A 242,686-nucleotide genomic window follows, 5' to 3' on the forward strand; every position below is an offset into this window, starting at 1 on the left:
AAATGGAGAAATGGCTTCCAGTCAAACATAAACTCCAGGACACTGCAAGGAAAATGTCATCAAATAATGAAGCTGAGAGTGTGGCTATAAAACCCTTTGCTCACACCTCAAAAAGATCTACACCAGTGATTTAGAGAATCATTCAGACAAATGATACAGCTTCAAAGAAGTTTATTAGTGTTGTGCCTCAGCAGTTTCAGTATAGGGACTCTCCAGAGTAGAAAAGGGCTTATCTCGAAGAGATTTTGTAGGTATGATTTTTGTCCAATGAAGTGGTACCCCAATAAGATTCATAGGAGATTCACAACATTTTAAATGAAATTATATTGCCAGAAATATTGCCAGCATGGACTAAATGGAACAGAGACAGTACAAAATTACAAGAGGCCTTTAGAGCACCTTACTTCTACTGGCAGAAAGCAGACTCTCTAGTGACATAGCTGCAAACATGGGCTACTTTTCATAGAAAAGGATGACTCAGAGAGTGGAATAAAGAGCTTTTAAAAAGACATGGAGAGTCATTCCTGGGCATAAGTAGAATTGAGCTCTAACTGAGGAACTTCTAACATGTGTCCAACTGAATTTCAGGATTGCTGTGAACTAGTGAACTCCTCTGTGTCTTTGCTCCTTTTAAACAGGAATGTCTGTACCAGTTATATGTCCCACCATTGTCTGTTGGGAGTGTGGCGAAAACAAGTATTCAGATGGAGATGAACTATATTTGAGGAGCTGCATTTAAGACTACACCTAAGAGCCTCATCCACATCTGGACCTTATTTAGATATGATTCTGGATTTTAAGCTGATGGTTTGAGACTTTGGGGATCTTTGGGAGAAGTGGATAAATTTTACATTTGAGAGATATGAATGATTAGGGGTAAAAGGGTAAAATATGGTAGCCAACCTCAAAGATCGCCCCAAAGATGCCCTGGCCAGTGTGGCTCAGTTGGTTGGTTGTCTTCCTGTGCACTGAAAGGTTGCTGGTTCGACTCTGGTGGTCAGGACACATGCTAGGGTTGGGGGCTCTATCCCTGGTGGGGGTCGTGCAGGAGGTGCCAAATATTTCAGTGTTTCTCTCTCTCCCTTCCTCTCTCTCTAAAAATCCATGAAAAAAATCTTTTAAAAAATGGCCGGAAGATCCCCACCTCTTGGTACTCATGCCCTTATGTAGTCCCCTTCCACAGTGACTAGAACTGATCTCTGTAACTAGTAGGCCATGTTGGAAGTGATGATGTGTGACTCCTGAGTTTAGGTCATAAAAGACATCGTATCTTCCATCTTGCCGTCTCTTGGATCGATTGCTTTGGGAGAATTCAACTGCCATGTCATGAGGACACTATAGCAGCCCAATAGAAGGTGGTCTTCCTGCCAGCAGTCATGTGAGCCACCTTAGAAGCAAATCCTACAAGTCATGCCTTCAAGTGCCTATAGCTCCAGCCAACATCTTCACTGAAATCTTTTGAGAGACCCTGAGTTAGACCACCCAGGTAAGCTACTCCCATATTCCTGGCTCATAGAAAGTATCAGATAATGTTTATTGTCGTAAGCTGCTGTGTTTTGTGGTAATTTTCCATGCAATAACAGATTAATATAACAAAGTTCCAATTCCTGGGGAATCAGACTGTTCTGATTTCTATGCAGAGGGTTACAGAAGGTCTGTCTCATTGAGTCTGTCATGCCTCATTACCGGAACTTTATAAAGTCCCCTTTGAACAGTTTCATCAAATTCTGCCTCTAAGATCCTCTTATTACAGAGGGCTCAAAAAAGGATTTTGAAGTGTCAGATACTGAACTGCACAATATGATATTTCAACTTTCTGTCAGGTAAAATTAAGAACAAACAATAGCAACAGAAATAACAACAAAAAGACACCCCTCCTTTCCCACCAAAGATCTTGGACACAACACAATATATTATTTTAAGACATTAAAAAATTGTTTTCAATGAAAAATTATTTTCTAAACGTGAAAACATTATTTTTGTAAAAGCTATTTCCTTTTAAGCCTGGAGAGGTGAAAATTAGTATACCTACAGAATAGTGTTTTTTGCTTGGTTTGAAAGCAAGAAATACCACTCTCTAAGTATACTAATGTCGGTGTTTGAGTTGACATTTGTTGAGGTTTTATTTTTCAAAATGGTGCATCAATCCCTGTTTTGAATGCAGACACAGAAATAATTTCCAGAGAAATGAACTGGAAAAAAAAAAAAAAGAAATGTGTATTGAATTGGAAAAAAACAAACCTTCTGACTTTTCTCCTAACATTCTCTAAAATTCTTCTGAGGTTAAAAGAACAAATATTTCTTTAAAAAAAAACAACACACAGATCTCTGACAAAAGCTGCACAGAGAGTAAGCATACATTATATTTGGAGACATTAAAATTATTTTAAATGATTTTTACACCACCCCATCCCCTGGCATTTTTGTGATGTTCATCTGGAAATTCAAGCTCAAAATTATCCAAGGGAGTCCATGGAAAACAGACACCATTCCATCGCCCTTGATTCTTCTCTACCACACTTCAGCCTCTCCTGAGACTAGATCAAAATGTCCTATTTCTCTCCCAAATACAAAACAAAAGCTCTTCGATGACTGGAGAGGCATAGATATCTGGGAGAGATGGGGGAGGGGAGGGTTTGACTATTCTACCAGCAATCAGCCAAAATTCCTCAATGTGTTAAAAAAAAAATGTTTAAAACCTCTTTCAAAGGGTCATTATGTCCATTAAATATAATTTGTGCCAATAATAACACAGCAGTTAAAATATAGTGAATACCTGTACAAGGTAGGCACCTTTACATTTCATCCACAACCCAGCCCCATGAAGTAGGTATCACCATTATTTCCTCTTTACATACATACTTCTTTAAAAGTGGAAAACAGAAAGATCAATTACATTCTCTGTGGTCTCAAAGCCAACAAGTGGTAGTATCAGGATTTGGGGGCCCTTGGACAGTGGATCTTTAAAAATCGGCTTGTAAAGAGCCACCAAAAGATCTAGCCCAAATTCTTGGCACTTTAGTGTTGGTTAATAAATAACAGTCCCCTTTCCTCTCTTTGGAACCCAGTTTGAGCACTGGAACTCTCATTTGAGAAATACCGTTTCTCCACTGACCTCTCCGACATCTCAGCCAAACTCAAAGCGGGCTCTCAGAAAGGGTCACAGAGGTTGCCACCCTATAGGTTCTGAGCCCTAGGAGGCAGGAATGCAAACGGACTTTGCAAACAGACCAAGTATAGTATTGCTTTGATGGAAACCGTCTGTCTGCTCAGCCTGACCCTGAGATTCCCCAAGCCCCGGAGAACCACACAACCCTTCCCAGGGCCCTGCGCAAATCGCAGGCGGTCAGGTGCGCTCGGGTGAACGACACCCTGTCCTGACCCCTTCCAGAGCACGCAGCAGCGGGGACAGGGGAGGTGGGCGACACAGGGAAGGAGAGAGACGGAAACCAAGCGTGCACCTAGTGGCCATGACAACTCGGGCTGACATCTCCAGGGAGGGCCCGGGGGAGGCGGGGCCCAATTCCCGCCGCCGAGCCGGGGTGGGGGAGGCCTCTTCATCCTCCCCTCCTTCCGGGAATGCAGAGCCCCCGCGGGAGCCGCGGAAAAGGGCCATTGCCACTTTAAGTGACTCAGGAAGTGAAAGGAGTCCGCCTGACAGGGAAAGGGAAAGTGGAACCGGGGCGGTGCGGGGAGCCGCGGCGCCGCGATCCCGCCGGGTAGCGAGAGGCCAAGCGGGCCGCGCGGCGCGGGGGCCGACGGGGGCGCGGGGCCGCCGCGCCGGAAGTGCCCGGGCGGCCCGGGGAAGCGCGGCGGGCGCCGAGCGGCGGAGCGGGCGGGCAGGCCCTCCGCTCCTGTGCGCGGGGGCCCCAGGCCCGCTCCGAGACCCCGCGCGGCCCCGCGGGCGGCGGCGGGCGGGGGGAGGAGGACGCGCGGAGGCCGCGGGGCCGGGCGGCGCGCTCCGAGACCTCGAGGCCCGGGCCTCGTCACCGCACCCACATGGCCTCCGGAGTGGGCGCGGCCTTCGAGGAGCTGCCGCACGACGGCACGTGTGACCAGTGCGAGCCCGACGAGGCGCCCGGGGCCGAGGAAGTGTGCCGAGAGTGCGGCTTCTGCTACTGCCGCCGCCACGCCGACGGGCACCGGCAGAAGTTCCCCGGGCACCACCTGGCCCAGTACGTCCACGGCGCCGCGGCCTGGAGCCCCCGAGGCCAGGGGGCAGGCCAGGGCGAGGACGGCCTGGGGGACGACGGAGACGGAGCGAGCGAGGCGGGGCCCGAGAGCCAGTCCGAGGAGGACAGCGAGTCCGGCGAGGAGAGCGGGACGGAGGACGAGAGCGAGGACGAGAGCGACGCGGAGAGCGAGGACGACAGCGAGGAAGACATGGAGGATGAGCAAGAGAGCGAGGGGGAGGACAACCGTGACGACGGAGAGTCCGAGGCGGAGGGAGAAACTGAGGCCGAGAGTGAATTTGACCCAGAAATAGAAATGGAAGCAGAGAGGGTGGCCAAGAGGAAGTGTCCGGACCACGGGCTTGATTTGAGCACCTATTGCCAGGAAGATAAGCAGCTCATCTGTGTCCTCTGTCCGGTCATTGGGGCTCACCAGGGCCACCAGCTCTCCACCCTGGACGAAGCCTTCGAAGAACTGAGAGTAAGTGCTGGGCACTGGGCATAGGCCTCGAGGTCGGAGCGCCGGGTGTCAGCTCGGTGGCGTAGGTGTAGCCACGTGCATTCTCATCGTGTCCCCAGAAAGCGAGTCTGTTGGGTTTGCTGGGAGCAGTGCTTATGCACCCCTTTAGTTGAACTCCTTAGAGAATCAGGTGGAAGCTCTGGACTCCCAGCCAAGAAAAACCCATGTGCACACACAGTCTAGTGTGCAATTTCTGGAAAACTGCAAGCCTCTGGTGGCTGGAGCCCAGGCGAGGCATTTCCTAGTTCTGACCCCACTTGCGGTGTGTCCCTCAGCATCGCCATTGTTGAGACCGGGGCCTAGACTTGGGGCTCTTGAATTTTGCTCAACGAATCCATGCAGGTAGTGTAAAGACTCCCCGAGGTTGGGGTTTTGGTAACTTCATGTGTGTCCTGAGTTCCTTTTAGGTTCTTCATGTTTGATACTTGTTTGGAAGGGAGGATGAAAAGGTGGGGGCAAACTTGGGATAGGAGTGGGGGTCCCCAGTCCTACATCTTTTGTAAGAGGGCCTTGCTGGTCCCCTACAACAGTGTTTGGAAAGTAGTAGACATTAATAAGTATTTGTTGAGTGAATGGATTTGCAAATGACTTGCCTTTTACTTATACTGTGGATGTATGCAATCGGTGAGAGAAACTGCTGGCATTAACTAGGGAGGAACATTTTAGTGGAGTGTATGTATGTTTGTTTATTTATAGGAGAGGGGAGAAACATCAATTTGTTTTTTCACTTATTCATGCATTCATTGGTTGATTCTTGTATGTGCCTTGACTGGGGATGGAACCCACAACCTTGTGTATCCTGACGATGCTCTAACCAACTGAGCTACCCAGGGCTGGAGTGGTCAGTTAATTAAGTGATCAGTTCATTAGTGAATGAACTAGAAGTGTCTTCTAGGACAACTTTTGATTACATAAGTCACCTTGCAGTTGCTGGCACTGAGATAACAAATACTTTGATAATGAAAATCCTAGTATTAAGATTTTACTTTTTTTATTGTAAAAGACGCACTCAAAAAGTGTGTAAAAATGCATGCACAGTCTAACGAGTAATTATAAAACAAATACTAATGTAACCTCTAGTTATTAAGAAATAGATTATTAGCGATGTTAAAGCCCCATGCGCTTTTCCAGTTACAACCATTTCCCTTCTGCTTAAGTAACCATTATCCTGATGTTTTATAATTTCCTTGCTTATCTTTATACTTTTACCATATATGTACGCATTCCTAAACTTACTTGAACTTGCCACAATTGGTATAATATTGTTATCATGCATTCTTTGGGGTTTTGCTTCATTTTCTCAACATTGTGTTTGTGAGATTCATCTGGTGGTTGGCTGTGGTTTGTTCCTTTTCTTTGCTGTATAGAATTTCATTTTATGAACATGCCACAAGTTACCTATTCTGTCAATAGTGAACATTTGATTTCCAGATTCTGGAGCTTCTGGCCATTATAAAAAATATTAGTATAAACAGTCTTGTTCATGTCTTCCAGTGAGTATCTACATACATTTAAATGAAATATAAACCTAAGAGTGTGATTGTTGGGTCATAGGTTATGAATATCTTTAATATTACTAGATGCTGTCTAGTTTCCAGAGTGGTTGTACCAATTTGCATTGTCATGAAGAGTATTTGAGAATTCTTTTTCTGTATCTTCAGCAACACTTGCTGTTACAGAATTTTTAATTTTGGTCAATCTTGTAGGTATGTAGTATCTTATGGTTTAAATTTGCATTCTTCTGGTTATTGATGACTTTGAATATCTTGTATTTCTTCTTTTGACATGCCCATTCAGTTCTTTGGCTCACTTTTGTATTGGGTTCTCTGTCCTTTGCTCATTAATTTATTGGAGTTTTATATATTCACTTCTGACTTCCTTGTTGTTTATATGAGTTACAAGTATCTTCTTAGATACTGTTTTCTTTTTAAAAATTTGTGCCTCGAATGAAGTTCTTCATTTTAATGTATAATTTTTATTAATAATTTTCTTTATTGTTAGTGCTTTGGGGGTCTTGTTCAACTTAGTATTGATTTTTTTTAAAAAAATTTTATTAATTTATTTTTGATACAGATGTTTCTTCATTTTTTCCCCATTGACAACCTCCTCCCCATCTCCCCCACTCCATACCCGGCTTTGTTGTCCTTGTCCATCGGTTATGCGTATATGCATATAAGTTCTGTGGTTTATCTCTTCCCTTCCCCCACCACCTCCTCTTCTGAGGGTTCAGTCTGTACCCTACTTCCATGTCTCTGGGTCTACCCAGTTCCTCAGACTGTTATGTTCATTATATTCCACAAATAAGTGAGAGCATGTGATATTTGTCTTTCTCTGCTTGGCTTGTTTCGCTGAGGATAGTACTTTCCAGGTCCCTCCATGTCGTCTCAAAGGATAGGAGATCTTTCTTTCTTACAGCTGCATAGTACTCCATTGTGTATATGTACCACAGCTTTTTATCCATTTGTCTACTGATGGACACTTGGGCTGTTTCCAGATCTTAGCTATTGTAAATAGTGCTGCTATAAAAATGGGGGTACATATATTCTTTCTGATTGGTGTTTCAGGCTTCTTAGGGTATATTCCTAGAAGTGGGATCACTGGGTCAAATGGCAGTTCAATTTTTAACTTTTTGAGGTAACACCATATTGTTTTCCATAGTGGCTGCACCAGTCTGCATTCCCACCAGCAGTGTACTAGAGTCCCCTTTTCTCCACACCCTCACCAACCCTTGTTGTTTGATGATTTGTTGATGATGGCCATTCTGACAGGTGTGAGGTGATACCTCATTGTTGTTTTAATTTGCATCTCTCTGATGATTAGTGATGTTGAGTATTTCTTTATATGTCTCTTGGCCATTTGTATGTTCTGTTTGGAGAGGTGTCTGTTTAGCTTCTCTGCCCATTTTTTAATTGGGTTCTTTGTCTTCCTTTTGTTGAGTTGTATGAGCACTCTATATATTTTGGAAATTAACCCCTTATCTGATATATCGTTGGCAATTATGCTCTCCCATACACTGGGTTGCCTTTCCATTTTGATGACTGTATCCTTTGCTGTGCAGAAGCTTTTGAGTTTGATGTAGATTCGTGTGTTCACTTTTTCTATGTTTCTGTTGCCTTAGGTGATGTATCATTGAAAATTCTGCTGCGTATGATGTCTGAAATTTTGTTGCTTACATTTTCTTCCAGGATTTTTATGGATTCATGGGTCACATTTAAGTCTTTTATCCATTTTGAGTTTATTCTTGGGTATGGTGTAAGTTGGTGGTCTGGTTTCATTGTTTTGCATGTAGCTGTCCAACCTTCCCAACACCATTTATTAAAGAGGCTGTCTTTACTCCATTGTATGCTCTTGCCTCCTTTGTCAAATATTATTTGAGCATAATGTCTTGGGTCCATTTCTGGGTTCTCTCTTCTGTTCCACTGGTCTATATGCCTGTTCTAGTGCAAGTACCAGGCTGTTTTGATTACAGTAGCTTTGTAGTATAACCTGATATACGGTATTGTGATCCCACCTACTTTGTCCGTCTTTTTCAAGATTGCTGTATCTATTCAGGGTCTTTTTTGGTTCCATATGAACTTTTGACGTATTTATTCTAGTTCTATGAAATATGTCATTGGTATTTTGATGGAGATGGCATTGAATCTATAGATTGCTTTGGGTAATATGGACATTTTAATGATGTTAATTCTTCCAATCCATGAACAAGGTATGTGCTTCCACTTTTTTATATCTTCCTCTATTTCTTTTTTCAGTGTCCTGTAGTTTCCTGCAAATAGGTCCTTTACTTTTTGGTTAAGTTTATTCCTAGGTATCTTAATTTTTTTGCCGTGATGGTAAATGGGATTTTTTTTTTTTCCTTTTAGTTTCTCTTTCTGTTACTTTATCATTGGTGTATAAGAATGCTGTCAATTTCTTGACATTAGTTTTGTAGTCTGCTACCTTGTCAGATTCATTTATTAATTCTAATAAATTTTTGATGGAATCTTCAGGGTTTTCTATGTATAATATCATGTCATCTGCATATAATGACAGTTTCACTTCCTCCTTTCCAATTTGGATCCCTTTTATTTTTTCTTCCTGTCTGATTGCTGTGGCTAAGACTTCCAGTACTATGTTAAATAAGAGTGGCGAAAGCGGGCATCCCTGTCTTGTTCCTGTTCTTAAGGGAAATGCTTATAGTTTTTGCCCATTGAGTATGATGTTGGCTGTAGGTCTTTCATATATGGACTTTATTGTGTTGAGATATGATCCCTCTATTCCCACATTGCTGAGTGTTTTTATCAGAAACGGGTGCTGGATTTTGTCAAATGCTTTTTCAACATCTATTGATATGATCATGTGGTTTTTATTGTTCATTTTGTTTATGTGGTGTATGACATTTATTGATTTGCGGATATTGTACCAGCCTTGCACCCCTGGAATGAATCCCACTTGGTCATGGTGAATAATTTTTTTGATGTATTGCTGGATCTGATTTGCTAGTATTTTGTTCAGGATTTTGTTGTCTATGTTCTTCAGGGATATTGGCCTGTAGTTTTCTTTCTTTGTAATTTCATATTCTGGTTTTGGAATTAGAATTATGCTGGCCTCATAAAATGAGTTTGCAAGTCCTCCTTCTTCTTGAATTTTTTGAAATAATTTAAGGAGAATGGGTGTTAGTTCTTCTTTCAATGTTCAGTAAAACTCCCCCATGAAGCCATCCGGGCCTGGGCTTTTGTTTGCTTGGAGAGTCTTGATTACCTCTTCAATTTCTTTTGTTGTTATTGGTCTGTTCAAGTTTTCTATCTCCTCCTGGTCAGTTTTGAGAGACTATGTGTTTCTAGAAATTTGTCCATTTCACTAGTATTGATTTTGTGTAGTGGAGGTAGGGGCTCAATTTCATTTGTTCCTCCATACAGATAGCCAGTTACTCTAGCAGGATTTATTTTTTATTTTTTTAATTCTCATCAGAGGATATTTTTCCATTGATTTTCAGAGAGAGTGGAAGGGAAGAAGGGAGAGAGAGAGAGAGAAACATTGATGTGAGAGAGACATGTAGATTGGTTGCCTCCCGCACGACACCGACCGGGGCAGGGAAATCAAATCTGCAACCCAGGTATGTCCCCTTTACGGGGAATTGAACCTGCTATACTTCAGCCAGTCCAAGGGCTGACACTCTGACTGCTGAGCCAGACCAGTCAGGGCTCTAGAAGCATTTATTGAAAAGCCTATCCTTTCTATAGTGATCTGCTATGCCACCTGTCATTTATCAAGTGCCATATGTGTGTGAATGCATTTCTTGACTTTTTTATTCTGTACTTTTTTTGTTGTTTTTTAATTCTCACTTTTCCATTGATGTTTAGAGAGAGTGAAAAGAGGGAGGGTGGGGTAGAGAATGTGGGAGGGAGAAAGGAGAGAGACAGAGAGTCAGAGAAAGAAACATGAATGTGAGTGAGACACATTGATTGATTGCCTCCTGCATGCACCTGGCAAGGGCTGGAGATCAACCTACACCCCAGGTATGTGCCCTTGACCAGGAATCAAACCCGAGGTTCTTTGGTTTAAGGAGAACGCTTTAACCATTGAGCCACATGGGCCAGAGCTTATTTTGTACTATTAATCTATTAGTATGTCCCCGTGTAAATAATATTTTTTCTCAATTAACATAGCTTTGTAACACGTCCTAATATGTGGTAGAGCAAGTTCTTCCACTTTGTTCTTCTAGGAGAGTGTCTCAGCCAGTATTGGCCATTTACATTTCCTAGACTCATACTATAAAATTATATAAAATAAGCCTGCAGGACGTTTTCTGTATTGTATTGAATTTATAAACCAATATATGAATAATTAATACAATTACAATATGAAGTTTTCTGATCCATTTATTTAGGTCTTTTTATTACCTTTCAATACAGTTTTATAATTTTTTTCTGAAAGATCTTACAAATCATTGTGAAATTTATTCCTGGATATTTACAATTTTATAATATTGTAAAAATGTTTTTATTTTTAGTTTTCTAATTGTATATAGGAATAAAATTAACTTTTATATTTTGATTTTTGCTTTAAGGTATCTTCTTAAATTCCCTCACATGTTCTTATAATTAATCTATAGGTTTATTCTACATACATGATCATATTAGTTGCAAAGAGGGACAGTTTTTGTTTTCTAGTCTTATACGTGTTATTTGTTTTTGCTTGCCTTATTGCCTTGGATAAGACCTCAACTATAATGTTTAATACAACTGATGGTGGGTATTCTGGCCTTCTTCCTAATTGAGGGATTATTTACAACATTCCACAAATAATGTGATAGTAGTTTGTTTGTTATAGATATATTTCATCAGATTAAGAAAGTTCCCTACTAGTCCTAGTTTATTAAAGTATTTTCTTTAATATCGAATGGATACTAAATTTTATCAAATGCTTTTTCTGTATCTAATAGGGTATTGGTGTGATTTAACTCTTACCATGTTAATGTGATTAATTACCTTAATTTACTTTTTAAAATCAGTAATATGTTTGCATGTCTCAAAAGCCTCTCTTTCAGCTATGCCCCTTTCACCTGGTTTCCCACTTTCATTAAAAGTTTTTTGCTTATCCTTCAAGTGCTTCTTTTCGCAAATGCAGGCATATGTACATATGTGGTCTTATTTCCATCCCTTTGTGTCATTATTATTATGTTGTACAGTTAAAGCAACCTTGTGTTTCTAGGGTAAACCCACCTTGGTCATGATGAAGTATCCTTATATCTTTGAATTTGGTTTATTAATAATTTATGTAGGTGTTTTATTTATATTTTATGGGAGAAATTAGCTCATAAATTTCCTTTCTTTTACTGTTCTCATGAGATTTTACTGTCAAGGTTATGTTGGCTTCATAATATGAGTTAAATTGTTTGCTTCTCACATATTTTCTTTATCTTTCTCCTTTAATGCTCTGGAAGTATTTGTATAAGATTGGAAAATTTCTTCCTAGAATGATTGGTAAAACTGACCGTGGAAGCCTTCTGGACTTAAAAAGAGAGATGGTTGGGGAATCGGGAGAGAGGTAGGGAAGAACAGGAGAAAGACTTTTGTTTGGCATACATTCGTCAGTCGCCACTTCTTGCTTCCTTTCCGGCTTCACTCTGTGGCGGTTTTTTCAAACACTATGCTATACCGCGGTTAAAAAAACCGCGATAGAGTGAAGCTTTAGAGTGAAGCTTTGAAAGTGGAAGCCCGAAGAGGCGAGGGAGGACTGTATAAATTAAGAATCCTACTCTGGGAAATTCATTTGTCGCGGTAGAGTCTGGAACTGATTAACCTCGATAAACGAGGGCCGACTGTAGTATTTTTGGCTATGATTCAATTTAATGGTTATAGTTCTGTCCAAGTTGTCTATTTTCCTTAAATCAATTTTTTTGTTTTGTTTTACATTATAAAATTTTTTCCTAATTGATTTTATTTTTAAAATAAAAATAAAATCTTTATTGTTGAAATTATTATAGCTGTCCCCTGCTTGCCCCCCCCAATTCCATTGGTTATGCATATATGTTATTTTATCTTCCCCCTTCCCTCTGAGGTTCCTCAATCTGTTCCCTGCTTCCATGTTCTTAAATCAATTTTAATGTTATTTTCCCAGAAGTTTGTTTATTTTGTCTAAATTTACAAATGTATTAGTATAAATTTGTGAATCATATCCTCTTACTATCTTTTGTTCATACTGTAGCTATCCTCTTTATTTCTTTAAGAACAGTAAGCATAGCCCTGGCCGATTTGGCTCAGCGGTTGGAGTGTTGGCCTGTGGACCAGAGAGTCCTGGGTTCAGTTCCCGCTAGGGGCACATACCAAAAAAAACAAAACAAAACAGTAAGCATATTCATTTATAATCTGGGATAATTGCAGTACATGAAGACTTGGAGGATCTCTCTCTGCTATTGTTTTTGATGTGTTTTTTATGTTTCTTTGTTCCCATTTATTCATTATGTTTGACTGCATGGCTTTTCATTGCCTTTAAAAAATTATTTGTGGGGATTTCCCAAGTCTTGGCATGAAACTGTATTCTTTGAAGGAGAGTTTGAGTTTGCTTCTGCTAAGGCCTGAAAGTATAACTTGTTTAGAAAACCTCCTTAAACTAAATTGTTTGAGACCAAATTTGCAAGAGTCATCTTCCCAAGTTTACAACCTTTTGAAGAATTTTCTTTCATCCCAACCCAAGCCATCCCCCTCAACCCATTTAATTCAGCTCCAAGGCAACACTCCCCATTGTTCCCTTTGGAGGGTGAGGTAGTGACAAGTTCATTTTTTAAATCCCTTTACTCTGGGATTTTTACTGTTTGGCAAGAGTGGGAAGATTCCAAGTCTTTTTGGAAAGGGTCTCCTATAAATGTCCCAAATGCCATAGGCTTTGCTTTCTGTTACCTTCTCCTCCCCTGCCAACCTCACTTTCAACCCTCAGTCAAATAAATGCACAGCTCAGTTTCTTTCAATCAGTTAATGTCCCGAGTTCAAAATCTGCTTACTGTACTCTGCTTATCTAAGCAGTGAAACAGTATTGCTTACTAAACTATAGACTTTATTAGAACTTTAGCAATTTTTTCTCTGACGACTTCTGTACCAGGTTCTTATGGCCACATTACATTTTCTTATTTATGATGACCTTCATAGTTTGGAGGAGTGCTAGTCAGGTGTTTTGTAGCATGTCTTGGTTTTGATTTGTCTGAGGTTTTCATCATGGTGAAACTGAAATTATGGGTTTTTTGAGTGATACAAATTCTCCTCGTGCTTTGCCTATTTATTTATTTATTTAAAATCCTCACCTAAGGATATTTTTCCATTGATTTTTTTTTCCAGATAGAATGGGAGGGAGAAAAAGAGGAAGGAACATCGACGTGAGAGACACATCGATTGGTTGCCTTCCGCATGACCCCAAATGGGGCCAGGGATTAAGCTGCAACAGTGGTATGTGCCCTTGACCAGAATTGAACCTGCAACTCTTTGATCTGTGGGCCTACACTCTAACTACCGAGAAAACCAGCCAGGGTTACTTTGCCTTTTTAAATTAACAGTTTGTCTTGGAAATAACGCCATAGATCTATTTGTTTGTTTGTTTATTTACTTTAAAATTTATTTTATAGCTACAAATACTCCATTGTGTTATTCATTAAATTCTTAATTTATGATACTGTGTTTTCAATTCTAGAATGCCTATTTGGTTACTATTTTTTTTTTTTTTTTTGGTTTGTGCCCCTAGTGGGAACTGAACCCAGGACTCTCTGGTCCGCAGGCCGATGCTCTAACCGCTGAGCAAAACCAGCCAGGGCTGGTTACTTCTTAAAGGTCTATTTTTCTGAATCTTTTGGGGTCTGATTCTTAATTATATGTCACATTTTCGTGTGTTTTTTTTTCATATCTCATAATCTTTCATTCTACTAGACATTGTGTTTAAAAGAACTGTAGACACTAGAGTAATATTTTTCCCCCTCAGAAAGGGCATGCCATTTGCTGTGTTAGGTAGCTAGGATGAGAAGCTGATCTTTTTGATCCAGTAATGATTTGAATTTGGCTAGAGCTTGGTTGCAGCTTTAATTAGTTTCAGTTCACCTCTGGTTTCAGTTGTTTCGAGGACAATGCACATTTGCTTATTGGCAAAAGAGTAAGTCTCTTGGGATATTAAAAGCAACTTGGCATGATGATGGGAAGACCTTTGTTATACTGCATTCATTCATTCATTCATTCATTCATTCATTTAGCAAGTACTTATTGTGCATCAGCCAAGGGCCAGTGCTTTCTAAGCATTGGGGATATAGCAGTGAGCAAAATGGGAAAAGGTCCTTACTTTTACTGGAGTTTATATTATATTAGAAGGAAATAGAGAAGAACAAATAAGCAAATAAAGATATAATAAATGTTATAAAGAAAAAATAAAACATAATGTGGGATTAGAGAGAGATAGCGGTACTCTAGCTCTGCCACTTGCCTTTTGATCTTGGGCAAGTTAAGTTTGACCTTATTTCTATATCTCTAAAATGAGTATAATGTTGCCCAGCCAGTGTGGCTCAGAGGTTGAGCATGGACCCAGGCACCAAGAGGTCGGCAGTTCGATTCCCAGTCAGGGCACATGCCCAGGTTGTGGGCCAAATCCCCAGGGGGGCACATGCAGGAGTCAGCCAATCAGTGTTCTCTCTCATTGATGTTTCTATCTCTCTCCTTCTCCCTTCTTCTCTCAATAAAGAAGAAAAATCAATAAAGAAAAAAATTATATATATGTGTGTGTGTGTGTATACATATATATATATATATATATATATATAAATGAGTATGATGTTTAGAAATAGGATTTTGTAGAAATGGCTTAGTTTGTGATAAGATACTTAACAATGCTTAAGACATTGTAAGTATTCAATAAATGTTAGCTATTGTTTTTATTATTTTTTATATGAGGAGTCTAGTTAGACATACTAGTATAGAAATAAGTTTGTACAATGTATGGTTTGGTATCTCAGTGCTCCAGGCTGTGAGTGGCTGGTATTGGTGGTAGAAGACCAAATTGTTTCCAAGGGCTGCTGATGCTTAAAGCAAATTTCAGAGTAAGCCAGAATGGGCAGAAAACCAGGATGAATGTACAAGAGGGGATTTGGGCAGAGGCAGACTGAAGGCTAGGCCGAAAGAACTAAGATGAGCATCTTGAAGGAACAAGGTTGATACCTAGTCACTGAAGTGAATTTTAAAGTCCTTTTTTTCTTCTGTGCTTTATTTCTAGTTTGGACCCATAGGATTTTGTCTCCAAAGGATTTTGTAGGTTTAAATTTGAATTGAGCCTGTGCTCCAACCTTATCATAGAAATATAGTTACACAGCTCAATTTATGACTTCTCATCTGGGTCATAACATCTCATCTTAAATATGCAGGTTTTTCTTACTGTGACCATAATTTGTGGCTCAGAAAATGGGTCATTGGGTCTGACAAAAGAGTTTTGTCAGGTTTATGGGTTTATTCATATGAAAATCCTTAGGGGTAGGGGCTACTAGGTTGGGGGGTTAAGTAAAAAAGAAAACTCATGGACACAGACAACAGGTGGTAGTTGCTGGGGGCAAGTGGTATGGGGGGAGGTGGAAGAGTATATGGGAGGATAAATGGTGATGGAAGGAGACTTGACTTGGGGTGGTGAACACACAATACAGTGTGTAGATGGTGTGTTGTGGAATTGTGCACCTGAAACCTGTATAATTTTGTTAACCAGTGTTACCCCAATACATTCAATAAAAAAGGGAAAAAATCCTTATGTTATCAAGGGAATTTGCATTCAGAGTTACATTTAATGAATCATTTTTGTTGAACAGTAAAAGTGCAATTAGATATACTCAGAACTATAGACTAGTAGTTTTAAAACTATTTTGAACATAATCGACAGTAGGGGAAATATATTTTACATTGTAACTTCATTTCCGCGCGCGTGCACACACACACAGATATACCTTTATTATTATTATTATTTTTTTTTTTTTATCCTCACCCGAGTACATTTTTCATGTTTTGTTCAGATAGAGTGGGACGGAGAGAGAGGAAGAGAGAGAGAAAGAGAAACATCGACGTGAAAGGGACACATCGAGTGGCTGCCACCCACACGACCAACCAGGGCCGGGAACAAACTGCAACTGAGGTACGTGCCCTTAGTGGGAACCAAACCTGGGTCTCTCTGGACCGCAGGCCGACGCTCTAACCACTGAGAAAAACCGGCCAGGGCCAGATATACCTTTAAATAACTCAAATGGATCACTGTTTATCTTACTGCATATGATGTGTTCTGTTTCTATTTTATGCTGTTCAAAAAAATTTCTGGCCCTGGCCAGTTTGGCTCAGCAGTTAGACATCGACCCGTGCACCAAAGAGTCCTAGGTTCTGTTCCTGCTAGGGGCATGTACCTTGGTTGCAGTTCCTGCTAGGGGCATGTACCTTGGTTTGTCCCCAGCCCCAGTGGGGTCCTGTGGGTGGCAGCCTCTCGATGTCTCTCACATCAATGTTTCTCTCTCTCTCTTCCTTCCTCTCTCCTTCCTGCTCTATCTGAGGATAAATGTAAAAATGTCTTCAGGTGAGGATAAAAAAAAAAAAAATTCTGGATTTTCCAAGGGAATGGCTTGGTGTCACCCAAAATGGTTTTATGGGAAGTTTACATGAGGCCTGCAGTTCTGGGATTCCCCATTTTAGCCTCTCCTTCAAAATGTGTTTTCTTAACCTTAATAAGTCTTAGAAGTATTCAGTGAAAAGGACATACTGGCGCTAACTTTCATGCAGTTTACCTTCTAGCTGGGGAAAAAGATAATTATTTTGGATGGTAGTATGTACTATGAAAACAATGTCATAGGGGAGGGAGAGGGAGGGTGAGTCAGTGGGGGGAAAAGGAGAAACATCTGTAACAAAAATTAATTAATAAAAAAATAAAATAAAATAAAAAACAATGTCATAGTAATGAAAGAGTGCTGTGGCAGTAGAGGGTTACTTTGTGATAAGGTAGTCATGGGAGGCATCTCTGAGTATATAACATTTGGGCAGAGACTTGAATTATGAGATCTTGCAAAGACCTAGAAACCCTCCTATTATGTTATTATTCAGTGTTGCTTGTGCAGAGTCCAGTGATTCTTAGCAGAGATGATTGGTTTGATTCATACAACTGTAAAGGGATTAGCTGGCTCTCAAAGTGAGAGAAATAACATAGTTCTAGCCATTGTAATGTGCTGTTAGCACAGGTGAAAATACTACTCAATGGAGGGAATATGAGCTTATGGGGATCCCTTTTACAACAGCTTGATTTTTCAGGGGCTCAACATTCATGGTGATAGACCTTCATTAAAGAGAGTCTAGAGGGCTTCTGCAGGGTTACATGGAAGGGAAAAGCCATCTAATTGTGTCCTGTTCAGGGCATGGACTCTTCCATAATCTTTATTATGAAAATTTCATTTGATGATCTAAGATTTTTTTTTTATAGTTTGTGCCCCTAGTGGAAACCAAACCCAGGACTCTCTGGTCCGCAGGTACTGAGCCAAACTGGCCAGGGCTCTAAGAATTTTTTTTAAAAGTCTGGGAAGGTTAAGGCAGAAAGAATGGTGAATGCAAAGGCTTTAAGGTAGAGGTGAACTTGGGGTGTTGAGGGACAGCAAAAAGTCATGGAATGGAGTGGAGTGAAAGAGGAGTAAGTGAGATCAACTAAGTAAACTCTGCTTCTCACCTTGGTGCCACATTTTTTAATTACTACCAGTGGAGGGAGATTCCTTAGAAAAGACCTGTAATTGGCCCCACCCCAGCCAATTAAATCAAATCAAAATCTCCGGGGATGGTCAGGTATATTTTGTAAAATGTCCTATTGGGATTTGTCTCATATTTATCACATGATTAAACTGGAATTACTGGTTTTGGGGAGGAAAATCACAGAGTTATGGGTACATATTATCAAGATGACATTATTATTGATATATGGGAGACAGGGCATCTGGGACATAGAGAACAAAGTTCTCTGGCACTTTTTGTCTCTGACCCTCTTTTCTGTGGTGTCTCATTAGCAGGGATCATGTGATGTCTCGTGCACTAGCTGGAAAATGTTTCCTTGCCTTTTCTTTCCTTACTGATCAGCTTTTGAGTGCAGCCTGATTCTTTAAAAATGGTTAGTCATATTAATAGCTAACACTATGTGCCAGGCACTGTTCTAAGCACTCTGTGCATATATTAACTCATTTGATCTTCATAATAACCCTACAAGTACATTTTATTATTACCTCTTTTATGAAAGAAGGAAACTCAGACATAAAGGGATCAAATAGTTAAGCCTAGGGTCCTACAATTAGAAGGTAGCAGAGCTTAGCCAGGGATACTAACAGCTGACTCGAGAAAAGGTCTAGCCCTAGCCAGTTTGGCTCAGTGGTTAGAATGTCAGCCTGTGGTCAAAAGGGTTGCAGATTCGATTCCTGTTCAAGGCCACATACCTGGGTTGCAAGTTGGATCCCTTGCCCTGGTTGGGGTCGTGTAGGAATCAACCAATTGATGTGTCTCTCACATCAGTGTTTCTCTCTCTCTCCCCTCCCCCACCTTCCACTCTAAGAATTTATGAAAAAATATCCTTGGGTGAGGATTAAGCAAAAAAAAAACCAAGGAAAATGTCTAAGCTTTTCATGTTCTCTCTCCCAAGAATCCAGCACCCTCTTTTGCTCTTCCCTGACCTTTCAATCAAAATAGAATGGGTCAATAGGCATTTCATACTATAAGACCATTGCTTTTCAGGGTAAGGTTGCTGATGCAATAGGCTTATCCTTTCTGGGGATAAAGGACTGTATATCTGTGGCACCAGCTTTTCTTAACCACAGCCCTGCCTGTTCATTGGTATACTCTTCTTTTCCCTTGCATCTGACCCATGACTGAGAAGTCAGAGATTGATCTGCGTCAGTACACAGTGTGCCTTCTACTCGAAGTTAATTTAATCTGGAATGACCAGCTCAGTTTTATCCTCCCATTCCTGTTGGCTGTTTTAATATCCAGAGCCAAGAACTAAACTTGTTATGTGGCAAGGAAGATGCTCATGGACCTCTCAGAAGAGGGGACAGAGTATAGACAAAGAATAGGTAGAACAAAAACTTTAGTCTTGATAATGTGAGGTAGAGATGAGAATGGGGTAAAAAAAAAAAAAACCTCAGAATTCTGGCTCTGGGAGACTTAAATTCTATGTATGTGTATTTTTGTTTGGGGTGGGGGTGTGTGTATCACGATGATAGGGATCAAGTCAGCATAGTATCGGGAAAAAAATCAATATTGATGCCCTTTTTGGCTGTCAAAAATGAATCAAGAATAAAAAATAAAACCAACCAACTGAACAAAATTCTCCAAATATAGAAAAGGCTCAATCCATAATCATGGCAAATAACCATATGGACAATGACTCTGATATACATTATAATGTGTTACATTATTCTTGTTGAACATTTAATTCTAAAGTTCACTTTTTATGTATTTAGCTAGTTTTTTGTCAGGTAGCAAAGTAATCTGCTTTTAACTTAAATAGGATATTAGAGAAAATATTCATTGTAATATGTTGAAACTATAGCACATAGTTAACTTTAGTGTCAAAGACTGGTATTTTTTAAGTTAATTTTATGTTTGAATAATTTTTGAGTACTTAAGGTGAGCTGTGTTGAGAAGAATAACATGTGGTTCCTGATATCAGAAAGCTTATACATAGTCTAATAGGAAATATAGGAGAGGTACAAACAGTATGTTATGAGGGCTCAGAGAAAAAAGAAATTAATTTCTGCTAGAGGCAAGGAATCGGGAAAGATTTCTTAGAAGTGATGGTGTTAGAGGGGAGCCTTCAAAGATGGATATGATTTTACTAGGTAGATACAGACTGTTAGGTAACCTTCCTCTGTGTTCCCCTAACAACAGCTTGTATACATCTATTGTAACACTAAATACAGTATACTATCAATGTTATTTCTTTCCATGTCTGTTTCCTGTGTGGGTTATAAACTCTGCTAGGGTTAGGGCTACATGTTATTCATTTTTGTGTTCCCAGCACCTAGCACAGGGCCTGTTGGATAGTTGATACACATGAAATATTTGGTACATTCATACTATGAAATATCTCATCTTGTTCTAGGGCATCAACAAAGAACTGAAAGAGACAGTATTGTATAGTGATTTAGTATATCAATGTTTACATTAAGTTCAACCGCATCTAAAATAATGAAATAATTTCAAAAAATCCAAAATAACGGCAACTCAAACAAGATAAATGTTTGTTTCTCTCTTATGTGAAAGAAGTCTGGATGTAGACAGTCTAAGGCTGATATCGAGGAACCATGATGTTATTGAGAATCTAAGTCTTTCCACCTTCACTCTGCCATCCTTAGAGTACAGTCCTTGTCATGGGCTGGAGGTCCAACCAGCATATTTGAGTTGAGGATAGCAGGGATAGGGAAGCGAATAAAGGGACACCTTTCTATTTTAAGAGAACCCTCTGGAAGTTGCACACGTTGCTGCTTGTGTTTCATTGGTCAGAATTCAGTACCATGGCCTTTTCTAGTTGCAAGGGGAGCTGGGAAACTGTCTTTTCTCCAGGCCACAGTGTATCTGGGATCTCTTAACTAAGAAAAAATGAGAGAATGAATATGAACGACCAAGCGGCCATGCCTCAGTTGGCTGCTTTGCAATCTGTGGTTTTGAGTTCTGGCTCTGCTACTTATTAGCTGTCATGTTGGATAATTCACTCAGCCCCTCTGAGTCTTGGTTTCCTCATCTGCAACATGGGAATAATAATTGTTTCTGCTCATTGGGTCATAGTGAAGAACAAACAAGCTCATACATGTGAAGAGCACAATGCTTGGGATATAATAAGCCCCCAGCAATTGGTGGCTCTTATTGTTATTACCATTATAGAGCCATCTGAGGTCCTATTCTGAGTTCAATGCCAGACCAGTTAGTCTGGCAGCAGTAGACGTTCTGGATACTGAGTTTCTTTGGGTGAAAACTGTTCAGCCCCCTCTCCTTCTGTTCCTCCTGCCTTCTCTACTCTGGTGGGCAGATGGGCTGGTATAAAACTTATCTTCAGAGAAGAGGCTCCTGTCTATTCAGTGTCCTGCTGGTGCTTTATGCACTAGCTAACCAAAACACAGCTGATGGGCCTAATTTTAGTTTCACAAGTCTTGCTGGTTATCTTCTTTAAATTCTGTTTTACATTCTGAACTGTTAGAACTTTTTATAGAAGCAGAGGAGAGGCAGGGCAGTATTTCCTTTCCTTTCTGGTTAGAAAATAACCTCAATTTTCTTTCAATAGGCAATCGCCAGGAGAAATGTTATAGGCATCCCTACTGTTCTATGCTCTGTACTTTGGGTCTGTGTGAACCCTGGCAGGGTATAACCTGTATTGAGTAGTAGACTCTATATGTGTTAAGAATGAAAGTTAACCTTCAACTGAGGTTATAAAACTAAGAGTCAGGAAACTCTTGTCTGCTGCTGAATTTTCAGATTCTTTCCAGAGATGAGAATGGTAATAATAACAATTATTGAGTGATTTTAGGTTAGATGCTTTTTATTTTTTTTCCAGTTGATCTCAGCAAAGCTCCCACAGTCAGTGGTGTTATGATTCTCATTTTACAGATGAGGAAACTGATACTCAAAGAGATTGAGATTTGCAGATGGTCACTTAGCAAACAAGTAGAAAGACTAGGATATGAATCTAAGTCTGATCGCAAAGCACATATTCTTTCCTCCATCCCATTTTGCTTCTATTCTTACTTAGTTATCCCCACTCATATATTACCTCTTTAAATTGTGCACATAGTCTCTTGATATTTACTATCTGTATGAAGGTATTTAATAGATACATACTTTCTAAATATTCTAAAACTGTTCTTTCCCTTCTATCTGAAATTTTCTTCTTGGTTATTTTACAAAGTATTTTGATTAGTTATAGATTGTTTTGTTCATTTTTTTCCATTTAGCTCTTCTCTAGCTCAGTACTTGATACTTAGTAGTCAATCACTTAATATATTGTTTTTAATTAATAACAAAAACAATTATAACTAAAATGTATTGAGAACTTATTATGTGCCAGGTTCTGTACTGTAAACTTCCTACATATTATCTCATTAAATTTTTACCACAATTCTTTGAAGTCAAGTATTTATTAAGATTTTTTTTCTTTTTATCCTTACCCAAGGACATTTTTTCCATTTTTTGTTCAGATAGAGTGGGAGGGAGAGTGAGGAAGAGAGAGAGAGAGAGAGAGAGAGAGAGAGGTGAAGGGAACACATTGAGTGGCTGCCACCCACACGACCCAACCAGGGCCGGAGACAAACTGCAACCGAGGTACATGTCCTTAGCGGGAACCGAACCCGGGTCTCTCTGGACCACAGGTCGAAGCTCTAACCGCTGAGTCAAACCGGCCAGGGCTGTTAAGCTATTTTTATATATTTTAAGTTAGTGGCATAATTGTTTTTACTTTGATCTATTTATTCAATTAGGTGAAGTATTTTGGGCAATAGGAAATTTAACAATGAACAATTCTAAGTTCCTGGTCTCATGGAGTTTATATTATATGAGCAAAATAGACATAAGCAAGTTAAACAGTAAATAATATTTCCAATAAGGATAAGTACTATGAATAACAAACTAGGTTAAGGAGAAAGAGAGTGACTGGGATGAGGAAATGAGAGGGAGGCTGTTTAAGGGTCTGAGAGAAGGACCTTTTTGAGGAAGCGACCTGGGTATAGTTAAAGCCAGTGATGGGAAGATCTGAAGGCATAGTGGTCCCGATGGAGGAAATATTGGGTGTAGGGGCTCGGAGATGGAAAAGCTTACTGAAGGATAAAAAGGATAGCTGGAATATAATGAGTAAGGGTGGGAGTTGGAGGAGTGGTAGATGAGGTCAGATTGACCAAGTAGGCCATGATAAAGATTTTGGATTTTATTTTGGGTAGCCATAGACTGACTGTTTAAGCAAGGGAATGAGTTATCGAACATACATTGTGTTTGTGTGCCCACGCTTTATTAATCCTCATCTGAGGATATTTTTCTATTGATTTTTAGATAGAGTGGAAGGGAAGGAGGGAGAGAGAGAAACATTGATGTAAAAGGGACAAATTGATTGGTTGTTTCCCACAAGACACCTTGGGGTCAGGATCAAACCTGCAACCCAGGTACATGCCTTTGACTAGGAATTGAACCTGTGAATCTTTGGTCTGCAGTCTGACACTCTAACCACTGAACCAAACCAGTAAGGGCTGATAATACGTTCTTAAATTTTCACTCTCGTTCCTTTGTGGAGAAGGGTCTATAGGGTAGTGAGAGTGGGAGCAGTATTGCTGCTTGGACTGAGCAGTAGTGGAGATGGTGAAGAGTAGTTGGATATGGCATATGTTTAAAAAGACTTGGTGATGAGTTTTCTCAGGCCCAAAATGATGTTGGACCTGAGCAATTATATAAAGATGTTTGCCTAACGTATGAGTGGATTTGAAGTTGGAAAATCAAATAATGTGGAAAAGATGGTAAAGAATTTTTGTACATGGTATGGTGGTATTAAATTTAGTTCTGTTTCCTTTTGACAAGTCTTGGCTTTCTGATTTGATTCCTTAGAGGACTTCTTATATATTGTCTCATAATCCTTTTCCACTGTTTCTCCCAAATAAAACCTGTTTGTAAAAATGATGGAAAGTTGGGTTGATTTTTGTTTTAATGGTATCAATACAAAGCCAGTGAGATGGAAAACAAACAAAACAGGCAGTCAGTATTCTTTCTGAACTGAGCATCCTCTGAATCTTTGTAATACAGAATTCAATTCTTAGGAGACATTTGAGGATAGTTAAGTGACTTACATATACATTTCTACTGACACATTACTTTTCTTTTGGTGCCTAGATGGTTATTGGCACCAGACTGGCTCCCATAAAAGTACAGAGACTGGTTGTCAAGAAATAATGTGTTTATGAGGTATTCTGAACCTCTATGAAGAAAGACATGTTAGTTTTCTTCGTGTTCAAACAAGGATCCTTAGAGGTAAAAACAACAAAACAAAAAACTTCAGAGAGAGTTGCTTCCAGGGATAGCAACTTCAGATGTCTGCAGGGATGAAAAAGGTAATGTAAATGAGAGAAGCAAGCCAGGGTAACTATGGCAAACTGGAGTGAGAGCTTGCCTTACCTGAAGCAGGTAGTTGCTGTTCAGCTTCAGCTAATTGCTGCTATGTAGGAATGGGAGCCCAGTATAGTCAGTCATATCTTCAGATTTTGAAAAGAAGCTAGAAATTTTTATTATTAAATCATATCTCCTGATATATAAATTAGCAACTAATTTAAAAATTCCACTATGCTGTGTGGGACAGCACTCTAAAGGCCTGAACAGTTCTGTAGGCTGCAGGCTGCGTATATATATGTAGGTTCTGATTTGTCCCATTTTTCTCATTTAGAGATTGAGAAACAGAAATCCAGTGATATAAAATGACTCATTCAAGCTTGCACAGCAGTTAGTAGAGGAACTAGGAATAAAACCTGGGTCTCATTGCTCTTTGTGCAATACTCTGTCCACTATAGGAAGGACTCTGAGGAAAATGAAATTCCTTTCCCTGGAAAAGTGCATGTACATTTCACATTTTGCATATAATTTTGGAGATTTGCAACTGCCTAAAATCCATATATGAACACCAGGTGAAGAATTCTCTCTTATCTGCTGGTTCATGTTTTCAGTGCAAAGGGAATAGTGTTCTAGTATTCATACTTAGGCAAAATCATGGAGAGAAGCACTCGAAGAGGAAGCCCTAGATCTGTCCTCCCTTTCTCCCTCTCTTCCCATTGTATACTAAGTCTTAATTAGGCAATACATTTAGATAAGTCTAAGACTCTTCCTACTACTACCCCTGATACCAGTCCCTCAAATCATTGCTTTTCTAGTCTTTTACGTACATATACATTACCCATAGAATATAACAATTTTGTGGTTTTATAAAAAAGTGAATGATATTTATAGTATGTATCATTCTGCATGTTTATTTCAACATTATGCCTTGTCTTGTATCCAGATACATACAGGTCTACTTTATTCTTTTTATTTGGTATGTCATATTTCATAGTTTGTTAAGTCTGTAATTTATTTAGCCACTCACTGTTGATAGATGCTTATTAGGATGTTTTCAGTTTTTCAGTATTACATACAATGCTGCAATAAATATTTTTGTCCATGCCTCCTGGGCACATGAATGAGAGGCATGGACTTGCTAGGCATGTGGTTTCAAAGTAGTTTCTTCATTTTATCAGCAACATATGAAAGTCCCCAGTTTCCCCAGAACCCTGTATCACTTGATATGATCAAATTAGAACCTTTTTTTTAATATAATGGATGAGACATGATATATTGATTATGTAATTTAAGCTTTTAAAAACATCTTTTCATATGTTTATTAGCCATTTCACATTTCTATTATGTTCATACTTTTTGTTGGGATTTCTTTTGGACTTATTTGTCTTTTTCTTATTTATAGGAAACTCTTAATGTCGTTTCTTGTACATTCTTGATACCAACCGCTTCTGTTGTATGTTTCAATCTTTCTCATTTGGATCTTTCTGATCATGCTTTTTCTATTTACTATCTCTATAATTTTGGGGACATGTTTAACTTCCACAGAACCATCTTCATCCATTATAAAGTGAGAATACACCACTTCTTAGTTATTTTGTTACTGTGAAATGCAAATGAAAGAGTGTATGAGCTCTGTGATTTGGGGGGGGGGTATCTTTTTTTATTTTCACCAGCCATTTTCTCAAATATAAAGGGAGAATACACTACTTTTTAGGTTAATTATAAAATACCAATGGAAAAGCATATGAAAGTGCTTTGGAAAGTCAAGAGTATCTTTATTTATTTATTTTTATAGTAATACAGATGTCCCCCAATTTCTCCCGACCTTTACCCCCCTCCTCCCAGCCCCTGCCTATCCCAGGCCTTCACTACACTATTGTCTGTGTCCATTAGTTGTGTGTGTGTGTGTGTGTGTTTGTAAAGTTATTTGGTTAATCTCTTCCCATCTCCTCCCCACCCTCCTCCAACTCCCCCAGACATGTCAGTCTGTTCCTTGCCTCCTGCCTCTGGACCTGTTTTGTTTGTCCATTTAATATGTTCATTAGATTCCACTTATAAGTGAGATCATGTGATATGTGTCTTTCTCTGACTGGCTTATTTCACTCAGCAAGAATTTCTAAGAGTTCACTAAGAAATCCTTTTTTACTGCTGCATAGTATTCCATTGTGTAAAGGTATCATAGCTTTTTTATCTACTCATCTACTGATGGGTACTTGGGCTGTTTCCAGATCTTAGCTATTGTAAATAATGCTGCTATGAACATAGGGGTGCATATATTCTTTCTTATTGGTGTTTTAGGCTTCTTAGAATATATTCCTAGAAGTGGGGTCACTGGGTCAAACAGTATTTCCATTTTTAATTTTTTGAGTAAATTCCATACTGTTTTCCATAGTGGCTGCACTAGTCTGCATTCCCACCAACAGTGCACAAGGATTCCCTTTCTCCACATCCTCGCCAGCACTTCTTGTTTATTGATTTATTGATGGCAGGTATGAGGTGAAACCTCGTAGTCGTTTTAATTTGCATCTCTCTGATGACAGTGCATTGAGCATTTTTTTATATGTCTCTTGGCCATCTGTGTGTCCTCTTTGGAGAAGCGCCTATTCAGGTCCTGTGCTCATTTTTTAATTGGGTTGTCTACCTTTTGTTGAGCTATATGAGTTTTTTATGTATTTTAATATATAAAGAGGAAATTAACTTCCTATCAGATGTGTCATTGGCAAAGAATATATTTAAATGTAAGGCATTTTTGTTTTTTCTTGGCTTTATTATGACTCATCCCTAGGAGCTGGCTTTTGTGAAGCATTCCACATCTCTACAGATTGATCAAACTGAGGGGTAGGGTGGGTGTCACAGCATAGCACTTGTCTCTTTTTATTCTACCCTCTCTTAGAGGAGGAAAGAGGTGCATAAACAAGATATGCTCACATTGAATTCCATGTTCTTGGAATGCATTGTGTGGGATGGAGGTGGAGAAGAGCAGTATCAGGAGAATTTCATTTCTTTGCCTCTCACAGTGCTTGTCCCAAGGACTGACATAGTAGAATCTGCCCATTTATGGAACCAAATGTCTACAAGGTTAGAATTAGCTTGCCTTTGTTACTATTCTGGTCTACTTCTCAGTTTGAATAGTTTTAGAAGCAGCTGTTCTATTCCACTGTAGTAGGGAAGTACGAGGGTACATCTCCTGTTCCCATTCACTTTTGACTGATGACTATCCTCTGCAAACAGATAAGTAATTAACACATGATATCACCCTATGTGTGGGAACACTCATATTCAGACACTGCCTTAGACCTAGACAACTCTGTGCCCCTGCCCTATGCCCCATGCTTTAGAGGGCCCTCCTTTGGTCATACCTGTCTTTTTCTAGACCACTCTCCAAGTACCCAGGACCCAAGAATTACCTGACAGAATGTTTTGAAGCTACTTCCAGGACCTACAGAACCTCTTTCTGAGTTCATCCTCCCAAAGCTGGATCAAACCATTAGACCCCACCCTTGATATGTGCTTTCCTAGGTCAGGGCAGCCAAGGGCCACACCTTGAGAGGGCTGTTCCCAGAACTTAAGTGTATAAAGCTACTTGAGGTACAGGAAGGAACTGGGGTGTGGAAAGAGTAAGAAGGTGGATTGGGGGGCCAGAATCCTCCATTTGTACTCTGACCCAGCCCTGCAGCTGTCAGGGACAGGGCTGCCCAGAGGAGCCTCTTCCTTCCGACCAATTGCTTATTTTATGGGTTAAAAAAAAGCTATAGGGTAAGATTTTTTTTACCACCCAGTTAGAGACTGAGTATAGCTGGCTCAGTAGAGACCCCAATTGATCTTGGAGAATAATCCTCAAAGAGAGTGGGATGGGGAGGTGGAATGGTGAATTTCCTGAAGGCAGAGGCTCTGTGCCTCTCCTCTGTCAGTCCCCTGGGTAGGCAGTGCTGCTGATGCTTTGTTAAAAGGAGAAAAGATTCTGCTGACACGCTGTATTTTTATGAAAGAAGGCTGAGGGTTCCCTTATCTCACCACACAAGGCACATCTGCCTGCAAACAGGCTGTCTCCTTCTTAAGGATTCCTTCATCGTTCTGTTTCCTTTCTGAATGTTTTAAGGCACAGTTTCGTGCATTCCTGTCTGTTCTCTAGAGCCAGGGGAAAGTCATAATATATCAGGGCTCTTGCTAAAAAGCTTAAAATGGGCGCTGGCAGCTGGGATGTGGGGGAAGAGAGCTTTCCAGGGACAAGTGACCTGCTTGTTTAGCCAATGAGGAGCAGGTTAGAGGAATGATATCACCAGACAGGCTTTATTGTCTGATCATCTCATAAAAGCAGGATTGTGTCTGGCAACTTAACCCTTTTTTAGGTACTTTGGGTCTCACCCACTCCCTGGTATGTGACCTCCAGATTCCTTTCCCAGTTGTCTACTTTGAGACCACAGAAGTTAAAGACTTAAATTGGTGAAGAAATTTGGAGAGTTGTAAATCATCATTTAAAAACGCAAATTATTAAAATTTAGAACCACAGCTAAGATGGGAATGTCAACTAAGCTGTGTTTGGAGAGCACATCTAAAGCAGATAGCAGTGTAAGTCATGTTACATCGGACTGTTTCTATATAGGCTTGGGAGAGAAAGGAGGTTAAAGGGGAAAAAAGATTTAGCCTTTAGTCTGTTTTAATCTTTGTGATAGAATCTTATTAAGTACATATATCCTGTTTTGGAGGAATTGGAGTTGGTTCTACAGATTTGGAAAACATCACTGATTCGAAGGACAATTTCAAGTAACTGGTATCTGTAGTGCTTGTTTATATTGTATGTTTTTATTGTTGCCCCCATTCCATAAAAATGGTAAATTTTACTTCTTCATGCTTTCTTTTTGTCACTGGTAAAATGAGGGTAGTGATTTTACCCTGTCCCCTAGAGGAGTTGAGATTAGAAAATAAAACTAATTCATATGGTTTTAGACTGTGCTACACTCATGTATTATTATTAGGACATTTATGTCTTAAGATTTTTCAGAAGATATTTTTAAATACCTTCTTGATGCTGGGCACAGATACAGAGATAAGATGTGGTTCTAACGCAAAAGGAATTTAAAACACTGTGAGACAGACACTAATTTAAAAAGTATCATACATCTATTGCATTTACCATGTGCCAGACCCTGTTCTAAGGACCTTGACATATATTAGCTTATTTAATCTTACTACAACCCTATGAAATATTGTGTTTAGCTTCATATTACACACAAAGAAATCAAAGCACAGAGAGGCTAGTGACTTGCCTAAGGTCACACACTAGTGATAGAATTGGGACTTAAATCCAGACAGTGTTATTCTAGAGTCTATTCTCTAAATCTGTGCTGACCAATACAGTAGTCACTAGCCATAGATGGCTTTGGAGCACTCGAAATATGGCTAGTCCAAATTGAATTGGTCTGTAAGTGTGAAATACATAATAGATTTCAAAGACCTAGTATGAAAAAAATATATTGAATACCTCATGTTGAAATTGCATGTTGCAATGATAATATTTTGGATATAAAGAGTAAAGTTAAATATATTAAACTTCCACTTTATTTTTGTGGAGAGTAGAAAACTTAGAATTATATGTATGGCTTGCATTTGTGCTTACAGTTTTATTGGAATGTGCTGCTCTGTCATTAAATACAATAATAGCAGTAATAGTAGTAGGTGACATTTATTGAGCACTTACTGTGTGCCACATACTGTGCTAATACCTTTACAAACACTATTTCAATTCAGCTTCCAAATAGCTCTGTTTATTATCCCCATTTTATGGAAGGAGTAGAAGGTTTTGAAAATGTCAGTAATTTGCCAGAGGTTAGTCAACTAGTTAATGACAGACCCCAAATTTAAAACCATTTATGTCTGACGCAAAAACCTGTACTCAATCAGCACACTGTATTACCATTTCAATTATATCTCAGGGCATTTTTCTTGGGTTTATTTTTCAAAGAATATTTAATATTATATATTTCTATATTTGGTGTTCAAAATAAAAATCACTAGGTCATAAAATAGACATCCTAGAAGGAAATTTCTTTTGCAGAGCCTTGGCCCTCAGTGTACACTGGCACAATTGAGCACCGAGATGAAGCAGTGAGTTAGTCTGTACAAATTGCATTAATTTTCATTACAGTGGTTCTCTCAGGTCACTGGGCAATTTATGTCCCAACCTCTTGATCCACGAGAAGAGGAAGAGGGGCAGTGCAGCTCTTCTTAGTTGTTTCATTTTCTTGGCTGAGAAGAAGAAAAAATTGCTTTTCATTTCATTGTCCCATGAAATGCTGTTTGTATTCGAGAGAGCAACAAAATGCTATCTAATGACTCCTGACTTTTCTTTTTTCTAGAGCAAAGACTCAGGCGGATTAAAGGCGGCTATGATAGAGTTGGTGGAGAGGTTAAAGTTCAAGAGCTCAGACCCTAAAGTAAGTATTGTTTGGAATTTATTGAATAGTGGTACCCTAAGTACAGGTATCCCCTACTTTTTGAAGTTCACTTTGCTTTTATGAAAGACCTTCAGCCTTTGTTTTGCAATGAGCTGTTACAGAGGCAGCACAACCCCGAGGAGCAAGTGGCCCTACCAAGCTCCTTCCTGAAGAATTGCACTCAACATCTCAGTATCAGCTGCTACAGCTTTGGACTGTGTCTGTGAGCATCTGCGTTTTATCTCCATTTATTTTGTGCATCCGTTAGCAAGATGTGTCCTAAGATATCAGAAAAGCCTAAGAGAGTTCCTAAGGGTGTTCTGCGTAGCGTAAAACTGGTAATTAAGCATATTTGGTATGATTTGGTAGGTGATATTTTTGGGTCTGGAAACACTAAAAAATGTTTCCATATAAGTTAATGGTAAATACTTCTTTGCTTTATGCCGTTTCAGCTTACTAAAGTTTCATAGGAACAGGGAAACCTGTATTTCATTCTCCTTGAGCTAAGTTCAAGAGATGTTAACAATCATCCATCAGAATACTGCATCAAGGTCTAATTAAGCCTGCCCATCAAAAGCAGTGTTCTAATATGCCTAGAGATAAGTTATCTATTTTTCCCTTTCTGTATTTTATGGCTTACAACACATAATCATTAATTGTTTTCCCTGAACTACAGACAGGTGCATTTTTAATCTTCTTTACCAGGCCTTTGAGACTATTGTCCTCTTTGTCCATTAAATTCAGCCAAAGGCATCTGAGATACTGATCAGCTTAATGCTGGGGACTGGAACAGGCTCCAGACCCATCCAGTTGGTGTTCAGCATTAGCATTTTTGTCTCTCCCCAACTTACAGGAGCCAGCTGCCACTGAATGCTTTTGTCCTCATGACCTGGAGTCTGGTCTGGGAAATTGTTTAAGCTTCCCTGCTTTCTTTGCAAGATGCTGAGGCTGTAGAATTGATATTCTGGGAGATGCCGTACCAAGGTGGGGGTGGACTGGGAGCTGAACTTGCTGGAGGGATTATGACTAATACAGCCTCCCTTCTCCTGCCCAGATACTTACTGTGGCACCACCTGGTAGTGGTGCCAGCTGGCTCAGCATGAGAGTCAAAGCTGCTCACAGTTAAATTGGGAAAGGAGCATGATCGTTTGAATTTTTGTATCTTCTTTTTTACTTTCATTTAAAGTTCTTTATAAGTCTGGCCGGTGTGGCTCAGTGGTTGAGCATCGACTGGTGCACCAAGAGGTCACCGGTTCGATTCCCGGTCAGGACACATGCCCAGGTTGTGGGCCCAGTCCCCAGTGGGGGGCATGCAGGAGGCTGCCAGTCGATGTACTCTCTCATCGATGTTTCTGTCTCTCTTTCCTTCTCACTTCCTTTCCCTAAACTCAATAAAGGAAAAATAATTTTTAAATCTATTATTAAAAAAATAAAAATAAAAAAAGTTCTTTATAAGTGGACTAGTATTTCTTGAACACATACTGGGGGCTAGGCACTATGCTAGGAATCTTACATACTTTTAAAAACAATCATGGTAAAATATACATAATGAAATTTACCTTTTTAATAATTTTTAAAACTATTAAAGTTCAGTGTACAGTTCAGTGGCATTGAGTACATTCACATTGTTGTGGAACCATCACTACCATCCATCTCTGGAACTTTATTATCTGAAACTGAAACTCTGTGCCCCTTCCTTAAACACTAACTCCTTATTCCACCTCTCCTCTCACATACTCATGATTACTTTAGCAACTCTATAAAGTAGCTATTATTCCCATATCATTGAAAAGGACACCGAAACTCAGAGACATAGGGCCACTTGCCCCAAATCTAGTAAAATTTAGAGCCAGGATTCAAACTCTAGTGCCTGTGCTCTATATTTTATGTCATGCTACAGACCAAGCCCTGGGTTTCATCTCCTTTCTACCTTATAATCACATTGTGCTTCTGTTTTTTAATCTGAAATACTCTATGAGGCAGTCACAGAAAATGACAGGCTCTTCAAAAGTCAGCTGCAGTCACCAATCACAGATTAATTTTCATACAGCTTTGAAAGTATTTGGGCATTGGTAATTTTCTTGCCTTATGGTGTAGTTAGGGTTCTAGAAGTAGAGAGTATCTTGATAGAAAAAAATTGGGATAACCTTTATCAATTTTCTTAGCTCGATGTTAAAAGATTTCTGGTATAAGAAGTTTCTCTTTAGTGAAGATGAATCAATGAATTATTAAAGATCACTGAAAGCTTTTTTTTAAACCAAATTTCTCTGGTTTCTGTGATCACAGTTATACTGTATGTTTAGTTTCTGCCACACCCACATGCTTTTAGGCAGTGAAGATCAAGAGAATATGTACAAATTATACTGAGTGGCTTCTGTTCATGGTGATAAACACAGGTAAAGTGCTTTGGGATCCTTTGTGAATGCATGTAGTACTTCTGATGGGAAACTTGCCAGAGGTGAAAGAATTGAGTGGTCCCGTGAGAGTAACCCATGGAAGTCTCAGCATTTTCCCATGATGCACCATAAGCTGAAGGATATTTGTTAGGACCTCACTTGATCTTGAATATGTATATATTCACCTCTCTTTTTTCTTTATCTTGTCCTGGATTATTTTCCACCAACCAGTTTTATTTTTATGCCTCTTTGTAGTCTGTCATATGCATACGCTGTATCTACCTGGAGCCAGCTTAAAGAAGGACCACTATAATTATAGAATGACTACCAGATCACAGAGTGAGGGATGGGGAAAAATGGGACACTTAAATACATAATTTCTGTAACAATGACAATTTTCCCAGCGATAAATTGGTGTCTTCCGAGAAAACCCTTTTTTACTTTCATTTAAAGGGTTTTAAGTTTTTAGTCTGTTCTGTTTCCTCATAAGCCCACCATCCCTTTTTATAAGTTGGCCTGTTTAAGAAAGAATCTCTCAGGCTTTATGACCTGTCATTTCCTGGTACAGCAGCTTTACACAGAAGCACTGATTGAGTTATGGAGCACTGGGCACTATCTCTACCTCACTTCCTCTGAAATTCCCTAAGCATCACAAAACTTGATTAGTCCAGACACTGAAGTCTCCTGGGGACTGAGTTAATTTTTACCTGCAAATTTTGCCAGAGAGGAGTGGAGGATACCTAGATTAGCCATTTTTTAAATTTAAAAATAGTATATACTTATAGATTAAAAAACCAGATATTCATAAAGAAAAAGGAAAATGAATTTTCCCCAAGTTAACCACTTCAACAGTTTATTGTGTAACCTTCTAGACATTTCCATGTGGAAATACACTTCTAAGATTTTTTAAATTATACCTATAGTTTTATTACACAGACTATCTTAGACATTCTTCTTTGTCAATAATACAGACTTAATGAGATGCCTCATTTTGTCCAAAATATTTTTTAAACACCTCTTCCCTTTCAGAATAGTAGTTCTTCAACTTTAGTGTGCATGAAATCACCTAAAAAACTTACTAAAATACAGGGTGTTAGGCCCACCCCCAGAGTTTCTGGTTCAGTAGTCCTGGGGTGACTAGAGACTGTGCTGGACCTTGGCTATGTTCCTTCTCTCTTAATTTGATTTTTTTCATTCTTTTTAGCAAACAGCCTGAAGATCCTCATAAATAAATTCAAGTGATTTCAACTTTGAAAAAAAATGAAATACATAGAAATCCAGGCTTAGAAGACAAATAAATTGAGCCAAGATAGCAAAGGAGTAGGGGCAGGGAAGGGAAGTGGACTGAAGAGTCAGCTCAAGCTGCCTGGGAGGACAGGATTCCTTTAAAGAGTCATACCAACAGAGAAATAGCAAAGCCAGAAAGAGGGGAAGGAGTCCTGGTCAGGATTTAAGAGGGTGATCAAGGCCTATGCCATGGTCCAGGAGTGGGCTGACTTCTAAAACGGGGAACGGCAGGAGACATCAAATCCCAGACACTAAGGGGGAACCTGAGGACAGGAATCAGAGCCAGTGATGGTTGGTGAATAAGGCATAGGACCAGAGGAAGCTGTGTGCGTGCATGTTACTGTGGCAGCCCTGTTTCAAAGGGAACATGCCCCCAAAAATCTAGAACTTTGTATATAGTGGAAAGAGATTGTTTTTAGTAACAATCAGTCTCTAGTTTGTTTAACTGGAAGTGGTCTTTTCAATATAAGACATCCTAATGTGTTTGACATGATCCAGTTTGCAAATACCTTTTTCAGCCAAGCTTTTCAGAAACATTTATTGCACAAAACAGAATTTTGTCTGTAAATTGCTTATATTTGTGATAGACTTTAGGGAAATTAAAAGATACCATTAATCAGGGAGTGTGTGTCTGTACCTGGATTTTTAACAAATTTAAACTGTTCTGAGTTTTTACAGCTTTTCTTTGTAGTGATTAACTAGGCAGTTATCTTTCATAGTTTACCCAGAGGAAACTGAAGCTTAGAAAACACATTGAGCCCTGGCTGGTTTGGCTCAGTGGTTAGAGCATCGGCCTGCGGTCCGGAGAGACCCGGGTTCGGTTCCCGCTAAGGGCACGTACCTCGGTTGCAGTTTGTCCCCGGCCCTGGTTGGGTCGTTCGGGAGGCAGCCACTCGATGTGTCCCTTTCACGTGATGTTTCTCTCTCTATATTTTCCTCTCTTTCCCTCCCACTCTATCTGAACAAAAAATGGAAAAATGTCCTCTGGTGAGGATTAAAAAAAAACACAACAAAACACATTGATTCCCTTTACTTCCTTCTTCCTGCCCAGTCTCTCAGAGAGCACTGAACCAAAAGCATAACAATGCTAGGCTCATTCACACTAATCTCTTATTGTACAATTAATAGCAGCCACTTTCTCTGTTATATACTGGTTGCTTTTCTTTCCATCTAAGATGTGCTGTTCATTGTTTCCTATAGCTGGCATGCTTGAAACAAACAGTTAAAAACACACTTGTGTATTGCAAATTAATACTAATCTTATAAGAAGTTATTCTAAAAAAGGTGTCTTCAAATTTGAACCAAGTGGTTCACATTATTTTATCTAACTGGAGTGATATTAAACATGGAATGTGGTCTTATTAAGACTGCCTAAAATATATCCGTTTTTTGTTTTTTTTATTTTCTCCAGTTTCTAAAAGTTTTCATACTACAGTGAAGTGTGAAACCAAAGAATTGTCTAGCAACACAGAATTAGTTAAATAGATCTGAGACTTGTTTTCTTACTGTATTATTTTTATGTAACATATACATAGTATTTTATAATTGCATGGGAACTTTATAATCCTTTTTAATAGTTGATATTGTTGAAGTGGAACACAGCTCAGTTCTTCAGTCTCTTGGCTAATAAGAGTTTTGTTAAAATGATAGGTTTTGTATGTACAAATAGTAATGGATATATGCAAAACCTAACTTGAATTTTTTGTTGTTGTTGTTAATCGTCACCCAAGGATATTTTTCCATTATTTTTAGATAGCGTGGAAGGGAGAGAGGGAGAGAGATAGAGAGGAAACATCTGTGTGAGAGAGACACATTGATTGGTTTTCTCCCACACAACCGCCATTGGGGCCAGAAATCAAACCTGCAAACCCAGGTAGGTGCCCTTGACCGGGAATTGAACCCAAGACCCTTCGTTCCTTGGGCTACTGCTCCAACTGCTAAGCCAAACCGACCAGGGCCTAACTTGAATTCTTATTAGTGTCCTAATAGTTATTCACCTGGGTCAAGCCAGGCCTGGTGCTAGTCTTTGCCCTGCCCCAAGACAGAAACATTTACTGAGGAAGTGTGTTTTCAACATCTGAAGCAGAGAACTGAAGTGCCTCAGTTACCAAGTTGATTCATTCAGAACTGTTTCTTTGATTGGAAGGTTATTATAATTATTGACCTATTTCTGCCTTTTCATAAAAGAGAAGTAAATAGTAATTTTGGAAGGCATGATCTGTGTTTATTTTATCTCTGTGTCTTCAAGCCCTTTTAGCATGGTATCTTGCACAAAGTAATATATATGCATTATCTTATTGCAATAACTATGTGAAAAGAAATATTATTTTCCCTGTTTTATGGACGAGCAATCAAGACTTACAGGCATTAACTAGCTTGTTAATAAGTGCTGAGACCAGGACTTCAGATTTCTCTTACTCCATGTTCTTTACCCCTACACTATTGTTGAGCACATGGATGAGTAGATATATATGTGTAGCCTGTCATCCTGAGCAATATGACTCTTCATTGATTATTTTTCCCTCATACACTTCTTTTATCTTTCTTTACTGGATTCTACATACATAGTTCCCCATAATCCTAGAGTCCCAGGACTGGAAAATAGCTTTTTCCAACAGAAAAAGTGGAGCAATTGCAAAGAAGCCATGACAGCTCCAGAGCATTTAACCCTGGCTAAATGAAAAACTCAGGCAAATGCTTAAGTAGCTTCCCCTTATTGATAGAGAATACCATGTGGGGAAAAAAGCTGTGCTTTCTCAGGTTCTGTCTAGGCTCTGAGGCATGGAATCCATGCAGAAGCAAATGGGGCCCCTTTTTATCTTCTGTAGACACATGGGCAGCAGAAAGAGGAGAAACAAGCTCTTTGCATTTCTTCATCATCTCCCTGACTTTATCAAAACAATTCCCCATCCCCCAGTTTTGAAAGTAGTACATGTTCTCTGTAGAAAAATGTGGAAAATACAGACAAGTATAAAGAAGAAAAAATAACATCAGCCATTCTTCAGTTATCTGCAATGGTCTGTAAACTTTGAATACTTTTTGAGCCTCACCCACAGTATCTAGTTTGATAGTTCTGAGATATGCCTTTTTAAAAATTTATATTTTTATTGATTTTTTTTAGAGGAAGAGAGAGAGAAAAACATCAGTGTGAGAGAGAAACATTGATCAGTTGCCTCCCATACATACCCCAACTGAGGATCAAACCTGCAACCTGGGTATGTGCCCTTATGGGGAATTGAACCAGTGACCTTTCAGTGCACAGGACAACGCCCAGCCAAGTGAGCCACACTGGCCAGGGCCGAGATCTGCTTTTTAAAAATGCAGTCCGGATTATTCTGATGCACATGGTGAATACATCACACTTTGAGACATACCTATGAAAATATTTGTTAATATTATGGTGCTTTGTCTTTCAGATAGAGAAATGTGTCTTTCAGATAGAGAAATGTGCTTTGCTTTTCAGATAGAAATTGTTTTATACACACACACACACACACACACACACACACATTTCTGTTATGTGAATACATACATGTATAGTTTGTATCCTACTTTTATCACCTAATATCATTCCTTGTAAGTGCATACATTTTTATTATTTGAATCTACTGCCATTTTTGAGACCCACTTTAGAAGAATAAAATCCTGAAGGCTAATAATTTGCCATTATTGCCAAATGGAAATTTCAACTAATAAGGCATTTTTGTTTTCTTTCTAATCAGTATAATCTGTGAGGGTTTTTGTTTTGTTTTTGCTTTAGTTTCTTTTTTTAAGGCTGGCATGAGAGTGTCACAGTCTAAAATATAGTCATAATTGAATTAATGAAAGTAAAATACAGCCTTGCAGTCAACCCCACGCTATCTGTTTCACAGCATCTATCTCCCCACTGGTCAGGGTGACTCACATGATGTGACTGAATAAATGTAGGGTTCAGTGGGAAGTCTAAGGCCATCTACTCCAATCCCCCCACTTTATAGATGAGGAACTGAGGTGTCAAGAGAGTGAGGGTTCTTGTCCGAGGTCACCCAGGCAGTTATAGCAGAGTTGGAGTAGGTTGACAGTTTTTAGGACTATATAGCTCTGTTGTTTTCCTAAACAGAAGTTTTGTTCATTTGGCAAGGATGTGGAAAAATTGGAACCTTCATAGATTTCTGGTGGGAATGTAAAATGGTGCAGTCACTTTGGACAGCACTTTGGCAGTTCCTCAAAAGGTTAAACAGAGATGCCATATGACTTGGCAATTTTATTCTTGGAGATATATACATATACACATATATGTGTGTGTGTGTGTGCGTGTATTTATATGTCCACACAAAAGCTGTACACTTATTTATACTGTACAGAATGTGAAAACAACACAACTGATGAAATAATAAATAAAATGTGGTATACCCATACAATGGAACACGATTTGGTAAAAAAAAAAAAAAAAACAACAGAAATGAATTATTGATACATGCTACAGCAAGGATAACCCTCAAAAACATGCCAAGTGGAAAAAAAAAAATAACACTCACAAAAGACCAAATATTGTGTAATTCCATTTATATGGGATGTCCAGAATAAGAAAATTTATAGAGAGAAAATAGACTCATTGTTGCCTGGGGCTCAGGAAGATGAATGAACGGGGGTAAGGGATGACTGCTAATGGATAAGGAGTTTCTTTTTGGGTTGATGAATCTGTTCTAAAATTGATTGTGGCCCTGGCCGGTTTGGCTCAGCGGTTAGAGCGTCCACCTGTGGTCCTGAGAGACCCGGGTTCGGTTCCCGCTAAGGGCATGTACCTCGGTTGCAGTTTGTCCCCGGCCCTGGTTGGTCGTGCGGGTGGCAGCCACTCGATGTGTCCCTTTCACATCGATGTTTCCCTCTCTCTCTCTTCCTTTCTCTCCCTCCCACTCTGTCTGTACAAAAAATGGAAAAATGTCCTCGGATGAGGATAAAAAAAAATTAATATAAAATAAAATAAAAAATAAAATTGATTGTGGATGCCACGGTCAGTTTGGCTCAGCGATTAGAGCATCAGCCTGTAGACCAAAGGATCTCGGAATCCATTCTCGGTCAAGGGCATGTACCTAGGTTGCAGGTTCTATCCTCAGCCCTGGTTGGGTCATGCAGGAGGCAACCAATCAATGTATCTCTCTTGCATTGATGTTTCTCTCTCTCCCTCTCTCCCTCTCTCCTTCCTTCCCTCCCCCCCCCCCCACTCTAAAAAAAATCCATGAAAAAATATCCTCAGGTGAGGATTAACAAAAAAAAATTAAAATCGATTGTGGTAAGGATTGCACAGCTCTGTGAATATACTTTAAAAATGCTGAATTGTATACTTTAAATGAGTGGTTGTATGATATGTGAATTACATGTCAATAAAACTATTGAGAGAGATATTTACTATCTGAATCATTTTTTCCAGCCCTTCACTTGAACTGTCAGCTGTGAATAGTCTTCTTTCTCCTTTCCTCTTCTAGACAGCGATAAGGGTCAGAAACCTGGGGTTAGTTAGCCTCTGTCAGGGGTAGGCAGTATTTGACAGTTATTAAAAGCTCAGTCTCTCAAATAAGACTACACTGGGACAGGTTCCCTCCAGCATTAATAGCTTTGAGATCTTGGGCAGATCCTCAGATAATAGTGCATACTTCATATGGTTATTAGGAAGATTCAATGAGATCATCCATTTAAAATGCTAGTACAATATCCTGTAAATGGTGCTGCTTTTTCCTAGTTCTGAGAACCACCGCTGCTTCCAAAAGAAGGGCAAAAATTCATGGGGGCAGCTCCCACCTTCCCCAACCCCATTGTTCAGGAGACCTTCTAATCCTTGCAGAGAAAGATACTTTGATCAACTAATACTTCCCAAAATTAGTGACACTTACAGATTGCATCTCCCTCCTTCCCTCCCTCCCTCCCTTCCTTCCTCTTTGAGTGATAATGACATGAAAATTGAGTTAAATCTTTATAGTTGGGACCCCTTGGTGTTGCTCCCTAGCTAACTGGCTGACTCTGGACCTTGCACGGCTGCCTTGCCTGAAGTTAGTTCTGTGTAGCTCTGTTAATGGTTCAAGTCAAGGCAATCTATCTTGAGAGTGTGCAGCTGTGTGTCTATATATTCCCAATAGAAATAAATTAATGCAAAGAAGCAATTATGTTTATTATTTGGTGCAAATTCTCTAGTTAGCAAAACTGCCCAGTACCAAATTAAAAGAAATCGAGTCACAATAGAAATTGTGTCTCATTTAAGAGACACATTAGGAGATATATCCCCATTTTAAAGTAAATACCTCTGAGATCCTTGTTCCCTTTTTACTTCTTTTCCTGCAGTTTTATCTTTTGGCTATTCTCTTTTTATTGGAGCCTCAGAGAGCTCCTAATTGAAGCACTATGGAAATCGACTCTAGGCATTTTAAAACTAGGGTGGACATGGTTTTTGAGCTGCCTGGTGGGCTGGACATTGTTAGAAAGCAAAGGGATTGAGGTCTAAATGGCTTTAAAAATTAATACATTTTTATGTCCTTCTCCCCCTGCTCTAGCTCCTCTCTGCACTGATAGGAGACTTGATCATTTACTCTCTGCCAAAGCTTGAAGGGCTGATTACATGGCCACCGTGAAGAGGGGAGTGGAGCCGTCAGGATTCCCTGATAGCAGCCGTGCTTCACATTTCCAGTGCAGGATTGTATTTGACATTTAATTTAGGAGCCTGGGTGCCTAGATGTAATACTTTATTTTGATACCAATGATAAAAACCACCCAGACTTTTGTTTAAGGGCCTACTTCTCACCTGTCCCCTTCCTTCCCCCTTTCCTATTAGTTCAACCTTTAATTCACCTATGAAATAAAACTGAGGTTTGTCCAAGGAAAAGGGTGTTTTCTTTGATATCTTAAGGCTAAAGCTATACAGTGTAACTTTCAGTCTACCTCAGCTCTATAGTCTTCCCTCTATATCCAAAGGGGATTGGTTCTAGGATCACCATGGATACCAAAATTTGAGGATGCTCAAGTCCCTTATATAAAATGGTGTAGTATTTGCATATAGCCTACTTAAATCCTCTGATATACTAAAAATCAATTCTAGATTGTTTATAATACCTAGTACAATGTAAATACTATGTAAATAGTTGTTATACTATACAGTCGTGCCTCATTTTATTGCACTTCTGCTGTATTGCACTTCACAGATGTTGTGTTTTTTACAAATTGAAGGCAAGACCCTCCACCAGCAAAAAGATTATGACTTACTTTATTGCAATACTTCCATAGAGGTGGAACAAACTTTACCCTCAAGGTTCTTCTGGCTGGTCTAATAATCAAATGGGCATGAGACAGATTAACAAGAGAAAATAATCAAATTTAATACATATACATGTATATGGGAACCCCGCATACATGAGAGAGTCAGAGACCCCACGTGCACGAGGAGTTCACAGATAGAAAAAGGGGATTGAGGTGTATAAGACATCGTGAGCTAGGGATGGGGCAAGACACCTTGGGGGCTTCAAAGAGTCTTTGCAGGATGATTAGAAGAGCAGATGTTTAGTAAATAGGAGATTGCCCTGCCATAGAGGTGGGTTGAAAAGGTTATCACTGATAATCTCTCTTTATGGGCAAAGCCTCCAATTCGAGCTCTTCTAGGTAGTTAAAAGGAGGAGCAGAAGTTTTTCTTGAAGTTAAAATTGCCTTTAGTTCAAAATCTGCATCTTGTGGTGACATTTTCTGGGCCCCCCACACTTGCTTTATTGCAGTGGTCTGGAACTCAACCCACAATATCTCTAAGGTATGCTTGTATTCTTTAGGGAATAATGACCAAAAAAAAATTTGTACATATCCAGTACAGACACAGCCATCATAGACCTAACTACATAGTACATACCAGCAGCAACATAACATTTTTTCCTAATATTTTTGATCCCTGGTTGGTTGAATCTGCAGATGCAGAACCCTAGATACAGAGGGCTGACTGTAAATATAAAGTTTGAGAACCACACCTCTTACCTGATTAATTCTGCATTTAGCCAAATGGCAAAATTTATCAGGTCTCTGTGTCTATGTAGAGAACTTCCATTAACCCCAGTGATCCAATAGATGACCAACCATCCCCTTGTTGAACAGCTTTTGTTTACTTCTGTAGTAGGTGAAATAGATTCGATGGTACTCCTTTAATTTCTAATTCAACCTGGTTAGTTAGACATTATAGTCCCCAACAAAGATTTCAGAGGTTGAATGACTTGTCCAAGGCCATAGGGCTAATGAAACCAATAAATTGCCTTTCTGTGATTGTTATATAGAATTATTAGTAGTTATAGGAAGTTATTAACTTCTTATCTGTAGATGTTTTGGGACTAGAATACCAATATAGAGTTTGTTCAGACTTTCAAGGGTAAAAATTATTTTGAGTATGACATGATTTTCTTTACTTTTATGGTGAAGGAGCATAGACATTGGAGTCAGATGTGAGTCTTTTTTTTTTTTTTTTTGGTATGTGCCCCTAGTGGGAACCAAACCCAGGACTCTCTGGTCCACAGGCTGACACTCCAACCACTGAGCCAAATCGGCCAGGGCTTTTTTTTTTAATCCTCACCCAAGGACATTTTTCCATTTTTTGTTCAGATACAGTGGGAGGGAAAGAGGGAGAGAGAAACATCGACGTGAAAGGGACACATCGAGTGGTTGCCACCCATATGATCCAACCAGGGCCGGGGACAAACTGCAACTGAGGTATGTGCCCTTAGCAGGAACCAAACCCAGGTCTCTCTGGATCACAGGCCAATGCTCTAACCGCTGAGCCAAACCGGCCAGGGCAATGATGTGAGTCTTTATAATGGCACTAATATTCTGTATCGCTTGATTTGTCTGAGCCTTCAGTTTCATCTATAAAATAGGACTAATTATATTAGATTTTTATTAATGGGCACGCTGAAAACAGAGGAGATGAGAAAATATGGATGGTCATTGGTATCATGGCATTTGGTTGCCTGAACAGTATTTTAGCAACTGTGGTTAGTTAACAAGCCCTATAGGTAAGCAGATTATTAGATTGCTTAAGGGGGTGTAATAGGGTTTCAGTCTTCCAAAGAGAGAAAATACAGTAAGTCCTCCCTTAATGCATTGACAGGTTCTGGAACTTTTAGTGAAATGACATATAACGAGACCAGTTTTACCATAGGCTATTTGATATAAACAAGAGTTAAGTTTCTATGGAATCTCAACAATGTTATGATGAAATGACATTATTCAAGGACCTGCTGTCTGATAGAAGCAAATCGTGAGGTTGAGGAGCTGACTGTATCTGCAGACTATGTGTAGGTCCTCGGGAGCAGAATGCAACCCAGATTTCCTGTGAAGTAGACCATATCTGATTTTGTCAAACTAGAAAAGGTAACCATTTCTTCCTGACAGATTGTGGCCATTTACTGAAATTGAGGTAAGGAGTTTGTGATTGACATCCTTACTCTTCAATGCCTAGGATGTGTGAAAACATCTTTCCTGTGCTCCTTTGGGGAATTAGAATCTGCACTCCCAAGTGTGTAGCTGTCTTTCTTCAAGAAGACTCACTGGGGCTCTGTATCTGTAAGAGCTCGGTGGGTAATATATGAGAAGCACCCAAGAAATGTTCCTGGTTATGGTTATCTGCATCAGTCCTGCTGATGTTCCTGTGTGCCCAGAGAGTACTAAGTTCTTGCCACTATTATTTTGTGTAAATGTCACAAAAATATCTATGAGAACAATATTATTACCTCTATTTTACAAATGAAGAAACTCTTACATTCCTGATCTTCAGAAACATGGCAGAGACAATTAGTACTCAAACCTCTTCTCTACCACAGCAAGCTACGAGCTTTATCAATTTCTCTGTAGCAAAAAAGATTCAGAGAACAGGAGACCTACATCTCAGTGCCCTTTTCTGAGTGTTTCTGGTGGTGGGCAGTCATTTGGGTTTTGTGGTTTTGATAGCTTACAAATAGCTATGGCTTTATAGGGAAGGTGTTTGGGTAGAGAATGGATTGGAAGTGGAGGCAGTGAGTCTTATTTTAAAACTACTTTAAATCTTCAGTAGATAAAATAGCCTTTCTCTGTATATACAAGTTGAAGGATGCTTAAAATAGCATAATTTCTGTTTATTTGCCCCCAGAAACTTTCAGTGTCAGTTTTCACCTCCCACTTCCTACACAATAATTCCTGAAGCAGAAGCTGTCTTTCTAGTTTATGCCCAGGTTAAGGTGAAAAGAAAGCAAGAAAACAAGGTGGATTAAAAGCTCTCACTTATTCCTGTTGGTTACAGGTTCTGGGTTTCTCTGGAGACTCATTATTCTACTTTCACATTTCTCTAGGAAAAGTTACCCAGAATTTTTTTTCTGTTCACTCAGGAAAAGTGATATTCAGAAGCTTGTGATTGCTTTCTTTATTGCCACCCTGGGGTCAGGGAAAGAGTACAACATCTTAAGAGCAAGCAGTAGTATTGATTCAGAATGAGCCCAGCATCCAGTTGAAGTGTTCTCTGGTGCATCCAGTTCAGTGCCATGACACTGGGTTACACATCAAGTTGTCATGACAATCAAGTCATAGAAGCTGATAGCATGAACAAGCAGCCTTGGGAGGAGAGGATGCTTGGCAGTGATTCCTTAGCCAGTGGTTAGAATTCCATCTCTCACACTAAGGACTGTGTGTCATTCTGCTGGGACTACATCTCTCTCAGATGACTGGGGGCACACAGTTGCTTTCCACTTCATAGCTGATTAATAGATTCAATTCAAGTGTTTATTAGGATCTTTCAAGTACAAAGCCTCTAGAAAACCTGGTTCTGAGCCTCTGATTTGTGTGTGCCCACACATGTGTTTGCATGTATATTTATGTCTGTGTGTGTGGAGGGGGGCACAATGAAAGGGAAGAGATTCAGAAGAAGCATATTATAGAGTCGTATGCGTGAAGCTGTTAAAGAACAATAGAGTACTTAGGCTCATGTACCAAAGTGTATTGTCTTGGGAAGAAGCACTCTGGCAGAAATAGAGGAAGGCTGGAGTGTTCTGACTGAAATATGGGGTTCCTATCTGAGAGAATGTTATTCTGGGAATTAAAGCCAATCCAAAGACTAGATAAGATAAAGTAAGGTGTAAACACCAAGTAGTAGGGAGTGAGGGGCACATGTAGTTCCCAAGTCTGAAGGGCAAAAGGTTAGGTTTGAGGTCAGGATTAAAAAGCCAAGAATTCAAGACCAAGTGGAGATGAAAAAGGAGAGAAAACTGGCCTAGAACAAGTTGGAGGTAGGATTGGAACAGTTAGAGGTAGGATATAGATCCTAAACAGTTTCTTTAAATCACACAAAGGCTCTTTGTGACTTAGAAGTTGTTGTTGTTTTTTTTTGTTTTTTTGGTGCATATTAGTGGCACAAGCAAGGTTAAAGGGCCTAGGTGGGGTAGGCGTCTTCCCTATGTCTATTTGCCATTTGTATATCTTCTTTGGTGCCATGTCTGTTCAGGTCTTTTGCCCATTTTTAAATTTGCTTGTTTTCTAATTGCTAAGTTTTAAGAGTTCTTTGTATATTTTGGATTCAGGTCCTTTATCTGATGTGTCTTTTGCAAATATTTTCTCCTACTCTGTGGCTTGTTTTCTTATTATCTTAACAGTTCCTTTCACAGTGAAAATTTTTAATTTTAATGAAGTCCAACTTATTATCTCTTTCATGGATAGTGCCTTTGGAATTGTACCTAAAAAGTCATCGTCATACCCAAGGTCATCTAAATTGTCTTCTATTATCTACTAGGAGTTCTATAGTTTTTCATTTTACATTTAGGTCTGTGATCCATTTTGAGTTAATTTTTGTGAAAGATGTAAGTTCTGTGGCTAGTTTCATTTTTTTCTTTCTTTTTTTTTGCTTATGAATGTCCAGTCGTTTCAGCACCATGTGTTAAAAAGACTTCTTTTCTCCGTTGTATTGCCTGTGCTCCTTTGTTCAAGATCAGTTGACTGTATTTATGTGGATCTATTACTGGGCTCTCTGTTCTATTCTACTGATATATATGTTATTTCACCAGTACCACACTGCCTTAATTACTGTAGCTTTATGGTAAGTCTTGCAGTCGAGTAGTATCTGTTCTTCAGTTTTGTTCTTCTCTTTCAATATCATGTTGACCATTTTGGGTCTTTTGCCTCTCTGTATAAACTTTAGAATTATTTTGTCAATATCTACAAAATAACTTACTGATAGAGGTTGCATGAATCTATAGATTGAGTTCGGAAGAACTAACATCTTAACAATATTTAGTCTTCCTATCCATGAATGTGGAATATCTTTATATTAATTTAGTTCTTCTTTGATTTCTTTAATTAGAATTTTGTAGTTTTTCTCATATAGATTTTGTACATATTTTGTTGGATTTCTACCTAAGTATTTCATTTTTTGTATGGTATCATTAGCATAGTATCAAATTCCAATTGTTCATTGCTGAGATATAGGAAAGTTATTATATTTTGTATACAGTATTCCCCTCTTATCTGCAGTTTCACTTTCCACATATTTTAGTTACCTGTGGTCAACCAGGGTCCAAAAATATTAAATGGATAATTCCAGAAATAAACAATTCATGTTTTAAATTGTCTGCTTTTCTGAGTTGATTAATGAAGTCTTGCACTATCCTGCTAGGGACATGAATCATCCCTTTGTTCAATGTACCCATGCTGTATACGCTACTTGCCCGATAGCTGTCTTGGTTATCAGATCAGTTATCAAAGATAGAGAGGGAAATCACATTCACATAGCTTGTATTACAGTACATTCTGTTTATATTATTTTATTATTAGTTATTGTTAACTTTTTATTGTGCCTAATATATAAGTGAAATTTTACCATAGGTATATATGTATAGGAAAAAACAGTATATGTAGGGTTCAGGACTGTCTGCAGTTTCAAGCATCCACTACAGGTCTTGGAATGTATACCCTGTGGATAAGGGGGACACTCTATTAAATTTGTATCTGGCATCCTTGCTGTAATTGTTAATTCTAGGAGTTGGATTTTTTTTTTTTTTGGTCGATTCTTTCAGATTTTCCACAAAGATAATCATGTCATTTGTGAATAAAGACAGTTTCATTTCTACCTTTCCAATCTATAAACCTTTTATTTTCTTTTTTGTCTTATTTAATTAGGTAGGACTTTCAGTACAGTGTTGAAAAGGAGTAGTGAGAGGATACATCCTTGCCTTATTTCTGCTCTTAGCAGGAGAACTCTCGTTTCTCACCATTAAGTTTGATGTTATCTATGGATTTTTTTTGTAGATGGTTTTTATGAAGGTAAGAAAGTTCTCTATGCCTAGTTTGCTGAGAGTTTTTATTGTTAATGGATGTTAGATTGTTGTTGTCAACTGCTTTTTTGCATATGATCATGTGATTTTTCCTCATTAGCCTGTTAATATGATAGATTATATGAATTTATTTTCAAATGTTGAACCAGCTTTACATACCTGTAATAAATCCCAGTTGGCTTAGTATATAAATTATTTTTATACATTGTTGGATTTGATTTTCTAATATTTTATTGAGGAATTAACTTTTTCTTTGAGCCACATTTTTTTTCTTAATTCTCACCTGAGGATATGTTTTTAAAGATTTTATTTTTTAAGAAATGGAAGGCGGGGGGGAAGAAACATAGATGTGAGAGAGAAATATCACTTGGCTGCTTCCCAATTGCACCCCAACTGGGGATCGAACCCAAATCCTAGCTATGTGCCCTGGCCAGGAATTGAACCTGCAGCCTTTTGGTGTATGAGATGATGCTTCAGCCAACAGAGCCACCTGGCCAGGGCTGAGCCACATTTTTTAAAATAATTATTGTTGAAGAAATAATAAGTGTTATACATTATTATGGAAGACTTAGACAAAAAGATTAAAAAAAAAGAAAAATACACTCAGAGATAACCACTCTTCAACATTTTGCTGTATTATTTTTAGTCTTGTATAATAGAAATAACAACAACAGCAACTTCTTTGAGTCGCTTCTTGAAGTAACTACGTGATAACTGAGGTAGAAATCCCATGGTGCTCTGTTAACAAAATAGAGGTGATGAAAGGAGGAAAGAGGATATAAATGAGTGCTTCTCTCTAGGGCTTCTGATGAAGATAAGAAAAATGGTTTAAGGAAGAGATTAAATATACACTTTAATAACCTTTCCTCTGCCCTTCTCAACACCCCATTGTAAAATCCCGGCTTGTCAGGATAATGTTTAGCAGCACTGACAATGTTGGTTCTGGAATGTAGTTCATGGCTGTGTTTCTGGCTGCTGGGTAATTTTCCAATCCTTAGGAATGGGCAGTTGTTTTATGTACAAGTAGTGGCTTTTTCGCTCATACACAAAATACAGGTGATTTAGCCATCTACCAAGAAAGAACTGTCTTCCTGCTTGTTGATGAAACCCTCCCTTGCCCGCCCCCACTGGGACCACACGGGTTTGGAAGGCCCTCCCCTGAAGTAAATACTGGGCAACCCTGCAGGAAATATGGGCTAGAGAACAAGTGTTTTTGAAATTTTCAATCAATATGGACTCTGATGCTTCTCTTTTGTGTAGCTTCCTGCTCTGGTTCATCTTTCTCAGTCATCAACACTTTTCTGGAACAAATCTTTCTTAAGCTCATGATGCTTTCTAGCTGGTATGCTGTTGTTTTGTAATCTGCCTATAATAGAAAAGTAAATAAAACCTTGGTTCCCTAAAGGCCAGCTAGCTAGGAGTTAATGGCTTCCAGCCATGTCAAGCACATTGAATGGAGTTGTTTTTGGTACAAGCTTCTTCATTCAAGGTTTTGTGTGTTTAATTATGTATGTGTAAAGTGCCAGTCTGCATGCCTCTGAGTCCAGCCTAGCCTGGAAATATTAACTACAATAGCATATAGAAGATACCAAGAGATGAGACTTAACTCTTCACACATACATCCTTTATTCCAAGATTCACGTGGTAGAGAATTACATCCTAGTGGAGATGACAACAGAAGCAGACTTGTTAACTGAAGAAACATCTCAATTAAGAAGAAATAAATTAGAAGAATCTGAAGCAGGCAGAAAGGGATCATTGTGGCAGAAAGTACACTGGACTGGCCAGAGGGAGGTTGGTTTCTAAACCTGACTTATTGCTGCACTTCTCTGGGGCCTTTTTCCACCTATCCAATGTGGGAGTTGGATGCAGCTCTTAGGAAAACATTCGTATGTTTAATATTAGTTCTGACCATTCGCAAATAAGCCATCATTTTTTTTCAAATTATAATATGTAATATGATTAAGTAATGACATAGCTTTTCATCCTAATGGCAGCCATAACAAATATATATCAATATGCTTGTAACCTCGGCCCTTAAGGTTTCACCAACTTAAGGGCCAGTCAGTTGACAAAAGGGAGAAACCTCCTTTTAGGTTTCATTTGTGTAGAGAGGACCCAGGTCCCTCCTGTGAGATTTTCTTGGAGACCACTACCAGTGCCTTAGGAGGCTACTTCAAGGAAGAAGGGGATATTTTTCTTTTAACCAGAGTAGCTCTACTTTTGGCTGTGTTACATTTTGGAGTTTTGTGTTAATATTTTGGGGTGAGGGAAGGGGAAGTTCTCTGGCTTTTAAAAGATTTGGCAGTTTTCTTTTTAATCCTCACCCGAGGATATTTTTCAGTTTATCTTCAGACAGAGTGAGAGGAGAGAAAGGGAGAGAGAGAGAAACATCAACGTGAGAGGGACACATCATTTGGTTGCCTCATGCACAAGCCCAACCAGGGCCAGGGACAAACTGCATGCAACCAAGGTACGCGCCCTTGGCTGGAATCTAACTCATGACTCATTGGTCCGTGGGCCGACGCTCTACCGCTAGGCCAAATTGGCCAGGGAAGGTTTGGCAATTTCTAATAGTGATATATAAAGGGAACCTTTTACATTACTAATTTCATCATTCTGTGATACATCCAGCCTTCTCTATTCTCTACATATGTAGAATTTTCTCTTTTTTATATAAGCAGCACATGCAGTATAGTCAAGAGTATGAGTCTTTCACCCTCACCTTTGGGGACAGAGACAAGAAATCCTAAGAAATCTACTCAGAAATGATGTCAGTGGCTCCTAGGTTTAGGTGCTAATGGGAAGGGCCTGCTGCTCTTGGAGAACTATGAACTTTTTAGCAGAATGGGGTTTTGATGGCAAGGAGGTGAAATGGACACAGTTTGTAGCTGTGTCTTTTTCCTTATCTATAAAAGAAAGGGGTTCACTTAGATGACAGCTACTTTCTCTTTCATCTATAAAATTCTCAGAAGGGGGTTTTTTAAAGCTGCTTCACTCCTGCCATTGGAGAACCAGCATACTCAACCTGCCCATATGCCCAGCCCCTCAGGGAGTCTCTTCTTTGGGCTCTGAATTAGAATGGATGCCTTGACTGAGAAGTTTATTCTTACTGTTTTGAAGTAGGGTGGAGAATACCTATTTGTGAATTAGTAAAGAACTGGAGTAAGGAGAAGCATAAGTTTTATAGAGTGGATTATTCTCCTTAAATTCTCATTTGTAGCTTGATCTGTATAAAATAAAATATGTCATGTTGAAAAACCTATGTAAAGCAATGGGAAACAGAAATTTTGGTTGTTTTAAAACCACAGTTTATTCACCTACTGCAGTTTGGCCCACACCTTTCTTGACTATGATGTCAACTTCCTAACTTTGAATCACATATGTTATGTGAGATCTAGTAAAATAGGTTGCAAGTCAGTTTTTATTATAATCTTTATTTTTAGTGACTTGGAACTGTTAAGAGAGTTTCTTAGTCATGCAGAAAAATTCATCCTTAGCGCAAACTTCCTTGGTTTAGTCTTTAAGAGAAGATTCTAGATCTTATAAAAACCTTTTTTTTTTTTTTTTTGGTACGTGCTTCTAACAGGAACCGAACCCAGGACTCTCTGGTCCACAGGCCAACGCTCCAACCGCTAAGCCAAACCGGCCAGGGCTAAACCTAATTTATTTTAAGGCTAGAAATCCATTGATAAATGATCACCATAAAGCATAATGGTCTTGAAATACACATACTAAAAATAGAAAGGAATTACAAAAATAAACACAAATCACAGTTCTCAATCTGATATACAATTTGTAGGGACATTAATATCATTTACCACTCCCCTTCCGTTTTCTTTAGCACCAGGGAGAGTACCTGCAGAGAGTATATTAATTCCTGAGGACTGTGTCACTTAGTTACTTGGTGTGTGAGCAAATACATGTCATACAGGCCTTATTTTGCTTTTACATCCTTTTGGCACTGTTACATAAGGTGCTTAAAGTATTGAGCCTCTTTCAGTTTTTAAGAGACCAATTAAAGCTGGTTTGATATTCTCTCTTATTAGTCGTTCTCTTCCTCAGTCTCCTTGCTTATGTTCTCCTGGTTTGACTTTCCTTCTGACAGACTATTATGGTGAACAGACCAACAGACTGGAAACAAAAAGATTGGAGTCCTCTGCACCTTCTACAAGTTTGCATCTGTCTTTTTCCTTATCTATAAAAGAAAGGGGTTCACTTAGATGACAACTACTTTCTTTTTCATCTCTAAAATTCTCTATTGGCCATTCTCTTTTTGTCTACATTCCTACCTCTTCCCTGTTTCCTCCCTCAGCTACTCAGGATATGTAGTTGTTTAAAAATACTCATAAAATGAACATGGTTATAAGGAAACATCAATAAATGCACTTGCTGGCAAGATAGTGGAGTTTAGAAGTTCTTATTTTGGTAGTTTCTCATTTTGTTTGCCTTTCTTATGCCCTAGTCAAATACAGCCTACAGTTATAATTTATTTGGTCTGCACAGTCGTTGCAAAATAAAACAAATATATTTTCTCCCATCAGAAAGTAAAAATGTAAAGGCTTGGTATTATCCTGTATTGGTGAAGCTATAAGGGAAATACTTTTCACAGATTGTTATGGGAATGTAATTGGTGCATTGTTTTTGGAGAGCAGTTTGGCAGTATCAGAGTTTTTTTTAAGAGTACATATAAATTGACTCAGTGATTTCAAAGGTCACTAAAGAAACATGTAAATATTAAGAGGCACATTCAAATATCTTCACTGATATATGCTGTTTGTAATAGCAAAAAATTGAAAATATCCTGCATTTCCATTAAGAAGGGCATGTGTGTGTGCGTATGTATAAATATGTATTTCATCATATATGTTTAATGGAAAATCCATTCATTTAGATATATAAATACATAGATATATATATCTATATATATAGATATCTAATATCTATATATATATATTAGATATGTATATTCTTTCTTTTTTTTTTTATCCTCACCCGAGGACATTTTTCTATATTTTTGTTCAGATAGAGTGGGAGGGAGAGAGAGAGAGAAACATCGATATGAAAGAGACACATCGAGTGGTTGCCACCCACACAATCCAACCGGAGCCGGGGACAAACTGCAACAGAGGTACATACCCTTAGTGGTAACCGAACCTGGGTCTCTCTAGACTGCAGGCTGACGCTCTAATCGCTGAGCCAAACTGGCCTCCATATATATTCTTATCAGATACTAAAAATAGTACAAAAAATGAAGTTGATCTGTAGGTACTAACGTATTTTAATAGAAAAAGAAGACAGAACCATGTCTTCACTATGATCCATTTATATAAAAACAACATAATTGCTTATATATATAAATGATTACTATGTATTTTTGTATACAAAGTGTGTGTGTGTGTATACACACATAGAAAAATGTTGGCAACATAGAAAAATGGTTGGAAGGATACATACCAAATTGTAATAGTAATTTCCCTCTAAGGAGGGAAATGGTATAGGAATGGAGACAGAAGGAGAACTTCATTTTTTAGTATATATACTCACCTGTTACATTTTTAAAAAGTAATTATGCATTACCGATATAAAAATGAACAAAAGGAAAATTAAAAAGGAGGATAAAGAATTACTTCCTAAAGAATGAAAGAGGCAAAAAGATTAGCAGAAAATTCATTAAAGATTAGTAGGAGAACATCATTTAGAGGATATTCCCAAAACTTCAGGATTGGATAGGAACCGTGATTTGTATTTTAGCGTAGCTGCTTAGCACTTACTGTAATAGCTCTAACCTTCCATTTCTTTGTGTGTCCAACTTACTCTTTTTACTTGTCTGTGTGCTACAGGTAACTCGGGACCAGATGAAGGTGTTTATACAGCAGGAATTTAAGAAAGTTCAGAAAGTGATTGCTGATGAGGAGCAGAAGGCCCTTCATCTAGTCGACATCCAGGAAGCAATGGCCACAGCTCATGTGACTGAGATACTGGCAGACATTCAGTCCCACATGGACAGGTTGATGACTCAGATGGCCCAAGCCAAGGAACAACTTGATACCTCTAATGAAGCAGCTGAGCCAAAGGCAGAGGTAAAGGAGAATGCCAAGAATTATTGGTTGCAGGACAAATAGGAGGAAACTGACAGCCATGTTTGTTAGCTCTGGAAATGCCCTCTTGTAGTTCTTAAGTGTGAATGAATTGAAAACTTAGGGTGTAAATGTTTAGACTGGTATGTATACAGTATGGAAGTACTGGCCTCTGGAACCTGCAGCCAGCACCTGGGCCTGGCAAAATATTTGTCCACCGTGACTTAGAGGAGCATAGTCACTGGGGGCAAGTACTAATCACGGTTAATAAGGAAAGCTAGAAATTAGAGCCAAAGAAGAGGACTGTTGACAGATCCCAAGTTGTGAAATTAGCCTATAAATAGAGTAATCATAGGGATGGAAACTGGGCTGAAGGAGAATTAAGTCAGGAAGTAGAGCATAAAGCAGGCCGGAATGAACGAATTTGGTCTGATTCTGTGAATAGTGCAAGGATTCCTCAGTCTGGTTTTCATATGGAGCCAACTACATAAACCAGGGCACAACTGCTGGATTAAGAGAGGCATGTGGGCTAGGACATTGTGAGGATCAAAAAAAGGTAGTGTGAAAGAAAGATACATGTTGAATCACTGCGAATACAGCATTAGGTTCATTGTTATTATTTAACTGGAATAAAGGACCTCAGACATTTTACCAAACAACATGTGCAGGCATTTAGAATCTGTTTCTAAAATAATTTAAGGCAGCCATTTAAAAAATATATAACATTTATAACATTTTTTAGCCACTGAGGAGGTTATTGTTCATTAAATTTCAGAGCATTATGTTTACAATTTTAATCGAGCTTATGCCAGATGGGTTTAGGGTGGGCCCTTATTGAAGAAAATCTAGGAGGAATCCTATGGACTTTTCAGGACTCACTCAATAAGTTCAGCTTAAATTAGCAGTCTGCCTGGGCCCAGGAGAACCTAGCCATAGAATAAGCCAGCCAACAGATGAGCCAAGATATAATCTAGGAGGCAGGTTTTGTCCAAGCCATTCTGACAAGAAATATAAAGAGACCATTGGACAGTTATTCACTTCACTCATTCGAGGTTCTTGATTAATTTTCATGAATGTGTGAAAAGAATAGAATAGCTCTATCCTCCTCAGAATTAAGGCAGTGTGTGCCTAAATAAGTTTCTAGATAGGAAAGAGAGTACTTTATAGTCATCATTTTATTTAATTTTTTTATCAGCACTCATTATGTCCATTTTAGAGATCAGATATTGAGATACAGAGAACTGCAGAGAAACTGACACAAGTGTTACTTAGTTAGAACCAGAATTCAGATTTAAGTCTATCCCATTCCAATGCCTGTGCTTTGTCCCTACTCTATTGAGAAGAATCAGTGTCCTAGACAACTTTGCATTTCTAAGAAATTTTACATCGTGGAGGTGGTCACTTTGTGTCTTTTTTAAAAATATATATATGTTTTTATTGATTTTTATAGAGAGAGAGAAACAAACATTGATTGGCTATCTCCTGCATGCCCCTTACTGGGGATTGAGCCTGCAACCCAGGCATGTGCCCTGACCAGGAATCGAACCTGCGATCTCTTGGTGCATGGGACAACGCTCAACCAGCTGAGCCACACTGGCCAGGGCCACTTTGTGTCTTAATAAATAAAATGTTCAGCCAGAGTTAAATCAAGGGATCAGTGCCATAACTCTCCTCAAATTGGACTCTCGCATTTATTCTGTGTTGATTAGATTGTTTTTTCAAAAATAAAGATTTAATTTTGAGAGAGCCCCTTCTCTTTTATTTTCATTTCAATAAGTGAATTTAGCCTCTCCCCAACATTAATTGCACTACACTTGTTAACTCTGATGGACTTACTCTTAGGGATGATAAGCTAACAAGACCTGTGGACCAGGCTGTGGACAGAGTGAGCTATTAAAGACAAGAAGTAACATTCAGCTGACTAGAGCTTTTATAGAGAACAGTTATCTAACAGCCTCTCCTTCCAGCTAATCTGGTAATTTACTGATCAGAGCAAATATGTAGTACCTTTCTTTCACTCAACAGAGGAATTTTTTTCTTTGACATGATATGAGCTTTTAAAAATTACCTCCATTTTTAATTTGACCAAAAGATTTCACACCCCCCCCCAACATTTTACTATGAAAATTTTCAAACATACAGCAAAGTAGAAAGGTTTTTACAGTTATACCCATATACCTTCAACCAGATTCTACCATTAATATTTTGCTATACTTGATTTATTTTATATATATGACCATCTTTCGAACCTTCCACTCATCAGTGCATCTTATGTCTGATGCATTTAAAAGCAAATTGCAGTTTCTGATTCTGAACATGTGATTTCTTCTTTTTATTCATTGATTATTTTGTAGCGTGTTGTTTAGCTTCCAAATACTAGGGATGTTCCTACATATCTTACTGTTTTTGATATCTGATTTAGTTCCATTGTGATCAGAGAACATACTGTGAGTGATTTTAGTTTTTTAACATTTATCAAGACTTGTTTTATGGCCCAATACACAGTCTATCTTGGTGAATGTGTATGTGTACCTAAAGAGACTGTATATTCTGTACTTTGGGGTGTACTGTTCTATTAAATATTAATTAGGTGTCCAGATAATTTATTATTTTTACTGATTTGTGTGTCTTTTCTCTCAACTGTCAAGAGAGGGGTATTAAATTTCCAAGTATGATTATTAAATTATCTATCCCCTTTTAATTCTATCAACTTTTCTTCAGAGATTTTAGTCTTATCATTAGCAAATACATATGTATGCTTGTTACGTCTTCCTGATAAACTGATCCTTTAATCATCATGAAAAGTTACTCTTTTTCTCTGGTAATATTCTTTGTCTTGATGTCTATTTTATGTAATGTTGGTGTAGCCAATCCAGTCTTATGCTCACTGATTCCATGGTATATCTCTTTCCATCTAGTTGCTTTCAGTCTGTCCGTGTTGTTAGTCTGTCTCTCTTAGGCAGCATGTAGCTGGGTCTTATTCTTTTATCCATTCTGATAATCTCTGCCTTTTAATTGACGTATACAGTTCATTAACATTTAAATGTTATTAATATGGTTAAATTTAGGTCTACCATTTTATGATTTGTTTTCTTTTTGTTCCTCTTGTCTTTTCCTACTTTCTTTTGAATTTTAAAAACATTCGAGTTCTATTTTAATGTATCTATTAGCCTTTTACTTCTATTATTTTGTATTATTTTTAGTGCTTTCAATGAGGATTATGATAAAAATCATTACATTTTGAGTCTACTTAAAATTAAGTTGTCTCACTTCAAATCAAATGTAGATACCTTGAAACTATATAGGCCAATTTATCCTCTTTCCATGTTCTTTGTTATAGTATTGTATATTACAGAATCTACATATGTTATAAACACTGCACGACAGTTATCATTTTGCTTAGTCATATACTTTTAAAGAGATTAAGAAGGAAAAGAAGTTGTAATTTAATATCAGTATAAATACATAATTTTTCATGTATATATATCATTTTTAAACAAAATTTGCATAACTGTAAATTTACTGAAAGTCATTTGCACATACACTTAAAACAGGTAATTTTATGATACTGTAAATTATATTTCAAACTTAAAAATGTCACCCTGGCTGGTTTGGCTCAGCAGTTAGAGCATCAGCCCACAGACCAGAGAGACCCGGGTTCAGTTCCCACTAAGGGCACGTACTCAGTTGCAGTTTGTCCCTGGCCCCAGCTGGGGTCATGTGGGTGGCAACCAGTCAATGTGTCTCTCTCACATTGATGTTTCTCTCTCTCTCTCTTCCTCCCTCTCTCCCTCCCACACTATCTGAAGATAAATGCAAAAATGTCCTCAGATGAGGATTAAAAAAAAAAAGTCTAGATATTCTACCTGCCCAAATGCTGTTTGCTATTAACTAATGAAGACTATTCTAAAAGTAGCCTATTAACACAGTGTATTTGTTTTATGAAATCTTTAGTACAGATGAATTTGATTGGACTAAGTAGAATTCACAGAGCTTCTGGTTGAAGAAATGCAAAGATTACAAGATTTCCTGATGACATTTCTTTTTGTAAATGTATTTTTAAGCCTAGCCAGTGTGACTCAGTGAATTGAGCATCGACCCATGGTCTGAGAGGTCCAGTTCGATTCCTGGTCAGGGCACATGCCCAGGTTGTGGGTTTGATCCCCAGTAGGGGGCATGTAGGAGGCACCCAATCAATGTAGCTCTTGCACATCGATGTTTTTCTCTCTCTCCCTTCCTTTCTGTCTAACAAAATCAATAAAAACATATTTAAAAAATAAAAAATAAATAAGTAAAATGTGTTTTTAATAAATCTTTCTAGGCCATCTTATAGAATATAAGATAGGAGAGAAATTTCAATACCAGTCCCACAGTTTTAAAAAGATGTGGTCTTTCTCCTCTTCCAATAACTAAAGTAATTGCTTTATTAATCATTATAGAATATTTAAAACTTATAAACATAGCAGAATTGATACTACATTGATAGTTATCATTAGGTATTATATTTGTTCCATATTTGTGTATGTGTGTGTTTTACCAGCTTTATTGGGATATTATTGACATATAACATAAATAAGTTTAAGGTGTACAATATCATGATTTGATACATGTAAATATGGAAAAATATTAACCCAATAAGGCTAGTTAACAATTCCATCTCTTCACACCATTTTTTTTCTTAACATCATATTTAAAATTTTCATTGTATTACTAGAAATTCTTCATAAATATAATGTTTGAATCTTGCATCAGTGATACAAATTTTACTTTTACCTCATCTTATTTCCAACTTTTCACTGTAATTTATAACATCGTAAGGAATATGTTTTTTTTAATAAGTCATAAGCAGTTACTGAGTCAAAGGTATATTTTTAGGCTCTTGTGAATATTTTTATAAAATGATTTTCATAGATGATTATAGCTGTGTACATTCCATCACCAGTTTTGAAAATCTCTTATTTTTCGGCCTGAATTTAGTTATATTTTTATAAAATTCTTTGCCAAAGTCAAATATTTAAAAATGGTGTGTTGCCCTAGCTGGGTGGCTCAGTTGGTTGGAGTGTCATCTCATATACCAAAATGTTGAGGGTTCAATTCTCAGGGCACATACCTAGGTTGTGGGTTTGATCACCGGTCAGGGCACCAACGGGAGGCAACTGATCGATGTTTTTCTCTCACATCGATCTCTCTCACTCTAGCCCCCTTCCTTTCTCTATAAAATCAATAAAGGCATATCCTTGGGTGAGATTTTTTTTAAATGGTATCTTTATTTTTATTTGCATGTCATGAGGATTTCATATATATATTTATTTTTATCCTCACCCAAGGACATTTTTTGATATTTTGTTCAGATAGAGTGGGAGGGAGAGAGAGAGAAACATCAACGTGAAAGGGACACATCGAGTGCTTGCTACCCACACGACCCAACCAGGGCCGGAGACAAACTGCAACCGAAGTACGTGCCCTTAGGGGAAACCGAACCCAGGTCTCTCCGGACTGCAGGCGGACACTCTAACCGCTGAGCAAAACCGGCCAGGGCAGCATTTCATATTTTGTCTAGTTTTTTTTTTTATTCTCATCCGAGGACATTTTTGCATTTATCTTCAGATAGGGCAGGAGGGAGAGAGGGAGGAAGAGAGAAAGAGAGAAACATCAATGTGAGAGAGACACATCGACTGGGTGCCATCCACACGACCCCAACTGGGGCCAGGGAGAAACTACAACTGAGGTAAGTTAGCGGGAACCAAACCTGGGACTCTCTGGACTGTGGGCTGACGCTCTAACCACTGAAAATCCGGCCAGGGCTATTTTGTCTAGTTTTGACAGAAGGGTACTGAGCTGCAGTGAAATAGTCTTAGAAAAAGTTGGTTCCGATGGGTAAATCATTAAAAATGATACACATACTCCCTAAACATTTATTTTAAACTTAAAATATATATATGTATATTTCTTTGATTTTGATTCTTTTTCTTTGAGAATACAGGTTTGCCATTTGGAGCAGAATGTCATGTTTCAGGCATAAACCACATCCACACTGCACTGTTTATAAGGTCCAATTTCAGTCTCTTTATAGTAAGAAGGATAACATTCGAAGCAAGCTGAATGTAGAATTCCAGACTTTTATACTTCTTTTTTCTAATATTTTGCATGTGTCTCATCTGCATCAAAATTGACAGAAGATTTTAAGTAACCCATGTTTATTGAATGCTTTGAAAGCATTTGGCCTAATTTTCATGGAATCAACAACTTATGAAAGCAGCAATTCTCTCGTGATCATTTTTTTGTTGTTGTTTTTAATGAAATGTGTCATCATAATTACAAGTTAACTGATATAAACAGCCTTAGGAACAAACTTGTTTGATTTTTGGTGAACATACATTTTTATTGGGGGAAGTGGCAAAGAGAGGTTGTACTGGAGTGTAGCCTACTAGCCAGAAGTATTCAGGGTATTTTATGGACAGATTGGAAAACACTGCTCAGTCTAACAAGTCATTGAAATAGAAGTTGGTGTTTAACAGACTTTCAGTTCTAATAATCTCTGAAACCAGAACTTGTAGTGGGGGTAGAAATTAATCCTAAATCCTACTTATATTTTGCCCTCCCTAACGTCCTTCCTCGACTGATCATCTCCTCTGTGCCATGTACTGTGCCAGGTGGAGTGAATAAAGAGATGAACAGCACACAGTTTCCATTCTCAAGGAGTTGAAATCCAAAGAGGGAGACACTGTAAAACACTGTCTCTGTCGGTTTTCTGCTCTAAATACTAGTCCAGGAGTGTGAGTTATATAGGTGTGAAGGACAAAGAGGATTATCCCATTCAATTTGTTAAGGAGGAAAGATTTCCAAGTGAGGCTTGATCTTAAAGGATGGATAGGAATTAGCTGGACTTGCAGGCTAGGGATGTGTGTTTTCAGATAGGGAGAATAGCATGTACATTCCTTTTACTAACAAGATTAGCAATCCTCTAAATGTCTGCTGACCTATTCACAATTGCCTTATAATTATATGTCTGCCTGCCTGCCAGCCTTCCTTTCTTCCACAGTGAAACTCACCCTGGTCCTCTCCATGCTTTGTGATTACTGTTTCTGAAAAGAACCACAAATCTATAAGCAGCAGAGATTAATGAATGTACAGCAAAATCTTGTGTCCCAGCTTCTCTGCCCTTCTCCACTCTCCCTAGAAATGTTATTAGCAATTCAGGGAAAGTAGTACAGTAGTGACCATCATTTGCTGAATACTTATAATGTATTAGACACTTGTGTAGTGTTTTACAAACATTTGTTCATGTATTTTAATACAAAAAACCCCTCTGTAAGGTAAGAATTAGGATTTCCATGTATAAATGAGGAAACTGAAACTTGGAAAAGCTCAGTAAGTTGCCAAAAGCTTCATAGTTGGAATTCATGAACCAGAATTTGAAGCTATGATTTTCTAACTCAGAAACCCTCTCTCTTAACAATTGCACCAAAATGTGCAATTATGAGGAGGACTTGCTCTAAACCATGGGAGAAAGTTTGGATACTTTTTTTCATAAGGTTCCCCAAGAAAATAATATATTAATATCCAAAGATAATTGAAAAATTACCTTGAGGTTTAATTGTTGTTATGTAACTCATTAATAAATTCAAATTATGTAATTTTTTTCCTACTAGATTATAGTTCCCATAAGACATGCCAGTTGATCAAAATGCAAAGAAAGCGACCACAAACCCCATACCCTCCTTCCACCACTCACCCCACTTTCTCTCATTAGATTATGGATGATTAGTGCCCTTAACAAAATTGGAAAGTTTGACAATGTTCTAAAAATGCCCTTCTTATCCAACCTCCAGTGTATAATCTGATTCAAATGACCTTTCTGTCTGCAACTGAACTTTATAACCTCAGTTGCACTCCCAATCCCCAAACCCCACACCATTGCCAACCCCACAGTCCCTGCCCAAGACATACACATATAACAACCCCATTCCCTAGTTCCACAGAACTCAAAATTCCTTAAACATACCCCCCCCACCCCCACCCCCAAGCTGCTGTGCCTTTACTCCTGCTAGTCCAGTGCCCTTCCAACTTCTGTCATCAGCCTAGGATAATCCTGCTTATTCTTCAAGTGCCAGTACAGGTGGTGTCTTCTCTGTGAAGCCTTCCTTCCTTTTCCAGGAGGGGCAGTGTTTCTCACTTCACTTCCACCCCTCACAGCATTCTGTTCATGTCTTTGATGGAGTCCTTAACACATGTAGTCACAGTTCATTTTCTTTCTGGTTCTGTGTCTCCTCAGTGGGAGTTACTAGAAGGTTAGATCATTATGGGTTATTTATCTTTTACCCTTAGCACCTGCATGTAGTTGCTTCTTAATGAATTATACTGATTTGTTACTGATATTGATAAAATAATTTTTATTAAGTACTTCCTATATCTTAGGCATTATGCTTGATGTTTATACATATTGTTTTATTTAATCCTCATTCTCACTCTGTGATACAGGGGCAGTTATCCTCATGTTACAAATTATAAAATTAATGTTAAGAGAGGCAAAATAATTTGACCAGGGTAACACAGCAAGCAAGTGATGGAGTCAAGGTTTGAACTCAGAGTGTCTAACTCCAGAGCTCATTCTTTTATACCAAAAGGAACAATCAGTCAAATAAAAAAGTTATCTGTGAAGTTAACAACTAGGAGGTACATTTTCTATTTAGACCAACCCTGAATGGCTAAAGGGGAGAATTTAAAAGACACCCTGTCCCCAAAATGATGAGTAAGGTCCCTTGGAAAAGACGAGAGTCATGTGAAAAATCTAGTATGGCTCATTGAAATGTTCTGTGATCACTAATAAAGCTATTATAAGATAATGCAATACTTGGAAAAATAACACTCACACATTGTTTTTGCAGAGTGATCAAGAAAAACAGAAAAGCCACTGTTTGACTGAGAATGATCTGGATCATCCAGTGCCAGAACTACCCTTTTACAGAGAAGACCAAGGTCCAGATTAATTAATTAGCTTGCCCAAGGGCACATTGCTAATAAGTAACAGAACTTGGACTAGAATCCCAGTTTCCTGTGTCCCAGTTCAGAACCCTTTCTACCACAGTGTGCTATATATTAGAGTTGCTGTGTTTCTCTTTGGAGAAAAAAAAAAAAAAAAAAGCTAGACAAAGGCAGAAATGAATCTTTGAGGGAAACAGCTTGATACTTTGGGAGCTGGTCAGCTTTGGCCTAAGACCTGCTGCTATTTTGGGTTCTCGGTTTGCTCAGAACTAAATACTGCCAACCATACAAATAAAATGGCAAAGCTATTATTTAGGCCTCCTAGGTCTGTGCATTCATGTCTCTGCTTGCAAGGACAAATGATCAGTACATCTTTGTTGGGCAGCTTGAACATAAGATTATATTAGCCCTTATCTTAGCCCTTAGACATCTACTGGTTTTTCTTTGTTACAATAAATGCACAAGCCTTGCTTTCAAGTTGGGAAAAGAGAAGGAAAAGAAGACTAAATTGGTCTCTACCAATGTTGATTTCTAATGCTGTTTCTTTCTCTTTCTTTCAGGGTGACGAGGAAGGACCCAGGTAAGATCACATTATTGCTGCTTGTCTATTCTCAGCATTGAAGTAGAGTGACATTGTGGCCTTTTAATTCCCCATGAAATATGGACAGTCAAGAAGCAGCACAGAAAAGGGATTTCCATCCTAAGCCAGAGCTTTGATCTTATTTTGTAAGATTCCCATCTTCCTCCCCATCTATGCCATTTCCTGCCTGTAACCTTCAGATAAAGGTAGACTTTAAAGTATGTAATGAGAATAACATTGCTTTATTCTTTAGCACATTCAGAATATCTGTTAAGAAGAATAGTAATTAGGCTCTCAGGTGGACTCACTAGATAAACTTCTGCATTATTCTTTCTTGATTGGAATCGGGGAGCTTTTTTTTTAATGGGCCCTGGATCCAATATTATTTATTTCTGACCTGTGATATCTTTGTGTTCAACTCAAGACACCTATACAATGAATCCTAGATCATAAGTATTAAAAAAATGTGTTTAGGAAAAATGCTCCTTTGTGCTTCTGTATCACCAAATGAAATTTATTTTATTTCTTTTTCTTTATTGATTTTTAGAGAGAGAGATAGAAACATTGATGAAAGAGAACATCAATTGGCCGCCTCCTGCATGCTCCTCACTGGGGATTTGGCCCACAGCCTGGGCATGTACCCTGACTGGGAATCGAACTGGTGACCTTTGGAGAATGGGTCAATGTTCAACCTCTGAGCAACACTAGTCAGACTTATCACATGAAATTTAAAAGTGCATTTCAGCCCTGGCCAGTTTGGCTCAGCAGTTAGAGCGCCAGCCTTTGGACCAGAGAGTTGTGGGTTCAGTTCCCACTGTGGGCATGTACTTCGGTTGCGGTTCATCCCCTGCCCCGGTTGGGTTCATGTGGGTGGCAACCAGTTAATGTGTCCCTCTCACATCGATGTTTCTCTCTCTTCTCCCTCTCTCCCTCCTGCTCTATCTGAAGATAAATGCAAAAATGTGCTCGGGTGAGGATAAAAAAAAAAAGAAAGAAGGTGCATTTCATTTTGGCCTTAGCCTTGCAGTGCACCTGGATTTTGATTTACTTACCTTTCCTGTCATTCTGCCCAGGTAGTGAGCACAGGCTCCAGCAAATGCTGCAGCTGTGCCATCAACACAACTGAGAGGCATTTGTACAAAGTAAAGTACAATGTCCACGTGGGTCCCTTCTGTCACATAGTATCAAGGACTGCTAAGGCTGAGAGGTATTGGAAAGGTCATCCAAGCCACTGCTATTTAGAACTTTAGTTACAACAGAAACACCCTTTTTTCCAAATGGGCTTTAAGTAGAACCCCAGTGTAAAAAACAATTTTCCTCTGGTTAAAGTCGGAGGCCACATCTGCTGGTAAACCTCCTTTTCATTACAATAGACCACGAGGGACTTCTGCAGAAACATAGGTTTCCTCAGAACTCAGTTTGAAAATCACTAATCTAGTTTAGGTTTCTCATTGAAAGAAGCTAAATGAATTGTCCAAGGTTGTTTTGCTGTGAAGCCAAGATTCAGCCCTTCTTTGGTTTTATTTGAAAACCTACAAATACAGTCCTTTTTTCTTTCTCTTGTCCCACATCCTGAGCCTCTTTCTTAATGCCAAATGTTATCCTCACATCTGTATCTCCTGGTGTTTACCTCCCTTGGGAACTGTGGTTCTCAGCCTGGATCTAGCTCTTTGTCTACCGTGGTAAAGCCACGGGTGCCCTGCTTTAAGCTTACAGAGCCTCAGGGGATCCCTTCAAATTTTATCCAGCCATTCTCAGGAACAGGCCTTCCCTCCCTCCCTCCCTTCTTGCCTTCCTTTGTTTTTTTCCCTTTCTCTCTTCCTCCCTTTCTTTTCTTATGATCCTACTATATGTGAGGCACTGTGCTATATACTGGGTATATAATGGTAGCTAAAACAGACATGGTCCCTGACCTTGTGGGAGAGATGAGCATATAACCAGGCACTGATGCAGTGCGGCAAGTGCTATGACAAGGGAAGTTTATGGCTACTTTAAGAAGGGCTCTAAGTCAGTCATGGAAGATAAGGGGATGCTTGCCAGAAAAGTTATATATAAACAGAGGCCTAAAAAATGAGGAAGCAGACACGAGGAGCAGGGGTAAGGGTTGTTCTAGGGAACAACTTTTTTAAAAGCTCTAAATAAGAGAACAGTAGAGGGAAGAAAGCAGAATCTAGATCATTTAGTGCCTTATAGGCCTCTTTAAGGTATTTGAGCCCTGTCCTGCAGATAGTGGGAAGACATTCAGGAATTTTTTTTTCTTTATTGATTTTAGAGAGAGAGGAAGGGAGAGGGAGATAGAATGATCAATGAGAGAGAACATCAATTGGCCACCTTCTGCTTGGCCCACAATCTGGGCATGTGCCCTGACCGGTGATCGAACTGGTGACCTTTTGGTGCATGGGTCATCACTGAACCACTGAGCCACACTGGCCAGGCAACATTCAGGAATTTTAAACACTAGAGTTTAGAAGACTAGCTAGATTACGCTAGCGATGATAAAAGCCTAAATAAACAACTTCTGTAGCTATTGACTAAGTTTTCACCATTTTGCATAGACCTTTTGTTTAGACACACTGTTTATTTATTTATTTATTTATTTATTTATTTTTTAATCCTCACCCAAGGACATTTTTCCATTTTTTGTTCAGATAGAGTGGGAAGGAGGGAGAGGGAGAGAGAGAGAGAGAAACATCGATGTGAAAGGGACACATCGAGTGGCTGCCACCCGCATGACCAACCAGGGCAGGGACAAACTGCAACTGAGGTACGTGCCCTTAGTGGGAACCAAACCCGGGTCTCTCTGGACCGCAGGCTGACGTTCTATCCACTGAGCCAAACCAGCCAGGGCTAAACACACTGTTTAAATTATTTCATAGGCACTCCACCTCGTCTCACAAAACTTAGCTCTAGCTCCTTAAAATCCAGGCCAAGCAGAGCCTTAGACCTTTTTCCCACAGAAAGAGAGTTCAAATAAGACTGATATAAAGAAGACACCTTAGAGATGTAATGTGCAGGCTCCACAGGGTAGAAATGGCATTTCTGTCTTGGGAGAGCCTGATTAGGATAAAACTCTCATCTGTCTTTATGGTCACATGCCAGAGTCTCGTTGATTAGAAGACTACAGGGACCTTATGAAGAGATTAACTCCTTATGAAGATATTATTCAGTGAGAGAGATGGACTTTAGAATTTAATTGCTAATACCCTTGTGTCATTTTGAGAAGATAATGGTAAAGCATAGAGTTTCTTTACTAGCAACCGTGATGTCGAGCTATTTCCCTCGAGCCAGGCTGCCATGATGTCAGTAGGGATTCTGTTAAACTAGAACTTGAAAAAAAAACCTATTTTGGTAAAATGAATACTTGAAAAGTGTGTTCCATTTTGGCATAAAGAGGAGTCAGATTTTCTTTTTAACCTTTAAATTCATGCTTGTTGTTTCCATTCAGTTTGCTTGTGTTGAATTTCCATTTGGCTCAGTTTATTCCAATTAACACTTCAGGGCAGATTGCCTTTGATCAGAAAGTTCTTTTATTTATGATAGACACTTTACCATCTCAATAAGCCAAACAGAGTTTTGTTCCTGAGGCTTATATATTGCTGACAGCATTAAGTGAGTGTTTGATGTAGTATAAGGGAGATAGGAAGGCACACAGTGTAGGTGTGTGTGCACAGGAGATGGAAGAGAAGTTAATCTGGAGAGCCTGAGTTCAGGTCTCCTTTGCTAGCATTCCAGTCACTTCCCCACAGTCTGCACAGAAGTTCAGGGAGATTTGGATTTCAGCTACTATCCACGGTGGCAGGAACAAAGAAGAATTCTGCCCTATTGAAATGTATTGGTCTATAATAGATCTATGCCCTTTTTTTTCTTTTTACCAGCTGGAGTCTCCCTGCCTTCTTTCCTCGTTTCAGTTTTGACTTCTCAAGCTGTTTGACATGAGGTGGCCAAGTATTTGTACTTTGGGTCATATCTTTTTCTTGCCCTGTATTTTATTGTGTAGTGGACCTGGTAATTAACAACGGTAATAATCATAACTACTATTTATTGAAGGTTTATCTTGTATAGTGCTTTACATGTATTTTCATTTAATCCTTACATAAAGCTTTTATGTGGTCATTCTCTTACTTGTGAAACGAGGAAATTAATGCTCAGAAACATTAGCTTGCCCTGGATCACACAGATAGTAAAGTGGCAGAGCTAGGACTTTAGTCTGACTTCAGGGCTTGTGCCCTCGACCACCATTCAGACTATTCCCAAGAAGCTAGCACATGTCTCTCTATGAAACTGCATGAAAGCCAAGAGGATTCACACACAATCCTCAGAGGGTCAATTTGGTCTTGTTCCTCTATCTTGGTAGTTCTTACTTGCTTTGACATTGCATTGCTATGGCCTCTGTTTTCTGTAAGCTGCTTCTCCTTTCCTTAGCCTCTGTCATTATAAAGGGATATTTCTTTATTTGATCTTCACACAGTCTCCTCGGAGGGTCAGCAGCAAACGAGGTGCTTGTCGATTTCCTGAGGAGCGGCCAAGCAAGCCTTCCTTTGGCCCCACAGAATAGCTTGTCTGTTGCCCTTCCATGTTATAGTAGTTTACTCTTCAAATCCAGGATACAGTCATATTAATGGCAAGGGTTCTTGGAGAGCATGGAGGAGCAAAAGTCCTTATATGTAGAACATGGATATTAATCACTGACAAGTCGTCTTTTAAGAGGGCATCTTTGAAACCCATAGAGATTCTTTTTTTTTTCTCCAAGCAAAAAAAAGTAATTTACACTTTGGGTAGCAATTTTCTGTCTTCTCTATGCTATAATTGGAGATCTTGTGTTCTCTCCCTCAGAGATTGGCTCCATCTCTACTCCTGCAGGGAGCCTGCTGAGAAGTAATATATATTCCAAGAGAGGGGGTGGCAATAGGATCGGCTGCATAGAAAGCTGTCATGTAGTGGGAGGAAGTCAGAGGAAAGGACCCTTCAACTCCTGTGCTCAGAGGAGAAAGGAACAAGATCAATATTAAAGTTTGATTTGCTGGTGAGATTTTCTGTGATTTTTTTTTTTTTTTTTTTTTTAACTATGAGGAAAATGGCTTTTTAATAGTGACAGCTATCCTTGGGACTTCTGTAGAATTTTTCATCTTCAGAGCTGGCTCTTAATTCAGGCAGAAACCTCCTGCTGAGTTCAGTGAGGCTCTGACCCATACTGATTCTGTGATCAAACAGGCAGCAAGTTCTAGAGGAGGGGGGCTCACAAAGGTTCTGCAGACCTACCTTCTAGTCTTGGTGTGCCTGCAACTGACTGTGACCTTGGGCAAATCATTCAGACTCTTTACTTCTTTGTAGTCTGTTTTTATTTCCCTATGAACACTAGTCTTTCCCCCTCCCTGCTTCCCACCTAGTTTTGGGGGATATAGTCGTGTGGAGGAATATAGTCTTACACCAAATATAGAGTAGAAAAAAATCTTATAGATTCTGTAACTTGGTAGATTTTTTAAGTCTTCTTAATTAAAAAAAAAAAAAGGTTTGAGGCTATATAATAGGTACTCTTTTTCTCCTCTAAATTAATAACCATATATTCTTAGATATGGCATTCCTCTTCCAAAAGACTTAGTTTGTAGAGCTAAGAGGGGACTGAGTTAATGATACACTTAGGTTTCTTTTGTCCTCTGATTGCAAATTCGTGGTTTGGTTTTTACATTATCTTCATTTCAGAAGACCTAGCTGGAAGCCAAAGAAAATGGCTTTGATACTTGAGACATGGAATGGAACTGTCAGCACTGCTTAATATACAGAAGTGGAGTTCCACATCTTAGTTGCCCTTCAGCATAGTCTCTTAACTGTCACTTTTCCCTGGTAGGGAGCCTGAGCTGACTTTGTTTTCCACTGCTGATGTGGATTGTTTATCTCTTATTCACCCAAATGAAGGATGAAACCATGCTATGCATTGTGTTGCCTAGCTGTAATAAAAGCAAGCCTCCTCGCTAAAGTAATTGATTTTCAGATATTTGCCTGTGAGAATCACAACTTTATTTTATTTTGTGTTAGTATATAACTAGAGAATCCATTCACAGCTGGAAAAGTCAGCCAAGGTGCCTCTAGCTTATTCCATTTGCCTCACGCTGGAAATGCTGGCTAGGAGCAGCCTGTATTATAACATACATCTGCCTGCCTTTTCTAATTTCATAATGCTAAGAAAAAGGGCCTAGTAGGAAGGGGCCTGGATATCACTTTGCATGCTGTAGTTTTACTCTAACCAACTTTTGTTTGCCATCCAATACAGTAGTTGTCAAGTTTGGCAGGCTAACCTTGTTTATGTCTTTGGCCTCAGAGCTTATCAGGATAATACTCACTTCTAGGAGCTCTGTTCTTTCATGTGTTTAAGCAGGAAAGATTGCAAAGGAATTCTTTCATTCATTTGCTTACAAACATTTTCAACTGCCAACTGCATTGTCAGTCTCCATGCTAGGTCTCCAGGATATGAAGATAGTAAAGACGTTGTTCTTAGAGAGGAAAAAATGGCGGCGGAGTGAATGGAAGCTACACAGACCATCTTCCAGGACCAAACTGGAATTACAACGAAAATAAAGACAAATCGTCAGGAAGGGGCAACCGAAAGGCAGCTTGGAGGACCACATAACCAGGGACACTGACTCAATCCTGGTAGGCTTGCAAGGACGCAAGAGGGGGCCGGGAGCCCACGGTCCGCAGCAGCCTGGGCTGGGACCAGCGGACTTGGCTGGGACCAGGGAACTCGGCTGGAAGCTGCGCCCTCGGCTGGGTTCTGTGACCTCGGCTGGGTCCTGCAGCCGCCTCAGCTGGGTGCTACACCCTCGGCTGGGTCCTGCAACCTCGGCTGGGTGCTACACCATCGGGCTGGTGCCACAACCTCGGCCGCCCTTAGCTGGAAGGAGCGCCCTCGGGTTAAAGTCCCAGGCGGCTCCAAGACGCAGAGCCCGGACAGAGGCTAAATTGGCAGCAGCCACTCACCTTGGGCTTCGGCAGAGGGAAGGCAGAGGACTGGAACTGTGTGGGGACACTCGGGATTGGAGGGTGCTCAGAGCTTTTGCTGAGTGCAGCTACGCAGGACTGTGGTCATCTTATTCCTTCCCATGGCCCAGGGGAGAGGCGGAGGCCCATCCCTCGGAGATTCAACCCCACCCGGTGGCCATTGAAATGCTAATTGAGGCCCATTAACAACCAGCATCTGCCCCACCCTCAGGAAATCCTCTTACACTGAGCACCTGAGGGAGTTTTCAGTCAACTCAGAAACCAAGGTTCTTCAGGTGACTGCTACTAATAGCCTCCAGGCAAAAACGCTAGAGAATAACTACTATTCCCTGGGCTAGCAACTCTAACCAGGCAAGTTAAGACTTGACAGTGGTGTTTAAAGCTGGTCGTCCCTGGCTCATCCAAACCCAGGAGAGGGAGCCACAAACAGCAGAACACCAACACCCACTGGGAAAATTTGGCAAACTCCAAAGCCCACTGTGATAGCCAAAATGGTGAAACACAGAAACAAAAGCCAAATGAAAGAACAAGAGACCTCTACTGAAGATGAGATAAATGAGGTGCAGTTAAGCAAGTTAACAGAACTAGAATTCAGAGCCATGATCTTGAGGAAGCTCAACAGCATGTATAAGAACATGAGCACCATGAGTAAAGACATAGAAATGTTGAAAATCAAACAGTTGGAAATTAAAAACCACCAGGAAAAAGTGAAGAATGACATATCAGAAATAAAAAATACATTGGAAGGTCTAAAAAGCAGAGTAGAGGAAGCTGAGGACCGGATCAGTGAATTAGAAGACAGGGTAGAAAAAATCAACCAATCAGAAAACCAAAAGGAAAAAACAATTAAAAAACAGGAAGACAGCTTAACAGAACTGTGGGACAACTGGACATGTAATAATATTCGCATCATAGGAGTCGCCAAAGAAGAAGAAAATGAGCAAGGGTTAGAGAATATATTCAAAGAAATAGTGACAGAAAACTTCCCTAATTTGGTGAAGGAAGAAGGCATTCAAGTTCAAGAAGCACAGAGAGCCCAAGTAAGAAGAACTCAAACAGGCCCACACCAAGACACATCAAACTGCCAAAAAGTAAAGACAAAGAGAGAATCCTAAAGGCAGCAAGAGATAAGCAACAGGTTACCTACAAAGGAACCTCCATAAGGCTCTCAGCTGACTTCTCACAAGAAACACTACAGGCCAGAAGGGAATGGCATGAAGTAATCAAGGTCATGAAAAACAAGGATCTTAATCCAAGACTACTCTACCCAGCAAGGCTATCATTCAAAATAGAAGGTCAAATAAAAAGCTTCCCAGACAAAAAAAAAGGCTAAGGGAATACATTAACACCAAACCAGCACTGCAAGAAATGTTAGAAGGACTGCTGTAATTAGCAGGAGAAATGGGAAGAAAAATATAACTAAACTAAACAAAAATGGCAATAAATAAGTACATATCAATAATCACCTTAAATGTAAATGGATTGAATGCTCCCATAAAAAGATACAGAGTAGCTGATTGGATAAGAAAGCATGACTCATCTATATGTTGTTTACAAGGGACCCATCTCACACCACAAGACTCACATAGGTTGAAAGTGAAGGGATGGAAAAAAATCTTCCAAGCAAACAGAAAGGAAAAAAAGCTGGGGTAGCAATACTCATATCTGATAAAAATAGATTGCAAAATGAAGGCTATAACTAGAGACAAAGAAGGCCACTGCATAATATTGAAAGGATCTATCCAACAGGAAGATATAACCTTGATAAATATATATGCACCCAATATAGGAGCACCAAAATATATTTAAAATCTTCTGGAGGACTTCAAAGGAAAAATCGATAGCAATACAATCATAGCAGGGGACTTCAACACCCCATTGACATCACTGGATAGATCCTCTAGACAAAAAATTAGGAAGGAAACAGAGACGCTAAATGAAGCACTAGACCAAATGGATTTAATAGATATCTACACAGTATTACACCCCAAAACTACAGAATTCACATTCTTCTCAAGTGCACCTGGGACATTGTCAAAGACAGACCACATGTTCGGGCACAAACTAAGTCTCTACAAGTTCAAGAAGACTGAAATCATATCAAGCATCTTCTCAGATCACAATGGCATAAAACTAGAAATCAATTGCAACAAAAACATGCAAAGACATTTGAACACATGGAAGCTAAATAGCATGTTATTAAACAATGAATGGGTTACTGAGGAGATCAAGGAAGAAATTAAAAACTTCCTGGAAACCAATGAAAATGAAGACACACAACACAAAATCTATGGGATGCAGCAAAAGCAGCTCTGAGAGGGAAGTTCGTAGCACTACAGGCCTACATCAAAAAACAAGAAAAATCTCTAATAGACTATTTAACCTCACAACTTAAAGAACTAGAGAGCAAACAAAAAGCAAGTAGAAGGAAGAAAATAGTAAAGATCAGAGCAGAAATAAATGACATAGAGACCAAAAAAATAACTCAAAGGACCAATGAAACAAAGAGCTGGTTTTTCAAAAAGATAAACAAGATTGATGGACCCTTAGCTAGACTCACCAAGAAACAAAGAGAGAGAACCCAAATACACGAAATCAGAAATGAAAGAGGAGAAGTAACAACTGACACCACAGAAGTACAAAAGATCGTTAACAACTACTATGAACAATTATATGGCAACAAATTTGACAATCTAGGTGAAATGGACACATTTCTAGAAACACATAGTTTCCCAAAACTGGACCAGGAAGAGATAGAAAACTTGAACAGACCAATAACAACAGAAGAAATTAAAGATGTAATCAAGACTCTCCCAGCAAACAAAAGCCCAGGCCCGGATGGCTTCACAGGGGAGTTTTACCGAACATTCAAAGAAGAACTAACACCCATTCTCCTCAACTATTTCAAAAAATTCAAGAAGAAGGAAGACCTCCAAGTTCGTTTTATGAAGCCAGCATAATTCTAATTCCAAAACCAGAAAAAGACACTACAAAGAAAGAAAACTACAGGCCAATATCCCTGATGAACATAGACGCCAAAATCCTGAACAAAATACTAGCAAATTGGATCCAGCAATACACCAAAAAAAATTATCCACCATGACCAAGTGGGATTCATCCCAGGGATGCAAGGCTGGTACAATATTCACAAATCAATAAATGTAATACACCACATAAATAAAATGAACAATAAAAACCACATGATCATATCAACAGATGCCGAAAAAGCAATGGACAAAATCCAGCATCCATTTCTGATAAAAACACTCAGCAATGTGGGAATAGAGGGATCATATCTCAACATAATAAAGGCCATATATGAAAGACCTACAGCCAACATCATACTCAATGGGCAAAAACTAAAAGCATTTTCCTTAAGAACAGAAAGAAGGCAAGGATGACCACTTTCGCCACTCTTATTTAACATAGTACTGGAAGTCAGCCACAGCAATCAGACAGGAAGAAAATATAAAAGTGATCCAAATTGGAAAGGAGGAAGTGAAACTGTCATTACTTGCAGATGACATGATACTATGCGTAGAAAACCCCAAAGACTCCATCAAAAATTTACTAGACTTAATAAATGAATTTGGAAAAGTAGCAGGATACAAAATTAACATCAAGAAATCGATGGCATTCTTATACACCAATGATGAACTCACAGAAAGAGAAACAATCCCATTTAACATTGCGGCAAAAAAATTAAGATACCTAGGAATAAACTTAACCAAAGAAGTAAAGGACCTATTTGCAGGAAACTACAGGACATTGAAAAAAGAAATAGAGGAAGATATAAAAAAGTGGAAGCACATACCTTGTTCATGGATTGGAAGAATTAACATCATTAAAATGTCCATGTTACCCAAAGCAATCTATAGGTTCAATGCAATCCCCATCAAAATACCAACGGCATACTTCACAGAATTAGTAAAAGTACTTCAAAAGTTCATATGGAACCAAAAAAGACCTCGAATAGCCATAGCAATGTTGAAAAAGAAGAACAAAGTTGAAGGGATCACATTACCAGATTTCAGGTTATATTACAAAGCCACTGTAATCAAAACAGCCTGGTACTGGCACAAGAACAGGCATATAGACCAATGGAACAGAAGAGAGAACCCAGAAATGGACCCAAGGCAATATGCTCAATTAATATTTGACCGGGGTGGCAAGAGCATACAGTGAAGTAAGGACAGCCTCTTTAATAAATGGTACTGGGAAAATTGGACAGCTACATGTAGAAAAATGAAACTAGACCATCAACTTACACCATACACAAGAATAAACTCAAAATGGATAAAGGACTTAAATGTGACTCATGAATCCATAAAAATCCTAGAAGAAACTGTAGGCAACAAAATTTCAAACATCATACGCAGCAGAATTTTCACTGATACATCACCTAAGGCAATAGAAACAAAGGAGAAAATGAACACATGGGACTACATCAAACTCAAAAGCTTCTGCACAGCAAAAGATACAATCATCAAAACGGAAAGGCTACCCACTGTGTGGGAGAGCATAATTGCCAATGATATATCAGATAAGGGGTCAATTTTCAATATATATAGAGTGCTCATACAATTCAACAAAAGGAAGACAAAGAACCCAATTAAAAAATGGGCAGAGGAACTAAATAGACACCTCTCCAAACAGGACATACAAATGGCTAAGAGACATATGAAGAAATGCTCAACATCACTAATCATCAGAGAGATACAAATTAAAACAACAATGAGGTATCACCTCACACCTGTCAGAGTGGCCGCCATCAACAAATCATCAAACAACAAGTGTTGGCGAGGGTGTGGCGAAAAGGGGACTCTTGTACACTGCTGGTGGGAATGCAGACTGGTGCAGCCACTATGGAAAACAATATGGTGTTACCTCAGAACATTAAAAATTGAACTTCCATTTGACCCAGTGATCTCACTTTTAGGAATATACCCTAAGAAGCCTGAAACACCAATCAGAAAGAATATATGTACCCCCATGTTTGTAGTAGCACTATTTACAATAGGTAAGATCTGGAAACAGCCCAAGTGTCCATCAGTAGATGAATGGATAAAAAAGCAGTGGTACATATACACAATGGAGTACTATGCAGCTGTAAGAAAGAAAGATCTCTTATCCTTTGAGACGACATAGAGGGACCTGGAAAGTATCATCCTAAGTGAAACAAGCCAAACTGAGAAAGACAAGTATCATATGATCTCACTTATTTGTGGAATATAATGAACATAACAGTCTGAGGAATGGGGTAGTCCCAGAGACATGGAAGTGGGGTACAGACTGACAATCCCCAGAAGAGAGGGTCGTGGGGGGAGGGAAGAGATAAACCACAGAACTTATATGCATGTATGCATGAACAGTGGACATGGGCAACAAAGCTGGGGACAGCGTAGGGAGGGAGGGGGAAGGGAGAATCAGTGGGGGGGGAGGAGAAACATCTGTAACAAAAATTAATTAATAAGAGAAAAAAAAAAAGAAAAGCAAAGAAACGAAAACTCAGACACAGACAGCAGTACAGTGGTTCCCAGCGGGAAGGAGGTCAGGGGGTAGTAAAGGGTAAAAGGGGTCAAGTGCATGGCGATGTAAGGAGATTTTCCTTTAGGCGATGGGCACAGAATGCAATATACAGAAGCTGTATCGCAGAATTGTACACTTGAGACCTATATAATTTTATTAACCAATGTCACCCAAATAAATTTCATTTAAAGAAAAAAAGACGTTGTTCTTGCATTTAAAGAATGCAGATGGGACTTCCGGTCAAGATGGTGGCGTAGGTAAACGCGGTATCGCGTCCTCCCACAACCACATCAAAGTTACAACTAAACTACAGAACAACCATCATTCAAAACCGCCTGAAATCAAGCTGAATGGAAGTCGTACAACTACGGAACTAAGGAAAAAAAAAAAAAGCGGCTACATCCAGACCGGTAGGAGGGGCGGCGGCGCGAGGGGGGGCGGCGGTGCAGCGGCGGCGGAGCGCGCAGCAGCGAGACGGGCTGGTCCCACACCCAAGCGTGGTGGATAAAAATCAGGAGGATCCCGCGGCTGGGAAGGTCCTTCCTGAGGACTGAGGGGTCCCCGTCCCACACCAGGTGTCCCATTCAGGGTTCCAGTGCCAGGAAGAGAATCCCCATCACTTCTGGCTGGAAAAACCAGCGGGAACTGAGGCTCAGGGAGGCTGAGGGGCTGGAGCCCCAGGCAGCTCCCTAAAGGGCCCGCGCACGGACTTATCGGACTCTCTCCCTCTAAGCTCGGAGGGGAGGCAGCTCAAGGGGCACCAGAGAAATACAGGGAAGAACTGAGCTGTTTGGCACTGGAGCGAGAGCTGGAGAGGGGGCTTCCTCGGGGTCAAACGTGCTGTCAGAGGCCTTTGTTCCTTTGGTGAGCCCTTCCCGGGGGCGGCAGACAAAAGCCATATCTGGGGCTCCAGCAACCTGGCTCACACTCGTAGCCCCGCCCTGCTGACTCCCTGAGGCCCCGCCCCGCCCCACACAACTTTCAAGCTGTTGCCACTTGCTTAACCATAGGATTGGCCGGTCTTGGATCCTGCTTCAGGTTTTTCCTAAATTCTTTCAAACGAGCAGCACTGGGTCTCAGCGAGCCCCATACCTCTCATTAAGTAATACACAGAAACAAACACAGGGAGGCAGCCAAAATGAGGATACAAAGAAACAGGTCCCAAATGAAAGAACAGAACAAAACCCCAATAAAAGAACTAAGCGAAAGGGAGATAAGCAACCTAACAGATACTGAGTTCAAAATACTGCTTATAAGGATGCTCAATGAACTTAGTGAGAACCTCAGTGAACTTAGGGAGGGCATCAAGAGCATAAAAAAGTACCAGTTAAAAATCATGGATACACAGTTAGAATTAAAGGAGGCATTAACTGAAATAAAGAATAATTTACACAGCTTCAGTAATAGAGTATGTAGATCCAAGGAGCAAACCATCGATTTGGAATATAAGGAAGCAAAAAATCCCCAATCAGAACAGCAAAAAGAAAAAAGAATCCAAAAAAATGAGGATAGAGTAAGGAACCTCTGGGATAACTTCAAGCGTGCCAACATTCACATCTTGGGGGTACCCGAAGGAGAAGAGAGAGAACAAGAAATCGAAAACCTGTTTGAAACAATAATGGCAGAAAACTTTCCTAACTTGGTGAAGGAAACAGACATACAAGTCCAGGAAGCACAGAGAGTCCCAAACAAGATGAACCCCAAGAGGCCCACACCAAGACACATCATCATCAAAATGCAAAAGGTTCAAGACAAAGAGAGAATATTAAAAGCAGCAAGAGAAAGGCAGCTAGTTACCTACAAGGGAGTACCCATTAGGCTGTCAGCTGATTTCTCAAAAGAAACTTTGCAGGCCAGAAGGGAGTGGCAAGAAATATTCAGAGTGATGAAAACCAAGAACCTACAACCAAAATTACTCTATCCTGCAAAGCTGTCATTTAGAATCGATGGACATACAAAAACTTTCCCAGACAAGAAAAAGTTAAAGGAGTTCATCACCACCAAACCGTTATTATATGAAATGATGAAGGGTCTTTTTGAAGAAAAAGATAAAATGTATGAACAAACAAAATGGCAATGAATACATATCTATCAACAATGGAATCTACAAACAAAATGAACAGGAAGAACAGAAACATTCTCATAGATACAGAGAACATTTTATTGGTTGCCAGTTGGGAAGGGGGTTGGGGGAATGGGTGAAAAAGGTGAAGGGATTAAGAAGCACAAACTCATTGCTAGACTGACAAACCTCAAAGGGAAAGGGGTTGGGGGGGTGGGAAGAAATAAACCAAAGAACTTATATGCATAATCAATGGACACAGACAATAGTGTGGGAAAAGGTGGGAGGGGGGCGGGAGTGGGGAGGAGGGGGCCAATGGGGGAAAAATGTAGAACATCTGTAATACATTTTACATCCAACAATAAAGATTTGAAAAAAAATATAAAGAATGCAAAGTCTAGTTTGAAAGAGAGAACTAATTAAACAGCTTTAATTTCACAATGAAGTGCAATATAATAATTATTATATGGTATAATTTTAAATGATTATAAAGAAGCATTTATTGAATGCCAACTATGTGCCAGAAGTATTTCAAACATTTACATATATCATCTCATTTATTTCTCACAACAGTCTTAGTAAGTGATTAATACATTATCTTCATATCTCATTTGAGATGAGAAAACAGTTGCAGAGAGCCTATACATACACGAGGTCATACCCCAAAAAATGTTAGAGCCAGGCTCAGATTCGTGACTCGAGAATGCGGGCTCTTAACCACTGCACTATAACGATTCTCTAAAATAGATATGTTGCATGTAGAATAGGATATAATTAACCCAGAAAGAGAATCAGAAAAGATAGCATTTGTGCTGCACTTTGATGGATGGGTAGGGGTAAGCCTTTCCAGGTGGGAAGGGTAGGAAGGCCATTCAAACAGAGAAACCAGCATGTTGATAGGCTCAGAGGAGTGAAAATGTGTATGCTGTATGTGGAATGGTGAGTACTGCCCGAGTGGACTCTGGCAGGAGATGAGGTGAAACGGTGGGTGAGTCCACCCTCTAAAGGGTCTTGTATGCCCTGTTGAAGTACCAAAACGTTTGTGCCATTTCCCATTAGACTTCACTTCTTGACTACAGCATTGTCCTGTCTATAGAAGAAATGGACAGATTTCTGAATCTTATGAGTTTCTTCCTATACTCACATCTCATGATTTTTCATGGGCAAATTGTTTGCTTTCCTTTATGCCTCAGTTTCCCCATCAAAATTAGCACATCCTATTATACTTAAATGATAAAGATGCTATGAAGCATTGAAAGTATTCTCCTTTTGGTTTCCTCTTTTAGATGGAAAAACAAGCAACTGAGATAAAGTAGTTGTAAAAAGGAACTGTTCATTTGATTTGTATCTAAGTTATACCCATATTTTGACAGCTCCTGCCTTCCTCTAACTTAAAATCTAGTTTAGAAAGTCGTTATCTGGTTCCTTCTAGATTAATGGAGAGAAGGAATACTAAAGCACCAATGTTTTCCAAGTAGATTTAAGGCTATAGATGTTTTAAAAGCTAATCAAAGAATTAAATTGATGTCACATTTGTCCCCAAGTTAGATCCAATGCTGAAGAGTCTGGCTGGAGCCTAGTTCTCTTGTTCCTTGTTTGTCTTCAGAGCCATTTTAAACTGGTACTAAGTATAATAGATTTTAGGAAGTCACCAAACTAGTCTGTATATATTTTAAGAATAAGTAAATTCTATGTCATTGCTTATATCACTCTCACCTGTGGCAGCCACAGCAAAATTGTTGTTGGGAAGGCTTTTTTATTTAAGGAGGAACCTGCTGAACTCAAGCATCTTCTTACTTCCTCCCAGTGAGAGGCATGCAAAAGGTCAATATTTTCCCAGTAGCTTCCAAGGACTGAATTTGTCTCTTTACCCAGAAACCCACATTAGGCATCTGTAACAGATGTTGGGAGCAGAAGCTGGTGAGTTTTTTTGTTTTGTTTTTTCTTTTATTTTTAAGTTGGTATGAAGTTTAGAGCCAGTGACTGCAGGGAGGTAGCCAAAGACTGAGATAAGACTGTGGTACCCTTAATGGGAAGGTGTTTGCCAAATACCAACATTCATGAACTTGTGCTTGTTTGGATGCAGCACCTACCTAAGAGTGGTTATAGGTTCATAAAATAAATACTCTCTTATCCACAAGCAAGGGTTTCAGGGAAGAAAAACAGTTCCTTACATAAACGCCCCTACTCACTACCAATTGTTCCCTGTAGGTTGCAGTGTGATTGTAAAACAGAAAAGCATTTTGTCTCCTTGGTGAGTACATGTCTCCTTTCCCTCTGGTTCCATCAATTCTATTTAAAGGAAAGTGAGATTGAGCGTGAGAAAAACAGTGCAGAGAAGGAGGAGCTTGCAGAATTTGCAGTGAAGGTAGAGAGAGAAGCGTTTCTCAGCTGCCCCTGGCTGCTAGATGCATGTTGGTCTAGATGCTTTGGGGGTAGTATTCTGTTTTATCCCTCGAACAGAGACCAGTTAAAACTGACTAAGCTGCCACCTTCGCCCTGACTTTCAGAATTGTCTAGTGTTAATAGCTAAGCAGCAATAACAGTGATGCCTGCTTATATATTGGATATTAAATAGGAGCTAGACCTACATATATTATTTCAAAGCTTTAAAATGACCCTGTGAGGTATAGTTATTTGAATCCTCTTTTTATAGATGAACAAGTTAAGCCCTGGCCAGTTTGGCTCAGCGGTTAGAGCGCCCGCCTGCGGTCCGGAGAGACCCGGGTTCGGTTCCCGCTAAGGGCATGTACCTCGGTTGCAGTTTGTCCCCGGCCCTGGTTGGTCGTGTGGGTGGCAGCCACTCGATGTGTCCCTTTCACATCGATGTTTCCCTCTCTCTCTCTCCCTCCCACTCTGTCTGTACAAAAAATGGAAATATGTCCTCAGATGAGGATTAAAAAAAAAAAAGAAGGAGAAGTTAATATTGTAAGAGTTTAAGTGATTGAGCCATGATCACACAGTTATAAAGTGACTTAACCAGGATTAGAACTCAGATCTATCAGTCTTAAAAGTATGTTCTTTCAACTGCTATGCTATGCCATGCCATGCCATGCTATACTGCCTTTCTTATGAGATGGAAGATTCATATCTTCTAACCACCTGGCTGGAACAAGTAAGGTTAATGGATAGAATTATGACAAGCCAACAGAGATTTGGCATTTTTATCAGAAAAAAATTTTTATTTTCTTTGTTGAATGCCAGCAAGCAGTTTATCTGAGAAGGAAGAGGAGGTGGAGTTTGCCAGGAAAATGCCTAAAGTGGAATGAACAGGAACTTCTCTCCCCAAACAGGTAAACATTAGTTTACTACTTGGCTTTTGTGTAGCCAGCAACTACCATCACCTCTTCTGAAAGAGATACTGTTCACCCATTGGCAAGTGCAGGCCAACTGTTGTCATGGCAACGGCAGGAAGGCAAGCAGTTTAATTTCAGAACTGATAATTAACTGGGGAGGGATTGTAGGGTGTGGGTGGGGAGAGAAATGGAGGGATGATTGTTTCAGGAAGAACAGCAATGACCAGCAAGCTGCATAGATGAAAACGCCATGCACCTATGCTCCAATCCAGCATGCCCCTAGAATCTAACGCTCATCTCCTCTGGTTAGGAATTTTTGACAAACTCAAAACGAAGGGTTGAGTCCCCAGCCAGCCTCATTAAGGAACCAAATGAGGAAAGGAATGTTACATAGGCTGTGAAAAGAAATGCAGAGGTTCAGATGAATGACTACCCTAAATGACATCACCCAGCCAGAAGCAATCCAGAAATGCTATCGAAACTGCAGGAAAAATTCATGCTTGGGGATAAAACAGGACCCACAAAGCATACCTGTTGTGAATTTCTACTTCTGCAGATAGAGTCAGGGAGAGTGGCTTAGAAAGAAAATAAAAAGATGACTTGTAGGGGTGGTGAATTTGTTTAGGTACTTGGTCATCATGGCTTTTTATCTATCAACCCCTCAGAGATTATAATAATGAAAGTTGAGCATTCCACATGGATTATCTATCTCATTTAATCCTTACAACAGCCCAGGAGGAAGGTGCTATTCTTATTCTCATATCAGATTTTATCTGATTTGTTCATTACCTTGCCCAGGGTTACAGAGCAAGTAAGTCCTGTTATCCTATTGATTTGTATTAATAAAATAGAAACCTATACTACTCACTAAGGAAGTCATGGTTCCAATCTAGAACAAAACCAGACTTAAGTAGATATAAACAGCTTACAGTAAAAAGGAAAATAACATTTTTTCTTGTAGAATAAGGTCAGCCACAAAATAAAAACTATTGAATACTGGAGAATATCCTATCATGCTTTTTCTATCCATCAGACTCACCGCTCATAGATTAACACTGTGTCCCAAGCCCTGATCATGTGAATCTGGCATAGGGAAGGTTAAAGCTTGGACAGAGAGGTGACTTGGTGACAATTACACAACACAAAGAGACTGTCCAAAACTCCTCTGATGATATATTTTAACCAAGCTTCCATGGTTCATGTATTTTTTCATGGGAAAAAAAGCCATATGCCATAGTGTATAGGAAAACGTGTGTGTGTGCGTGTGCGCGTGCGTGCAACAGAGAGAGCACGCAAGAGAGAGAGAGAGGTGGTTGAGAGAGCGGGAAGAAGATTTTACTTTCAAACAGTGAATCTCGATAGGAGGAGAAACAGCATTTATTCAGTGGTACTTTGCTCTAAGCATTGTCTTTGATTCTGGGAATACGATTTTCAACAAAACAGTCAAAGTCCAGGCCCTCAAAGAGCTTACATTCTAGAGTCTCAAGTAAGGATTGAGGAGTAGAAGTGGTATGTAATTCTAAAACACATTTTAAAGAAACCAACTAGTTCCTGTCTTAAAACCTATCATAGGAAATAAAACTTGCCCAGTCCTTCTGGCTGGTAGGAAAATAAGCAGAAGATAGAATAAAACAGAACTATAGGTTGATAATCACTACTTAAACTGTGAGCTTCCCCTCAATTTTCCAGAGGTTGACAAACTAATATGTTGATGTTGCCTGTGCAAGTGAAATAATTAACATCAAACTTTGGGATCTCAACTGACAAAATAATTATGCTGGAAAATGTAATTTTTCCTGCGTAATAGAGGTGAGATTATTTCAAGGAGATCTTATTAATGTTCTGTTCATCAACAAGAGCAGTGTAACCTTTCTCTGCAGGGTCATGATGCAAAGTCTGTTGGAACAATTCTCTATTGCTCTAAGAAAATAAATTAAGTACCGTCTAGAAGTCTAGATATAGAAATTGAAATCATTGAAGACAGAAAAACAGTGTGGCCACTCATTCTGAATTCAATGTAACCTGTCATTTCTGAAATGCAAGTTTCATTCCTTTATTCATTTATTTAACAAATTTTATCAAGTGTCTACTATGTGCCAAGCAGTGCTAGATGTTGGAGCTGTATAGTAGAAATCAAAACCAAACACAGTCCTTTTTTATTTTTTTAAAATATGTTTTTATTGATCTTTTTTAGAGAGAGAGGAAGGGAAAGAGAGAGAGAGAGAAACATGGATGTGAGAGAGAAACATCAATTGGCTGCCTCCTCCATGCCCCCTACTGGGCATCATGCCAGCAACCTGGGCTTGTGCCCTGACCCACAATCGAACTAGGACCTCTCAGTCCATGGGATGATGCTCAATCCACTGAGCCACACCGGCCAAGCCACAGTACTTGTTTCCATGGTGTTTACTATATAGCATTGTTCTCTCCTCCACATTTCAGGGGCATACATCTGTTCTGTTTGGCTCACCTCTGCAAGCTTAAAGATTCAGCAGCATACTAAAAGGATACATGTCATGTTCAGTTGTGAATAGAAATCCCCCAATGCAGGGCTTCCCAGGTATATTAGGCTGAACACTAATTATTTGAGCTGTTGATTACTCTTCTAGGGTTCCATGATCCAGTAATTTTAGCAAATGCTTATTTTCCCACTTCTCACAGTTCCACAAGTATGATGGTATAATAAAGGCTTTGAGTAGCACTGTGATGTCAGGCCTTCAATAGAACCTCTCTGTCCCTCAGTTTTCTCATCAGCCTTCTAGAGATAATAGCACTCACTCTGCCTGTATCAAGGATTAAATGAGATAACACATGTGAATGATAGTATGTAAGAAATGCAAATAAGAAATGTAAATGATGTCCTATACATTCAGAAGTATAAAGCACTAAACAAATGAAATAGGATTGGACGATGTAAAGTCACAAGTCTTTTTATAATGGTATTTACAACCTGAGGTTCATATATAAGTCACTTAAATATTTATGAGAAATAAAGGAAACAAGAAAATTGACCTTGATTCGGTATCTTTACTTTTTACAGGTTGCACACAGACATCTCATTTCTTTATTCTAACAAACCTGAGAGGTGGTTTTTTGTTTTTTGGGTTTTTTTTATCCTCACCCGAGGACATTTTTCCATTTTTTGTTCAGGTAGAGTGGGAGGGAGAGAGAGGAACAGAGAGAGAGAGAGAAACATCGATGTGAAAGGAACACATCGAGTGGCTGCCAGCCGCACAACCGACCAGGTCCGGGGACAAACTGCAACCGAGGTACGTGCCCTTAACAGGAACCGAACCCGGGTCTCTCTGGACCGCAGGCCGACGCTCTAACCGCTGAGCCAAACCGGCCAGGGCCTGAGAGGTGGTTTTGCTCTCCCTGTATTACATTGATGAGGAAATTGAAGGAGAGTACAGTCGTCCCTCATTTATCACGGTTAATCAGTACCAGACTCTAGCAGTTGCACCTGGCGTTGAAGGATTCCTGGGGTGCTCAAATACATAGGCCTACAGTCCATACGTACAGTAATTTTAATTTTAATTGTACTACAGCGGTGTATAATTGACTCAGACAACCAAGCGTGCACTGAATCATTTTCACTGTCTCGATCAACTTTTTAATGAATATATTTGAACAAACCGCGATTGAATGAAGCCGTGAAAGTCGAAGCACGAAGTGGCGAGGGACGCCTGTAGGTGACTTATTCAAGGTTGCCCAGCTAGAACTAGAAGTGGCAAGAGTCAGGACTTAAAGCACATCCTTATTCTACATCCAGTGCCTTTGCTCTCATAGCTGCTTTTGTTCAAAACATAACTCTTGTCTTCTCCTCCCCCTCCAACATGCTTCTTCCCCATGACTTCTCCTTCTCAGTAAATGGCATCATTGCATCCAGGCCAGTAACCTAGGAGTCATACTCAGTGTTGCCACTCTCACTCATCCTGACCCCCTCCACCGCGGCGTGCAACCTCCTCCACCCCTGCCTGCGTGTCATTGTTCACCCAGACACTAGAGGGATCTTTCAGGATACAAAGGAGATCATTTATTTCTTCCATTTAGAATGCTTTAGTGTATGATATATCATGTCTGGAATTTGCTTCAGAATAACCTGGACAGAAGAGGGCCTATAAAGTCATACGAGATGCTGCTCCCACCTGCCTCTCCATCGTCACGCCTGCCACTCATCCCATTATTCACTTCAGCCACGTTGCATTCTTACTCTCCACACAGGCACGGCATGTTCCTTCTTCTAAGGCCTTTGTGCTTGTGTCCCTTTCTGCCTGAACACTCCTTCTCCAGATCTCCGCGTGGCTCTCTCACTTTATCCGTCCTCTGCCGAAATATTACCTCTTGAGACCTTCATTCCTTACTCTGCTTCGGTTATCTGCACACTCTTGTCACTACATAAAGATGTGTAATGTATTTAACTTACTTTCTTACTTCCCCACTAGAAAATAAGTGCTCATCATGAGTGCAAAAGCTCCGTCTTTTCTACTACTGTATTTTTAATGCCTGGAACATTATAGGCAAAATTTTTTGAATAAATAAATAGTATGCAAACTTAATTTTCTTTCCTTTTTTTTTTAATCTTCACCCGGGGATATTTTTCCATTTATCTTCAGATAGAGTGGAAGGAGAGAGAGAGAGAGAGAGAGAGAGAGAGAGAGAAACATCAATGTGAGAGAGAGACACCAATTGGCTGCCCCCTGCATGACCCTGACCAGGGCTGGGGACCGAACCAAAACTGAGGCACATGCCCTTGACCAGAATCAAACCTGAGACTCCTTGGTCCTTGGGTTGATGCTCCAACCTCTGAGCCAAACCAGCCAGGGCACAACCTTCATTTTCTAAGTTGTGGAGAGAACCCTGGTTTGGAATAGGAAAATCTTAGATTCACTTGATCACTTTCTCAATCTGTTACCTGGTACAGGTAATTTACCTTCACTATTATTTGGGAGTCTGCTTTTGTTATCCATGAAATGGGGTAACAGGGTGATAGAATTCAGGGAGGTGGGTGGGGATTAAATGAACAAATGCTTACGAGTCCTTTGAAAATAGTAAGTTGTTACAGACGTGGAGGAGAAAGCCTGTCTGTGTCGTTCAGAGCCTGATCCCCTCAAGAGCAACACTGGTAGGGAATTACACAAATCCATTTCTTCATTGTTTCTCTGCACATCAAAGCTTAGCAGATTCTACTCTGGCAATGTTAGAATCGTAAGCTTAGCCCTTTCACCCATCCTCAATTCCTGGCCAAAAGAACAACTTGTCCAAGCCATATAATTCCCAAATGACTTTGAAATAATGCTTGTGCATCATAATTTTGCTAAGAACCAAGTAATAGTAAAGCATCTAGGCAGTTCACTTAGGGCTGCCTTCATGATAGCAAAGCCTTTTCCTGATCATTCTCAGTCTGGTTTCTCAGAGCATGCCAAATAGTGTTTAAGTAAATGAATAACACTGTCATCACAAAATCAGATCTAACTTTAATGCTATTTGGAATGAGAAAGCCTCATCCTGTGCAGTTGCTACACTGATTGAAAGGAACTGACCCTCCTGTCTTAAACATGGTATAACCTCAGGTGATCACGATTCCTTTCAAAGATTCATCTTCTTTGCTCTCTTCTGCCCTGGCCACTCAGCCTCTGTGGTGGTCTTAGTAGTTCCAACCTCCTTCTCCCCAAACCTCATCTAAGGAGCCGACTCTTTTACCCTCTGACCAATACAGGCTTTCGTCATTCTAAAACAGCTCTTTCTCAATAGAAACTGACAGGCAAAGCAGTGAAAATTCTAGTTGCTGTAAGTTGTGTTATCACTTGTAGCATGGATCCTTAATCTAATTGTTCACACAAAAGACAGACAGGGAGATGGTTTCTTTGTGAAGAGGAGGACTTGGAATATTCTCAGAGCCTAACCTGCTGCTTCCTCTACTCCCAGGTTGAGGGGAGGGAGGGACAGAGGGTGGTGGGCTGGACCTACTTCTGGAAACGACCTGCTGGCTGAGACGGATTGTAGTACCAAGAGAGGGGTTTCAGTAGAGGAAACCGTAGCTGTGAAATGCAAGGCTGAGAGAATCATGTCTTCCTGCCTCCACTTTAGGTCCTTTAGTTCTTTCTGAACTGAGTCAAATTACAGATGTTAGTTTTATGAAGATGATGAATGGCAAAGAAGAACTGATTTCCTGTTATAATAATCAGTAAAAGTATAATAGAATCCACCTACTGAATACCTACTAAGTTCCTAGTAAGTGCTAAGCACTTACACTTGAATATGGGCCCGGGCCTTGAGGCCTTGAACTAGTGGTATTCTTTCAGTTACATAAAAGAGAGGTATGCTAGTATTACCTTAGTTAAGGAGAAGTTATTGTAAGGATGCTCAGGTAAGTAAAGAGGACAGGGAACAATCTCAGCCTCCTTACAGATCTTGTGGAAACATCTCTCCCGATCTAGTGCACACTGATGACCAGTGTTCATGCTGCCTCGGCAGCAGCAACTTCTGTTGCTGTCCTTCTAGTGCTCTGCTGTTGTGGGGACTCAGCTGTCTGTCTGCTTTCTAATCTGCACAAGCCCTGCTTTTCTTTCATTCAAGGTCCAGCTTAGTTTTCTTCTTCCATGAATCCATTGATCCTCTAGGTTTTGCAGTTCAGTTTTGGACTTATTTATACATAATACATAATTAAGTATGTATATGCTATCTCACACCAACAGCCTGTGAGCTTCTCAATAGCAACATCTATATTTGATTTTTCTTTATCTCAGTAACATTTAGTAGTTCTGTTATACTGCTCCCTAACTATATACCTGAGCAATACTTTGCCATGTTCTAAACTTGGAAAATGACAGACTGGGATGCATGATCCCTTGGGTGTTCCTTAGATAATAATGATCATGGTCATAGTCGCTAACACTGACTGAGGACTAACTGTGCCAGGCACTGTTCTAAGAGTGTTATGTGTCATGATTTCTTTTAATCCTTACAGTACCTCATAGGTGTAGATGCTGTTCACCCCCATTTTCCAGATGAGGAAAAATTTTTTTAAAAAAGGGATAGATCAAATAACTAGCCCAAGGTCACACAGCAGGTACATGGTGAAGAGTCAGGGTTTGAATCAAAACCATCTGGCTGCAGAGCCTATGTTCTTAGCCACCTCTCTCTCTACTGCCTCCTTCAAATCACCATTTCAGGTTTGCATTGAAGTAAGTAATTAGATAAATAGATAAAATTTTAACTATTCATTCAGTGAATAAATACTAAATAAATAGAAGTTCTCTCATGCACAACTGCTCTAAAGAAGGGTTTAATCTAACTAGTCAAAGCTAGTTTCTTCACTGTTTTCATTAAAGCTACACATGTGCCCGGTCTGCTCTATTTGAGTGTTTCAGAGAGGCAGGGATTTTGGAGGGAGTACACTGTGCTCCTGGGCTGTGATAGAAGAGTCCTTGGAGAGATGTGGGCACTGCTCTTTCCCTGTCCTTGGCAGTGATGGGCTGCAGAAGTGTGTTCATGACAGTGGCTGCCCTTTCCGCTTCAGACTGTGTGCCTGTGCACAAGATTGGAGAACAGCAGCCTGTCTGAGCCAGAGGTAGGCCAGGCTGCTGTCTGGAAAAGTAAGGTGTGAACTGAAATGTGTTATTCTGAGATATTTATTCAGACTTTTTGCGTTGACTGCTACTTTTCCAACTGTAGCCTATTTCCTCTTTCTTCTTTTAAAACAATGTGTCTAGAAGGTGTTTCCTCTTCCTCCCTGCCTCTGAGTGATAGGGCTAACATCTGAGAAGGAAGAAGTAATCTCCTACTTCAAAGGTTATGTCTCCATCAGTCCCAAAAGTTGCTTAAAATTCTGTCTTTGCCTCTGGAGTTCTGAATCAAGATAAGGAGAGCTTAAGCCAGACTTCTGATTCTTGCCCTGAATCAACTATCATCAGTAAGGAAATGAGTCGTTGTTCCTGTTCCTTGACCAGGTGTTTAGGCTTGTGATAGAACGGAATATTTGCCTGCAAGCTACTTATAACCAAAGGGAAATGGCAGAGGCTAGTCAAGATTATAATATATGGAATAATCAGACAACAATAAAATAGTACATCATTAAAAACCAAATGTGTGTTTCAAACTCTAGCAGTTTTAAGAGTTCCCAGAATCAGTGTGATGACTGGTTAAAGAATACAGACTTTGGAGTCAGAGGTTCTGGGTCTGAATTCCAGCATCATCACCTAGCTGTATAAGCTTAGCCCTGCTATTTAAAGTCCCTAGGCTTTGGTTTTCTTGTTGGCAAAGTAAAGATAATAATAGTGTCCAAAATAAGATTACTGTGAGAATTAATGAGATCATTATTCATTCAGTAAAAATACGCGTGCTGTATTTGTGCAAGGTACTTAGTTCATGGGATACACAAATGTTCCCAAAATCTCAGTGGCAACAACAGCAAACCTTTATTTCTCTCGTATACTATATGTCCACTCTGGCTCAGTTTTAGGTCTTCTCCCTTCTTCTTCATTCTAAGACCAAGGCTAAAAAGCAGCCCCTAGGTGGGACATGCTGGCAAAAGGAAAAGCGCAATGACAAAACTATGCAGTCCACCCCAGTAGATGGGATCACCAGTGAGAGAGAGAGACATGATTTCAGATGGAGAAAAGAGTCCTGAAGACCCACAAGATTAGAATACCTTTGCAGGGGTTCAGATGAAAGATCTTGAAGTTCTGTATTTGGATAAGAGTAGCAGCAATGGGGAGAAAAGAATAGGTGGCGGAAACATGGGTTGAGGAAATGGAGAGGACTTAGTGAGTGGCTGCACTCGAGGAATAAGGGAGAAAGATGGAGCTAAGTCAAGAGCACTGGTTTCCTTGCCTAGCGGTGGTGCTGCCCAGTTATGTGAACTCAGACAAGTCATTGAACCCTCTGGGCTTGAGTTTGAGTATTTATACATGAGCAGCCTGAGTTTGATGTGGCTCCTGAGATTCTTTTCAGCTATGCCCCTCTATGGCTCTAAGACTCCACGATCTTTGTCTTGGAAGACCACAGACTACTGGGGGTGGTGCTACTGGGAGGGAAGATTGGTTTAGAAAGATGTTGCAATGACTCCCATTTTGCATTTGTCTCAGCCTTTGAGTTGTGTCTTTCCTCTTTTCATTTGCTCATAGTTACTTTCTCTTTGGCTTTGTTGTGACTCCAAAAAGGAGATGGAATTTATTTTTCAGCTCCAAAGTGTAATCCTTGGAAACACACAGGGCCTTGAGGTCATGGGACTAATGTAGCCTTGTGTACAATGTTTCTCTAGTATTTTTTGGTATCCTGGCGTCTTTATACTTTCTTCCAGCATAGTCCACGTTATGACATCACAGTGTCAGCCTGGGACTCTATTTGGGGGGAAACCTTATTTTTCACTCACCCTTACATGTTCATAGAATTACAGACTTCTGCCAACTCTTCCTCCTTCTCAAAGGCATGCTGCCTCTCTTTTACCCTGTGCTCATCCCCCTTGGGGAAGAGTAACTTGTCTGATTGGTGTGAGTTGGCGGTTATTTAACCTCTCTTCTCCATTGTGCAGGGTTAACGTGTTGATAATCTCTGCACTGAAAAGAGCACATGGCCATATCTTCTCTTACTTTCTTGAAGCACATGGTTTAGGCAGGATGGGCTGTCCTAGCTCTTCTGCTTTCCCATGCAATAAGCAAATTAGGAAGGAATTGCCTCTGTTGGTCCCAGATAAGTCTTTGTTCCAACTTCTCTATCTAAGTGAATAAATTAAGTCATTCTTCCCCTGGGATTCAGATAACTTTAATTCAGTAGGAGAGGTAACTGGAGGCACCTAATATAGCCCCAGACACCATTCTGTTTCAGTCAGCACTGTACTTTATTAATTGAGTTTCCATTAACAAAAGTAGTACCTTGATCGAAGTGTATCTCCTAAGTCACAGCGTTCCTTGTTTGAAATTGGAGAATACAGTGAATAAGTGACACCATGACCTTCAGCAGAGCACTTTCAACATCACATCACAATTGTTAATGGCTTCCCTTGCCCCTTCCTCAGCCTTGCCAGTACAAAAGTTAAACAGGAGACTACTTTTTGCCACGCATTATATAAAGTCGTTTGCAAAGCTGAGTTGCCATCAAACAGTGCTTGTCCCATAAACTCTGTTTCCAGGAAACTCAGTCCAGTTCCATATCCTGGCATTCTAACCATTTCAGGTAAAATGCTGGATTTGTACTTTTTTTAGATGGTCATTTCAGTTAAATAATCGCTTTGACTTCTCAGTATTAAATTTATCATGCAATATGAGCTCAACAAAGATGAGAGTTATACTTTGTAGTTTGAGGGTTTATAATCTTTCTATCCCCACCCCTATCCCATAGACCATGCAGTGTTTTGAAATACAACTTTTTAATTGACAGATATTTAAATTTTAACATGATGTTGGTACCTTTATTTTAAACTAAAATTACAGGCCTACACCATTGAAGTGGTTAAACTGATTTGTGTGCATACTTATAATCTCAGTTGATTTGTTACAGAAAATTTTTTAATTTATACTGTTTCCAGGACCTCTCCCATGAGACCAAGCTAATGGGTATTGATTTATTCTACCAGTATGTGTGCCAGACATTGTGCAAGGCACAACAGAGACAAAGAATGAACCGCGGGCCTTGCTCTCAAGGCACTTGTTCCCATTGAGAAATGAAACTCATGAGCAAGGTATTATAATATACCAGTATGAGAACCCACATAGAGAAATGTATTCTTTCCTATGGGAGGCGGAGTGAAATGTGACTAATTCTAGAAAATCAGGGGAGATTTCACAGATGTTGACCCATTCGAACCAGTGACCTGCACAGAGCTATGCAACAGTAAGTTGGTTGGTGGAGGGTGGAGAATGGACATCATAATAGTAAGAGTTGTTAGTTATAAGGGGATTTTGAACCATGGTTCACAAGGGGAAAGTTGTACTCTATCACCATTCAAGTCCTTTGACAGCATCTTTATTTTTTAAGAAACAAGCTTTGCCAACATTTATCCTAGTTCTCAAAAGAGCATGGAAGTAATACAAATAAACTTGGCATATTTTGAGGCTGCCATGATCCAGGGCTTTTTTTAGCTTTGAAGTTTCCTTTATTTATTCTCTTTCTGTGCAATCCAAAAGGAAAAAGATTTAGTTGTGTGTTTTTTTAAACCATGTTCTACTCTTTCAGTTGTTTTCTGTTATAAATGTGGCTCCTGTGTCTTATTCTATTAGAGACTCATTGTAAGGAACAGAAATCCACCCAGACTAGTTTAGATTATATAGAGGGTATGGAAAGAATATGGTACATTTCACAGTACTCAATCAAAGGAAGTATTTCTGTGCCTGATAGAGAGAGGAGTGGGAACTGGTTAGAATCAGAGCTTGCTCTCTCCATCTTCGTTCTTTGGTTTCTTTCTCCTTCCTGTTTCACTCTACCCTATGGAGCAGCCTCCTCTGTTTACTTCTGTCTTTCCTCTTCCCTTGCAGTTTCAGCTTGCTCTGGCACCCTCGCTTGATAGCAGTTTTCTGATGCAGGATTCAGTACTGCCTCATCACAGTCTCAAGAGAAGACCCAGCCAATTTCATGTCTGTAAATTAACTGCCCTTGATTTAGGCTATACCTCATCCAGTGAGCTACAGTAAAAAAAAGGGGGAGGGGGAAGTTGGCAGGGAGGAGTCTCCCTAAGATGGGGTAGGGGAGGGCAAGGCTCAAGGGTAAATTAGTAAAGATAGGCAAAATTGAATTATGTATTCCACTATACTGCCCTAGAAAAGCAAACTCTGGTATATAATCTAAGACAATAATTTAGTTTTTCTTGACACAGTTTTAATAATTAAACAACAGATCTCCCTAAAGTGTCCACATCTAGTGTCCATCCCAGAACAAGTTCCGTTTCTTACACACCTAGCATTTCACAGATAAACAGAATACTGGTTATTCAATTCGCATATGGCTCCTAATAGCACCCCTATTTCTTATTTGCTGTGTGTGACCTCTTATAGGCCAGGATACATGACAAAAATAATGAGTTTAGAATCATTGGAATTAGTTCCATCTCTTGCTAATTTGGTGGCCGTGGACTACTTTTTAGAACCTGTTTGTGGATGTACCAGCCTCCCTAGGTACTTTGTGAGGAGTACATGATAAAAGTGTGGGGGAAGATTTTGTGAATAGTAAAGCACTATGCAGATGAGTTCAGTTACTAACAAATTATGTAGAGGTGAAAACAAAGATACAGTTTTTTATTTGACATTTAGCACAAGGTACTAAGAAATAGACCCTCTGGCATCTGCTCCACAAAGGCAGGGCATGGCTTTAGGCAAGACTCATAAACACATCAAATTCCTGGTTCTTCAGCTCAAGTCTCATGCTGTCATTAAAGCACTTGGACTTCTTGAATGAAAGGTAATAGAGGCAGTGTGCATATTATCATGGCTCTTATGCATGAAAGAGGACCTTTTATTTTATTTATTTTTGTACTAGAGCTATTGTAGTCATTATAATATTATTAAATAATATTATTTAATAATATTATTAACTATGGGTTTGGTTTTTTTAATTAGTTGGTGATAGTGAGAGAAAACCATGGACCACAAATCATTCCCATTTTGCAAATGGGTAGAAGAAGCTAAATAATCTGTTGAAGGTCACTCAAATAGTAAATTGATGAGCTAGGATTCAACCCAGTTCTGTCTGACTCCAAATCCCACATTTTTCCCACTATGCCTCACTGCCACTAGATCATAGAGCCCACTTGTTTCGTCTAGTAATGTCTAATTGGGGATCTATGAAGATAGTAAAAAAAGTCTATAAACTATTTTTAGTATTTTAAAAATTATAATGGGAAATTTTACATTTAGGTTCAATAAAGGTAGTGTTATGTTAACTGCCCCCATAGTGACCTAACTTGTCAGTTGCTGATTATTTAATTCAGGCAAGAAAACTAATTAAATATTCAGAAATGCTGTTTGTTAGACAAAGGGTTTCAAATACTCAAATACTGAAGCCCACGGAGGGTATATGGGGATCCTGGGGGTGGGGGATTGTAAAATGATTGTGAAATATAGTCTAATTCAAACTGATGGGTCATCAGCTGATCTGGCCTAAGAATGTGCTTTGTTTGGCTCATAATGTGTTTCTTCAATTTGTGAATTACTGACCAGCCTTTAAAAATTAGATTTCACATCAAAAATCAGATTTTTAAAAATCTGTTGAAAATTCAGAAGTTCTGCCAGTGCTGGATCCACATTTACCCATGATACTGACCAGCTGGCCTGGTAGATGGGGCAAGCACTTTCAGTTTACCATCCTCCAACTGGCCGAAGTCATTCCTTTCACTCATTCACTTTACCTAACAGGCACCTATAAACATTTGCGCCGTTGAAGTCTGGGCTAGTTCAGTCTCATTGTTTCTCATTAAACCCATTCCCTGGCTATAACCACTCATATTTTGTACCCTGTACAATTTTTGTGTCTTGGTCTTCTTATGTTGTTATTTTAAGGTCTTTCATACAAACTTGTCTGTTTGGCTCTGCTTTATCTTTGAGAACAGCAACCACATTTCATCAATTCAACAAACACTACTGGCATTGTTTAGGGAGCTAGGAATGCAAAGAAGGGTAAGATGGAGCTCCCACCCTGAGGAGGTCATAGTCTAGGCATATTTCTTTTTAATTCATGAAAGCATCTAGCACCCTGATAAGTACCAAGTGCATGCTCAAGACCTACTAGCTAGTGTATAGTGATTAACAGAATGGGTTTGGTGTCTCAAAGCTCTGGGTTACTTAGAGTGCTGCCTCTCCATTTATTGCCCTCTTAGGCAATTTGTGTAAACGCTTCAACTTCAGTTTTCTTGTCTGTAAAATAGAATAATCATAGTACCTGTGGGGTAAAATAAGGATAAATAACCTGAGGCTCTTAAGAGGTTAGGCACAGTGTTTAACATGTAATAACTGCCAATATATGGTGACTCTTATTACTAGGACTAGACCTGCATGCAGTTGGCACTCACTTGATGCATGTTGAATGAACAATGAATAGGTAGAATGAGCTGAGTATAAGGAATTGTGTTCAAACAGGCAAATAGCTTTCAAGGATGATGGCATCAAAAGGGTCTCCAGCAGGCCTGGAGAACACAGGTTTTTGATGGCTTTGAATGCTCTAGTTTTGATGAGACTAGAAGAAGCACATGATGTGGCAGAATCAGCATCCAAAGTACTTTAAAATGGATTTACAAGTTTACCACTGTGGAAAAACCCCAAGTTGAATATAAGTTAGTATAAGATTGGGATGTGAAGAATAAATCTCTAATAGTCTTACAAGGTGGACTGTTGCTCAATGTCTTGAGAATGTACTCGGGACTTCAGGATTGGCCTGTGGGCTAGACTACCTGATACAGCATGTTGAGATTTCTCTGTGAAGAATCTTTGCAGTTGCTGAGGTGACTGCTAGAATAGGAAAGAGCATTTTCCCAGGGCTTCTAGACCACTTCCTCTTTTTATAGCCTTAAGGGACAGGCAGAGGGAAACTAATTTATTTACTTTTTGCCATCACTGTCTCATTTAATTGTTACACTGATCCTCTGAAACAATTTCCTATACAGATAACAAAACTGAAGCTCAGAGAGATTAAGGGGTATGTGTCAATTCTTGTATATCTTGAAAATGACAGGACTAGGATTCTGGTTCTTTTCATAACTTTGCATAGCCTCCCAAAACCAACCTCACCACCTCTGAGTTTTCATGGTGCCATCAACCCCATCTTTATTCCCACTCCCAAAAGGAAACTCAAAGGCCAGCAAAATGCTGAGTGAATACACACTGCCTGCTTTCTTTTTACTCATTTTCAGCAAATGTTTATTAAGCACCTACATTATGCCTGTCACAGTTCTTATTGTTGAGAATACAGGCTGAAAAAGAGAGATGAGATCCTTTCTCGGGAGGAATTTAATTCTAGTGGGAAGAGATTGAGGGGAACAAAAACACCCAGTAAACCACTAAATGAACAAAATAATTTCAGATAGCAGTGTTAGAAAGGAAATGAAACAGGGTGATTTGACAGGGACTGGGGAGAAGACGGTACTATAGATAAGGTGTTCAAAGAAGGGTTATGGAGGTCACTTTTGAACTGAAGCCTGACTGAACAAAGGAACCAGCCAAGCGAAAATGGGCACGGGGAACATTACAGGCATAGGGGACAGGGAGTTCAGACTTGAGGCTTGACACTGGCAACTGTCAAGGAAAACCACTTCACCTGTAGCCTTTTTTTTTTAATGTAATGCTCATAACAGTGGAGCATGTTTCTGATTTGTAATGTGAATGATAAAACTACATTATTTGACATTATTTTTATGGCCATGGGGCTAGTAATGTTACTACAAGAAAGCTGTGATCTATACAAGTCACGGAAACAAGCTGACTTTAGAAAGAGAGAAGACACAAGAGTTTACATCTGTTTCCTGATAGAGAACCCAGCCTTAGGAGCTACACGCTATATTCAGGGATGGTAAGTACCCAGATATGGCAGAGTGAGCAGGAAGTTCCCAGAAGAAGCCCCAGTCGCACAGACATTGCTCAGACACCTAGGAAGGGAGCCACTGCATGGCGTGAACATTTGTTATGGTGCCGAATGAGATTATTCCCAGGATGTCTTTGGTTATTACAAGGGGTCAATTCTGAAACAACAAAGAAGAAAGTAATTTGTGTAGATAAGTATAAACTAAATTCACAGTATAAAATAAGGAGTAGGAGTAGAGGAATGTCATGAACTCAAACAAAGGTCAAGTGGAATAACTTTTAAAACAATAAAAAATCACTGCCTAGACCTATGTTTCCCAACCTAGAGTTCCTGAAAGTAATAACAGTCATTATAAAGCTATTTGTGGTGTTTCAAAATTATGAATAGAGGCTACACAGGCTATATGTCATTTATTTCATGATCTTTCAGATCATTCTTTTGTAGGTTTATTCAGTTTTTCAACGAAAACTTAATGAGTTATCTACTGTGTGCCAGGTATATGCCAAGTGCTAGAAAATTTTTTAAATGGCTAAAATAAGGATCATTGTTGTTGAGACATTGTAACCAACTGGTAGGGCAAAGAGACAGGTAAATGAATAATTACAATGCAGGATAACATGTACTGATAGAAGGGTTTATGGAGTACTTTGAGACTGCCAAACGGTTGGGGAAATGCCAGTCCAGCTGGGGACAGGGTCTTGGAAAGCTTCCTAGAGGAGATATTACTAAATCTAAGTTTACAGGGCATATAATAAATTAGCCAGATGGGTCCAAGGGAATGATAATCTTGGCAGAGAAATGATTATATACTTATAGCGAGGGCTGTTAGTTCTCCAGAATACTTATGCATTGTATCAGAATTGTGGTCAGCTTTGAGTAAGAGAAAACTCTGGTATCAGTAGCTTAAGCAAATGAAGGTTTATTTGTTTCACATACTAAATTTGGCGGGAGGTGACTTGACTGCTGGCTTAGGTTCAGTGGCTAATATCAATACTGCCATGTGTCTTCTGAGACTCCATTAGCTTTTCCTTCTTACTGGTTGCCTTATGATTTAAAGGGCTGCAGCTTTGGGTATCATATACATTTTCAGGAATGAAGAAGAGGTCAGAAGAAAGGACACATCTCTGTTAATCAGAAAAGTAAACACATTGCCAATGAACAACTACCCCTCCCCCAAACCAGAAGACTTATCCTTCTGTGTTTTGGTCTTGAAGTGGGCTACATGCACCCCCAACTGCAATACAGGTTTGTATGCAAATATTTAACTCTTCTACCCTCTAGAGTAGAGCAAAGAGAGTGAGTTGGGAACGACCAAGTCAGCCAACCAGTAATATCTACTAAACACATTTTTTCCTCACTTCGTCCTCATAACACTCCCAAAGTAGTAAGAGCTGGTATTATTAGCTCTCTTTATAAAAGAAGAAACTGAGATTTGGAAATCTAGATGATGCCTAAAATCACTGAGTTGTACTTTTATTTAGTGATAACACAGAGAAAAACAAAAGCTAATGCCCAATTTCTAGTTTGACTGAAACATTTTCTCCTAATAATAGGTTTTAGTGGCTATGCTTATGGGATAGATTAAAATTGCCATGATCTGAAAATGATTTATTTGTTTCCTCCTCCTATATGAAATGGCTGAATAGAAAATTAATTAATTAATTAATTAATTAATTAAAGCTAATGTTCATTGTATGCTTATTACACATCAGACTCTCTGCCAAGCACTTTACATATGTCCTCTCATTTCCTCCTTGCACAGTCTGGCTAGGTAGGCTGTTCTGATTTTAGAGATGGCCAACATGGGTGTGAGAAGATACTGACATAACTTGCCCCGGATCACAAAGCTAGCCCATAGCAGAACCAGGATTCAAACCTGAGTTCTCTATAATGCCAGCCTAACGTTCCTCTTGCCTCTTTTCCCTTTAAACTGGCATAACTCTCTCCCTGTTGCTCCATCCAGTGAACGTGCCTTCTCGCTGACATTGGCTAGAGCCCTTAGAGCCACCCCGTGCACTGTTACTCCTTTTAATTTATTTGACACACTCCTGTTTCTTCATTATTGCTTTGTGGACACAGAATCCAGCAACATATTATTTCAAATATCCTGCCATTATGAATGCATTTCCTTTCTTTATCATAGCACTGACCATAACGAATACATTTTATATCTGTGCAGATGTCATTGGTATTTGCGATACTCCATTCTAATTTATGTTGGAAAATGAATACTTAAAGTATTGCCCAGGCTCCCATTACTCCAGAGGAAATGAGGGACAGCCTATGTGTGTGCATATGTTTTTGCATTTATGCAGCAAATAGAATGTTTTGGTCAGAATGAATTGTGTGCCTGAAGTGAGAGTCTGGTCCTTTCCTGGAAGGACACAGTGGAGGTAATTTGCTGTGCATATCAGCAAACTTGTACAAGCAGGTTTCTTTGTGAATGGACCTTTGGGCAGAGTCAATGGGTAGAGATTATAGTCAGATTTCATTAGCAAGGGAAAGCCTTGCTGATTGAGGGATCAGCTTTTAGGGTACCCCAAAATGATCTTGCCTTTATGTGCACAGCCAGCAAGGTTGCTGATGTGCTTGGTTCCAGTAATCACCCTGTCAGTCAGCCACACACTGGTGTAGCCTTTTTGAGGTTGAAGGTAAATAGTTAGACAGAGGCCCACTGGAGAGCAGAATGTGCTCAATTTGGGATTAGTGATGTGAACTGATATTTATGGCAAGAGTCTGTCTGTGAAGTAGAGAGATGATAAAGAGTCTGAAATGCCAGATGGTGGGAGAATGCAGATCCTTTGTGGAGAGGCTGGGGTACTCAGCTATCCAAGAAATGGCTTTCCCCGCGTTTGAAAAGATAAGTGGGGCCATAGTGCTCTAGACGTTTAGCCTATCTTCTACAGGGGATTCTTGGGGTGCTATCTTATTAGATATGTCTATACCAAACGTATCCTTCTCAAGGCTCGGGATCTCAGCAGTTAACGGTATCTGGAAAGTAACCTATAAGATCCATTACTATGAATCCTAATTCAAGGGCTCTGGAAATTAAAAAGAAGACAATGTGGTGGTTTATAGAATGTGAGAGTATCCTACTAAATTTCTCTAAAATTCTATATTTTTATGCCACATCTATTTCATCTAAATCTTTTAAATATGTAGGAGTTGCCCCTTAATAAAAGTTGGCTACAAAGATTAGGATTACTGACTCAGTAATTACAAGGCAAATTAAAGAAGTAATAGAGTTTGCAAACTGAATTAAGAATGGGTATGTCTTTGTGTACATATGAATGTGTACGTGCTCACACACATATGCAATGTACACATATATCAGTGAGCCTGGAAATGTTCAGTTTGTTTAATAAAAAAGAGCAAGACCCTTTCTAAAATGTGGCTTGGAAGAGAGCAAAATGTCTCTCTACAGCTCTAAATGATCTTCAATCTCAACAGCTTTTTTATTATTGAAAAATCTGTAATAAAAAAGGCTGTGGAATTTTAATTATCTGTTTTTTTCTGTTTCACAGGGAGTGTTTTCCCCTCTGAGTCTCAGTCTAGAGCCTTAATTTTGCATAATGCAGCACCTGACCCTCCTGTCAATTCTGAAAAACAGACTTGAAAGAACTAGCTTTCCAAATATACCTAGAAATATAAGCCAATAAGACCAGTGCATTGCTTCCTTCATGCCAAACCCTGCTAACTCTTGTCCTATACTGGAAAGTTTACTATTTTACAGGAAATTATGTAGAACCAAATTCACTGTTTGGGGGATTAGTTAAAATGCAAATGAATCTAGATCTGAGTTGAATCTCTGAGCCTCATATTCTCTATTATTGCAAATTCAAATGGCAATAATGCTTCCTGTATTTGCTAAAAGGAAATAGCAAGAGGCAAACACTTTTAGCCCTCTGCATACCTGGGCAGTCTGCCCCACTGCCCACCCCTTTCCCCAAGGCCAGTGATTGGAAGCACATTTTACTTTCTCCCTGGGGAGGGTTAGTCTTGCTTCAACATAAAAAGCCTTTCTGAAGAGGATGCAGAAGTGAGGATGGAGATAGAAGCTGTCTATTGCAACACAGATGATTTAGTTGCCATCTGAGCAGCTTTGTGTCAGAAGTGCAGGAGACTAAAACCTGAGAAGAACCTCTAGGTCTCTGTGCCCCTGTTAGGGTCAAAATGAGTAGCTGGGATGAGGACCCAGCATCAGCCTAATTCTCCTGTTTGCTTCTATCTGCTCAATTAAGCTGGCAGACAAGCCTGGGAACCAGCCCAAACTGCTCTCCTGAGGAGCTGCCCATCAAAGAGAGTTCCTGTAACAAATGTGCCTTCAGGGGCCTGTAGAACAAGAAGCAAAGCTACCTCCATTCATTCACCCTACACTTGTCTTTAGACTTTTAAAATGCTCAAGGTTCTTACCATATGTATATATAGTATAAGTTTCTAGTCTCTAAATAGCTGTACTTACAGTCTAAGGTGATTATAAACAGCAAGGAAAGGGACCAGCCCGAGATGATATGGCTCTCTCTTTCCTGAACTCAAGCTGTTCGTTTCCACTTCCATTTTTTTATTATAGTTGTTCTTAGCCGTGAAACAAATTCAAGATTTTAAAAATTATTTCCAATAGTAAATAGCAGCTGCTGAATGAGAACAAGTTGGTACTAAACCTATGTATTTTTCAAAATTATTTCTGAGATAAAACAGAAATTGCAGTGGTAGCTATTATTTATAAAGTATTTATGTTGTGTCACATACAATATTAAGGACCTTAATAAGATATCTTATTTAGTGTCACGGCTACTCTATTACATAGGTTTTATTGGACCCATGTTACAGATAAGTTGCTAAACTCAGAGAGGAAAGCGACTTTTGCAAGGTTACATTATCCACTTATCTCGTTTCCCAGTCCTTCCCTTCTAGATGGTTGTTGAAAACTAGAAGACTGATGGAAGATTCCGTCAAAGAGACTCCATCAGCCCACTTAAAATAGACAGGTTACTCTTCCTTTAATCAGATAGACAGGAAAGGCCACCATGCCCTAGAGACCACCCACACTTGTACCTAATTAACCCAGGAGTAAAAGCCATCAAGACAGGCAAGTCAGAATGATGCAGACTTGGTAGGATTCAAGGCCCAGTTCAACATTCTTTTTGGTAGGAAGAACATTAGCTTTGCTACAAATGTGGTCAAGTGACTGACTTCTCAGAACCTTAGTTTCCACATCTAAAAGAGGAATCATAATGTCTTCTTCACAGTTACGCAGTGCAAATTTGACAAGAGATTATATATAAGTACCCATTGTAATACATGCTCATTGAACAATTGTTTTAAAATACATAATTGCTTGGTGGGAGTGTAGACTGGTGCAGCCACTGTGGAAAGCAGTGTGGAATTACCTCAAAAAAAAGGAACTGCCTCATGGCCCAGCAATTTCACTTTGGGGAATATATCCGAAGAAACCCAGACACTAATCTGAAAGAATATATGATGGACTCCTATGTACATTGCAGTGTTATTTACAGTAGCCAAGATTTGGAAGCAGTCCAAGTGCCCATTAGTAGATGAGTGGATAAAAAGGCTGTGCTACATTTACACAATGGAATACTACTCAGGTGTAAAAAAAAAAAAAAGGAAATCTTACCTTTTGCGGCAGCATGGCTGGACCTGGCAAGTATTTTGCTAAGTGAAATAAGCCAATCAGAGAAAGACCATATGATTTCACTTATATGTAGAATCTAATGAACAAAATAACAAACAAAATAGAAACAAACTCATAGTTACAGAGAACAGACTAACAGCTGTCAGAGAGGAGGGGAGTTGGGAACTGGATGAAAAGATGAAGGAATTAAGCAAAAAACTCATAGACACAGGCAACAGTATGGTGATTACCAGAAGGGGAGGGGAGTGGGGGGAGATAGAACAGGATAAAGGGGATAAAATGGTGATGGAAGGAGACTTGAGGGGTGAGCACATAATGCAATATACAGATGATGTGTTACAGAATTGTACACATGAAATCTATATAATTTTATGAGCCAATGTCACCCCAATAAATTCAATAAAAATAAAATACATAATTGTTTAATATATCATTTTACTCTGTGTTAGCAAAAGTTTTTCCAGACACCCTGAAGTGTTTTGGCCACAGCAGGAGAGTGGTTGAAAGATACAGTGTTCTGCAGTTTCCCCAAGGCAGGTCCATTTTTTAGAATCATCTTTGCTTTTTATGGCCTGTTTTTGCCTCTAAGGTAGGAGGTGGGCTGATGCTTTCTCTTCTGCCCTTCCTGGCCTATGGCTCTCCCCAAAGTATTCTCTCACCTCCCTTTTGTGATTTCCTTAAGTCCTTTTAATGGTTGCTTGACACTGGACAGATATTCCCAGCAGGCACTCAGTCTGTAATCGAGCTTGTTGTTTGATGTGAACTCCTGGCTGACCTCTGGGAGAGCAGTGGGACTGGAGGAGGAAGTCAGGCCCTGCTTTAGAAAGCGAGATGGTGGGTCCCTGCACAGCTGGCAGACAGCTGAAGGAGTAGCCCCAAAGACTGCTTTCACACCTTCTGCACCTCCTCCTGTGTAATAGGCAGAGGATTACGATATGGGTGAACTCCAGCATTCTTAAGCAACACCAACCAGAAGCAAAACAAAACAAAAACAAAGATATAGACAGAGGGAAGCTACATTTCAGCAATGCCCCTGTTGTCACTGTGAGGAGAAATGGGATGGTCTTAGGAGCATCCTGCATACTCTACAGCCAAACATCCATTATTCCATGGCCACCTGGGGGCAAGACTGCCTCCCAATTTGTTTTAAACCTGTAACTCTTCATCAGGGTAAGGTGACTGAGGTACAAGAATTGGAGAGTGGGGGGGGGGGGGATGCAAATCCCTTATACCTTCATTTCACAAATCTTATACACAATACTGCCAATCAAGGTTGGAAGTGATAAGTAACAATACACACCCTGGTGCAGCAGCAGCTGGCTGGCTAGATGAGGAGAAGCCAAGTAGCACACTGAGTTAACAGCACCACAGGAGACACCTTGGTGACTTGAGATGGATGCCAGGGAAATGGATTTCACATTAAGTGCTTCATGCCCAACCTTGTGTGACTGTCTTGAACATTATAGGCTTTTGCCCCAAACCACACAGCCAGGACTTCATAAGAGGCTTCCAGTGCTCACCACTGTTCACAGTCTCTATCCTGAACTCCACTTCCGAGCCTCCCTGGGCCTTCTGAAGTTCGGCCTTTGTAATGAATCGGTCCTGTTTGTGGCAATGGCTCACGCTCAGGGCTGCCACCTTGCTTCCATGGCAGTGTCCACACATAGTCTCTTATTAGGCTGCTTCTAGCTCTCATCTGGTCTTCCCAGCCCTTGGTGTCTTGCATTTCGACCACTCCCCATAAACAGTGTAACCTCTAAGTTCCCCGTAGCCCTGCATGGACGACCCAGACTCTGAGTCTGCAGGTGAAAGATAAGTAGTCAGCCTTCATGGAAGTCACGGACTTGAAGGCCGGCTATGATTTGGGTAGAAAAAGAGAAAAGATATGGATACTGGAGGCTGGAGCAAGAAAGGTTCTTGTTATGACTTGTTAGCAGCTGTTAAAACCGTCAGTTGTGAAGGGGGGGTTAGAACTGGAGCTGCCACAGAGATTTAAGGATTATCTGTGGATTTCAATGCCATTACTGTTCTTGACCAGAGGGGAGTTGGAATGAAAGAGAAAAAATAAAGCCTCTAGTATGGAATCATGTCAGATTCATGGACTCATTCTATACTCTCCCTCCAGACAATTTTTACATTTCTATGCTAGGCCGAATTTGAGAGTCTGGTTTTGACCCCTAGTAAGAGGGCCCTTTATAGCCATGTTGTTATCATTCGGGCCAATTAAAATGAATAAGAGCTAAGTGGGTGATCATCTGGCATTTCACACGGGCCAGTGCTTCCCTTGGTTGCCGGGCCGCACAGTTCATCCACCCCGTCCAGAGCCTGGCCTCCGTCCTCTTCAGTGGGCAAGAGCATCGGTCGGCGGCGGGAGCCCTCCTCCCGCCAGGCTCGGCACTGCAAGAAACCAGGCTCAGAGCGTAACTACAACAAAATTGTAATCGTGACAGGTAAAGAGGTGACATAAGTAACTTTATTGTGGTAAACATTTCACAACAAGTGTATCAAATCATTGCATTGTACAACTTAAATTTATACAACGTTATATGTCAATTACATCTCAACACAGGGAGTGGGCGGGGGGGCATGGATTAGGAGAGGGAGGAAGCAGTTTGGGAGGGAAATGAATTTTCTCTTTCCAGCTGAACATAAAACAAGTAGTTTCGTAAATTTTTCTTAAACTTCTATAATAGAATTATCATCTTCACAAGTGGCTTTCCTGTCTCACAGCAAACGTCGTTTTTTCTTTTAACTTAAAAACAACCACTAAAATAATTTTCCAATCTTTTCCCCAATAACATATCTATTTTGTTGTCATTTCCTCCCTCCTACCCCTCTGCGGGCCAAGTGAAGACTGTAGTGGGATGTTTTCAGTAGTGAGTGGGTGGGGAAAGCAAAAGGTCTGTACACTTTTTATTAACTTCTCAGGCTGGTGTAGAAGAGCCATTTGATGTGTTTATTATTCTCTATAAAATGTAATTCTGATTGAGACTCAGAATGTGAGCGCCTGAGAAGTTACCTAGTCCAGGAAGGAAGAAGAGAGCAGAACAGTGTGCTGTGTAAGTCTGTATATGCAGGTTCTGTCTCACACCTTTTCCTGAGAAAAACAGTCACATACTGAACATTTGCCATGTGCCATGTACTTTTACATTCACAGAGCATCTGTGACTCATGGACTCTGATTTACAAATGAGGAAACTGAGGCCCAGTGGGGAAAGTTTTGCCGCAGGGGTAACTTAGTCAATAAGTGGAAGGACTGGATTCAAACCTTGGTTTCTCTGTGTTCTTCCTGCTCCTCTCAGTCTGAAAGCCAGGGTTGAGAGTCTGGCAGCAGGGAGCCTACTAGGTCGCTGACAGATGCCCTCAACTATGCAGGTTGAGAGGGCAGCTGTGCCTTGCTTGGTATAAAGGAAACATTCCCTGGTGCCCTATGGGGTGTTTGGATTGTCTGCTCTAGCTGGGCTCTGTAATCGGGCCAATGGAGAACAATCGCTTTCCAGGTATTATAAATAAGTCATGTGACATCTGATTTATGTTGAGGCTGAACCATAAACAGATTCCTCTGCAGATGAATGAAGCAGGTGTGAAGTGGTAGGATTATGTCATTTGAGTGGGACAGCAGAGGTGGCTTCAGGAAAAACTAGGAGGAAGGCAGAATGTGCCTTTAATAATGTTCACTGCTTTCTTCAGCACCCTGTATTTATATCCTGGTCCTGACCCTGTAAAGATTATCATTTCTTTTTCCCCAGTAAAACTTAACCATCTACCTCATCCCATCAGCTCCTAAGATTACAGTTGGCTTATCCAAAAACTCATCTGTGCTCAGGTGGTTTATGGCAATCCTATAGGCTACTCATGTCTTGTAATATCGACTGATCTTTAACCCTAGGAGTTCAACCAAAGAAATGCAGTACCTTAGACTAAAGGAACAACGTTGATAAGGTCTTTAGGCTTAATGGTTTGTGGGAGATCTTTTGAATGAGACAAAGGCTGTGGCTGCTTTTTACATGTCATGTTGGGTTTCTGTTACTTCTTCTAGCCCTTTGCTTCAGAGCAGTGGGCTTTGTTCATCCTTGACATTGAACAATGACATGCAAAGGATGGAGACTTGCAGTGTTCAGTTCCTCTTTTCTCTTTGCTCTGGCTCTTGTTTGGTGATTCCTCTTCCTGTGTGACTTGGGGTCACCTTCCTCTCTTCTGGCTAGACTAGGGTGGTCTCTCATCTGACAGCACTAACCTGGAGTCCAGGGAGAGCCTCGGGTAATGTTACCAGTGCAAGTGGAGTTCTTGGGGTGCCGTGAGTAAAAGAATTTCCTGAGGCCCCCACAGGAGGATGGGGTGTTGTGGAAACCTTTATTGGTGATGTAAAATTAAGGGGGTTCCCCTTCAAGATCCCATCTCTGTCCATCTCACCATGGAAGAAGTCCAGTCTTGTCTTTAGCAGGGCCATAAATAAGGCCACTGCCCAGAATTTCTGCTCCACCTTAAAGTCCAGTCCAGTCCTGCAGCTGGCTAGCCTAGCATTTGTTCCCAGCTACAGTCCATTGTGTGTGGGGTCCACATGGCTATGGAGAGAGAACAGGCAAGTGCACAGGCGAGTGCAGGTCAGCGAGCCACCTGAGCAAGAGCAAGCAAGCGGGGACTTTTTTGTCTGGGGTTTAACCTTCCAGGACTGCGTGTTTCTCATGAGGTCCACCCCAGAGCCATTCCATCGTTCCCCAGGTTGAACTGACAGGCAAGCACCTTCCCTATATCACCCCAACTTCACAGCGCATGTGCCTGTCTCCCCCTTCTTCCCCTAGTAGTTGGGAGGGATGTTAATACTCACAGAGGAACAATGCTGTGTGAAGCTGTAGCTTCCTGGCAAAACTTCCCAGGGGGCCATGCTTATAATGTCTGGCCTCCCCTTTGCTCTCTTCCTATTATTAATATTAATAAAGTAACTTATTATGATAACAGTAAGATTGGCTGAATGTAAATTGGACATGATGTCCATCTCCTCGCTGTCTGCGACAAGCAACCTTCTTCCCAATAGGGCAGATTCCGAAGTTCGTTGCTGTTGGCTGTATCATGAACTTTTGCAATTTTGGGGATAGGGATAGCTTTCTTACCTTTTTGTTTGTTTGTTTGTTTCCTAGGGAGACTCGTAACAAGAATGTTTACTGCAAGGGCAGAGATAGGACAGAGTAATAAACAGGCAGGGAACCAGGCCCCAGTCTGACTACAGGACCTTTCATAAATGTCCACTCCATAGTTACACTCATTTCAGAGAAAATGTGCTGGCAGAGATGCCTGGGTTATGAACTAGGCATGAGAACCCACCCACCTTATAGTTTTCTGTTCCCACATCAGAGCCCTCTCACTGTCCCTGGCATGGGCCTTAGACTCTTAGACAAGTGAGTCTGGCCTCAGCAAAGAGAGAGCCCTTGGCTATGCTTGGGAGCAAGTGTCTATTCCCCACACCACCGGTGTTACTGTTCCAGGCTGACTCTCAGACGTGTGCTGATGATATAATCACATTGGAGCAGCCTGATGCCTTCCTGCCCCCACGCAGGCTTTATATTGAGTTACCACTGGGTGTTTGTTTTTCTTTGTTCCATGAAACATCTGCTGTGCTGCCTTGAGGAGTGTACACAGAACCCAGTCTGGATATTTTAGAGGTAGCCCTCCTTCCCATTCTGAAGGGCCGGCAGTGTGGTAGACACACTTCTCATCTCCTGCTTTCCCGTCCACATCTCCCCGTCTTCTCAGGAGGCACTTCAAGCTTGACCGGTGCAGATAAGCATTAGAAGCTGCTGACGAGACCCTTTCTCTGTCGGTGTAGCTTCTCACACCATCTCTAGCCATTCCGGATTGTTCACAGCTCCCTGAACACACTAAGCTGTTTCACGCTGCAGGAGTTTTCCAAGCTGCTCCCTCCACCTGGCTTGCCCTCCTTCTGGTCCTGTAGTCTTCCTGTAAAACCCCAGTCCACCTGTCAACATTGAATGGTTGTCTTTTCTGACTCTGCAGGTGGAATGTACCACTTCTTTCTTCTCTAATACCACAGAGACCACATTCTTTGCCAGACTGTAAGCCCCTTCAGGGTAGGGAGCCTATCTGAGTCCCCTCCATATTCCCAGCACTGGCACGTAATAGGGGCTTAGCCACTGTGAGGTGAAGGAGAGCTACTGACTTTGGGATGGGAGTCACACACAAACAGTTGAATTTGGTTGAGTGCTCATTACTTGTTTGTAAGTATGTTAGACACTACATTTCATTACATCATTTAATACTCAACTCTAAGAGGTAGATCCTGATACTTTCCCTTTCCTCAGTTGTCCCCCAACACACATGCACCCATCATTCTCTTTTCTAGCATCCTGCCATATTTCCTTCATAGAACTTTCCACTATCTGAAAGTATTTGTTTTACTTGTTTATTACTTGTCTCCTTCACTAGAAATTAAGCTCCATGACAATAGGGACCTTGTCTGTCTTGCTCACTACTGTACTGCGAGCACCTTTTACAGTGCCTGACATATTGTTAGTGCTCCATAAATATTTGTACATTGAAAGAGTGCAGGTGTGATGACTGTTTCACAGATTAGGAGACTGAGGCTTTGAGAGAGGAACAAGATTTGCCAAAGTCACACAGCTCAGAAGGGCCTGGATGGAATCCTGGTCTTGACTCTGAATTGTATAGTCCTAACCCATTACACTGTCTCCTTCAGGTGTTCTCCAAATAGAAAGATCTTAGTGCTCCTAGGAGAGAAGTCTACTTTCCCACAAGACCGTCTGCCTTGAAAGTCCGCCTTCCCCACCTCTCACTTCATCAGTAAATCCCTTCCCCTAGGCAAGGTAGGTTGTGAGAGTACTGTGTGCCAGCCACCGAATGCATCTAAGTGCCAGGCTTGGTGCTAAACACGGGACAGAATGGTGTGTGAGAGACAGATTCAGCCTCCAAGGAGCTCAAGTGGCAAGGACTGACATTTACAATGTCACGCTAGGCTGCTGAATCCCTGAACCCCTCAGAGGTTGCGAGGGCGAAGCAGAGATCCAGCAGACCACCTTCATCACAGTTCACGGTTCCCTGAAGAAAGACGAGAGGCATCATCTTGACTTACCTCAAGACAGATGAGACAGAAATCTGATGTCTGACCCAAAGAGACTCTGTCTTAGGTCCAAGAGAAGGATGTTGGTAGCAGGCCCCCACCTGAGGATACTTTTTCCATTGATATTTTTAGATAGAGTGGAAGGAAGGGGGAAAGAGAGAAAGATCTATGTGTGAAAGAGACATATCAATTGGTTGCCTCATGCACAACTCCAACTGGGACCAGGGATCAAGCCTGCAACCCAGGTGTATGCCCTTGACCAAGATTCGGACCTGAGACCCTTCAGTCCACGGGCTGACACACTAACTGCTGAGCCAAACTGGCCAGGGTAAGTAGCAGGCTCTTTTGCATGACCTTTTTGCCAGAACCCACAAGAACCAAGGTGAGAATCTGACCGAAATGGCTACCACCCTGCAGCCAGGTTACTACAGGAAAATCACAGACTTTTGGGAACCCCTATAGCAAGGAGAACGTTTTCTAGTAATTGGTGTCCAAACTGAAGTTTGAGTCTGCCAAGGCCTTGGAAAAATCTTTAGCAATCAGCAGAGGTTACCACCTATGCTACTGGTAATGAGGCATTACCAGCAACCTGGCTGGATAAACGCAGCCAAGCTGACTTTACGAGCCGTCTCATATGCTGCCTTCACTCATCATTGAGTCCCCTGCCCAGGGTTAAAAACAAGGGCCATGCTGTGGTTGTAATCCCAGCTCTGCCTAGTTGTGGGACTGAGATGTTACTTCATTTCTCTGTTCCTCACTTTCTTCATCTGTAAAATGGAGTGTTAATGCTATTACACAGCATGATTATTATGAAAACAATGTGCAAATACTGGTGATGTGATGAGTTCAGGGCCCACCAAATAATAATAATAGCATGCATTTAATGAGTAGTTCCATGTATCATTATCCTCATCTTACAGATGTGGAAACTTTAAAGAGCCATCTCACCCAACTCTGACTGTCCATGTATGCTGGAATGGAATTCGTGTCTGTGATTCTCAGCGGTGTGCTTTTCCCTCCGTCACTACACCACAGTAACGAACCCAGCTCTTCTGCTGCTTCCTCCGTGCCTCAGCTGATGTTTCATCTGAGAGAAGGAGGGGAGCAATGAATAGGTACCCCTGTACTTCCATCTTGGTCTGGATGACTTTATACCATCCCCGCCTCTCTCCCCTCATGGACCATTAGGGTGAGGGGTGAATGGTTCAAGTTTTGGAATCCAAGCCTTGAGCACAGCTCACAGCTGGAGTGAGCAGGCCAGGGGTTGCCAAAAGTGCAGCTGTTGTATACGGAAGCCAGATGAGCACGTTCTTCATGGAGGTGAATTGGTTCTTCAGGTTTCCTTGCTTGGGGAGGGCAGGGCATGACTTGCTTCTGCTTTGCCCTCCGTGTTCATCAAACATGCCCATTTTTTACCAATGGGCTTAGGCATTTGTAAGAGTAATCATTGTTTATGATACAACATTGGTTATATGTACCTGGTGATTGCAGTAACAGAAAGAAATGGAGCCTGGGTTCACCTGTAGAAGTAAGCTGTACATGAGATTCCTGAGCAGTGTCTCTGAGACCAGCAAGCTGCCCACTGTTTGCCTGGAATGTCTTGGCAGGTTTCTAGAACAATAATCTAATGTGAGGTTGTTTAGATCATTCACTTATTCATTCAAAAGCCATTTGTTGCGGTTTCACTGGTGCCAGGCACATTGTCAGGTACTGGTGATATAGCTGGTGACATGGCGAGGAACAAACTAGTTAAGGACCCTTCCCATCTCAAAGTGACTGAAGATAGTGATCAGTGCCGTGAAGACAGTACAAGAGTCTGATGAAGGGGAGAGGTGGGGTGGCTACTCCGGACTGGTTGCTCAGGGAAGGCCTCTGAGAAGGTGGCATTAAAGCTGAGACCTGCATGTGAAGGCGCCAGTATCTCAAAGTGGTAAGCTTTCGAGACAGACTGCAAATGCTTATTTGACAGGCAGAAGTAAAACCAGTGTGGCCAGCAGGTGGCATGAAATAGGACAGAAAGGTAGGCAGAGTCATGTAGAGATTTGTGGGCCATGGGCTTTATTCTAAGGTTATAGGAAGCCATTGAAGGATTTTTAAGTGGGGCAGTAACATAATTTGTTGTACATTTAAAAAATATTACTCTGAATGGAGTTAGAAAACTACACAGTAGTGAAGTGAAAAGTAGAAGTAGGAAGTCACCAGTCAAAAGATAACTGCAGTAGTTCAAGCAAGAGCTGGTGGTGGCAATGGAGGAGAGGAATGGACCAACAGGGATAGGTCATGCAGTGAGTCCACGGAACTCGCCAGTGGACCCACTGGGAGAGGGAGATGGTGTTCTCGAGGTTTGGAGCACAATGGTTGGCATATATAAACCACTTAGTAAATTACTACTTTTTACTCTTGTTATTAACACATAGCCTATTACGAAGGCTTGAGAAGGAATCTTGAGCCCATTCAGATGACAGCATCATGCCTACAATACCTGTGTAACAACAGTGTTAGCTTTTCTCAACAAATGACATTCTTAGAGAAAATGGGGCTTCAGGTATGATGGGGATTCAGGAGCCAGATATTAAGACTTCCAGTTCATCGTACTATGCCATCAATTTACTATATGACTTTTAGCCTCTTAGCTTTGATTTCTTCGTGTGATGTTACTAAATAACTATAAAATGTGTTGAGCATTTTCTGTGTGTCAGGTACCAAGCCGAGCACTCTGTATACATTATTCTCCATTTAATCCTCCCAGCAGCTCTTCCAGGTAGGTACTAAATTGTCTTTCATATTTAGGCAGAAACGCCAAACTCAAAATCCCTTAGCTAGTAAACGGCAAAGCTGTGACATAAACCTAGGTGTTTCTAACTCTTAAATCCACATTCACAACCCTCTGCGGTATGAGGAGTAGCTCTAGGTTTTGAGAGTTGGTATGCTTCCAATTTCCAACTTTCTACAACTTCCGGACCTCAATTCAAGGTCATCATGGGACTCAAAGCCACTGAGAACTAATCTGGGACATGGCAAAAGAAATAAAAGCATACAGAGATTAGAGATTAGTGTCAAGAGTGTATTTATTGATCCTTTCTCCCTGTCCCTTTGGTAACGTGTAAGATACAGAAGCTGAGACAACACTCAATTTGAAGTCCAGCATTTTATTAAATCTTTTGTTTAAGATTTCTTTGGAAGAAACCTGCTTGAGAGAGATTTGGTTTCTATTATTCACTTGCCAAGAAACGATGAGGAAACTGGTTTGGGTGGATTTCCTGAAAGTGCAGAAAGCAAGCAGGGAAGGTAAACCCTTAGCTATTTTCTGCTTCCAAATCCCTACCCCCTGGAGTTGCCTGGGCACTGATAGAGGGTTTGAGAAGGTTCTTTTCAACCCGCACCACAGGACATGCCTCTGCGGTGGGGGAGGGCAATGAGACTGGGGACGGCCAACAGAAAGGCAGAGGAGAGAGAGCTTACTGCCTCCATACATTTTCCTCTTGAGATTCAACAGGAAACTGAATAGTAACATGGCAATTATTTCAGAGAGGAGAAACACACATGTACCCCACAGTCTCATCCCCACAGACACTTTGAAACTGCCCCAGTGTGCAAGGGTGTGGGGAAAATGGACAGTCTCATACCTATATGAGCAGTGATTATAAAGGAGTATGAAAGGACTTCTGGAGGGCAGCTTAACAATAATATATGAAATACCTTTAAAAATACATGCCCTTTGATGGTTGGAGAACTGTCTATTCTAGGACTGGGGTAGGAAATATACAAGATGAGCTGGAGTGTTTTGTAGGAAGGAAGTGCTCAAAAAAACCAAACCCAAACCCAATGCACATTGATGGGGGAGCAGTACAGGGCCCCCAGAGCTGACCAGAAGAGCTCCCAAATTTTTAGTTGAGCAGTTTGAGCAACAAAATAAGTAAAGTACTGGATTATAACCAAAGTATAAAGTAAATATCCAGGAGTCCACTCTGATATAAATGATTGAATAAATAAAGACATGAAGAAGAAAAGGCAAATCTGTTCAGAAGAATTTCAAATCATTATGTAATACCCTCAACAACGAGGGGGAATGTAACTCCTTACTCCTAAGTACGGGTTGCTCATAGTGACTTCCGACACTATGGGAAATGGAAAAAAAAAAAGTAACTTTAACAGGAAAAACCTTAACAAACAGTACCGCAGCTAGGTGACCAAGGTCACCATCAGCAGTGCTACGTCACATTGATAGTGTGCACCCTCCATATGATGTGATGGGAATGTCACTTTACCCCTGTAGTTTTCTGAAGGCCCATAGCTATGGCCTAATCATGAGAAAAACTCCAGACAAACCCAAGTTGAAGGACATTCTACAAAATACCGCATCAGTACTACTCAAAATTGTCACCATAATCAAAAACAAGTAAGTCTGAAAAATTGTCACAGCCAAGAGTAAAGGGGGACCCATGATGACCAAAAGTAGTGTGATATCTTGGGTGAAATCTGGAACAGAAAAAGGACATTAAGGAAAAACTAAGGAAATCTGAATAAAATATGAACTTCAGTTAATATTAATATACCAATATTGGTTCATTTTAACAAATGTTCTATACTAATATAAGATGTTAATAACAGCGGAAAGTAGATATTAGAACCCTCTGTACTATCTTTGTAATTATTTGTAAACCTTAACCTATTCTAAAAAAAGTTTATTTAAAAAAGCAAAAACATGCCCTTTGACCCAAGAGTTTCCCTTCTGGGAATTTTTGAGGGAAAATTATTGAGGGTAAACCTAAAATTTATCCCCATGAATGTGTGTCACAGAGGTGTGGGTAAGAATGAAAAGGCAGAAATAATTTGTGTCTAGTATAAGTACAGTAAGTCCATACAATTCAGTCATGAGTCAAAATCTTATAGAAATATTCTTGATAAGGAAGTTATTCATGATTTCTAGTTGAGGGGAAAAGCAGATTATGAAAGAACCTGTGAAATATATATATTTTTATGTATGTATAGAGGGGTATAGATAAATATATTTCAATGTGTGAATGTTGGTATCACTGGTGGATAACACCATAGGGTTTTTCCTCCCTTTTATAGAAACAAGTAAAGTACAGATCAGCAAAATGTAAAAACTTACTTTTTTAATTAAAAAAAAATTTTTTAAAGGCTAGAAATGATTCCATTATAGATCCAACAACAGAAGACTCAGTCCTAAAGAAAGGTGTTGTAAGAACAGGTGGGACTAGACAAACAAACAAGTCTGCTGCCGGCTGCTTCCATCCAAGTAGTTCCCTATAGAAGAGGGCTGCCTGAACAGGCTGCTGGTTCCTTTCCACAGAAACAGGCCTCCACACTCAGCCCCTGTGGAGTACAAGAAGGGGAGCCACCTGTAAATACAGCAAACAGGTTGCAGGGTGCATGGAGATCAAATTCGGTACTGTGGTCAAATGTGGACCTGAGGCAATGCTAGAGACTGAAGCTTCTCTCAGAAGTATCTCCATAGGTCTGCAGGGGCCACTGTGAGGGCTGAGGCAAACCCAGTGTCTGTATTTCCTTCTCTTTCTATATTAATCCTAACCTTACCTGGCATTTTTCATCTTTAAAAAGAACTTGTGTGTATCTTCCATCTCATCACACTAACCCTTAGAGGTAGGATATTATTACCTAATTTTTTAGGTGAAAAAATTGGCCTAATAGAACATAAGCGGCTGTCACTTACTGGCTGGGTAACTGGGGGGGTCAGAAGATAGATTCATCTCTCATGTCTCTCCCAAGACCACTTTCATTTCTGAGGATTCTGGAGTCCTTATCATCTAGATGTACCATTTACAACCTGTGTACCTTGAGCAAGTGATGTAGCTTCTCTCAGCCTCCATTCTTATCTGTAGAATGGAGATTATAATACTTCTTCAAAAGCTACCGTTAGGATTTGGCAAGATTGCATATATATGAATTACTTAGCACAGTGCATTAAACATTAAATCAGCCCTCTGAAAATAGCGGTTATTATTGTAGAGAAGGATCACAGGATAAAGTAGAACATGATCTCGAGAGAAGAGCCCTTCTTTCTGTCTTTCCTGTGATTTGAGAAGGAAGATGCAACAAGGCTAAAGCCACCTGAAATGTTTTTAAGAACCATGATGAATTGGGGAATCATGGAGCTTTTTGTTCATACCAGAGCTTATTCTTGGGTCTGTACGAGGTACTGATCAAGCACTAATATTCATCAACCTGGTGTTTGGGCCCAGCCAGAAAAGGGATGAAAGAACTTGGACCATCTAGGTCCACCTTCAGACTGAATCGGAGAAGAATGGGAAAGAAATGCACAGGAAGCAAGAGGGAAGACAGGATAGACGAGAGTAAGCGTGTAAGTCTGAGGGGGCTGAGCTCTTGTCTGGTCTGGAATGTTCCTAGATTTCACGTACATGCAAGGCATTCTACTTCCCGTTTGAGGAAACTGGGCCCCGAGTGACACAGCCAAGCCAGAACCAGAACTCTGAGGTCCTCCCATGCTTTTCTCAGTCAGCCCAGGATAAATTGAAGACATTTTACTTTGTTTCATATTTATTTATATCTCACTTCATTCCACAGGTGGCAGCTAAATATATAAGTTCTGATTCCCTATAGCACAGTAACACCTTACTTTCAGCCCAGGCTGCCGGGGCAGGTGACATGGGAAACCACAGCAGCAGCTGTTCTGCCTAGTGGAGGAGTATTTCTGAAGCTGAGTGTTTGGCCCATATCCCGAGTTGGACTGATCACATACTTACTGGAACTGGGCACACAGCCTCAGATGATGAATAGAGACTTTCCAGTTAGCTCCTTGTACAATATCTGTGTGGCTTCCTTCTTGGAGAATACTAAATCTTATCTTTCTGCACCTCAGCTGATTCTAGCCTTCCTCCCCAGTTGATACGCCTTAATTTCTCTATCCTCCTGAGCTGAGTAATCTTTTTATAGCAGTAATTAATAAATAAGCCGAAGACTTAGCAGATATGAGTGATACCAAATCAAATTATGTCGTGTTATATTCTCAGGAAAAGGAACTAGTAAACTTGCAAGGTCAGAGTGCCTACCACCTCATTTATTAACTTCCTCTTATAAGTAAGCCTTCATCTCTGGGGACAGAAGCTGAAAGTCTGAGCTGCCTGTCTATATGGACTGTCTTAAAAAGCATCAGTCAGTGAAACACTCCTTAACATAATCATTTATCAGCAGGTATTTAGGGGCTAAATGTGACTGGAGTTGTGCCCTGTACCTAACAACTCCTTCAGCTTCATGGGACACAAGACAGAAAGGATTCCTCATCAGTGTGCCCCGCTGACAGAAGAGACACAGCATTCCTCTGCCGGGGCTTCTTAGTAACACCATGCCACTCCGACCCCCACCCCCAGCCAGGACAGTGTTAAACGTCACACCATCCTCCAGTCAGGATTTAGGAACTCTAAATAATTTAGAAAAAGTTATGTGTCTCCTTGCCTATTTTTAAGTTGTCTCCTGAAACTTGTATATCAAGTTTAGATAGTTGAAAAGGATGTGATTTCTGACAAATTATGCAGTATGAGCTTTATGTATGTTTTTGTCAAAACTTTGGCACTAAGGTTTAGAATATTAAATTTATAAATAAAATTCACTCTGTGAGTCCAGCCTGTGTGGTTCAGGGGTTGAGCATTGACCCGTTCACCAAGAAGTTGCCAGTTCGATTCCTGGTCGGGGCACATGCCTGGGTTTCAGGCTCGGTCTCCAGTGGAGGGTATGCAAGAGGCAGCCGACTGATGTTTCTGTCTCACATCGATGTTTCTATCTCTTTCTCCTCCTCCCTTCCTCTTTCTCTAAAAAAATCAATACAAATATATTTTGAAAAAAAATTTACTCTATGATATAATTGGCAAAGATGGAGTTTATGGTCAAAATATCCAACCAAATTAGTCTCACTTTCTGTCAGATCCAAGTCTTGATTTTATTTTTTCGATTCAAATAAACATATTCACACCTCATGACAGTACTCTCGCTTCTGAAATGTGAATCGGTCTATGGATAGTCTATGGACGCAGCCTTGCCAAAAGTCTATTGCCTGGATGAAATGAGGGTTTACCTCCTCTGCTGTTTCTTGCCCTGCTCCCACAGGACTCCTCCGAGAAGGGCGTTCTGAAAGCGGCCCGTGGTACAGTTCAGGAGGCTGCGCGTGGTTTCCTTCCTGAGGTGGGGATAAAGTGCTTGTAAAAGTGGGAGTGGCTGAAGAGAGAACCTGTAGATCACAGGATGTTCTTGGAAAGGTCAGTTTTAAGAAAGAGTGTATGGAAGTTAAAGATCAGAGCAGTTATTTTCTTAAAATTACTCATGCCCAGATACCCCTGGAAAGTCATGTACCACAAGGGTATGTTTTACCTGTTTTAAAACCACTGCTTTTAGATACAACAGCACTCAAACTAGGTCTGTCTGTAACCGAGATTAGTTAACCTACGTTTCACTCAGCATGTGTCCTCCCCAGTGTTAGGCAGCAGCTGACTTCTAGAGATCTGTCATGTGGACGGGTCAGAAACTTAGAACTCAGCCTTTCTTTCTGTTTAATACCTGTATTTCATTATGTCTGGAGTTGTCATTAGGGAAAAAAAACAAAAAACTCTCCAAGCAAGTAAAGGACACTTACTCTTCAGGTATTTAGATATTTGAAGAGTGTTTGGGGATAGGAACATACTTTCTCTGGAACGTAATGGTTCAGATGCCAAAACTAGGAACAGTGAGGAGAGTTAGAGGAAGCAGGTGTTGATTCAGGACAAGAAGAAAGGTAGGTCAGAGAAGGTAGCCAACATCTGTAATTATTTATATTGCATAAAATACGTAAAACTTTCACAATAACCCTGCAATGTAGATAGTATTACCATGAAGAAACTGAGACTCAGAGAGGTTGAGTAACTCACCCAACAGTACCAGAGCGGGGATTTAAACCTAGGTCAGTCTGATGACTTCAAAGGGATTATATAATGCTGCCTCCCATGATGGTAAATACCGACTACAGGACGGCTGTCCACCTAACACGCTTAGTTCATTTTCAAAACAACAACAAAACAGACATTAAAAAGAATTTCAATAACCTCTGAGTACCACTCCCATTATAAATCAAAATGTGACTAATAGATGTTTCAGAGGAGGATGATAAATGGCTGAGATGGAAGTCTGGCTACTTCCCCTGGAGAAAGTAAAGACTTTTATGGACTATTTAAGATAAAATCTTACGACCATAGATCAGCTTGTATACACGAAGGAGCATTGAGGAGACATCTCACACTAATTATATTGTTAACCCTCCAGGAGAGACCACACACGAAGTAAGCAAAGCTCTGTGTTATAGATTCAGTTAAGATTCTTTTTCTTTTTCATTATTGTGAAAAACAGTTTATTACTTGATTATGAAAATAAATATGCTTTATTTGAAGATGCCATTCTGAAAAAAATTATTCTCTCTATCTGTATCTCTGTCCATCTCTGTCTCTCTCACTTAGCAGGCTGTACAGTCCAGGAGGGCAAGTACTGTGTCTCTCCTACTCATTGGTGTGCCCAGCATTGTGCCTAACACACAGTAGACTGTCAGTGAATATTTAGCAAATGAAATAATCAATCAGTGATATGCCGGGATCCCAAGGTCTCATGCTTTAATTTATTTTTACTTATTTATTTATTCGTAGAGAGAGAGAGTAGAAGGGAGGGTGGGGGAGAGAGAGAAACATCGATGTGAGAGAGACACATTGAATGGTTGCCTCCCTCGTGTGCCCAAACTAGGGCCAGGGATTAAACCTGCAACCCAGGCATGTACCCTTGACCGAGAAGCACTGCTTTAACTACTGAGCCTCACTGACCAGGGCTCTATTTTTTAATCTTCACCCAAAGATATGTTTTTCATTGAGAGGAAGGAAGAGAGAGAAAACATTGATGTGAGAGAGAAACATCAATTGGTTGCCTCTGGTACGTGCCCCAAATAGGATTGAACCCGTAACCTGGGTATGTGCCCTGACCTGGAACTGAACCCTCAACCCTTCAATGCACAGGAAAACACTCTAACCAGCTGAGCCACACTGGCCAGGGCATAAGGTCTCATGCTTTTAAACTATGAGATGAACTATATCTTTCAGACCCAAGAACAGACCTCTTTTAGGATAATGAGAAAATATTTTATCAGTTGTGGCTTCTGACCTTTTCTCCAAGCCAACTCTACAAGTCTTATAGTAAAAAACTGGCAACTCAAAAAGAACTTATTTATAATTTCATTATACTCGTTGAGGGGTGGGGAAGTTGTTGACCTCTTTGTGAATATGATGAAAATTATGGCCTCTTTCAGACAAAGGAATACACAGACAAATATTTTAACAATTCCAGTAGGTTCATGAACCCTTTAAACTATGCATTTTCAAGTTAAGAATGCTGAAAAATGAACTGCAGCTTAAGGAAAGGGAACAGTCACCATGCTAGTCTGCTCATAGTGAAGGAAATTGACAAGAGAACAATAAGAGCTTGCTTTGTTGAGGAGAATATGACGCCAGTTCCAACTGTGCCTTGATTATGGTGAGAAGCTTTCATAAAAGACCTTTTGTTCTCGTTGGGACAGATGTCACCAACACGGGGCTCCTTAATGACAGTTCACTGTCCAGCCCATGCTCCCTTTATTTCGTGATTGGACAACAGTCAGGAAGAGGGAATGGAAACAGGAGAGTTTCCTGTTGAGTTGGTTCTTTGGGCTTCTAGAGTACATTTAACCTTATTGTCAGGCTCTGTGTCTTGATATATTTTCACCCTTCGCCGAAGTACTACAAGTTAGTTGCCTAGGATATTTTCTCTTAAAGTCTTTCCCAAATGGACATAAAAGAGCACAGATTTTATGTAGACATAGATAATCCCTTGTGAGATAAAAATTCCTAGGTCATAACTGGGAGCTGGTGCCCCCCAGGCCTTCCTCTTCCTTACTGAACTCCTGTCTCTACCAGAGGGAGATTTTACCTCCCTTCTAACCACCCTATCTTGACTACTTCAGACTTTATCCAGAGGACACAGACTTTATTATGTGATTGAGGATTTTACGTCTCTCAGAGTTTCACTGTTTCCATCTGGAAAAATGGGATCATAAAAATAACAGTTCCTCCATCCTAAGGATTGTGTGGGGAGTGATAGATGGGTAAGGAGCCCTTGGCTCAGTGCCCCGGCTCACAGTGAGCACCCGATCAAGTTGGCTCTTGTTATGATTTTGACTGTGGCCTCTAGAAGTGCAAGAGTAGAAACTGGGCAAGTTTGCTACTTTTGCCCTTTAAAAAAAAAAATGTTTGTATTGATTTTAGAGAGAAGAAGGTAGAGGGACCAAAAGAGAGAAAAAACATTGATGTGAGATCAACATTGATTGGTTGCCTCCCATACATGACCTGCCCCGAATGGGGACCAAACCCATAACTTGCACATGTGCCCTGACTGGGAATCAAACTGGTGACCTTTTGATGCACAGGACAACACTCAACCAACTGATCCAACACTGGCTAAGGCTCCTTTGACCATTTTTTAAAAATCTGCACCAGAGGATATTTTTCCATTGATTTTTAGATAGAGTGGGGGGTGGGGGGACGGTATTGATGTGCGAGAGACACATGGATTGGTTACAACACCAATAGGGGCTGGGGATCGTATCTGCAATCCAGGTACGTGCCTTGACTGAGAATCAAACCCTCAACCCTTTGGTCTGCAGGACGACACTCTAACTGCTAAGCCAAACCGGCCAGGGCTGCCCTTTTTAGTGTGCTTGCTCCTGTCCTCTTTGTTTTTCTGGCTCTGCCTTCTTGCCCCAGTTCTTATTCAACAATGTTCTCTCCCAGAACCAAACCAGGGAGGCTCTGACCTCGAGCAGCTGAGCTCCCAGCCATCCTGTGGGACTCACAGCTCGTTTTTTTGGTCACTGAAGTATCAGTGACATCTAGGATCCTCTGGTCAGGACAGTAATAACTGACCGTTCCTTATAACTCCCTCTCTCCCTCCTTCCTTCCTTCCTATTGTCTTCACTTCGCACTCACTTTTAAACATTTTGAACACTTTCATGTGCCTAGCATAATATTAGTGCTAGGTTAACAGTAGTTAACAAAATAGATTGTATTGCTACTCTTTTATGCTCTATGGGCAGTAGAGAGGAGAGTAAATAGCAAACACTTTATAGGATATGATAAGGGATATTAAAAAATAAGATGGAGATGAAAAATAATCAGGGATTCCTACTTAGATATAGTACCTTCTCTGGAGAGGAGACATTTAAATCCAGTGACATCCCCGTGGCATGAATGGAAACCTTGGCATTATTCCAAGTGAGGAGTATAGAATGATAGCTCCCTTTTTTTTCCTCTCCTGACACAAGATAGCTTAAGGCTTAGGGGAAGTCAAACTCCTGTTTTTCACCAGACATTTATTTTGTCAAGTAAGTTTTAAAAAAACATTATGACCCACACCTGCTCATTTAGCTCTTCACTTACTGTGTTCTAGGTTTTGTGTATTTTGCATGTATAGTCAGACTACAGTTCTCCAATGTCTCCCATCTCATACAACTCGGTTCTTGACCAAGTCGTTCAAAAAAAATGTCTCCAACTTCAATTCTGGACTTGATAACCCTTTCATGCTGATACCTCAGCATGACAGAAAGAGTCTCCCAGGCCACAAACAAAGGTCAGAATGTGAATCCCTTATCACTAAACCTTGCATTGTTCACATCTCAGAAAATAGTGCTGTCAATATTCTTGTGCGTTTTTTTGTTTGTTTGTTTGTTTTTTGCTTTTGTTGCTGGTGAAATGGACAATTAGCACAATTTTAAAACATAAAGAGGCCATCAAGAGTGCTAATGTTGCAAAAGAAACTGATCACAGGCAATTGAAAAGGTAGACAAATTGTTGTTGATTTGGATAAACAGAAAGCAGTTAACCAGTGACAAGCAGTTAGCTGGTGATAGCACTTTGGAAGCAGTGATACATGAAAAAGCGAAGTGCCGCATGCTGACCTCCTGAAAGACACCCCAGAATGAGTGCTGGAAGTGATCCATTTAAGGCTAGTAGGGAGTGGCTTGATAAACTCGAGAAAAGTGCTTGTTTACAGATTAAATAGTACCTTCCACATGTACTGTATATAAGAACGGTTAAAACAGGGAATCACTTGGGGGTCTGGAATGACTTAATTCAATTGACATTAATGGAAAAAAATGATTAGGTTTTGAAACAAATTGCTTCTTGAACAACCTTCTGGAATGAATTGAATTTGAGAACTGAGGTTCAACTATGTTATCTTACTTAATCCTCCAATAACCCAGGAAAGTAGGTTTTATTATCATTATCTCTGTAGAAGATAAATCAGAGCTTAGAGAGGGTAAGTAACTGTGCACGGCCACAGTGCAGTGCCCAGAAGTGGCAGGGTGAGGACGGGAATCCGGATGTCTGACCACGGAGCCCGTGCCTTCAACCAGGAGGTTAGGTTGCCTCCCTTCTTGTGATGTCTTAACTCACCTGGTTCTCCTTTCCTTTGTAGTGGTGCCAGTGAAGAAGAGGACACATGAAGGCCTGCCATCTCCAGTGGAAATCATTCCTCCCCTGTGTGTATGTGACAGCGTGTACGTGACGGCTTCTGATCTCTGTGAATGCTGCCCAGTAACACATGTCCTTCCACCGGCTGCATCCCCAGACCCACAGCAGGCACATCTCTCTCCAGGGATGAGCAGCCCCATGCTTACAGACTGTGTGCTTCTCATTCTTTGTGTGGTGGGTCAAGGAAAAGTGCCCCTTCGACCAACCAGGAGCAATTAAGAAGGGTCCTTCAGGTAATCCCTCAACGACTGCTTTGAACTTACTCAGGAAAGCCAGCCCCTGTAATATTAATATTATATAGCCAAATCGTGTCTCCTCATTAGGAAGGATCTGGAATAATCTTGAAGGGCAGTCAGAAAAGCTTTCCCTACCTGCTAATAAAGCCCCACTTTATTCAAATTGAAGCATGAAATAAATGAGGGCAGAGTAGGCTGCACCCACGTAGATAGTCTCTAAAAGTCCAGTACGTTTGGGAAAATGCAGTTTCATGAAATAAGGTGGATGGCTTGAAAACAGGGTTGGAGAAAGAGTTAAAATGTAGAAATATATAGAGATATTTTTAGTATATGAGGTTATCCAGGATTTTAGGATTCATAATTCAGTGCTGTGAAAATGGATAAAAAATTATTGAAGACTTAGAAAGGAAATAATGTTTAAAAAAAAAAAGAGGACCAAAGAGATCTGATTAAAAGTTGAAATCAGTATTTCTGAACGCAAATTGCCTGAGTTTCCAAAACAGTCACTAAAGGATCTGATGACACCGAATGATTGGGTGAATTCTTCAGGTTTTATGAATCTTGTCACATGAAAGGCTGGGGTGTTACCAAATGGGCATTTTCAGTGTAGGTTTTAGTTCCCCTCCCTCAGCTTAGCCTAATTTGGCTTAAATGCAATGTGGGGAGCGTCCTTGTCCCTTGTGATGTGCTGAGTGGAGCTCCGAGCTCCATCTTTTGGCAGATGCACCCTCCTGCACTCCAGCTGGAGCCTGTCTTGCCGTGGACGCCCCTCCGACTCCCCTTTAGATCACCCCCCGGCGCTCTCCTCCTCAGCAACAGGAGGCAGAGATGCATCATGGCTGGACCCTGGCCTTGCCTCCTCCTCAGTCACATTTCCTTACAGCCAAGTTCTTTATGCTCCAGTGAGCTGTGATGTCCTAGGGCATCCAAACTGCAAGCTGAAGGACTGCACCTTCTGAAACATCAGTTTTACTTAACAAGTAGTTTGGAATCAGGGGATGACCTTATTTTTGGATAAAACAAACCGTTATATTATGAAATAGAATGTTCATACACATCAACGTGGTTAAGGTAAAATGGGAGACTTCACAGGTAATTCTTATTTGCAATAGGATATTTGTTTCTTCTTCTCTGCCTTTAGTGGTACTTTGGTGTTCATTTCTGAGAAGTACAATTGGAACTGTATCCAAACGTCCTTGGGGCTGCAGCTGACTCGAGGCCTACACTTCTAGTGCCTCTGACTGAGACAGAACCAAAGGAACCAGCCCTGGGGGAGCTCCATCTCTGCCTGCCTGCCTGCCTGCCTGCCTGCCTGTGACCCTTCTACCTATCACAGAGCTATAGGGCCAGCTGATTCATGTGTTTGCAGTATGTCTTTGAGGCAGAGACAATACTACAGGAATCCTATTTATATAATTGTTCAGTTCTGTGCATGCTATTAAATGATCATTCCTTCGATGCCAGGAAGCTGCCAGGCATTTATACTTCTGAGTTAGGGTTATCCTCGGTCACTACATGTATAAGGGTTTATTTATAAATTTGAGAGGAGTTTGAGCTGTTAAGGGGGAAAAAAAGGTATTTTTCTCTCAAACTAGTAGCCAACAAATGGCTAAGCCAGTTCTGGTGCTTTACCTGTCCTCCTACAAAGGCTGGAGGGTCTGGCATGGCCATTGACCACAGCCCCAACCACTTTCAGCAAAACACCTCTGAAGAACCAATGGCCTCTCTTAAAGAGTTTAAAAACCAGAAGATTAAAAAGACTAGGATTTGGAAGCTTGTGTTATCTTTTCCATATAATTATTTTTTAATCTCTAAATAACTAGCCTTATCTTAGCAATCGACAGATCATTGGCTTCTCCATACCTGATCATATGTTATTATTTTAAATCAGTGTTTGGGAAACCCAAGCATTTATTCAGTGGATATGAATGGAAATAGTAAAACGAATGCCAGCCTATTTCAATAAATTATCATATCCCTGTCGTCCTCAAGGAAAGCACTTTTGCTTTTACTCAGAAAGGATTTTAGACTTGCTTTATAGGTTCCTGCTGTCTTCAGCATCTGATAAAACTTTAACCAGGGAAGCATTAAACACAGTGCAGCAGCTCTGCCCAGGCTCCCAAGTTCCTGCCGGCAGCATTTGTCAATGTAAGAACTAGGATGCTTCCTGCAGTGGCACCAGCTTCCCCCAGAGCGGCAGCTGCTGCTCAGCCTTAAGCCCCAGCAAGATGAGGCTTCCCTCCTGCCAGGTCAGTGCAAGTTGTGCTCAAAGTCGTGTCTTGTCTGGCTGCAGGCACTGCAGAAATCCCTAGGGAGAAGTCATCAAGGGAGGCAGCTATGAGTGTCTTCAGAATGAACTGGGTCCTAACAGCAGTCTCTGGCTGCCTTACAAATATTGGGTGTCTGGAGACCAAGAAGGGGTTTGCTTTTTTTTATTTGATGTTAATAAATTCAGGGCAATTCCAAGAAATGCTTGGAGTCTTAGCTCTGACAACCAGGAAGGGAAATGACCTATATTGGGGACTAACTATGAACCAGGCCCTGTACTAGGCCCCCATTCTCAGATGACAAAACAGATTTGGAGTAGGAGAGTCACTCGCCTTGACTTACACAGCTAGGAAATATCAGAGCCAGATTCTGAGACCAGTTCCCCTAACTCTGTGGCCCATGGTACATCTAAGTACAGAGGGAGAACATGGCGGCAGGTTCCCCCACTGCAGTCTGACCATCTCACCTTGTGAATTCTTTTTCAAAATTACATTTAATGGCTGTAGTTTGCTCAGAAATGACATCAAAGTAGCCTTATTCCTCCATTCTAGCAGATGCATCGAGTACACATTGCTGATTTAAGCATGCCCCCAGGAGTCGGGAGCCGTTTCTTTCAGTGCCATCCCCCATGAACAAAGTATTTCTGGGCCTTCAAGAGTATCTCAGCAGTAGAAAGGGGAAAGGTGTCTGCTCTCTAACTTTATTTGAAAATGTCTGCTGGTGTACTGCTGCAGAAAAGGACATCTTCAATTTTAGTAAAGTTAGCCAGATCTGTGCACTGTGAGAATGTGGCAATTTAGAGTCCAGTGAACCTAGACTCTCTTACTGATACCTGATATATGTGTGTACATGAATGATGTGTATGTGTATGTGTATGTATGTACATGCACACACACACACAATTTAAGAACTAAGGGAAATTCAAAGCAGGCCCCTCATTATTTTGCATGCCACTGCAAAGGTTTTTGTCAGCCCTGATTACAAGTGTCATCAGGTAATTGGAGCTTAGGAGCTTAGAAGATGTTAACACGAAAAGCAACTCCTTGGCAAAGGTTGTCAGACCCTAATGCACTGAGCCAAGGTGACAGCCCTGAAGGAAATTGCACCCCAGCCCTACTCCAGGTTGTCTAATGACATGGGAAATTTGCATACCCAGCCATTCGATGACCTGAGAGTCTGACCACTCCAGTCAGGCCTGAGGGCATAGCTGCAGAATTCACCACCTGTAGTAGTGGCAGGGCCTACGGGTCCTCTTCCCCACCTAGAAAATATTCTCCTGTTAATACCTGAAACTCCACACTCACATAATGGCTGTTCAGTAAATGCTTTTTGATAAGAAAATCAGTTGCCAAGTTTCCCCTGTGCCTAGCACATCTGGAATCTTCTGTTTGAAAAACAAATCTCATTATGAATGGACTTAGCCCAGCCCTAAGAGAAAAAGAAGGCCTATAAGGGAGACTTCTCATCTCATTGCCTTCACCCAGCAGTGTTTCTGAGGCCCCTACCGCAGCCTGTTCCAAGCAACATAAGGCCCAGGCAGTTCCTGCCCTCTGGGGCCTGCCAGGTAGAACAGCATTTGAAACTGAGAACACACCAGAAACAGCAGAACAAGCATCAGAGCAAGAAAACGGGAATAAATTAAGACAGTTGTAAGTATACTGATGTAAAAAAAGTACCACAGAGCCCTTGCTGGGCCTGATACAACCTTGAGGGGACAATAGATTTATACTTAACGGGAATTAAGCCTGACTAGTCTTTAACAGTGACAGGCACACTGCATGGAAGGGGAGAACCTGCACCCATTGTCCTCTGCCTGTTTTCCTGTGCAGTCAGTCCCTCCTCAGTCATCTTCCCTAACCCTTTACATTAGACAAGGGAACACTCCATCTTTCAAGGGAACTACACGTTTGAGTTAATGTTTCAGTATATCATCTTCATACTGTAAATTATTTTGTAAGAGAGATTTACCACTATCCCAGGATGTTTGGACTCAGCACCCCTGTACATTTGGAAATCAATAAACTATTACTGGAAGCACCATTTGTCTCTCAGAGTTGGGCACAAAGGGCCCCGCTAGGTGTAATATTCATGATAGTCTGCATTCTTAACTGTGGTGACGCTGGGGGGGTGGTGTTTTAGATGTCATTAGAGTGGGAGTCTCATCCACTCCGGGCTCTCGGAGCGCCTTAGGAGAGCTCTGCGAAGGGACAGAAGGACAGACTGAAAGTCACTGTTATTTAGCAATATGTCGATGTGTCTTCTCAAAGTAAAATGATCCATGCCTAGATTAAATTTTCTGAGCGAAGTAGTTTATAACCTAAAGAATACTTAGTCCTGAATGATGTTTTCAAATAATAAAGCTTTACAATTTGAATTAACCAGGGGGTAGGTCAAACTTCAATTTTTGCCATATTTTCTATAAAAAAAAAAATCATACAGGAAATTACAGTTAGGGCAGCAAATTCATTTTTGTGGAACCTTAGAAATACAATTTGATGTAATTGCCAAAGAGATAGGATTAAGTTGTAAATGAAATAATTCCAGTCCAATGTGTGATATATTAAGACCAGAGGCTGCATTGAAACCAAGTCCAAGCACCCTAGGGCCGAGGCAGTTCCTGCCCTCCAGGGCCTGCCAGGTAAAACGGTATCATCTGGAACTGAGAACACACCAGAAACACACAACAAGCATCAGAGTAAGAAAATGGAAACAGTGAAACTCAAGACAGTAGATATTGTGTGAATTAGAAATTGCAAGTCCTGCCTAAAGGCATTAAAATTCAGCTTTTACAAATCCATCCTAAAACTCATCAGCAGGTGTGTCTAGGGGAGCTGCAGTTTATGAACCCTGCTCTAAATTTCCTTTTAACAAATCTGTGTCTATCAGACCTCTTTAGTCAGCTGGGGCTGTGTGAACTTTCGAGGAATTGTCTCAGGTAGGGAGCTAGGCCAGTCACTCAGGGTCACCCCTGAGCCACGCTAACACCGGGACAGCAGACTCTCTGTCTCCTGCAGCCATCACTAGGCCCTACTTTCTCTCTCCCCAGCTGCCAAGGACACTTATGCCCGGTGGGGTGGGATTGCCAAGCACCGTGGCACTTGGCAGTCCCAGGGTTTTAATCAACCTCAATGTGTCTGGAGGTTTTCTTCCCTACTTCCTGGTGCCAGGATCTCACCACCACATCCCACTGCCCCCACCCTTTCTCATTCTGTTGTCTTTGCTCGGAAAGCTACAACTCTTTGTTTCATTGATCTTTGCTCGGTCCAGCTCACAGGTGGCCCCATTTCCTTTACACTCATAAAAGGGCGAAATAGCAGCTTGTCTGGAATGTTTCTTGGCCTTAACAAGGCACCAAACGTAGATATACCCAGCAGAAAGTTAGGCTGCCAGTCTTAACAAGAGAAGAAAATGTCACAGAAAAGAAGAAAACAGACTGCTTGAAATTAATAACTAGCTTGCTGAGTATCTGTATTTGTTAAATATTAAAGTCTCCAGGTTAAAATAATTTTTGTTAATAATAGCTACCATTTGGTGAGCTCTTTCTCTGGGCCAGGCACTATTCTGGTTGCTTTTCACATTGTCTTATTTCATTCTCATAACACGAACATTATCCCCCATTTCATTGCTCAGGAATCAGATTTAGAAAGTTAAATGCTGTGCCCAAGGTCACACCCTAATAAATGGGAAGCCAGTATTTAAAGCCAGGTCTAGCAACTCCACAGCCCCTGCTGTTAATCCCCTCTAGCTGCCCCTTGTATTGGTGAGTACCGTCGCTGCCCTCACCCCACACAGGCATAGTGTGGCCTTGTGGTAAAGGAGTTGGCCCTTTTTAGGCTTTGCTTTGGACAGTCTGCGAAGTCCAGTGCCCAGTGAAGGAGGGAAGGCCAAGGAGAGCAATGAAACCCTTTTCTGATCGGAAACTACTTTTAGAAGGAGGGAACTATTCGACTTGCTTTATCTTCCTTATTCTAAGGCCATAAATAATGAAATCCCAGGAAAGGCAAAGCCATGGTTTCTGTTGCCATAGACTGGGAATCCCGACAGTCAGCCATCTCGGACACTCAGTCTGTAATTTAGCATCTCGAAGGTGTCTTCAGCAGCTTGACGTTGTGCCGAGTTTATGTTATTGGAAAGGACTGCAAAAGGAGCTTGTGTTCTTCATAGTTCATTTACTGAGTTCAGCATCAGGCCACGTCATGCCATTGCAACCTGCAGCCATCTCCTCCACCTTGGGCTCAACCATCTGTCAGCTTCACTTGGTCAAACGTGGTTTGACAAGGAGTCATTGACACAGAACTGGAAAAATCTAGAAGCTCTGCTGCACCCATTCAAAAATGACAGAACTAGGAACTAAGCGAATAAGGCTTCTGACAGTTGACATAAATGTTATGAAGCAAACATAAAGGAAAGGTTGTACATCTACCCATAAAACACCCACTTAGAACCTATTCATTCCTACTTCACATGTAATTCTAGATGTTTGATGTCTGGTTTGCAAGGCAGTGGCAGATTAAGTTTAAGGGTGAGAAACAGACTTGGAGAGGAAACTTAGGTACAGGAGGGAAAAGGTGTAATAGAGAAGACAAAGACGTTGAAGCAGACTGCAGAGCTCAGGAAGCAGTGTTTGGGGCGGGCGTTAAGTACAAAACAGCCCTGTACGCTTCTGGACCCCGAAAGCATGATTGTATGAGAGGACAGGATAGTTAGATTCCACGTGATGACCCCGAGCATCACACCGAAAGAACTAAAGTATACCCAGAAGACAAGTTTTGCCTATCAAACATTTTAGAAATAATTTGTATTACAAATGGTAATAAAAACAAATTTTGGGGGTTAAAAGGAATGAACTTTGACTCTCCAGAACATTTAACTAAACAAACAAAAAAGTCCCCTACCTGAGGATTTATTGTTCATGAGCCTCTTGTGTAGAGAGTGTTTTCCATCGCTTTCTAAGTGACTTTCATGCTACAGTGCTTCACATGTAATGCATGAATGATGGGAGTGCCGAGTTTCCAACGCGACGAAGAGGAGTACCAGAATCCAGGTCGACTCCTGTTAAACCAGAAGTACTGCCACAATAGAAACCACTTCAGCATCCCTGCTATCTCAGCCCCTGTCAATTGCCCGTTTATTTCAAGTAATAGTGATTACAACCAAATTGGAGCATAATAAAAAGAAACTGGACCCTCACTACAAGTGGGGTGTAACACAATTTAACCCGCAATAACAGATTCTCACTTGTCTTTCTCCAGTTCTTTGCTACCAGAAGAACAAGCCTTATGTAGACATAATACCAGCCTGGGAAAGCTTGGTGTTTAGTCGTCGTTGCTAGGAGAAGAAAGAATTCAGTAGCAAAGGACACAGAGAGTTGGGTGGCAAACCCTCACTAGGGAATTTGGTCTCCAGGGCCACTTTTGACCTTAATCCATATTGGAGCCAACAACCACAGAGTCACTTGCTTCTAATAGTGATGTAATGCATATATTAAGTCCTGGAATGAAGACATGATTCATTTCCCATGGATCACTGAGCACTTTGTGGCAACCTGGCCCTAGTCTGATGACCCAAAGATAAAGAAATCCAGAAGCATGTGACTGGAATGTCCTTTCTCCCTGACGCACCTACTTCCAACACTGCATGCTTTTAAAAGCACGTGCCACATTCATTATATGCAGAAATGATCTCAGTTAATCAACTGCATCTCATTCTGTGCACAGCCAAGGAGTGTGCCATGCCAACTCATCTTTTTCTGGTGGGAACGATGAGCTGTTTCATTGGTTACATTTTCTTTCCTTTTCTTTTCTTTTTTTTTTCTTTCCTTTCCCTTCTCTTTTTCTTTCTCTTTTACTTAAATATTTTTTATAACTACTTTGCAACTAACATTTTGTAGCACCCTTAGCAGCAGAAGGGATTAAATCATAATTCACTTCTGAGCAGTATGATCAGCAATAGAAAGGAAGCTGGAGAGAGGGAAATTGCCCACCTTTTCCTGATGCTAATGCCTGACTCAGACCCCAGGTTCCCATCATAGTCTGAAGAAGTTCATAAATTCTGGGCACTGCTCAGCTTCAAGAAGGAGGCAGTATCCCCTTCATACCTCCAGGTAAGAGGAGTAGTCTGTTGAAGTCTTGCCCTAGCAGAATATGTTCACCTATTTATACCCCAAGCCAGGGTGTAGTTAAACCTTTACATGTCCCAGATCAGGAGATCAGGTTAAGAAGAGCTTGAATGCTTTGCTTAGCTCTTCAAAACATTGAATTCAACTGTGGTTCTCTGGCTGTTTGCTGCCCCACCATTTTTTTTTTTTTTCAATTCTCACCCAAGGATATTTTTCCATTGATTTTCAGACAGGGTAGAAGGGGAGGAGAGAGAAAGAGAGAAACATCGATGTAAGAGAGATACATCAGTTGGTTGCCTCCCACACAACCCTGACCAGGGCCAGTGATGGAACCATGACCGAGGTATGAGCCTTTGACTGGAATTGAACCTGAGACTCTTTGGTTAACGGGCCTGCACTCTAACCTCTGAGTCAAACCAGCCAGGGCACTGCCTCACCATTTTTGTTAGGACATCTGGAAATTGCAGATGTTAATTGGAAGTAACCTTTCTATATCTGGCTTCTGAGACCTTTGGACCCAGCTGGATGGCTATATCCTAGTATCAAATTCAGCCTATTCCAAGTGAAAATAACAATAGAGGAGCAAGATTACTCTTTGGCTTGGTGGTGGTGGTATCAATGGGGTGGTTGTGAGTAGAGAGGATGATAGAGAAACCACTGATAACAATAAAAATGGGTATTTTTTTTTTTTTATCACTTAAACCAGTTTCCCATTTGCTAACAGGTGTGTTCTGATCTATTTTCCCAAACTTCCTGATTTCCCTAAAAGATATTGGCCTGTCTGACCAATCAAGGGCATTCTTTCTGAGCTCACACCTAGTCTACTTGTGGCTTGTTAATTAACCCCAAACTGGGTTGCCTGTTAAGCCCCTTTCCTCACCTCTGGCATAAGGACAAGACATGTGGAGGAAGAATTAGTTCACCTTGGGGTCTACTGTTGCATATGGTTAAGTGGTGTGTAGAATCCAAGATTTCTACAAGTGTCTGTCTTTTGGAAAGAAAATCCAGCTGGAGTGTTTATGCCCCTCTTGATAGCCAAGCCATGGGCTTTGTTTTACATTGTGCTACTGAGGTGGGCCACTGCCCTCAGAAAAGACAATTTCATGATGACTGACTTCCTAACGACCACTGGAACCGTCTCACGAGGTTGTGCATACTTGCTGCGTGTCTTCGGGCCGGCGCATTGTCAAATGGCAAACTCGCAGAGCAGATAAGAGACCTGGCCTGGTTCCCAAGGCAGTCAGAAGTGATCCAAAGTTCAGGCCTCCCCCTTGCCTTTCGTCCCCACCCTCCCCCCCTCTCCTTCCGGTCTCTCCATCTGGAAACCATGAGCCTCATGGATTCCAGGCACAAATTCTCAGATTTCAGATGTTTGGGAAATTTCTCTGCTTGGGTCATTCTTCAAGAGTAAGAGAATTCAATTTGGGCGGAAAAACAGCTGAGATCCTTCCACAAAAGAGAAAATAAATAAGGTGTGGTGTGTATCCATTCCTTGCCAACTCAGCTCCACACCCACACAATGTGTAACTTCAGAAAAAGTATCGAGATCCCGCTGGGAGGGAGCAGATTGGAAAAACAAAATCTCCGCTCATAAAAAACACACTCTTCCCCTTTGAGGTACAGACACAACTGGCATCAGATAATACAAACGTAATTGATTTTGTGTGTGTTTGTGGGGAAGGGGAAGGTCTCTGGAGGGCAGACCTAAGAGTGATGGAATGAGGTGAACAGTAAAATGTAGCCTACGTTTTTAGGGAGAAACTGTTAACATTGTGAACCACTTAACCCCAGTGTAGCATCTCCAGGAAAAAGCGATGTGTGGTCTCTGTCTAGAAAGTGGAACGACCTTGTTCCTGATACTGCGTTAGAAGCAGACAGACTTGGTTCGAGTGCCAGCTCTGTCCTTACCTAACTCCGAGGAATTAGATGAGCAGCTGGATCCACCGGGCTTAGTCCAGTGCCTGCCACATGGCCGGCACGTAATGAGTGGTAGCTTGTGCCTACTGTTCACTGTGATGACCAACACTCATCCAATGGAGCCCTCATAGGGGAGGTGGAGCCCACCCTCACACTGCTCCACGCTGGCTTCCCTGCTCAGCCCCTAGATCCTCCAAGGCTACTTCATAGCCCTCTCTACCACCCTACCCAATGGCACTTTTATGTCAATTCGAAGTATCTCAAATTAAGTGTATTCACTTGTTCGTATGGTCACTATAACTCTTAGAAGGTTACATGGTTTGTTCCTCGCTGTATTACCAATGCTGGCAGGATGGCCTGACACAAAATACACGTTCAAAAAACATGTGTGGACGTGCTGACTGACATCTTGGTAGCATTTGTATCCGGAGTTACTCCAGATATTACATCCTGATGCAGAAAACTAAGGAGACATTAGCTACACCTACTCCAGCGCCAGTGTCCCAAGCAAGTGGCGCCACCAAAAGGAGAAGAAGGAAGAGAGTTGGGAAACCTAACGGCCATCCCTGCTCTGCCATTAACAAGATTCGCAGCCTTCCACAGACAACTCCCTTCTCTCCGTGTCCTCAGTGAGGACTAGAGTCAGGTCAGCTCCCTTCTCTCCGTGTCCTCAGTGAGGACTAGAGTCAGGTCAGCTCCCTTCTCTCCGTGTCCTCAGTGAGGACTAGAGTCAGGTCTGCTCCCTTCTCTCCATACTCCTCAGTGAGGACTAGAGTCAGGTCAGCTCCCTTCTCTCCGTGTCCTCAGTGAGGACTAGAGTCAGTTCAGCTCCCTTCTCTCCGTGTCCTCAGTGAGGACTAGAGTCAGGTCAGCTCCCTTCTCTCCGTGTCCTCAGTGAGGACTTGAGTCAGGTCTGCTCCCTTCTCTCCGTGTCCTCAGTGAGGACTAGAGTCAGGTCAGCTCCCCTCTCTCCATACTCCTCAGTGAGGACTAGAGTCAGGTCAGCTCCCTTCTCTCCGTGTCCTCAGTGAGGACTTGAGTCAGGTCTGCTCCCTTCTCTCCGTGTCCTCAGTGAGGACTAGAGTCAGGTCAGCTCCCTTCTCTCCATACTCCTCAGTGAGGACTAGAGTCAGGTCAGCTCCCTTCTCTCCGTGTCCTCAGTGAGGACTAGAGTCAGGTCTGCTCCCTTCTCTCCGTGTCCTCAGTGAGGACTAGAGTCAGTTCAGCTCCCTTCTCTCCGTGTCCTCAGTGAGGACTAGAGTCAGGTCAGCTCCCTTCTCTCCATACTCCTCAGTGAGGACTAGAGTCAGGTCAGCTCCCTTCTCTCCGTGTCCTCAGTGAGGACTAGAGTCAGGTCAGCTCCCTTCTCTCCATACTCCTCAGTGAGGACTAGAGTCAGTTCAGCTCCCTTCTCTCCGTGTCCTCAGTGAGGACTAGAGTCAGGTCAGCTCCCTTCTCTCCATACTCCTCAGTGAGGACTAGAGTCAGGTCAGCTCCCTTCTCTCCGTGTCCTCAGTGAGGACTTGAGTCAGGTCTGCTCCCTTCTCTCCGTGTCCTCAGTGAGGACTAGAGTCAGGTCAGCTCCCTTCTCTCCATACTCCTCAGTGAGGACTAGAGTCAGGTCAGCTCCCTTCTCTCCGTGTCCTCAGTGAGGACTTGAGTCAGGTCAGCTCCCTTCTCTCCGTGTCCTCAGTGAGGACTAGAGTCAGGTCTGCTCCCTTCTCTCCGTGTCCTCAGTGAGGACTAGAGTCAGTTCAGCTCCCTTCTCTCCGTGTCCTCAGTGAAGACTAGAGTCAGGTCAGCTCCCCTCTCTCCATACTCCTCAGTGAGGACTAGAGTCAGGTCAGCTCCCTTCTCTCCGTGTCCTCAGTGAGGACTAGAGTCAGGTCTGCTCCCTTCTCTCCATACTCCTCAGTGAGGACTAGAGTCAGGTCAGCTCCCTTCTCTCCGTGTCCTCAGTGAGGACTAGAGTCAGGTCAGCTCCCTTCTCTCCGTGTCCTCAGTGAGGACTAGAGTCAGGTCAGCTCCCTTCTCTCCGTGTCCTCAGTGAGGACTAGAGTCAGTTCAGCTCTCCGTGTCCTCAGTGAGGACTAGAGTCAGGTCAGCTCCCTTCTCTCCGTGTCCTCAGTGAGGACTAGAGTCAGGTCAGCTCCCTTCTCTCCGTGTCCTCAGTGAGGACTAGAGTCAGGTCAGCTCCCTTCTCTCCGTGTCCTCAATGAGAGCTAGAGTCCGCTTGACTGGAGAATCTTGATGCCTCTTCCCGCTCTAATACTGGGAGATCTCAGCAGAATAAGCAGTGACAGTGGGAAAGAAGCTTCCTCAAGGAACACAACTCTCTTCCTCTCCATGTGTGTGCATGTGCATTTGTAGGTATTCATAAATGTGCGAGCATGTTGTTTGTGACTATGTGTATGTATGTGCACAGACGTGTGTGTTGGACCTATTCCAGGAGAACTGAACTCATATGAAGTCTGTATAGAAAGCATTTGTCCAAATGCTTTGGACTGAATATTTGTGTTTTCCCAAAACTCATATGTTGACATTCTAACCCTAGTGTGATGGTCTGAGGACATTGGGCCTTTGTGGAGGTCCTCGGTAGAGCTCATGATTGGATTAGTGCCCTTACAAGAGAGACCCCAGCGAGCTCTCTCATGCTCTTTCTTGTGTGAGGGTACAATGAGAAATCAGTCTGCACCCCAGAAGAAGGCTCTCATTAGAACCCAACCATGATCCAGACTTCTAGCCAGCAAGCTGTGAGACATACAACTTTGTTGATAAGCCATCCAGTTTATGGTTGTTTGTTCTAGTGGCCCAAGCAGACTAAGATCAAATATGCGTAAGCCACGGATCACTGGGCTGCAGTCGAGTGAACTGGGAAGTGAAACAGTGGCTAAACCAAGTTCAACAGGGTTCTTCCCTGCGGGACTTCTTGGACTTTTTATATGTGCATGTGCACTGTGGAACTGCAAGATAGAGTTTGGTTTTCTGGTGTGCCATGATGTAACAATTTTAGGAAACATGAATTTAGAGATGAGTCCAACTGTCCTCATTTAACTGGTGAATATACCAAGGTCCAAAGAGATTAAACCATTTGCCTAAGGCTATATGGCAGCTGGGAAACCTGAGTCTTAACCAGGTTTGGCCACTGTCACTGTCGGGTGAGAGAAAGACTTTTTAGTGACCCAAGAGCCCACATTAGAACATTCTTGGCAACACCTCAAGTCTCCTTCTTTGATACTGAAGGGAAGCATTCCATTGGCTGGAATTCTTCCTGTGAGGGCCTGCACAGACATTAGCTTTCAGCACAAGTGCAAGCTTCCTAGTGAGGGGTGCACCATCTGGAACATGGGGTGCAGCTCTGATGAACTGTTTTCTCCTCCCCTCTCCTCCCCATGCCCTGGTTATCTTGTCCAACTGCATTCTGGGATGGCTGTTGCCGCCAGTGGAGGCAGCACTGGCCTGCTTGGTCAAGCCCTGTACCGCAGCGACACACCAGGCGCCAGGGTGAAGGTGCTTAGTAAGCCTTGTGCATTGGCAGGCCTCTTTGTGCCAGCTCAACAGTTACAGCATTTTCTGGACTAGGAAGCTCAGGTGTCAGGTCATTAAAAATGGCAGCTTGTTGAGAAACATCTGTAACAAAAATCAATTAATTAAATAAAATAAAAATAAACAGCAGCTTGTGTCTGGCCTTTAATCGAGCCGAATGTGGACCATTCTCAAACGCCTTCCCTGTCACCTTGGACTTGAACCTTCAGGTGCACTCATGTGTGCCAGGAAGTGGCACAGGGCTGGGAGGTGCCAGTTCAAGTGTGTGTGTGTGTGTGTGTGTGTGTGTACGTGCACACACGTGTGCAACACCAGGAGAAATGTGGGCACATCAAGAAGAATGACTTGGCACCCCTCCAAACTGCTACTCTTTAAATATTAGGTCAACGCTTATTTAGAGGATAGGATGATATGCACCTTACTATGTGCCCCACCTGCACACCACGCTCAGAGAAATAAAAGCCCTGGCCCCTTTTTAGGAAGGGCCATCTGCTCCAGCTTACCCCGTGGGTGTATCACCCCACCCACTTCCACATGTCCTTCAGAGCATTTTGTCCAAATCCATACAATTAACTCCCTGCAAGGAGTACTTGGAATTTTAATTGTCTGACTCATTACAGTTTTAGTGAAATTTTTATATTACCCTGCCACAAGAGGCTGGTCATGTGTCTTGTTGTGTGCATATGTGTGTGTTTTATCAAGCTGGTAATTTAGCAGTAACCCTGTTCCTTACATAGAAAATGTGCGCGACACCCTCCACGTGGTCATGGGCTGTCTCTTACAGAGTTCATGCCCTTCCAAGTAAAGAAGAGACACAGGGTGGCATTTTTTTAGGAGATTATGAGATCCGCTGGAATGTAGCAAGAGCACTCAGCATTGGTAAGGAATAAATATCCTCACTTGCTGGAACAGCTGTCTTTGCCTCCTCCTTCTTGCCCCTTTCCCAGCTGCCTCTGACCCTTCCTCTCTCTCAGGGGCAGAGGTGTATCATCAGGAGGAGCTCATGAACACAAACATACCTGGAAAGAGCTGTCACCTGAGTGGTCCTCAGTTCTCACCTATTGAGGGATTCTGTTTCCAGGAATGCACATCTGGCCTTGAACTGAATTTACCCACCATCCCTTCCATACACTCTTAGAACAATATGACAGCCAGTTAATGTAACTGGGGGGTGGGGGGAGGGTCACTTCAACCAGTTGTTTGGCAGAGGTTAAATAGAACAACTACTAAGTTGATTGAATTATACACTTAAAAAAGGAGGTTTCGTAGGCACGGCTAGATTGAAATATTCTTGTGACCTTGAGCTTAAGGTTCTGGTATCAACACCAGACTCAAAGATGTGGTCAATGAAGATGCAAGATGGTGACACTTCCAACAATAAGCTTCTAACTGGCTTCCTTTCCTGGGGAATTTGGTCAAGCGCACCACACCTTTTACCCACTCTCTTCTTAGAATAGAGGTGGCTCTCTCTTTAGAGCCAAATAATGGATCAGAATGCACGGTTCTGGCATTTAAATCACTTTAAACAAATAACTTACGTGCCTGGTGTCTTTATTTCCAATCCCTACAATGGGCATAACAATAGAGCCTACCATCCCAGGCTGAGGAGGTGATCAAATAGGATCATGCAAGCAAGGGCTTAATACCGTGCCTGGTACATAGTAAGCCCTCGAGCAATAAAAGTTATGATCAATATTATCATTATTATAAATTTATTAAAGTACCAAAAAAAGGTTTTAAAAGGAAATTTGGTGGTGTTCAAACCCATTTTCTGGAACTCTCTCTAACTGAAAGCTATGACACGTACAAAGCTTTTTGTGTAAGAATGTTCATTAACATTGTTTGATGGCAAAAAAAAGAAAGAAACGTGGTAAAGACTTAAGTAACCATCAGCAGGAGACTGACACAGTGTCTCGAGACCTCCATGTAGCTGAGCACTCTGCAGAAAGTCAAGGGCGGGTTTCCCGCTGCCTTGGGCTTCCTCGGCGCAGCCAGCAGTGCTTTTGAAAATCACCAAGACCTCCGTGTTTTGACTGGCAATCGTAGCTTTCCTGCCTGCAATCACAGAACATTCTCTGGGATGCGAATGAGATGATGATTTTGATGCGAAGGGCAGGTTTGCATCACTCAAGCCTAACTGAAGAGGCACAAGTCCAGCAAAGAAGGGATGGAGGGACTTGGCTGAAAGATATCCTGGTTTCTAGTAGAACTCCATCTTCCTGTGACCATCAAGTCATGGGGCCACTAGGGTGGACTAACTGACTTAAGGCCCCAACTTGTGGCCATTGGAAAACCCTCCTCAGACCTTTTGACCATGAGAGGAAGAAGAACAGTTGAACTGCTAGGCCATGCGAAAGCAGAGAAAGTGAAATGATTTTCTGCACTCCTGATGGCTACCCAGTGCCAAGCCCTTGGTCTGCTCCCTGGGTTTACCTGTTCACTCTAGGCAAAATCTCTAGGCTGGGAGTTGAGCCGGCCACCTCAGCCACTTTGCCACTCTTCACTCTACAACTTCTTCTCTAAGATGATTTCCTCGCTTCTGCTATGTCTGATTTCTACCAGCCAGGAACACTAGTCAATATCCTTTTCCTGAAAACAAGGGCTGTGCTCGCTTCATCTGAGGGTCTTGTTGCATTTGGGTTTCTTCTCACTATCCCTTGTCTGTTCTGTGCTTCCTTTTCCCTAGACACCATTTTTCCCAGGGGCAGGCCCCATTTCATGTATTTTATAAGAAAGAAGATGAGAGAACACAGACTACAAGAAGGAGAAGAATTGTAATTCCGGGCACTCCTTATAGCTGCAAACTTCACCTCCTAATCTAGTGGCCCTCTTACATATATCCTTGAGCACTCCATTTCGACCTTGACCCTTCCTAATCCTCTTCCTTACCCTTGAGAGGCAGAATGGAAACAATGGGAAGAAACCCTCAGCTCCCCTAGAGGTCAGACTATGCAACCAACAATGAGTTTGAAAGCCTGCTGAGAAAGAAGGGCTGTGCTACATGCTGTAGCAGTGACAAGTGAACCTGTGGGACAGGTCAATCAATTCAAGGTCCAAAGTGCCCTGAAGAGACCATAATCCCTCAGTTGCCCCTTGACAGCCATTGTTCTCCACTGTAAGTCAAGTCTGACCTTTCTTCTTGCTCCCACTTTGACACACCTTTTGATGAATACTGACAACTAGATAAAGTGAGGCGAGACAATCTTTGGCATGTCACCTCTCTTGGAGCAAATTCCCCCATTAATAGGAACTCGAGAATGTTTTCCTGTGCAGTGCCGGACTAGGCCAGCAGGGGTCTGACATTAGTTGCTTTTAACCCGCGAGCACTGACTGGCTCTGTGAATGAACTTGAGGTGAGAAACTAACAGCCATGGTTTGAGATTGCAGAACTCTATCTTCAAATATAAATTGCGCATTCATTTCTGTAGTAAGACTATAAGCAGTTCAGCCCACAGGGCATCGATTTTCCTTATCCACAATGAAGTGCTTGGTTTAATCCAGTTTTCACATTTACCCAGAAAATGCACTCATAAAGGGAGCTACTTTAATCCAGGAGCTTGGACCGTTCAGATTTCTGTCTGAAACTTCTCAATTTACTGTTCAGTCCCTAACGAAGATGCCATGAGGCCCAAAGGTGTTGTTCATCAAAAGGACAATATCTAAAAAAATTAAATGTCTCCACCTTATAGATGTCATTGTAAAGAAAAGCATGAGTTTAGTATTTCCGAATCACTTTTAAAGTTGGTATTTCAAACAATGAGTCTTTATGTTCTCCTTAAATGTATTTTGTGGATGATTATTAGTTAGAATAATTATTAAATACCTAAGGAAAATGTCATGATTTCCAGTTTTCAGAGCCCTTTCATGCATTATCTCACCTGGCTCTTTACTACAAGACAGAGATTATTAGTCTCGTTTTATAGCCAATAAAATTGAGGTTCAGACCGGTGAAGGGAGTTGCCTGAGATCACACAGCTAGTCGCAGCTAAGCGGGTAATTTTCCATGTCAATGCAGCAATTAAAATCTATGTATACATATTAAGGAGTTTTACATGTGCAAACATTTATATAATGCAACCCTATTAATGAATCATACTGTTTCAGCAATTAACCCACTTTTACTTATTAGTATCTATTTATATCTTGTTGCTATGCTGGAAAGTAATAATTCCCTTAAATTATGGAATGCATGCTTTTCATTAAGTTGCACATTCCTTCGCCTTCACAAAGCCCTATTCTATGCTCTGCTCCTTGACGAGATGGCAGGAAGTGGCAAGAAGCCAATCTCCCAGGATTCACAAATTCTCCGGATCAACAAGCTACCTCTGCCAAACAGAGAAGACCAAAGTGTCTTTTTAACCATCATAACAACCCAAAGAGCTAGGTACTGGTTTTCCAGATGAGGAAACAAGCAGAGAGGGAGGCCAGCTTGACCACATTCGCACAGCTATGAAGGTGGACCTGGGATTTGTATCTAGATAGCCTGGGCCTCACTAGATTTGCAAGCACTGATTGCAAAAAAAAAAAACAACCCTCCAGATGGCACAGAGAGGTAACGGGAAGGACTCTATAACATCCCCAGGAGAAGCCAGGAGGGTTGTAAAAATGAAGTGAAAAGGGGTATGTTGTCATACCTTGGAGAAGAGGGGAGAAATGTTAACAGATATTTTAAAAAGTCATCCCAGGGAATGCTTCACTGAAAAGGTGATTTTTGAGAGAAGAAAAGAAAAAGTCACAAGATATACATTTAAAAAGAACTTTGTAGCCCCGGCCAGTTTGGCTAAACAATTAGAGCATCGGTCCGTGGACCAGAGTCCCGGTTCGGTTCCCGCTAAGAGCAGTACCTCGGCTGCAGTTTGTCCCCGGCCCGGTTGGGGTTGTGTGGGTGGCAGCCAGTCAATGTGTCGCTCTCACGTCGATGTTTCTCTCTCTCTCTCTTCCTCCCTCTCTCCCTCCTGCTCTCTCTGAAGATAAATGCAAAAATGTCCTCAGTGACGATAAAAAAATAAAAACTAAAAAGAACTTTGTAGACAGCATTATGATTATTACAACTCTGAGCTGCTTGGTTTCTCACAGTCTCTCACTTCATTTTCTCTCCTCCCTTTAATTTAGAGGTTTAATGACCTCAGCCACAACGAGGCTGGTGACCCTGGCCTCCGACCTGAGAACCTATTCCGTGTGGGTCACTTTGCAAATCCCCTGCAAACATGCACTGCAGGCGGTCTAACTAGCTGCTCCTCTGGTCCCAAATTTCCAGTAGGCGCCCGCCTCACCTCCCAGCTCCAGGGGTGGCCTGATTGGTCTATGGGAGCCCCGCCCCTCTGCCAGTGGGTGGCTCTAAATGCGCCTGTGGTCTGCGGGGGCTCCTGGGAGGTCTCCTCGGCCTGTGGGGAAGGCTCAGTCTGCAGGTGGCTGGGCTGTGACCGGGCTCCTGAGGCGGAAGCCACCTGGGGGTGCGCAGCAGGAGGGGAGAGCTTGGGAAGACTCACTGTGACCTGTGCCCAGAGCACTAACCGACCTAGGGCTCGAACCCGCACTTCAACCTCAGAGAGGAAACCTGGGTAAGGTCGTCTGCAAATGAGGAGGCCGAGGGGGGCGCAGAGGGTCCCTCGAAATGAGGCAGTGACAGAGCTGAGTTCAGCCCAACCGGAGTCGCCTGCCTCCAGTCCTGGGCCTCCCTTCATTACCCAGGTGAGTCACTTGCTCAGCGGGGGAGGAAGTTGGCGCAGGACCCCTCTGCGCTGGTCAGCCCGGGGGCCACGCCCGCCCCAGGCCCGTCCCTTCCCCTCCGGTCTCGGGCCGTTTCTGTGCAGAGTGTCCCGGCCCTCTGTCCCTCCAAGGACGCCCTTTCCACCCTCCAAAGCCCACCTCTAGTTGGAATTCCTGCTCTGCCCTTAAAAAGTGCTTCATCTCTCCCAGCCCATGCAAGCTCCCCCGCTGAACTTCAGACCTGTCATCTGTGCCCTAGGTTTGGCATTTCCCCAAATGTGATGTATCAACATGTAACTCTTGTTGTGGACCATCTGGTCTTCCCGAGACCTGTTCCTGGCTTGCATCCACATCGCTCTCTTCAGGATTGAGGTCTGCCATCGGGGGGTACTTCTTCCCTGCTGGCGGCCCCATGGTCTGGTCCTCTGTGCCCCTGTGGTCCCCGAGCAAAACCAGGCTCCTCCCCTGTCTTCTCTGCAAGATGGAATGCTGTCTCTTTCTGTGTTTCTGCCCAGTAGTATATTAGTTGTTGTGTTTTATCTCCTTGAATGAGCTGGGAACTGGATGAAAGAAAGGTCCTCGTCAATGTCACCTTTGTAGCCTCACAGCACCTAGCACAGCGCCTGGGCCACTGAAAACATTCAGGAAATGTTTGCGAAATGAATGACTGTGGCTCGGATCGGAAAAGATTGCAGCTACATGTATTTTCAGGACCTAGGAAAAAACTCTTTGGAATGTATCTCCCAAGGAGGTAGTATTTTAAGTCAATGCGGTCTCACATGTTTCAAAGCTATTTAAATGCCTATCAGTCTCTCTCATGTATTTTAAATAACACTTTAACATTGGTGCTTGCCCTCAGGCAGTGTTGCAAAGCTTAACTTTTTTTTTTTTTTTTAAGAATCAGTAACATTGATAAACCCAGAGTGTGCACATGTGTGGTAACACCACCACCACTGTACCCCAAAAGGCTCAGACAAGGCTCAGGCAGCCTCCTACCTTCCGTATCTTCTGGGCTAAATTCAGTCAAAGATTGTCTGGGTTTGTTGGAGCAGGTGGAGAGGAGGTTTCTGGTGGTTAATTGAAATCCACAGACATCTTCGAGACCTCATTAGACTTAGTAGCTTTGACTGTCTCTCTGACCAGGTGTTAATAAGTAGGAACTATGAGACAGGTTTTGCTTACTGTCCCTGCCTCAATTCCAGCCAACCAATAGTGGAAAATCGAGAATATTCAAAAGGCACAGAAAGATTGAACAAAGCTCCCACCCGCCTACTTCCTACCCTAGCCAGCTCCTAGTTAGAATAATAACGTGAAATGATCGGATGTTTTAAGAAAGTCCTCCTGGAGAGACAAGTGGGGCCTGATGGTCAAAAGTACAGGCACTGAGCACAAGCAGACCCCAGGTCAGGTGCCAACTCTACCACTTTCAACTGGGGGCCCACTGTGGTCTGAATATGGTGTTTTGCTATAGCAGACCAGAGGGACTCAGGCATACACTGAGCAATTCCTGAGCCTCTCAAAGCTCTGGTTTCCTCCACAGGGTTTGGACTGAAGTTAAAATGTAAAGATGCTCCATAAACAGCCCTTAGGGTCTGCATAGGCTCTGGCACTGTTCCTACTGGAATCTTGTCTTGCAAAAAGGGTGGGCATGGAGCCACCCTCTGGGCTCCACTCTCCTGCCCATTCCAACACAGAGAGAACTCGTCCCTGTGTTCGGGGCTCTTTCTCTTTCGTCCTCCAGGTATTCACTGCCTGTCACTCTGCACAGACCCCAGTGGCTCTCACGAGGCACTGTAGAGGAGCAGTTCAGCATGTGGGCTTTGGAGACAGATGGTAAGAATTTGAATTCTGGCTCCATCTGGGATGTCCAGCCTTTCTGGCTTGCCCTGAACTGCCCCAGTTTTCTTTTCTTTTCTTTTTTTTAAATCCTCACTTGTCCATTTATTTTCAGACAGAGTGGGAGGAGGGAGGGAGAGAGAAAGACAGAGAGAGAGAGAAACATCGACGTGAGAGAGACATATCAATTGGTCGCCTCCCACACAACCCCAACCAGGGCTGGGGACCGAACTGCAACCAAGGTACGTGCCCTTGACTGGAATCGAACCCGTGGTTCTTTGGTCCAAGGGATGACACTCTATCCGCTGAGCCAAACCTGCCTGGCTGAACTGCCCCAGTTTTCACACTGTAAGTCCCAGGACATTTGGTCATCCTCCCTCCTCTCCTTAGCAGGCTGTGATCTTGCCTAACATTTACCTCTCCACACCTTGGGAATTTGAACAATTCTGCAATCATCCTTGGTGATGAGAAGGAAAAAGTGAGTGCCTGGAACATCCTGTCCCAGAGACTCAGTCAACATTGAGGGTCTGCAGAGTCCCCTGAGCCCACCAAAGGGCCCACCTCCAGGAGCCCAAGCCCCCATTCTCAGATTGAGCTGCCCTTGAGAAGTTACGAAGTGCCTGATCTCCGTGTCACCTCTGCCCTTTGGGTGAGAGGGAGCTTTGTCATGAGCAAATGAGGGCCAGCACTCCATTGATACCCTCACCTGTGTTTCTGAGTCCCCCTTTACATCTTGACTTTCCCCAAACCAGGCTGAACCCAAGGACAAAGAGGGCAGGTGGGGTTGAAGGACATGAGGAAAGGGCTCTCTAGGCTCTCAGATAGATGTGGGCTGGAGGTGAGGGGCAGGGGAACAGAAATGGGACAGCTGCGTCTCTTTAATGAGAGCAGAGCTGTTGTCTTCCCCGGGAGCACATCAACAACACTAATGAACCTGAAAATCAATCCTTGTTGCTATGCAGGGGGCTGTACCGGGTCAGCCGCAGCCCAGGCTTTATGACTCAACACCCTACAGGGAACCTTCCAATCTCCCATCCAGGTCAACATTAACATAATAGAGCAGCGGCCACATGGCTGGCTGTGCAGAGTGACTTCTTCCAGATGGCTTTCTGGTTTTATCGCTTAGCACTTTACAGTTTTCTGGGTGTTTAGAATTTTGAAACAACTTTTCAAGGTAGGCAGTATCAAAATCTACGTTTTCCAGATGAAAAAAAAAAATCTATGCCTAGGAAGTCAAAGAAATTTTCATACTGTCTCACAGTCAATATAAAGGTAGTGAGTGGTTCAGAGCAGTGATCCTCAAACTTTTCTCTCAGAGCCCTGTCAGAAAAAGGATACTGAGCAAATATCCCCAGTGTAGATGCATAATTAATTTATGAAATATAGCCATGACTACTGGATTACTATATTAAGTATGAGATATGAAAATAAATAATAAAAATGAATGAAATCATACATATGAAGAGAAGGTCCAGTATTTGCTTCTCTCACCCCAATATCTTGAAATGGGCACATAGGAGACACAAACTCAAATTCCTACTGGAGGCAGGCAGGCAACATAAATAAGTGGAATGGCCCAGCCATTGTGGCTCAGTGGACTGAGCGTCGACCCAGGCACCAAGAGGTCACTGGTTGAATTCCCGGTCAGGGCACATGCCTGGGTTGTGGGCTTGATCCCCAGTGGGGGGCATGCAGGAGGCAGCCAATCGATGATTCTCACATCAGTATTTCTATCTCTCTCCCCCTTCCTCTCTCTCTAAAAAAATCAGTAAAAAATAATAAGTGGAATGATCTGAATGAAAGAACCAGTGATACAGCAAATAAGAAATGGCAGCTGAGTCTCAGGCTCGGTTTGGGGCAATAGGGAGTAGAGGGGAGGGGGGCAGAACCGAGAGCAAACCCCATTTACAGGGGCAGCTGTTCCTCAGCTTTATTCAGTCGTCGCCGTGCAAGAATGTGGGCCCAGAAGCTTCCAGCTTCCAGGGGTCAGAAATTCAGGTTTTTATGTGAAATTGCACAATTTTAAGATGCTGGCCACTGATTTTATTTTATTTTATTTTATTTTTTCAAAATTCTTGTGGTCGAAGTGGGTCAAAATGGACCTGCAGGCCTCCAAAGGGCAGCCGCAGAGTAAAGGAGGAGCTTTGCCTTTGTAGCCAGGCAGTCTTGACTCTGAATCCCATTTCTACCTTTAACACCTAATTTACCCCTCTGTGCTTCTGTTTTTGGGCCGGTAAAATGGAAATAATAGTAAGTTCCTTTGAAGGTTAATAATGAAGCTTGGCATGTAGCAGAGGCTCAGTAAATAATACCTGCTGTTAGTGGGGGCCCACCTAGAGCTCAGCCTTGCTGGTCGCTGACCCGGTTCTCTTTCCACGCGCAGACAGACAAGCTCCATCCTTGCCATCCAGGTCCCAGCCCTGCACGCTGCAGAGACCATCCCCCACTAGAAAGGCAGTTCTTTCCCACCTGGTCTCATGTTCTCAAGGAGACTCCAGCAGCCAGGGAATGAGCAGGCTCTCCCTTGGAGGCTGGTATAGGAGGTGGCACGGAACCAGCAACAGCACTGGAAGGGGAGCCAGGTGCTCTGAGCTCTCGTCCTGGCTTGGCCACGAACGAGCTGTGTCAACTTAGACAAATGGCTGAACCACTCTGGGCCTGTGTGTGACTATTTAGGAGTGGACTCAATAATATCCACCTCAAAGAGTAATCATGAGAATGTAAAATTATACATTGTGCCAGCAATTCTTCACCTGCCTCTCTCCAGATCCTCGCTCCTTCCTCCTCCTCCTCCCTGCTTTGTGCCCTGGAGTTTGACTCAATAGACTGCATCAGTGGGAGCCTCCTCTGGGCCCCAGTAGGGGTCAGCAGAGGAGATGCACCAGCAGGTGAGCAGCTGAAAGGAGACAGCAGACTGCTTATTTCCCAGCTCCCTCTGCGCCAGGGCCCAGCCTGTGGCAGTGGGCCCTAGCAAGGCTCTGTGGAAGGCCACAGCAATTCCAGACAGTCTGCTCCTGCAACCCCAGCTCCCATTCTTTCCCTGGGACCCACCTCCTCCCCTTCCTCTCTCAGCTCAGGAGCAGAAACAGCTCCCCAGCACTCCTGGCCCCAGGGGACTCCACTGTTCCTTGTTGGTTTCCCTTAACCCTGCCACACCTTTATAAGTGGTCCCTCATTAAGCTCCTGAATTACCCTGATTGTGCCATCTTTCCTGCCAAGACTGTGACCACACAGGCATCCTTCAGAGATGTTACAGGTTCCGCTCCAGACCACTGCAGTAAAGCAAGTATCTCAGTAAGGCGAGTCGTAATATTTTTACTGAAGGAGGGTCTTGCCTTCAATTTGTAAAAATCATAACATCTGTGAAGCCCAGTAAAGCAACGCGCAATAAAATGAGGTGTGCCTGTATATAACACGGATTCTGTTCTTTTTTTTTTTTTTTTAACTTGAAACCTTGGATATGGAAGGCACTCAATGTTGCTGGAATTAATTTGAAATCATAGGCTTTTCTGCTTCACCCTCAGGCTGCCAGAAAATCCAATTACCCAGATCTCTCATTCCGAGTGCCTCGGTCCATTGAAATCTATACACTTTGATGGGCAGTTTGTTCATTCATAAATGTTTGCTGTGCAGCTGTAATGTTCCAGGCCCTGAGTCAGGTCCTCAAGATCCACGTGAAATCAAGTAAACTATGTCCTTGCCTTAGTAATTCATAGTCCCGTTGGATTACATGGGAAATGTTACTAGAGGGACAACCTCTTTGCAGGCCACGTGAAACCAGCCGATTGTCCCGAGCTTCCCTGCATCTGAGGGCCCAAGGGTGCTCCCTCAGGACTAGATGAATTTGTAGTTAGTGTTTGTAGTTAGTGTTTGTAGACCGCAGCATGAGTGGCTGATGCAACTCCCATTCAGAACTCCTGGCCACCTTCCAGTTCGATAGCCATTGGGAGCAGTTCTGGCTAATAAGACACACGCATACACTGGGATGGGGCTCTTGGAGATGCCCTTGCTTCCCTTACGAATAGGGACAGACTCTGCTGGTATAAACCTTTGTTCTTTTCCCGCCCTTTCCCTGCACCTGCACAGAACAAAGATATGATGCTTGGAGGTGTAGTAACCACCTTGGGACCACGAGACAACACTAAAGGTGGCGGAGCAGAGGGGAAAAAAGGGTTGTTACTTATATAATTGAGCTGCTGCATCAGTCCTAGACTATTTATCTGGATTTGGATAAGACAAATAACCCCCTATTTGTTGAAGCCGCAGGTAGGTAGGTAGTGTGACGTAGATTGAAGGTAATTCATGTGTGGAAGAAACCCTCACACTTGTCTGATCCACTCATTTCCTTATTTATGAGGAAACTGCAGCAAAGTGAGGGAAGAAAGTTGCCCCAAATCACACAGCACTACTAGAAATGCCCCCCAGCCAGTCCGAGCCCACACTTGGAAGCTCCTGTAACCGACGCGAAGATCTGTGAGCTTTGTGCATATGTTTCCCGGTCCGCCTAGTCCATAGGGCCCGTGGAAAGAGTTCATCTCTAGGTCCTGCTGGTCCCCTGAAAAAGGAAGACGGACATGCAGATTCGGGCTTTAAGGAGAAGGGGTGTTACATAGCGAGAGCTAACTATGCAGAACCTCCATTGACCCTTTCCTACAGGCCAACTCTATGCTGAGAGCCTTACATAAATACTCACTTAATCCTCACAGCCGGCCCACAAAGTACGTATTGTCATCTTAGAAGGAAAAGATTTAGAAAATTTACATAACTTGCCTTAGTCACACAGTAAGAAGTAGATCTTGGTCAGATTGAAACCCAACTGTTCTGGCTCTAAAATCAAGTAGGATCTTATTTCTTTCAGTAGCCTCTTCATTTTGCTCCTTCTAAGACTGGTCCGGCTCCACAATCTTAGGACTTTCGTTTTTCTTGCTTTAATATCTTGTCCCAGTACCCAGAACCTCCTGGGGCTCAGGATATGAATGATTTTGGCCAGTGTCTGAGTGAACATTTTGAACAAGTCTGATCTGGCGAGCATCTCTAACTCCTCTCCCTCCCACAAATCTTGTTGGCTGTGCCTACAAAATCTGTCTGGACCCCCATCACGCATCACCTCTTTTACGACCCGTCTGCTCCAACCCACCATCCCGTTATCTGGATTATTATAGCAGCATCTTAACTGGCCTTGACTCCACTCCCCCCGCTGTGGCTTCTCCTCATATTAGCCGAGTGGTCACTTGAAAGTTAGTCATGTCATGGCAATATCCTCTCCAGTGCCCTCTGCGTAAGGGCTTCTTTCATAAAAATACCGCAGACCGTGTGGCTTAAACAGTGGGAGTTCGTTTTCTGACAGTTCTGGAGGCTGGAAGCCCACGACCAAGGTGTCAGCAGGCTTCGCTTCTTCCTGTGTCCTCAACGAGCTCTGGCTCTGTGCGTGCCCATCTCTGCTGTCTCTGTCCAAACTTCCTTTTCTTACAAGGACAGCAGTTAGATTGGATTAGGGCCCCCCCAACGGGCTCATTTTAACTCGGTCTTCTCTTTAAAGGCCCTGTCCCCAAACATAGTCCCTTCCTGAGGGACTGGCACTCAGCCCTCTGTAACACCTTCTAGTGATTTCCCAGCAAACTTAGAACAGACTCCCAAGTCACTGCCACATCTCAGCTTCGTCGCCCCTCACTCTTCCCGTTGCTCCTGTGCCGTGGTCCTCTGGCCCACTAGACCCTCTTACCCACGGCGCGCCCCGCCTTCCGGTCTTCACACTTTCCACCCCTTTGCCCAGAACGAGCCTTCGCATGTCTACAAAGGCCGACTCTGTGGTCTTGCTTCTGACTTTGCTTTATTTTCTTTGAAATATGTATTCCTACCTGTCGTTGTCTTATATTTGTTTATTTTTCAGTTGTCTGTTTCCCTACTCGAATATCAGCTCCATGAGGCAAAGACTTCATTTGATTTTTCCCAGATATATCCCCAGGGCCTAAATATTAGCAATGCTACACTAACAATAAAATCCAATAAATGTCTGAAAGAAAGAAAATGAAATGAAAAGAATGAGTAACTGAAAGAAATGAAATAGAATGGAATGGAATGAAATGAATGAAGGAAATTTTAAACTTAAAGAAGCCCCATGAAAGTAAGAAAAATATTCCTTTTTCATGCCACTGTGATCTTTGTTCTTAATTCCAATATTTGACCTAAAAGTTAACCACTTAACTTCTGGAAGTTCATTAAGCATCCCTAAACATTTAGCAGGAAATCTCTCCCTAGTTGTCATCAACTGATTCCAAATGCAAAAGTCCAGAAACTTGCAAAAGTTTTTCCCTTATTTATTGTCTGTCTCACCTGCACCTGGCAGCCCCAAGCAGCAATGCACCCCACAACTTTGACAGTGAGGTAATTGAGAAACTAATATGCAAACAGATCCTTTTGTTTTGTGTAAAGAAATTCAGATCAGCCCTGGCCAGTTTGGCTCAGCGGTTACAGTGTCGGCCTGTGGTCCAGAGAGACCCGGGGTTCGGTCCCGCTAAGGGCACGTACCTGGGTTGCAGTTTGTCCCCGGCCCTGGTTGGGTCGTGCAGTGGCAGCCACTTGATGTGTCCCTTTCACGTCGATGTCTGTCTGTCTGTCTGTCTCTCTCTCTCTCCCTCTTTCCCCCTCCCACTCTTATCTGGAAAAAATGTCTGTGGGTGAGAATTAAAAAAAAAATTCAGATCGTTTGAAGACAGAAAAGTGGGGGAGGGAATACATACAAAATCCCAAGGCCCTGTGTGGTTCACTGCAGTCCTGGGTTGACCCATGCCTCTAGCCTTAGTGGCAGCTTCTAGAATTGCAGGCAAGGAAGAGGAAGTGGGAAATAAAGAGAACTTTTTTTTAAAAATTAAACAACTATTTTATTTATTTGTTTGTTTGTTTATTTATTTGTTTTTATCCTCACCTGAGGACATTTTTGCATTTATCTTCAGAGAAAGCGAGAGGGAGGGAGGGAGGGAGGGGGAGGAGAGAGGGAGAGAGAGAGAGAAAGAAACATCGTTGTGAGAGAGACACATCGACTGGTTGCCACCCACACGACCCCAACTGGGGCCGGGGACAAACCACAACCGAGGTACGTGCCCTTAGCGGAAACTGAACCTGGGACTCTCTGGTCTGCATGCCGATGCTCTACCAGCTGAGCCAGACTGGCCAGGGCTTAAACAACTATTTTAGTGGACTCAAGATATAGCTGCCTCTCCTTTGGAAAATCAAACCCTTGTCTCTAGCAAAACAGGACGCAGAGGTGCTGCTCTCCAAGGGTATTTTGACACCTTCTTTGGTCTGGTCCTGTAGATGTATGTGATGGGGAGCATCTAATTGAATGCTCACAGCAGACGAGCAGGAGAGATGACTCTGCTGTTATTAACAAAGAAATTAAGGCTCAGAGACATGAAGTATTCCAGGGATAAAAAGTGGTAGGATCTGAACCTAGGTCAGGCTGCTCCGAAACCCTGGGGTCTCCCCAGTACTGAGCAAAGGGGATAAACCTTGCACATTCAGCATTGTTCATCCCACACTGAATTTCCCAAGTCTGTGGAATTTGAACTTCCCTGCCAGTTACAGTCTCATTAATTCAACAACCTTTATCGATTGACTCCTGGGTGCCAGGAATTGTGCTTTGCCCGGTGGCTCCCAGAGAATGATGAGTGAACAACGATGATGATGTAATTTAAGTGGTGAGAAAGCAACTCCTAAGGGGTCATAGCTCTTTCTCAAATTGAGTTACTTTTTCAGTATTGAATAAATTGTCATTTGAAAAGCTGGTAAAAGTGCTCTCTGTTGGTGAGCCAAGCCAATCAATACGTGCCATTTAAAATTCTCTTTTCTGCTTTTCTCCTATTCAGACAAGCTGGAGAAAGAGCAGGCATTCGAGGACTGAGATTGCTGGGTTGAAATTCTTAATTGAGTGATTTTTTTTTTTTTTGAGTGATTTGTTTCTGAAGAATAGGCAGGCTAGGGCGGGCTAACCGGACGCCTTCCTGGAGAGAGGGTGAGACAGGCCTTGCCTCATGCCTGCCCACTGGCCTGGGAGGGGGCTGGGTGGGGAGGAATAGCGCCTAGGAATCTGCCTGGAGAGACCTGCACTCCAGCTGGGCCCAGGGCCCATCCCTGACTGCTGTCCTCAGTATTGATCAACCACAAAAGCAGATTATAGAACAATAGATACCTCTTACAGGACACGCATATTTACATACAAAACTTGGAAACTCTGCCTCCAAAATCTTAAATGGAGTTCATTTTACCTGGTGGGACTATGAGTGACTTTTTTCCTTTTCTATTTTTCCTCTATAGATTTGTAGCACAATCTATAGGAGTCATTGGCTTACTAGATATAGTAGAATAGATGTCATTTCACTCTCTCTTTATATTCCTTCCACCTTCTCTTTCCCCTTTCATTTATTTCCTTTTTAAAGTAATGATTTTTTTTTTTTTTTTAATCCTCACCTGAGGACATTCTTGCATTTATCTTCAGTTAGAGTGGGAGGGAAAGAGGGAGGATGAGAGAGAGAAACATTGATGTGAGAGAGACACATCGAGTGGTTGCCACCCACACAACCCCAACCAGGGCCGGGGACAAACTGCTACCGAGGTACGTGCCCTTAGTGGGAACCAAACCCAGGACTCTGATCCATGGGCTGACGTTCTAACTGCTGAGCAAAACCAGCCAAGGCTAAAGTAATGAGTTTTTTAAATGTTTTTCTCTCCTCTATCTCTTCCCCACGTAACAGGGATGAGGAAAACCCTCCCTCTATAGTTGGCCCTTGTTTATCGCAATTAATCAGTTCCAGACTCTACCACAATAAATGAATTTCTGCGAAGTAGGATTCTTTATTTATAAATAGAATGTTTTCACAGAGCATAGAAAACCTGTTTACAACCTTCTAAATACGTTTTTTAACATTATTAGAGCCCTCTAGACCTAATACCCATTAGTCACCATTACACTTGTATTACCAATATATTAGACAAAATAAGAGAAAATAAGACATATTAGATGTTACAAATATCATATTGTTGTGTATTTAATTACACACACAGTTCTTACACGTAACCACTAACATGAAAATAGTACAACTTGTTCAATGATGAAGTGATGAAGATGAAGAGATGTACTGACAGCAAAGAAGAGCAAGGTTACTGCTCCTCTGCAGGCACGGCCTCAGTAGGAGAGTCTGCAGGTGGTATCTTCAGCAGGTGCGTCGTCTTCTTCCGCTGAAGGAGCACTAGGAGTGGGCAGTGGGTGTCTGGGTGCGCGGCTGAAGAACATCGTGATAGACAGTTGCTGATGCTGTCTTTTCATATGTGTGAGGAGGCTTTTGTTCTATGGCTCCATCAAGTGCATTCCGGAACCGCAATGCACGCATCATTTGTGGGTCCCATTCGCCAACCATGTCCTGGACCACCTTAATAGTTCTCACGACTTGCGAGAGATGCTCAAGTGTAAGGCCAACTTCCTCCTCCTGACCCCCAGGAACCTCTGGCTGCTTTTCCTCCTCCTCACTCGCAGACTTAGTCATCCCCACCAGATCCTTGTCACTTAAAGACACCTGTTCTGGATGATACTCGCCCTCCTCAAGGATCTGCTGGAAGGTGTTATTCATGTAGTCCTCTGCTGCAGGCTGGTCAGCAGAGGCAGCTTCTCCGTGGAGAACGACACTCTTCAGGTGAGACCTCTGCTGGAACTTCTTGAACCAACCCTTGCTCACTGTGAAATCCATGAACATTGCAGAAGAGGGTCCTGGTTGAGGTTCATCCGCCATAAAGCGCTGATAGAGCTGCCTCGCCTCCTCCCGGATGACCAGCGAATCCAGCGGAATGTTTTCCTTGCGGCTTTCGCTGATCCGAACGGTTAGGGCAGACTCTGTTTTTACTATGAACTTATTACGACTTGTCATGATGCACTTTGCTTCCTTGTTGAGAGACAGTAGCCATTGCACGGATGTTCTTTTCATCTACAGATGGAGCGAACGGTAGACTCATTCAAGTCCTAATGGCAGGCAACCTCCACGGTTTTCTTGCCATCTTTGATCATATCCAAGAGTCTCACCTTCTCCTGGATGGTAAGCATCTTCCTCCGGTGCTTAGTTTCATCGTCAGAAGGCTTAGAAGAAGCAGCACATTTAGGAACCATCGTGGGGCTTAGATAAAAGTTCTCAGAAATCGCAAACACAAGAGCAAAGATGCTTCTGATGCGTAGCTCTGTAGAAGCGTATATGAGAGAAACAAACTTGCATGAGGCATAGCCCGTCAATGGCCAGGATAGGGAGAGGAGAGGATGGCCAGTCAGTGAACAGCACGCTCTGATTGGCTTGGTTTCACCACACCTGATTTTTTGGAAAAAAAGTCATTGCCCACACACAAGGAGGGGTCGAGCGGTTGCACCTGGCGTTGAAGGATTCCTGTGTGCTCGAACACATAGGCCTACAGTCCATACGTACAGTAATTTTAATTTTAATTGTAATACAGGAGATTATAATTGGCTCAGACAACGGAGCACGTGCTGTATCATTTTCACTGTCTCGATGAACTTTTTCCTGAATATATTTGAAAACACCGCGATAGAGTGAAGCCGCGAAAGTGGAAGCACGAAGTGGCGAGGGACGACTGTATTGCCCTCTCTCTTCTCTCCCCTCCCTTCCTCCCTCCTCACAGCCTCCCCAAGAATGCTGGGGGTCTCAAAGTGTGAAAGGAACTTCTATCCTCAGCCATATGCCTGTCACTCAGATCCCCCAGATGTTTCCCTTGGAGAGGAACTGCCCTCGGGCACCGGGGGGGGGCGGGTGGACAGCAGGAACACGGTGGCTCGTGATAATAAGGCTGTAAGTCTGTTCTACACCATTTCCTTTTCCTGAACTCCAGGAACAGTGGAGTCAGACAAGTGCCCAGGACCACAGACCCAGGGTACAACCTCTGAAGCACAGAGATGTCCGGGGACATTGCAGTTCATCCACTCACCAGATGGAGAGAATAGTGCCTTCTCCCCACAGGTGTGTAATGAGGGTCGGGTGAAATAAGGGGTGGGAGATGTTCCTAAAGGTCGAAAGCCCTGCAGAACGAGCCGCCAGGCCCCAGTCAGTCCCTCTTTTCCATCCTGCGCCACTCGACACCGTCATCCCCGCCCCGTCTGGTCGCTCCACCTTCACTCTTTCCCGGCCTCAGTTCCACTCGAGGCTAATGCCCAGGAATCTTCCTAAAACCCACAAGTCAGCAAGGTACGTCCTTCCACAAAACTCCAGTGATGCTCCTTGACCAAGACAAAAACCCAAATTCTTAGCCTGGTGGTGGAGACAGAATTCTAAGAATGACTCAATGACCCAAATCCTTGTATGATCCAGTCTCCTTTGCGTGTGGGTGGAACCTGTTAATAAGATGAAATGTCATTCCCATAACTATGTTATACAGCAAAAGGGAAATTATCCAGGTAGATCTAATTCAATCAGACGAGCCCATTAAAAGTAGAGAGTTATCTCCAGCCAGCAGCAGAAGAGGAAATCATAGGGTAGGCGCATGAGGATGATTCAGCAACAGCTAGCAAGGAAGTGGGAATTTTGGTCTCATTGCCGCAGGAAACTCATTTTAGCCAGCAACTTGAAAACCAATTTCCCCGAGTTTCCAGATAAGAGCCCAGTCTGGCCAACATCGTGAGTTCAGCCTTGGGAGACCCCAGATGAACCTACCTGGACATTTGACTTACAGAACTATGATATAGTAAATGGGTGTCTTAATCTGCTGAATTTTTAGTGACTTGTCGTGCAATGTCTTAGTCAGTTCAAGCTGCTTTAACAAAGGGCCATAGACTGGGGGGCTTAAACAACAGAAATGTATTTCTCATAGTTCTGGAAGCTGAGAAGTCCAAGGTCAGGGTGCAGCATGGTCAGGTTCTGGTGAGGGGCCTCTTCCTGGTTTGCAGATGGCTGTCTTCTGTGTCCTCACATGGTGGAGAGACACCATCTCTCTAGTGTCTCTTCTTGTGAGGGCATTAACCTCATTCATGAGGGCTCCCTCTCTCATAACCTAATCGCCCCCTCAAAACTCATCACCAAATACTATTGCATTCATTGGAGATGGGGGCTTCAACATGAATTTTGAAGGGCATACATTCAGTCCATAGCATGCAGCAATAGAAAATTAATACAGTTGATATTTTAAGACCTTAAGAGTTCTTATTCAGCCTACTTCTCCGATCCACCTCTCAAACACAGGCTCTGGAGTGACTGTGGGATTTGAATCCGGACTCATCACTTGTTGGGAAGTTACACGGCACTGTGTTCTTCCATTTCCTCATCCATGTACTTAGGATATTTCTAGAACCTTCCTCATGAGATTGTTGGGAGGATTAAAGGAGAATCCAGCAAAACTAAATTCTAGAGCAACATAGAATGGTGTAAATACTTAGACCATCTCATACCTAATCACTTAAAATGATGTTTTTTATTATGAAAGAAATGCCTGTTTGTTAGAGATAATTGGAAAAATCCACAAAAATTTAAGACAGAAAATATAAGAATAGTCCTGCCGGTGTGGCTCAGTGGTTGAGTGTCCACCCATGCACCACGAGGTCACTGGTTTGATTCCCGGTCAGGGCACATGCCCAGGGTGTGGGCCCGATCCCCAGTGTGGGGCATGCAGGAGGCAGCCAATTGATGTTCTCTCTCACTGATGTTTCTCTCTCTCCCTCTCCCTTCCTCTCTCTCTAAAATCAATAAAGGAAAAATAAAAACACACACATGTCAGAAAATATAAGAATATTTCTTTCTGGTCTTCCTGTTACTGTTTATATACATATACATATAAACATATATATGGTAGGGCAAAAGTAAGCTTACAGTTCATATAGAAAATAATACTGTAATAAATAATAATACAAGAATAAACTGTGTTTCACATACAACTCTAAACCTACTTTTGCCCCACCCTGTCTATAAACATGTATGTGAACAGTTGCCCTAGTCCACCCAGGGTGTCCATCTTCCTGAGATTAGGATTTGTTTACTGAAGGAGTTTAAAGAGAAAGCCCAGCGTGACATTCAGCTTTGTGTGTGTTGTGTGCTGTGGAGTCAGCTCGGGTTCCTGGAGACCCCGTGAGTGCGTGACGTCCACAGGGGCCTGTCCTCACAGCCCTGCTCAGCTCCTGCAGACTTGGGCCCATGCTTCATGGAGCGAGTGCCTTTCCTAGTTGGTCTTCCTGTTTTCCCGCTGCCTCCTGTTCCCAGCATTGTTGCCTTTCCCACAGAGCCCGCCTTCTCAGGGTGTGCCGAGGTAGTGGGGCAGCAGCAGTTTTGTCATGTCTGCCCCAGTGATGTTTCAGTCTGACATTGCCCTAGGACCCCTTGTTCTTTGATTGACCTTGGTCATGCAAAATAGGATCATTCAGGAAAACTGTGTATGAAGAGATGCTTTAGCCAAATTCCCTGCATTCGTTTCCTAGGGCTGCTGTAACAAAATGCCACATACTTAGAGGCTTAAAACAACGCAGGTGTATTCTCTGACAGCTCTGGAGGCCAGAATACGGAAATGAGTCTTACGGGGCCCATGGTGCAGTAGGGTTCCTTATGAAGCCTCCGGGGGAGGCAGTGTCTTTCCTCTTCCAGCTTCTCCAAGTGCCCACATCCCTTGGCACATGGCTATATCACCCCAGCCTTGCTTCCATCTTCATATCCCCTTCTCCCACTTTAAATTTCCTGCCTCTGTTCATAGGGATCCGTGTGATTACATTTGGCTCACCTGGATAACCCATGATAATCTCTCCATTTTAAAATGCTTAACTTAGCCTGGCTGGTGTGGCTCAGTGGTTGAGTGTCGACCCATGCACCAAGAGGTCACCGGTTTGATTCCCAGTCAGGGCACATGCCCAGGTTGTGGGCCCAATCCCCAGTGGGGGGCATGCAGGAGGCAGCCAGTCGATCTTCTCTCTCATCGATGTTTCTATCTCTCTCTCTCTCTAATATCAATAAAGAAAAAATTAAAAAATAAATTACTAAAAATAAAATGCTTAACTTATTTGAAAAATTCATTTTACTATGTAAGGTCCTAGGTTCTGGGGATTAGGACAGACATTTTTCAGCGGTCACTATTCCGTCTTCCTCAGTACCCTGGAAAATAGAGCCTGAGGTAAAAATTACAGGCTGATAGTTTTAGTGTGATGTATAAACCTAGGACAGTAAGAGTGAAGGAAAAGAGAAACAAGCGGCAAGAATGCAAACCAAGGCCAGAGGACTCTTCTGGAGCCGACCGCTGCTCAGAGGTGAATGGTTCACCCAGTGGATGTCTCCAGGAAGGTTATGTGGAGAAACTGTCTCAGTCAACTGAAGGGCCCAATGAGACGCATTTATCTGTCAAGTTCCTTCCCATTGCTTATTTCCCCTTGATCAACGTTTACCCCACATGGAGTTAATTCCTGCACATTTCTGAGTTGTGTCATTTCAAGCCCGTTGACCTTTGGTATGATGTATCTGAGTCTGGAATTGGTGGGAGGAACCAGCGACTCTGGGTCTGTGTTTGGTAAACCTCAGAAGACCTACGGGGAAGTGATGACCAAGACAGAGCGATCGGCTGAGGGTCCAGATGGCAGGTGAAGCCAGCAGACTCTGAGGAAGCAGGTGTAGTCAAGAAGACCTCAAGAACTATGTAAGATTTACCCAACACATTTCACCTTGAATCAATCCTCAGATCCCTTATACTCTCCCTGCATGTCTTCTTCCATATTGTAATATGAGGCATGCAGTTATTTTCTCAGCCCAAGATGCCCTCACTCCTCCCTGAGAAGGGAGATACAAATCTAGTCAGTCACAGAGTTCCTTTGTAGTCACAGCCAGTCTAAAACGTCTGTAAGACTAGAGGCAAGAAGACTAATTAACAAGTTTCGTTCCCCACCGTGCTAGTCCCAAGGCCATAACTTATCTCGATCATCTCCCTACCACCCATTCCAGGTTCCTCACCCTTAGCCTGTGCTTCCACTTACCGAGATCACTGGAGCGTGGCATGCCTCTGGTTAAACGGGAGGAGATGATTCAAGACCCATATTTTACCTTCTCTCCAGAGTGACTTCCCTGGGTGGGAGCTCCCTTCTGGAAGATGGGCCCTGTGTTGTGTCAGAACGAACAGGGATATCCCTTTCGTGCCCACTGGAGGATGAGGTTGCAGCCCGCACAGGGCTCGGCATCAGGTGCTGTTGCCTTCTCAGCTCTGCGGTTGACGACAGCTTCAGTTGTGGCTCCTTGTTGCTCAGTGTCACGGGACCACACAGCTCTGCAAACAGGAATGATCAGACAGGCAGTGGGGCAGAGAGAGTTCAGTAGGGGCTCCCGTGAGGAGCCATGGCTGTTCTGGAAGGAGCCAAGAACGGGAAGCTGCTAGGCAAGCAGTTCTTTAAATTACTTTAGCAATAGATACCGTTTACTGAGCACCGATGTGCCAGGGCCTAAACCAGGCCCTATTTAAAAATAATCGATAGGAAAAACAACATCGAAATAACCGCAGGGTCTAAGATGGAAATGGCCTACAGTCCAGTCACCTAATTAAGTCAATATTTTTATTTTTCTGCACACATATATAGTTCTTTCATATTCATTTCAATATATATAACTTAGAATATTGATATCCACATTTTCACTTTAATTTTTACCATAAATAATATTTCCATTTTGTGAAAATCACAGTTTATCTCTCTCTCTCCCAACTTTCTCTTCCGCTACCAGGGGTGGGGAACGTCCAGCCCACGCGCCATAGAAGGCCTGGGAAATCAATACCAGCTAACATCATACCCCTCACCAAATTAGCCTGACCAAATATAGCAGGCTAATTTTTAAGTAGATAATTTTGTATGTCCCACAAATGATATTATAAATATCCAAATGGCCCTTGGCAGAAAAAAGGTTCCCCACCTCTGCACCGGAAACAGCCTGAGAACATCTCTCAATATAGTTCTCTTTGTTCATTTAAAATAATAGTAATAATAAAAGCAAACATTTACTTAATGCTTGTTACAAAGGTAGGAATGTTGTTACCACATTACCTACTGTAGTTCATGTAATCCTCACAACGACTTTATTTTGTTGTTGTTGTTGTTAATCCTCACCCAAGGATATTTTTTCCATCGATTTTTAGAGTGAAAGAGAGGGGACGAGAGAGATAAAGATCAATGTGAGAGAGACACCTTGGTTGGTTGCCTCCTGCACTTGCCCCGACCGGAGTCAGGGTTGGAACCTGCAACCCAGGTACGTGCCCTTTGGTACTCAGACTGATGCTCTAACCACTGGCCAGGGCCTCACAACAACTTTATGATGGACATGCTACTGTTACCTCAGTTTATGCCTGAAGAAACTGAAGCCCAATGTATACAAAATATTCATTATATAGAAGAAAATACAAATAAGTAGATACAAACAGGAAGGGTTTTGTCTTTTAAAAAAATATAGAGAAAAAGTGGAATGCACACTATACACTTCCCTGCAGTAGCTTTTCGGGTGTAGGGCATCACTGCCATCTCCTCAGGGCAGTAGACCCAGCTCCAGCTCCCTTTGCGGATGCCACGCTGCATGAGCGACCATCATTTCTCGGCCCTGTAGATAGGCATTTATGTTGTTGACACTTTTCTTGGCCGCTACAAATGATGTAGTGATAAATATCCTAGAATATAAATGCTTTTATTTCTATAGGACAGTATCTGCTAGTGCTAAATCTGGAATCCTGTATATGAAATGATAAGCTCAGCTATAGCTGAGCCAAAGCATCAGACTTTTGAAATATGTGAGTTCCCCCAAGGTCGGGGAGAGAAGATGCACCATTAATATGGCCAAGGCAATGGTGGCCAGGCAGAGCCCAGCCTCTGCACACATGCCAGTTAATCCACAGTTTCCTCGACGTCTCCCAGGCACGCTGCGGTGTGGCAGCCATGCTGCCCTAAAACCGAGTCATCCGCCTTCTAGTCTCAGATGCTCATTCCAAAGGGAGACAGGAAAACAGTGAAACCACTCCCCTCCCCGCTCTGCTTCCCTGGGAGTCCTTGTGCCCTGGGGATCCCGATTAGACTCTGCCCCAGGTCCTCCTCTTCACAGCTGCCAGCACTCGGTAAGGGTACCAGCGTGATGCGCAAGCGGAAGAACATTTAAGAGGTAAATGAGAGAGGTGACAAATAGTGATTGGAGAGAAAGAATAGATGTTCTAGACCTGACTAGTGGAAGAGAAAAACATTTAAATATTTACAGAAGTCTAATGTGTAGAAAAACAGGTGTATATAGTCAAGTAGAAAAGCATCGTCAAGTAACAACAACATTTTGAAAACTGAGTCCCGTAACTTAAAGGTTTATTTTCCTTGCCTAGCAAGAAGCCCAGAGGGAGCGAGCTGCTGGGTCAGCAGCAGTCTCCAGTCTAGTGTCTGTGCAGTGGATGGGTCAAAGGAAGATGCATTAGTCGCTTTGCTAGATGTTCCCAATTTCCCCTGCATAGGGGTCATACCATTTTACATTCTCTAAAATGCAACGTGTAGACAAAAGTGAAACATTCCTAACAGAAAAAGAGCTTCTGAAGATTGGGAAGGAAAATACCAACAAGCCTATAGAAAATGGGCAGAGTATGCCCTGGCTGGTTTTGCTCAGCAGTTAGAGCGTCAGCCTATGGACCAATGAGTCACGGGTTCGATTTCAGTCAAGGGCAAGAACCTCGGTTGCGGTTCGTCTCCAGCCCTGGTTGGGGTCATGCGGGAGGCAACCAGTCAATGTGTCTGTCTCACATCCATTTTTTTTTCTCTCTCCCTCTCTCCCACTCTATCTGAAGAAAAATGGGAAAATATCCTCTAGTGAGGATTTTTTTTTTTAAAGAAAATGGGCAGAGTATAGGAACAGTTTGCAAGGGGGAAAGGCAAATGACCATTAAATATATGCTAAGAGGCCCCACTTCCTCAAAATATGAAAAATGCAGCTAAAACTATACTGGAATATTATTTCTTACCTATCAGATTGGCAAAAATCCAAAGTCTGACATCGTATTCTGTTAATAAAACTTTCAGAAATAAAGTTATCTTGTAAGTTACGGATGGAAATTCAGAAGATTCAGCCCCATGGAGGGCAATTTGTCCCATCTAGCAAAGTTACAAATCACCTAACCTTTGACGCAGCAATTCCATTTCTAGGAATCTATCTAAAAAAATTAACTGGTAAAAATACAAAATGACATAAGGATATCCATTGCCAATCATTGTAATAGTAAAAGAATAGAAGCCATTCAGATTTCCATCAGTAGGGAACAGCTGAATAAATTATGGGGCATCCTTACAATGGAGCATTGTACGACTATAAAAATGAATAGGAAGGATCTCTGTCTACTTACATGGAATCGTCTTTAGGATATATATTATAAGAAAAACAAGATACAGAACAATGTTTATAGTATGCTAGCTTTCATTTAGGAATATAGAAACACATTTGTTTATCTTATCAAAAGGAAATAATCTAAGGATGAACCAAAAACTAATAAAAACAGGGACCTATAAAAAGAAGGATGCAACAGGACAGAAGGGTAGGCATGGAACCTAGACTTAACTGCATGTAATTTGTTGTCTGACTTTGACTTTGGAACTATGTAAATGTTTTAAATCAAAATAAAATTAAAGATAAAAATGAAACATATAAAAATTGGGAAAATGGAAACTCATGGTAATAATTGTATATTAGGCAGATGGTATAGTCACCCAAAGAAGAATTATTACAATTGACTCTATAAAACAGTATTTTGACAGTATGTCCTTAATGGGATATATCCTAAGGACTGAAGAGAACCATGAAGAAATCTTGAACTGCATTGGTATATCAACCAAGGTAGACCAGATTGTGTTCTATTGCAATAATAAATAAACCCAAATCCTGGTGTCTTCGACAAGAAAAGGCCTTTTCTCTCATACTATCTTGGCTGTAGCTCAGATCTGCCATCTTCCCTTTGTGACCCAAGCCAGGGAAGATCATCTGTCTGGCATATTTTGACAGTCATTGAGCAAAGTAAAAGATACTCAGGTTCTTAAAACTTCTTCCTGGAAGTGACTGTCACTCTTATTCCACTCAAATTGTATTGGCCAAAAAAAATTCACATAATCTGATCTCAAAATATCAGGGACATACTAATCCTCTCTCACCAAGAAGCATAGCAGAGATTGGCACCAAATATGGGTGTATAAGAATGCAGTCTTAACACAGAGAGTAGTAGGATTCGTATTTTTACTTTTATTTTAAATATTTTTATTGATTTTTGAAGGGTGAGGGACAGAGAGAGAGAAACATCAATGTGAGAGGAAGCCTGCAACCCAGGCATGTGCCCTGACTGGGAATCAAACCAGCAACCTTTTGGTACATGGGATGATGCCCAACCAACTGAGCCACACTGGCCAGGGCTGATTGGTATTTTTATTAAAAAAAAATTTTTTTTTCTTTATTGATTTTACAGAGAGAGGAAATGAGAGGGAGAGAGAGATAGAAACATTAATGAGAGAGAACATCAATTGACCACCTCTTGCATATCCCCCACTGGGGATCAGGCCCACAACCTGGGCATGTGTCCTGACCGGGAATGGAACCAGCGACCTCTTGGTGCATGGGTCGACGCTCAACCACTGAGCCACACTGGCCGGATGGTATTTTTATTTTGAAATTATCACATGCATGTTGCAGGAGTAGCAAATAAGTACTTTTATTGATGTCCTTACAAACCACGATTTTCAGCATAAAAGACAAAAGACACAAGTATAAGCCCAAAGAATTTAAGACTCTGTAATCTTACCTTTTTAATCAGAAATATCAATATGAACTCAAACTTTATCTTTCTAAAAAAGGAGATATCCTAGGTGTCCAATGAAAAGGTTTAGAAGCAATGACAACCTTGCAGCTATGAATACATCTAGTGCCTGACTTGTGATCCAAATACCATTTTCCTTCCAAAGGATCCAGGGTGTACCTGACCTAGTTGATGTGTACTCCATACCTGCTCAGTCTTGCTCATCCTTACTACTCCAGGCCGCAGACACGGCCTTGCTTCCTGGCCCGAGCACCCCGTGCAGGCTCCCACTGCTCCTGTGAGTGGACAGACATGGTCACTGTCACTGCTGCTACTCCATTCACGCGCGTGAGGAGAGCCCGCTGTGTCACTGACTGATAGAGACGACGATGTGTTGCCTGAACTGGACCCATGGAAGCTGTGGCTTCCCCATCAACTGTTTGGAAAGGTCAGTTAACACCACCTCGATATGTCAGGATACAACGCCGTTTAGCACAAATATCAAACAAAGGTATGAGGTGAGAAAGAGCCACTAGATAAATTGCTTGCCTTTCTGTCTCCCAGGTGGTTTTTTCAAAATTGCAGTGGCTTCTGATGATAACAGTCACAAGCAACCATCAGTGTTTTGTTTTTTGCAAAACTCGGGTCAGTTGAATAATTACCCCTTTGTGATTCCTCGCCTTCCCATCCTGTGTCTCCTCCATTTTTCCATCTCCTGCTTTCCTGGGATTGCTCACCCCAATAAATTGTGAGGGCATAAATGTTTGCACTACCTTCTACTTTCTACCAAACTCAGGTGAAGACAGTTGTTGTCAGAAGTGACTCTGACACAGACCCTCCGGATGGGATTCTGGTGCTGGATGGTCTGCCTGCCTAAGGGCGGTGGCCTCCGGTTGCTCTTGGCTAGTAGACTCCTGAGAGGCGGTGACATCACGCTTACTAAAGCCATCACCTGCCGTTCGTTGTTGTGAGGTGAGGTTTTCAATGACCAGATGGCTGCTACATTGATTAGTAAAGGGTGATGATAATTAGGAAGACGTGGCATGAGGAACTGCTTTTGAGGGCATTGGAAATTTTGAAAAAAGAAAACTAATCAACCCAGGATAGCTCGTTGCTACCTTACTGCACACGGTGAGAGCCAGAGGGCCTGCGTGGTAGCTTTAAGGTTTTCATCTCTGCCACTGCAGGGAAGGTCATGCTGAAAATCATATCCAGGATCTGGTTATAAAGGTTCAGAACTACAAAGGATACTAAATGTGCAGCCATAATAAATACCTTACATCAAAGCCAGAGCCCTGATAGAAAAAGGGGGAGGTTGTGAGGCATAGGAGGGGGACATTGGATGGATGGACTTGATGATCTTGAACCTCAGCATTCCTCAGAATTACCCCGGCTGGAAAAGTACCCCACCCCTTTTCTCTACACCGGAATAATCAGTGACCTTCCCCGAAGTAAGTGCCTTGTACAATGAAGCTCTGACTTCTAAAGATCCTCTTCTGTTTATGCTGCTGTTCCCAGGTTCATAACCAAGGTCAGATCAGCTCAGCCTGAATGGGGACGTATAATCACTCCAGGAGAAAATTCCCAGCACCTGAAATAATTCCAGGACCTGGCTGAGTTGTACCAGCAGGAATCGAAACGTGGGATCCTTAGGACATTGGAGCAGGGACAGAATATGGGACTACTGTTATGAGGGCACACCTGTGACTTGGGGCCCACTCTTTGAAAAAGGGTATTTGGAGCCAATCTAGTTACCTCGAATAGTTCCTTGAAACTTGGACATGTCAGTGGCATACAGTAAGTGAGGTGATGATGTCGAACTGCCTGCAGAATACTGAAGAAGCCAGAAGATTCAGGAAAACACTAGTGGTAGAATGGATTGTGATGTAAGACCTGAGAATGTGTTACCTTCCTCCGTGTCCTGACGATGGTTCATTTACTGAGCAGAAGAGGTTTCACTCATGGGAGGGGCACTGGCGTCCTTGAAGGCCAGGTCGACAGTGGGAGAGGTCACCGTGGAAGGCGGCTTTCTAACATCGTCGGATCGAAGGGACTCTGGAAGGTGGGGGCACTCACACGGGGCAGGAGGCATCACTGTAACCGGCAGGAAGTCCAGGCCACCTTCCCGGCTCCTGGGCTTGCAGGGACTGGGGGCTAACAGCCCACGGTGTTTCCGGTGGTAAGGCAGGCAGATGGGCCAGAGTGTCGCTCCGTTTTTATAATGGAAAATACTGAGCCGGAAGCAGAAGGCTAATTTCAGCAGCCACAATGGAAACTGTCTGTCCCTCATCCACTTCAGATCTGGGGCAGTTCACAAACCCTTAGGCAACAGAAGGATGGATTGGAGCCCCTTGAAGAAGGACCTATAATGCCATTTCAAGAAACAGAATAAATAATTCTGCAATCTTCCCCCAAAGAGGCCTGTTGCCTTTTGCCACGGTAACTGCACTGCGGAGAAGTCTGTGGGTCCGCCCCTTGTTTGTTTTCCTGGTTCCCAGTTGTAACAGGTTAGAATGCACAGATGGGATGAATATCCTTAAAGGTCCTTCCCCCTGCTTTCCTGGCTGATAGGATACGACCGTTTTGATAGGAAGGGCCTTGTGGAGACTGTCCTTTGTCCTGGCCAAGACAGTAAATCCAAAGCAGCATATCATTTTTAGAGGAATTAGAGAAATCAGTGCTGTTGTCGAAGACTTAAAGGATGCAGGGATAGTAGCTCCCATCACTTCTCGTCAACTCACTTTTCTAGCCTTTGCCAACACCAGACACATTTTGGGGAATGGCGGTGGATTTTTGTAAACTTAGTCAGGTGGTGGCCCGCTGTGGCGTCTTGATATGTGGCTATTGATACGGTGAATTGTTTTCTTCTTTCTCCCTGATAATAGGGAGGTCCAAAGCAGCTCCCCTTTACATGGCGAGGAAAACAATAGATCTTCTCTGTTGTTCCTCTGTAGACAAATGTATTGGTGCAAAAGAGGTCGGTGGCTTGGGAGTCTGGGCACCTTGTGCTGTCACTCACGTGTACTGTTTGGATAAGGTCAGGCCACATCCTGAATGTGTCATCTTTATCATACAGTGGATTACTTCTGTAGCCACCCAAACTTGTGACTCATTGACTCTGATTGTCCTTGGATGACAATGAACATTGAACTAAGGCCTCCTCGCTGCAGGGCTCTTGGAGCCTGTGCTGCATCTCTAACTGAAGTTTGTTTAAAAACCCCCGACAGGGCTGTCCGCCATGGACACCAGTGGGCCATCGGATCTGCTGGGTCATGCAGCATGAGCGTGAGCATCGGAGAAGCCTGTGCTATTGCCTGGACATGCTGCAGAGAAGCTGGCGTCCCTCCGAGTCATCCAATAGGACTTGGACCTGGCTCTAGAAGCAGTAATATAATGTAGACTCTACTCAGAAATGGACTGCTGCCACCTTACAGCCCCACTTAGAGGTGGGCCCTGGAATAGTGGCGGAGGAACTTTCCAGCGGACAGAGCAGCCAGTACATTGGCTTAATGTGTGGAAATAGTGACTCCTCAGCAGTGAATGGCTCGGCTCTTCAGTCAGGGGCCTGCAAGGAAAAGACTGCAGTCTGGGTACCACCTCTGATGTCCCAGCTCTGCAAGGTGCCCTGAGCTGGCCTTGTAGCTGCCGTGTGACCAGGCTGATCTGTAGCCTTTCATCGGGTTGTCTGACCCCGGGTGCTGAGGTTCACGGAGTACTAGTGCATCTTTGGTTTGAGCACAATGTGTTGTACCTGCTTAGTCACCAGATGTGCCCTTTGGTTCTGTGGTCAAGTGGTGCAGGACTCCCTGATGACAGGTCAGGCTTCTGGTCCCCCTTCAATGTTGGTGGATGGTGGTGGAGACACGGAATAAGATAAGGAACAAGGGAGGCTGGGTAAGATGGGATGGGCACAAAGTATCTAGTTAACATCAACTAGCCTCTCTCCTTGGCCTCCGCAGTGTGCAGAGAGGGCTGTGAACAAGTAGCCACGGCGGCAGGAATGAGGTCAGGCAGTGGCCCCAAAGCACGAAGTCCTTTTGATCAGAGCTGTCCTAGCCGTGCCTGACCGCCTGAAGTGCCAGCGTCGGGCTGATCCGGGACCCTCAGTGTGGTCCCCTTTAGAGCGGATCAGCTAGCCTCCTGGTGGCAAGTGGATACGAGACTCCTTCCACTTGGGAGCAGAAAGTCATTCTTCCTCACGAGAGTCACCGCCTACTGAAGACAAAGGTCTGTCTTTCTTCCCACAGTGCGAGAGAAAGCACCACCCATGAATATTAAACCTGAGCCTATTCAAGCCTGTACATCTATCAGCTTACAGGAAATGCAGGGGACATAGGAGATATATATATATATATATATATATATATATATATATATATATTTTTTTTTTTTTTTTTTTTTTTTTTTTTTTTTTCCTGTTGGTTCTGTTTCTCTGGAGAACCCTGACTAATAGGTCACCATTTTGCAAACCTGAATGAAATAGTAGATTAAGCAACGATTACCAATAAACACTAACACACTTAGATAAAAGGTTGATAGGGAACTTGAAAACGTAGACATCAGGTTGACATATCTGGACCTGGTGCTCATTTTCAACATCACAGAAAGTGTAATGTGATGCAAGGGAAGGCACCACCCACGGGTGACGAGCCTGAACCTAAGCAAGCCTCTAAGTCTAACGATCAGTTTACAGGAAGTGCATGGAGCAGAGGAACAAGTTAGCAGGGCAAGAACGCAATCAGGCGAACTCGGAGTGTGAGAAATTCTGTAAGAGGACAAATGACCCCATTTTTCCAACAAATAAATGTAATGGACAAATTGTGTTTGGTTCCTGATTAGAACAAACCAACTAATAAAAGACAATGGGGGAATTTGATAGACTAGAATGAGATGATATTATTAAAGAGTTTTTGTTCATTTTGTTAGGCATAGCAGGCATTGTTACCATGGTTTTTTAAAAAGTCCTTATCTATTATAAATGCATATTGAACTATTCTTGGGTGAAATTATATGATTTCTGAGATTTTCTTTAAAATACTCTAGAAAAAAAAGTGGGAAGATATAGATGAAACAATAATGGGAAAATGTTGGTAACTGTTGAAGTTGGGTGATGGGTACATGCAGGTTTAATATACCATTCTCTCTACTCTTCATGTATGTGCTGCATATTCTACTTTTTGCTCCTGGAGTCATACTCTGTTCTTTGCTTTTCTCTGTGCCTTTCACGGAGGCCAACCGTGATCGACAGAATCACCCAGACTTCTGTGTCGGCTGGTTTCTGGGTGGGTTCAGCCAATGGGGTGTCACCAGCAGCGAATCAGCACGAGGAGGATGGAGCAGTCAGGATACTTGTTCCCCTGCTCCCTCTGCCTTCCTGGTGTTCTAACGTAGCTCTGTTCTGCTGCAGCCGTGGTATGAGTTTGCTAAGGCTGCCATAACTACACGCCCCAGACTGGCTGGCCTAGGCAGCAGAAATCTATTTCCTTACAGTTATAAAGGCTGGACGCCAAGATCAAGGTGCAGGCAGGGATGGTTTGTCCTGAGGCCTCTCTCCTTGGCTTGCAGACGGCTGCCTTCTCCCCCTGTCTTCACACGGTCCTCCCTCTGCGCATCTCTGTGTCCATATTTCCTTTCTGTATAAGGCCACCCATCATAATGGATTAGGGCCCACCCTAATGACCTCATTTTAACTACCTCTTTAAAGATCCTATCTGCAAATATAGTCACATCATACAGTAGTGGGGTGTAGGACTTTAACATGAAATTTGATGAGGACACAATGCCGTCCATAATAGCAGCAGTCAGCAAACGTTTTCGGTAAGGAGATACATAGTAAATATTTTACACTTTGTGGGCAATACAGTTTCTGTCACCACTGTGATGTCAACTCTGACATCATAGCACAAAGCACCTGTAGACAATATGCGAATGAATGAGTGTGGCTGTGTTCAAGTAACTCTTGATCTACAAAACCAGGTGGCAGGCCAGGTCTGGCCCACAGGCCGTCGTTCACTGACCCCCGCATCTGGTGATACACCTGCTGGCCAGTCCCACTTCTACGTGTTCACTTCTCCAGGGTCTCTGCTGATCCTTGGCTGTCACACTTCCCCTCTGGTTCCATGAACCCCACTACTCTGTCCTTAGTCTCTCCATTCATTCTCTTCGCTAAACACCTTTGAGTGTGTCATCTGTTTCTGGTCGGGACAACGACTAAAACAACATGTTTGAAATTTCCCATAGAAGACTCGTAATGAAAATAAAGAACAGATTTGAAAGGTAAAATTGATATGACTTGGTTCTTGACTCTGTAGAGGGCTTAGACTAGGGCTAGATGGAGAACCTGGCAGGTGCTCTAAGGTGAGACCCAACATGGGGCCGATCCACGCAGGAGCACATCCAGGATCTGATCAAGCCAGAAAGTGCATCAGGTGACATAGTACACCAGCCACAGGCTTCCCTGGCCACCACCTGGGGCCAGAAGTGGACAGTCACCCCTCAGCAGGCCCAGCGCTAGGAGCAGCATAGGCTGGCCAGGATCCGGAGGCCACCACCTCCCTGCTGCTGTGAAGGGGGGGGTCGCAGTCCTCCACACACCCAGGCCCTGTCTCAGAGAGGAGCAGGAGGACCGATGAGACTGCGCAGTCTGTTTGCCTTACTTGTAAAAGCTTGCATCAAACCAAGGTTATAGAATTGGACTGGAAGATATTTTATCCAGCAGCTGGGGGCCTGGGAAGAAAATCAGAGTAGTTATGGACAAATAAAGCAACTACATTTCTCTGTACCCTCAAGGGAAGTGTGGGTAATGTGGGCCTGTCAGCTAAGCTCCTAGAGCAGGGAGACTGAGCGTCGGTGGCCGAAACAGGCCAGTGGGTGTTCCGGATGCAAACGTGCTCTGGGGAGAGGCGAGGCCTCAGAGGCTGGGGGGCGGCACTGAGGAGGCAGAGAGATTTCTACTCCGGAGCCAGGCCCCAGCACCCACGCAGGGGACTCCAGCCAGAGCGCCTGAGAGGAGCTGCCTCCACCGCACTGGACTCTCCCTCCGCGGGCTGGGCTGCCGAGGGCCCCAGGAAAGGAAGCCTGCGGGCTGCCCGCTGGCCTCGGACGCCTTTCCTTCTCTTCCGGGGAACCGCGCACCTCTCCGCCTGTGCCGCTGGCCCGGGGCCGCTGGCCGCCCTCTCCCGGGCCGGCCGAGGCGGGCAGGGGCGAGGCGGGTGAGGGGCGGGGCGCAGGGCATGGGCACCAGTGGAGACGGCCATTGATGGGATGGATGCAGGCTCCTCCTCAGCCCAGGGATGCGGGTCCTGGACCTGCTTCTCAGGTGTGTGAAAAGCACCTGCTCTGGTCCAGAACTCCGCGGTGAGAGTGCCGTCCGGTTGGGTGGTGGGAGTTCAGCTCGGGATGCTGAAACAGAGGAGCGTGGGCTGGGGACTCGGCGACAACTGGATTTCCTCCTCAGAGTCCTGGAGACCAGGTGCGCCTGTCCTCTGGTGAGAACCCCTCTGGGCTGCAGACAGCCATCGTTGGCTGGTTTCTCACATGGTGTGAAAGAGGCCAGGGGAGCTCCCTGGGGCCCCTTTAGCAGGGCCCCCTCCCATCCCTGAGGGTTCCCCCAAGTCCCCACCTCCTAATACCATCGTACTGGGGGCTAGGATCTCAACGCGTGAATTTTGGAAGGACACAATTATTCAGTCTATAACAGGGGTTACAAGAGAAATTGTTAAGAGGAACTAGCATCATTTCACTCAGTCAGCCAGCATTCACTGAGTGCCTGACTTGAGCAGGTCAGTGTTTCCGGCACACGGAACAGAGAGGCGAGTACGATGACAGCGCACAGGTGCATGTGTGCACACGCACGTCATACGTCTATACCATGTGCCTACGTAGAGTACACGTGTGCGTGTATGCAGTACCTATGGAACCTGAGGTGAGGATGAGAGCTTTGAGGAAAAGCAGAGCAGAGTTAGAGGAGGGGCACGTCAGGGGGGCGGCTGCTGTCTGCTGTGGCGGCGTGGGCACACTCTCCGTGAGGGGCCAAACAAACGGTTTAGGCTTTGTGGCCCATATGGTCTCCGTCACCACACTCTGTCCTGATGACCCCACTCCTCAGGGCTTTGGGGAAAGTTACTGAACCCCTGGGTGTCTCTATTTTCATGTTATAAAATGGGACTCAAAAGAGTCCCTACTTCTGGGGCTGTTGAAAGTAGTGCTCTATGAAATGACATCTATTGTTTGGCACAAAATCAGCACGAAGGATTCTGCTGTGGGCACACTTACCACACCCCTTCAAGCCTGCAGGTGATCAGGGCTAACGGGTCACCCCTCTTGACTGCACACCTGCTCCCAACGGCATGGACCTCGCTCTGCCTTCTCTCTGGTACCAGGAGAGCCCGATCTGAAGCAGCCCTTGGAGAAGAAGGCAGGCCCTAGCTAACTCCATCTGGTTTACGCCCTCACAGCGATCCCGTCCATTTGATAGGAAGGCAGGCCGAGGGTCACGATGGTGAGAAGCGCTCAGCCTGTCTCCATGACGTTGTCTGACACATCAGGGTGCCTCGCAGACGGAAAGGGTGCAGCTGAGAAAGTAGTGGACGGAGTAGTCTAGAGATGGATCCCTTCTCCTGTGCTGCCCTCCCCCCGGCAGCGCGCCCCTGCCCTGAGATCCCCGCAGGCCACCCCGCTTCCCTCCCCCGAGCCCCTCCTGCAGCGTCGCCCGGACCTTTCTCCGGCTCCGTCACACTCCATCAAAACCACCCACTCTGTGTTCCATATCCTCGTGGGCCTCCTAATCTGACTAATACATTTGAATTTATGAATAATAAAATCTTAGTTGATGGTGGGAAGAACTCCCAGGGAACATTTACATTTCAGCAAAGTTTTCATTTCTTTGCGGGTAGACTGGTTCCAACCCTTTGAAGACATTTCATTTGGGCTGAGGAAGGGGGGAGAAAAGCTTTGTTCCATTTAGACAGACGAGGAAACTGAGGCTCAAAGAGTGTACACTTGTAGCAATGCCTTCCCATTTAGATCATGCCAGATTATATGCACTGCAAACAGGACGGGAAATGCTCTCACATACAGCAAGCGCTTAGCACTATAAATTCTGGCTCTGTGCCCCTCCCTCTTTCTAATCCACTGGTTTCAAGAGATTTTAGGTAAAGGAGGGGCGATTGAAGCAGGACATTAAAGAGGAGGAGTTCCAACTGGATATGGAGAAGGAGAAATTAAAGGGTTCTTTTCGCAGAGATGTTGCACCTGCACCCAGTCACGATTTAGAATTTGCCCAACTTTTCTATAAGTCCATTACTGATGACTAAACCCCACTGAGAAATCTATCTCTGATCTCCTTTGAAGGCTTACTTAATTCCCAGCGAGCACGGCCCAGTGGCAAGAAAAGGGAGGGGAACCCAGTTCTCTGTTTGGTTTAATTTTGTTCCGGAACACTTGCGAAGGCTCCGATCCAAGGGGAGAAAAAAATACCTCCTACTTCAGGCAGCACAGAGAGACATAAAGAGAGAGCAAAACTTCTCTGTGAAAGGAGGCAGGCACAAGCTTGTTCACATTTGCACCACTTGACAGACTTATAATTTACCTGACCTTGAAGGGAAATTGGACTTTAAAAGGCCAAGGGCAGGTGGAGAAGATGGAACAAAATGAAATGTTTTAGTTTTGTAAAGCTTCAAGAGGAAGTGAACTTTAACAGCAGAAGAGAGATGGGCGGGCAGAGGGATGGATGGACAGGTGAGAGAGAGAGTGTGTGTGTGTGTGTGTGTGTGTAGGTAAGTGCATGGATGGGAAGGTAGACAGGTGGATATACTTATAGGTGGATGGGTGGTGGGTGGAAAGAAATGGACAAAAGGATAGGATGGATGGTTGGATAAATAAGTGAGTGGGTGCATGTGTGTGGGAAGGGTGGATAGATAGAGTGGATTCATGGATGGGAGGAAAGTATAGGTGGATGGATGAGTGGATGGAAGAAATGGATAGATCAAAGGGCAGGTAAATGGATGGGAGGGTGATAAATGGGAAGAAAAGGGAGCTCAATGACTAGCTAAATCCGCTCATGTTTGAGTTTCAGTTCACCTATATGGCATTTTGAATTCCTTGTTCTCATTTAAAACACATAATAATTTACCTATAAAAATGGGTTTCTGGCTTCTAAAAAATTGGAAGTTCTGGCAAAACTATGCCCTCATTCCTTCATGGCAACAACTAACTGGGACTGAGAATGGCTGTCCCCGTTAGATGGGGTGTGCATGCTTCAGTCCACCAGAGTCCCCACCACTCCACAGTAGCTCGGACACCAGCCAACCTCAGTCTTTCACGCTGTCTACCCGTAAATAGGCATATCGTAAGTATATTATTCAGTGACTCTGCTCTTGGGCCCCTGATAAGAGGTTCTCCATGTCCTTTCTCATTTCTACTGTCATAATCCAAATCTTAGAGGATAGAAATGGAGATCCTTGCCTCTCTGCACACCTCTTCATTATAGAGATCTCACGCTCTTCATTGTGGAGATGTCAGCCTCTTCATTGTGGAGATCTCAGCCTCCTCATTGTGGGGATCTCACCCTCTTCATTATGGAGATCTCACCCTCTTCATTGTGGAGATCTCACCCTTTTCATTGTGGAGATCTCAGCCTCTTCCTTATGGAGATCTCAGCCTCTTCATTGTGGAGATCTCACCCTCTTCGTTGTGGAGATCTCAGCCTCTTCCTTATGGAGATCTCAGCCTCCTCATTGTGGGGATCTCACCCTCTTCATTATGGAGATCTCAGCCTCTTCCTTATGGAGATCTCAGCCTCTTCATTGTGGAGATCTCAGCCTCTTCATTGTGGAGATCTCAGCCTCTTCCTTATGGAGATCTCAGCCTCTTCATTGTGGAGATCTCAGCCTCTTCATTGTGGGGATCTCACGCTCTTCATTGTGGAGATGTCAGCCTCTTCATTGTGGAGATCTCAGCCTCTTCCTTATGGAGATCTCACGCTCTTCATTGTGGAGATCTCAGCCTCTTCATTGTGGAGATCTCAGTCTCTTCATTGTGGAGATCTCACACTCTTCATTGTGAAGATCTCAGCCTCTTCATTGTGGAGATCTCAGCCTCTTCCTTATGGAGATCTCAGCCTCTTCCTTGTGGATCTATTAGCCTCTTCATTGTGGAGATCTCACCCTCTTCATTGTGGAGATCTCAGCCTCTTCCTTTTGGAGATCTCAGCCTCTTCCTTGTGGATCTCTTAGCCTCTTCATTATGGAGATCTCAGCCTCTTCATTGTGGAGATCTGAGCCTCTTCATTGTGGAGATCTCACGCTCTTCATTGTGGAGATCTCAGCCTCTTCATTGTGGAGATCTCACCCTCTTCATTGTGGAGATCTTACGCTCTTCATTGTGGAGATCTCAGCCTCTTCATTGTGGAGATCTCCCGCTCTTCATTGTGGAGATCTCACGCTCTTCATTGTGGAGATCTCAGCATCTTCATTGTGGAGATCTCACGCTCTTCCTTATGGAGATCTCAGCCTCTTCATTGTGGAGATCTCAGCCTCTTCATTGTGGAGATCTCAGCCTCTTCATTACGGAGATCTCACCCTCTTCATTGTGGAGAGCTTACCCTCTTCGTTATGAAAATCTTAATCTCTCGGCATGACATACACAGCATTTTAGGATCCAGATTCCCACTGCCTGTTCAACCATGCACATAAACTACTCTAACCCCACTGCAAACTGAGCTATCTAAACTGGCTTTGCCCTCAGGCAGGGCACAAACCAATGGTTCTTGCCCTCGTGCTATTTCCTTTATTTGTGCTCATAGCCCATTGTGTCAGGCAAACCACAGAAACAGACTTAGCCCCCTCAACATCAATGAGGATAGACTTTGTCTTTTTTAGTAGATATGTGATTTTGGACAAGTTACCTACCTAACCTCTCTGTGCCTCTATACCTTCATCTGTAAAAGAGAATTTAAGAGCCCCTTCTTGATAGGGTGGTATGAGGATTAGATTGAACAGTGTCTGACCTAATCATCATTAACATCACCATTACTACTCTCACAATCATTATCATCACCATCACCACCATTTCCACTTGAAAGTTCAGGATCACTTCAATCCTGCGGAGATTGTTTGGCCCACATATCATACAGCTCTTAAAGATTTGGATAGGATTCGCCTCTCTCTTGCTTCAATATCCCACGGAAGCTCAAAGCACTCCTTGGCATTTCTCAGATTCCCAGGGTGCGGGAGTTATAGTCTCAAGATTCTTGTTTCTGTTTGTGCCTCCTCTGGTCTGTATCACTTTGAATCTGATGTGAAGCTCAACTCCTTCCTCAACCTACCCATGTGCATGCACGCGCGCGCGCACACACACACACTGCTCCTCCTTGGCATTTGTGGGCACAGAAGAGTTTCTCCAATCAGAGTGAGTTGGAGGAAAGAAATGGAAGAGAGTTTTAGCCGCAGACTTGCAAAGAACTTCAGATCCACATTGTGCACCCCAATGCTTTACAGGCGCCAGCCACTATACCAGGACCTGTCTCCACCATTCTTCCCTGAACATTCGCACCGTCTCCAGCCTCACACTGTCTCTCAGGCACATCTCTCCCTGCTCCTCTCTGAAACGCGCAGTTTCTCTCCTGCCCTCACTCAGAGAAGTTTAGCTTTGTCCTGTCACCTTGGTTCTTGCCAACACCTAGGCTCCTCAGATATTGCCTTCAACTCAAACATCTCATTCCCCAGTAGGAACTCTGGGGCCAGTGTCTAAGGCACTAAAGTTCTCACCTCTGTTACACTTGGCCAGAGCCAGCTTCCCAGCCACCAGCACAGCCACACAGAACACCTGACCTCCCCGGCTGTCTTTGGGTGAAGACAGTTAGCTCTGCACCCTTTTCCCTTCTTTTCTCAAATTGTCACAGAAGCAGCAGCCTACGAATTTGCCCAATTGCTGTCTTGACCCTCCTTCCACAGGCTCACCACACAGCACTGAGTGAGGCCCTTTTGTGGGGCCAGGCAGACGGATCCAAACTAGTGACTAGACAAGTCTCCAGTGGAGACCTGTTGCTTTGTAAGTGCTGGTAGTCATCTCTGATGAGACCGCCAACTTTTCCAGTACAGGGGAGGGTCTGTGCCTGTACTCTCATTCCCACTGGTGCCCAGAAAAGGGTGACTCACCAAGTGGAAACAGTCCCTGTGTAGGTCTATGTTTGGACATCATTGCTTAGCCTTTTCTTTTTCTAATATGTTGTTATTGATTTTTTAGAGAGAGATAGAAACATTGATGTGAGAAACATCAGTTGGCTGCTTCCTGCACGCCCCCTACTGGGGATTGAGCCTGCAACCTGGGCGTGTGCCCTGACCGGCAATTGAACCAGGACCTCTCAGTCCATGGGATGACGCTCAGTCCATGGGATGATGCTCAGTCCATGGGATGATGCTCAGTCCACTGAGCCACACCAGCCGGGCACTTAGCTCTTCTTTTGATGACTGCAGTAATGAGGTCTTTTATATTGTTCTCATCTTCCATTTCATGTGATTCATAAAGGCTGTCCACCTGCCACTGGTCTAGGCATGTGACTTAAGCCAGACTAATAAAATAGCCCATACCCCGGCCACAGTAATTTCCCAAGTGAGTGGAGCATGTGATCCACACTAGCCAATCAGGGGCCTTCTCTGGGATTTTTTACTGGGCTCCGGGAGAGAGGGGCTCTTTTCTTCTGCAGGAGTTGCCAGCTAGAGTGATGTAAGTCTAGAGCTTACATAGTTTGGGACCAAATCTTTCTTCTCCTCTTCCTCCCTTTTGCCCCTGGAATGTAGGAATGCATTAAGGGAAGCAGAGCTTGGAGATGGGAGGAGCAAAAGATGGAAAAAAGGACTAGAGAGAGAACAGTGGAAAGAAGAGGAAGCGTCTCCAGGACCCAGCACATTCCTTGGCCAGTTTCTTCTGCCTTCTCTTTCCAGGCCTTAGCAGCTCTGTGTCTGCCTCTCTCTGTGCCTTCAGCTCCTGCCACCAGGCACTCAAGCCCCCAGGTTTTGAGGTTAAATTCTCCCAGTGAGGAATCTGACTACTCACCCTTGTCCTGTTGGACCCGAGACCACCTCATAGGTTGATAAGCAGTTATTGACTGGGTGTCATTAGGCAAGGGGACCAATTTTCTGTGACCAGGGAGACAGGAGTTGCAAGATACCACTGGGACAGCTTAGGGAAAGGAACCCCACAGAGGAGGTGGAGGCGCTGCAGGGATTCTGGAACAGGAAGCTGTCCAGGGGGACCAGCCACCCCAAAATTGGATTCTTTATTATTTAATATGTATTGATGAATGGATGTAAAATACTGAGTTGATTGCCTGTAACTAATTCACAGAGAGTCCCAAGCATTAAAGGGAACTATGCATGAGAGGAAAAAGCAATTTCTTCAAAAAATTCAATGTTTTGTTCTCTGTATCTGATTTCCTTTGGGTTGGCCCTGATTTCCTTAAGACCTCTAAAACCCCCAGACTTGGCTTGCATCTTGAGCCAAAGCAAGATGTTGGCCATCTCTCCAGCCCAAACCCAGCCCCTGCCAAGAACAGGGAGGCTGGCTCAGCAATGAGGTCTCTCCGGGACACACGGACCACTGTCAGGGTGTGAAAGATGATCAGCTGTTAGATTAATTCCTCATAAAATATCACTTAGGCCTGAGCAGGTTAGCTAAATATATGGCCTTAAGACTTATACAGAGCTTCCATTTTGGCTCTGACAAAGAAGAGAAAGACGGGGTGACAGAGGTGTAATTGTGCAGGGACCTGCACGGCTGCTCTTGGGCTGGCTGCCAAGTTGAGGACAGCACCATCCCAATGAGAGGGTTGAGATTTTCCCGTTCCCCACTGGAACCTGTCTCTACCCACAAGCACTGCAGCTTCCGTTACCTCAGGGGGACATCAGTGAAAATCCAGAGGTTCCCTCCTTCCTTCCCTAGGCACTAAACCTAGCCTCCCATCTCTAGACTTCTGTGAAAGATGCCAGGAAAGTGGAGCACAGTTCAATGTGGAACACGGTGCTAACGCTTTGTCAGAGGTATGGCAATGGTAATGTACAGGTTTTCATTTCATCATTAAAAGAAGCATGATATTCACTAGTCTCCCCCACATAATCTCTGCTCAAGACCTGCTGGCTTCCTCAGTGCCACTCAAACACAGATGACACCCTCCACCCCACCCCAGGACATTTGCACTCGCTGTTTCCTCTACCTAGAATACTTTTCCCCTAGAAAACTACATGGGTTTCTCCACAGCCTTTGGATTTTTACACAAATGTCACCTTCTCCATGAGGGTTTCCCTGGTCACTCTATCCCTTCCAGCTACAGTTGCACTGGATTTCCTTGCTAGACACAGTCCCGGGTCCAAATTATTGCTCTCTGTCCCTCCTCCCTGGCCCTCCTGACATCTCACTATACCTTCCGAGCCTTCTTGAAGGGACTCACTCCTTCAAGACAGAATGCCGCTAGTGATCTGGCTGCAAAGGAGAGCGAGGGCACCGGGTAAGCCCACGCCAGTTCCAGCCTCAGGCGCCACATGCTGCGCAGGAGAATCATCACGGGACTTCAGTGTGACAAGGAGAGATTTCTAAAGCTCTTCCCGACAATGGTGAACACTTCGAGATCCAGACCAGAAGACAGCTTCCAGGGCAGAATGGCACCTGTGGAGAACGGCCGGTGCGGTTGCAATGCCCAGTTCCTCCATCCCGCCCCATCCTGCCCTCCCTGCCACAGTGAACATAGCATCCTGGTGAAAGACTGGCTTCAGAATCGGGCAGTTTGGAGACTGGACTCGCCGCTCCAACACTTGCTAGCTGTGAGAACCTCAGCAAATTACCTAGCCTGTCTGAGCCAGGTTCCTGCTGAATGATGCGGACAATAACCCCCGGAGACTTGCTGGGAGGCCTGAAATCAGAGCCGCTATGTGTTGCTGCTCGGGTGGTGCACTGCACAGTTCCAGGAGGCCACCAATGATGTCAGCGTCAGTGACAGCCCTAGGGTAGTGCAGGGCACAAATGTGGTAATACAGGTATGAAATGATATATTAAAGCACTTGGCACAAGGCCTGGCACCTAGTAATTTTTGCATAAATGATGGCAAAAAAAAAAAGGTTTATTAAGTATACTTTTAATTCACAGAAGGGCACCCACGTAACCTTCAGCTGACATAATAGTTTCAGAGTAGGAAGTAGTAGTCATGGTAATATATGAGGCAGCTTCAGTGGTCCTGGGGATATGAGGTCCTCAGGGAATCTATTTTCATTGTTCCTTCGAGCCCAGAGTTCAAGAGGTTGGCTGTGGCTCTCTGCCTACTGGACATTTTCTTGGTGAGCTGTCAGGTATTTTGCAGGGCTGGGATGTGTGTGCCCTTGGAATCATTCCATCTTAATGAGGTGAGGGTTGATTTCAGTGCAGTGTAATTGCCCTTCTTCATTAAAGTAATGGATTTTTCTTAAATTAAAGCATAATTCGCAATGTCCAGTTAAGTGTGGTTGGTCTTTAAAAGGGAGCCTTTAGATGTCCAGATTTCTAACCTCAACTCGCAGCGTCTAGCAACGACCCCTTCTCTACCCTGGCAGAGGGGAGATTTACTTCATGGTGAGGTCAACTTTAGACATGGGTAGAACTGAGAGTAAAACACAGGATTTACATTTTGAAGAGTCGTACCCTCAAACACAGTACCCCTAGATCTCATAAAGCTGACTGCCAGACTTAACCCACCCTACCCCGGCGGCTCCAAAATATGAGCAACTAGGAGTCCCCAGCAAAACAGTGGGTCCTACCCAGGCCGCCCCCAGTGAAGTCCAGCCAGTCACACTGACAAGCAGAGAGTTTCATTCAGCAGTTTGGAGCCTCCCTCCTAATGTCCATCAGATATTAGGGACAGGTTTCTGGCAGACAGAGACTAAAACAACAATCCAAAATAAAGAATGTAGGGGTCACAGCAAGGGGATAAGAGACGGAGGAAGGAAAGGGAGACAGGAAGGTAGGTTTACCCTGCGACAATAAATTCAAAGCAGGAGGCAAAGTAATAGTTCCCCCAATTTATAATCAGTAGCCATAATAAGAGATTATATTGCAACTATAAAGTAAGAATGAGAACTTGTAAAGAGAGAACAAGAAAGAATACCTGAAAACTAAAAATGTGAGAACAGAAATAAAAATACAGTGGACAGATGAGATGATACAGGTCACATGGAAGCAATAGACACTCCAACATAAGAACAGAGATGGAAAATGAGAAAAATGATGGCACTCTCTCTGGAGATCCAAAGTCCAATAATTAAGAGAAAATGGAGGCAAGGAAACATCAAAGAAGTAACAAGAGTATTTCTAGAGCTGAAGGAAGTAAGTTTCCAGATTGAAGGGGCTTTCGAAGAGCCTGGCATAACGAAGGAATTCTCACTTCAAACTGGCATTCAACTGGAAGACTACAGAACAATGCTTTTAAAATTGAGAAGGAGAGCCCAGCCAAATTGGCTCAGAGGTTGGAGCGTCAGCCCGCAGACCAGAGAGTCCCAGGTTCGGTTCCCGCTGAGGACACGTACCTCGGTTGCAGTTTGTCCCCGACCCCTGTTGGGGTTGTATAGGTGGCAGCCACTCGATGTGTCTCTCTCACATCGATGTTTTTCTCTCTCTCTTCCTCTCCTCTTCCCTCCCACTCTATCTGAAGATAAATGCAAATATGTCCTCAGGTGAGGATAAAAAAAAAAAAATTATAGAGACATTTCAGAAATGCAGGCTCTTAAATCTATCTGCCATATAACTTCTTAAAGAAGCTACTAAAGAATGTGCTCCATTAAAATGAGGGCACAGCCTGGATGGTTTGGCTCAGCAGTTAGAGCCCCTGGTTAGTTGTGCGGGTGACAACTACTCGATGTGTCCCTTTCACGTCGATGTTTCTCTCTCTCTCTCCCTCTCTTTCTCTCTCTCCCTCCCACTCTATCTGAACAAAATATCAAAAAATGTCCTCGGGTGAGGATAAAAAATAATAATAAAATAAAATGAGGGCACAGCCTGGCCGGGGTAGCTCAGGTGGTTGAGCCTCACCCCATGCACCCAAAGTCCCCGGTTTGGTTTGCATACAGGAGGCAAACAATCAGGGTTTCTCCGCCCCCCTTTCCTCTCTCTCTAAAAATCAATAAAAACACTGATTTTTTTTTTTTAAATCTACTCTTTTAAAAATTAGGGCAAAATTGAGAAAAAGGAAGGGAATCAACAGGTCACCCAGCACAGAACAGGGAAGAATCGGAATTTTCAGGAGAATGAAAGAGAGAAGACCAAGTAAACAGCTGTACAAGACAAAAACATACATTTTTTTCCCTAGAAGTAAGTGTGGGGAGTTTGTTCATATCAATATTCATCTATTACATCTTTTTCTTGGTACGTGCTCCTAGCAGAAACTGAACCCGGGATTCTCTGGTCCACAGGCCGATGCTCCAACCGCTGAGCCAAACCGGCCAGGGCTCTATTACATCATTTTAAAGGCTGCATATTCCCCATGATAAGGATATGCTATAGTTCAACCTAAAATACGCCATTCATTACTTCAGTCAGCCTAATTCCTCCAGCAAATAAATGCATCTTTAGGTTCTTTTAAAAAAATTACAAATAGTTTCTCTACACCTGGTTCAACTGTTGACGTTAATAGTCTCTATTTGCTTTAGTTCAGAGATAGTTCACTTGCTCTGAAACTTTCCTCTGACAATACACACTACTTCTTTTTAAAACTATCTCTTCTTTTGGCCCTGGCTGGTTTGGCTCAGCAGTTAGAGCATCAACCTGCAGACCAAAGAGTCTCGGGTTCGATTCCAGTCAAGGGCACGTACCTCGGTTGTGGTTCTATCCCCGGCCCTGGTGGGGTTGTTCAGGAGGCAACCAATCGATGTGTCTCTTTCACATCAATATTCCTTTATATTTCTCTCCCTCTCCCTCTCCTTCTCCCTCTCCTCCTCCCTCTCCCCCTCCCTCTCCCCCCCCTTCCTCCCTCTCTCCCACTCTGTCTGAAAAATAAATGGAAAAATATCCTTGGGTAAGGATTAAAAATAAATAAATAAATAAAATAAAATTCTCTCTCCCTTTAAAATTGTAAATGGGTTGCATGTGTGGCAGGCTGTTCTTGTCGGCCAGTGCCCATTCTCTCATCTTTAGGCAATACCTCCACCCTCCCCTCTCTCCTTACCCCCCTCCCGCCTCCCTCCTCCCTGGCCCCCCTCCGCCCTCCGCCCTCCTCTCACAATGCTCCGCCCATAGGGTTTGGGTCCACAAGGGGAGCTTAGTTTAGTCCTTCCCCCACTGCCTGATGTTTCTGGCCGTAACAGTTGTATGAATTTATAAATTTCCCTTTTTAAAATGTCTTTTGAGTAGGGGTTCTGTCATCTGCAAGTGAGTACCCAGGTTAATAACATATACTCAAAGTCAAATAATTCAGACCAAACAGAAGTGAAAATTAAAATTTCCCTGCTCAGTTCTCAGTCCAAAGTCCCCAGAGGCAGCACTCCTCACAGTTTCTTACGTGTGCTCCCAAAACATGTCTGCATTTAAAATATAACAACTTTTGGAAAATATGCAAACAAGATCATACTGTCTGTATTATCCAGCAACTTGTGTTTTCTGCTTCTCCATGAGGTGGAGGATGCCTTTCCTTATGACATCTAAACAAAGTTCATTTTTCCTAAGACCTGCCAGGGAATCTATTAGATGTACTAATGGCTGCCTTAGGTTCACCAGTTTACCCCTGAAAGCCAGCTGGGGTGAGCATCCTTACATAGTTATGTGAGGCAACTCCACAAAGCCCAAGAACCTAACACTCTGCTTCCTCAGTCCCCAGGCCCCTTCCTGGGGGGTGCATTTTTTAATTTTAATCCTCACCCAAGGGCATACTTAGAGAGAAGAAGGAAGAGAGAGAGGGAGAGGGAGAGAGAGAAACATCGATCAGTTGCTTTCCATACGTGCCCCGACTGGGAATGAACCAGCAACCTTTAGGTGCAAGGACAATGCTCAACCAACTGAGCCACTCCGGCTGGGCCAGGGGGACGCGTTTAGTTTGGTTTAGTGGGATGTAGATAAGTGGTTGCTAGCTGCACATGGTAAGAATCGCTTCCAGAAGTACTCCTACTACCCACTGTGCCAACTCACAGGGGCCAAGCTTTGGAGGTGCAGGCCATAGGTCATGTCTCTGTAAAACTGTGTCGAGGACAACAGGGCAGAATTATGTGGGGAATAGAAGAGAAATGGCCTGAAATGTCCAGAGCCAGAAGCTAGTCTGCAGAAAGTCCTTCCAATCATCAGAGGAATGAAAAGGGTTTGTTTCTCACCAAAGTCTGTCAGAAATGAACTTGATAATGCAGCATATACAACTATAAATCTATCAGTGGTTTATTTCTTTTTCGATGGGAATCATGAGGAATAGAATTTATCAAAATTTCTGTCCTCGGAAGGCACACGGAGAGCCGTACTACAAACAGTTTGTCCATGACGTGGCATGTTTTTATGCACTAAAGCTGTTAATAATAAAACACAAATTTCGGTTTACCAGGCTGTGGGAAAGACTGAGTTATCTTCCTATTCTCTTGATTAAAAATATTTCTAAACTGTCATCATATGAATAAAACACGATCAAAGAGTATGCAGTCAAAATTATAAGGGCGCCTCAGGCTGCAAACTAATTTAAAATATTGTTACTTTTCTGAATTTCGTGATGCTCGTGGTTATCTGTCAGCTTTATAAATTTTGTAATTGCTTGTCTCATTGTAAATAACAATTTGCTTTTGTGCCTGATTTGCATTTGTAATTTTGTACTGTTAAAAAGGCCCTCGGGAATTGTACACGCGTCAGGCTTTATAAAACTTGGATCTGCACTACACAGTGGTGAACGTCCAGTCCGGAGCCAGCCGGCACAGGTGGATTCCGGTCTCAGCTGGGCCACTGCTATAAACCGACTGTGTGTCCCTCCCACAACACACACACGCGCACACACAGCACACACACTTCATGTCGAAACCTGATTTCCAATGTGATAGCATTTGGGGGCGGGGCCTTTTGGAGGTGATCAGGTCATGAACTTTCATGAATGAGATTCACGCCCTTCTGAGAGAGACTCCAGGGACCTCCCTTGCCCCTTTCAGCATGTGAGACACTGTGAGACAGTGGCCTCCTCTGAACCATGAGGAGGCCCCTCCCCAGTCTCAACCATGTCGACATCTTGATATTGGACTTACAGCCTCCAGAACTGTGAGAAATAAATGTCTGTTGTTTTTAAGCCGCTCGGCTATGGTATTCTGTTACAGCAGCCCAGATGGACTAAGAGAGCCTTCTACCAGGTCTGAGAGTCGCGGGTTCGATTCCAGTCAAGGGCAAGTATCTTGGTTGCAGTTTGTCCCTGGCCCTGGTCGGGGTTGTGTGGGAGGCAACCAGGCAATGGGTCTCTCACATCAGTGTTTCTCTCTCCCTCCCACTCTATCAGAACAAAAATTGAAAAATATCCTTGGGTGAGGATTAAAAAAGAAAAAAATTGTGGCTCAGAAAGGTAAGGGACTTATGCAAAGTCATACCGGTGGAAAAGTATCAGGGAGACAAACAAGAATTCAGGTCTTCCAACGACCGAATGCATTTTCCCACCGTATCTCATTGCCTCTCAAAAATCTTTACATTAAAATGAAATATACTCTATAAAATGTAATTGATTCACAATGAAATATACTCTTTTCTCCAAGTTAGTTGTGAAGAGCAGGCTATATTATGTACTAAGAGTACATTCCTTAGAAAAATAAATTTAATTGCAGCCACTTGATTCAAATCAAATCCACTGTTTTAAACGTTCAACGATGGTAAGATACAGCTGTAGAGAATGCACTTTCCATCCTAATTTGAGACCTCAGATGGCAGCTCCTTTTGTACTTCTATCTTTAAAGACCTGCCTCCTCCATCCCCCCCCCCCGTCTTGTTATCTCCCTTTTGACTTGCCAAACAAATCTTGCCCAAAAAATAGAACAGAATACATGCCTAAGGGAAGGGAGTGAAGAGCTCAAAATCGGCAGTCTGTTCCCACACGTTCAGGCTAATTTAACTTTTCTCACATGACAAATGAGAAAGGAAAGAAAAATTTGCATAGAAGGGCAATTAAGAATAAACTAGAGCCCTGGCTGGGCGGCTCCGTTGGTTGTAACATCCTATGCACCAAAAGATTGTGGGTTTGATTCCCAGTCAGGGCACATACCTAGGTTGTGGGTTCAGTTCCCGGATGGGGTGCATACAGAAGGCAACCAGTTGTTTCTCTCTCACATCAGTGTTTCTCTCTCTCCCTTCCTCTCCCTAAAATCAATTTTAAAAACATATCCTTGAGTGAAGATTAAAAAATAAAAAGAATAAACTAGAGGTGTCATTTATCCCAAATTGGGATAGGATTCCATAATTTGCTTGTACATGTATGGAATAAATTTCTGGCAAGCAGGGACCAATAGGGGGGTGCTTCTGTTCTCCAGTGTCACCCAGCAAGTGGGAGGGAGCTTAATCACAGAGTGAGGATCAGCCCACGGTGAGCTGCGCTCCCGCCTTCTCCTCAGCAGGCTGGCTGACTACTACACTAGAGCATCCGGCTGTGTGCCGTCCAGCTTACGGAAAACGTGAAAATGCCCAACGACTATGAGAAGTGTGTTCAAATCTAGTGATAGATAGATAGATAGATAGATAGATAGATAGATAGATAGATAGATAGATAGATAGACAGATAGATGGACGAACAAGAGGCTCCTCAGCAGGGAGGTTTATTTGGATATGCAGTGTGATGGCTCTCTGGCCACCTTCTAGCTCACCAACCCTTGTAATTTCTGCTGTCTCCTTCCTCAAAGCTCCAAGAAGACTCAGAAAACCTGCTCTGCAAGTGTAATTATGGGGGTAAAATTTCACCTTGCAGGACTCGGTACACAGTGGTCATTTGCTACTCCAGCTGCCACAAGAAGTCTGTCCTTCCTCGGCAAAGAAAAGATGCACACATGTAGAGGTCCCCAGCTGCTGACAGCCTTCCACTGTCCAGACAGCTGCCTCTCAAAGTGAGCCAATGAGCGCTCAAAGACTAATGAACCCTAGAAAGAGCTGGCAACTCCCTCCCCTTTCCTGGTGGACCAGAACAAGAGAGATTTGCAGAGAGGGGTCTGTTGTTGAACCTCTGCTTGTGGTTTCAGCTATATTTTTAAAATAATAACTAGTAGAAATGGACTCTGATTAGTTTCATACAAATAAAAGCAACACTTGTTGAAAAGATGTATGATAGCATAAAGAATCCTAGGAAAAGCTAAACTTAAGAACTTCATCAGGAGTAAGTACCCCTGTAGTTCTGGGAATCGGGGTAGCAGACACTAATAGGGGCAGTCACAGCAAAGAACTAACTGCCTTTGAGAAAAGTCTGCTCAAATTATGTTCCCATCAGGCTGCTCCATCGGATTCGCGTCGCTGGGTGAGAACATCTAGTGAGCTCGGCCTTGGCCCAGGAGGAGATCAGGACAAGGGGACACAGCCCGCACACAGTGGCACAGCAGTGTCTCCCCAGAGCCCAGCTGTTACTGTTTCTAAAAGCCAAAGAGATGTGGGCCAGCAAAAGCAATAGATAGATACTCATTGTGCTTAGTTTCTGTCTGTAACCCAAAGAAAAGTGTATAGTTTCCACCTGGGATTGTGCCCTTCCAAAGGTTTCAGGCCCAACACATGAACTACCTAGTACTCTATTTCCAGACACTGAAGATGGTATACAGGGACAGTTTCCCCACCCCTACCTCACACATCAAGGACAAGATCTCAGAAAGCTTGAAGGAGGTAGGGGTAGGAGATCGGGACAGCTGAACAGCCAAGCACAGTGCCCCGAGAGCCAGGAGAGGGCGGTGCAGGGACTGTGGGAGCTCACAGCGGGGCACCGGCCTAACCTTGACTCAGGGAGGGTCGAGGAGGAGTCAGAGGGCGGGTGAAAGGCTGATAGTCTAAAGAAACAGTGGGGTGTCTGAAGGCAGGAAGAGGAGCATGCAGTGCATTGGGGGGCTGCTGAGAGTGGTTCAGTTCACCAGGAGCACAGGGGTTTGGAGGAGATCAAACTGTTGGCCACAATTCTTCACTACTTTCTGCGGGCTCAGCCTCCTCTCTGGGCAGAGTGAAGAGTGCTTCTCGCTGTGTGGACTTTGACGTGGCCTTAAAACTTCAGAGCACATGTCAGTGTGCCAATCTTACGAGGCATCTTAAGAGCCTAGCTCGTAGGCATTGGGTGTTCCATTTGCCTCCGTGAGCTTCTGCCATAGGAACATACCCCGGCTTGTCTGCTGGTCCAAGAAGGGTGAAGGACACATGGAGCAGAGTCTCCGGACAGTCCACAGAACTGCAACTAGAGCTAGAGCCACTCAGCCTAGACACCCAACCCCCGGCTGCCAGACCGGAAGCAGAACTGCTCCACTGACCTTCAGATCCAGGAGAGTAAATGATTGCTGGCTTAGCCACCGAGTTTGCGGTGGTATGTTATGCAGCATTGTTGGGTCAAGGACTAAGAGAAATAGGGGCAGACAATGAAGACGTCTGAGAGGGACTGAAGAACTAAGGGCCCTGTAAGCCAATTAAGTTGAACTTCATCTTAAGGGCAATGGAGTTTACTGAAATGTTTATTTGTTTTTTGTTTTGTTTTGGTTTTGGTACGCGCCCCTAGCGGGAACTGAACCCGGGACTCTCTGGTCCGCAGGCTGACACTCCAACTGCTGAGCCAAACCGGTCAGGGCTACTGAAATGTTTTAAGTAGGGGAGTTACACAATCAGATTTTCTTTTTAAAAAGCTCATTCTTGGGGGGGTCTGTAAGATAGACAGAGTTGGGGGAATGGGAGAGGCCAAGAGAGATTTCCTTGAGTTCCAACCAGGAATGGATGAGCATCCTATTTGTCCTATAATTTCACCAACACTTGGTATTGTTAGACCTTCTAATCCCAGCCATCCCAATGGCTGTGTACTGTTATCTTATTATGGCTTTCATTTTTCTTGATGACTACTGAGGTTGAGACCTGTTTACATATGCTTATGGGCTACTTCTATATCTTTGAGAAGTTGCTGTTCAAGCTGTTGGTCATCATTTACAATTGCTGGCCTCCTTTTGTGTCTTCATTTTTATGAGATCCAATTTATTAAATTTTTCTTTTATGGCTAGTGCATTCTGTGTCTTTTCTAAGAAATGTTTGCCTATCTCAAATTAGGAATGATATTTTTCCATGTGTCTTCTAGAAGCTTTATCGTTTTAGCTTTTAAATTTGGCTCTGTAAGCGATGGTACTATGTAACATGGAGTCACAATTCATTTCCCTATGGATACCCAGTTATTATGGCATCTTAATTGTTTTCATTCTTTTCCCCATTGAATTACCTTAGTTCTGATATAAAAACTTAATTGACTACTTATATGTGGATCTATTTTTGGATTCTTTAATCTGTGCCATTGATCTACTTATCTGTTCTTACACCGATATCACCTTGTCCTGATTACTATAGCTTTGCAGTAAGATTTGAAGTCAGGTGGGAAGAGTCATCCATCTACATGCTTTTTGTTTTAAAGGTTATTTGACTATTCTCGGACATTGGCACTTCCATATAAATATGAGAATCACCTTGTCCATTTCTATCTCTCCTTCCCACACCCAGAAAGACTGTGAAATGGTAATTGTGATGTTTCTGTAGATTAATTTGACATTTTTTTTTCCTTTATTGATTTTAGAGAGAGAGGAAGGAAGAGGGAGAGGAAGGGATAGGAACATCGATGAGAGAGAACATCGACTGGCCGCCTCCTGTATACCCCCCACTGGGGATCTGGCCCACAACCTGGGCATGTGCCCTGACCAGGAATCAAACCAATGACCTCTTGGTGCATGGGTCAACGCTCAACCACTGAGCCACACCAGCTGGACTAATTTGACATCTTACCCATGTTGAATCTTTCCATCCTTGAACACGAAATACCTATTTCTTTAGATTTTTAATTTCTCAGCAGTGTTATGTAGATTGCAACATAGAGATCTTACATATTTTTTCATTATCTTTCCTAAGGATTTCATTTCTTGGATGCTGTAGTAAGTGATATTGAATTTTTCATTTTATTTTCTGTTTGTTGCTCTTTTATATAAATGCAATTGATTTCTGTATATTCACTCAGTATCTTACAATTCTTCTAATGTTAAACAAATCTTACATAACTGGGATAAACTCTGCTTGGTAATGATGTACTACAACATTCTGAAATATTCAATTTCTTTAACATTTTGTTAGAAAAATTTGCATGTAAACACGGGAGGAATATTGGTCTGTAATTCTGTCCTTGTAATGTCTTTAATGTCCATAACACTTTATTAAAGTTATGTAGGATTCATACAACGAGTTGGAAAGTGTTACCTCCCTCACTATTTTCTGAAAGAGTGTGTGTAATATTGGTATTATTTCTTCCCTAAGGATTTTTTGGGGGGAGGAGGGATGATGATTTTTTTAAAAATTTTCTTTTTATTACAGATGTTTCTCCTTTTTTTACACCCTCCTCCTCATCCCCCCCCCAACCCGCCCCATGCTTGGATTTGTTGTCCATGTCTATTGGTTATGCATACATGCATGTAAGTTCTGTGGTATATCTCGTCCCACCCCCTACCATCCCCTCTTCTGAGGGTTGTCAGTCTGTATCCTACTTCCATGTTTCTGGGTCTACCCCTATTCCTCAGACTGTTATATTCATTATATTCCATATATAAGTGAGATCATGTGGTATTTGTCTTTTTCTGCTTGGCTTGTTTCACGTAGGATGACACTTTCCAGGTCCCTCCACATCATCTCAAAGATAAGAGATCTTTCTTTCTTACAGCTGCATAGTACTCCATTGTGTAGATGTACCACTGCTTTTTTATCCATTCATCTACTGATGGACACTTGGGCTGTTTCCAGATCTTACCTATTGTAAATGGTGCTGCTATGAACATGGGGGTACATATATTCTTTCTGATTGGTGTTTCGGGCTTCTTAGGGTATATTCCTAGAAGTGGGATCACTGGGTCAAATGGAAGTTCAATTTTTAATTTTTTGAGGTAACACCATTTGTTTTCCATAGTGGCTGTACCAGTCTGCATTCCCACCAGCAGTGTACTGGAGTCCCTTTTTCTCTACACCCTTGCCAACACTTGTTTGATGATTTGTTGATGGCGGCATTCTGACAGGTGTGAGGTGATACCTCATTGTTGTTTTAATTTGCATCTCTCTGATGATTAGTGATGTTGAGCATTTCTTCATAGGTCTCTTGGCCATTTGTATGTCCTCTTTGGAGAGGTGTCTATTCAGCTCCTCTGCCCATTTTTAATTGGGTTCAGCTTCCTTTTCTTGAGTTGTATGAGTACTCTATATAGTTTGGAAATCAACCCCTTATCTGATGTATCATTGGCAATGATGTTCTCCCATACAGTGGGTTGCCTTTCCATTTTGATGGTTGTTTCTTTTGCTGTGAAGAAGCTTTTGAGTTTGATGTAGTCCCATGTGTTCATTTTTTCCTTTGTTTCTGTGGCCTTAGGTGATGTATCAGTGAAAATTCTGCTGCATATGATGTCCGAAATTTTGTTGCCTACATTTTCTATAATTTTTATGGATTCACAGGTCACATTTCAGTCTTTTATCCATTTTGAGTTTATTTTTGTGTATGGTGTAAGTTGATGGTCTAGTTTCATTTTTTTGCATGTAGCTGTCCAATATTCCCAACACCATTTATTAAAAAGACTGTCTTTACTCCACTGAATGCTCTTGCCACCTTTGTCAAATATTAATTGAGCATATTGCCTTGTGTCCATATCTAGGTTCTCTATTATGTTCCACTGGTCTATATGCCTGTTCTTGTGCCATTACCAGGCTGTTTTGATTTCAGTTACTTTGTAGTATAACCTGATATCTGGTAATGTGATCCCACCTACTTTGTCCTTCTTTTTCAAAATTGCTGTGGCTATTTGGGGTCTTTTTTGGTTCCATATGAACTTTTGAAATATTTGTTCTAGTTCTGTGAAATATGTTGTTGGTATTTTGATGGGGATTGCATTGAATCTATAGATTGCTTTGAGTAATATGGACATTTTAATGATGTTAATACTTCCAATCCATGAACAAGGTATGTGCTCCCACTTTTTTATATCTTCTTCTATTTCTTTTTTCAATGTCCTGTAGTTTTCTGAAAATAGTTCCTTTACTTCTTTGGTTAAGTTTATTCCTAGGTATCTTAATTTCTTTGCTGTGATGGTAAATGGGATTGTTTTTTCAGTTTCTTTTTATGTGAGTTCATCATTGGTGTGTAAGAATGCTGTCGATTTCTTGATGTTAATTTTGTATACTGCTACTTTGCAAAATTCATTTATTATGTCTAGTAGATTTTTGATGGAGTCTTTAGGGTTTTCTATGTGTAATATCATGTCATCTGCAAATAATGACAATTTCACTTCCTCCTTTCCAATTTGCATCCCTTTTATTTTTTCTTTATGTTTGATTGCTGTGGCTAAGACTTCCAGTACAATGTTAAATAAGAGTGGTAAAAGTGGACATCCCTGTCTTGTTCCTGTTCTTAAGGGAAATGTTTTTAGTTTCTGCCCATTGAGTATGATGTTGGCTGTAGGTCTTTCATACATGACCTTTATTATGTCGAGATATGATCCCTCTATTCCCACATTGCTGAGCATTTTTATCAGAAATGCATGCTGGATTTTGTCAAAGACTTTTTCAGCATCTATTGATATGATCATATGGTTTTTATTCTTCATTTTGTTTATGTGGTGTATCACATTTATTGATTTGCAAATATTGTACGAGCCTTGCATCCCTGGGATGAATCCCACTTGGTCATGGTGAATAATTTTTTTGATGTATTGCTGGATCTAATTTGCTAGTATTTTGTTCAGGACTTTGGTGTCTATATTTATCAGAGATATTGCCCTGTAGTTTTCTTTCTTTGTAGTGTCTTTTTCTGGTTTTGGAATTAGAATTATTGTGGCCTCATAAAACGAGTTTGGAAGTCTTCCTTCTTCTTGAATTTTTTGGAATAGTTAGAGGAGAATGGATGTTAGTTCTTTTTTGAATGTTCAGGAAAACTCTTTCGTGAAGCCATCTGGGCCTGGGCTTTTGTTTGCTGGGAGAGTCTTGATTACCTCTTCAATTTCCTTAGTTGTTATTGGTCTGTTCAAGTTTTCTATCTCTTCCTGGTCCAGTTTTGGGACACTGTGTGTTTCTAGAAATTTGTCCATTTCACTTAGATTGTCAAATTTGTTGCCATATAATTGTTCATAGTAGCTACTAACGATATTTTGTATTTCTGTGGTGTCAGTTGTTACTTCTCCTCTTTCATTTCTGATTTTGTGCATTTGGGTTCTCTTTGTTTCTTGGTGAGTCTAGCTAAGGGTCCATCAATTTTGTTTATTTATTTTTTTGAAAAACCAGCTCTTTGTTTCATTGATCTTTTGAATTGTTTTTTTGGTCTCTATGTCGTTTATTTCTGCTCTGATCTTTACTATTTCCTTTCTTCTACTTGCTCTGGGGTTTTCTTTTTGTTTGTTTTCTAATTCTTTAAGTTGTGAAGTTAGACAGTCAATTAGAAATTTTTCTTGTTTGTTGAGGTAGGCCTGTAGTGCTATGAACTTCCCTCTCGGAACTGCTTTTGCTGCGTCCCATAGATTTTGTGTTGTTGTGTCTTCATTTTCTTTGGTTTCCAGAAAGTTTTTAATTTCTTCCTTGATCTCCTCGGTAACCCATTCATTGTTTAATAACATGCTATTTAGCCTCCATGTGTTGAAATGTCTTTGCATGTTTTTGTTACAATTGATTTCTAGTTTCATGCCATTGTGATCTGAGAAGATGCTTGATATGATTTCAATCTTCTTGAACTTGTAGAGATTTAATTTGTGTCCTATCATGTGGTTTATCTTTGAGAATGTCCCATGTTCACTTGAGAAGAATGTGAATTCTGTAGTTTTGGGGTGTAATTCTCTGTAGATATCTATTAAATCCATTTGATCTAGTGCTTCATTTAGAGTCTCTGTTTCCTTGCTAATTTTTTGTCTAGAGGATCTATCCAGTGGTGTCAATGGGGCGTTGAAGTCCCCTGCTATGATTGTATTGCTGTCGATTTCTCCTTTGAAGTCCTCCAGAAGATTTGAAATATATTTTGGTGCTCCTATATTGGGTGCATATATGTTTATTAAGGTTATATCTTCCTGTTGGATAGATCCTTCCAATATTATGTAGTGGCCTTCTTTGTCTCTAGTTATGGTCTTAATTTTGAAATCTATTTTGTCAGATATGAGTATTGCTGCTACCCCGGCTTTTTTTTTTTTTTTTTTTTTTTTGCTTTTCGTTTGCTTGGAAAATTTTTTTCTATCCCTTCACTTTCAACCTATGTGAGTCTTTTGTTGTGAGGTGGGTCCCTTGTAAACAACATATAGATGAGTCATGCTTTCTTATCCAATCAGCTACTCTGTGTCTTTTTATTGGAGCATTCAATCCATTTACATTTAAGATGATTATTGATATGTACTTATTTATTGCCATTTTTATTTAGTTTGGTTATATTTTTCTTCTTATTTCTTCTACTAATTACAGCAGTCCTTTTAACATTTTTTGCAATGCTGGTTTGGTGCTAATGTATTCCCTTAGTCTTTTTTTGTCAGGGAAACTCTTTATTTAACCTTCTATTTTGAATGACAGCCTTGCTGGGTAGAGTAGTCTTGGATTCAGATCCTTGTTCTTCATGACCTTCATTACTTCATGCCATTCCCTTCTGGCCTATAGTGTTTCTTGTGAGAAGTCAGCTGAGAGCCTTATGGAAGTTCCTTTGTAGGTAACCTGTTGCTTATCTCTTGCTGCTTTTAGGATTCTCTCTTTGTCTTTAATTTTTGGCATTTTAATTACTGTGTCTTGGTGTGGGCCGATTTGAGTTCTCCTTACTTGAGGCTCTCTGTGCTTCTTGAACTTGAATGCCTTCTTCCTTCACCAAATTAGGGAAGTTTTCTGTCACAATTTTTTTGAATATATTCTCTATCCCTTGCTCATTTTCTTCTTCTTCGGGGACTCCTATGATGCGAATATTATTATGTTTCCAGTTGTCCCACAGTTCTGTTAAGCTGTCTTCCTGTTTTTTAATTGTTTTTTCCTTTTGGTTTTCTGATTGGTTGATTTTTTCTACCCTGTCTTCTAATTCACTGATCTGGTCCTCAGCTTCCTCTACTCTGCTCTTTAGACCTTCCAATGTGTTCTTTATTTCTGAATATGTCACTTTTGATCTCTTCTTGGTGGTTTTTAATTTCCAATTGGTTTACTTTCAGCATCTGTATGTCCTTACTCATGCTGTTGAGCTTCCTCATGATCATGGCTCTGAATTCTAGCTCTGTTAACTTGCCTAACTGCTCCACATTGATATCATCTTTGGTGGAGGTCTCTTGTTCTTTCATTTGGCTTTTGTTTCTGTGTTTCACCATTTTGGCTATCACAGTGGGCTTTGGAGCCTGCCAAGTTTTCCCTGTGGGTATTGGTGTTCTGCTGTTTGTGGCTCCCCCTCCTGGGTTTAGATGAGCGAGGGAGGACCCGTGTTAAACACCACTATCAAGTCTTACTTTCCTGGTTAGAGTTGCTAGCCCAGGAATGGTACTGTTATCCTCTAGCTTTTTGCCTGGAGGCTAGCAGTCCAGATTACTTGAAGAGTTTTGGGTTGTTAGTTGATTGAAAAACTCCCTCAGGTGCTCAGTGTAAGGGGATTTCCCGAGCGTGGGGCCAAGGCTGGTTGTTAGTAAGCCTCAATTTGCATTTCAATGGCCCACAGGGTGAGGTTGAATCTCTGAGGACAGGGCTGCTGCCTCTCCCCAGAGCCCTGAGAAGGAGTAAGATGACCACAGTCCTGCATGGCTGCAACTCAGCAAAAGCTCTGAGCGCCCTCCAAATTCCAAGTGTCCCCACACAGTTCCAGTCCAGTCCTCCCTCCCTCTGCCGGAGCCCAAGGTGCATGGCTGTGGCTGTTTTAGCCTCTGTCCCGGCTGCGCTGTGGGGCCACCTGGGAGTGTGACCCGAGGGCACTGCTCGCTGCTCACTGCTCACAGCTCAGGCCGCTGCCGTCTGTGGGCTCCCAGCCCCCGTCTTGCGCCTTCGCAATCCTACCAGGACCAAGTTGGTGTCCCTGGCTATATGGTCCTCCAAGCTGCTTTTCTGTTGCTTTTTCCTGTCGATTTGTCTATGGTTTAGCTGTAATTCCAGTTTGGTCCTGGGAGACGGTCTGTGTAGCTCCGTTCACTCTGCCGCCATTTTGAGGATCCACGATGATGATTTTTAAAGTTCCTTTTAACATTGTGTGTTCTCCAAACTTCCTACTTAAAGAAATACTGTATTCAGGGTAGAATACACTTGTATATTGGACCTATGCACCAAATTCCTCTTCAGTTTCCCTTTTGTTGGCTTCTGTTACTGAAGGCAGATTAAATGATTCAAATCTTACAGATACCTGCCGCAGACAATCGTCCAGGCTGTTTGCTTCAGAACCTGCCGCAGGAGCTCCCACAGCGCTCAGGGTGCCGACCGCGCAGGCGCTGCTGCCTGCTCCGCCCTCCCGAGGCCCTCCCCCTACGGGTTCCATAGAACTTGCCAGGAAGTCATGTGAGCCTGCAGTTTCCTGCGGCAACGCTTTTAGCTACAAACTTTACTTCTTTAACAGACACAGAGTTATTCACATCTTATACTTCTTATCTTGTGACTTGAGGTTGTTAGATTCTTTCATTTGTCTTTTAATGTCTGTGGAATCTGTATTGGTTCCCGTGTGCCGTTCCTGATATTGGTAATGTGTGTTGTCTCTCTTTTTCTTCAGTAGTCTAGCTAGAGGTCTATCCATTTTATTAATCTTTTCCAAGGAATTTTTATTAAAATTTTCTCTAGTTTGTCTACTTTTTGTTTTATTGATTTACACGCTACTTTTTAAATATTTAATGTGGGTACAATTTGCTTTTCATAGTTTCATAAGGTGAAGGCTCTGATGATTGATTTTAACCCTTCTTCTGGTCTGATATAAACCCTCGTGAGGACCATAAATTTTACTCTAAATACTTCAATAGCTGAATCTCACAAATTTGTATCTGTTGTGATTTTATCATCAGGGCAAAATATTTTCTTATTTTCTTGCGATACCTTCTTTAATTTCATGGGTTATTTAGAAGTGGGTGGTTTAATTTAAAAATATTTGGATTTGCCAGAGATCATTTTGTTCTCAATTTTTATTTTACTTCTGTTATTGTTAAAGAATATGCTCTATGTTTTAATCCTTTGAACTTTATTGGGATTGTGTTTTACAGCCCCGCTTATGGTCTGTTCGATAATATATGTAACTCTGATTGGCAGAAACCACGGGCCTTCCATCGCTGTGGAACGTCAGGGGTCTCTCCAGTTCGTAGCCCCTCGGCAGCTCGCTAGTCTCTGCCCAGCCAGGCTCACACACAGCTTTGTATTTGGCCAAAGCCTGAAAGGGACCCGAGTGCAGATCTCTGAGACAACCTCTCTGTTCCGTCATACTTCTCTGATACCCTACCCCATAAATTCCAGGCACCACGGCAGCCTCAACTCGGAACCCTGTTGATGCTCCCCAGCGAGACCTCTGCTGTCCTTGGGGATCTGCTTTCTTGTGCTGCCATTTGGAAAGTGTCCCTTGGCAGAGAGGAGACTGACTGGAGCTCACTTCATGTGTTCCTCTCCTCCAGGGTCACTGCCATGCATTCGTAATCGTCACAAGCACCGAGTAAAGCTCTTGGCACATAGTAGGTGCTTTATGCGATTCTTTAAGGGAGGAGGGCATGATGAATGGTACTCACTGAATTCCTACATCTGGAAATACCCAAAGGCTATTCAAAAAGCCTCTCCAATGTGTTGTGGAATTGTGCACCTGAAATCTGTGTAATTTTGTTAACCAGTGTCACCCCAATACACTCAATAAAAAGGAAAAGAAAAGAAAGAGAATGGATGCAGCTGTAGGCTATATTAAAACAGTTCAATTACCAAAAAAATAAAAAAAGGTCTATCCAGAGAATTAATCTCCATCTCCTTCACCCACTTCCAGTTCCCCTTCAGGGCTAATCAGCTCTCCCTCCAGAAGATGACAAGCAGTTTTTTGCACGTTTGGGTTACTCAGTTTGTAAAGCTTTGAGCATTCAGAGAATGATCAAAATTACATTCATCCACACTTAAGATACCCACTGCCCTCTGGGGGACTAGATATACTTTTTGCAAATCAGCTAACTGCTCTCTGGAAGAATTATGAGTGGGAAGGGAGGCTGTGAACGCCTAGTGCAGACCATCATTCAGCAGTATCCTTGAAGGCCGGCGTCCAGGTCCCCGTGTCACCAAGGAGAGAGCTCCTGAGATTGTTGAAAGAGGGATGCTGAAGGGGGGAAGCAGGTCTCCAGGGGTCTCCTGCGAGGGTAAGTCTCCAGGGTTGAGGAGGCTCTCGGACAAAAGAAATCCCCATCGAACGCCTCCCAGGCCCCCATTCACCTCCAACAACCTGCCCCACCTCATCTTCCGGGGCCTATTTTCTGGACCAGTGAACCAAATGAAAGGCAGGCCACTTTCTTTTGTTTCCATCCTGACTGGGAAGATCGGGCCTCCAAAGGGAGGATTATTTCAGGCCTGCTTTGGAGATTACGTTTGGAGTTTTCACACTTAGTCACTACCCGTCGTTCTGGACTGCCCCCCACACCCATACATCCAGTACACACACTGTAAACTCAGTGCCCCTTCGCCTTCTTCGAAAGATGTGTCATGGCTTTGTGGCCTGATGACCCTGTTCTTGACCTCAGAGACAACGAATGGGCGATTGGACTTTGGAACTGCTATAGTTTAGCCAGTGGAACTAACTCCCCATGCCTGCGTTTTGGTCCAAGAAAAACAAGGGAGAGAAAGGACTAGATGTGTGAGAGTTTTAATTTTCCTCTGGGGGGAAAAACAACTAGCTATGATTTTCCTCTAAGCAAACAAACTGTTTTCCATATGTCTCCAGGAGAAAGCTGCTTTTCTGTGACTGCGCTTTCCACGGATGCTCCAGTGGGGGATCCAAGCCGCAGCACATTTTCTCCTGCTGCAAGAAAAGCGTGTTTTCCCATCACGGTCCCTGTGCTCCAGTAACTAGGTCTGAGGCTCTCGCTCCCGCTCTGCTCCTGAAAGGGAGCCAGGGAAGAGGAGCAGCGAGTTTGGTTTGTGTGAGCCCTGAAGGCCACTGCGGAGGGAAGGGGGCCCCGTGGGGCCTGGGCTCCTGGGCCTGAGACAGCTGGTGCCCCCGCCCCCAGCGTACATGGAGGTGGGGGGCTGTGTACTCGGCAACGATGGTCCAGAAATAACTTCTGCGATGTGACCCTCTGGATTCTGGCTCCTCGGGCACCTGTGGGCCCGCTGCCAAGCCTTGGGGGGCACCTGGGTGGCCCTTCACTTCCTTGCTAGAACACCAAGACTTTGGTACCTGACCCCTGCTGCACAACGTCCCTATTGCTTTTAGGATCGAGTCCATAGTCCTCAGGTTTTCTCACCAGGTGAGTTCCCAGTAACCTGGCTTTGCTGTATCTACTCTCATCTCGTTCTCCTCTGAAGTCCTGTCTGCTTCCCTCCCGGGTCCTTCCACTGCCTCACCTCCAGCCCACAGACGTGTTTGCAGGCCTCTGAACACACTGGACTGTCGGCGTGGGTGTTGTTCCCGGGGACGGGAACAGTCGCACGTGCTCCTTGCTGACACCTGTTCACGCTCCAGATCTCCACGCAGGATTGCTTCCCCGGAGCCTTCCTCCAAGGCTGGGGTGAGCGACCTTCTCCTTGTCCCAGCTCACCGTGCCTACCGAGCAGTCTGCACTGAGGCCGGGCGGCCCTGAGGGTACGGGGGAAGGAAACAGTAGTAAACAGCAAAACAAACAATACACGAGGAGATGCCATTTGTGATAAATACTGGAAAAGAAGAGGATCTGGAAACTAGGAAAATAGGAGTGAGGTAGAGATGACCACATTTTATTTTATTCTAACCTCCTCTTTCCTCTCTGTCTCCGCCAGACAGCAAGTTCCTCGAGAGCAGAGTTGTCGCAACCACCTCTTATTTCTCATGCCCAACCTGGGACACGGCATCAGGACGGCATTTGATAGGAGTTTGTGGTAAGAAGCAGAATCGTTTTCTGGGACTGTTGTGTACTCTGTTGGAAATTGGAAATTTCACACATTTTCCCAGGAGGAGTGGATGGATCATTTAAAGGACAGAGAAGAGAGATACTGGCTCATTTGGGAGTCACCCTTCTTCCCTAATCTTCCATGCACCTGTCACTATTGGTGTGATGGTATCGTGGTTTTAAGGTATATTCTCAAATTCTGTGACAGCCCTTCCTCAGCAGAGGCAGCCTCGACCCTCTCCCCATGGTGTGGAATGACCTCCGTGGACAGCTCATGAGCAGAACGGTGCGGAGCTGATGTGATCGGTTAGGGCTGGGTCGTGAAGGACACGGGTCCTGCAGTTTCTGTCTCTCCCACCTGCTGTGGGAAGCCAGCACCCTGTTCGAAGGACACCCCAGCGGCCTATGGAGAGACCCAGATGGTGAGGAGCTGAGGCCTCCTGACAAAAGCCCAGTGCATGGGACAGACTTGCGTGTCCCAGTCAAGCCTTCCGGTGACAGCAGCCCTGACCAAAACCTCGGCTGCGACCTTACGAGAGTCCCAAAGCTGCAATCGCTTAACTGAGCTGCTCTAGACTTCTGACCCCCCGAAACCTACAGATAATAAACGTCTGTTTAAAACCACTAAGTTTGGGCACAATTTATTATGTGGCAGTAGATGATGAATATAATTTGTCTGCACACTCGGATTTATGCAGACAGACCAGGGAGATGGCTGTACCTCTGCCGGGAAGGGCTCCCCCGTTCCAGAGAAGAAAGGAGCGTTTGTCTACAAAGTCAGCACAGTGGTTACTTTCTTATCCCTAGGCAGACGGGGCCTGTCTTGGGATCCTGGTTTCCAGCCTTCACCATAGCATCTTCTTACAACACCACATGAGTTTTGAACACAATGTAGGCATGTAATTTATCATTCTTGCTTCTTCAAAACTTTCTGTTTCTATGAACAGTGCTGAGCACTATTCTAAAGAACTTTGCATATATTAGTTTGTTTAAGCCTCACAACAACCCTGTGAAATAGTATATTGTCCCTGCTTTACAAACCAGAGAACGGAAGCACTGGGCAGTTAACTCACTTGCCAAGGTTTTTTTTTTTCTTTATTGATTTTAGAGAGAGAGGAAGAGAGATAGAAACATCAATGAGAGAGAACATCCATTTCCTGCCTCCTGCATGCCCCTCACTGGGGATCTGACCCATAACCTGGGCATGTGCCCTGACCGGGAATCGAACCGGTGACCTCCCAGTGCGTGGGTCAATGCTCAACCACTGAGCCACACCAGCCGGGCACCAAGCAGGTTTTTAATATCGGAAGAAAGGCCCTAACATACATGAAAGTCTACAATATGACAAGCATTTTTTAACAGATACTTAATATTATTTCATTTAATCCACAAAACACATCTGCAAGGAATAGATAAAAGCCCTTATAATTATAACAACAGTGAGGCCCAGGGAGGTTGAATGACTTGCCCATGGTCACACAGGAGTGGCAGGCGTCGATTCAAAGTCTAGGCCTGGCCGCCTGCACAGCCCTCTTTCCACAGCGCCCAGCGAGTCCTATTCCTACCACGCTCCCCGCTCTCAGCCTCAGATGTGTGTTTGGCAAATCCAGAAAAATCACCCAGGAGCTGGCCAGCTGCCCAAATGGGGATGCAGTGACAGCCCTGAATTCACACATCCCCAGGCACCTCCAAGCAGCTGGTACCTGCACCCGAGTCTCCGCCAGCCTGCTTCCCGGCAGCCCGTGTAAGAGATGAGTGAGCGGAGCAGGCAGGGAGGAAGCAAGATGAATGGGATGCAATAAAACCCAGCTGGTTTGTCTTCGAGGCAGGAGTTCCATAAATCCAGACGCACCTGTGCTTGTCACAGTCCTGAGGCTGAGGCTGCCACTGGGCTTGCTCTGCTTTTCCGGGTGCAGCAGGAAATCAGAGGATGTGGAGAGAAAGCTCTCTTCTGACTGTCAGGAGAGGGAAGAACCCCGTCTATGAAACCGGACTGGCCAGCCTCAGGACAAATCTTGGAGTAAGGGAAACTTTTACTGCCTGTCTCGGTCTGTGTAGCTCGTGTCCCTGCACAGCCCGCGCTCTCTCCTTGGACCTCCCTCCGTCCTCAGGGCCTCACCCCAGTGTTGGCTGTAGCCCCTCCACTTACCGTAAAATCAGGATGGCTTCCTCAGGAGCTGGGAATGTTATCCCTTGCATTTCTCTAAGGTGATGCTCTGGATCTCCTCTTGACACTTGGGGTGACTGCGTTTTGACATAACACAGGGGGGAAAGAGAGCCGGGGTTAACCTCGAGGGCTTACGATCACCTGGAGAGTGAGCTGGAAATACAGACCCAGGTTTCACACCCGCTGTTGTCATTCACGCGGTGCCCCTGTGAATCTGCATTTGTAAGAAGATCTGCTGATCAAAGGAGAGAAGCCCAGAGAAGATTATCACTTAGAGTGGATCTATTAGCCTCGGATTAACAAGAGCTGCAGGCACAGAAGAGAAAGGCATCCCCATGAGTGGGCTCCATTCACACTCATTACCTTTGAAAGACTCCTAAGACCCTGGTTATCTCTAACGAGCAAAGGTCACATTGCCTATTCCAGTAAACAAGGTGACAGTGTTCTAAGAAGAGAGGTGAAGGAGAGCTGGTCTGCAAAATCAGGGGGGAGGCTGAGTCTTTCTTCCTTTCGGGTCCTCCAGTCCCTGCCAGGAGATATTTTTGTCCCTTTCTTGTTTATATCTGTGACAGACAGAGGTTTGGCCCCGTGACCCTTGCTCCTGGCTTGACATCCATGAATATATTATGTTACACGGGAAAAGGGACTTTGCAGTTGTAATTAAGATTACTAATCAGTTGACCTTAAAATAGGAAGATTATTCCGGATTAACTGGGTGGGCCCAATGTAATTACATAAGCCCTTTAAAGTAGAAGAAAAGGCAGAAGGGAAAGTCGGAGAAATTTGAAGAGCAGAGATTATTGAACGCGCTGTTGCTGGCTTGCAGATGGAGGCAGATGGGAGCCGATATGCGTGGCCTTTGGGAACGGAGGGAGAGCCTCGGCTGACAGCCGGCCAACACCAGGGATCTCGTCCAACCACCTCCAGGGCTGGGTTCTGCCGACACCCTGAATGCGTTGGACAGTGAGATCATCCCTGAGCTCTCAGGTAAGGACACAGCTGGCTGACACCTTGGGGTCAACCCTGGCGTACGCGGAGCAGAGCCCAGAAGAGCTTGCCTGGATTCTTGGGCTCCAGAACTGTGGGACAGTAAATAGGTATTGTTTTAAGCTGCCAAGTGTTTTGCACAGCATACAAACATTAAGAAGAATAAAGAGAGTGTAGCTATATATCAGACAAAGTCAATATTACTAAATATCCTAAATGTTACTACAGAAGGACCATTCATAATGATATAAGAGTCCACCCACCAGAAAGATGTAACACTGTTATATTTTTATGCCTGTACTAGCCAAAACTGGAAATAACTTAAATGTCCATCAACTGGTGAATGGATAAACAAATACAATGGAATAGTAAGCAATAATGAAGTGAAAGAAGCTAGACTCAAAGGACTCTACTCTATGATTCTATTTATATGGCATTATGGGGGGGAAAAAACCAACAACTATAGGAATTAAAAACAAATAGGTAGTTGTCAGGGTTTGGAGTGGAAGAAGAGGTTGACTAAAAAGAGCTTGAGGAATTTCAGGGGGTTAATGGAACTGTTCTATATGTTGGTTGTAGAAGTAGTCATGTGACTGTAAATATCTGTCAAAATCAGAACTGAACACTAAGGTGAATTGTATGATTATGTAAATTATCAATTATACCTCAAAATATTGATTTAAAAAAAAACACACAATAAAACAAAACTTCTTAGATATACCATGTTCACAGTTACTAGTGCTTGGAATGGTGTTGATAGTCATGAGAAAGCATCAGACAAACCCAAATTGAGGGACATTCTACAAAAGAACTTGTCGAAAGGGTCAGGGTCATAAAAGACAAAGAAAGACTGAGGAACTGTCATAGACTGGAAGAGACTAAGGAGACACCGTGGGAATCCTACATTGGATCCTGAGCTGTAAAATAGACATTAGGCAAAATGAGGTTAGTTGATGGTGTTGTGACAATGTTGCCTTTCTGGCTTCAATATTGCACCATGGTTATGTAATATGTTACTGTTAGGGAAAGCTGGGTGAGGGGTACATAGGAACTCTATTATTTTTGCAAGTCTACAGTTTTTACGTCTAAAATTATTTCAAACTAAAAAGTTTAAAAACCATTAACAATTTCTGTGTCTCAGAAGATGCTGAGACTGTAAAAAGGCAATGCATAAACTAGGAGAATATATTTACCATGTATATTGTAATTAATAAGAGATATATGTAACATTCAATAGGAAAAGGACAAAAATTGTTCAAGGCACTTCACAGGAGAGAATATCTGAATGACCCATTCACATGAAAAGATTTGTGATTTTGTTAGTCTTCATGAATATGCAAAATAAAACCACAGTGAGATGTCAATATACACTTATTAGAATTGTTATAATTAAAAGGCCAAAAATACCAAGCACTGGCGAGAATTTGAACTGATGCTGGACTCTGATATCCTTTTGGCGGAAGTGTAAATTGGGACAATCTACCAAAAGACGAACACACATATACCCCCTGCAATTCTGCCCCTAGGTATATAAAACTAAAAAAAAAAAAAAAAAAAAAGGTACATATATTCACCAAAAACCATGCAAAAAATGTGAAGCGGTACTATTTGTAATAGCCCCAAATGGATGCAAACCAAATGTCTATCAACATCAATTGTGGTGTATTTATATAATGGAAGAGCAGCTGTAAAAATGAAGAAATGACCTCTATATGTGACAACAAAATTGAAGGACACAAACATAATATCGAGCAAAAAGAAGCAAAGTTCATCTGTGATGACAGAAGTCAGTACCGTGATTACCTTTGGAGAGAGGCAGGTAGTGACAAAGAGGGGGACTTAGGGGGAAGAGGGGACAGGCTTGCAGAGGTGTGTTCACTTTGTGGAAAATGCACTGAGCTATCTGTACATACACTATGCTTAAATGTGTTTTATTCTTAAAATCTTTTGAAAGGCAAATAATAGAGAAGAAATAGAAGTGTTTTCTTGAAAATTTTGAAAAATCCCTTTGTTTTGAAGGAGTCATAATAGCTCTGTCATAAACACTTCTCTTTATGGGTCAAGACAAGCACTGGGGATAATCCGTTTACATGTAAGTATGATGAGAAATCCAAGACTTCAGTAGCAGCAACATAAATACCAGAAGCAAGAAGACAGAAAATTAGAGAAGAAGCTAACCATACACATCTGGAGAACCAAAAATAAACAAAACAAAACAAAAAAAATGTGCCTTTTAAGAAATCAAATTGGAGAAGTGAAAATACATGTTTTATAAGATAATCAGAACACCATGCCCATGGTGATTCCGGGAATCTGCCTCCTCTGAGGAGCCCCGAGGTTACTTTTGGGGGGCCAGAACAAAGAAAGAAAAAGATACACAGCATAATGAAAGGGCATCAGAATGAATAGAGGATAATTCCCTTGGACATAAAATGCAATCAAGTCAAGACCCATATTTTATCTCTGCTGGAGGCAGTCTATTTGTTAGTAAAGTGCTGGGATAATCAGCCATTGTTCTCCCTGCCAAGGCTGTCAAAACAGATACAAGCTTCCTTACTCAATGCTAAAAATGTCTGAGCCTTTGAGAACAGCTGGGCAGAAAGCAATCTTGTTCAATTTCAGCACATTTTCCCCCAAGAATTAGGCTGTCCGAATGCAGCCCACATCAAAGCATCCCAGACACCCACTGTAGGGACAGACCTGTCATGAGAACATAGTCTATCAAACTCGAGCAAGCAGAACGCACAATGAAACCACTTTAAACTTGGCCAGCTCCCTGTCCAAAGGAGCGAGGACTTTGAAGCATAAACAAGCTACTCTAAACAAATAACACTTTTGAATTGTTTTTTTATAAATATAAAAACATAATGTTGGTCTGCTTGCAAAATGCTCTGTCTTGATAGGCTTGGAGACATTAGATGTGATTTAATGATCTCTTGGCTCTCCATATCAATGTTGCCTAAGGGACATTTTCTCCCGTGCATTAGCAGGATTATTTTCCATGCCATTGTGCCAGCTTTTATTAAAGCATGTCATATTTGTGGCTTTGTGACTTGTATTAATTAGGAGGTATATCAGCTAGGATGTTTGGGGATGCAAGTAACATAAAATTTTAAATCAACTCAACGGGCTTAAACAATAAGAATATTTATTTTATCAAATAACAAGAATTCCATAGGTAAAGCAATGTCAGGTGGGTTAACCCAGTAGCTCAAATGGTGTCATAAAGAACTCGAGTTCTTCTCATCTTTCTGCTCTTCCATCCTCCCACTAGGTGCCCTCATGGTCATAAAATGGCTGCCATAGTTCCAGGCATCACACCCAGATCCTCAAGTGTTAGAAGAATAGGGAATATTACTGTGAGTTTCTCTTTATCAGTGAGAAAGAAATCTTTGCAGAAGGCCTCTCAGCAGAATCCTTATCCTTTTGTTTTGGTCAGAATTGTGTCATGTGCCTATATCTAAGCCAAACACTAGGAAGACAAATGGGATTACAACACAGCAATTGGACAAATTTATTTCTAAACTCAGTGTTAGGGTCATCTTTCTATGACTGATAAGAGGAAGGAGTGAACACCCAAATGAATGTGGGGTCCTGCCAGCTAATAAGAAAGGGGAACAGGCTGTTAAGTAGACCACTATCTATATTTGGTACAACTGGGTGCAGAGGAGGGAACATTATTCTCTTTTTCCTTTTAGTTCCTTGGCTAGTCAAATAATTTAAGATGACATAAGACAGATTAATAGAGAAAATAATCAAATTTAATTAAATATGTACACACAGGGATTCCATAGGAATATAGAGCCTGGAGGACAATTGGGCAGTTGAGTCTATATACTATCTCCCTACCCCACCCTCAATCCTCCCTCCCCATGCCACCTTGAGCTTAGGAGAAAGGAGTGTGGGGGTACGTGGCTCGGGACTTCAAAGGGGAGGAAAGAAGTTCACACGCAGATGGAAAAGCAAATGTTGGGTGAACAAATGTTTGCTGGGAGACACAGGGAGGACTTTTTCTTTTCCTTTTTTTAAAAATCCTCACCTGAAGGTATTTTTTCATTGATTTTCAGATAGAATGGGGCGGGCGGGGGGGGAGCGAAACATCACTCTGAGAGAGAGACAGCGATTGGTTGCAGGAGGACTTTGATCAAAGGGACCTTGCTGGTTCCTCCCTTTCTGTCACAGGGTAGTTTACATTAGACTGCAGCTCTCTGTGAGTACAGCGCCCCTTCTAGAGCAGGCCCTCTGAGTTCTTCTAGGCAGTTAGGGAGAAGGTCAAAGGTTCTTCCTGAGTCTTTTGTTTCTTAAGAATAACCAGCTTAAAATAACCAATATTCCACAGAGGCATACATTGGGGTGTCAAACTCTGCTGCCCTTCGTAGGGTAAAATAAGTTTGAGTTCATTGAATTTTTGTCTTAACTGTGGGATGTGCAGAATACCTTTTAGATTGTGACCCTGGCTATTGAAATTTATTCTGAAATGTATTCATTTACTTTCCCCCACTGCATAAAGTGGAATGACACCTTTGCTGTGTCTACACTAATGACACTCCCCTTCCCTGCTCTTTGAGAACGCCTCCTTTCTCCCCACCCCCGGGGTCACAGGAGCAGGCCTTGCCATCAGGCCTGCCTGATGGGCTCCTGCCTCCCTGGCCGTGGAGAAGGTGCGCCTTAGGTGGACCAAAGCTTCTTTTCCTGGGAACTGGGCATGGGGGCACCATTAATTGCGTCAGGATCTTCATGTCATTGGTCACGTAACACAACACCTCCAGAGTTGGTGGGCAGCTTTTTCTGCCACTTGGGAGATGAAGGAAAAGCTGATGTTTGGGAAAGTAAAAATGAAAATAGACACACACTGGAGCAAACCCACATCCAAGCCAGTTTGAGGAACCTTCCATACTTGCAACCAGAGTCCTAACCAACACGGAAGAGCTCGGGGTCTTTTCTCAGGGATGACTGAGGCTGCTGCCTACCTTAAAGGTCACCGTTAAGAACGTCCCGTTCTCGTTAGTCAAACTGTAGAAAACAGAAGGCAATGAGTCATACCTATCGTAAGTTCACCCCAGAACTTGCTACAAACCTTGCCTTTGTTTGATTTAACTCTTCACTGTTGGTTCCATTTCTAATGCTTCAACTCTTGTCCCTAAAAAAAGCATTTAAACAAAACACTCAACAGTCACAACAGCTGAGTGAGTGCTTACATTGTGTTGCGTGTTGGAGGGACAGGGACTGGGATGAGTACACACTGAGCTCTGCTATTTGCTTTTCGTTTTGCCGACTTTCATCCTCACCACACACTGTGCAGCAGTCACTCCGCACCGTGTACCAAGGAGGAAGCTGAGTCTCCCGGAAGCAGACTGATTTCCTTGTGGCCATGTGGCTCGGAAGCCAGGGAGGGAGATTTTAGGCCTAGGTCTCAGGAGAACCCAAGTGGATGATATTTTCACAATTCCACGTTATTAAACAGAAAACAGTGTGTCTTGATTGGGATGGTCTGTTACATAGATTCTGCCAGATTCTGGACATGGCTCTGGCTATCAGTATTTGCACAACAGATGTAAGGTGCTCTGTATTCAGGGACAGAGACAGGCAGAGAAGAGCCTCCTAGCCCCAGGTCTGATAAGGATACTTCTGCATTTTCTAAATGAAGCATCGCTACTTCAGGCAGGAGCAGAGGACTGCACCTTTCCACCGTGTTTGTAAAGGAGGAGTAACCAACACCAGGGAAGTAAGTCCTCATGGCGGGGTCCTCAGCTGGACCCAGAGACACTCTGTAGCCCTCTGGTTCCCACCAGTTCAGCAGGTGCACACTCTTAAGCTGTAGGCTCTTCTTGACTAATTAAAGCTGATTGGAGTTTCGAGTTCGGCTTTGCTGTTGTTTTCCCCCGTGTTCCACGTACTCAAACTCACACGATCTGTTGCCGCCAATGAGCGATAATGGTGAAGAGTTAGTCCTGGCTGTTCCCAGCCTGTATAGGAACCGTCTGAATGAGATGAGGTTGATTCGGGCAAAAGAATGTGTACTTCAGTGTGGTTTGTTCATAGCAAGACAGTGATGCAAATCAAACTTTAACCCAAACTTTCCGGACTCCCCGCCACTGACGCGGACGCAAAGCCGCCGGGCCCGGGTGTGTGTCGTGAGCCACTATCCGCCCGCGGCTGCTCCGCAGGCCCGCCGACTTCTCCACCTACTGAGGGTTTTGTTTTCTTTAGCCTAAAACAAAACAAAACGGACTTGTTTTAATTGATGACAAAGAAATGTCACATGCTTATTTCAATGCATTCCAATATTACAGACGTAACATGTGGAGAGGGAAAATCTGGAGTGTTTAAAAGGGTCAGTAGCCTTTCCTGTAAACCTCGCCATTGTGACGAACATCTTAGGGAATGTGAACTACAGGAAAACTCCAATTAGTCCAAATGCCCAGGGAAGGGAGATTCCAGGTTATCTCAGAGCTAATCAGAAAACCCTTTTAACATCAAACCTTGATGCTGGAAATCTGACAGAGAGGTATGAGCGGAGTTTCCTGCCTTCGACGGGGTTTACTCCGAATGTGATTTAATGCTTCTCTGACAGTTGAGGGTCAACCTGGACCTCAGGTTAATAGTCTGGATCCCAATACCCATTGTCCAGAAAACAAAACAGGAGATTGGGTAGAATTCGTAACTGACCCCAGGATATGTTTGTTCCTTAAATGAGTTCCATGAATTTTGTTCCTTTTTCTTAGTAGAGAAAAAATAAAGTCTGTTAAAATGGGAGTTTTTCTTATCCACATGCCAGTTAAATCAAGATTTATCACCATATTTTAATCCTTTTCATCCAGTCCATCAGGAGAGGGGAGCCGTTCATTCCTCTCTGCCTGGCCACAGGCCCAGCACCGCTGGACTTGGAGGAGAAGTCAGTCCCTCCCCAGCCATCTCCTCCACCTTCACCCCCCCCCCCCGAAACCAGAATGGCGGGGGTCCTGCATTTGGGCATTTCTTTAAAAAAATTTTTTTTCTTCTTTACTGATTTGAGAGAGAGAGGAAGGTACAGGAAGGGAGAGAGAGAGATAGAAACATCGATGAGAGAGAACATCGATTGGCCGCCTCCTGCATGCCCCCCACTGGGGACTGGGCCCACAGCCTGGGCATGTGCGCTGACCGGGAGTCAAACCGGTGACCTCTTGGTGCATGGGTCGACGCTCAACCACTGAGCCACACTGGCTGGGCTGGTCATTTCTTTTTAGATCCTCTGTCACTGTCTAGGCCAGTGTCTCTAAACCTGGGCATTAATGATATTGTAGACTAGACAGTACTGCTGGAGAAGCCTGTCTTGTGCTTTGTGGGTGTTTGAGCTGCATTTCCGGCCTTCACCCACCAGACCCCAGCTGCACCCCTACGCCTGCCCAGTTGCAACAACCAAAAGTGTCTCCGGGCATTGGCAAGTGTCCCCTAAAGGACAAAACTGCCCCCAGTTGAGAACTACTGGTCTGACCCGAGACACAATTTTCACCATCTCAAGATGGTGAGTGTTCTTGACTGTTGCCAGTAATTTCATGACATAGTTCCTGTGCTATTTTATGGAAGAAAAAAAAATAATTCTCTGATGAAAGTAATACTTTGACTTGAATTGGGTGAGTCAGGCCTTGTTAAAGTACAACTACAGGTTCTGCATTGTTTTTGGAAGACAGTGGGTTTGTTCTCTGCATCCGTCCTGATCGTTTAAATAGTGAGTTTTCAAACTCTCTTAAATTTCCCTGAGGTCATTGTCATCATGGACAGCGAGTCCGTCAGTGGCCACGCCGCAGCCTCGTGCTGTGTGCCGTCCTCAATCCACGTCTGTGTCTCAGACACGCTTTGCTGCTGCTGCTGCTTCCTCACGCCCGCTAGATTTTTCACCCACTGGTTTTCAAAATACATATTCCCTCTCTCCAGTGGACTGAGTTACGTTTAAATTTGATGTGCTTGAAGAATATTTAGTGGATTTCAAAAATCTGCTAAACTGGTGAAATTCAGGGGGTTGGTTTTCTATCTCCGAGGTGAAACCTACAGTGGTAGTTCCTCCATAGAAAGAGGTAGAAGTTTACTCGCTTTCGATACACAGATTTTCTGATCAGGAGAGTTACCCCACCTGTGTTGATTCCAATTTTCAAACAATTAATATTTTATATTATAATATGTGTATGTGTACCCTCACACACACAATTTGCCAGGTTCATCAGGTTTTTTTTAGTGTTATTCTGACTTAGATTGTTAAAAAATAGAATACAAAACTATATTCTCTAGCTATATGTAAAGTTTCCATGTACAAAGACAAAGCCTAGAATATAAAAATTGTAATGGTTGTATTGATTATAGCTGATCCTTTTTTTTTAGCCAAAATTTTCTTTGGTGGTTGTTTATATAAATTTAAAATAGCACACATTTTTCTGACCTGAAAAGTAATAGCAGGAATTTCGGTGAAAATACAAAAAGTGACATGATGAAAATGATATCACCCCCCGGAGATACTCACTATGAACACTTAGAAAATGTTTCTTTCCCGTATTTTTCCCTCTTACAAATGCAGATCACCCCACAAACAGTTCCTTACCCTGATATTTTCTGTCACACGGAGCTTGGAGAGAAATGTAACTGGTATATTCAAACTGCACCCCATTGTGAGATTTTAGGTGATCTTCAGTTAGTTCTTCACCATTATATGTTTAAGGTGACAAGGAAAATCTCTATGACGTAAATCTTTGCCTACACGTCTGAATAGCACTTTCAGCTAAAACTGGAGAAGACAAACACAGGGTCAAAGGGTATGAATGTTTTAAGACTGAATACTGGTTGCCAAATTACATCCAGAGGGTTGTGCCCATTTTCTGTCTTTTTATTGGCAATTCCATTTTGTTCTATCAGCCTCTGGGTCTGTGAACATGTTTCCCATGGGACAGTCCTCAGATACATCAGTGAAATAAGATCCATCTCTAGATATCTGTCAGCAGCCTCCCTGGGCCCATCTCAGACCATCTGTCAACAGCAACTCTAATATATTTTGAGAAGATGCTGGTACTTGGCAAAAACAAGTTTGCAATCAAATCAGGTTTCCCAATCCGTTAAATTGCAGAATTGAACTGTGTTAATGACATGTGACAGTTTCAGTACAATGTCCAGAGTCTCCATATAGGGATGTATCCTTGTAAAGTTCAGGGCAGCTGCAAAAGGGAGAATGTAGATTACTTTTCACGTGGATTCTGTAGAGCTCACACCATCCCAACCGTGTTGTAACCTTGGCAGCAAGAATTGATTTCCAAGCTTTAGCTTCAGGCAAGATTGGGGCGAAAGACCCCGCTTTGATGCAGGGCTGTATTACTTAGAAAGGTAGGGTGGTGCCATTGGACTAACACATAGGTAACTGGTACTTGGTAGTGGGTTTGTATTCCACCAAAGCATCTCTGCCCAAGACAAATATATGCTTCTAGGAAATGAAAAGAATCAGCTTTCTTACAGTGTATGAAATTGTTCTGTAAATTGCAAAGCACTACACATATATGAATTTATTACAGTTGTCATCGTATTTTTTTTAAAACAGGTTGAATAATCTTATAAGAATTTTAGTTTTGGGGTTTTTCTTTCTATTGATTTTAGAGAGAGAGAGACACACACACACTGATTTGTTGTTCCACTTATTTATGCATTCATTGGTTGATTCTTGCATATGTCCTGACTGGGGATTGAACCCGCAATCTTGGCATTTTGGGATGGCGCTCTAGCCAACTGAGCTACCTGCCAGGGCCTCACTGTGTCGCCATAAGCTCTGAACTGACTCTGAGATCTGGGTATTAAACATCCAGGAACTATACATTGAATTTTGGACCCACAACATTGGGGTCATCCTGCCCCTCCCTGGCCACTTGACCTCTGTGAAGATCATGGAGCCCAAATCAGCCTTCAGCATTCAAGGGCCTGGTATACACTTCCGGTGTTCAGATGGCCAGAGTTGCCTCTGCCCTCAGATGGATGAAGGGGCCACAGGTTTTCTCTCTGCACCACAGGCTAACGGAGTGTCACAGACAGTACAGTGTCCAGGTAACCAGGCTGTTCCTTAGCTCAATGAACCATTGGCATCTAGTCTGAATGCTACAAACCACCAAAGCCGGAGCCCACAGAAACCACAGGAACACACAACAGACAGAGCCAGTGAGGAGACTGGCAAGGCAGGCCTGACCTGAGGGCCTTCTCAACGCCTTCGCAGTATAAACAGCTTTAATAAAAATGGGTCGCACTTAGCTACCCTCAAAGCATCTTAAGTAACTTCTGCATGTGGTGTGTTGGGGATAAGAATGGCCTGAATTCCTTGTCCTTACAAAATAGCCAAAACTCAACCAAGTGGCATTCTCCTGGAATGGGGGCCAGAATCTTGCCCGTGTCCTCTGCTTGTTTGGGTGGCTTTATGCCTACCCCGAGTGCGGGAAGAAGTGGGGATTGGAGAGAGAAGATTGTTAAAGCACCTTTACCTATATTATTTCAGTGTAGTTGTCCCAGTAGTTCTTTAAGCCTGGGCTTTGTCTCTCTTTCAGAGAAAAGGAAACTGAGGCCCAGAGAGGTTAAGTATTTCACCCCAGGTTACACAGGAAAGAGATTTTATCACTTTGATGAATTCATTTCAAGGTGTGGTAAATTGCTTAGAGATTTATACAACTTTCATGTGTTAATTTTTCTACCTGAATGAACTCATTCTTTTCTTCAGCAACATCAATAATTTCCATGTCTTCTTATAGGTTTTTGTTTAGTCTCACAGTCCTAGGACCTGGAAGTCTTAACATCCCATGTTACACCTAGAACTTAGAATTTTCCTTCAATCTGAATCAGTATGGGGTTCAGGGTCAGTGTAGACAACTCAGGAGTGTATGATTATGGCAAAAACAGGCTACCCAGCCAGGGTCCCATGTGACTAGACATTGCCATTGACAGTGAGGTCATTCCCGGCTCCAGGTTGTTAAGAAGCAGGTGTCTCCTTCAGGTTCCCCTCTTCCCTTCCATTCGGATGCACAGAACGTCGGGCTCTAGGGCATGGATCCTCAAACTTGACTATGCACCAAAATCAACAGGAAGGCTGTCAAAACACAGTTTGCTGGGCCCTCTAGCCAGTTTTTATTCCGCAAGTCCATTTGGGACCCTAGAACTTGCAGGTCTTACAAATTCCCAGATGTTGCTGATGCTGCCAGTGTAGGGACCATGCTTCGGGAACCACTGCCCTAGGGCGACACCCCATTTGAATACTGGCTGCACTTTACACTCCTCTGGGGATATTTTAAACATATTGGTGCCCACGCTGCTCCTGAAACCAGTGAAATTAGAATCGCCTGGGGTGGAACCCACGTGTCAGTATTTTTAAAACTCATCGGACAATTACATAGTGCAGTTAAAGGTGAAAACTTTTGCCAAAAAGTGAAGACTTAGGACAGAAGAACATGGGCTCTTACATCACTAAGTGGAGGAAAGTAGCCTGTCAGTGAGAAGTATCCACTTTTGACTGTGATCAGAACAAAAAATGAACTTTTATTATGTTAGGCTGCTGAAATTCTGAAGATTACTTGGTATCATAGCCAGTATTATCCTCACTAATACAATAATGTTAACTATTAAAAACAAGCTGTCAGAAGGTCTCTTCATCTCCTGTCTTGTTCTGCTCTGAGAGAGTATTGATCTGATTGGTTTCAAGACACCTAACTGGCTGACATTTTCGAAAGGTGGGCATTTCAACAGAAAACAGGTTATAGCACATATGACATAGGTATAGTCCTTTTTTTTTAATCTTCACCTGAGGACATTTTTCCATATTTTGTTCAGATAGAGTGGCAGGGGGAGACAGAGAGAGAGAGAGAGAAACATCGACGTGAAAGGGACACATCAAGTGGTTGCCACCTGCACGACCCAACCAGCCAGGGACAAACTGCAACCGAGGTACATGCCCTTAGCAGGAACCGAACCCGGGTCTCTCTGGACCGTAGGCCGACGCTCTAACCGCTGAGCCAAACCGGCCAGGGCAGGTATAGTCTCTTTTTCTTTCTCTTCCTGTGGCCAGAATGGCAGGGAAGCTCTCGTGCATTCGCTCCCTCTCTCCCCACCCTTTCACTTTCTCTTTCACACAGTCATATTCCCAGTTGGAAGCAGGTTCACAGTTCTTGACTTGGCCTGACAAGTATTAAAGTAACCAGATTGGGCTCGAGATGGGGTTGCTCATGCTAAGCCCTGTGTCAGCAAACCGAACTCAGGTGGGTTTCCAGGCTCAGCTTTCCCAGAGCATGAAGACCTGGGCCCACCAGTCAGCACGTGCTGCTCAGCACAAGGTGCCCGACCTGCTCTAAGACCTCCCTTTGCTCCCGGTAAGGAAAGTGACCTGCTTTGACCAGCCAGCAAATGCCCAGCATAACTTCTTCATTCCTGCTTGCTTTGGTATATAAGAAACTGCACCTGGTACAGCCTCTGGAGCTTCTCTTTCCTGTTAGATGGGATGCTCCCCATTTATGAATGGCTGGATAAAGCCACTATGATCTTTTTTTTTAATCCTCACCTGAAGACACCTTTTACATTCATAGAGTGAGAGGGTGAGAGGGAGGAAGAGAGAGAGAGAAACATCGATGTGAGAGAGACACATCGAGTGGTCACCACCCATACAACCCCAATTGGGGCCGGGGACAAACTGCAACCAAGGTATGTGCCCTTAGCGGGAACCAAACCGGGGTCTCTCCAGACCGCGAGCCGACGCTCCAACTGCTGAGCCAAACCGACCAGGGCAAAGCCACTATGATCTTTAAAATGTACTCAGTAGGACTGTGTTCCTTAACACAGGACTTGGGCAGCCACTGGGCAAATATTCTGGGCAAAGGTGGCAAAATGCTCTCTTTTCCTTGGGAAAAACAAACAAACCCCAAACCAAAAAACCTTATCCAACACACATGGGCCAGTGCAGAGGAAGAATAAGCAGGTGAAACCTGAAAACCAACTGAACCGTGGGGAGAAGGAACATGAGGTCCACACCTCCTCGAATTCGCTTCAGGTTTGGGACCAAGGCTCTCTGTGCAAATCAAGTGCTGTTACGGCCCCATGAGGCGCCGTGGAGATGGGGTGGCGGCTGAGGCAGGATTCTGGGTCCCCGGGCCAAATGTCTGTGTACACCATACCTTAGCTAAAAAGATGGTGTGATTGAGATGATAACATGAGCACTTAAAAGGCATAGTGACCCCCCCCCCAAAAAAAGATGTGGATGACTTTCATTGAGGAATTCAGCCCACGTCCTGTTCATTTGAAGACAGGCTCAGCAATCACTTGAGTAATAAACTGGACAGATGTTTCCCCCGTTGAATGTCAGCTGTAGACGGAAGGAAATGGAAAGGCTAATGGCTCTGAAGGCCTATTCTGCAGACGCTGCCTCCTCGTGACAGTTGTAAAGGGACAAGCTCCCTCGGAGGAGAATCGCCTTCCTGGCTGAATTGCTCCTCCTCGAGCAGCTCTTCTTAGAGCTTCCCCTCAGATTGTCCTGGTGGGAAACAGACAACTCTCTCGGTTGCAAGCAGCAAAATCCAACCCCAGACTGTACCAGGCCGAGAGAAAACGTACGGAACCACGGAACCGTGTCTGGGAGCAGGGCCCGCCGCGCACAGGGGTTGGTTCAGGGTTCAAGCACTGTCCTCTGCATTCAGAGCCCTCTGGTCCTCTTCCGGGCTTGACCCCCGAGAGCCGCAGCCCCATTGGCAGGCAGCTCAGCGCTCCAGCCCCACACCGCTCCGGGACATCCACCAAGGAGAGGGGGTCTCCTTCCCGCAATTCCCAGCACACGTCTCGTTGCTTCTCTGCTTGGCTCTAATGAAGGCAGATGATTATCAATGACCCACCACTGCAATGCGCTGATTGGCTTGGGCCAGGGGCCAAACCTTCCTAGAATCACGTGGCTGAGAAGGAACAGGGCTGGTGGGGTGGTCCAAAAAAGGGGACATGGATTCTGGGCAGCCAACAAAGACACAGATGTTCACCTCGGTAGCCCTGACTTCCAAGATCACCCCCAGAAAATTCTTCAGCTGTTTCCCCCTGAGAGGCAGTTCAGCAGACAAGTCTGATTTCCTACACAGCCTTTTCAGCTGTGTATGGAGGTAAGAATAAAGGGGCCAGAACTCAGGGGTAAAGACCTCCTGAGAAGCAACGGCGTGCCTGGCAGAACGGGGCTGTGGTCCCGTCTGGCCATCCTCGCGTCCCCAGGCGGAGCAGCCCGCGCCACAGGAACTTCGGGTGAAGTCTCATGGGGCGATGCGTCCTCCCCTGTTTGCCCTGGGCCGCTCCTCTTCCTCTCTCTCCTCACACACACAGATCCTTTTATGATGCTCCATGGAAACAGAGATGGAATGAATCAAAAGTGGTCAGAGGAACCATTGTTCTCCCTGGTAAAATAACCAAACCCTTGTTAATTTGTTGCCAGCCTTATACTTCTCCAGGAGAGATCCCCATTGGATGGAGGCTGTAAACAGGAAACTTGAACCCCTCGGCCATCCTTTGTGCTGCTGACTGGGGGCAGCTGCAGGGATTCGGGCACAGAGCCTGTGCCCAGGGGTTAAATCCTAGTGGGGAGGGGAGCCGAAGGTATTTCTAAGAGCCCCCAGTGGAGGAACTGCAGTTTTTTCCCAAAGGAAAGCAAAAATGAGGCTCAAAGATGAGGAAAGAGACATTTTTAAATAGGTGACAGATTTGCAAGGTGGCAGAGTAACTGAGTTTTACTTGGTGCACAGTCAGCAGGTCTCGCACTGCGGCCAGAGGGAAAGACCGAAATCCCTGGCTTCCTACAACACAGCTGAAAGTGGGCTACTGCTCCTGGGAGTCCTGAAGCTCTGGGGTGACAGGAGCCGCCTACTTCAGAACCCCCCGTGGGTCCTGCTCAGGCCCAAGGGAGCCTTCCTGCCATGACAGTTCCCCTGAGGATTAAGACCTGGACTTCTGGGTGTAAAGCCCAGCTCACACTCACCAGCTGGGGGACCTTGGAGACGCCACCTCACCTTCCTCTGCATCTGTTTCCTCATCTGTGGCATGGAGTTAATGATAGTGCCTACCGCATGGGGTTATTGTGGACATTAAATAAATCACTGCATGTAAAGTGCTTAGAGCAATGACTAGCGTGTAGAAAGTGCTAGTAAGTGTTAGTGGTCATTATGACTAACCCCAGAGATAAACGCATACGACATGACACAACACGAACGTACCATTTTGTATTTTCTGTGTTTATCTGTGCGGGGCACGGGGCTGCTCCAGAGCCAGGGCAGTTCCTTGTCAAGTCTGGGTTTCCTTCTGGGCCCAGGGCAGCGTGCATCCGACTCTCTCGGTCTGGAGCCGGCATTGCTGCCCTCAATCCCTGTCCCTGGGTCTGCCTCTCGCCGGGACAATTAACGGCTGAAATATCTCTGAAGCTCTTCTCCCAGGGTGTGGTCTCAACCTTTAACCTCAGAAAGTTCTCCATGGCTAAACCCAGGGGTCAAATATCAGAACAGATCTCCAGATCTGGATTACTGTCCCTCCTTTGCGATGTAAACTCTCTGAGGTCGGGGTCCGGATGGTGTGTGTGCGCCTCTGCGTCCCGTCTAGAACCAGGTAGCACTGGATTTGCTCCCTGGGCGGGTAACGGACGACTGGGAGACAGAGCGGCAGCCGCCAGCCCAGGCTGGGTTCTGCCCAGTTTGTTTCTCAGCAGCGACCCGACCGGTGTGTGGCACAGCTCACGCTGCGGGTGCTTTCGGCAGCCTTCCAAGGTGCCCAGGCCAATGCCTGGTAGCCAGCCATCCCTCCCCACCGTGAATCCCAGGAAAACAAACTCAAGTGTCGTCTCAATCCATTTAGGGGGGAACACAAGGTTTTCTTCAAATGAAAAATAAAATCCAACAATATTGTCTGTGAAACAGGCACTTTACCAAATGGAACATTTCTCCGGGCAGGGACCAAATGGATTACTGGGCACACTCAGTGAGAATCTAGAGGTTATTTGATTCTGTGGGTTCTCTGTACCTTTCGTTGCCTTGGGCTATTTTACAACTTTGTAGGTTGTAGATAACTGATAGCAGTACGAATAATTCTTTTGTGTAGACACAGGTATGAGTTTTCTATTGCTGCTTACCAAACTACCACAAATTTAACGACTAACTCGAAACATTATCTTCTATTTTCTGTGGGTCAGGAAGCTAGGCCCAGTTAGCTGGGCCTTCTGCCAGGGTCTCAGCCGACATCAGGATATTGGCCTGGTCTCATCTGTAGCTCAGGCTCTTCGTCACCGGTTGTTGGGAGAAAGGGAGCGTCTCCAGAGAGTCACTCACACACGTTTGCGTCTTTCCACAATGTCAGGTTATCAGGGAGACCTCTCCGATAAGCCAGCAGAGTCCCAGGCAGATTACACAGAGACAGGGAGCTTCGCATGATAGACTTGAGCAGAGCAGGCATCGGCGTGAAGTCCCAGTCGCCGGCGTCTGCAGGTGACGAGGCGGGCAACAGTCTCAAGCAGGCGGCGGCAGTGGAGTGAGTCCCGTGGAGTGGAAATCCCGCAGGGCTCTGAGCGTGACCCATGGGACAGCCGAGCTCCAGCGCTGGGTGGTCAGACTCTGAGTTCTTACAGCCCTCCAGGGGTGGAGGTCCCACTCATATTGCTGTCCAGATGGTGTCCTTATCCAACTGTCCAGATTTGTGGTTCTGTGCATTCCAGGCCCCTCCCAAGGGCGTTCCCATTACAAACACTCCCATCCCCTCCCCCACTGCAAATTACCTCAGTCTTTTTTTTTCCAAAATATTCTTCCTTTGTTGATTTTTAGAGAGAGAGGAAGGGAGAGGGAGAGAGAAATAGAAACATTAATGAGAGAGAACATTGATTGGCCGCCTCCTGCATGCCCCCTACTGGGGATCTGGCCCACAATTACCTCAGTCTTGACGTAGCACTTGACATAACTGTCATGGCTGACAGTAACTCCATATTGGATTGTCAAAGGTGTCCAGAAAGTCTGCTCTGCTCTGCTCTGCACACTGATGGTTAGCAGGATTCATACTGCGGTAACAGGTCTGAGGTCCATGCTTCCGCAGCTTCTAGGAGCGACCTGCCACTCCCCACCGTGGGGCCCTCGGTACCGCTCAGCAGTGCGCTCCTCCAAAGCCAGCAGAGTCTCTCAAACGTCAAATCTCTTTCTTCAAGAGGGGTCCCGTGTAATCTGATCATGAGAAGAAATCCGTCATATCCACAGTCGGGTCCCTACCCAAGGATAGGGGATTATCCAGGATGAGTCAGGAGAGGGGTCAGGAATCTCAGAAGTCTGCCTCCTGAAACCTGCACGTGAATTTTGAAAATTCCCCCCTCCAGCCAGTTTTACATCTACTGATCCCATTTAAATCTGCCTACACATGCCTGGAGGTGCTCTTTGAATTCTCCCCTGAACCTGCTGTAGTATCTCAATGGTTCCTTAATGAATGAATGAGTTTAACAAAATCTTGGACACGTGCTTATCCTATATTTGTATGAGTCATGAGTTTACCTTTTAAAAAAATCATCCTTTAGCCCTGACCAGTTTGGCTCAGCGGCTGAAGCGTCGGCCTGCGGTCCACAGAGACCCGGGTTTGGTTCCCGCTAAGGGCATGTACTTCAGTTGCAGTTTGTCCCCGGCCCTGGTTGGGTTGTGCGGGTGGCAGTCACTCGATGTGTCCCTTTCACATCGATGTTTCTCTCTCTCTCTCTCTCTTCCTCTCTCTCCCTTCCGCTCTATCTGAATAAAAAATAAAAATAAAAAATATATAAATAAAAAAAATAAAAAATCATCCTTTAGCACACGTTTGTGTTCACAGTTATTTCATAGTTTCTCGTAAAGGCGCTGGTATGTTGCTGACTTTTACAGGCGGAACGAAAGGGCTCTTTCCCTTTTCCAGAAATCCCACAGAGAAGTCGTCAAATTGTACCTCTCGAGACCTAATACTTTCTCCTTTGAAAGGATGATGCTTCCAACTTTGACTGCTCTCACTGTAAGTAGCTGCCCCTTGCACCCAGGAACACAACACGACTGCCCGAGCGTCAAGAGGGGCGAATAGCAGCCCCCCCTGCCGCCCCTAGACTGACTGCCTTGTGAGCCACAGGGCCCTGCCGATGTTTTCTCTTAGAATATCGGGGTTTCAGGATTTTGCCACTGGGATGGACAGAGGATTTTCTCCTCTTTATATTCAAAATAATGCACTTTCCCCAAAACTAGTTACGCCTTCTTGGGGAAAAGACATCAATAACATTAGGTATTACCTGGCTGTGCTGAGCATGGTGCCTGGCAGAGAGCAGGTGCCCAGGGCTTGGAGCCGTTTCCTTTCCGGCACACTGGACGAGTGGGCAGAAGAGACACCTGGGTTCCCCCTCGTCCGGGATCAAGCTCCCCGAAGGCAGGGCGAGCCTTCCACGCGTGAGGATAGCTCACAGCCAGCCCCCTTCCGCTGGCTTTGCTCAGCAAAGCAAAATCTCATTTCTGCCAGCGAAGCAAATGAGAGCTCAATACCAGTTAAATAATACATAATAGTGAGATCATTATCCTGTCTTCTCCTCGTTAGCTGGCTTTGTAATGCGTAAGCACTCACGGGCGTGCAAAGTCAGACCGCACAGACGTGTGGCTTGGGGGGAACGAGTCCGATTAGTGTGGACGACGCGAGACCACAGGAATTGTGTTTTGCTTCCTTTTCTCCAGTCAGGAGCCAGGCTGACATTCCGGACAATCATAAAACAACGTTCCTGTGCAAGTTTAAAAGGCATCTGTGCAGTCCTGAAAGCTGGTCCCCGCAGTCCACCCCCATGCTACCTCCTTCTCAGGGTTCCCCTCTCTTTGCCTCAAGAGCAAAGGCTGTGCCATCCTAGCCTTTTCCTCCGAAGCCATTAGCAAATACTGAGCATGCTTCAGCAAGGTGCATCCTGGAAGGACAAAACGCACAGGACGGCCTTTACCCACCTCTCCTTGCCAGTGGGAAGGGTGGAGCAACAAGCTGCCTCAGGGAAAGCATTGGGCTGAGGACGAGGGAGGAGGTGGAGCTTGCAATGTCAGACCGAAGAGGCATTTCAGTGTGGGCAAAGCAAATCTTCGAAACTGCTTCTGAGGCCATTGTTCTAGGTTGCGTCGTCCGCTAGCCGTATTGATTATTTTTATGTAATTTCTTTGTTAGAATTCCTGCTAATGGAGGCTTCGGGATCGTCCTCTGCATTTAATGCATCGAATACCCATTGATCAGGTCATTCATTGGCTTATTGGTTATCTACTTTGCTGCCAGTGATTCTCTATAATTGCTTTTTTCATTACACATTTTTATTTCAGGAGCAGCTTCCATTGTGTCCCATTACACTAATGGAAATTATTGATATGGAAATTACTAGGCACCGAGCTTCCAGCTTCCAGGGCACAGTCACACTGCATTCCTTCAGACGGAAGAACTGTTCTTCTGTAATTAGTGCTAAATATTGACACGTTGGTGAAATTGGTCAATGAATTTCATTCAAACCTGAAGGGAAATACCGAATACTTTGCATAGCTATGTATACTTCGGTAAAGATACATACAGCGAGTATGATGTTTAACATTTTATGAGTTGAAAACTCTTTAGCATCCCTAAACACAAGAGTGTTTTTGATGGTGCTTGCTATAAACAGGCCCATGTTACAGATGGAAAAGTTAGCCCCTGGGTGGCTAATATCTGTGTTGTGTTATCCAATATGATAGCCACTGGCCACATGTGCCTGTTGAACACTTGAAGAGTGGCTGGTCCAAATTGAGATGTGTTATAATTATAAAATGCACACTGAATTTTTTTTAATCCTCACCTGAGGACATGCTTAGAAAGAGGAAGGGGGAGGGGGGAGAGAGAGAAACATAGATGTGAGAGAGAAACGTTGAACATCGATCGGCTGCCTTCTGCATGCACCCTGTCTGGGGACCGAACCCGAAACCCAGGTGTGTGCCCTGACCGGGAATCAGACCGGCAACCTTTTGGAGCACAGGACGGTGCCCAACCAACTGAGCCACTCCAGCCAGGCTGAATTGTGAAGACTTAATATGAAAAAAAGAATGTAAGACATCTCATTAATATTCGTATTCCTTACATCTTGAAATGATCTTTTGAATAGTCAATTATAATGAAATATATCATTGACATTAATTTCACTGCCTTCTTTCTCCTTTTCTTTTGTGTGGCTGCTAGAAAAATGTGAGTTCCTATGTGGTTCACGGTGTGTTTCCATTGGACAGCTGTAGTTTTAGCACAAGTCCTAAGGGGTAGTGTCTACCCCTGAGCTGCCTCACGTGGTAGCAACTCGCCCCAAGTGACAATTATATGTATATATAAATTGCCGAAAAGTGAATACACTTAAAAATCCAGCTCCTCCCTTGTAGCGGTCACATGTCAAGTGCTGTTGCCACACGTGGCCGGCGGCTGGCTCTGGACAGCACAGATGGGAGACTGACGTCATCCCAGAGCCCGCTGGAAAGTGGGGTTTGCCCATCACTAAGCAAACCTGGGAGCTGAGAGGGCCTCTCTTCTGAGCCACTGCCCATGAGACTGTAATGAAATGCCATGAAAATAAGTGTGTCATATCAAAGGCAAAACTGTGCAAATAACGATAGGCTGCAGTTGGCAGCAATGGTTATTAAATAAGGTGTCCATCCTTGGACGTTCTAACTTGAGAGTGCTGCTCAGGAGACAGGCGTCACAGATAGTCCTTATCCACTGGCTGACCATCGGGCTTGGACAGACAGAGAAGATGTGAATCAGCAGGGAAAAGCTGGAAACCCTTCTCTTACTAAACACTTTCAGTAAGTGTGAGAATAAGAACTTCCAAGTCCTTGTTCATGGATTGGAAGAATTAACATCATTAAAATGTCCATACTACCCAAAGCAATCCATAGATTCAATGCAATCCCCATCAAAATACCAACAACATATTTCACAGAACTAGAACAAATACTTCAAAAGTTCATATAGAACCAAAAAAGTCCCTGAATAGCCACAGCAATTTTTTAAAAAAAGGACAAAGTAGGTGGGATCACAATACCAGATATCAGGTTATACTACAAAGCTACTGAAATCAAAACAGGCTGGTACTGGCACAAGAACAGACATATGGACCAGTGGAACAGAACAGAGAACCCAGAAATTGACCCAAAGCAATATGCTCAATTAATATTTGACAAAGGTGGCAAGAGCATACAGTGAAGTAAACACAGCTTCTTTAGTAAATGGTGTTGGGAAACTTGGACAGCTACATGCAAAAAAATGAAACTAGACCATCAACTTACACCATACACAAAAATAAACTCAAAAATGGATAAAAGGCTTAAATGTGACCCGTGAATCCATAAAGATTCTAGAAGAAAATGTAGGCATCAAAATTTTGGACATCATACGCAGTAGAATTTTTACTGATACATCACCTAAGGCAACAGAAACAAAGGAGAAAATGAACACATGGGACTACCTCAAACTAAAAAGCTTCTGCACAGCAAAAGAAACAACCATCAAAATGGAAAGGCAATTTACTGTATGGGAGAACATCATTGCCAATGATACATCAGATAAGGGGTTAATTTCCAAAATATATAGAGTACTCATACAACTCAAGAAAAGAAAGACAAGGAACCCAATTAAAAAATGGGCAGAGGAGCTGAATAGACACCTCACCAAACAGGACATACAAAAGACCAGGGGACATATGAAGAAATGCTCAGCATCACTAATCATCAGAGAGATGCAAATTAAAACAACAATGAGGTATCACCTCACACCTGTCAGAATGGCCGCCATCAACAAATCATCAAACAACAAGTGTTGGCGAGGGTGTGGAGAAAAGGGGACTCTAGTACACTGCTGGTGGGAATGCAGACTGGTGCAGCCACTATGGAAGATAATATGGTATTACCACAAAATTGAACTTCCATTTGACCCAGTGATCCCATTTCTAGGTATATACCCAAAGAAGCCTGAAACACCAATCAGAAAGAATATATGTACCCCCATGTTTGTAGCAGCACTATTTACAATAGGTAAGATCTGGAAACAGCCCAAGTGTCCATCAGTAGATGAATGGATAAAAAAGCAGTGGTATATATACACACAATGGAGTACTATGCAGCTGTAAGAAAGAAAGATCTCTTATCCTTTGAGGCGACATAGAGAGACCTAGAAAGTATTATCCTAAGCGAAACAAGCCAAGCAGAAAAAGACAAATACCACATGATCTCACTTATTTGTGGAATATAATGAACATAACAGTCTGAGGAATACGGTAGACCCAGAGACGTGGAAGTAGGGTACAGACTGACAACCCTCAGAAGAGGGGGTGGGGGGTGGGAAGAAATAAACCACAGAACTTATATGCATGTACGCATAACCAATGGACATGGACAACAAAGCCGGGGACAAGGCGGGGGGGATGGGGAGGAGGGCGCCAATGGGGTAAAAAAGGAGAAACATCTGTAACAAAAATAAAATTAAAAAATAAATAAATAATTATAATAATAAAAAAAAACTTCCACGTCAACTCCAGGCCTCTCTGTAGAGGGGTTTGCTGTCTGTAGTCCAGAGACGTTCAACGACGAAACGGGGCCTGCAGCCCGGCAGCTGGACACCAGCGCCCGTCCCCCCGTTGCCGGGGTGAGGAGCCGTGAGAACGCGTGTTCGTTTGGGGCTGGGGGGCCTCGGGTGGGAGCACTGAAGGGGACATTTCTATAAAGGGAAGAGTCAAAACTATGCTTAAGCCGACACCCTCAGGATCACAAGCCCAAATCAGTTGTTCCAGTCTCTCCTTGCTTCTGGCTGTCACCTCTTTCCCTGGGGCCAGAGAAGGCCCAGGGGTGCTCAGAAAACGACGGGGAAGGAGGGAAAGGAACTCGAGTTTCTCCTCTGGCGTGCTCTCTCTTTTTGTGATGGTGGGAGACGTTTATCCAAACACAGGTATTTGAATATACATGTGATGGAACTCCTCTGTAGTTCTGTTACGTTTATTCTGTTTGTCCAGAAGTAGTGATATTGAGGGAATTATCCCTTACTGAATACCTTCATTTATTATTATTATGTTTTTTAATAATTTTTTTCCTTTATTGATTTTAGAGACAGAGGAACTGAGAGGGAGAGAGAGAGAGAAACATGGATGAGAGAGAACATCGATTGGCCGCCTCCTGCATGCCCCCCACCGGGGATCGGGCCCACAACCTGGGCATGTGCCCTGACCAGGAATCGAACCCGTGACCTTCTGGTGCATGGGTTGATGCTCAACCACTGAGCCACACCAGCCAGACCCTTCATGTTCTTATTGCCCCCCCTGTGTTCAGAGGAGGAAATGGAGCCTCTGAGTTTAAGGCTAAGTCCACTGTCCAAGGTCACCTGCTGGTTAGAAGCTAAACCAGGATTTAAACCCAGGTCTCTCTGAAAACAAAACTCTTTGCTTTACTTCGCCCTGGGCACTCGAGTGGGGCACAGGGGCATCCCCGCTGCCGGCATGAACGTGGGTGTTAATGAGTTGACACTAGCGTTCCCGAGGCGTAGGACTGGGCCTGGGAGAGTCTCCATGGACTGGAGCACAGAGGCGGCAGACCTTGGTTTTGTCACTGATAAATGATCTGCAGGCTCCGAATCCTGACTCCGCAGCCCCATCTGTGAAGCTGTTGGCACATCTGCACCCAGCAGATCGCTCTTTCTGCCAGCTTAGCTTCACGTGGCATTGGGGGATTTTTTTTTTCTTTAAGATTTTATAAAGCTTCATATAAAATGTGAATGTTTTCATAAATGCTTAAGCATCTTTAGTGAAGCTAATTTATAGAATTTAAACGCTTCTCTCCGGCAGTGGGGGGTTGGGGCCGAGAAACAGGAAACTGCTCTCTATTTCATTGTTCATGCTCAACAATAAAAAATTAAACGGCCTAAAAAGTGCAAACCAGAGAGATTTTTTAGACTTTCTCTCCTTGGAATTTGAATGATGGTGATGAACACAAAAATGGGATGCTTCTCTTTGTTCGCCCCACACCTGGGCCTGAAAGCCATGCTGGGGGGACTCAGCCTGCATGGCACAGGACTGGGCACGAGACCTGGCACATCCCTCTGGTCACTTTACCAGCAGCTTACGGCATAGCTCTTCCCTTGGGAGTGCACCTTGGGAATGGATGACCGGGTGGCGAAGAGCCTGCATTGTGCAGGCACCATGAGGCCCTCGGCACAGTTCGCTTAGCGCCCGGCCAGACCTGCAGCAAGGTCCCCACGGGAGGACTTGCACCCGGCCAGAGTCTGCGGCAAGGTCCCCACGGGAGGACTTGCACCCGGCCAGACCTGCAGTAAGGTCCCCACGGCAAGACTTGCACCCGGCCAGAGTCTGCGGCAAGGTCCCCACGGCAGGACTTGCACCCGGCCAGAGTCTGCGGCAAGGTCCCCACGGCAGGACTTGCACCCGGCCAGAGTCTGCGGCAAGGCCCCCACGGCAGGACTTGTTTGCTTGTATTTCATATCCTATACTTGTCTTGGTGTCTGCCTTTATTCCCAGTTTATGAGAGGACACGGGGCCTGCCTTCTTCTCTGCTCTCATGTGGAAGCAGGCGGTATGTAAATAAGTAGATATTGAATACACTCAGTGGGGAGGTCTTTCTCCTCACTCCTTAACTCTGGTTTTAGGAGCTCAATACCCTGTTTCTACAGTTTGTCCCTAACCCTAACCACACCTAAAATACACTGAATCCTCTCTGAATGTGACATTTTTAAAATTGTGCATAGTTAATACCATCCTAGCTTCCAGATAAATTATGGACACTGTTTAATCACTAAACGAATACAACAACCAGGATTTCGTAAATGTCTGTGCCACGCCGAGTGCATGTCCCGGACGCCTCATCGCCTGTAACGCTCACATGATCCTGAGGCAAGCACTGTGACCCTCATCCTATCTGCCCACGAGAAAACGGAGGCTGCGCAAGCTTCTGTGACTATCCAAGGCCACAGGACCTGTAAGTGGCAGGGCAGGCCCCGGGGTCCATGTCACGTGTATCTCCTGTGCCCATGATGGAACAGAAGGACTTTCCTCAGGCTGGCCTCCAGGCTAACAGACACAAGAAGACAGACTAAATTTAGGTGTAACTTACTACATGACGTAGCTATGTCTTTGAGAAGCATTGTTTTCGTCCAGAGTAAGACAGGCTTTGCTGCAGTAACAAATCCCAGTGTAGTCCTGGCTTAACGTTTGCTCATGTGGAATCCCCTGTGGAAGCCCAAGCTGGATGGAGACTGTGTGTGCAGATGCTTTCGGGGACAATTCCAGCTGAGTCCAGACTCTGAGTCGGTCCATTCCAGGCCCAGTCATGTGAGGGAAGAGGCCTCCGGACGATTCCTACTCTTCACATTTCGAGTCCCCTCCAGCTGTTCTCCCTAGCTGAGCCCCCAGGCATAGAGAGAGAGAAGCCATGCACTGGGTGCTGTCTGAAGTCCTGCTGTGTTGTTTTGAGGGTGGCCGTTTGTGAAGCAATAGGTTCCTCCACGTGCGCACTGGCGTGGCACACGCTGCAGGATCTAACTTGCGGTCACTCAGCAAGGCTTTACTGAGCACACGTTAGGAGCCAGACCCTCTTCTGGTCATGCATCGGGAACACAGCACAGACTTCTGCCCTCAGTGCTCATACTCCACCAGGGGAATAATTAGTGTCTTTTTTTTAAATCCTCACCTGAGGACATTTTTTCCATATTTTGTTCAGATAGAGTGGGAGGGGGGGAGAGAGAGAAAGATACAGAAACATCAACATGAAAGGGACACATCGAGTGGTTGCCACCCACACGACCCAACCAGGGCCGGGGACAAACTGCAACCGAGGTACGTGCCCTTAGCGGGAACTGAACCCGGGTCTCTCTGGACCGCAGGCCAATGCTCCAACTGCTGAGCCAAACCAACCAGGGCTAATTAGTGTCTTTTAAAAAATGTATTTTAAGTAGGTTTTTCTAGATACAAAAGTAATATTTGCTTATTCTATAAAATTTGAGAAATATAAACATGTTTGGAAAATATAGAATATTCCGACAGAAAATCATCCTGCAGAAATAAGTGTTACTCTTGTTATCGTGTGCGCACGCACACACACACACACACACAAACACACACACTCACACACACAAATACATTCCAAACTGGAGTCATATTCCATAGATCATTTTATTTTCTTGTCCCTCCCACCCCCCTCTAGGGTGTATTTCCAACTGTCTCAGTCCATGCAGACTGCTGTAATAAAATACCTGAGGCTGGGCAGCTTGCAAACAACAGAAATTTATTTCCCACAGTTTTGGAGGCTGGGAAATGTAAGATCAGTTTGCCAGAGGACTGGTGTCTGTTGAACACCCAGTTCCTGATTCACAGACGGCGTCTTTCTGCTGTGTCCTCCTGTGGTGGATCTGCTGAGAAAGCTCTCCCGGGCTTCTTCATTCCATCCAAGAGGGCTGCACCCTTGCGACCTCATCACCTCCGGAGGCCCACTGCCTAACACCTTCACCTTGGGGTGTAGGATTTCAAGATACGCAGTTGGGGGCAGGACATAAACATTCAGACCATAGCATGGAATTTGCCTCATGTCACTAAAATAGGAGTTTTATTATTATTCTTATATATTTTTAATCCTTACCCGAGGATATTTTTCCATTTATTTTTGAACAGAGAGAGAGAGAGAAAGGGGGAGAGAAATATCAACATGAGAGGGACACAACCCCGACCAGGGCTGGGCACGAACTGCAACCAAGGTACATGTCCTTGGCCGGAATCGAACCCGAGACTCATTGCTCTGTAGGCTGACACTCTTACTGTTGAGCCAAACCGGTTAGGGCTAAAAATAGGAGGTTTAATAGCTGCATATTATTCTAGCCTATAGCAATACCAATCATTTAATTATTCTGCAACTATTTTACATTTTGGCTGCTCCCAGTTTCTCCCTGTGGCAAGCAACTTCTTAAAGAACAACCTTGTACATGAATCTCCAGCAGCATTTTTGTTAGTTGCTTAGAGTACAGTCAGAGAAATGGGATTACTGGTTCAAAGGGTATGCAAATGTTCAGGTTCTTGACAAACTTGCCAGGCTGCTTTCCAGAACCACCAATTTCATTCTCACCTGTACTTTATGAGATGCCGCTTTCTTCCTCGTGCCAACATTCGCTATTAGAATGTTTCTAATCTTTGCCAATTTGTTACATTAAAGAATGGTATTTCCCTTTAAGACGGGTTCACTGCCCAGGTTGCTCAATAATTATTGGGATTTGCCGAAAGTTGAATTTTGATCCCAGCTCTGGCAGCTTTTAACAAGATACGTGACATCCCTAAGCCTCCCTTTTCTTTCTGTCAAATGGTGATATTTATTCTGACTTCTTGGGATATTGGGTGGATTAAATATGTTCAAGTTTATACAATGTGCAACACTGTGCCTGTCACTAAACACGTAAATGGTAGCTATTATTATGGGTGTGAGCATTTAAAAATTATGAACACATGAAGAGCCCAGCCTTTTCCCTCCGTGTCTTAAAGCAGATTCTGATTTTGCTCCACTGCATTTTTCTCCCTTTCTTCTCTTCTCTTCTGAAGAGGGGCCTGCCATTCTTTGTGATTTTTGTGAATTCGAATGAGTAGTGATGAGACAGGAGAAGGACAAAGGGACACACTGGCCAGGGACAGACCATCTGAGAGTCAGTCAGTGGCTAGCAACCCACGTTTGTTCTCCCGCACATGAGTCTGCTATTGGCTGCAAGTAAGCGGATCCTGGCTGGGCTCAGCTGGGTGGTTCTGCTTCGGGCAGTGGGCTGGTTGGGCGTGGTCCAGGTTTTGAATGGGTCAAGTCTGCCCATGGTTGCTTGATCTGGGCCCACAGTGAATGAGCAGAAAATACGCAGTGTGTTCTCATGGTCGATCACGTTAGCAAAGGAGGTCTACCAGCAGCCACAGGCAAACTTAAGGCCTCTGCTCCTGCTTCATCTGCTAATATTCCATTGGTCAAAGCAAGTCCGGTGGCCCCGCCCAACATTATTGGTGAGAAGTCTCCTCCTCCCACAGGGGGAGGGATCAGGAGGAAGGGAACAGTGCTCAACAAAGGATCACGGTGAGCATTTCAGGAACTTTCAGGAAGAGGTTCCGAGACAGTGTGTGGTCTAAGAAAACTGAGAGAAAAGAAAACTTATGATGAGATGCGCTATGAATGTGTGAGATTTCATTTGATTTCTGAAAGCCTCCGGTTAAGAACTTGCAGATCACTCTTTGTCTGGGTTGGGCTTTATCAAACAGCACTTCCCCTTGGGCTGACCTTATGATGTAATTGCCTCGACAGTGTCCCATAATGGAAACAATCACTATCCTTTTTGCTGCCTCAACCCTACACAGTTCCTCCTCTTTGGATATTTCACACCTTTCGAGCATTTGCTGGCGGTCTCTTCCAGCCCCTTCCGCCGGCAGAGAGGCCGTGTCCACAGCACGCGGGGCAGGCGTCCCCCCGCCCTCTGCTTTCAGTAGGGCAGACGTCGGGCTGGAGGAAACGTGGACAGAAGGGCCCTGGGCAGAGAGGGAGGGCGACCAACTGGGTCTCAGTCCCGACGCAGAAGCTCCAAACACTTCCAGAACCTTCCTGTGAAGTCACACTGATAGCACCGGGCACGGCACTGACGAGCAGCCAGAAGAGCTGTAGGGGGACCACGTCTTTCAGCAGCCTGTGTCCTCTGGGGGAACAGCTTCCCCCACTTTCCTGGGGAGACCGATACAGCCGTCCCTCGTTTATTGTGGTTAATCCGTTCCTGACTCTTGCGGTTGCACCTGGCGTTGAAGGATTCCTGGGGTGCTCTGACACATAGGCCTACAGTCCACACGTACAGTAATTTAATTGTCATTGTAATGCAGGGGTGTACAATTGACTCAGACAACCGAGCGCGCGCTGTATCACTTTCACTGTCTCGATCAACTTTTTACTGAATATATTTGAAGAAACCACGATAGAGTGAAGTCCCAAAAGTGGAAGCGCGAAGTGGCGAGGGACGACTGTGCCTGGGAGCGGACAGGAGAAGAACCTCTCTGGTCGCTGGGTCTGCTCGGCTCTGGGGCGGCCGGCACAGCCCGAACGCGAGGTCACCCGCGTGCCCAGGTGTGCGAGGGGCGGGCACGCATTCATTCCGCGTTTTCGTCCTCACGCACCCTGACTGCAGGCAGACCAGCTGAACACGGACACACCAGCTCTGCTCTCTCTAAGTGCCCTTGGTCTTTGACTTTATTCACACCATTTTTGTTTCGCTGCAGAGAAGGCAATGTTCTCAAGCTCTGGATCCGTGCAGGCCGAGGGGAGCCACGGCCGTGTGAAGGGCAGGAGCCCCCGTTCTCTGCTCTGAGGGCTGTGTCCGCTGGGCTCTCGCCGGAGCATGGGAGATGGGTGCTTCTAAAGATTCGAGTGCTGGGTGGGGACTGTCTGTGATTCCGTCTCCTCGGGTCATTCGAAGACATTTTTCAGTTTTTAAACATCTACAGCCAGATTGGGTCATCCTAGGTGACCTGGGATAAGGCCCTTCACTTTTCCACGTCTCAGTTTCTTCTGAAAATGAAGAACATGATAGGACCTACCTATGGAATGTAAGACACTTGGCATCTTGGAAGCCTCACCACTTGGCCCATGTGGGGTTTGGGCTGTGGCTACAGAGGGCAGGTTCCCCACACCCTGGCTGGGTCCTACCTCATCATCCACCGAGTCTCTCAGCTTTTCTCCCTCAGGGTCTTTTCCAAAGTGGGGCAACCAGGAAGTGGATCTAATGCTCGACCAGGGGGGGACAGGAGCCCATGGATAACTGTCATTCTCCAATTCAGAAGGATGCTGTGAGGTGTGGTCTACACGGGTCCCAGAGGGTCTACGTCATGACTGAGCCTGTTATCCCACAGCAGGAACCAGCTCGGTAAATGCACCTTTTGTGGACTTTTCTTCGGCTGTTGTCCTGCTCTCTCCACTTCCTCACATGATTCCTGGAATCATCCCCAATAAACTACTTGCACCCAAGCCCTGTCTCCAACTCTGCTCTGGAAGCCCCGACTGAGAAAACTCTCAATCAATATTTGCTGTTGTTGTTGTTATTATTATTATTATTAGAGAGAGAGGAAGGGAGAGGGAGATAGAAACATTGATGAGAAACAGAAACATCCATCGGCTGCCTCCTGCTTGCCCCCTACTGGGGATGAAGCCCACAACCCAGGCCTGCAACCTTACCCGGAATGGAATCAGGACCTCTTGGTGCAACTGAGCGGCACCGGTGAGAGCTGCTGTTATTTTTATGAAAGAACTTTTCTATTCCCGGGAAGACCAATTTTGGAACCAAAATTAAGGTGCAGCCCTGGCCGGTTTGGCTCAGTGGTTAGAGTGTCGGCCTGCAGTCCAGAGAGACCCGGGTTCGGTTCCCGCTAAGGGCGTGTACCTCGGTTGCAGTTTGTCCCCAGCCCTGGTTGGTCATGCGTGTGGCAGCCACTCGATGTGTCCCTTTCAGGTCGATGTTTCTCTCTCTCTCTCTCTCTCTCTTCTTCTCTCTCCCTCCCACTCTGTCTGAACAAAAAATGGAAAAATGTCCTCGGGTGAGGATAAAAAACAAAAACAAAAACAAAAACAAAATTAAGGTGCATGTTTAGACATTTTTTTCCTCATTTGATACTTTGTTTAAATGGAAAAAATACACAAACTAATAATCACTGTCTCATTTAGTTACACATTTAGCAGATCACAAGAGGTCAGACTGTCCTCCGTACCGGAAACTGGTGGTCGCTGCACTTCCCTTCCTGGCCTGCACTGCTCTGCTCTGTCGCACAGACTGGGTCTCCGCCCTCCTCTAGATGGGGAGAGGACAGGGTCTGATGATTCACCGTCCCCTCCTCCTGTTGCACCCAGAGAGGGCCCTGCACATAATAGGCACTTAATAAATATTTGATTAATGAATGAATAGATGGATGGGGGAAACGGGCACCAAGACCTCCAAATCCTTCCACCGAGGGGATTTATTGATTTGTCTGTAGCTCACTGTCTGAACTAGGCTTGGACATACCGATACACATCGGGAAGTTCCTTCCCCCACATGAAAACCACACTATTGATCTGCTGTTACCATGGCAGGGGCTTGATAAAGAATTGCTGAATAAATGAATGAATGAACCAATGAATGACAGTTATTTCCTATTTTCTAGTAGTTATAATCAGAAATGATATTCAGAAGTCAGGCACCAACCAGTTAGAACTTGGCCCCTGCTGTGTCAAGCTTTCTTTTATTTTGACTCCTACGTGGCCCTTGGATCACTGGATGCCCAGAGGCCCCAGGGGAGGAGCTGGGCAGCTGGGGTGATATTGGAGGCACCGGGGGTGTTTATCGATATTTACCAACTGGTCCAGAAGTTTTTAATCATTTCGATAACTGGCTGTCTGCATCGGTGTGTACTGCCCGAATGGCAGCCCTCCACACTCTTTCCCCAATCCCTCTTGATCCCAAATACCGGCTCTGGCAGGACAACTGAGCAGCATGAAGGTCTAGCCAGAGACCAGAGACCATTTTATCCCTTCGGTGCAAAGCCAACTGGCCCATGCCCGTGTCAACCTCAACGCTGTGGGATCTGAGCCAACTGGCCTGGGCGGACAGCTTCTAGCATTACGAGGGCCTGATCTTTTCCACCTTGGAAATTTTCATTGTAATTACTCTGGGGTTTCGCTGCGATCAGGTTCACAGTTATGTGGCAGGGAGCTAGCTGAACATTGCAGGGTGGGTTGGCACGGCTCTCGAATGGGCAAATGTCCTCCTTCCAATGCTCTTTTAAATGCAATCCCTTCCTGGCTTGGCCATGAGGACACAGCTTTGCCAAGGTGACTTTATCATGTGTACTCTGAGTACACTATTCCCTTTTGTGTATGTAGCTCTGTTTCCTGGAATTATTCTTTCTGGTTGGATTGGGGTTGATTTCTGGCTATCTATTACTTTTCCAGCTGAAGTGTTTTATTCCTTCACTTCGACATTTCAGGAAGCGTTTCGAAAACACCCATCCTGCCCTGGGAAGGTCGCTAGAGGATGTGACTTCTCTCAGCTTCTCCTCCTTCCAGGCCATGGTGAGATAACAAGTTGCAACTCTTGGGCTTGAGCCGTATGACTTTAGGCTTAAAACTTGTTTTCTCAGAGCCTTTATTTTCTCAACTGTAAAGTAGGGGTAATTATAGGACAAAAGAGATCATGTGGTTCAAAGTAGCAAGCAATCTAAGGTAGTCATTCATTTGTAAATATCAAGGAACTCCTGCCCCTGTCAGCCACAGTTCCAGCATACAGACTCATAAATGATACCAACAGGGATAAATACAAGGCATTACAAGAGCACAGGGGCACGAGGCTTAACTCAGTATTAAGGACTTGTGGAGGGCTTCTTGGAAGAAGCCTAGGAAGATTAGGAGTTATTAATGGTCACATTAATTGTAATTAGTAGGGTGCTTACTATATTCTAGGTAGTATGCTAAGCACTACCTCATTTAGACATCACCACTGTGCTTATCTCATAGGGGTCTTGATCTCCATTTTATAGTTGAAGAAACCAGCTCAGAAAGTTTAAGTAACTTGCCCAAGGACACACAGCTAGGTGGCATGGTCAGACTCAATTTAAGTTTGATTCCCAAACCCTTGCTTTTAACCACTGTGCAAATCTGTTCATGCATATTTCTTCTTACAACCGACCACAGTGACTTCCTATTGCTCACAGGATAATGAATAAACTCCTTAACGTGCCCTAGGTCCCCTGCCCACTACTCTGGTCTCACCCCTCCGCCCTCTCTCCACCCCTGACCCACATGATAGTCAGCCTCAGCAGCAGCTCATAAAGAATATTCTCAGCTAAGTCTGAACTTGTCCTGTGGGCAATAGGGAGCCATGGAGGTTTGCAGCAGATCGACAGGAAGCAAGACAAGACCTGAGAAGACCAGTTAGGAGAGGACTGAAGTAACCCCGGCACAGGTGCATGGAGGTCTGAACTAAAGAAGGGGCAGCGGTGGACTGGATTCAAGAGACATTCAGAGGCAGAGCCCACAGATCATGTGACCGATCATACTGGGCACAGAGAGTGAAAGAAAGGCAGAATCCAGGCTCACAACCGGATTTCTGGCTTGAACAACAGGGTAGAAGGTACCGGCTGTTTCTAAGGAGCTGCAATCAATGTCTGACAGAAGCCAACAAGACCTGTAATGCGACTGTGTTTTCATTACAGGTGTGTTGAAGGGTCCGGAAAACTGTCAAAAATTTTCCGTTCTCGGTCCCTTTTGTTCCCTCCTTTCCACACTGGGTGTGGGAATTCACTGAAAACTCAGCAAAGAAAGAAACAAACAAAATAAACACAAAACTATCTTCTCTGCTCTCCCTCCCCCAAGTTGAACTACAAACCCACACAGCGTCAGCCCCAGACCAGGCAGTCAGGACCTGAGATGAAGCTTTTAAACACTAAAATCAATCAAGCCCAAAGAATCTCGCTCGAAACGAAGAGGTGTTTAAAAGAAGTCGGCTGAGGGGCGCTGAGAAAAACAACTTAAATTATTAAAGCGGAGTTTTCACAGTGCAGGGAAGATGTTCCAATAATGTCAGATTAAAAATGTAGATCTATTTACCTTCCAGATGGTTTTCTTGAGTGCTCCAATTAGTCTGCTGCTTACCTGTTTGTCTATGAAAGAGAGTTGGTTACTTCGGGAAGGTAATCAGACCAGGGCACGCTCGAATGGTTCAAATCGTTTTCTTGCATTGTTACTGAGTGAGTCGCTCCTATGACTTTTGGCTTGTTAGTTAATTACTGTATACATTTCCTTACTGAAATGAAGATCTTATTCAGTGTTGGGTTCTTCTCGAAATTCAAGTGCCAAATGTTCATGTTGTTTAAAAAGATGGTTTCTTGCCCTGGCTGGTTTGGCTCAGGGGTTGGAGCGTTGGCCTACAGACCAAAGAGTCCCGGTTTGGTTCCCGCTAGGGGCATGTACCAAAAAAAAAAAAAAAAAAAAGATGGTTTGTTTTTTTCTCTATTCATTTCCCTCCTTCCCTTTTTGTTGACCCTGTGGTACATTTGTAATACTGAAATTACAACATTAAAATCACTTTTTTATCAGTCAACTTGGACGCCTAGAACATGAGGCAAAGGGGCTTTGGAGGCAGAATTAGTTAGATGGAGAAACTGGGAGGGAAAATGTCCTCTGAAGTCAGGATCTTCAAGGGGACTGGTATTCAACCATGATGCAAGGAATACGAATGGGTCATGTGTTCATTCACCAAATAAAAAATTATCTACATCAGTTCTGTTCAAAAGAAATATATTGTGAGCCCCAAACGCAAGCCATATATGAAATTATAAATTCTCCAGGAGCCACATTAAAAAGTATAAAGAGCCCTGGCCAGTTTGGCTCAGCGGATGAAGCATCAGCCTGCGAACCAGAGAGACTCGGGTTTGGTTCCCCCTAAGGGCACGTACCTTGGTTGTAGTTTGTCCCCGGCCCTGGTTGGGGTTGTGCAGGTGGCAGCCACTTGATGTGTCTCTCTCACATTGATGTTTCTCTCTCTCTCTTCCCCCCTCTCTCCCTCCCGCTCTATCTGAAGATAAATGTAACAACAACAATAAAAATGTCCTCGGGCCCTGGCCGGTTTGGCTCAGCAGTTAGAGCATTGGCCTGTGGTCTGGAGAGACCCGGGTTCAGTTCCCGCTAAGGGCATGTGCCTCGGTTGCAGTTTGTCCCCGGCCCTGGTGGGTCGTGTGGGTGGCAACCACTCAATGTGTCCCTTTCACGTCGATGTTTCTCTCTCTCTCTCTCTCTCTCTCCCTCCCTCCCTCCCACTCTATCCGAACAAAATATCAAAAAATGTCCTCGGGTGAGGATTAAAAAAAAAAAAAATGTCCTCAGTGAGGATAAAAAAAAAAGTAGAAAGAAACCTATGGAGTTCATTTTAATATTATTTTACACAACGCTATCTAGTATTATATTGCAACATATGATCAATGCAAATGTTATTGAAATCTTTTACTTTTTTGTACCGTCTTTGAAATTGTTTATGTTTTAGACTTAGAGCATATCATAACTCAGAATCGTCACATGTCAAGTTCTCGATGTGGCTACTGTATTGTACACTGCAGATCCATACAGCTCAAGGTCAGTTTCCCCCCTCAAACTGATAGACCAAGAGTAGGTTTATACATTTAATGAATCCATGTTTTCCCCTTTTTCAATTGAGAAAGGGGGAAAAAATGTGCTTGTGATGAAAATTGGCAAAATGGCTTTGTTGATAAATTGCAGGTTAAATTCTTTTTCATATAATTGTTTCTTGGTTCCAAGACTGGTCACAAGTGAAAAATCACCCTTTTAAGGGTGTAGACAACTTCATTCAAGGGGCAGTAAAACTGAGGCATTAAAATCAATCATAAGCTGCATGTTGTTTTGAAATGAGGGGTAAAAATTCCATCCTTTCAGATGGTGCAAAATTTTCATTAATAAATGTCAGCAGATATCTCTTCTGCAAGCTAGTGACTATATTAAACATGAATTACAAGAACTCGGTTGGTTCCCAGCAGTATTTTCCTGTAGATTAGTCTGACAATTTTAAAATATATATATATATATATATATATATATATATATATATATATACATTTGGCAGCTCTGGGATGAGTTTAATTTCAAGCTGGGAGAACTTTCATGCTCAGCATTTTTGGGGGGTGGGCACTGCGGTAATTAGATGAATCCAGAAAGGTTTCCTGGGAGTTGAACTGTTACATAACCAATCAAGTTTTATTTGCTATGCTGAGCATCTTTACCTTTCTAGCCCCAAACCTAGTCGGCACATTATCTTTCGGGCTGCACACACTCTGGGTTTTATGCACTGGAAGTGGTTTTGCTGCACAAGGAAGCACGGTGCACAGTGGTGACCTGGAGTCCTTTGGAATCAAAAGGACCTGGCTTCAAATCTGTTATTTCCTGGGTTATTTTGGGCCAGCCATTTAAGTTTACTGGGCCTCATTTCCTCATCTATGCAAGAAGGATAATAATATCGAACTCGGAGACTGTTGTGGAAGATAAATTTCATCATCAGTGTACAATGTCTGAAGCAGACACGTGATTAATGATGGTCCTCTCACACTGCCTGCCTCGGGCTACCAGGTGAGTGAGATTCAATAAGTGCTCATAGATGCAATGTGTACAGTAAGACTTTTGCATTAGTTATCTAATGCTGTGTAACAAATCATTTCAAACGTTAACGGCTTAAAACAACAAACACCTGCAATCTCACAGTTTTCTGGTGGGTCAGGAGTCTGCAGTAGCTCAGCTGGTGGGTCCGCATTCAGGTCTCTCGTGAGATCGTAGCCGAGCTGCGGCCGGGGCTGTGGTCTCGTCTGCTTCCAGGCTCGCGTGTGTGGCTGTTGGCAGGATTCAGTTCTCTGTGGACCGAGGGCCTTAATTCCTCACTGGCTGTTGTCTGGGGGCCTTTACAGTTCCTTGACCTGTGAGCCTTTCCATGGGGCAGTCACAACATGATGGCTGGCAAGCGAGATAGAGATAGAGAGAGATAGAGACAGAGAGATAGCTGCAAAGAGAATTACCCTGAAAATTAGTGGCTTAAAACCACAATAAACATTATCTCTGATGGTTTCTGTGGATCAGGACTTCGGGAGAGGCTGGGTGGTTCCAGCTCAGGATTTCTCACCAAGGTTACAGTCAAATGAAGACTTGACTGGGGCTAGAGACTCCACTTTCAAGATGGTTCATTCCAATGGCTGTCGGGTTGGCAGGAAGCTCAGCTCCTGGGCCTGTCTACAGGGCAGCGGGAGCGCCCTCACCGCATGGTGGCTGCCTTGCCCCAGAACCAGGAACCCGAGAGAGTAAGAAACTGCTGTCCTTTGTGACCCGGCCTTGGAAGTTGCCCGGGGTCAATAGCCATTGCTCACACAGGTTGGCCCCATTCGGTGTGGAATTAGGCTACACAAAAGCATGGAGGCCAGAAGGCAAGGATCTTTGAGAGCCACCCCGGACACTGGCTACCGCAGCAGCTACCTTGTGACACGAACCACAGCCACAACCACGGCTACCTTCTCTTTGTTACTTTGTGCGTGATACCGTGCCAAAGACTTCACGTACGTTATCTCATTTCATTGTGACAGCAACCCTAAGATCCAGGGCTTGCTCTTCATGTCCCCATTTTACAGACAAGGAAACTAAGGCTTAGAAAGACTAATAACTTGCCCGAGGTCACAGAGCTCATGTGTGGCAAATGAAAGGACAGACCTGAGCTCCAGTCCAGCTTTGTGCTAGTTCTGCCTGTGGTGTGACCGGGCTGTTTCGAAGGAAAGAGTGAGAAAATGTACGGGCACTACAGAGCGTTATACCGAAGACCACAGAGAGACAAAACCCTTTCTTCCCTCGGTCAGCAGTGTGAAGCCATGTCAGAGTACACATCCAAGATCAGGTGGCTCGCTTTGGTAAATAAGAGACATAAGCGCTCTGGTTTTGATTTTTATTAAACAAACCGAAAAATTACTTGAGACTGGCTCCGAGACCAGAACAATTAGCATTGGAACCTTTCACATTTTCTGGCAATTGAGTGTCCTGTGTTTTTGATGGAATTCTAAAGAATTGGGACATAGGAGAGCATAATAAATGGTTTTACCTCCTGCCCAGATCATATGGTAAGGAGGTTGGGAGTGATTCAGCATGAGTCTAAAAAAAAATTTAACTTAAAGAGGGCTTTACATTTGTTCGAATGATTTTAAAGATACTAATATATTTAAAATGTGTGTACAAGAGAGAGGGAGGGAGAGAGGGAGAGAGTAAGGAAGGGGGAAAGAAAGGGAGAGAGAGAGAGAGAGAGAGAGTGAGAGAGAGAGAGAGAAAGAGAGAGAGAGAGAGAGAGAGAGAGAGAGAGAGACTAAGTCATTTCCAGAGCTAAAGTTCATGTACCCAAATGAAACTAAGGAAACAAGAATGATAGTACTGGGTCAGGTCCATTGTCCTTCCATATCCCAAATGTCTGGAGGCAAATGAACAGCTGTAGGAGAAATTGCTCGCTTTCTTGGGTGTCATTATCAAAGACCACGGGTCTTCCCCCAACATGTTCCTTGGGAAAATGCACATACCCACATACACCTGAAATTTTGCATAAAATTGTAGAGGCTTTAAAACTCCCCAAAGCCCAGCAGTGGCGTCTCTAATGTTCATGGATCCCAGGATAAAAACCCCTGAATGCTAAATCTATGGAAGAATTTATTTATATTTTTCATAATGGACAAACTACTTTGTAAAATGAAACTTGCTAAACTTTCCTACATCACATCACATTTTCTCATTACCTTAATCAGGCACTGGTATTTTTAACTCTTGACCTGATCTACTTTAGCTTCCATGTTTCCAGACTAGAGCAGACAAATTAAAAAGTAAAGTAATTGAATCTTAGCATTCTCCAAGTTGTCTCTAGTGCATCCCCTGTACAAACCTCCCTCCTCAAGTAGTCCCTGCACCTACACCCTCCTGACTCTTCCAAGCAGGTACAACTTATATACAGTAAAATTCACCTGTTTTAGGGATGCAGCTCTGTACGTTTTGACAAATGTATTAGGCTGTGTCATCACCACCATAATCAGATGCAAAACAGGTCCACTGCTCCAAAAAGGTCCCCTGTGCCCCTGGACTCTCACTCCTTTCCTCCAGGCCCAGACCCTGGCAACTACTGACCTGATTCTTGTCCCCACCATGTCTGATAAGTGGAATGTTACAGAAAGCACCCATTAGGGCCCGATTCTTTCTCTTAGCATGCTTTTGAGATTCATTCAAGTTGTGTTAAATGATATAGCACAATGTGTTTAGCCACTCACCAGTTGATGGACATTGGCGTTTTTTCCAGTTACTGACAATTTTTTTTTCTTTTTTGCATAAGC

General features: G+C 43.0%; 1 protein-coding gene and 1 non-coding gene across 2 annotated transcripts; both read left to right on the forward strand.

Annotated features, from left to right (window-relative positions):
• The first annotated feature begins 3,960 nt into the window (after positions 1 to 3,960).
• TRIM44 (tripartite motif containing 44) lies at positions 3,961 to 127,547 on the forward strand. Its single transcript, XM_036259417.1, has 5 exons — positions 3,961 to 4,653; positions 30,620 to 30,697; positions 53,510 to 53,749; positions 63,292 to 63,311; positions 122,960 to 127,547. The coding sequence occupies exons 1-5, from the start codon at positions 4,000 to 4,002 to the stop codon at positions 122,985 to 122,987; spliced, it is 1,020 nt and encodes a 339-aa protein (XP_036115310.1). The 5' UTR covers positions 3,961 to 3,999; the 3' UTR covers positions 122,988 to 127,547.
• LOC118629170 lies at positions 98,215 to 98,350 on the forward strand. The gene has a single exon (XR_004959412.1). It is a non-coding gene; the product is annotated as a small nucleolar RNA SNORA29 (small nucleolar RNA).
• Positions 127,548 to 242,686: the final 115,139 nt, after the last annotated feature.

The sequence above is a fragment of the Molossus molossus genome, unplaced genomic scaffold (genome assembly GCF_014108415.1).
Source record: "Molossus molossus isolate mMolMol1 unplaced genomic scaffold, mMolMol1.p scaffold_m16_p_13, whole genome shotgun sequence".
Taxonomy (NCBI): domain Eukaryota; kingdom Metazoa; phylum Chordata; class Mammalia; order Chiroptera; family Molossidae; genus Molossus; species Molossus molossus.

Excerpts from the sequence above, each read along its gene's own strand:
- TRIM44 (XM_036259417.1), top strand. The coding sequence starts at position 4,000 with ATGGCCTCCGGAGTGGGCGCGGCCTTCGAGGAGCTGCCGCACGACGGC. Across the intron at positions 30,698-53,509 it reads TCAAGAGCTCAGACCCTAAA|GTAACTCGGGACCAGATGAA; the intron begins GTAAGTATTGTT and ends TGTGTGCTACAG. Across the intron at positions 63,312-122,959 it reads GGTGACGAGGAAGGACCCAG|TGGTGCCAGTGAAGAAGAGG; the intron begins GTAAGATCACAT and ends TTTCCTTTGTAG.